Genomic DNA, 288358 nt, shown 5'->3' on the forward strand with positions numbered 1-288358 from the left:
GTATCTGATACTTGTGAGTACTGGTAGGACCTTAATGGAGCCTCTGAGACTGCCTAGAGTGTAACTCCCTCTGATATTTAACACTTGGCAACAGTGGCAGGCTGTCTGAGGGCCGTGGGCGAGCAATATAAAAAGTGCACCAGCTCATAGAAAGTTGTGATGCAATTATAGTGAAACCATTCAAAAACCTGGTAAAGATGATACTTGTTTTGTTACGTGGCACAACGCTGTACTAAAAAGTCACATTTAACTACTATTTACTATTTAGAATGGGATGTAGAGGGTGCTTTGTCAAAATTTCTTGCACTCTTAGTCACCGTAGGCATTTTTTTCCTGGCTGACGATCAGATCTGATATTCAGCATTTTTCTGATGAATCATTGTATTTTTATCTGATTGCTGATAAAATAAATTAATTTAAAAAAGCACCACTATGGCTTCTAATGCAACATGTGATCCGTAAAGTAACTAGTAACTAAAGTTATCAAGTAAAGTACAAGTACTTCACTTAAGTATGATACTTGGTAGTTACATTCCAATGTGAATATACTGTAGGCCTTTGCTTTGTGAAAAAAAGCTAAAAGTATGTTTGTATAGTTTAAGTGTGATTTCTAAGTGCTGACTGTAGTGGCACCTCTGTGAGGAATAAGGATAACAATCATGTCTACCTGTCTCATCAAATCTGTGTGTACTCAACATGACTAGGTATGAGCTATCTACCTTGAAATTCAAAAAGTGACTTTGATTTCTGTACGTAACGTTCCTTACCTACATACGTATGACCACATTGAGCCAAGAACTGCCCCTTACTCAGTGTTTTCTTGATTATGTTTTTTTATTAGTCAAAGTTGTATTAGTTTTATTGGTTAAAAGTCAAAGGAAATACAAAGGAGATATACTGTAAGTGCACAAAAGTGTAAGTAGAAGACAAATAATCAAAAAACTTCATTAATTTCACATCTGTGCTTTTTTTTTTTACGGTGCCTTTTTTTGCAGTAAGAACTCATCTGAGCTTCTCACTGATTGAAGGAGTTACAGAGAGAGTCAGACAGCAGCTACGTTGCCGAACGTAGTTGGTGTGGCTGTAGTGGCTTTCTGTCTGTTCCTAGAAGTGACAATAAAACAAGAAGGACACACATTAGACACATTACAACAGTGTGGAGAGGGCATCATGTCACTCAATACTGTTAACTCTAATCAATATTTACTGAAAGATTAACATCAGGAGTGTTTTTTTGAAGATGGGTTTTGTAAATATACTCACATGATGCTAGCCACGAGCTGCTGCACTACTTTCCTCTTGGGGTCCAGGCAATAGCGATAGCCACTGTTTGTGGTGACACTGTTGAAATAGAAAGTAGAGGTGAGATGAGGAGAAAAAAACACCAACATAATCATCTCTTCACCAAATGGAGGAGATACACAGATACATCACTGATTAAAGCAGGCAGACTGATGGTTAGGGGTGATTTCAGAGATTTCTGATATGAATTAAATGTGCAGGTCATCGTAGCTTCATCATTTTTGCATATTCCCACACTATTAAAGATTTCAATGTTTCTTACACAATCTCCACTCTGTTACAGAAGACAGTTTCTGGGTAGATCTGGACGTCCTTTACTTCAGAGGTATTTAACCTACTGACACGTGAGCACAGACACCGCTGTGATTCTTGTGGAGATTCTTGTGTGAGGGAAAGACAAGGGAAAAAAATAATGTGATTAAAATCAGTGCTACCAAAACATATTGAACATATCAAAAATAAATCTTTCTTTCTTTTACTTGTGTTGCCTGTCAACAAAACGAGCCTCACGTTGTAAGTGATGAAAGTATAAAGTAAAGGTATATAAGTATAAAAAGTATAAGAACTTACGTTGGGCTTGAGAGATGCAGACAACGACAGCCAGGAGAAGAAACACTTTCATGATGCTGGTGGACATTGTTGAGTTCCTCCGTAGTCAAAGTGACACTGGTGCTAGAAAAAGAAATCTTGGTACGTGTGGTACAGATGATAGAGGCTGTAATAATTGCAGCTGAGAGATTAGCTACCAAGCAAAATCTGTTGACAGAAGAACTGTGATGGGTAGAGGCCGAGAGTCATCTGTTTTGACACATTAATCATCCTTCCTCTGTTTACAGGAATTTCTGAGATTGGGAAGTGAAACTCAGAAACCACAAGAAAAAACAGGATACAGTCTTTCCACTGTCCCTGGTTTTACTAATAATTTAACCTGATTTTAGATTTAATAAAGTATAACTTGGATATTAGGTATGGAAGTAAGAAAATATCAACAGCAGTGTAACTTGTGCAAACTGTAAACCTCCATGTGTAATTAAACTTTTACATCAAACTTGCACTAACACTGTACATGCCTTGACATTTTGTACACTTTATTTACTTGAGTACATGAAAAACACAGATCCAAAGGCAATTACACACTAATGAAAACATCATTATTAATATTACAGTATATTCAATTTTTGCTTCCATATCCTACTCACTGGAGGCTCCTTCTCAAGAGCAAATGAAACTTCATGATTTAAGGAAATACTGTCTGTTTCAGAGAATTCCCTCTGTTCTGCAGAAAGTTCCTTATTATTGTAAAATGCAGCAACTCTGACTCGTCCTCTTGTCTTCTGGTTAACCTTTCTATTTTTGCATCTTCCTCACTTAAATTAATGATGACTGGACAAAACTGGAATCTAAACTCTGTCAGAATTCGGATTTTGCAGCTTTATGTTGATGGTATTTCATGGTGTCTTTCCGGACAGCTGAATGTTATTGTATCTGCTGTTGCATGTGGGAATATTGTAATCATCTGTAAACTATTACTAAACCAAAGGACAACATCTTATCTAGGGATGGGTTGATACCACTTTTTCGTGTCCGATACCAGTAAGACAACATTGAGTATCTGCCGATACCGATATCAATCCGATACAGCCTTTCCCCCTCTCTTAACGTTAGGACTGACTGATATTTTCAGGAGTTTCTCCAAACTTGGACAGAGAGGAGCGTCTTGACAACTTAATACACAATGAGATGTCATTCTTGCATTGGCAGGCCTGAACCACAAGGTAGCACTGTTGGTATAAGACAGTCTCAGAAAAGGAACAGATAACAATGACTCAATGCTTTCTTGATTATGTCTTTTATTATAAAAAACTGGAATGAACAAAATGTAGGAAAAACTTGACTCACAACACATAAATGTATTTACAAAAGTCAAAGGAAATAAAACAGAGATATACTGTAAGTGCACAAAAGTATAAATAGAAGATAAATACACAAAAAGCTTAATTCATTTCACATCTGCTTTCTTTGAAGGTGTTTTTGTTGCAGTAAGAAGTCATCTGAGCTTCTCACTGATTGAAGGAGTTACAGAGAGAGTCAGAAACGAGCTGTGCTGCTGCTGCCGGAGGTGGAACTGAACGTAGTTGGTGTGGCTGTAGAGGCTTTCTGTCTCTTCCTAAAAGTGACAACAAAACAAGAAGGACACACATTAGACACATTACAACAGTGTAAAGAGGGCATCATGTCACTCATTACTGTTATCTCTGATCAATATTTACTGAAGGATTAACATCAGTAGTGTTTTCTGAAGATGGGTTTGTAAATTTACTCACATGATGTTAGCCACGAGCTGCTGCACTACTTTCCTCTTGGGGTCCAGGCAATAGCGATAGCCACTGTTTGTGGTGACACTGTTGAAATTGAAAGTAGAGGTGAGATGAGGAGAAAAAAACACCAACATAATCATCTCTTTACCAAATGGAGGAGATAAACAGATACATCAGATTTCTGATATGTCTTAAATGTGCAGGTCATTGTTGCTTTCGCATGATTGCATATTCCCACAATATTAAAGATTTTAATGTTTCTTACACAATCTCCACGTTGTTACAGAAGGATGTTGCTGGGTAGATCTGGACGTCCTTTACTTCAGAGGTATTTAACCTACTGACACTTGAGCACAGACACCGCTGTCCTGATCCATGTCCTGGAGAGAAATACAAGGAAAAAAATAATGTGATTAAAATCAGTGCTACCAAAACACATTGAACATATCAAAAATAAATCTTTCTTTCTTTTACTTTTGTTTCATGTCAACAAAACGAGCCTCATGTTGTAAGTGATGAAAGTATAAAGTAAAGGTATATAAGTATAAAAAGTATAAGAACTTACGTTGGGCTTGAGAGATGCAGACAACGACAGCCAGGAGAAGAAACACTTTCATGATGCTGGTGGACATTGTTGAGTTCCTCTGTAGTCAAAGTGACACTGGTGCTAGAAAAAGAAATCTTGGTACGTGTGGTACAGATGATAGAGGCTGTAATAATTGCAGCTGAGAGATTAGCTACCAAGCAAAATCTGTTGACAGAAGAACTGTGATGGGTAGAGGCAGAGGGCCGTCTTAAATAGTCTGTGCCACATACATCATCCTTCCTGTGCTCACGGGAATTTTCTGAGGCTGGGAAGTGAAACTCGGAAACCACAAGAAAAAACAGGATTCAGTCTTTCCACTTTCCCTGGTTTTACTAATAATTTAACCTCATTTTAGATTTAATAAAGATAAAAGTATCACAAATATTATGTATTGAAATAAGAAAATATCAACAGTATTTTGATATTTGTGCAAACTGTAAACCTCCATGCATAATTAAACATTTACATCAAACTTGTACTAACACTGTACATGCCTTGACATTTTGTACACTTTATTTACTTCAGTACATGAAGAACAAAGATCCAAAGGCAATTACACACTAATGAAAACATCATTATTAATATTACAGTATATTCAATTTCTGCCAATACTATATTCAATTTTTGCTTCCATATCCTACTCACTGGAGGCTCCTTCTCACGAGGAAATGAAACTTCATGAATTAAGGAAATACTGTCTGTTTCATAGAATTCACTCTGTTTTGCAGATAGTTCCTTATTATTGTAAAATGCAGCAACTCTGTCTCGTCCTCTTGTCTTCTGGTAAACCTTTCTATTTCTTATTAGTGCCACTTATCAGCCTTGTCTGAGCTCACTGTCTGCAGGAATCCACCTGCATCTTCTAACTTAAATGAATGATGACTGGACAAAACTGGAATCTAAACTCTGTCAGAATTCTGATTTTGCAGCTTTATGTTGATGGTATTTCGTGGTGTCTTTCCAGACAGCTGACTGTTATTGTATCTGCTGTTGCATGTGGGAATATTGTAATCATCTGTAAACTATTACTGTAATGAAGGACAACATCTTGTCTATGGATGGGCCGATACCACTTTTTCATGTCTGATACAGATAAGACAACATTGAGTATCTGCCGATACCGATATCAATCTGATAGAGCCTTTCCCCCTCTTAAACAACAAAGCTACATCTGTATGGAAGCACTTTGCTTAACCCATTAAAACATGCTTAAAGTGATAATCCTGCAGATTTTCATGTGAATAAATATCTGTTAAGTCACTATCTATCTCCGAATGAGGTAGCACTATGATGATTGAGCCCATGGCCCACTGATGAAAGCCCTTGCATTTGCTGTAATACATCGGATGTACAGAGATGTACACTAGGTGTCGGAGGCGACTTTCCGGGAAAATATCACGGTTTGACTCGGCGCAGACAAACGTGCTGGTGGAGAAACGGATGACAGTATCACTCAAGCTGATAGATGTTGCTCTCTTTACAGCATGTTGTGCATAGTTTAAGCATTTATGGGAGAGTTGAGGCTAATAAATCGGACCAGATTATACATTTTCCCCTCTTATATGTGTGATCTAGTGATTTTGGCCAATATCGGACCAATACTGATACTGTCATATTGGTGCATCCCTAATGTTGTCATCTTGTAATCTTTTCTTGTAATATTTTACAGGTTTGCTGTGAAGTTTTGTTAAGGTTTTGATCTTCATTAAATAGCCCATCATCCTTTACTGTATGTTTGAGGCATACTTAAACTTTCAAAGTGTGTTTGTGTGTCCTTGTATTGCTTCAGTTACTTTGTAGGCACCAAAATCTGTTCATACGGTCACATGGTTACATTAAACAGATGCTCAATTCCCATTTGGGATCAAAAAGCTCTGGTTCCTATAAGGATCACTGAAAGACTGCAGGTTTACACTTAATTTAGGTTAAAATTAGGGTTAGGGTCAAGGTTAGGGGAGCTAAATCTCCAAGGAATGGAGGGGAATAAATACTACTGTGTGTGTGTGTGTGTGTGTGTGTGTGTGTGATATGGGTGTAGAGGATGACAGCCTATAAGACTCAACCGATCTGACCCGCCCCTGTCAGAGTTGAGCGGGAACACATGGTCATGGTGTTGGCGTGCTGCTACAGACCTGTAGTCTCAGAGTGTGCCTGCAGCTTCAGTGTCCTCTGGTATCTGATACTTGTGAGTACTGGTAGGACCTTAATGGAGTCTCTGAGACTCCTTAGAGTGTAACTCCCTCTGATATTTAACACTTGACAACAGTGGCAGCTAATAGAAAGTTGTTATGCATTTATAGAGAAACCATTCAAAAACCCGGTAAAGATGATAATTGTGTTATTATGTGGCAGAGCTCTGTACTAAAAACTCACATCAAACTGTTAACTAGTTACTATTAAGACAGGATGTAGAGGGCACATTTTCATGTGTTCTTGCACACTTGGCCACTGTAGGGGGCATTTTTGCAGGCTTTTTTTCATGGGGACTCAATGGTCCACCAGTGGCCAGTGTACCCAAAAGTCATTCTTGAGCAAAAGTAAAGATGTCTTAAAATATTACTTTGGTAAAAGTGAAAGTCACCCATACAAATAGTACTGGAGAAAATCTTAAATGTCCTGAAGTATGTCTAAGTGCTGCACCGTAGGCAACTGGACTTTTCTGGAAGTTTCCTGAAGACGTTTCACCTCTCATCCTCGAACTACCCCGAACAACCCGGTAAGTCAGGAACTGACACAGACCTACTAACAAAGTAGATTCTGTCTGAGTGCGTAACCTGCAGATGCTGACTGTTTGTGAGTTGGCCACTGACCTATATCTTTGTGAAATCCTCTTACATCAAAAACTTTGGGATCTTAACATTAGGACTGACTGATATTTTCAGGAGTTTCTCCAAACGTGGACAGAGAGGAGCGTCTTGACAACTTAATACACAATGAGATGTCATTCTTGCATTGGCAGGCCTGAACCACAAGGTAGCACTGTTGGTATAAGACAGTCTCAGAAAAGGAACAGCTAACAATGACTCAATGCTTTCTTGATTATGTCTTTTATTATAAAAAACTGGAATGAACAAAATGCAGGAAAAACTTGGTTCACAACACATAAATGTATTTACAAAAGTCAAAGGAAGTAAAACGGAGATAAACTGTAAGTGCACAAAAGTATAAATAGAAGATAAATACACAAAAAGCTTAATTCATTTCACATCTGCTTTCTTTGAAGGTGCTTTTGTTGCAGTAAGAAGTCATCTGAGCTTCTCACTGATTGAAGGAGTTACAGAGAGAGTCAGAAACGAGCTGTGCTGCTGCTGCCGGAGGTGGAACTGAACGTAGTTGGTGTGGCTGTAGAGGCTTTCTGTCTGTTCCTAGAAGGGACAATAAAACAGGAAGGACACACATTAGACACATTACAACAGTGTGGAGAGGGCATCATGTCACTCATTACTGTTATCTCTGATCAATATTTACTGAAGGATTAACATCAGTAGTGTTTTCTGAAGATGGGTTTTGTAAATATACTCACATGATGTTAGCCACGAGCTGCTGCACTACTTTCCTCTTGGGGTCCAGGCAATAGCGATAGCCACTGTTTGTGGTGACACTGTTGAAATAGAAAGTAGAGGTGAGATGAGGGGGAAAAAACACCAACATAATCATCTCTTTACCAAATGGAGGAGATAAACAGATACATCAGATTTCTGATATGTCTTAAATGTGCAGGTCATTGTTGCGTTCGCATTATTGCATATTCCCACAATATTAAAGATTTGAATGCATCTTACACAATCTCCACGTTGTTACAGAAGGATGTTGCTGGGTAGATCTGGACGTCCTTTACTTCAGAGGTATTTAACCTACTGACACGTGAGCACAGACACCGCTGTCCTGATCCATGTCCTGGAGAGAAATACAAGGAAAAAATAATGTGATTAAAATCAGTGCTACCAAAACACATTGAACATATCAAAAATAAATCTTTCTTTCTTTTACTTTTGTCTCCTGTCAACAAAACGAGCCTCATGTTGTAAGTGATGAAAGTATAAAGTAAAGGTATATAAGTGTAAAAATAACTTACGTTGGGCTTGAGAGATGCAGACAACGACAGCCAGGAGAAGAAACACTTTCATGATGCTGGTGGACATTGTTGAGTTCCTCTGTAGTCAAAGTGACACTGGTGCTAGAAAAAGAAATCTTGGTACGTGTGGTACAGATGATAGAGGCTGTAATAATTGCAGCTGAGAGATTAGCTACCAAGCAAAATCTGTTGACAGAAGAACTGTGATGGGTAGAGGCAGAGGGCCGTCTTAAATAGTTTGTGCCACATACATCATCCTTCCTGTGCTCACGGGAATTTTCTGAGACTGGGAAGTGAAACTCAGAAACCACAAGAAAAAACAGGATTCAGTCTTTCCACTTTCCCTGGTTTTACTAATAATTTAACCTGATTTTAGATTTAATAAAGATAAAAGTATACATGAATATTATGTATTGAAATAAGAAAATATCAACAGTATATTGATATTTGTGCAAACTGTAAACCTCCATGCATAATTAAACATTTACATCAAACTTGTACTAACACTGTACATGCCTTGACATTTTGTACACTTCATTTACTTCAGTACATGAAGAACAAAGATCCAAAGGCAATTACACACTAATGAAAACATCATTATTAATATTACAGTATATTCAATTTCTGCCATACTATATTCAATTTTTGCTTCCATATCCTACTCACTGGAGGCTCCTTCTCACGAGGAAATGAAACTTCATGATTTAAGGAAATACTGTCTGTTTCATAGAATTCACTCTGTTTTGCAGATAGTTCCTTATTATTGTAAAATGCAGCAACTCTGTCTCGTCCTCTTGTCTTCTGGTTAACCTTTCTATTTCTTATTAGTGCCCCTTATCAGCCTTGTCTGAGCTCACTGTCTGCAGGAATCCACCTGCATCTTCTAACTTAAATGAATGATGACTGGACAAAACTGGAATCCAAACTCTGTCAGAATTCTGATTTTGCAGCTTTATGTTGATGGTATTTCGTGGTGTCTTTCCAGACAGCTGACTGTTATTGTATCTGCTGTTGCATGTGGGAATATTGTAATCATCTGTAAACTATTACTGTAATGAAGGACAACATCTTGTCTATGGATGGGTCGATACCCCCTTTTCATGTCTGATACAGATAAGACAACATTGAGTATCTGCCGATACTGATATCAATCCGATACAGCCTTTCCCCCTCTTAAACAACAAAGCTACATCTGTATGGAAGCACTTTGCTTAACCCATTAAAAACATGCTTAAAGTGATAATCCTGCAGATTTTCATGTTACATGGTTACATTTAACAGATGCTCAATTCCAATTTGGGATCAAAAAGCTCTGGTCCCTATAAGGAGCACTGAAAGACTGCAGGTTTAGGAAATGACACAGACCTACTAACAAAGTAGATTCTGTCTGAGTGCGTAACCTGCAGATGCTGACTGTTTGTGAGTAGGCCTCTGACCTACATCTTTGTGAAATCCTCTTACATCAAAAACTTTGGGATCTTAACGTTAGGACTGACTGATATTTTCAGGAGTTTCTCCAAACTTGGACAGAGAGGAGCGTCTTGACAACTTAATACACAATGAGATGTCATTCTTGCATTGGCAGGCCTGAACCACAAGGTAGCACTGTTGGTATAGGACAGTCTCAGAAAAGGAACAGATAACAATGACTCAATGCTTTCTTGATTATGTCTTTTATTATAAAAAACTGGAATGAACAAAATGCAGGAAAAACTTGGTTCACAACACATAAATGTATTTACAAAAGTCAAAGGAAGTAAAACGGAGATAAACTGTAAGTGCACAAAAGTATAAATAGAAGATAAATACACAAAAAGCTTAATTCATTTCACATCTGCTTTCTTTGGAGGTGCTTTTGTTGCAGTAAGAAGTCATCTGAGCTTCTCACTGATTGAAGGAGTTACAGAGAGAGTCAGAAACGAGCTGTGCTGCTGCTGCCGGAGGTGGAACTGAACGTAGTTGGTGTGGCTGTAGAGGCTTTCTGTCTCTTCCTAGAAGGGACAATAAAACAAGAAGGACACACATTAGACACATTACAACAGTGTTGAGAGGGCATCATGTCACTCATTACTTTTACTGTTCTAATCAATATTTACTGAAGGATTAACATCAGTAGTGTTTTCTGAAGATGGGTTTTGTAAATATACTCACATGATGTTAGCCACGAGCTTCTGCACTATTTTCCTCTTGGGGTCCAGGCAATAGCGATAGCCACTGTTTGTGGTGACACTGTTGAAATAGAAAGTAGAGGTGAGATGAGGAGGAAAAAACACCAACATAATCATCTCTTTACCAAATGGAGGAGATAAACAGATACATCACTGATTAAGGCAGGCAGACTGATGGTTAGGGGTGATTTTAGAGGTTTCTGATATGAATTAAATGTGCAGGTCATCGTAGCTTTATAATTTTTGCATATTCCCACAATATTAAAGATTTGATTGCATCTTACACAATCTCCACTCTGTTACAGAAGACGGTTGCTGGGTAGATCTGGACGTCCTTTACTTGAGAGACAACTAACCTACTGACACGTGAGCACAGACACCGCTGTCCCAAACCAGGTACTGTAGAGAAATACAAGAAAAAAAAAATAATGTGATTAAAATCAGTGCTACCAAAACACATTGAACATATCAAAAATAAATCTTTCTTTCTTTTACTTTTGTTGCCCGCAACAAAACGAGCCTCACGTTGTAAGTGATGAAAGTATAAAGTAAAGGTATATAAGTATAAAAAGTATAAGAACTTACGTTGGGCTTGAGAGATGTAGACAACGACAGCCAGGAGAAGAAACACTTTCATGATGCTGGTGGACATTGTTGAGTTCCTCTGTAGTCAAGATGACACTGGTGCCAGAAAAATAAATCTTGGTACGTGTGGTGAAGATGATGGAGGCTGTAATAATTGCAGCTGAGAGATTAGCTACCAAGCAAAATCTGTTGACAGAAGAACTGTGATGGGTAGAGGCAGAGGGTCATCTTAAATAGTCTCTTTTGACACATACATCATCCTTCCTGTGCTCACGGGAATTTTTCTGAGGCTGGAAAGTGAAACTCAGAAACCACAACACAAAAACCACCCAGTCCTTCCACTGTCCCTCTCCCACTCACCCTGGTTTTACTAATAATTTAACTTGATTTTAGATTTAATAAAGATAACAGTATACATGAATATTATGTATTGAATTAAGAAAATATCAACAGTAGTGTAACTTGTGCGACCTGTAAACCTCCATGTATAATTAAACTTTTACATCAAACTTGTACTAACACTGTACATGTCTGGACATTTTGTACACTGTATGTATTTCAATACAATGAAGAACACAGACCCAAAGGCAATTACACACCAATGAAAACATCATTAGTTAATAATACATTCAATTTTGCCTAGGACCGACAAAATATAGCTCAACAAGAGTGTTTTATTTTCATATACGACATGTCCCATGATCCTTTGTTTTGTTGTTGTGACTTGCACTATCCAATACTTGAACTAACCTGCTAGAAGTTCGTTTGAATGATCTAATCTAAGCCAATCAGATTTCTGGAACAAGTGCACTATTAGCCAATGAGAGGAGAGGTCAAAAAAAGGAGGGGAGGGAAAAAAACATCGTTGCGTGTACGTGAGAGAAGAGCAGTGTGAGCAGAGAGCTAAAAGCTAAGATTGTTGGTGAAGTAATTGATATTTGTAGACTAAATACTTTTTACGTATTGACACAAGTATTATCTTACAGTTAAACGCCGTGTGTATTTCACGGTTCAGTAACTCGTTTTCGGGAAGTTTAAGGTGAAAGTGAAGCCAGGTTAACTGCGTTTATTGTTTTATTAACTTTGTAAAAAGTGTATATTGGACTCTAAAACGTGGACGTTTAAGCTCGCATCGTCGTAGACAGTCAGCTATGAACGCCCGTTGCATTTTCCCCGAGGACTGGAGGAAACGAGGACTTCGCTGGATTGCCGTGCTAACTAGCATTTGTTGCTACTGCGCGTGAGGACTCGCTGAGCCGCGGGACCTGAGTTGAGACGACACCTGTTCACCTTGCCTGCTACTGCATCAGCTACCAGCTCGTGGACTCTTCTGGATTATATTTCGGTCGCGTGAGTAACTGACTGTGTCAGGTACGTGATAAGGATTTATGGATTTGTTCATTCACATGTGCACCAATTTATGGGCCCCAACGGTTAGAAACCCGAGCGCTTGGTAGTAACTGAACTGTTCTAAAGGTTGAACTGATTAACTACAAGTTATTGGACTGAAACTGTGTTTATATCATTGGAGTTCTTCACTCTAACCCACTCAAACACACACAGACACTAATACACATTCACATAGGATGTTTTGGTTTATTGCATATTTTCCTGAGGGGAAAACAAAGAAAGTGTTAAGTTTGAAGTGTTTGACTTAAATGCTTTTGGTTTATTGATTATATTTGCCGTAAGGTCAATTTAAGTCTAAAGGGCACCTACCTGAGATTTCATTTATATTGTTATCACGGATGGCAGGCATGACCCAAGTGGGCCTGCTGCCAGTGTTCACGCTTTAGACACTCACATAAACTTAATGAAACTAAACTATCATTTGAAATGTTTTAAAATCGTGTTTCACCTTTCCCAGAATTTCACCATGGCTTAATATGTGGACTTTGTCTAACACGAAATCATATGGCATTATTAAAATAATTTAGCATTCAAAAAGAAACTAAAACTTGATCGAAACATCTAAACACACTTGATTATACAGTAGAACTAATCACTTACACACATTTCTTTTAGTTTTAATCTAATACTTATTAAACAGGGCATATCAGAGACATTTACTGGTAAGAATCAAAAACATATTAAAGGAAAGATCCCCTGAGAGTCTGTCCCAATCATACCAGGACTCACCATCAGGAGGTGCTGTGTTTCCACTGAACACAGGACATTTACACACAGAAAACTTGATCTCAGCCAAATTTCATTGCAGAGAAACACAGGAAAAATCTGTTTTATGAACTTCTTTTCCTGTTTCATAATTTGTTAAAATTAACTGCAAGGCGCCTCTTCCTGAGAACACATTCAACTTGCAGATCAAAGGAGAAATTAAGGAACACAAGGCCTCAATAAAACGCAGAGGCGATGGACATGTGTTCCTACAGTACAATACTTTGGGAGAATACCAGTGAAAGTGAATGTTTTGAATACAGAAGATACAAAAGATGAACTAAACTGAGATAATAAATCTATTGTTTGTTATACATTTTTACATGGTTGTCTTGAACATTTAAGTTGCCTAAGGTTTACTTACGATAATACTTGCCTTTGTTTCTGGGGGATACAGATATTACTCACATTGTAGGAGTGATGTAATCTCACAGTGGAGGCACCGCGCTATTAGTTTGATAATTGTTTGTAGACATATTTTTATTTGTGACATCCTGGCCTATAATGGTAACAGCTACTGGTACAGGGAGGGGTATCCAGTTCAACATCAAAAGCTAAGTACTCAGGATCCTGTTCATACAAACATTGAAATTGTAGCCCAATATTTTACTTCCAGTGGCAAGGAGGGGTTACACCTATACTATGGGTTGAACCAATACTGGCCTGGCTGACGATCAGATCTGATATTCAGCATTTTTCTGATGAATCAGTGTATTTTTATCTGATTGCTGATAAAATAAATTAATTAATTTAAAAATGCACCACTATGGCTATGTAAACCATAGTGGAGTAAAAAATGCAATATTTACTTTCAAAATGTAGGGGGTAGCAGAAAAGGAAAATACTCAAGTAAAGTACAAGTACCTCACTTTTGCACCCAAAATCTACATTCAACATGACTCAGTGTGAACTACCTCCCTTTAAATTCAAAAGGTGACACTGATTTCTGTACGTAACATTCCTTATATTTAAACGTTGTCTTACCTGCACAGTTATTGTCAAACTCTTGAACAGGTGTTCATCAATTTGTGGTCTACATGAGGACCATTGTCAAATTCTCCAGTTCCCACAGTAACCCAGTGATCCATTAGCTTTGTTTTTCAACGAGGGCCATTCCCCACTAGATTATTTGCAGCACTTAGATTCTCTAAGACAGTTGTATTTCTACAGTTTCAGTTTGCAACAGGTCAACCAGTCGACTCGTTACCACGTCCGAGTGCAAAGTGAGAAATCAGTGTGTTCTGCCGAGTCATCATTCAATTTTCATGACATCTATTGACACACATGCATGTAAATGAGCAGGGCAGAGAAAGCAAAGAGACATTATATTTCATTTTTTTCCCCTAATATTTGTTAAATATATGTTTGTTTTCTTTATACTTACACTTGATTTTTAGTGTTTGCGACATTTGTTTCTTTTCATTATAGAGCTGCTTTATCTCGTATCATTGAACTCATAAGTTGTGTGTTTTTTCTTACATTTTGAGTTATAATACATTATAAATCTAATGCAGTACAACCATTTGTGAGTGAATACTTAATTGAGAGACAGAGATTTAATAGGCCAACAGGTTATGTCAATCGTCCAACTTTTGTGTTTACATGTTGATGTGAAGCTCTGATTGTTCATCCTGTGACTGTCATGACAAAGTCTCCATCAGCACCTAATGTGTCCATAATGATAAAACACACACCACCTGTATAGTCACATTGAGTCAGGTACTGCCCCGAATCACCCTGTCGGTCAGGAAATGACACAGACCTACTAACAAAGTAGATCGTCTGAACTGGCCTGAGCACATAACCTGCAGATGCTGACTGATTGTGGGTAGGCCTCTGACCTATTTGTGAAATCCTCTTACATCAAAAACTTGGGGTTCTTAGGACTGGCCGATATTTTCAGGAGTTTCTCCAAACGTGGACAGAGAGGAGCGTCTTGACAACTTAATACACAATGAGATGTCATTCTTGCATTGGCAGGCCTGAACCACAAGGTAGCACTGTTGGTATAGGACACAGTCTCAGAAAAGGAACAGATAACAATGACTCAGTGCTTTCTTTATTATGTCTTTTATTATAAAAAACTGGAATGAACAAAATGTAGGAAAAACTTGGTTCACAACACATAAATGTATTTACAAAAGTCAAAGGAAATAAAACGGAGATACACTATAAGTGCACAAAAGTATAAATAGAAGATAAATAAACAAAAAGCTTATTTCGTTTCACATCTGCTTTCTTTGAAGGTGCTTTTGTTGCAGTAAGAAGTCATCTGAGCTTCTCACTGATTGAAGGAGTTACAGAGAGAGTCAGAAACGAGCTGTGCTGCTGCTGCCGGAGGTGGAACTGAACGTAGTTGGTGTGGCTGTAGAGGCTTTCTGTCTGTTCCTAGACGGGACAATAAAACAGGAAGGACACACATTAGACACATTACAACAGTGTGGAGAGGGCATCATGTCACTCATTACTGTTATCTCTGATCAATATTTACTGAAAGATTAACATCAGTAGTGTTTTCTGAAGATGGGTTTTGTAAATATACTCACATGATGTTAGCCACGAGCTGCTGCACTACTTTCCTCTTGGGGTCCAGGCAATAGCGATAGCCACTGTTTGTGGTGACACTGTTGAAATAGAAAGTAGAGGTGAGATGAGGGGAAAAAAACACCAACATAATCATCTCTTTACCAAATGGAGTAGATAAACAGATACATCACTGATTAAGGCAGGCAGATTGATGGTAAGGGGTGATTTTAGAGGTTTCTGATATGTCTTAAATGTACCGGTCATCGTAGCTTTATCAGTGTTGCATATTCCCACAATATTAAAGATTTTAATGTTTCTTACACAATCTCCACTCTGTTACAGAAGACAGTTGCTGGGTAGATCTGGACGTCCTTTACTTCAGAGGTATTTAACCTACTGACACGTGAGCACAGACACTGCTTTCCCGATCCATGTACTGTAGAGAAATACAAGGAAAAAAAAATAATGTGATTAAAATCAGTGCTACCAAAACACATTGAACATATCAAAAATACATTTTCTTTATCTTACTTTTGTTGCCTGTCAACAAAACGAGCCTCACGTTGTAAGTGATGAAAGTATAAAGTAAAGGTATATAAGTATAAAAAGTATAAGAACTTACGTTGGGCTTGAGAGATGCAGACAACGACAGCCAGGAGAAGAAACACTTTCATGATGCTGGTGGACATTGTTGAGTTCCTCTGTAGTCAAAGTGACACTGGTGCTAGAAAAAGAAATCTTGGTACGTGTGGTACAGATGATAGAGGCTGTAATTATTGCAGCTGAGAGATTAGCTACCAAGCAAAATCTGTTGACAGAAGAACTGTGATGGGTAGAGGCCGAGGGCCGTCTTAAATAGTCTCTTTTGACACATTAATCATCCTTCCTGTGCTCACGGGAATTTTCTGAGGCTGGGAAGTGAAACTCAGAAACCACAAGAAAAAACAGGATTCAGTCTTTCCACTGTCCCTGGTTTTACTAATAATTTAACCTGATTTTAGATTTAATAAAGATAAAAGTATCACGAATGTTATGTATTGAAATAAGAAAATATCAACAGTATTTTGATATTTGTGCAAACTGTAAACCTCCATGCATAATTAAACATTTACATCAAACTTGTACTAACACTGTACATGCCTTGACATTTTGCACACTTTATTTACTTGAGTACATGAAAAACAAAGATCCAAAGGCAATTACACACTAATGAAAACATCATTATTGATATTACAGTATATTTATTTTCTGCCAATACTATATTCAATTTTTGCTTCCATATCCTACTCACTGGAGGCTCCTTCTCAAGAGGAAATGAAACTTTATCAATTAAGGAAATACAGTTTCAGAGAATTCCCTCTGTTCTGCAGATAGTTCCTTATTATTGTAAAATGCAGCAACTCTGACTCGTCCTCTTGTCATCCTCAAACTGCTGAGCATGCGGCACTGCTTTTTGCAAATTAAAACTGGAATCTATCCACTGTGCTTTCAGACTTAGTAATGACATTGGACACACGTCTGAGCTCCAGATGTCAGTTGTGAAACTAACATTATCAATGTTTTCCAAGCATTTGGAAATGAACCCGCACACCTTTGTTGTTTTTCCATTATGTCTGCCGGCCTGGCTCTACATGGTTTGACTCGCCACGGCCGGAGGTTTACATTTCCATCACAACTGGACTACCTGCTTGAAGGTGTGTCTGAAGCTAATGATGGTCTTATCCCAATCCCTGTAGTACTATCGAAGAATCACTGCTAACAAAGTGGCTCTGCTAATTCAGTTACAAATATGTTTTATTTCCTATAACTTCTTCACAATAAAAAAAACCCTGTTATTAAGTCAAAAGCTTTTATTATGAAGCAGCATTACAGGAAATGTTGTGTTTTCACCAGCAGTAACTAAACATGACTCCTGAACCAGCTGAGAGCGAACACGATGAAACAGTAAAACACAGCATATGTTTGAAAGTACAAGCAGGATGAGAGAAACTGAAGAGAATCACTTGGCCACTGTAGAGGGCATTTTTGCAGCCTTTTTTTCAAACATGGGGACACAATGGTTCACCAGTGGCCAGTGTACCCAAAAGTCATTCTTGAGCAAAAGTAAAGATGTGTTAAAATATGACTTTGGTGAAAGTGAAAGTCACCCATACAAATAGTCCTGGAGAAAATCTTAAATGTCCTGAACTATCTCAAAGTGCTGTACTGTAGGCACTGGAGTTGTTTCAGTTTCCTGAAGACGTTTCACCTCTCATCCTCGAACTACCCTGAACAACCCCGTAAGTCAGGAAATGACACAGACCTACTAACAAAGTAGATTCTGTCTGAGTCCGTAACCTGCAGATGCTGACTGTTTGTGAGTAGGCCTCTGACCTATATCTTTATGAAATCCTCTTACATCAAAAACTTTGGGATCTTAATGTTAGGACTGACTGATATTTTCAGGAGTTTCTCCAAACTTGGACAGAGGAGCGTCTTGACAACTTAATACACAATGAGATGTCATTCTTGCAGAGTCATAGGGTCATCTTAAAAAGTCTGTGTTGACACTTACATCAGCCTTCCTGTACTAAAGGGAATTTTTCTGAGGCTGGAAAGTGAAATACAAAAACCTCAAGAAAAAAAAGCATCCAGTCTTCCCACTGTCCCGCTCCCACTCACACTGGTTTTACTAATAATTTAACCTGATTTTAGATTTAATAAAGATAAAAGTATACATGAATATTATGCATTGAAATAAGAAGATAAAAACAGTAGTGTAATCTGTGCGAACTGTAAACCTCCATGTATAATTAAACTTTTACATCAAAGTTGTGCTAACACTGTACAGGCCTTGACATTGTATACACTGTATGTATTTCAATACAGTGAACAAAGATCCAAAGGCAATTACACACTAATGAAAACATCATTATTAATATCACAGTATATTAAATTTTGTCTCAATGTATCTGATCTTAAATGTACTTAAGTATCAAAACATTTTTTTTTTTTAGCAATAAATGGATTAAGTATCAAAAGTACAAGTACAAGTTAAGTAAACTTTATGTATACATATATTTACATACAGTGTAGCATATACTATGGGTTGAAACAATTCTGGTCTCTAATAGTAAAAACTACTAACTAAAATTTTCAAGTAATTGTAGTGGAGTAAAAAGTGCAATATTTGCCTTCAAAATGTAGGGAGTAGAAGCATAAAGTAGCAGAACATGGAAATACTCAAGTAAAGTACAAGTACCTCACTTAAGTATGATACTTCTTAGAACTGGTTGTAAGAATGGGGCCAAACTTAAACTTCATAGGACTTAATGTCTTGTGAAAAGAAGCTAAAAGTAACTTTCCGTATAATTTAAGTGTCATTTCTAAGTGCTGACTGTAGTTACACCCAAAATCTGTGTATTCAACATGACTCGGTGTGAACTATCTCCCTTTAAATTCAAAAGGTGACACTGATTTCTGTATGTAACATTCCTTATATTTAAACATTGTCTTACCTGAACAGTTACGCCAGGTTCAGACAGGACGTCGAAGTGCCGTGAAGCGCAGCGCTCGGAAATTATCGTGCGAACCACGGCCCTTCTGTTGACACCAGACACGAATATCTCCGCGGCGGTCGGCAAACGGCTCTGCTCCTCAGCTGTTCTGTAGTCACACACAAGTAAATAAACGCGTAAAATTACAATGCCATATTTTACTGACAACTGTAAATGTATGTCCACTTGATAGTAATGAGTAGTTTTCTGTCAATCGGTGTGTTTAATTATCGAAAATAGTTTTGTTTTGGAATTTGTTTTATTTTGAAAATCGACCAGATTCTCTCGTTGTCGCTTTGTTTGACTTCCTGCCTGGCTTGACACATTTGGCCGCGGCACGCGGACAAAATAGACGGTGCGCGCCGGCAGCAGAGCAGAGCGCTGCAGCGCTACCTATGTGAATGACACCATTGGTTAACATGGGCGCCGAATCGCGGCGCTTCGGCGTCCTGTCTGAACCTGCCGTTATTGTCAAACTCTTGAACAGGTGTTCATTCATTTGTGGTGTACATGAGGACCATTTTCAAATTCTCCAGTTCCCACAGTAACCCAGTGATCCATTAGTTTTTTTTTAATGAGAGCCATTCCCCACTAGATTATTTGCAGCACTTAGATTCACTAAGACAGTTGTATTTCTACAGTTTCAGTTTGTTACAGGTTGACCAGTAAACTCGTCACCACGTCCGAGTGTGAAGTGAGAAATCAGTGTGTTCTGCTGAGCCATCATTCAATTTTCATGACATCTACTGACACACATGCATGTACGTGACCAAGACAGAGAAAGCAAAGAGACATTATATTAAATTTTTTTCTAATATTTGTTAAATATATGTTTGTTTTCTTTATACTTTTTTTATAAAATTTTTATAAATATTTTCTTTTCATTATAGAGCTGCTTTTATCTCGTATCATGAAACTCATAAGTTGTTTCCTTTTTTCTTACATTCTCAGTTATAATACATTATAAACCTAATGCAGTACAACCATTTGAGTAAATACACAATCGAGACACAGAGATTTAATAGGCCAACAGGTTATGTCAATCGTCCAACTTTTGTGTTTACATGTTGATGTGAAGCTCTGATTGTTCATCCTGTGACTTTGATGACAAAGCCTCCTTCAGCACCTGATGTGTCCATAATGATAAAACACACAGCACCTGTATAGTCACATTGAGTCAGGTACTGCCCCGAATCACCCTGTCGGTCAGGAAATGACACAGACCTACTAACAAAGTAGATCGTCTGAATGGGCCTGAGCACATAACCTGCAGATGCTGACTGATTGTGAGTAGGCCTCTGACCTATTTGTGAAATCCTCTTACATCAAAAACTTGGGGTTCTTTGGACTTAACGATACTTTCAGAAGTTTCTCCTGAGTCGAGTTTCTTGACAATTCAATATTGCATGAGATGTATTTCTTGCATTGGCAGGCATGAACCACAAGGTAGCACTGTTGGTATAGGACACAGTCTACGAAAAGGAACAGATAACAATGACTCAATGCTTTCTTGATTATGTCTTTTATTATAAAAAAACTGGAATGAACAAAATGCAGGAAAAACTTGGTTAACAACACATGAATGTATTTACAGAAGTCAAAGGAAGTAAAACGGAGATACACTGTAAGTGCACAAAAGTATAAATAGAAGATATATACACAAAAAGCTTATTCATTTCACATCTGCTTTCTTTGAAGGTGCTTTTGTTGCAGTAAGAGGTCATCTGAGCTTCTCACTGATTGAAGGAGTTACAGAGAGAGTCAGAAACGAGCTGTGCTGCTGCTGCTGCCGGAGGTGGAACTGAACGTAGCTGGTGTGGCTGTAGTGGCTTTCTGTCTGTTCCTAGAAGGGACAATAAAACAAGAAGGACACACATTAGACACATTACAACAGTGTGGAGAGGGCATTGTGTCACTCATTACTGTTATCTCTGATCAATATTTACTGAAGGATTAACATCAGTAGTGTTTTCTGAAGATGGGTTTTGTAAATATACTCACATGATGTTAGCCACGAGCTGCTGCACTACTTTCCTCTTGGGGTCCAGGCAATAGCGATAGCCACTGTTTGTGGTGACACTGTTGAAATAAAAAGTAGATGTGAGATGAGGAGAAAAAAACACCAACATAATCATCTCTTTACCAAATGGAGGAGATACACAGATACATCACTGATTAAGGCAGGCAGACTGATGGTTAGGGGTGATTTTAGAGATTTCTGATATGTCTTAAATGTGCAGGTCATCGTAGCTTTATCCGTTTTGCATATTCCCACAATATTAAAGATTTGAATGCATCTTACACAATCTCCACTCTGTTACAGAAGGATGTTGCTGGGTAGATCTGGACGTCCTTTACTTCAGAGGTATTTAACCTACTGACACGTGAGCACAGACACCGCTGTCCCGATCCATGTCCTGGAGAGAAATACAAGGAAAAAAATAATGTGATTAAAATCAGTGCTACCAAAACATATTGAACATATCAAAAATAAATCTTTCTTTCTTTTACTTTTGTTTCCTGTCAACAAAACGAGCCTCATGTTGTAAGTGATGAAAGTATAAAGTAAAGGTATATAAGTATAAAAAGAACTTACGTTGGGCTTGAGAGATGCAGACAACGACAGCCAGGAGAAGAAACACTTTCATGATGCTGGTGGACATTGTTGAGTTCCTCTGTAGTCAAAGTGACACTGGTGCCAGAAAAAGAAATCTTGGTACGTGTGGTACAGATGATAGATAGAGGCTGTAATAATTGCAGCTGAGAGATTAGCTACCAAGCAAAATCTGTTGACAGAAGAACTGTGATGGGTAGAGGCAGAGGGCCGTCTTAAATAGTCTGTGTTACATCCATCATCCTTCCTGTGCTTACGGGAATTTTTCTGAGACTGGGAAGTGAAACTCAAACCACAAAAAAAAGAACCACTCAGTCTTTCCACCCTCCCTGGTTATACTAATAATTTAAACTGATTTTAGATTTAATAAAGATAAAAGTCTCATAAATATTATGTAGTGAAATAAGAAAATATCAACAGTATATTGATATTTGTGCAAACTGTAAACCTCCATGTATGATTAATCTTTTACATCAAACTTGCACTAACACTGTACATGCCTGGACATTTTGCACACTTTATTTACTTGAGTACATGAAGAACACAGATCCAAAGGCAATTACACACTAATGAAAACATTATTATTAATATTACAGTATATTCAATTTATTGCCAATACTATATTAAATTTAGGCTTCCATATCCTACTCACTGGAGGCTCCTTCTCACGAGGAAATGAAACTTTATGAATTAAGGAAATACTGTCTGTTTCAGAGAATTCCCTCTGTTCTGCAGATAGTTCCTTATTATTGTAAAATGCAGCAACTCTGTCTCGTCCTCTTGTCTTCTGGTTAACCTTTCTATCTCTTATCAGTGCCACTTATCAGCCTTGTCTGAGCTCACTGTCCACAGGAATCCACCTGCATCTTCTAACTTAAATGAATGATGACTGGACAAAACTGAAAATGCAGCTTTTTGTTGATGGTATTTCGTGGTGTCTTTCCAAACAGCTGAATGTTGTCATATCTGCTGTTGCGTGGTGTAATACCGTAATCATCTGTAAACTATTACTAAACCGAATGACAACATCTTTTCTAGGGATGGGTAGATATCACTCTTTCATGTCCGATACCGATAAGACAACATTGAGTATCTGCCGATACCGATATCAGTCCGATACAGCCTTTCCCCCTCTCTTAAACAACAAAGCTACATCTGTATGGAAGTACTTTGCGTAACCTATTAAAAGCATGCTTAAACATGCCCACCCTGTCAGAGGCCTCGATTTCTCTTCTGCTAAAGAGTGATAAAGACCCTCTTCTTTGTGGAAGCTATAGGCCCATTTCCCTGTTAAATGTTGACCTAAAGATCCTGTCAAAAATCCTAGCCCAGCGTCTACAACGGGTCCTATCAAGTATAATGTCAACTGATCAAACGGGATTCATGCTTGGAAGGCACTAATTTCATAACACGAGGAGGCTCTTAAATATCATTAACTCTCCTAGTTCGAGCTCTCCTGAGGTGATAATCTCACTAGATGCGGAGAAGGCCTTCGACATTGTGGAGTGGAGCTATCTTTTTTTGTTTGTGCAGAAATTTGGTTTTCTACTCAGAATTTATATCTTGGATTAAGTTGCTTTATGTTAGCCCAGTCTCCTCAGTCCACACAAATGGACTCCAGTCTGCCCCATTTCCCCTTTATCGAGGAACTAGACACGGCTGCTCTCTTTCCGCCCTCCTATTTGCCTTAGCTGTTGAACCTCTAGCTATCTGGCTAATAAATTATCATCGTATGCTGACAACCTCCTTTCATACATGTCCAACCCGGCTGCCCCTCTCCCTGTGGTTCTCAGCATTTTCGACAAATGTGGATTCTATTCAGGCTATAAACTGAACCTCCAGAAGAGCGAACTTCTTCCCATCAACTCTTCGGCCAAAAATATACCCCAGACCTTTTTCCCTTTCAGATATGCTACAGACGGTTTTAAATATTTGGGGGTGTTTATTACTAATTCAGTTAATCGACTTTTCTCCAAAAATTTCTCTCTTCTTTTTGAGAGGTGTAAACTAGACTTTGTTAGGTGTGGTAGTCTCCTATTATCTCTAGTTGGTCGAGTTAATTTGGTTAAAATGGTCGTTTTACCCAAGTTTTTATATCTCTTTTCGCATATCCCCATCCTTATTAATAAGTCATTTTTTAGATCACTTGATCAATTAATAAGTGCACACACCAGGGAATCAGTGCTACAGCTCCCCAAAGCTCTTGGTGGCTTAGCATTGCCCAAATTATTACACTATTACTGGTAATTATATTGTGTATGTGTGACTGTGTGAGAGAGATATGGGTGTAGAGGACCTGTACAGACCTGTAGTTTCAAAGTGTGCCTGCAGCTTCAGTGTCCTCTGGTATCTGATACTTGTGAGTTCTGGTAGGAGCTTAATGGAGTCTCTGAGACTCCTTAGAGTGTAACTCCCTCTGATATTTAACACTTGGCAACAGTGGCAGCTCATAGAAAGTTGTGATGCATTTAGAGAGAAACCATTCAAAAACCTGGTAAAGATGATAATTGTTTTATTACGTTTCAGAGCTCTGTACTAAAAACTCACATCAAACTGTTCACTAGTTACTATTTAGAACGGGATGTAGAGGGCACATTTTCATGTGTTCTTGCACACTTGGCCACTGTAGAGGGCATTTTTGCAGGCTTTTTTTCATGGGGACTCAATGGTCCACCAGTGGCCAGTGTACCCAAAAGTCATTCTTGAGCAAAAGTAAAAATGTGTTAAAATATGACTTTGGTAAAAGTGAAAGTCACCCATACAAATAGTACTGGAGAAAATCTTAAATATCCTGAAGTATCTCGAATTGCTGTACCGTAGGCAACTGGGGTTGTTTCAGTTTCTTGAAGACGTTTCACCTCTCATCCTCGAACTACCCCGAACAACCCGGTAAGTCAGGAAATGACACAGACCTACTAACAAAGTAGATTCTGTCTGAGTGCGTAACCTGGACAGAGAGGAGCGTCTTGACAACTTAATACACAATGAGATGTCGTTCTTGCATTGGCAGGCCTGAACCACAAGGTAGCACTGTTGGTATAGGACACAGTCTCAGAAAAGGAACAGATAACAATGACTCAATGCTTTCTTGATTATGTCTTTTATTATTAAAAAAACTGGAATGAACAAAATGCAGGAAAAACTTGGTTCACAACACATAAATGTATTTAAAAAAGTCAAAGGAAGTAAAACAGATATACTGTAAGTGCACAAAAGTATAAATAGAAGATAAATAAACAAAAAGCTTAATTCATTTCACATCTGCTTTCTTTGGAGGTGCTTTTGTTGCAGTAAGCAAGCTCAGTCATCTGAGCTTCTCACTGATTGCAGGAGGTACAGAGAGAGTCAGAAATGAGCTGTGCTGCTGCTGCCGGAGGTGGAACTGAACGTAGTTGGTGTGGCTGTAGAGGCTTTCTGTCTGTTCCTAGAAGTGACAATAAAACAAGACGGACACACATTAGACACATTACAACAGTGTAGAGAGGGCATTATGTCACTCATTACTGTTATCTCTGATCAATATTTACTGAAGGATTAACATCAGTAGTGTTTTCTGAAGATGGGTTTTGTAAATATACTCACATGATGTTAGCCAAGAGCTTCTGCACTATTTTCCTCTTGGGGTCCAGGCAATAGCGATAGCCGCTGCTGTTGGTGACACTGTTGAAATAGAAAGTAGAGGTGAGATGAGGAGGAAAAAACACCAACATAATCATCTCTTTACCAAATGGAGTAGATACATGTAAACAGATACATCACTGATTAAGGCAGGCAAACTGATGGTTAGGGGTGATTTCAGAGAATTCTGATATGCCTTAAATGTGCAGGTCATCGTAGCTTCATCATTGTTGCATATTCCCACAATATTAAAGATTTTAATGTTTCTTACACAATCTCCATGTTGTTACAGAAGACGGTTGCTGGGTAGATCTGGACGTCCTTTACTTGAGAGACAACTAACCTACTGACACGTGAGCACAGACACTGCTTTCCTGATCCATGTACTGGAGAGAAATACAAGAAAAAAATAATAATGTGATTAAAATCAGTGCTACCAAAACACATTGAACATATCAAAAAATAAATCTTTCTTTTACTTTTGTTTCCTGTCAACAAAACAAGTCTCACGTTGTAAGTGATGAAAGTATAAAGTAAAGGTATGTAAGTATAAAAAGTATAAGAACTTACGTTGGGCTTGAGAGATGCAGACAACGACAGCCAGGAGAAGAAACACTTTCATGATGCCGGTGGACATTGTTGAGTTCCTCTGTAGTCAAAGTGACACTGGTGCCAGAAAAAGAAATCTTGGTACGTGTGGTACAGATGATAGAGGCTGTAATAACTGCAGCTGAGAGATTAGCTACCAAGCAAAATCTGTTGACAGAAGAACTGTGATGGGTAGAGGCCGAGGGTCGTCTTAAATAGTCTCTTTTGACACTTACATCATTCTTTCTGTGTAACGGGAATTTTTCTGACTGGAAAGTGAAACTCTGAAACCACAAGAAAAAAAGCACTCAGTCTTTCCACTGTCTCCTCTCCCACTCACCCTGGTTTTACTAATAATTTAACCTGATTTTAGATTTAATAAAGATAACAGTATATTGAGATATTTTGTATTGAAATAAGAAGATAAAAACAGCAGTGTAACTTGTGCGAACTGTAAACCCCCCATGCATAATTAAACTTTAACATCAAACTTGTACTAACACTGACCCAAAGGCAATTACACACTAATGAAAACATCATTATTAATATTACAGTATATTCAATTTTATGTTGACGCATCTGACCTTAAATGTACTTAAGTTTCAAAACTTTTTTTTTTTTTAGCAATAAATGGATTAAGTATCAAAAGTACAAGTTGAAGTAAACTTACATATATTATAAACTGTACATATATTTACATGTATGTATACACTGTAGCATATACTATGGGTTGAACCAATTTTGGCCTCTATTCGTAAAAACTAGTAACTTAAGTTTTCAAGTAATTGTAGTGGAGTAAAAAGAATAATATTTGCCTTCAAAATGTAGGGAGTAGAAGCATAAAGTAGCAGAACATGGAAATACTCAAGTAAAGTACAAGTACCTCACTTAAGTATGATACTTGGGTAAATGTACTTAGTTACATTCCATCACTGCTGGTGGCTATAGACTGGTTTGTGAATATAGTCCTGTGGTTGGTATTCACAAAACTTCTAAGAACTGGTTGTGAGAATGGTGCCAAAGTTAAACTTCATGACTTAAAAATCTTGTGAAAAGTAGCTTAAAGTAACTTTCTGTATAATTCAAGTGTGATTTCTAAGTGCTGACTGTAGTTGCACCCAAAATCTGTGTATTCAACATGACTAGGTGTGAACTATCTGCCTTCAAATTCAAAAGGTGACACTGATTTCTGTACGTAACATTCCTTATATTTAAACGTTGTTTTACCTGAACAGTAATTGTCAAACTCTTGAAGAGGTGTTCATTAATTTGTGGTGTACATGAGGACCATTTTCAAATTCTCCAGTTCCCACAGTAACCCAGTGATCCATTAGTTTTGTTTTTCAACGAGGGCCATTCCCCACTAGATTATTTGCAGCACTTAGATTCACTAAAACAGTTGTATTTCTACAGTTTCAGTTTGTAACAGGTCGACCAGTAAACTCGTTACCACGTCCGAGTGCAAAGTGAGAAATCAGTGTGTTCTGCTGAATCATCATTCAATTTCATGACATCTACTGACACACATGCATGTAAGTGAGCAAGACGGAGAAAGCAAAGAGAGAAATTATATTTAATTTTTTTCTAATATTTGTTAAATATGTTTTTTCTTTATACTTATATTTTTGATTTTTAGTGTTTTTTCATTATAGAGCTGCTTTTATCTCGTATCATTGAACTCATAAGTTGTGTTTCTTTTTTTCTTACATTCTGAGTTATAATACATTATAAACCTAATGCAGTACAACCATTTGTGAGTGAACACTCAATTGAGACAGAGATTTAATACGCCAACAGGTTATGTCGATCGTCCAACTTTTGTGTTTACATGTTGATGTGAAGCTCTGATTGTTCATCCTGTGACTTTGATGACAAAGCCTCCTTCAGCATCTGATGTGTCCATAATGATAAAACACACACCACCTGTATAGTCACATTGAGTCAGGTACTGCCCCGAATCACCCTGTCGGTCAGGAAATGACACAGACCTACTAACAAAGTAGATTGTCTGAATGGGCCTGAGCACATAACCTGCAGATGCTGACTGATTGTGAGTAGGCCTCTGACCTATTTGTGAAATCCTCTTACATCAAAATCTTGGGATCTTAGGACTGGCCGATATTTTCAGGAGTTTCTCCTGAGTTGAGCTTCTTGACAATTCAATATTGCATGAGATGTATTTCTTGCATTGACAGGTCTGAACCACAAGGTAACACTGTTGGTATAGGACAGTCTCAGAAAAGGAACAGATAACAATGACTCAATGCTTTCTTGATTATGTCTTTTATTATAAAAAACTGGAATGAACAAAATGCAGGAAAAACTTGGTTCACAACACATAAATGTATTTACAAAAGTCAAAGGAAAAAAAACGGAGATATACTGTAAGTGCACAAAAGTATAAATAGAAGATAAATACAGAAAAAGCTTATTCATTTCACATCTGCTTTCTTTTAAGGTGTTTTTGTTGCAGTAAGAAGTCATCTGAGCTTCTCACTGATTGAAGGAGTTACAGAGAGAGTCAGAAACGAGCTGTGCTGCTGCTGCCGGAGGTGGAGCTGAACGTAGCTGGTGTGGCTGTAGAGGCTTTCTGTCTGTTCCTAGAAGTGACAATAAAACAGGAAGGACACACATTAGACACATTACAACAGTGTAAAGAGGGCATCATGTCACTCATTACTGTTATCTCTGATCAATATTTACTGAAGGATTAACATCAGTAGTGTTTGCTGAAGATGGGTTTTGTAAATATACTCACATGATGTTAGCCACGAGCCTCTGCACTACTTTCATCTTGGGGTTCAGGCAATAACGATAGCCTTTGTTGGTGGTGACACTGTTGAAATAGAAAGTAGAGGTGAGATGAGGGGAAAAAAACACCAACATAATCATCTCTTGATTCAGATTCTTGATGTCGTATATGTGCAGGTCATTGTTGCTTTATCATTTTTGCATATTCCCACAATATTAAAGAATTTATCTTACACAATCTCCACTCTGTTACAGAAGACGGTTGCTGGGTAGATCTGGACGTCCTTAACGTCAGAGGTATTTAACTTACTAACACGTGAGCACAGACACTGCTGTCCCGATCCAGGTACTTTAGAGAAATACAAGGGGAAAAAAAAAACAATGTGATTAAAATCAGTGCTACCAAAACATATTGAACATATCAAAAATACATTTTTCCTTCTTTTACTTTTGTTGCCTGTCAACAGTAAGTAGTATAGTAAGTATAAAAAGTATAAGAACTTACGTTGGGCTTGAGAGATGCAGACAACGACAGCCAGGAGAAGAAACACTTTCATGATGCTGGTGGACATTGTTGAGTTCCTCTGTAGTCAAGATGACACTGGTGCTAGAATAAGAAATCTTGGTACGTGTGGTAAAGATGATAGATAGAGGCTGTAATAATTGCAGCTGAGAGATTAGCTACCAAGCAAAATCTGTTGACAGAAGAACTGTGATGGGTAGAGGCAGAGGGTCGTCTTAAATAGTCTGTGTTGACACTTACATCATCCTTCCTGTATTCAAGGGAATTTTTCTGAGGCTGGAAAGTGAAACTCAAAAACCACAAGAAAAAAAAAGCACCCACTCTTCCCACTGTCTCCTCTCCCACTCACCCTGGTTATACTAATGATTTAACCTGATTTTAGATTTAATAAAGATAACAGTATATTGAGATATTATGTATTGAAATAAGAAGATAAAAACAGTAGTGTAACTAGTGCGAGCTGTAAACCTCCATGTATAATTAAACATTTACATCGAACTTGTACTAACACTGTTCATGCCTGGACATTTCGCACACTTTATTTACTTCAGTACAATGAAGAACAAAGATCCAAAGGCAATTACACACTAATGAAAACATTATTATTAATATTACAGTGTATTCAGTTTCTGTCAATACTATATTCAATTTGTGCTCCCAAATCCTATGCATTGGACCTTTTTGCAATATTAACACAAAGATCACGTCATATCTTCCTGTTGAGCGAAGTTGAGTTGATTGCATATTACTGTGGGGTTCATAAGATTATCTCAGCAAAGCAAACAACAAACAATCTCATATACAACAAAACAATCGAGACAATTAAATCAACTGAACTGAGCATGTGCTTTGGTGATCAAATACTCTAATAACAATAAATGATCATACCATGATAAAAGAAGATACAATTGACAGTGTGGGCCGGTGATCTTTGGCACATTAGATTCGAAACGTATACTGTGTGCACTGGTGGTTAACACCTTCAGCATCTAAATGGTATGTGCAAGAGCTCGGAAAAAACATGATTTCATTTCTTTCCATCATGGTTGCGTGGTCGTCACACTGACATTTGTGGTATGAAAAAAAAAATCAATATTAACAGCTTCATCTGATTCACTTCCTCTTCATGTTCTGTATATGTTATATGTATTAACACCGCCAACACAAAGACATTTTCCTCCATTCACATTCCACATACTGCACATACTTTCTGAGTCTATACAAGTATGGGTATACTGTGTATGCATATAATTATATGTATGACTATCTACGTATTGTTTTGTTTAATTTTGTTCAATTTATTTCTATTCTTATGTACAACACATACATATGCTCTATATATGTGTAGCATAAGGTGGCTACAAATAACCTTTCACAGTGCAACCCTTTGTTGAAACTGTCAATAAAGTGAAATTTGATACCTTGATAGATCTGATATGATATGCTCATGTTTTTTCTATGTTTATAGAAAATGCACGGTTTCATCAGAAAGCCCGGTCTAAATGTCAGTTTCAGTTTTAAGTCCTCTTTCACTTTTGCTAAACAGAGCAAAGATCCCATTACACTGTTTTTTCCTTCTCTTTTTTCATGTCCTTCTCTTTTCTTCTGTATTTTAGCCACAAGAAGGGAAAGGTTCAAAAGGAGCTGAGGAGTGTGAGAATCCTTCCTGTAATATGATAGCCATTTATAATAACAAATTAGGGAACACTTGACCATTAAAAAAAATGGGGGATACATGAGCATTCAAAAAAAAATATGGGACCCCAAAGGCAAAGGAGTGTGCCTGCTATATGCCATATGCCTTAAAAGGCAGGTTTGTGTCCTGCATGAGAAAAAAGAGTAAATAACGTAGTCATTCTGAGAGTTTCGTTTTTACTTGCCCAGGTTTTGAGATATGTATCAGTTTGAGGTGAAACCGCAGAGACTGATATCTAAAACCGAGGCAAGTAAAACCAAAACGGGAGTTTTGAACATAGGGCATGTGTTAAACCACCAGAAGTAGATGTGAAAATCTTATCTGTTCTCATCTTTGAAAGGGTTTTGTGAGCATGTTGCAACATATAATCCCGAGATACTTTTCACTGTCTTCGTAACAGAGCTTTGTGTGATTCTTGAGAAATCTGTCAAAACCAAGTTGAGCTAATTTAAGACATGGAGGTCTTCCCTGACAGTCAAGAGCAGTGAAAGGGACTTTCACGTATTTCTGACCAAACAGCAGAAGTCAGGCGGTCAGCAAAAGTGACTTCTCTAAAACCATCTCAAAAGACAGCCGAGCTTTTAACACAAATCAAATCTTGTAGAAAACCATGAGTCATATCATGAGTACTGGTTGACTTAACAGGGGATTTAGTGATCACACATTGGTTTGCCGTTGGCACAGTGTACTGCTCCAACCTCTGCTGAACTTTCATCTTGAGAGACAGACTGCACTTAGCAAGCTTGAATATTTTATATTTCCCTGCTGTTAATATTTCATGGGTTTTACTTATTGGGGAGTATGAAGTGCACCAGCTCTCATCGGTAAAGTGCAGCTTGTTCCTTCACGCACTCTGACACACACAGAGACAAAAGGAAGTGACTCTGAAGTCGAGCTATTAGTGGCAGTCCACATTATGACCAGCGTGGTTCATGGAGAATTGTGGCTTTTCATAGTTGCCCTTTCGGCTGTGTAGAGGGTGAATGTTGGTTGTGGCATGCTAGGGGATTGCCAACCATAACTATCTTTAATAATTCATGTTCCCTTTTCATGAAGCAGTGCTCTTCATCAAGTCAATAACCACAAAGTGCGACCCTGTGTAGGAATGAACCGACAGGAACTAACAACGTCAGCAGTCTCTTCCTCTGCAGACTTTGGGTGTTTGGCTGATGTGGTTGCACTTCTCATTTTATTTTAAAAGTCATTTACAAGTAGCAGGAAAGTTATGATGAAATACAAAGTGATCAGAGATGTGAGAAAGAGAAAACACAAAATCAATGGTGGAAGTACTGAGGTCCTTTTGTTGAGTAACAGTACTAATTCAACAATGCTAAAGTACTCCATTATAAGTAAAAGTCCTGCACTCAATTAACACATAAAACAATTATTAACAGTAAAAGTACATGTACTGCAGGCCCCTGCCAGTTGTTGTGAGTAGCATTTTACTGCTTTAGCTGCTCGAGTTAGTTCAAAGGGGAGTTCCAGTATTTTTAAACCTTGGCCTGATATTTACATGTTTCGGTGTTTAAATGATTCATACTAAAAAAAAATTAGGATCCTTTTGGTAACCAGAAACACAAATCTGGCTCAAGTTGAGGTCTTGCTCTGGAATCATGCACGAGGTGAGTTGTTACAAGAAGAGAGAAGAGTTTAGAGTTTGTCTCGATGAGCTGCCAGCAAGAATTCATTTCCAAAGTCATGGCTCATTATTTAATTGATTTTGAGAATCTAATTGTACAACAATGGTACACAACTAATGGTAACAATCTACAATGTTGTGTGACTTCTCATTTTCTCTGACTTCAGCCCTGTTTCACACTGTCTCCTGTAAGTTGATTTTTGTGGGTAACCCCATGTGCTTTACACGCTACACTGAGCCCCAGGCTGAGGGAGCTGTTAGCCCCAGGCTAACAAAGCGTTCACACTGGCACAAATTTCAAAAATGGGCTAACCTTCGCCCTGTTGGGCTGAATCCTGACTTTAAGACCTTGTTATTTAAATGAAACCAAGTTACAAATAAAATTTAAGTATACTTCTCAACTTGTGGCGTTTGTTCACGCATAAACAGCTCTGCATTGCAGGGGGCCCACTGCCTCAGGCTGTTGTACAAAGAGCGGATGTTGCTGAGTTTGTGGTGAAGGTCATACGGGTGCACGTCAGTTTCATCTGAAGACTGTTCCTTTGTGTGGTTCCTACGTGTGGTTGATTCCATCCACAGCATAGTTGAAATGATCCATCCCATACTATTCAGCTTTAATTTCTTTTTCATGATAGCTAAAGTTAAGAATGATGTTTTACAAATACATGTGATTAAATAGGGTGTTTAAAGCCTCAAAGGCAGAGCAGTAACAACAACATTCAAGATTGAGACCGTTGATTTAGTTTGCATAAAGACAGATTGTTCTCAGATAATCTTATATAATTAAACTAAATATGTGAAAATGTCTCAATACTGTCTTGGCGTCACCTGTCTTGACATATTCGTAAAAATAGGTCTCAGCTTTGACTGAGGTGTGATGAGGTAAGTGTGAAAAGAAAGGCGATTCGACGGCATGAGAATCTTCGAAAGTCTCCAGCCCCCAAAATACTTTGAAGGCGGTTTTCGCTTACTGGAACCAGCAATGGTGGTGTACGTTTCCTCCCTTCGTTCCGACGTTTCCTCTCGTTTATCTCCACGTCGTATCCTCCATGTCAGGGTTCACTACAGCTTTGTTGTAGTTACCAACACAACTGTTTGTATTGACAATGTACCAGAAAAAAAAGCTGACCAAAGAAAACAATGGTTTGATTGAGGAAAATGGTGACATCGCCACAATAAAGTCACACAAATCAAAGAAAAACACATCAGAAAAAAAAAAAGAAAATCGGACAGTTGGGAAACAAGCAAACAACTCCGCCACATTATCTTTATTTAATGGTAAAATCAAAAGTAAGAACCCAAAATGTTGGTAATAATCCCCCAGAAAACTCTTTGTTTGACAAATTTGAACCTGGAAGTGCAAAACCAGGTGATTCAAAATGATCTCCTACCTGCAGTCCACAACTATCCACAGCAGAGTTCAGCATGGACTTCATCATTCATGTTGATGTAAATGTATTGTTTATGTTTACATTCATTACCTGTAAAATAATTTCACTTTTTTACTGTGCTGGTATACAATTATGCACTAGTTTGAGGTTTGTTTTTGGACTTACAGTTTGTTTTTTGTTATTTTTATATATCTGCCTCGAATATTTCTCCCTTTACCCCACTCTAATGGAGATGGATGACATTTGTCAATAGTGCTCATAGGACAGGAAATCTACAATTGAAACAGGAACAACCTCAGCATCATTTCCTTGTAACTCTGGCTAATCCTCAGAAAAACATTGTCAACAGTTTTCAATCAGCAGTCTATCTCCGTAGGAATTTCCACAGTGTTGTCAGATGCTTAAAATAACCTAAAAACCGAGCGTGTCAAAAACAAGCACTATTAGTGGACGTATTTCTGACGGTCGGAAGTGCCCCACAGGGTTAGACTGGAGCCATTGCAGCTGATCTACTGGACTGATTCCAATACATTTGATGAAGTATGAATTCACCAGAATTTCGCTTTAATAACCACAAACAAATCTTGATTCACTCTCACTGTACTGTATTCCACAGTATTGTTTCAGTTCCCTTCAACAGGAAGGACATCTCTACATTATTACTTTTCAATATCATATGTAATATTGCTTTCTCAATATGCAATTTTTGTTTTCAATATTGTGCAGTATTACTTTGCCACCTTTTTTTACTACACTTATCTTCTTTATTTTGGTGTTATTCACTCCTTAAACACTTTCTGTTGCTGGAGTTTCTATGTTAAAAAAAGTAATTTATTACACTATTGTTTTTATTCCATTGCTATTAATTCTAAGCGATCTCCATAACAGGTGAAATAAAATTGATAAAGTTCTATTTTATCTTATCTTTTTGGGGTGTTGGGAGGGACAAGACACTATATCAAATGTATGTATGAATGGATCGATACCTACAAGGTTTTTTTTAAAATGGTAATTTAGATACATCAACACTTTTCAATAAAATGTGTTGATGGTTGCTTATGTAAAGTGGTAAGTGACCAAATGCTTCCCTCTAGTGTTTACAATTCAATACTACATCTGAAGGTTGCTTTGTTTTGTTGATGTGTGTTTACTGGCTAAACCTGCTCGGATGAAAACAATTCTCATTACTGTAACCTGTATTTGTTCTGTCTAAGTCTAATTTCTGAATCTTCTGCTCTTTGTAATATTGAAACGTAATCATATGAATCAATCCTCAATAGTCAGATCATTATTATATCATTTTTTTGTTATTTAGACCACCAGCACAACAGATGACCTGCAGTCCTGCATGTTTAGGTTCAGCGGTGTCATCTCCGCTCAGCCTGTGTTTCTCCACTCTCGTGTTTACCAGAGCAGGATCCCACGACAGTTACCATAGAAACTCCAGCACCAGCAGAGGCGGAAGAGTGGAGTTCATTTTCCAAGGATTTACACATGCTAGAAAACAACGATGATGGCGCGAAGAAAAATCAGGCTGTTTGGTTGAAGTATCAAAAGAATGTTTAATTGACTCATAATCAGTTCACAAAACACTCGAAGGTAAAAAAAGATTTTGCAGATTTGTCTAGTTTTTATGATTTTGTATGATCACCAGCATACATCAAGCATAGGTAGTAAATAATTACATTTATATAACATTACAGACAGACAATCGTGGCAGTATTTAGTTGCCTCTGTGTGTTTTTAAATGTGTATTTAATCATATATTATATATATCTGCATAATACACATCTACATAGCTCCTAACGTCAGTGTCTCATGCACTGACGGAAAAAGATTACTTTATTGAGGGATGTCTTCTGTCACAATCTCAGTCCATCTATATCTCAGCGATGGTGGGCAGCATGCAGGCTCGCGTACGTGCCTCCCTCCAGGCTGACCTGCAGTCAGAGATCCACTGGGAGATGAGGGATTGCTTGACGACTGGCTTCTGTCTCTCCCCCTCTGCTCCTCTGTCTGCCGGCTTCCCTCTCCTGCTGTGTTTTGGGGAGATGTTTGGAATAGAGGTGCTAGTGCTGGAGTGCAACTCAGGGCAGCTGCTCTTGCGTTGGCGAGAGAGGTCAGGACTTGAAGCGTGGGGGATGCTGTGAGCTCTGGCACGAGCCTGGCCCTCCCATATGCTCCCATGCTGCCTTGTAAACCTTCCCTCGCCAAATGCCCTCCTCACACCTCCTGGGAGGTTGTCCTGGTGTCCATACAGATACTCCAGGGGGTCAGAGTTGCCAAATGTGAGCTCACCATCCAGTTCTTTCCCCTGTCCCAGCTGCATATCAATGGCATGCTCCTCCTCTGTGGGGTCGAACTCCAAGGTGCTTGACGGAGTCCCACTGAGCCGTGACAGCCGCAGCCTCTGGTGCACAGCATCCAGCTGCCGTGTGTGGCTGTTGTAGAAGGACACATCCCTGGTGGGGAAGGTGGGGTGGGCGAGGTGGCAGATGGAGAGGAGGTAGTCCTCGGAGGAGACAGCCTGGTCGTGGCCGGCAAAGTGGAGTGTGTTGGCCTCATTTAAATCCCTCACCGTCTCCTCTGTGCCCTCTCTGATTGTGGGCAGCAGGAGTCTTCTCTTGGACAGCAGTCTGGACCGCGGCCGCATGGCTGAGAGGAGGACAAGAAGAAAAGAGGTGGTGTTAAGAGCCAAAATGTCTGGGAACATACAGAGAGGGTAGACTAAAAGCCTGAGGAAAGCCTTTTTCTATTTGTTTTTGCTTCAGTTTTACAGTAAAGGTTTTTCTTGCAGTTGCTAGATGTGGAAGGAACAGTGGCTGATGGTATTAGTGCTAGAATTGAAAGGATGATGTCATTTGACCAGGCATAATAAAAAGAAAAAAAACATTTGGAAGCTGTTTGTTTGCAGCCCTTCATGCAAATACCTCATCTGACCAATGTGTTTTTCCCATGACATAATTTTGCTTAGACATTGATCACATGATAAACAACTGAAGCGTTTCAAAACACAACAGTCTATTTTTGCCCCCTGACTGTATGAATCCAATTTAATTCACACTCTCTCCTCCTCCCGACTCTCCTCTCCCCCATTTCAGACACCATCCCCTGCTTACTTTGGAGTGGCAGTGCAAACAGCCCAAAATACAAACAATCCCAGCAAGGAGTAGCAAGAGTCAACATAAATAGACGACTATTTCAAATGCCACCTCAGTCATGTAGAGCCACAGAATGTGTCAGCTTATGTTTGCTTATATAACCCCATATTGTTATAACCCTGAGTTTAGCCCACAATGTATTTTCGTCTCGACCTCCGTGCCAAAAATAGTGCAAGGCAAACCAAAATGCCAGCCTCTCCCAGTTTCTTCCAAGGTGTAACCATTGCTAAATTTAGACCACACCTTTGGTATACAGTGGCTAAAAATGGTTCCACGGCAGCAGCTCTGTGCTCTAACACAGAATAGGCACCCTGTGTATTTTCACCTCATGCATTTTCAATTCTTATGCAAGCTTTTATTCTTATACACTTACCTTCGTCTTTGTCGAGTCCAGTTGGTCTTTCCTTCTTTTCTCTGCTCTTGCAGTCTCAAAGATCACTCTGCAGCCTGTTCGCAGCAAAATGTGTTATTAAACTGTGATGCTGTGTCTCCAGCCAGTGATGCTGCTTCTCCTTGAGCGCGCTCCAACTGTCTCTGACCAGAGGCAGCGGTAGAATGCAGATTTATCTTCTCCTCACATCCCTCCTCCCTCCCCCCCCCCCCTCTCTCTCTCTCTCCCTAGCTTACTTTTGGTTTGCCCTCCTTCCCTGGTTCTAAAAATAGACTCACCATCCATTTCCTCAGCCCCAGCACTGTCACTGGCCAACTGTATTGATGGAGAGAGAAAAACAGAGGCAGAGAAAGAGGGAACAGAAGGAGAAAGAGAGACAGAAGAAACAAAACACAAAGGCTGGAAATTAGATGGTTTATTTTTGCTTCATTTTTTCAAGACGTGCTATTTCTAAAAATGGCTGACTGTAAGTGAACACAGTCAGTAATTTTGGGAAATCTACCAAAATAAATTATGCTTTGTGACGATAAAGCTACATATCACAGCTTGAGCTACTGTAAACATATCTGACCTCACTAGTGTGAAGCATGTAATGTGCATCAAATGTGAGAGCTTTGCACATGCTGCTGCTGCTGCTGTGTTTGTGTGTGTCCACAACACATAGCTGCATAGCTGAGATCACAAGACCACTGACCTCAGGAAACTTCTGCAATCTCCCTCTCTGCCATTAACTATACCTTTAAAATCTTATGCCTTTATACGACAACTGTTCTTTATTATCTAAATGTGTTTCATTACTAAGACATTGGGATGGGCCCTACAGACTGCAGTTCATTTAAATTGATACTTGAGGGTTACTTTATTGCTTAAAACGTTTATTTACTGACGTGAGCATGCTAACCAGTTAGCCGAGACCATGCCAGTCCAAAGCCCCTGTGCCAGCTGTAAACTCCGAGCTCCCAGTCCAGACTGCTAGCTGCTCGGCTAACTGAGCTACCTAGCTAATGGCAGCTACAATTTGCATCAGTTCCGGTTACTCTGTTGATATGCTGACCCTTGTTTGTTTTGAATGTGAATTCTTAAGGCGGCCGATTCATGCATATTGCTTCTTTAAAAATGTCCCCAGATTGAGTCCCAGAAATTTCTGGTATGTGTGACCTCGAGCAAAGACCATGTTGGCTGAATTTCTGTGTAAGGATGCATTTTGAAGCAGTAGATTTAAAAAAAAAAACCCCCACATATTTTGGACCCACATGAGCATTTCAGCTTGTATTAAACTGGACAATTTGAAGACGAACCTAGTTCTGAGAATTTAGGACAGACATAAAGAGACAGTCAACATGACATAAAGAGCTTTGCTTAAGCCCAAATATTTGACAGTAAAAATGGGCCAGCAGGTGCTTTGATGGAGCCAAAGCATTTTTTAAATGTTCTCCCACTCAGATTTTGATTTGAAACTAAACAGACTTCCTTTTCCTTTTCAAAAGGTTGTTTCTCTGACACTCAATGCGCACGTTGTTTTGAGGGCATGTGACATTTGAGTGAATTGAGGCTTCTGACCACTGTGGTAATTCAATCATGGGACTGTGAACAAAAGCATAATATTTGAAATGATTCATTTCACAGAGGTTAATTTAAAAATATGATCTCTGAAGAACACGTGCAGAAAAAAAAAACATTTTTGCTAAAAAAATTAAGTGTGAAACTTTTTCAGATAAATATTAGTCTAGTGAGAGAACATATACTGCTTAAATATCTCTTGAGGCAATTTTGTAGTACGTAAACAGTTGTTAAAACACATTGTGCTTCAAATACAGTATATAGATATCCTTGGTAACAATAATATTTTCCAAAAGTAAAAGGACATCTAAAAATGTATTTCAATAATTTTATGATTCGACACATTCATTATCAATGTTTTACAAGGTGAATATCTTTATGCAGGATCGTAGGACATGAACGTTCCACATCAGACCCTTCACTCAACAAGCTGCCCTGTGTCTGGGGAAAAACGGCTTTCAGTCTTCTGGAGTGTTTGCATGCGAGTGTGTGTGTGTGTGTGTGTGTGTGTGTGTGTGTGTGTTTGTGGTTGTCGGGGGCAGCATGAACTCGGATGAGTCAGATGAGTCACATCTTCTTTGCATCCAACCTATAAAAAGATGCCTGGCTTTTTACGGATCTCTAATGGAGTAGTCACAAGGAACTAAATTTGCCTCAAAGACACACACAGACACCCCCCCACACACATGCACACAATGTCACGTGCTGTCGTTCAGTTGTACTCTTAACAGACTCTTGGGCACCACACTGACTGCATTCATCAATCTGCATTCTGCTAATGACAAACACCAGGCACAACATGAGACCACCAGGCTGCAGTACTACAGAAAAAATGCAGGATGTAAATTTATGTAGGCTTTATGTAAGCTCTGTCTGTGTTTACACGGCAATAGCTCTCTTGTCAGCAGGCATATCAAGATTGGGCTGTGGCTTTCGGCTGAACACGAGCCCAGAGCTAACACTGATGCGTGTGTATGTGGTTTGTGCACTGTAAAAAGTAAAATTAGCCACTATGAAGTCATATTCTTGGACAACAGCATTCAAATTGATGAGGATATTTGCTTGTGGCAACTATCAATGATTTACTGCAACAACTAGATTTGAGAGATTGCGGATATATGGCAGGGAAACTTTCCAAAAATAAATAAATATTTAAATAAATAGACCTCGTACACACTTGATTTTGTTTGTCGTGTTGTTGTACCTGGCTGATACGCTTTCATCTTGACACAAGAATAAGCTTTTTAACGTAACCTGCATGACGTGTGACAATACACTTGACTTGGGGCATTAGCCTTCATAGTCACTTAGCTGTGGTACACACTTGTACAGTTGTACTGTTAGGCCAATGAGCTGGGTGGTTTGGAAAAAATTTCAAAAATGTAAAAAAAACTCCCCTTCATTCTATCTCTTCTGTTTTTGCAAACATTAAAGCATCATTATGTAAGTATTTTTACCTTAAAATGCAGTTTTGTTTGTAGTTAGCACCTATATTACGTCTGACAAATTGTTATAGACCTGAGATTTGTATTTATGATAGTTGTGTTCCACTCAGAAACTGTGGGGGGTCTCAAATCGCCCAAACTGCCAATTTCTACATAATGTTAAAGAAGAAAAAATAAAACGAAAAACTCAACAGATACGGTTTTCTGCACTGACTTTACACACAAACAGGCATTTTTCACAGCAGACATTTTGACTTGTGGGAGCAGGAAGAGCGCAAATGTTACTTAACAATGGCTCTGTTATGTTCAAGTTCTGTTCAATGTGCTTGCTCTGTCATGGCAATTAGCCATGACAGTGTGACAGGGGCCATGACCCTAAACTGAAGGAAGCACCACTCATGCAACCCTCATGAACTGTATTATTCATACCTGTGACATGTCAAAATGTCTTCTGTGAAAAAGACCTGCTGCTCTGTATCAGCTCTGTGATAAACATTTAATACAATCAGATGTTCTTCAAGCAAAGGGCCAGCAGTAGGGTAAAAATGAAAAAACAAACAAAAAAAAAACAACAACCCCTGACTGTCCAGTTTATATAACGGAGGGCCATGGTGTCGTTTGGCAGTCAGGATTCAGAGGAACTCTGATTATGATTTATGGAAATGGTTTAATGAATCATGGGTAAATCAGGTTATTCCATGATATAATAAAGGATTCCTTTCATGTTGTCAACTAATACCATTCTAGGTTAGCTGGACAGTCATGTTTTTTTCATTTTTAGAAAATGTGTTCTTTTATCCTAACTTAAAACTGAATGTAGTAAGATTTTGAGCAGCTTATCCCAGTGTTTGGCGTGGTATTTCCACAATACTATACATTTAGAGTGAAAATGCATAAAAATGGATCATTTCAGAGAAGGAATATAAGTACACAAAAGGGCCAAAGGAGGGTTCATGTTGTCATCCACCTATGGGCTCAAAAATAATTAGATTGATACAGGAGGATGCTTGTGTTTTATGGCTGATAAAAGCTTTAGTGTGTAGAGAGAGGTGGACACTTGGAGTTGAAGGATGGATAAATGGAAAGCTCCTGATTGTTGAGCCTGGCTATTGATTTTTATCACTCAGCTTCCATCTGCCAGAGGGATTCTGAGAAATGCTCATATGGCCTTCCTCAGAAAGGCAGAGAGGAGAGTTGTTCGGAAATATCTTTTGGGAAAAAAAATTAATCAAAGTGGATGGAGATGTTATAATATAATGCAGTTACAGTTAATTGAATTGTAATTTATCTGGATTCATGATGCGTTTAACATTATGCAATCCATTGCAACAAAACTGCAAATAATCGCCTAGAAAAGCAACAGAATTGGATCAGCACATCCATTGGATCCATTAGACCTTTCACGTGTTATTATCCTTTTTTTATCGGCCACTTGTGTGAGTATGAATGTGAAGTTAAAAGGGTAATTCATCCAAAATGAGTCAGGAGAAACTCATAAACTTTTTCTCACTAAGAGGACAGCAGTTACATCACTCACGGAGAAGTAAACAAGACCAACATGATTTCATAAGCGCATTTATCTCACAAGACCAGAAAAGAAAAAAAAAAGGAAACACAACGATGAGGCTGACGTGATACTGTATCAGTGGGAAATTAAGTGTTTTAATTATGATTGTTTAGAATGATACCACACTTCCGAACAACTCTCCTATCTGCCTCCACGTTTTGTTTGTCTCTCAGGGGGGGAAGCTGGTAACTGACAGTTAGCATCACACTGTATCTCATGCAGTTCTAATATGCTGCACAGCATTCCCAACAAGAAGTTATAAGTAATCTAATATTCTGATGGCAGTCACGCTGTTTAGAGGTATTGACAGACACAGTGGAAAGTTAAATGGCTGTAAGAGTGGTGTGGACAGTTCACAAGTCGGCCAGTTGTGGCCAGCTTTGGAAAACCACCAAAAGAGAAAAAAGAAACCAAAAAAACAACTAATGGCTAATGAAAGATGTAAACACTTAGGGGCAATCTCAAGTACTGCATATCTAGGGACTGAAAAAAATACCCTTTCTCATCAGTGTGTTACAGATAAAAATATGTTGTAGTTGTTTTTACTGCCAAATTTCTGCTCATAACAATCGGCTGTTCTGGGGCTTATTTTGTGCTAAAGGGTCAGTCCACAAAAAAATGTTTTCCCTGTTACACCAAGGATATCTAGCCATGCACTTCTTTCTTTAATTATACATGCTTTTTCAACAATCTCCCACCCCAGTGCAACACAGATTAATTGAATCATTCAATGCTCAAAGTTAAGAAAAACTACAGTGAAACAAGTCAAAATCAATATGTAAATGCTTTTCTCTGTAACAGTATCCAGACCTCAATGGGATTTTGAATCCCATGGGAGAGAATGACTCTGCTTCAGTCACATATTTTGTAAAGTCATGCTGACTCGAGCTGAAGCTGGTCCACAGGGAATGAAGAGACTGAGAATATCTTTATTATATTAGATTCAGTTTTAGCAATTTATGATGTTAATTTTGAAAATAACCAGTCCTAAGACATTCATGCGCTAAACCTGATCTACTAAACCTGTCAAGATAAAGAAAAGCGTTAAGAAGGGTGGTTTGATGCTGACATCAGCCCAAACATGAATACAGTGATATTGAATACAAGTGCTATGTCTCCCCCTATTTGTCGGATATTGCATAACTGTTCAAATGGGAGCTAAATATAGGCTGAAGAAAAGCTTGTGAACATGCTATTGATAATTAGATGATGGACTGACTCTGACTGAGTCTTATGTCACAGTGTTATCCTAAAACTGATGCAGCAGTGAGGCTTACACTAGCTGTGACCCACATTTCTGCTTATAAGGATTGACTGAGTGACATAACCACTGCTGGCAGCAGTAAAAAGATAAAGGACAGCATAATTCTGGAACACAAATCACACAACAAACAGTTTGCAAAATACCACAGGCACTTAAACTTTAATAAATATTAAACATTAAGTTCTTTTTCATATGTACAGATATCGTACAAAAAGATCCATAGGTACTTTTGCAGCTGCTGCAAGTTAGAGATGTACCAATAATAAAACTTCAAGAAAATAAAAAAAAACTGGCCCTCAAAGCTTCTCTTTGGATACAGTTAATACAATCAGGCTTGTTTATTTTATTTTTGTATTTTTTTGTACATAAATAAATGCATGAGGGACAAAAAAAAGCACCATACTTGACTGACCGTTAAAAAAGAAAAACAAAAAAGCAATAAAATACCTTTTTTCTCTTGGTTTTTTTGTTTTTCCACTTAGCTTAATGAGATATCAAAATATATCACCACAATTCAGGAAGCACCAAGTGTTTGGCAATGCCCTTCACCAGTCTTCAATACTGTACCTTAACTTCCTGAGAGAGCGACTCCATGCAGTCAGACACACGTTTGCTTTGGTAAAAAGGCAACAAAATCCAAGCAGTGTAAACTTTTACAATTCAATTAAACCAAAAGTAAACATTATGATTGTATATCATTACCATATTGCTTTCAGGCCCCACATGCTCCGATTTGCAATGTGTGTATGCTATTCAGAATGCTGGCCTCTTAACAAGAAGATATTTTCATCTTGTCATACAGTAGCTCCGATTAGCTGAGAAATATTATTATCTGTTTGTGGGGAAATGAAGTGCAGTCCTGGGCTGTAATACAATATGGAAATGTAGATTTGGATTCTGGGTGGTAGATTTTCTTACTCCATAAGTGCCAGTGGAGATAATACCATTTTACAAACTAAATTACACCTTATCTCCATCATCACCGAATCCCCAAACAAGACTGTGGGTGGTTTGTGGCCTAAAAGCTTGGCTTTGTAAAGTGCTGGTCAAACTGGATACACACTTTTCATCCCTTCTGTTTCTCATTATTGTTTACACAGGCAAGGCGATTTGCTTCAAATCTGCACCAGTCTGTACACTGAAGGGCTTTATTCAAAGCAACTGTTCAAACATTTGGCCATAATATTCTCTCTCTGCAACAGTCCTGATTGTCATGATAGTGATATGACAGAAAGATTTTAGGTGTTTTTTGTGGAAAGGCCTGATATCATGGCAGTTCAGAGGGTTTAAATAGGGCTTACAAATGTCTGTAAAGAAAACGTTCATCTCTATAAGAGAAATGAGAAGGCTTGGTCCATCATGCTGAGTGGCCTCTCTTCATCCTGAGGAGAAAGTTCCGCTTCTCCTCCAGAAGCTCCTGAATGCGTTTGTTCCTGGTTCTCTCTCGGAGGTTGACCCGGCGCTTTGGGATCAAATTGTTCTGGGAGATGTCGTTGTCCACGCCGATGATCCTGTTATATATGACGTCGATGGAGTTGTTATCACTGCTCTCCTCTGGCCTTCGCTGAGGTCTTACAGTTGAGGTGGTAATGGTTGCAATGGTTGCACTTGTCGGAGTGATGGTGGCGGGAGGTGAGGTGATGGCAGGGTCTGAGGCTGTAGTAGGAACAGGGATGTTGACGGGGATGTACTCAGACAGGTCCAGCCAGGGCGTGGACGCAAAGTCTGTCATATCCTCACTGTTGATGGTTGGGATCACAATGCTGAGGCCGTCGTCTAGCACCATGGTGTCACTGATCACTCCTACATTGCTGTAGGAGACTGTGATGTCATCACCGCTGAGAATGGTCCCACTGGTTACTGTGACATCGCCACTGTTGGTCATTGTGACATCACTGTTTGGTGTAGTTCCACTAGGAATGTTAACATCCTCAACATAAATGGTTCCTGTAGGTGTTACGACATCGTCAAAAATGTTGGGTGTTGTGGGCAAAGCATCATGATACCACAGTGGAGTTTCATCAGTTGTTGTTGTGTTGTTACTGATGTATGTGATGTTGACACTGGACTCAGGGAAAGGCGTGTCTGCAGCTGTCGCATATACACTAGTGCTGGATGAAATAGTGGAAAAAAAGTACTCACTCAGTTGTTTAGGACTTGTATGAGGAGTCGCAGCTGTGGTATAATATGAAGATGTTGTTTGAAGTGTTTTCTTTTTTGGATAAGTCTTTGTCACTTTGAACCTATTTTGATTAACCTTGGCCTGAGAGGTGGCATTTTTGGGCCCTGGTTTTGGGTTATTTGGGGGATTTGTCTTTGTAACTTTCGTCTTTGGCTGAATGTTCTTTTTGGGATTGGCCTTTGGTGGAGCCTCCTTTTTGGGTGTGAGTTTGGGTTTTTTCTCAGGAGAAGTCTTTACTAGAGGAGTCTTTTTAATAGTGGTCTTTACAGAGGGAGTCTTTTTAATAGTGGTCTTTACAGAGGGAGTCTTTTTGGGAGTAATGTTTGATGGGGTAGTTCTTTTGGGAGTTGTGTTTACCGGAGTAGTCTTTTTGGGAGTAGTCTTTGGCAGAGGAGTCTTTTTGGGAGTAGTCTTTGGCGGAGTAGTCTTTGGCAGAGTAGTCTTTTTGGGAGTTGTGTTTGCTGGAGTAGTCTTTTTGGGAGTAGTCTTTGGCAGAGTAGTCTTTTTTGGAGTTGTGTTTGCCGGAGTAGTCTTTTTGGGAGTAGTCTTTGCTGGAGTAGTCTTTTTGGGAGTAGTCTTTGCTGGAGTAGTCTTTTTGGGAGTAGGCTTTTTGGGAATAGTCTTTGCTGGAGTAGTCTTTTTCGGAGTAGCGTTTGTTTTCTTATTGGGATTGATCTTAGGTGGAAAATCTTTTCTTGTTGAATTTTTTGGTGCAGTATTCTTTTTTGGATCGATCTCACTCGGTTGTTTAGGACTTGTATGAGGAATGGCAGTTGTGGTATAATATGAAGATGTTGTCTGAAGTGTTTTCTTTTTTGGATAAGTCTTTATCACTTTGAACCTATTTTGATTAACCTTGGCCTTAGAGGTGGCATTTTTGGGCCCTGGTTTGGGGTTATTTGGGGGATTTGTCTTTGTAACTTTAGTCTTTGGCTGAAGCACCTTTTTGGGGTTCTTCTTTGGTGGAATAGTCTTTTTGGGCTTGGGTTTCAGTGGCATGTCTGCTTTTGTAATGCTTTCTGTTGTAGTTGGACTGGTCGTTGCATGAAGGTCCATGGTAGTTATCATACCAGATGTTGTTGGACTATCTGTAGTGCTCTGTAACTGTGGAATTGTGCTATCATCTATGTCTGGGGCAGGCAGTGGCAGGGGATGAGTAGTGACACTGGGAGAGGTTGTAATAACTGGGGTGGTTTGCATGGAAAAGGTAGTGGAGAGGACAGGGTCACTGGTAGATGCTTGAGTGGGGATAATTTGTGTAGTACTTGGCGGAGAAGGGGTGGAATGAGGAGGATCAGCAGTGGTGAAGGTAGGAGGATGAGTGGTGGTCAAGGGATCAATGGTAGAAGCTGGAATGGTGGTGACAACAGCTTCAGTGGGTTGATTGGTGGTGAAGTCAGAGCTGAGGGTGCTGGTGGGTGGAGATGCTGATACACTGGGCCGGATGGATGTGATGAGGGTGGATCTGGAGGTGGAGTTGGGTTGAAGCTCTGTGATGTTGACATTGCTGCAGGACTTGCAGCACATGCGCTGGTAGTCCGGTAGAGAGCAGTAGCGCTTCAATATCTCCATACGACAGAGCGTTGAGCGGTCTCCATGACATCGCTGGCCTGTGAAGGAGAGAACAGAGAGCTAAGACTGGGTGGAGCCAGGGGTAGAGACTATGAAGTGATCTGTGTCTGATTACTGGGATACATGTCTTTGTATGTGAAAGAATGCAAATGTTACATTAGCATTAGTCTTCGTGTTGAAACATACACACGTCTGTGTGTGTGAGTGTGTGTGTGTTAGTTCCACACCGTGCAGCGTACAGTAGAAAAAGCCAGACCACTAGCAGAGGATGCAGGAAGGAAGAGGAGAAAAACCCAAACATCAAGAGCAGTCATGAGATTAGTCCAGAGCAACTGAAATGGACAAAGAAGGGTCGCCAGTCTTGTGTTGTAAATATAAAACAGTGTTTCAGGTCTCAATTTTTCATCTAATTTTGACCTGCTCTTGCTCATGCAGCTTTGTTTTACCTTTGTTAAAGCAACATTATGTAACTATTTAACCTTAAAATAACAGCTTAAATGTAATTTTGATGTTACATTGACTTGTAATAGTTAGAATGGTGCCTCTGTCATTCAAACTATCCGCCCTGAATGCCTGTTAATGCACTACGTACCTAAGGAAAGAGGGTTCAATCTTCTGTAGGTAGTGCAGAATGCACCAACTATCTCGATGAAACTGGATTATATTATATTGAAAAAATTTGAATCTGAAGTTGTCTGATGGACAGATTTATTTGTTGCTAAAGTAATCGCTAACTACTGATATCTTAAGTTGCTATTAGCTAGTAAGCCCAATTAGCCATGCAGCTAGCTGACTCTGCCTGGACTGGATGTCTTGTGTTGCTGTACTTGCTTGATGGCAATTTAGCAAAGTGATGCCTTTGATTATATATGTGATTATTATTAGAATAAATGCACATGAACAACTGTCCATAATACATTAATTGCAATCCAAAGCTATAGTTGCGCCAATACACAAAGAATATAAATTCTTGCATAATGTTGCTTTAAAATTGAATCCTCTACCACTCGACTTGTACCCTTTTTGTACCATGCCAGTAAAAATAACCGTGTTCTCCTGGCAATGTTTGACATTTTGACACTTTCTCCGACAAAGAATCTAATCAGTCAACATTCCTGGTGAGAAAAAGATGACACTTTTTAAAACATTTTTATTGATACAACTTTGCTGTTGAGAATGACAGTAACTGAAACAATGAGATGTACGCCCCCCCTGCTCAATATATAGATATATTCTTTTCTTAAGAAAAATAATTCAACTGTATCGAAAGTTACAAGTTCACAGTCACTTTGGTAAAACACTTCATTACTTGGAAATCAACCAGTCAATCTGTTAATCGATTGAAAAAAAAAAACATGAAGTACATAAATTATATGGGCTGTTTAAATAAAATACATAATTTCCATGATGATGTAAAAACTGGAATGGCACATTAAGTGTCATATGAAACATTTACAAAACATTAATAAAATTTCCCTGATAAATCAAAGTGCATATAGACGCAGTGCACATAGTCCATCTGAATGTTTCTTCAACGTTAGCCAAACGTTAGCCAGCCCCACGCAGCAGGCCAGTGAAGCCACAAAACAGTTACCCATAGTATAGAATATTATAGAAGAAGATAACAGTCATGAACATTATTAAATACAGTCAACACCAATGTTATATACAGTCGCACTGCTAGGTCTGGCTTGGTCTCATACAGTCCAACTCCAGCAGAAGGAAACCTTGGATAGCTCGCTACATAGTCACAACAGAAATATGTGATCACAATACAATGACAAGTCTGAAGTGTTTTTTTTTTCTAGATGCCATATGTGTCGATACCCTAGGCCCTTTGTAAACCCTTCCCAGTAGTCGGACATTGGTCCAACATCACCTTGGTAGGTTTGATGGTCGGCGGGTGTGAGTTTGTTAAGTTGGTTTGAAGCTGCCTCTATTCCGAGTGAAACTTTGAATGAGTAAAGCCATCTCTTTCACAGATAAATGCCATTACATTCAATCCAAGATAAGGCATTGTTCATGTGGTTAATGTTCATCAAAAGAAAATGAGATCATCGGACGCTCTCAAATCAAAGTTTATGAGGTATTTCTGTATCTGATCGCGATGTGTAAAAGCCCGAATGATGAAGCTCTTTTACACACAAACACATGCAAACACACACACACACACACACACACACACACACACACACATAAACACACACACACACACACAATCACACAAACTCTCTTTCACAGACAAGACAAATATATCTCATTCAATCACGCATCCATTTACTCACTCATCTAAGCTTACACACTAGACACACATGTATCCATACAGACACACAGGCACACACTCACACATGCACTAACACACTCACACACATGTACACACATGCATACAGGTGATGGATGCAAATGTGCATGACAAAACGTGATCCTATCCGTAAAGAAAACAAGAAGCGACAGTAAACCACTGATCCATCTGAGAGAATGGAGAGGCAACTAACTGACCAAGTCCTGCATAATATAGGTCTAACCCCTTCCCCCTGAAACACTTTACCTTTATTAAATATTCATCTGTATTTATGTAAAATCAATAAAAAAATACACATAACAGTCAAGGATCTAAGCGATCAATAGCAGTCCAAAGGTTTTAGGCAAATAAGCTACAGCTTATTCATGGTAAAACATTATTAATATTATTGTTACTCATATAGATTTAGATTTATAGGTATATATAAATACAAATATATTTATAGATGTATTTGTTTAAAGTCTGCAAGCACAAATAAGCTGCATTTATTGAACTTTAGTATAACAGTCAAAGAGAGGATGGCTGATGATGAGGTGAAATGGGAAGCAACCTCAAGCGGTCAGACTACCCTGTTTTTTTTGTTTTTTTTAATTAGCCTTTACTTAAAGATTCATCACCTCACACTTCCCTCCCCCAAAAGTCAAAAGGTTTACTGAAGTCACTTCCTGTCCCTGTGCTGAGTTCCTGTCAATCTGAGAATGGAACGTAGAATGAGACGCCTTTCTCATCCCCGAATGGAACCAGGATGTCAGATGAGCACTTTAGCAAAGATGTCCTCATTGTGACAAGATCACATTCACAATAAAGCTTTCATATTTTTTTATAACTTTTTTTCTATATAGATATTTATATACCCTTTCTGTTTATTTTCACACCTGTTTCTCCTCACAATGACAGTGCGCTACAAAAAGAAAAAAGCGCAGCTGCATCTCAGGAGTGGTAACCCATGACAACACGCAGCTAGCTCGCGCAAAACATGGCCGCCAAATGCAGAGGGGGCCCCTCACACGTGAACGGCTCTTCGGCACGTCTCAGGAGACGCCAATGAAAACCTGTTCGCCTTGCCACTTCGAAATCCTTTTCACATCACATTTTTTGTTGATCTTTTGAGTTTTCGACTGGCCAGCGGTTACAACACAATGCTCCACAAAGGAGAGAGAGAGAGATAGAGAGAGAGACAGAGCAAGAGAGAACCAACTAGCACACACAGGAGCCAGAGACCTCCCCCCCCAGTCAGAGCCGTCTCAGACACAGAGAGAGAGAGGCAACATCCCCCCCCAAAAGAGAAGCGAAAGCTTTGCCGCTCGCTCACGGGCGTGGGCACAGGCACGGGGCGTGGGGGAGAGGCGGGTCAGGGGGCTAGCCGGGGCCGGCCCTGAAGAGACAGGAGGACAGAAATGGGCAGGGCCCAGCAGAGGACAGACATGCAGCTGTGGCTGCCGCCGTGGAGACCAGGCTGGGAGCTATAGAGGGAGGTTTTACGTGAGGAGATCTTCGGGAAGTTGGGGTTGGGGCGAGACAGCCACTGGATCAGGATGTTGCCGTTCTTGTTGAGGTCTGATGAGCCCTCTGCAGAGAAAATAGGAGAGTGATGGAGTAGTTAAGGTAGGAAGGGAACACTTGTGAACACCGTTTCCTCCTTTATTTTCTATCTGATATCAAGGCCTATTTGGCTCTACTTAAACCCTTTTCATGGCAGACATTTTGACTTGTCAAAGCAGGAGGAGAAACATAACAAACGAAGGTTGGGCGGCTACGGTAAATTCTAAATCATTGGTGTCCTCCCTTTTAAATTTGGCATTAATACATTAAGACGTTTCTTTCCTTGTAAGAAGTGTCTGCTTCTGTGTCTGCAGTCCGTCATACCTCCCAACAACTGTTTGAACTCGCTGTTTCAACTGATTTTACCATTTAGACCAAATGTATTGAAGAATATAACATACAGTATTGACGTTAAGCACGTCAACATTTAAAAATACAGCAAACAGTAACTAATAAACGATACTTCTTTGACACTGGAGGAGAAAGTCCCAATACTCCCTTAAAAAAACGCTAGATTTTGAGACTTGTTGCGTTTGGAAAAACTGTATAAACTTTGTGAAACGCTGTCTCTGACAAATTCTTAACTATTTTGGCTTGCTTTTTTAATCGGCAAATGTTATACATGAAGATACTGCCAGGTGTGAACTGACGGGCTTAAAGCTGTCCACTTGTGATTGGATCATCCAGAACAGATACTTAAACCAAATGTGAACAGCCTCAGAAGCACAGGTGGGTCCAATAATGTTAACAATGGCTCCATTCTATTAAGTGTCCCAGTAAGCCATGTCAGTGAGTGAGCAATGCCAGAGCCCTGAAACTAGCTCACCTTAAGAGAATCAGAACAATCATTTTGTGCTTTGACAAGTCAAAATGTCTGCCATGAAAAGAGTGTATTCTGCTTATTACAAGCAAATGTTAAAACAATATGGAAGTTCCTTAACACTCACTGGGACATGGATCCATGCGACAGACTCTGATGGTGTCGGGCTTACTGTCCAGACACAGGCCGATGGTGTTGTCTCTGGTGTGGCACAGAGCCTGTCTCTGCTGGGTCCCATTTCCACATGTCACTGAGCACTGGGGAAACAGCACATGAACACAAACACATATATCGTTATATAACAAATAACTTGGTTAATACACACACATTTAAAACAATACAAAGGCCAGTACATGAGCACCATGACTGCTTTTGTGATCACTTACTGTAGGTAGTAACAGTGAAGATCACATGACCTGTTTTACAGCTTATGAAGCCTGCCAAGAATACAGTTCTGAAAAAGTCTTGTGATGTTTAAAACATTGAATGTCTCACAAAAATACCAGCTGTTGGGCTTCAGTACAAAAATATCAGTTCAAGTATTTTCCTGCAAAAATCGGTCAAACATCATGTTCCTTTTGACTGTTTGCGTTTTTGAGTCCCGTTCAGCCTGCGTACCTGTGACCATGGCCCAACTTTCCACTGGGTGGGACAGGGGTGCCGGTTGCAGGGTCTGCGTGTCTCGGGCCGGTCGTCGTTGCAGTGTTTATTGTGGATGGCGCGTGTGGTGTTATCGTCTGACGGCTGGACACAGCTGACCGAGCGGATTTGCATCCCTGTCTTTCCACATGGCTTGCTGCAGTTCTGCCACTCCCCTGTCACCCAGCTGGAGAACACCGCGGGAGAGAGAGAAACAACAGTTCTGAGGGCATTCGAAATGTCAAACTGCTGAAGTAAACAATGAAGGAGGAGGAAAAGAAAGAGCCAACTGTGTGTAGAAAAAGCCATAGGTTTTGTTAGATTTGATAATTTTTGTTTTTTACAGTTGGTGCCATAAATATAATGCATACATTGGTGGAGGGCAGGGTTTCTGGTTGCAGTCTCTCGTGTCTCCTCTTGGTTTCATGTTGGATTTGTTACAGAAGCTCTTGTGGACCATCTTACTGTCAACTTTTCTTCTGCAGCCGTATCGCAGGTACTGCTTCCCTACAAAGAGAGGGGATGGAGAATTTAACAAATGTAGAAACAAACAGAGAGACAGGCGTGCAATATGGGAGACGTATTATCCTCGTTCTGCTGTACCTCCACCACAGGGCTTGGAGCAGTAGGACCATCTCTTTGGAGCCCACTCATAGGCACTGTCTTCTACCAGCATGTTGTTCTGAATGGCCAAGTCACTGTCCATGTTCATCATGTACTTATAAGACAACTCCACATCCTCGTCTCCATGTAGTTTCATCTACAAACAGAAAGATACTCATAAAATAAGCGAGACGACTTGGGAAAGCTGACATCATTTCAGACAAAAAGGAATTGTTTAAGTGTGTTTTGCTTTGTTGCAATTCAGGAACTAATTGGATACATTGGTTGCATTGGCCACTCTGTTCGTTTATGTTAATAACTGCAATGTTCAAGAGTGCTCCAACAGGTGTAAAAAAAAACGTCATGCATGAGCAAGCTGTTCTCTCAAAGTTTAGAAATATTAACAAGAAGATTTGCCTCAAAATTCTACCTTCTCTTGATTTTTTTCTCCTTCATTATGGAGCCCAGGAGCATCTGGCCTGTGACTAGAGAACAATATCCTGATGCATCTTATTGGAACATGTGCCTCAAAAGTTCACTGTTGGATATAGGCTCTGAACAGTGCATCTGACCAAATATTTGATTGACAGTTGTTTTTTCAGACAGTGCATCAGGGAAAATTGATTAGATCATCTGTATTCATCAGTAGAGGTGTGGAGGATTCTGCATCGATGCAGAGAGAGAGAGCATAATCGAGAGTTTACAGGCTATGCTGATCGTTGATGTTGTGGCCTCGCCTGGACAATAAAGTTGGAAAGTTATGTTGCAACGTCGCTCTCTTGCATTGAATTCTGGACGAACATTAGGCTAAGGCAGGGGTGCCCAAAACTGAAACTTAATGGTGGACTATCAAAAACAGCACCTATTGTGTTGTACTGCCAGGATGCAAAATGGTACTATAAGGTAGCCCTGAGAAGCAAGTAAAAAAAAAAATGCTGGTGATCTATTTTATACTTCTGATCTTCTTCTGTGTTTATGACTTAAGAAGAGGTGAAGTCAAAGTAGTCAAATATCAGCGGCCAAGGATAATCTGGTGTGCAATAAAATGCTTGCTCTTCATTTATTACATTCATGTACCATGATCAGGATTCCATGTCTGAGAGGACCAGTGGTCTGAAGTGTCTCCTTGTCGTTGTCATTCTCATATTCCCACTCCACGCCTTTCTCTATGACCGAGCGGGATTCTGGGTATTCATTTTCCCCGTTCAAGAATAACAGCCCCGATGCCACGTTCTTTACAGCTGTAGATGGGTGAGAAAAATGCTTTTATTACACTCGCTCTAAACACACGTACACAAGACAGTATATAGACACTGGAATTAAAAAAACAAAAAAAAACAAAACATGCCAAATATACCTATAATGTGCGAGGTTGCTTCCTGCTCTTGGATCAGTAGGTGTCTCGCTCCTCTGGGGATTTCAAGAACTTTGAGTAAACCTGAAAATGAAGCACACATCTGGTTCAGGACTCCAACATCATTAAAAGCTCACTCGGAGCCTCAGCTAATCCAGCAAAGAGCTCTTACTCATTTCAACCACGTATCCCCCGCTCACTAGTTAAAACCCTTGCAGCTGTGACGATTTCCATCCAGAGTGAACATCTGATTCTGGGAATTTTTTTGGTGCCATCATGTCGTCAAGAGTTAGATAACAAATATAAGCTCGAGTGAGGTTTGACGCAGCTTCTTGGCAATGCTCAACTCACATGGAAACATGTCAAATGAGATGTCACTGTGGTTTGGATATTGTTACACATTTTCCTCTAGAGGGCGATGTTTAGCTGAACATAAAATAGCAGGGGAGGAATGTGTGCAGACTATTAGGAAGGGACACTGGCCAACTATCATACCAACATGATAAACAGCTCCTGCACTGATGTAACCAAGTCAAGTCTATCTTTGATGTAGATGAGGCTCATTGTGACTGCGTGTCATTATACCTTGCTTCTTGGCCGTACGCGTGATGGTGCCTTTGAAGGTTTTGCAGCTGGAGTTGTCTCCTCCACACACCCCACACTTGTCCTCCTGCTTTGAGGAGCCGACCACGCCGTCACAGCCCACTTTCTGTTCATGAGGACATGGAAAGTTTAACACACGTAGATCTTAAACGGTTGCAGCTGTCTTGCTCTCACACACGGATAACGTCACTCACCTCGCATTCACCCCGCACACACACGCTGTGAGGGTCCTTGTATGAGCACCGTGTGCCATCCAGCACCATTCTCTGCATGTTGACCACATCTCGTGTGTCTTTAGACTGGCAGTGCAGCTTGCAGCGTTCCTTAGCTAGGAGACGAACACACACACACACACACATAATAAATGACCCAATTCTTCAAACAGTTGTGTCAGAATGGCACACATATGCGCTCCATTTTGATGATTTCATCTTTACAACCAACATGTGATTATCGTTTATTTTCTGAATGAGCCCTCCATGAGTCAGCGTGACGCTCTCTCTCATTGTGTCTCCGTGTGTGAGTCATACTACAAGTACATGAGCCTCCAGAGACAAAACCTGGCAGTTCATCCCAGTGAGAATGAACACTCCTACTTCATCACGTTTATTTCAGATGGACTTGGAGCTTTGACACTAATAAGCAGGTGGCAGACGTGCTGCTGCAGAATTATAATATTTGGAGAAAACACACTTTTCTCAGGTTGAACTGAGAACACACAGAAACAACATATGAAATTCGATTCTCTGTGATATGAACGTGTGTGTGAAATATGCTATGATATTCGAGGGGGCCTGTGCAATTATACTTGTGAGTCACAGTGTAGGTAGATTTATAACACATTTATAGATTTATATTTACTTCAATAACAGAGCATGTTTATATTAGCCATTCAGTGCAAGTAGTACACATTATCACACTATTACAAATCCTCTATGTCTGTGTTTCTCAACCTTTTTACACCATGGACCACCTCAGAAAATATTAGGCTCTCCAGGTACCACCACTATGGCTGACATTAAAAATACAGTAGCATAGGCCTATTCAGCGGTGCTGCCCAAGTAGCCACACGCTTCCCTGTCATCAGCTTCACTTTCAACAGTGCTGCTTGAAATATTCTCCTCCTGCCTCACACTTCTCTTCCCGATAGTTTCCGTTTGGAGCCACATTTGTAGTGTTATTGAACCTTTCATTTCAGCTCGACTGTCTTGCCAGTTCAGCTCGTAACTAATGAAGGAAGACACATGCACACGCAAAGTGCTTGAACATGTAGCAGGCTGAAAGAAAAATATTATAAACTATATAAACTTGTCATAAATGATATTTCACTTTAAGAAGTCTAAATGGAAATTCTGCAGTATTTTGATTTTTATACTGTGTGACTTAACATTGAATGGTTTACTGTATGTTTACTTGACTTAAAGGCAAGGAAGACCTACAAATAAGTGGTTGAGTAGCAGTTAAAGTGAAGAAGCAGCAGTAGCAGCAGATATTGTCTAACCTGTATTTATGTTTTCTACACAGCAAGATACACTGATGTTCATTGGCTGTGGCTTCATGTTGAAAAAAATGATTTTGAGGTTTTACAAGTCATTTTCAATGGAAGCAGGCTGGATGAAGCTACAAACTGACACTCAACACTTGTTATTGCATAATTGGGTGTGACGCACGACACTACCGAGTTTGACTTTGGCTCAACTTTCTAAGGGGAATAATATAAGGAGACATCTGATCACAATCTGTGTAAAACGACTGAAAACAAGAGACAATCTGGAGCTTCTGATAAAATACAATAGACCAAAGGGTTGGATGTATCCCTCCAAACAGCTGCATAAACAGCCACGCACAGGGCAGCCATACGTTTCAAGTTTCCTGGCTCAAGAGTAATTTACAGTATATCTGTTGACGTGGGAAAAGACCCAAACAGAGACAAAAAGCAACAGTGTGTCAAATGGCTCTAAACAAATACTACAATTTCACACTCGGAGCAGAAACACTCATTTTCTCTCCTCACACTATCTGGAACTCAAGGAGATGACAGACCATGAATGGAATTCAATTTCACCTCCCTGTTCACTTTTATCTCTCTCGCACACACGCATGGACATACATCTGCGCTCGCGCACGAACGCACGCTCACAGTGAAGTAATTTGAGCCTGAGAAAGCCTTGCTGAAAAATATGGCATTTAGAAAGGATAAGAACGGAGAAAAACAATTTGGCAAGGCCCCTCTAAGCGGAGCGTGCGTAGCGTGACCTCCGATTAGATATGAAGACAGCTCAGCACTTTTTTTTCGAGGGCTGCCCTTTAGTTGGAAGATAATTTAATACCTATCAGGATGGCTGTGACACCTCCACTTAGAGACAGGGTGGGGCTGACACGTATTTTAAAAACTTCTCAATAATGTAAAGAGGTTTTGGATATTAAGTGAAGAACTTTAGTATGGCTTGTTCGTATGTGCCAACTGTAACATGGATGAAGAAAAGATGGAGCTGGAGGGGTTTAGTGAGGTATAAATGACCTCAGTGATTGGGTGGAGAGGGAGAAGACAGCAAGATCGAAGAAGATTGTTTTTTAAGGAGACTTCAAAGAGATGGCGTGTTTTTATGAGAGGGCGTAGTCGTAGCTCAAAGCTGCACTCAGCAGGACAGCCAGATGATAATGACCATAACAGAACACAACCTATATATAAAACCCAACCGCATTCAAGAATTATGTGTTTGCGTCCTCTTTCTGGCTTTCATTTGTATTTACAACTTCCACAGTGTATCATCACTTCATTTTTTCATTCTCAGGCTCTCTTGTGTTGACAGCCTCTTTCTGTGCCCATCTCTCCAGCAAACTACGTCATCCCTTCTCCATCTACGGGTGTACACTCACGGTCCGCGTGTTCATAAGGCAGCCAGTGGTGCTTGTTGCTGTAGATTTCAAAGCGAGGGTCCAAAGCGTGGCATTGCTCCTCCCGCGGGTCACTGTAGATGTCCTCGCACTCGTTGGTGTTGCACATCCGGAACTGATATGACGCCCCCAAGCAGTCGCGGCCTCCGTTGGCTGGCCTGAGAGGGTTGCAGGGCAGAGGACATATGCGTCATTCAAAATGTTAATTTGGTTTCACTTTGAAAATTTGTTGGCTTTTATTTTGAAAAGCTAGATATGATACATTTAACACTTGTACAAAGGCTTTAAGGTATACTATGCAGGATTTTCATAATATACAATGTATTGGAAATCCCTCCCAACTCAAAGCATCTGTATTTTACAATCAACTATAAATTATGGTTTGCCTTTTGGTTTGTTGATTTCCTGCTCTATCTTGTAGTACCCTCTTGTGTCTTGTCTTCACTTTCTACTCCCTGCTCACCTGTGCTCCCAGTGTTCTGTTTCCCTCCTGTGTTCCTGTGCTCCTCCCCAGTCTGATTTCCCCACCACATTTTGGCAACAAAAGGCGTGAAAACGAAAATACAAAAGACATACAAAAACTGAGGACAAACTAGGAAACCACGGGGAACAAAAAAGCAACACAGGGAACACACGAGGACCAGGGAACAGATACAGGACCACAGGAGACAGTACTGACGCGAGGACGAGAACAGATGAACCAACAAAGTGAGGGAACAACATAGGATTAATAACAAACTAAACTAATGAGGGGATGAGGTGCAGGTGGAGAGACACTGGGAACAGGGCAGTGCTAACAAGGCTGATGTAAGACAGGTGTGGGGGGGGAATCAGCGTGCGGAGGAGCACGGAACACTAGGAACACAGGTGAGCAGGAAGTAGAAAGTGACAACAAGACAAAAGAGGATGTAACTAAAAAGGAAATCAACAAACCATAAAACCCAAACCATGACACTTTATTTCTCTGGAATTGCTTAGTGCATCTATCATTGGTGTGTTTACAAACAGGACGTGACAAATCCTACATACTCTGCCTTTAAATATAAATAACTCATATCAAGGCATTCTTGCTGAAAACAACTTGAGTCTCAGCTCTATTTGGCATAATTAGCATACTGAAACCTCGCAATTTCACTTGTTTTATTGCACATCTACACAACATTTCATACCTCGGATTGTCACAGTCGCGTGTGCGAAACTGTACTCCTCCTCCACAGGTGCGAGAGCACTGTCCAAACTCACACCACGAGCCCCAGTTTCCATCTTGCTTTATGATGTCAGGGGTCAACCAGATGCAGTGACCTTTAAAGCAATGCTGCAACAGACCGAGAATAAAAATAAAAGTCAGAGGTTGCTAATTTGGATAAATACATTTTTTTTCACCTGAATGTAAGTTAGAGAGCAAGAGTGTTTCAATACCTTCCCATTCCCACACATGGTGCCATCAATGGGCGGTCCTTTCTTGGTCTTGCAGAAGAAGGGATTGTCTGGGTGGCTACACCACAGCTGCTTACATGGGTCGAAAGTGCGATACTGCAGGGCACAGAGAAAGACTCCTTACAATTAAAAGCCCTACCACACAGTGCACACACTGGGTAACAGACTGACCTTCAGTAATACAAGTCAACCATCAAAAGACAGCTGGAGTGAGACTAAACACTGAAGATAGGAAATGAAAAATAGAGATGAGAATACAACAATAACCACAAAAGTATTATACCCCACGATAACAACACCAACCCTGGACTGTGTCACTGCACTGTACACTACGCTCCACTGAGAAACACACAGCCATTCATGCAAACTAAACCAAAGGATGAGAGAGAGAGACAAGACTCTCAGAATGAGACAGCCCGTGGTTTAATTGGAGCACAAGGGAGGTCAGAGGTCAGAGGGCGAAAGGTTAAAAAGGCCAAAAGGTGAGGTCTCATCGACCTCTAAAATGCCCCTATACACAGGTCAAGGACCAAATTCTCTAATATGAACCATTGATGAGGATACCACCAGACCGACCTGCAGTCCAGTGTCTGAGGGGCCGTGCCCTCCTCCCTCCTTTCCACAGACTTCCCTACCCACCATTACCCCAGGGGACCTTTGCAGGTCAGAGGGCGAGTCACAATCAGTGGCTAGACTGTGGTAGGTAATCACCAATGACATCAGACTGGAGGATCCTAAAAGCTGAAGTGAAACATGGAAAAACAGCCTCTGTTCTGGCTCAGCCATTTCTCCTTGGATGGGAAAGACATCTTTCCAACGTTTTCCACTCGTTTATAGTCGCGAGTGTGCCAAAATAATGAGGCTCTTCCTGCCAGCGCTGCCGTGATTTAACACAGATTTGCAGGAAAGGAGTCAGGATATGGTACGGTTCAGCTGTTGAACTGCATCATAACCACCGGACCAGTAGAATTATAGAGATTTTAGGGATTTTTACAGCCACTTTCTCTTGAAAATGAGCATTTTAGAATCCTGCAGACTAACGTCCAAAATATGACGATGGGTAGAACAGAGAAACAGTAAAAAAGAAAAGTAAGGAGCAACATTACAAACGATTACAACTTCAGAGGACAAATAGAAAAAGAAAATCTGAGAAAAACAAATGACGGGCCACATGTCTTCCGGGAGGTGGGGTTACCTTACCTGTGTTCCTGACTGGCCCGCCTTTTGTAGCTGAGGGGAATGGGTTTGACAAGAGAATAGAGGGTAATCTAGCAATGTGTGCAAAGCCCCTCAACAAGCCCTTTGTCAATCAAGCAACAGCTTCCCAACTTCACAGTTATAAAGTGGGTGAGAGTGACAGGGAGCAGGTGACTGGCAAGATGCTGAAGCTGGGTGAAGCTTGTCTACTGTGCGATGCTTTGTGTTTTTACAAAAATACTGTTTGTGACACGTTCATGTACAGGCACTGTGGTATCAAGCTAAGTGTTGTGTTATTATAAATACCATAATTAACATTAATAACAGAAAAAAGGAAAAAGCTATAAAAACAATTACCTGCTTTTAAGCAAGATGCCAATCCCACCAGTGGCCGGGAGAGGAAAACAGAGGACATCAGAAGAATGTGAATAGGTGTGTATGTGCGACTCTTTCATTACAATGTAGATCAGATACAGATGTCAGTGCTGCGTTCAGGTCACTAGGAAAACCTTCAGAGGTCAGGAGGCCCCATACAAATGTTTCCACAGTCAAAGTCAGCAAATTCTGAATTTAATCTACAGACTGAATTCAAACTGCATCGTCTCAGAAGATGAAGTGATGCTTAGCATGACTGGCGGCAACTGCTGTAGAAGTTGCCTTCACTGTGTTAGTGCAGTTAGTTAGTTAGTGTTAGTAAACTCTAGCTACGTTAGTAAAGTGACCGTCAGACTATGTGGATCTCTTACCGCGGTGCACATTGTGTAGCCCACGCCGAAGTCAAAGCGACACTGTTCATTCATGGAGTAGTGCAAACCGGGAAGCTGAGGCAGCGACGGCCAGTTGTGTTCGAAGGGGTCGTCACGGAGACAGTCGTAGGAGCTGCGAGAGAAGTCAGAAAAACGTTTACTTCCTTCATTTATTTACTTCCGTTTAACCATTTATTCAATTAGGGCTGCAACGAACGTTTATTTTCAGTGTTCTGAAACTGTCCAAATCAAAAATAAATAAATAAATAGCTAAAAAAATATTTCTGTATTCCTCTCCCTTTGCATTTTTGCTGCTTATTCCTTTCTTTTTACAAAATATCTCTGTACACACAAGAAAGCAAAAATGATTCTGAACGCTCGAACAAGCACACAACCAGTAGGTGGCAATAAAGCTGACGTCAGCGACACTTCGAACACCAGAGAAGAACATTCTGAGCTTGTGCAGAACTTATTCTATCTGAATAAAATGACCCCAAACCTAAAAAGTCATTACAAGACATTTAATGGAAAGTCCCCTTAATAACTAGCAACTAACAACTAGTCATATCCGAGTCGGAGTCTGTGTGTGTGTGTCTCACTTAAGGTAGCGTCCCAGCTCTGCCATGCTACATCTGGACCAGTGAAAGCGGTGGAAGGCAGCTTGCACCAGTGGCGCCATGATGCTGCCCATGTGCACCTCATCGCCGCAGCGGTTCCCCTGACCATCGTGCTCCATCCCCAGCCTGCAGAGAGAGAGAGAGTGAGGGGAAGTAAAGAGAAAGGAGATGAACCAGTGGCGACAGATTGGGAACATGTGGGAGGAGACGCAGAACAAAGGGGGGGAGGAATAGCAGCAATTCTTTCATGAGATACTGGCTGAGGTGACCAACGGATCAAAACCGTAATAAATCAATAAAGTCTAATAAGCTGCTTTGTTGTCTTTTGCTGTAGCATGAGAGCAGGCTCGAAGACATCATTATGGCAAATGCACTTACACGTGTCCGGTCTCATGTGCCACCACAAAGGCAGAGGAGAAACCGTCCTCATGGTTCAAGGTGCAGCTCCTTACGGGATGGCACATGCCTGTTACTGGGGCATAACCTGAGCAAACAGGAAGAGAAGCACAGCTGTCAGGATTTGTAGACTTATTGAGTTGTCGTTTTGAGAAGCTTAGCACATGCAGAAACCTCTGTTTCTTTAGGTTATTACTTCCAACATAAAACACACACATATCCACAAACTGTATGATTGGAAAGGAGAAAAATCATATATTAACCTGTCCCTTCTCAAAATAAAATACATTAAATAGTCAGCCATTTTTTAAATTTTTTTTTGCTACAAAATCCATATCCATACCAACCCAAACATATACATCCTTGACCACCAAATAAAATGTATCACAGTCCATATTGTCATTTAATATGGCCAAATTTTTTGATTTGTATACATTTTCTAAAAGGTGAAATATGGAAGAATTTTTAGTTTTAAACATTCAAAAATGATCAACAGAATGTCAAGAAATAACAGTTTCGACGAGTTGCAGATACATGTATATCTATTGAAGTTAGCATGCTAACCAGTTAGCCCCGATCCACTTCGTACCTCAAGATTTTAAAGTCTGAAGTAAACAACACCAACACTCCCTCGATGCTCCAAGCTCCCTGACTGGGCAGCTAGGGGTGCTAGTTGCACAGTTAGCTGAGCTAACTAGCTAATGGCAGCTACAGTTCACAGCAGTTAGCGGTTACTTTGAAGTATGAATTCAACAGGTGGCCAATTCTTACATGATGTAAGTTGAATAAATTGAAAAGTATTTGAGCAAATTTTGAAGTCAGACACAAAATACTTAAATACAAGTCTGCTTTAAGTATGTGCATTAATTCAATCTACAAATTATCTGTCCAAAGATATGCACAATATATCCTTAAACATTGATGCACACAGTACTTTTTTACACATGTGTCTAATCCTAACCCTAAACTGTCGCCCTCCACCCCAACATATGCCAATCTCCAACTCCCTGTGTGCTTGTCTGTCCCGTACTGCCTTTAATTGTGGGACTGTGGCTGGCCCTGCTCTGCCTATTGATTTTCTGCTGCTGAAGGCTGAGCCCAAGGGCAGCTGAAGGGCTTCTGGATAGCTAGGCCACTGCCTTTAGAGGCCTCTCCCCTGGGCCCGCCTGTTAGACTGCACTCTGCTGCACAGAAAACCACCAACCACCAAACCCACAGTGCACTATGCAGCTGTACGAGGCAGAGGAAGGAAGAGAGGGAGAGTTTTCTGTCTCCACTCATGAGTTTGGATGCATTTACAATATGTTAAACAGAAAGGTACATTCGATATATGTTGACGTCTTTGGTTACCCTGCATTCCCGTGGGGCCAAACTCCTGCCGCGTGAGGAAGATGGCGTGGTCATGATACTCGGCGTCCCCCGTGTCCTGCTTCTGCTGCAGGAAGGCCCAGCGACACACATTCTCCAGGCTCTGAGATGGGTTCCCCAGTTCAATCAGACTCATGGACTGGAGAGAGAGACGTAAACACACACAGAAAGAGAGAAGAGGGTGTAAAGATGATCTGAAAGGACAGGAAACTAAAGATGTCCTGGTACAACAACACTCTATAAAACCCTGTAGGGGGCAGTGTCACAATGTTATATGTTGTCAGCACATCCTGCAAATTGCTGAGGTGTACAACACACACACACACACACACACACACACACACACACACACACACACACACACACACACGCACACAGTCCAAGGGATCCACTAATGCTTAGGATAATCTTGATGGTTTCAATAATGAACATGAAACTGAGCTATGTACTAATAGTCAAAAACAAGTCCAATTACAGAATATTTACTCATGATTGAATTCATTACACCGACAGTCACACAGACACCCTGATGCCAGCGATTCCTATCACTCACCTTCACCTCTCATTCTCTTCCTCATTAAGATCTCCCCTCCCCTTCCTCTTCCCTCCTGCACCAGTCATCCCATCTCTCTCTTCCTCCCTTCTCTTCCTTTTTCGCCTCGCTCTCTACATTTCCTCTCCGTGTTCACACGTGCACAATGCACAGCTGAATCGGAGTGTGTGTTGTGCGAGTGTGCTGCAGAGAAGACATATGGCCTGCCTCTGCACAAACACCCCTCAGACAGAGCGCGCTGTGCACACCGGTGTGTGTGAGCTTTAGCGTGTTCATCAGGTTCTTCTGTGTGTGTGTGTGTGTGTGTGTGTGTGTTACAGTGTGTTTTATGATCTTTAAAGATGTATTTGTAATGGTGTGTACATGTTGTGTTGGAGTGTGTGTGTGTGTGAAGTGTGGGTGTGTGGGTGCGCCTGCATCCAGGGTCACATAGCCAATCTGCAGGCTGTCTGGGTGCAGCTCTGTTGCCACGGTAATTGGGGATGATGGACAGCCGGAGCTTTGGCCGAAGCTGCATAGGGGCTGGTCCAGAATGACCAATGTAGGAGTGTGCGTGTGTGTGTGTGCGTGTGGGAGTGTGTGTTTCAAGGCCCTCCATTGGGAGAGTAGACATGTAGGGAGGAGAGGAAGAGATAAGGCTACAGCAGCATGAGTGTATCACAGAGCACCTATCCAGCAATAAAATCATTTGCTGGGTAATCCCTGCCCTCTCTTCTCTCTCTTTATCTCTCCTTTCCCTCTCTTCCATCCTTTCTCTCCTCTTCCCTTCAGCACAGACAGGCAGATAGAGTTACAGGCTATAGAAAAGGATGCTACCCCCCCCCCCATCACCATCGTCCGGTCCCTCTGTTTGTGAATGAGGGAGGGCTATCATTGATTGTTTATCTTTGCCTGGACTTCCCATGATTCTGTGCTGCAGCCTACTGGGAGGAAGGCTGATTGCATAACGGGCAGAGTTTCTGTGTGCTTTGGTGCTGAACTGTGAAGGCGTGCGACTTGGAAACACTCCCCTGGGATGCCGCATGCTTTTAGTTCCTCTTTTGCTCAGTCCACTGGAATAACAGGCTCCGGGCATCAGTGTGTGCTGATGTGTGTGTGTGTGTGTGTATGTCTCTGTGTGTTTGTTTATGAGTGTGTGTGTGTGTGCGTGCGACTTGGCTGTTCATACTGTAGGTACTTAAAGCGATCGTCTCAGTCGACTTTTCAGGAGAACTCGTGTCTTGTCGGGTCTTACCTTGCTGTAGCCAAGCATGATAATCCGTACCAGCACCACATTAATCTTTGCTCCCAAAGACTGGTCATGGTAGATCTCATTCACCTGGAATCACACAGAGAGACACAAGAGGGAATGTGAAGTCTCAGTAGAAGAAATGCAACACAAATATTCAAAGAGTTTGCAAGTTAAAAGCCTCATTAATGGTTGATAAAGCTTGTAATAATGATTTATGGATCAGTTATGAGGAAGTAATATATTAGATGAAGATCAAGACTAAAAACGTGAGGAAAGAGCTCGCCTGGCTCTGTCCAAAGTTACCAAACCCACCTCTATGGCTCACTAACTAACTAACACGTTATACCTTGTTTGTCTAAGGCCCCGATCACACCGAGACTTGCCGCTACAGGCGCTGCCACTTCATAAACGCCATGGAAAGGTGTGTTGTGCAATACAGCCTGTGGAGTGGGGCGACCAGGTGATCAAATAAAACCAGTAGGAGATGTGTTAATTTTTGAACAGGGGGATGGACCCTGTTTGATTCATTCGCCTACAAATAGAACTGACTCCGTCTTGGTGTTGACTGACATAGATTTTAACTGTCCACAAACCTCAGTCAGATAAAGGATCACAAGGTTATGTAGACTCGACACGTTCAACTAAACAAGCCCTCTGCCCTGCACTCTTTCTGCTACTGAGGGTGGAGAGGGGGGTTGGCAGGTTAACAAGGGGGGTGCATATTGGTCATTTTGCGAAAAAGAGGGATAGCATCCACCCTCATGCCACCTCAAATCACCTACTGAGTGTGATTAATGGAAAAAGCAGTGCAAATATGCGCCTTGTAGTGACAAAGTGACACAACATCCAAAACAGGAGCACAAGGCAGCCTTGCAGCAGAAAAACAATGGTTTTGCTGTTGGTTTTCTTGGTGTGACCAGTCTATAGTTGTAAGACTGGGTGTGTGCAGTAATTACCGGGAGTCACTTTGCTAAACTAAGCTAACCAGCTGATGGCTCTAGCTTCATATTTAACAGACAGACATATCCACTGAAGTTAGCATGCTAACCAGCTAGCCCTCGTCCTGTAAACCTCTTTCTCCCGGCGGTCCAAAGCTCTTCTGCTATCAGTGTAAACACCAACACTCCCCTGACCGACTGAGCTGACAAGCTTGTCAAGCCTTCTCATACCCATTCTTTAGATAATATACATAATATATAATAATATAAAACAATATATATGATTAGAAAGTGGTGAACAGAACACACCACCAGCATCACAGTGATGTGAGAGACTAGAAGAGAAGACTCCAAGAGAGCAAGAGAGAGAGAAGGGAGTTGAGGAGAGTGCAAGGAACTCAATTTCCCATGAGCACAGATGGAGAGAGGATGAAGGAAGAAAGGAAGAAAGCCAGAAAGAGAAAGGAAGGAAAAAGCCTAATGCAAGGAAACAAGGTAATGTGTGACAAGGGAGATGCAGAGAGCATTATGCTGGTTTATACACACACACACGCATGCACGCACACACACACACACACACACACACACAGGGATAGAGAAAGCGAGAGCGAGAGAGAGAGAAGGGTAAATTGGCGCAGGAGTTGAGGCCTGCTGTCCTCAGTGGCTGTGTGCGGTGCCTAATGAGGCAAAGGGATGTAAAAACAGACAGCCGTAATGAGATGGCTGATGGACACGCTGTGGAGAAAGACACACATATAATGTACACACACACACACACACAGGTGCAGAGATGAAGAAAGGATTGCAGACACACCCAGCAAGGGAAAGGTAGCGTTGAGGAATGCTACGAAAAGAGACAGAGAGGCAGAGGGGAAGGAGCAGAGAGGGAGAAGAGGAAGAGCTCGACCGGGAATGGAAACGATGCATTCTCAGAAAACGAATGCAGCAGCGGCTGCGGCTAAGAGAGCAGACACTCAGAGTAACTTAATGCTCTGTTCCATACGTGGTGTAAAGTCGGAAATTCCAGCATCCTATTAGGAAAAATCCACTGCGGCGATCGTTCAAGTCAGGATCCTAATTTGTTAACCACAAACCATTTGGAATAAACGTTTTGGATTACATCAACGAAAAGGCACAACAGCAGAGTCGTGTTGGACTTTCAGCATTGGCCCCTGTGTTATCTGTCCAGTAAATGAGCAAATATACGTTCTTAGCTAACTTGCTTATGTAGCCAAATATCACTAAAATGACATAACCAGTTTCAGTGGAAGAAGTTTTAAGACAAACTTTTTTTTTTGTTTTTCCAGGCTGGAACACTTGAAATAATGGAGACTGTAATTAGCCTGCAAAGGATACTGGAACTTTTTGGTCTTCAGCTGTGAATGGAACAGAGCGTCAAGAAGAAGAAGTACTACTTGAATCATAATGCATTATGAGGCAATGCAACCACCAGTATTGTAGTCAAGACCAACTAGACTGAGAGCAAGATCAAAAAACAGAGTGTACCGAGGCCGAGGCAAAACCAAGGCAGGGCGAGACTCACACTGCAAGACACACAAAAAATGTGGAACCTGCAAAACAAAGGCACTCCTGGAATTGATCGGAAAGATCAACATTCGCAGGAAAACACCCACAGATGAAAAATGAAAATTCATCTCTTTTATTGCCATAGATATTAGAGCCTGACCGATATATTGGTCGGTCAGTATTGTCACCTGAGATTTAAACTTTTTGGTTTTACGGAACATGTTGAGAGAAATGTACCGTTGTGTACTGAAACATTTTAGACAAAAAGACAAAAATATTACTAAAGTAAAGGGCAAAGTGTATATAAAATATCAAAAGTAAACTACTCATTATGCAGAAAAATATTTTGTTATTATTTTAGTAACATTTTACTGTTTACTGTTACATATTTTGGAAAATGGTTGCATGTTTTGAATGAGAAATCCGAATAAAGTAAGAAGTAAACTATGAGATAAATATAGTGGCATTGAAACTGTATATTTCCCTCAGAAGAGTCAATGAAAAAGTAGGACAAGTGATTTAAATCGTGCGTATAAATGTAATAATTTACCTTCCACAACTGAATATAATCGTACGAGGTTCAGGGGCGACTAACATCTCAAAATGTTGTTCTCTAGTAACATACTTTGTTCCTGAAGTGAAGGATGGAGGAGTGGCAGGGACGAGCTTCAGAGTGAGGGACACGCTCAGCAACCTTCAGTTTTGGATGCTCCTTTTAAAAAGATTCAGAGCTGCTAAGCAACCACCAAAGAAACACGGAGTTGTGTTGTCTTCTCAGTTTAACCCTGTCTGAGCCTCTGTGTGTGTGTATGTGTGTGTGTGTGTGTGTGTGTGTGTGTGTGTCAGACTGTTTGTGTGTGTGTGTTTGTTTGTCTCTGCAGTTTTCAACTTGCTCGTCTGTCTGGCTACCTACTGGTATTTCTGTCTCTGTCTCTTATTCGGCTACATTTGTCTCACTCCTTCATTATCTTGGCAGGCTGAAGTAGACATGAGGAGGTGACACACAGAGACTCTACTTGTGTGTGTGTGTGTGTGTGTGTGCGTGTGTGTGTGTGTGTGTGTCTACATGTATTACTCATGTTGTGGGGACATACAGACATACAGTTTCCAAAGTCACATCATGGGAACTCACCTTACTTTTGGGGACAAAACACATGTATAGCGTACATCATTAAGGGTAAAGTCTTAAAGGTAATATCGTTAACATTTTTCTGTTATGAGTTTTTGTTGTTTATAAAAATAATACTTATACAACATTCGTAGAAAGTTGCAGAATAAAAGTATCTCTTTTCCTTAAAAACATAATTATGACTGTGAATTATTTAATAAATTTTGTTTGGTCCAAAATGAAATGTTTTTTTTTTTTCTTGTTATCTGTGATAGAATTTGTTCCAGCTTCTAACAAGGTTTAGCAGTTTAACAGCATTGGTATCAGATGGTATTTATGTTTCATCAGCGATCAAGACTCTTGGTAGTTGCCAGTTTGGTGGAAAAAAAATGTAAAAATGGCTAAGTTCTGTGCCCAATATACTGTACTGCCCTAACCCTAGCTAGGTGGTGTTAGAAATGTTAACATTAGCTAGCTAGCCCTAGCAACTTTAATCTTAGCAAGTGTTAGCAATGTTCATATTTGCTAGCACCTTAGGTAGCACCCAAGGTAACCCACATGTAGGCCCAAAAGAATAGCCTGTCATTGGGTGCCTATTTCAGGCATTCAGATTTTCACAATGGAAAACAAACAAACAAACAAAAAACAATAACCTCTGAGCCAGCAACCTACACATTGAAAATGACAAGTTACCCTAACACTAACCTGGTCACTAAGAGTACGATTATGATTGGTTTAAAGTCACAATGAGACGTTTCCTAATGAGAGCTGGTGCAGCTAGACCTTTATCCGCTGCTGACACAGCGCTCTGGAGACTCCCAAAGTTTGGCCCGGGGCCAAGGTACTGCAGGTTCAAGATTGTAATTGCCATAAAATATTTATGATTTAAATATTCACATTAAAAAAGTAACCAGAACTGTTAAACATGGTAGTTATGTGCTATTCTTCATCTATCTGACCTGTTTTTATCTGGTGTTGTGGTGTTTCTCATTGATATGTGGCCTACCAACCTCGACCTGAACCGGGTGCAGGAAACATTATTTGACTGAGGAACAGACTTCATCACAACATGTATTTTATATCGCATATGAGTTGTGATTAAAAGTTTGCATGGGCCTCAGAAGATTTTATGATATATGAAAGGCTGGACTGGGTTCATGCAAGTGATGGTTATGGCAAGTGCAAGTCTACAGGAAATGAATGTAAGTAAAAGTAATGTCCTCTGATGTGACGTAAACACGACTGTGTGCGTGTAGCTATGTTTGTTTGTCTGAGATGACATGGACACTCGGGTGGGTCAGTTCACACTTGGCCTGGCCCAGTCCGTTTCCTTGACAACTGTTAGGCCAATTAGGGGCGGTTGACTTCCAGGTGACCCCGACACCACAAGTGCCACTCTAATGAGACACACACACATGCACAGAGACAGCATGATGTCCTTTCTGGTCCCAACTTAAGCTTCATGTGTCTTCATGCGCATTAACACTCGCAGACAGCTGGACAATTCACACACAGATGATGTACACTGGAGGACAGATATGGCACAACAATTCATATTCCAAACACACCCACATACTCACTGAAATGCACACAAAAACACACACACACACACACACACACACACACACACACACTCACAACAGACACACACAGAGTTCCTTGTTAACAACTATACTGGCATGTCTCTCATTAATGATGCTGGCTGGGCTCTGACGTTCTGAAGTGCGATGCCAGGTGTCATTACTTACTACCCAGGCTACAGGTCACCTAGATTTGTCTGTCTGCAGTAACTAATGCAGGCCTAGAGGTCAGCGAGGCACAAAATCATTACGATCAGATAAATAATGCAGCCGGGGCCTGTCACTTAACTCTGCAAGGGGGAGGACGAAATGAAGAGAGAAGGTGGGAGAACATCGACAAAGGACTAGCAAGAAGCAATATCACAGGCACCGTAATCAGTAAATGCATGAATTATATGTACAATCAAGATGTTTGACTTCAAATCAATTTGTTTGTGCGCATCGTAATTGGAAATGTAGACTTGTTTTAATCGTGCGTACAAACAAAACTCATGTTAATGAACCTTTAGGGGATCAGAGAACATTAATAACTTAGTGCATTTACATCCTGTCACTCAGATGTTGTGTAAGAGATTAATCTGGAATCTGAAGCATGAAGAAGGAGGCACAGGAGTGTTAACTGCTGCAAAAGCAAAGGAAATGGAGAATAAGGCAGGTACAGTTCAGTGTATTACAGTGATATCTATATCTATCTATCTATCTATCTATCTATCTATCTATCAACATATATACATATATATGTATATATATATTTATATATATATATATATATATATATATATATATATATGCCATATATTTTATTTATTATATATATGTTTGTGTATATATATATATATATATATATATATATATATATATATATATATATATATATATGTAATTTGTATATGTATATGTATATGTATATAGGCATTTCAGGGTAGGAATGTGCCTGTTCTGTCTGAATTTGTCCATTTCTTTGCCCCTGCTAAGACTGAGGAGTGCATAGTAGTAAAACACTCATAAAGGCTTAAAATACATTCGAGCTAACTGTGTCATAATATGAATATTTTCATACACTGAGCTCACGTGTTTTAATCAACTCATCGTGGAGAGTGGGCTCCACTTAATAGGCAATTAAAATTTGTCGGGAAACAATTTGAAAATATGCAATAAAAACACTCACAGCTGCTGATGAGACAGAACTGAGTCATCAAATAAAATCTGGCTCGAGTGCGACATAAATTAGATAAGACTTTGGACAGCTTCTCTACATCTTCTTGTCAACACACATGGGAATATTTGAAAACTGAGACCCAGAATTTGAGCTCTCAGTCTGACAGTGCTCCTTACATATCTGTGACACTTCCAGCTAACAAGGTGTCTATTATTACCTGGACTACCTCTGCTTTCCCAGCTCTTCCTACCACTTATTAATATGACTTTTCTCTGCCTGCAGGAGCTTTGGTAAAGACAAGGCTGAGCGATCTGCGCCACTTCCAGACAGCTCTCGCCAAAATGATGCTTATCACGTAATGAAGGGATAAAGGTGCAGACAAAATACACTTCAGTGTACCAATATGCATCATTAAAATTAAACATGCACACACACACACACCTCCCTCATCAGCACCGACTATCCACATCCATGGAGAGTGTGATTAACACTTTGCGGCATCTCTCTAAAGGTCTCCATTAATAGGTGAGACAGACAGGTAGACAGACAGATCACTGTTGGCCACTAAATCTATCACCATGATGTTCGCCACAGGAAGATTACTGCACAATGGCCTCCACTTAGCATTTGGCACACGGCGTAATTTTACAGGATTTAACACAACACTGTTTTAAAAAGCTCGTATCAGACCACTTTGTCACCTGGGGTCCAGGCCGGACACAATGCAGAGAGCTAACTCCTATTTTCTCTCTGTTCCCAACTTAAACTGTATTTTGCTTATTCATTTCCTGCTGTTGTTTCAATTTCTTTTCGTCCCTCAAACCAAGACACACACCCGTCTCAGAGGACACGACATTAGTGAAATACTTTAAAAGTTCATTTGCAGCAACAGATATCTCTGTTTTGATTTATTATTTTTTCAATCAAACTGGTGTTGATTTATTCATTTATGGATTTTGTCTGTTTTTTATCAAACAAAGGCTCAATCCCATTTCGAATTTTAGCCCAATCCCTTCTTGTCAAGTGTCCTCTTTCCCCTAAAACAGAGTAAGTGGTTGAAATCTCCCCCTGCAAACCTTCAAGACTCTCATATGACATCAGTTGTTTTCGATGGCGTTTATGTAAACAGAAGCGACCGGACATTTCCAATCCAGTCCATGCCGTCTTCAGCTGTGGTAAATTGAATACTATGGCAACCCTGGTATCGTAACAATGACATTTGCCAATTACCTGATGGTGATAGAAAAGCATGGACGCTCACAATTCCTCCACAACTTCACACTATCAATCAATCCATCAAATAAAAATGAGCATTGCTTCCTTACGTGGCCACTAGTGTGCCTGACCATATTTGTGGGTGTTTTGTGATCTGCCACCACCACAGATCAGGTTCTCTTAAGTTCAGACTAAACTAAAAGGCTTTATGGAAAAATAGTGGCGACGGTTCAAAGAAGCAAACATTGACTGTTGTTCGGAAACAGGAGACAAACAATGGTACCCTTCGTCAAAGTTACATTCTTTGTTAAAATAAACAGTCTTGCTCTAAACAGACTCTTACTGCATAGTGTTTGAGTGAGATCACAGGTTACGTGGGCACCGAGCACAACTTTTTCTTCTACCAAAAAGGTGAAGGTGAAGCCTCCAGTTGTCCTTAATCCGTCCGTGTCCTCAGATTTCTTTAATATGTCTTCAGTCATTAAAGAAATCCTCATTTTATGATTTTCTTGTTGATTTAGAGAGCGAGCGAGAGAAAGGAGGATGAATTAGAAAAAAGTTTGGTCCATTTATTCTCCATCTTTTCCCACTTTTGTACCAGTTTGCAGAAAAGTTGAACGGGCTTTTACATTTACCTGTCATGTTCTCTCCATTGTCGACAAAGGTCTCCGGTTTATTTGTTTGTCTGTGCATACATTTGCATGCACATTCACCCCCATTGTTATATTTTGAAATGTTTATTGAATAAATAAGCTTTGAAGCAATTGAACAGAAATGCAACGTGGGCCGGGGAGGTAAACACATGGGAAAGGAGTGGGAAGCAGAGTTTCCGATACACACATTTAACAGAACATACACGTTAACGCATACACACACATGCACACACTTTGACACTCCGGCTGAACTGTGCAGACAGGATTTAGTGGTTTTCTGTGAGAGCGCTTTGATGTCCTGCAGACAGCAGTGCCGCCCCCTATCCTCCAACACACACACACACACACACACACGCAAGACCAAATCATCCACCTTGACCCTGAGCTCACTTCACCTCACCTTCAGACAGAAGGACAGCGATACAGACGAGATATGGAGGAGGAGGGTTCAGTCATTAGAATAGCACAGCAGATGAGTTGAACTGAAAAACACTGCATACATTGTAGTTTCACAGCATAACCTTTTGTACTGAAATGCAAGCGCTTTATTTATCCTTTGAAGGTGGTTGTAGAACAGTGTAACAGCTGCTGCAACAAAAGACAGAGGCTCACTTCACACAAGCACACCGAAGCCTTTCTGTCACTCAAGCCAGCCTGGAAGTGCGGAGGGAAACTCGGGTGGGAGAGGAGAGGAGACGTCATGACAGCACAGTGGCAAAACAGCGCACTTATTTCCTCCTTAACGAAAAATGGAAATCCAGTTATTATCTACTCGGTGTCGATGGAAAGTCAGTTGAGGTTTCGTAGCCCAAAAGACATTTCCGGAGCTTCACAGCGAAACACCGCCGCAACAACTGAAGTAGATGGGGACTTGTTTTTTAAATGTTAAAAACAGCAGAAAAATAAACATTAAATGGCTTCATACAGCTCATTTGGTGTCACAAGTCTCCTGAAGTCCTGAGATTGCAAACTGACTTGAAAAGACTTATTTATGCTCTTTTTAACAATGAAATCTCCACTGTAGCTGCTACGCTAAAAGCATTAGCGAGCACCATGTCTGAAGTGGGTGCTTGAGCTTCCGGATACTTGGATTACACCAGACAAGCTTTAAAGAGCCATTTTATGTTTTCTTTTTGGTCTTTTTTTTTGTTTTAAAATAAGTCCCCATCTACTTCAGTTGTTTAGGAGAATGCTGCATCGCTGTTTTGCTGTGACGCTCCAGAAAAGTTTTGTGGACTACGAAACTTCAACTGACTGAATAGATAATGACTGAATTTTCATTTTTGTGTGATACTTTAATGTTCTAGTGTCCTCTTCAAGGGAAGGGTAATATAAAGAAAGTTCTCAATAACTCAAAAACTTGCCCATGCGTACGTATAAATGTCTTTAAAGGGCACTTGTGACAGATATATGTTCTCAGATCTCTCTCCTTATCTCCTTACCTTGTATGTCTTCTCATATCACTCACATTACACTTGGAAAGTTTATTTTTTTTTATTTTTATTTTTTTAAACATCGCTGAGGATTTGTTGCCATAAACTCCTCAAGTCAGGGACGAGTAGCAATGCAAAAGAGCTCAGTGTGGAGCAACTCAGTGCAGCTGAGAAGGCTGGGAGAGAGAGAGAAAGAAATAAAACAGAGAGAGAGAGAGCACACCCATCCTGAAGTGAGCAAAGCAAACTTTCAAGAAGAAAGTCGCCCAGATGCCACGCGTGGGAGGCAGCCCTTATTTATTTATTTCTGTTTATCTGGCTGTCAGTAATTTATTCCGAATGCGCTGTTTAAAATACTCCGTCTCCCTCTGTCTCTCCATCGCTTCCCCACAGATTAGAGGGAGGCTGCGACAGGGCTCTGGATCCCCTTCTCCTATATTGTCTAACAAATATCTAAAAGGGGAGGCAGAGAGCACAGCGGCTCTTGTTCTTTCTCAAGCGCTGAGCTGAGACAAAGAGGTGTGGTAGGATTTGTTGCTGTGTGCTTGCACCTGCTTAACAGTCGGAGATTGGTTCCCTGCGCAGTGGGGCTCAACACAAGCGAAAGCAAACAGGAGCGCACACACACAAACAGACACGCGCGCGCACACACACACACGAGTGAGCCGCGCGCGCCCGTAAGAAATGCGCGCAAGAAGCACTCTCGCCACAGGTTTAATTTGCAAAGATTAAAGTCTGCAGTGTGTTTAGTGTCGCACCGACACATCAAGCGCATGTGCACACACATACGCATAAAACAACTGGGAGTTTGAGTGCTTGGCTAAGTGTTGTTGTGGCCCGGAGCATACTGCCTGCTGCTTCTGCATCTCTCTCTCTCTCTCTCTCTCTCTCTCTCTCTCTCTCACACACACACACACACACACACACACACACACACACACACACACACTCACATTGAATGATGACATGACACAAAGCTTGATGAAATGATATGTAGGAGCCCCTTCAGAGCGCAGGGATCACCTAACACACACACAAACACACACACACACACACACACACACACACACACTCAAATAAATGAAATCTCATCATATTCAGATAGAGAAGAAAGGATTACCGGCGGCTGATTGCTGGATGAGAACATGTAGGTAGGGAATTGAATCCTCATTCAGCTGGAGTGTGTGTGTGTGTGTGTGTGTGTGTGTGTGTGTGTGTGTGTGTGTATGTGTGTTTTACCCTCTGCCTTTGACCTCACAGTGACTTACTCCCCTTTTCTATGCATATGGGGTGATGTGTGAACATCCACTGTAAACTGGATGTGTGATGCCTGACATCTAAAATAACTGTAAAAGTCAGCACTATACGTCACAGGTGCCTCAGTGCGTGCATCTCACTGCACGAGCCGCGGACACTTACAATGTTCATCAGCGTGAGCAGGTACTTCTGGACATGCTCCTTCCCGTGAAACTGGACCACCGAGTCGTCGACGCCCAGCAGCACCTCGATGTTGTAGGCCCTGTCCGTGCTTTGCCTGCGCATTCGGCCCGCTCGCGTGTGGTTGATGCTCTGCTCCACACCGCGGTACAGAGACTCCAGGTCCATCAGACCACCGAGATCAGCACCTGAGGACAGAAAAACACACAGATTAGTTTTGCCATGAACATATGCAATGAGGGAAGAGGTGTGTAGGGTACAAAAATTGGGCCATACAGGTTCAGGGATTGAGCGAAAGGAAAAAGACCTGTTATTGTTATCTGTTATTACTTTCAACGTATAATCAATTAAAATGCTACAAATCTCATTAAACAACATCCAACTAATTATATGTAACTACCTACAAGAAAAGGGTGTTTACTTTGATTACTTTGAAATGTAATCAGTACATTGAACAAGTAGAATTTTTGTAATTAGTAACATATCCAACTGGATTACAAAAATAAAAATGTAATCCAATGGAGGCTGCCACAAAAATTTGAGTTTGACAATTATTTGTTTTTTTGTCTTCAAAAGTCTCACACACATTTTCAATTAAAATACAATACATTTTGCATATTCAGCATTTACAATTGGTCAAAACAAGTTACCCTGACGAGATCAGTATAATTTCTGGCCATTATTATTATTATTAAAAATTGTCATATTTTAAAGAAATCATCTACAATGCAATCAAGTAATCCCTGACAATGTGGCTATAATCTAGTTACACGTTTTTCAAATGTAATCTGGGTTGATAATAGTTTCGTATTTTTGGTAATCTGATTACATATTCCTGATTACATATGGTAATGGCATTTAACATAATTAATTCAAGTACTGTACTTAAGTACAATTTTGATGTACTTGTACTTTACTATTTCCATTTCCTGCTACTTTGTACTCCCACTCCACAACATTTTGGAGGCAAATATTGTACGTTTTAGATTGCTAAAAGATTGCTGCTCCACAACCAAAGGGGACTTTCACTTCTACCACAGTAATATTTTAGCACGATACTCTTTGGGTACTTTTTACAACACTGATTACATGTAATCTGTTACTACCCAACCCCGCAGGCATGTATTTGTAATTAACTGCAACCAGCCACAAGCACCAGGTCAGCCGGCATTATTCAGCGGTATAAACCATAATTATCTGTTGCTACAACTCATATTTCACCAGCTGGGCTTAACTCAAACTAAGACTCTAAATTATACAATCACTGCAGATGATTTTCCGGACGTAGGTCAGATTGTTGTATATTGTCCTGTTTGGTTGCCATTACTTCACTGAGCAGACATTTGTTGTAAATCTGTCTGCAAATGTTTGCATTCTAGTGTGCATCTACACGTCTGAGTCTCTCTCTGTTGTGTTGTGAACACTCTTGTTGTGTGTTCAGCGCGTGCCACACATTCACATCTGTGTGCACGTGTGTTCATATTTGAGCACTTGCATGTCTGTCTGCGTGTCTGTGTCCTGCTCGCTTTCCAATGCTCCAGTTGATGGGAATCGAACATGTGTGTCCCTTCTAGCCGGCGGTAGCGGTGCGGCTATCCTACACAGATCCTCTCCTAATCAACCAAATATTTTTACTCCCATCTGAATAAAAGCAGCAGATGGTGCTTGCTAAACACATGGATTAAGACAGCTCCCTCACACAGGGGCTGCCCACCCTGCTCTTTTCTTGGCTCGCTACATGCTGAAAAAAAAATGCAAATTACACAAGAAACTCAGTTTAGGGATCCATTGTTGAGTGTGCAACAAACAATTATTCAGATCACTAATCACCTCTCTGGTTCTGACCACACAGGTGTCGGACAACGTTTTTGGACACGTTTAAATAAACTGCAGTCCTGAGTGTTAGTTGAAATGTCTAGTCTGATCCTGTTTCATTTTCTCTTGGCAAACGGTCGGAGTCAGTGAGGATACAGAAGACAAATTGTCTCGTCTCCAGAGCCAAGGCCATCTTTCCCTCACTCGCCGTCCTCCCTCATCACTCCCCCCCCCCCCCCCATCTCTCTCTCATCCTCCTGGTATGTAGACGCAGCGTTGCCTCGCTCGTACGGAAGCCGCGGAGGGCCAAGTCATGCAGTCTTGAACATGTGGTCTCAGTGGATTCAACAAGGTGCCATCCTCCCCGACTCTAGCCAAGGCCTCCCACAGCCAAGGATGACACAGAACACAGCTCGGAGAGCAGGCACGTGTGTGAGTGTATGTGCCGGAGCCTTTGCGTGTGGACAAACACTTCCACTCGGGCTACAAATCACTGTTCCAGCAGCGGCTTTAATTTAGTTGAGGCTGACTGACTGTAAAGCAGTTTTTTTTTTTCGACTGTGGAGCTTTATATAAAGGTGCCGGGCGGCGAGTTAATTCAACACGTGGCGCGAGGGGGGCAGCCTCAGCGCCGGCGTTTTGACACATACGGTTAGAAGACGTGTCGAGAACAAGATGCAAGAGGAAGATACAGGAAAGACGAGGGGAGAGAAGGAGAGATCTGCCACCTTGTCTCCCAATCAGCGAGGGGCATCCCGCTTTCCCACTCCCTCTTATGCAACGTTTCCAAGGCAACGGGCTCATGGGTAAAACAACAACCGCGTGGCTAATATTGGCTCCTGAGTCGCTATAGCAGAATGAATCTGGAAGTCTGAATATGATCCCATATCTGCCCACATTCCCGTGAGTGACAGAGTACTCGCGCAGACAGAGAGAGAAGCGGGGGAGAGGGGGGATGTAGAGGAAAACGAGACTATGAGAGGAGAATTTAAAGGTTTTTGCAGCACACTTTTGTTCTCGTCTCACACGCACAAACTGAGCAATTCTTCTCCTTGTTAGTAAGAGGAAGCTGGATTTAAAGCGGCGTACTCCACAACAACCCTTGGCTCTTCCTAGTTATAGCCGCCTTTAACGAGCCTGATGTCATAACCGCACCATCTGCTTTTAAAGACAGGTCCAGATATTTTTACCTTGAGCTTACGTAATGTTGAGACAAAACACAGAAGACAGAAAAAAAAAACAAATCCTATTGTGTTCTCACTTTTAACTCGGCGCCTTGGCAAAATTGCAGTGCCTTGAAAACTGCAAAACGAGACAATGCGGGGACGTTGCGTAACACGGGGCCACAGCTGTATGGTAAGTGGAAGGATGAAGGTAGACATGAGTCAAAGTGACACCGGCAGAGCGGGGAGACAAGAAAAGACTCAACCGAAAGACGTCGGTGGGAGCTCGACGAGGTGGCGAGCCCTCAAACCTCTCACCGCACCCCTGTCCTTGCATACACTCTCCTGGAACACTATCCCTCCTCTCGCTTCAGCTGTTTTTGTGCGAGCTTTTTTCTTTTTCGGGGAAGGAATCAGGTGCAAGAGAGATTGAGGGAGGCGGTGAGGGAGGTGAGAGGTAGAGCTGAGGGGTGTGATGGATGAGAGAGAGAGATGAGAAGGGACCAGAAGGACCTTGGGTGTTGTGAGTTCCGCTTCAAGCCGTTGCAGTGATGGAGAATATCTGCTCTCTTGTAGATGCATCTAGTCGGAGTCTGGCTGTGTGACTGCGGGCGAAGCGTCGGGGGCAAGCCGCCGTGTTTCTCACAGCTTACATTAGCCTCCCAAAACCTAACCGTTATCACTCTCGACCTACAGGTAGGGGATTGATCGTACAAGCGTTTTTCACTTCTTTCTTCTTACTCACACACACCAAACACTCCCCTCCTACCTGAAACTTTTCTTCCCTTTCCCCACCCAGTCTCCATCCTCATTTACATTTCCACACAACCGTCTGTATCCCTATATACTCCACACACACCGTCCTCTCTCTCAGTTTTCTCATTCAGGTGGGGTATAGAGCGCGGCCTTATTAGGAGACAAAGGTTCTTTGTCTTTCAACCTTTGCAAAATGTCAAGAATGTCTGGTTGCCCGCTGAATACAAGGCGGGGGGAGAGGGGTGGGGTTCGAGAGAGTAAGGAGACACTATGAGCCAAAACAAGAGAGAGAAAAACGAGGGAGGGAGAGAGAGAACGGGGATGATAATTCAGGTCAAGCCACATCTTACTACCGAGCAGCGGACTTTGGTTTAAGGTGACTGTTTGGCAGTCAGGTGTGGCACATCGCTCTGCTCAGCATTCAGGAGCTCGACTGCATAATGACCGGTTTTGACCTTAGGGTGGTCACTCTGGCCATCAAGGTGGGCGTGCACATAGGTGTGGAGTTTGCATCGTACGGTATGAATGTGCCACGGAGCTCCGACACAGCAAAAAAAACGCCACTTATTTGTAACACAGCGCGGTGTCGAGTCAGTAAATACAGGATTAACAATGACGCACATGCACGTGAACGCATTTAACTAACAGGGTTGGTTGGCTGGTGAGACATGCTCTTTCATAGTAGTAGGTGACACGAATAAAAGACTAGCAGACAATAAACAAGGCACAGGCTCAACTAACGGCAAGTTCACACTGCAGATTTTAGCTCTGATCCTGCCTCAGCTGACGTTTGATGCGCTCCAGCGAATGACGATCAGCATGTGCGAATCGTTCAAAGACGCGATCCAGGAGCTCGGGGACAGCTCGCTGGCGAGTCACAGACCTCCGCTGGATATCTAGCAGGCTAAATATCTGAGTCACAGACGGGGCCGACGGGAACGAGCTACAGCCAATGCGAGCACAATAATAGCTCATAGTCTCTATCGGAATACACACACTCAGGCTGCTCTGTATTTGTAACCGTGTCATCCTTGCTGAACCACAATACGAGCAGGCAGTTTCACGTTTCAGTGCAAAAATAATCCTCACTTTCCACGGATCCGGATCCATTCTCTCGCACGTATTCCTCCAGAAAGTTGTGAATTGCGAACAGCACGGTGATCTGACAACTTTGAAAGTCTTGTAGTTCGGCCAAGACGTCACAGGCAGGAACTCTCTTCTGCTATTATTTACACACCGTCTCTGTCACTTTTGGTGCGTACACCCGCGTACGATGCTCCGAATGATGGGAGAGACTGTCCAAGGGCACTTTTAAGGGCAGCTACAAACTCTTTTGCCTTCTGAGGTCAGAAGACATGTTGTGATGTCAAGTCTCACATGACTTTAAAGCAACATTATGTAAACTTTGTATCCTAAAATCATCATTCATCAATCGTGAATGGTGTCTCTATCATCTATCATCTCTATCTCTATCTCTGTCAGTTGTTTCTGCACTATGTAACTTCAGTGAGAGGGCAGGATCACAGCTTTACATACATGTTTACTTCAACATACAAGTTTTCAAAACAAAACATTGTTAGGACGTGAGAGTTTTGTGTTGAGTTTTGTTTGTAGTTAGCACCTACATTACATCTGACAAACTGCTACAGACCTGGGATTTGTATTTAGAAACTGTGGGTGGCACCAAATCAGATCAATTCTACATAATGTTGCTTTAAAGTAAACATTATTAAGTCTCAGACTTTTTCTTAGAGGAATAAAGTCCTGGCTTTAGGAATACGATGATGGTTGTTTGCTATTTCGTTGCTACCTGTTGAAACAAAAGTGCAATCTATACATGAAACTAGGATTACGTGCCTTGCAGCTGTGTGCCTCAGCGCACCAGTCAAGTTGCTGTTACCGAGCTGTGGCGTTGAATAATGCCCAGAACATTTTATCTGAAATGATGATGTCACAGTGCATTTAATCTCTGACCTTTTGGATATCAGATGTCGCAATTCCTTTTGTCATAATTATTGCACGAACCGTTGAGTTATGGCCGAAAATGTGCTTTGTGAGGTCAAAGTGACCTTGACCTTTGACCACGAAAATCTAATCAGTTCATCCGTCAGTCTGAGTGGATGTTTGTGCCGAATTTGAAGAAATTCCCTCGAAGCGTTCTCGAGACAAGAATGGGAGTGACAGACAGACAGACAACCTGTACACATAATGCCTCCGACCGCAGCTATCGCCGGCACAAACAAGTCAGTCACATAGAAGAACATCACATGTGAAAAGGTAAATGTCTTTTTATGGAAACTGAAATCTCCAGGTTTGTTTCCTACTAGCATAAAAAAAAAACATCACCTATTATGAAATAGTAATATAAGTATAATATTAATGCATGAGAATTGAATACTCGAGTGACTTTGAGGGTGTCTGCCTACACACAGTCTTCCCTGAGGAGTGATTAAAATCTTTAGTTGAGTATTTGGGTTATTTTTCTCCCACAGTCCTCACTCAGGAGTGGCAGCAGGAGGGGGAGACGGTGTGTGGACGGTGAACTCATTAGCGCTCACCTGAGTTCAAGGCCGTCCGTCCACAGGGAGGCACAGCTAACCACACACACACGTGAACTAATTTACTTACAGACACGTCCTGGTCGCATAGCTCAGGGCACGGACATTTTGTCTCCCCGGTGACAGCTTTATGGGCTGTCATGGTGATGAGTGGCTCGGACAGCGGACTGTTAACGCCGGGCAGGTAGCAACACGCCACGCTGTCCCACACAATGTCCCCGCGCTGACTGCTCATTATTTCTAAGCTGCCATATGACAGCTGTAAAGGCTACAGAGTGTGGCGCACATAGTGAACTACGCTTCCCATAATCATACTGCCGTTAATTATTTAGATTGGCAATCAGCAATCTAATTTTACATGGACAGCTCCCTGAAGACCGTAATAATTATTCATACATCAAGCACTGAACTTTGCCCATTTATTAATAACAGCTTTAGGTTAGGGCTGTTTATTTTTAACTGTGATTTCTATAATGCTGATGAGGTGTTTTGAGTGGTCCAGCCTCAGCTGTGAGTTTCATGTCCAAAGATCCATAATACTTAGACTGCTGCGTTATATCCATCTGGGCTCCCAGAAGAGGAGTACGGGACCGTTTTTAATATTGCATGAAGCAGCCTTTATAATCAGCAGGCGAGAGGGCCACCTATCCTCCGCCGGTGCTCGGTGTGGATTTTCTGATGGTTCGGTAGACAAGACAACCTTTCGCTGTCCCCTCTTACATAACTGTCTGTCTGTCTGAAACACACAGGGCTGTCGACTGCTGGGGAGGCGTCGTGGCGCACACCGATTCCCCTGCTGAGCCACGGTTTCATTAGTCGAGTCGAGCCGTCGCTTCACAAAGTCTCCAATGTATGCAGAAATACCTACACATTCATAACGCGAGGCCACCAAATGAAATAAGCTCTGCTGTGGTTTGACAGAATTCACACTCATGATTGCACATGTTGTCACAAATGAGCCTAAATTGAGTGGCGGTATTTCTCAGCGAGCGCCTCTCGTCGCATCGATAATTACAGCGCAGGAGAACAGCCCGTGTAAACATCACAAACACGTCTCAAAACACAGTAATTCAATCATTGCCATCCACCGAGGCAATATTGTTGGCAAAGATCAATCATGTACCCAAACTCTCTCTCTCTCTCTCTCTGTCTCTCTCTCTCTCTCTCTCCGCTCTGTGGTTGGATCTCCAGAGCTCGATGTAAACTGGAGCGCCTTAGTGTCCAATAAGACAGCAAAGCCAGGCTGATATAGGGCTTACTGCAGGTCTCATCCAGTCTGAAACTGACCTGTCTGAGTGCCTGCCTGTCTGTCCTCTCCTTTCTTTGTGTGTGTGTCTACATCTGCCTCAGAAAGCCAGACATTTATAAAGGTCTCTTATGAAATCAAAAAATATGAAAACATCTCCAGTCCATGACAGGACAGCGAAAACAAACAGCAGCGGTATGCAGACTACAGCGTACGAAGGCGAGGCGCATTCTTCATCTACATCTCTTATCAAGCTCCACTGCCTGTCTACTTTAAGAAAACTTGTACGGCTACAGATCAATCTTGCTGCGTAGCGGTGGCTGCATCAAGAGGGAGATAAAGAGAGAGAGGCTGACAGCAAAGTGCAAGGTCCGACTCCCAGAGTACCTATAAATCTCAGCAGAGACAGCCTCCCGCTGGCTTGAAGGGTTTGTGGCCCCCTTGGCACCTCCGTCCCCAACCCTGCAGCCCCTCTCTGCCTGTCACCTCGCTCCTTCTGTAACCACCTCCTCTAATCTCACAGTATATATCAAGCCTGTCTCCTAAAAGTTATGTTCATACAACTCATTCTCGTCAGCAAATATGTTCTGCAGTAAACGTCATGCTGCCTGGATTATGTTTCCATCAACAGAAAGAGGAAATGTTTATGTTGAAAGCGCATGCAAAACGCTCCCATAGACGACATTTGATTCTGCAACTAGAACAAAACTTTTAAGGTTATGTTGGGGCAACTTTTTTTTACTTAATGTCTTGGTAAACTCTTTTCACTCTGTGCTTTTTTGCACAATTTTCACCGTGAGTGCTACGACATGTTTTCAAGGACAGCTATTATGAATAAAAGGTTTTAGGCAATTTCAAATAGTTTGAGCAGGGAGATAAATGATTTATTTGGCCACTTGGGGGCAGCGCAGCAAAGGGTAAATACAACGCTGACATAAAAGCTCCTTTCACACTGCCTTTTTGAGCCGGCAATATTGCACTGCTAGTCCGTCTGTATAAAAGTTACAGATGCAGACTGGGAGGACAGTCTGTGTTGAAGTCCACCCTTCTAATCCTTCGGTTGAGAACACTGACCATGTGTCTGTTTGTTGTCGTGTTTATAACACAGCTACTCGCTCAAATGTGTTACTGATTGGCTGTGAGATGAACTGCATGCCTACAATTCCTTTGCTGTTATTGAGATCTTATGTAAGAAGACAAAAAAAACTCCCAAACAAAAAACAGATAATAAACTCTTGTTTCCGCTCCTCGTTTCTCCTGTCCTCCTTGCTCGTATCCTCATTTCTCCTTCCTTCACCCACAGCCTCAGGAAATGTCCTGTCCTGTCCTGTCCTGCCCTGTCCTGTCCTGCCCTGGCTGTGAAGTACTCAAAGAACAGCCAGCACCAGCCACCTGGGACAGCCAGCACCACAGTTATTATGACAGGCCAGCCAGCCAAACATCTGTCAACCTGAGCACTGTAGGGATGGAGGGTGTGGAGTAGGCGATGTGGGAGGATAGGGGGAGAGAAACAAGACAAACAGAGGCGCAAAAGGTAAATTAATAACGAGAAGGTCGAATTCTGCATTTGCAGGCAGCATCTTCATTTTTTTAATTAGCACCATTTGGCAGCGCCTGAAGTCAGCTGGTTTGTAAAAATGTGGTGACAATCAAACAGACTATTAACACACAATAAACAGGAGTCATGTCATGCTGAAATGTTCCTGGGCAAAGTGCAAATGGCAACGTCTTGGTGCCAACCTGATGTTTCAACCGTCTATAGCCACTCCTTCACTTTGAGTTTATTAATCTACAACTCTGAGTCTTTGTGTCGCGTTAACACCTGGATGTTTTGACAAGACAACCGCAGGTGGAGCAGTAAATACTTGCCCCACAGGCAAAGCAGGTGGGAACAGCCAAATAACAAAAGCTACTACAACAGCTCAACTGTGTGGATGGCCGGCATAAATACCGAGTGTCCGAAGAGGCTACAGGTGTCTCAGCCTATAAGCAACGACCACCTGTGAGTATCCTTCCCTCTTTACGCTCCTCTCCTCTCCCACTTCCTTCCTCTCCTCTTTTATTCATTAAATGTTCCTTTCAGAGTGCTTTTGAAAGGGCAGATATGGAGTAAGAGTGGGTGAGGGAAGGAGAAAGTCTATCTAAAGGTGTGAGACAATATGTATGCAAATGTTCCCTTTATCCGTAGGGCTGAGCCCCAGCAAGCCTGCCATAAGGTGGCAGGAAGAGGATTTATCATCCAATATCACCTCATCATAAATGATAATGATAAACACATAAGCCGGGCTGCAACATACACCATCTCTAACCCAGCCACATAAACAGGGTAGTAAATCAGCAGAGATATTGTAGCGCTTTACACAATTAAGGAGTATTTGAATGCACCAAAGAGTTGGACATGGGGCGGTGAATAAAAATAAAAGTGTTTCGGTATTTAAAAACTGGCATGCTCTTACACCACGAGTTATTACTGTCGAGTCGGCCCACAAACGCACAGACGGAGTTCTTTTCAATCGCGCAGCGCTCGAGCCAGACGGGAGAGAATTATTAAGGCACTACAGTGTATCGGTGTTACTAAATTGGCGGTGTTTCATAACAAAGTCTTTCAGAGCAGTTATCAATTAGAAACAATTAAAAGAGCCATTCATCATTCCCACAAAGCCGGGCTCCGTACAGGGAGCAGCGTTGACAGAGGGGCTGATAAAATGTAATCAAAACCATAATCAGCGAGCGCTCCTTAAACAGAGGCTAATGTTGACAGAGCTGAGGTTTGTTTATGCGGAGATCACACCTCCAACTAAGCTTCGCTGGACGGAGCAGCGCGCACGTCTGTCAGCAAACACACGGCCTCCGAAGCAAAAGCTGTGCAAAAAAAAGTGACAACAGCGGAGAAAAAAACCTGACAACAACAGGTTTAAAGTCAAGCTGCGAAGACGCTCCAAGACACGCTAGAGGAATCACACAAACGAATACACACGTTGGCCCATATTTGCCAACCCTCCCTTTTTTCCTGGGAGACTCACACTTTTATCACAAATCCCCCTTCACCACGACCTTTTCCTACCACTGTAAAACATCTAGTCTACTGTACCACTGCGCCTCATCCTACTGAGTGACCTGGAGGACCCAGTTTGTGCCAGTGATTTATGCAAGTTCGATCTGTCTGCGTTCTTGTTTGATTGACGTATACAACAGTTTCCTGCATCGCTTCTTTCCTGGAAAACCCTTGACACAGCTTTCCATATTAATGTCCACATTATCACTGCTTTGGTAACAGAGGGAGATAGGATCTTAATGCAAAGATGCACTGGGGGAAACCGAGCCCTGTTCCATACACAACGTATCTCTGCACAGCCAACTTCCGTTCAGTACCCCAGAGGCGATCGTGAAGGCACAGGGTGAGGCTACAACCCCCCCCCACCTTCCAAGCATATGGCTAATCAATGCAGCCTCTTCCGTGCAAAGGTAACTTTATACTTGAGTGGGGAGGACAGGGGAGCTACCAGCGCGGCCTCCCTGTCTCTCCATCCTAATGAAGCTCCCAGGTAATCAAATCACTGTACACACAGGCAGATGGCCAATAAGGGAACAACCACCGGGGCTCTTTGATGGGATCACGACAAAGTTTTTTAACTTGCCAATGAGTCATTTCTCCTCTCCCTGCATCTATTTACCATTAACCAAAACTGACTGAACATGTGGCGACAGGAGTTTAAATGCTCATCTATTTGTGCATGCCTCTTGGAGCACTTTGACTGATAAATGTTGCACAGAAATGCATGTTTATCTCTTTTGAATACTGCTATAGATGCATTTTTGTTTCTGGGTCTGGGCTCTGAGGTTTTTTCATTTAGGGTTTCTGGATGTCCTGTTCTCTCCCTGCAGAGACCAGGCAGGGCCCCATACAGCAATGCCAAGACACCGCACCACCTGTGCTTTCTCCTTCTATGACAAGCCACAATGTCTGAAGTCAACACTTCTATGAATCTAATTCGTTTAGGTACAGTAAAGAAACAAGTGCTCTGACGCTAGCAGATATTGGTTAATACTCTTTATTCAGAAAGCTAAAAGGACATGCAAAGTACGAGACGGACAGACGTATGACAAGGTAGCGAAGAAAACAACTTTGATGTCAGTCAAATCACAAATACGTCAAGTCACTGTCTGAAATTCCTGTTTCCAAAGGAACCACGGGCAAAGACAACATGAGGTGAGTGGCAGCTGAAGCGCTTTCAAGGCTTGGATGGGCATGACAGCGTCTGTGTCGAATCACTGCTACAAAAGATTAGCATCTACGCTGAAGAGAAATGTGGATCTAGATAAATAGTCAAAGAAAAACTGTGTCGTAAAAACTTCAGGAGTGTTAAGTTACATAAAAAGTAACACAAAGGGAAGTGAGGTCACTATAATACATTTGTATTTGCGCCTCTAACTGATGCCACCAAAGCAGCGGCTGCTGAGCGACATCAAAGTGCTTTTGAGCAATTTGCCAGGAAACTGAAATATTTCAGACACAAAGTTGACACACTTACAACCAATTTACAACAGCGTTCAGAGCTTTTGTAGCTTCTGTAATGGGACCTTTTTTTTTCAGAGCCGCACAGAATATGTGGCCAGGATTTAGTTATGAGAGCGGTTTAAATCAAAACCTTCACATTTGATTGTATCACTGAAACATGGGCATGGCTTAGCGAAAACCCTCCATGCAAAGCTTTAGAGACCGCGGCCTCCGCACCTCCCTCGCAGAGGATGAGCAAGACAGTAACATCTCCATCTGTGATCGTGGCGACCAAAACAGGTATCTTAAGCTAAATAATAATACTTTCACGAACCGAGTGGCTTTGTGCCGAAGCATAAGAGGAGTATAAGCACAGTGTGAACAAATGTAGAGTTGCAACATAAAGAAACGTTACTTTTGAACTTGTCTTTGGTTTTGCAGAAACGTACTTTGCTAACTTTAAATCTGGCACTTATAATTCCCAGTGGGGTATGCCTACTGGAACCTGTGGCTCCTTCCAACACACTCGTCACTAAGTATACACAATTTTAATGCCGATCCATGGAGGATTGTTAGAGATAAGAGTTTTAAGTTGATTCTGTAACTATGTTGTGTGGACAGAGGTAAACTATGACCTGCTTTGTAATGGGATGAGGCTCTACACTAATCCCATTCGCAGCAATAATCCCCTCCATATTATAGGATTCACCATTAACTAATTACCTTTCAATCAACGTGTTAACAATGACTCAATGAGAGAAACTTGGCATTATCATAGGACAATTGTTGGCAGCAATGCAGGCGACAGGCTCAGGGGGGAGAAACAGGCTGCTGTATGTCCTCCGGCTAGATTTAATAAAGAGAGGTTATTATAAAGGAATATTTTTTCCTGCTCTCCCAATCTAGGAACTGGCAGTAAGACCTGTCTCATTCTCCTCGCTCTGCAGAGCAAGTAATACCCACTAATCCCAGACACAGAGAGAGGCTGTGGGGATGAGAGACAGACACAGGGAGAGAGAGAGAGAGGGAGGGAGAGACAGACAGACAGAGAGAGAGAGAGAGAGGGAGGACAAGAGCTAATGTCATTATTTACAGTTTTTATGGTAAGTCCTTTTCTTCAACCATTCACACCCTCGCCCTTAGACCCCATCATGTTGGTCTGTGAGTGTGCGAACAAGTGTTTGTGTGTGTGTCCATATGTGTGTGCATGTGTGTGTGTGTGTATGTGCATGTGTGTGTACTGTCACCAGAGCATGCCCAGCGCATGGAGGACTAGACACAGACCAAAGAGTCTCAATCCCCAGCAGTGTTCATTTAGAAGGGTTCACGCTGGCAGGGTGGACAGACACGCACGCATGCACACACACGCACACATGCACACAAACACACACAGGAAGCTCCCAGGCCCATCCTATCCAGTGTGATGTAATGAGATATCTGCTGTTTCCCATTTGAGCCTCTTCATCCTCCACAGAACAAAAACTACTGACGGAGAAGAGAGGAGAGAAAACTGAAAGGAAAGGAAAGGAAACAGAAGGAAAGGAAAGGAAAGGAAAGGGAGTGAAAGGAAAGCAAACAAACCAGGAACTGGAAGACAAGGAGCAAAATCAGATTCCTCCTTTTCTGTCTTCCTCCCCCTCTCTCCTTCTGTTTAAGGGAGTAATATGTCTCCATCTCTGTCTATCCTATTGTAATGGAGTAGGTCTCACTACGCTGCCCGAGGAAATTGCCTTATAGTCCCTCTGCCCCTCTTCTATATGTGGACACACACACAAACAGACCACACACACACACACACACACTCTCATGGCAGTGGCCCCAGTGACACTGCTTAAATATTAATGACCTGGTTCTCTCTCATTAATAATAGCTGCAGCACTGATTACTCTGTGAATACCACTGTGTGTGTGTGTGTGTGTGTGTGTGTGTGTGTGCACGTGTGCACGTGTGTGTGTGTGTTGATGTGTCCGTACACATATGGAAGTGTGCCTACTCACAATGTGTGAGCCAAGTATTTGTTCTGCCTGTCACTGGCATATTAGACAGTGAATCACTCCAAAAGGATTACTGACACTGCATTACTGAGGTAAATTAAATAATATTGAATTACATAACAGCGAGCATGTTAAAGGTTAATATACGGTGATAAATCCATTGTCAGTTGTTGTCAGTGTGTGTGTGTTTCTGTGTGTGTGAGAGGAAGAAGAAGAGAGGTGGGAATGGAGGGTGTGTGGATAATATGAGCAGACACACACATGAAAAAGAATTAAACATGGAAAAGCAACACACACACACACACACACACACACAGAGACACACAAACACACACACACACACACATGCAAATGCATGGACTTACAAATATACAGAAACACCCACACAGACGGGCATTCGCTCAGTTAAGCCATGCATGAGGCGTGTGAGATGCAGCTGGCTTAAGCTAGCTTAGCACTAGACGCAACACACACACTCACACACACACGCACACACAGCGGGGCCAACAGAAAGCACGAGTAGACATCAGTATCCATTGGGTTGTAATGGAGAACTTTGCGTCCCCCTGCTAAGAATAGCAATACTGTAGCCATGAAAGAGGAGAGAACGGGAGGCTGCGGGTAGAAAGACGAGTGCGATACGATGAGCTGTGTGTCCTCTAGTAATGATGAGTCAGCAAATTACAGTAGCGCACGTGGTAAATGGAAAGCAATAATAAAAAAAAGGTCATTCATTTAAAAATTCAGCTGGAATTGTACTTGTAGTTATTTGCCTAAGATGCTGTGATTATTCTGCCTTTATATATAACCGGACAGCGTCCCATCTGCACTTTCTGCTGTGTATGAGTTTATATATCTGAGTTTATATGTTGGTGTGTGTGGCCTGTGTGCTTGTGCGGCCGGCAAACAACGGCTTACAAAATTCCCCATTTCCCTGATGAATTACACTGAACTGAATAGAGACAAGGATGGAGAGAGGGCAGAGAAAGAGCTAAAGAGAACGAGAAAAGGTTTCCTTTCCATCGCACTGCAGCTACAGGGTTGGAATTAAAAAGAAGTGGTCGTCAACAATCTTTGATCACTCACTCACACATAAAAACACACATCTCCGTGCAACATTTGCTTCATCAGCCTTAAGCTGAGGCACGAGTCAGACTTCCCCAACCCGCCGATCACCTGCCCCGAGTCTGTCTGGCCCTGTCTGTCGTTACCTGCATTGTCTGGCCACGGCTAATGGAAATCATCTTATTAGTGCTGTGCTAACGTCTGCTCTGGATTCCTGGGACAGTCCGGCTGCCCCAATTTTAATTGGCTGACTATTAATATTTCATTCGTTTAAATACAGCCCATCACCTTTCCCTGCGCTGACTCTGACCCCGTGGCTGACTGCTCGGTATGTCAGACGGGGAATATAGATGGAGGAAATTATTTCCACAGTGAACAGTCAGAATATTGCTTTGGATTTGTGTGTGTGTGTGTGTGTGTGTGTGTGTCAGAGGACGGTTAAGGTATGGTAAGTGAATACACTTATAAATATGCCACTAGAATGGCACTCAGTAGAGTGCATACCTCCACCAAGGCCCAACAGTCACCTTTAATTCAACCAAGCTTAATCCTATATCAAACTCAATAGTCCGATTGATGATGATGACTATTTGTTGATGAAAAATGCTCATCATAATTTTAATTATATAAAAAGCTTAAATTGACACCTTCAAATAGTTTATTTTGTCCAACCAACGGTCCAAAACCCAAAGACTCTTCATCTACTATCATACAAGTCAAAGAAAAGCAGCAGATCTTCTCATTTAAGAAGCTGTAACCTGCATATGTTTGACATTTTTGCTTGAAAAATGACTGAAACCATTGATTAAAAATCGAAATAATTGGCGATTAACTTTTCTTTCAATTGAATCGGGTTTTCTACTTAGATCATTGCAGCGCTACGTTAGTCATCTCCTCTGTTCTCGATCTGTGGAACGCTATTTCTTGTTTTGTTTTCTAGGCTGTAACTCAGCTTCAAGGTCACAAAATTACCAACGTCAACAATCACATTGTTGACATTTTATCTCGATGCATTTAGGGGCTGACAATGAACTGTTTGTAAACTATTACAGTTATTAATTTTCAATACATCAGTATTAGAAATCTCACAGGACAAACACAAACTTGATTCATGGACTGAGAAAGAACCATCCAACGTGTGGATTAGACAACGAAGCCAACAAACTTTCAAGGTAGATGTGGAGTCACTGCACTGTTGATGTAAAAATTGCAGATGAGCACGTCGCTCACTCAGAAACACACACACACACGCATGCAGACACACACACACCTGGCAGCCCTGGGGCTACCTCCAGGACAGAGGGGGTGATGGAGCCAGAGGAAGGAGAGGAAAAAGGAGTGAAATTAGTTTCAGAGTAGGGTGATATAAAAAGACGGGAGAAAGAGGAGAAATTGATGTAATTCAGCTCATTTGGTAGCTAATTTAGAGGTTTTGCTATCATGAAATGCATCATAAGTTTTTTGTGATCAGCTTTTATTGCATTGGTTGTGTTGGTTTGATGGTGTTGTCTTTCATCTAGTGTTATAAAAGCAACAATGGACTCATTTATCATGTAGCAGTAAAGTCATGAATCTTTCAGTCTAGTTCTGAATCAACAATGATCAGGCACTTTGTCTGTCAGAGACTCCGACGTGCACTCGCAGTCTAATTTTGTGGTTTCTAGTGAAGCAGGTTAAATACGATCGGCAACTTTTTATTGCAAACATTCGCAAGCTGCTTCATTAACTTCCGAGGGTGGCTGCAGTACGAGGTGACGTTTGCTCTTTAAAGTGAAAAAGACATACAAAAAACAATATTATGATATTTAAAGGGGAACTGCACTGATTTGACACACCGATCTGTTTATAGCTCTTGGGACACATTGCTGCACATGTGAAAAAACACTTATATGCTGTAAAATCTTTTGTGGCTTTAGAGGGAGCTGTTTGGAGCATAGTCAGCACACAGGTCAAGGCTGAAGACTACAAGTTCACAAGAACAAGTGAGCTGATCAGACCTCTGAAGCCCGCTCCTCGTCTCTGCTCGAGGCTATCCACTTGAGGTCATGCATAACCAGCATAACACACCTGAATTTGTTGTCTGCTGACAGCGTTGTGAAGCGCGAAGCTAAATCAGCGGAGAACTCTTTTACATTATTGTACAAAACTGCCTTTTTTTTTTTTTTTACTTTCATTGCGCAGTCAGAAATAATCACAGTTGCCTGCGGTCATGGCAGCGGTTTTGGCTGAGAGTTAGAGTCTGAGGAACCAGCTTCCTCACTTAAGCTCTTGGTCAGAAAGACTTTGGGAAAATACGTTTTGATCCATTCTGATGTAATGATGTCACTGTGGGAATGTCCACCCTTGGGTGCTATTTTAAGGAATCACAGTCAGTGCTGACTTACTGGAAGAGGATGGGATATTTCTTCCCACAGTACAAAAGTCCCACAGATACCTCATCTTTCATAAGCATCTTTCTGTGGAACCGTAACCTCGTGTGAGCTAATATGAGATTAGAGTTAAGAGACACAAATCAGCTTACTGAAATGTAAATCCCATGATCCAGTGTTTATTCGTCATCTCGTTCCGAATTTCCAATCGATACAGTGCCCCATATGTTAGCGCAGCGCTTTAGCCGAGTTCTGATTTTGCTGTTTTTTCTTGCTTTTTGATTAAAAGCAGAGCCGACATTTGCTTTGCAGCACCAGAGGGTATACATTTACAGCCTGGGTGTGAGCCCCTTAACCCGGCAGTTTGACACAGTCAGGCACACAGGACCAAGAAAGCAAACACAGTTGTTATGAGTTTCAACCCTCGGAGAGCACAGAGTACTTAAACAGTTTGAAAAAGTGGAGTAGAAAGCCTGAGAATGTTTTTACAGTTATTTCATTCCTGATAAGGTCTGTATTTGAACAAAACTCTGAATTCACTACGTCATTAAAGGTCTGTATTTACCCCTTTTAAGCAATAAATGGATCTTTTTCAACTTAAAATAACAGCTTCAAAATCATGTTGATGGTACGGTGTCTTGTAACAGGGCGAATGGTGCCTCTGTCTCAGCCACTCGGCCCCCGATCACTTTCTGCACTGTGTAACTTCAGTGAGAGGGCAGGATCACAGCGTTACACACATGTTTACCTCGAGCACCTACATTGCATCTAACAAACTCTTACAGACCTGGGATTTGTACTTACGACACTCTACGGGGGGCGCCAAATCGCACAAAATGCCAAAGTAAAAGATAAATAAAAAGTAGAAGTAACATTGTCTCTGGCTATTCCCTGTTTCTGGCGCATTTCACCAACACACCACAGAAGGAAAAAAGCAGAAGGGCAAAGTGTTGATTTGGTGTAAAAATGGTATATTATACTCAAACTCACACTAGATATCACACTAGACTTTATTTGACAGCCCTAAAGGTGAAAATTGGTGCGAGGAGGAATGTAAGCACAGGTAGGACTATAATGTGACAGCTTCTGCAGTTAGGAGTTTGTGCACACACACACACACACACACACACGTGTGCGTGAGTCATGGCTGCTCCTGCGGCCTTTAACACCCAGTCATCTGTCATCCATCAGCTCAGCTCTGCACTGCCACCGTCTCGATCGCCTGACATAATATTGCGCACAGACAACACTCACTTTCTCTGTCTCTCACACAGCATTTTGACAACGCGCCACCAGCACAGAGTGTGAGTGGCATAGAAACACACACACAGTGTCCCCACAGCGTTCCCTGATTAACGAGATGGTTTTGTTCTCTTCCTCAGGCATGGACCAATCAGGCACGAGGACACAAATCTCTCCCCGCTGGTGATGCTGAAGGCCACCGGCCACTATTTATTGGCAATCTCAGCCCTGACTACCCAGACAGACAGCGCAACACGCTTGCCACAGGAAGACACCACCGCCGTGTCTGCCTCCGTGTGTGTTTTTCATGTGTGCTCCGGGTAAATTTGAGTACGGAAAATAAATATGCCTGCTCGTATCATGAAATAAGAGTTTCAAAGTACATCACAAATACACAAAAACGCACGAAGTGATGTACCGAGGGCTCTCCTCATTTTTAGATTGTGTGGGCGTGTCAACAGAGGAGAGGCATTAAAGGCACAAACCCATCAAAGCTGTGATTAAAGCAGATTAGAAGTTCTCGACTGAAAAAAAAAAAATAACGTCTTCTCATTTCTCAACAGAAATATTCCTTCTTTTCTTACCTCTCTGGACTTAATTAGCAGGATTTAGCAGGCTTGGTGTTTTAGCAGCTCAGCTAAACATTAGTAATTGCCGTGTTTATCTGCTTTCAGAGTAAAAATAACCCACATAGAGAGGTTGTGACAGTGTGGCTGCTTTAGCAGAGCAGTATTCCTGTTTTGTTCGCTGAAATCTGAAAACAGCTCCTCGTGGCAGATTCTATTTTTTTTTCCTTCTGAAAGGCCTCGATGACAGCTTTGTTGGTGAAACATTTAACAGTGTTCCCAGCAGTTATTTTAAGAAGACTTTAATTGTTTACAGTGTTGCTTTTTTTCTCCCTGTTTTCTCTGTTTTAAGAGCTTTAACATCATATCAACAGCTAAATTACAGTCCTGCCATGAACTTCTGCCTCCGAGGAGTGACGGGGAGTTTTGGCACTTTGCCTCTCGCCTCCTCATCTTTCTTTTTACTTCTGTAATCTGCCCTCCACGCCTCACTATCCTGTTTTTATCTTGTTTATCTCCCTAATAGGAGGAAGCTTTGAAATCTGTGCCGAGGTGTTACTGGTTCATCTTCAGGGACAACAAAACGCATGTGTAAGACACAGAAACGCTATAGGACGGACTCAAAATGCAAACATCCCAGGTATGTATATTCATCGTGCTTAACATTCCTAAACTAAGTGATGAAATATGACCTACAAGAGGAGTTATGAGAAAAGTCAACAGCATCTACTACGCTGTAGTGAAATTGATGCCATAAAAGAATTTAAATGCAGAGAGACGTGGTGGGAGGAAACGTGGAATAACTTGAGCCAGGACTGAACTTGGCCCGTACTTGCTGTATGTGAGTCATTCTTTGCATAGTCAGACACGCTGTGATCTCAAACCTGGCTCAAAGTCATTACAGCAGGGAGGCCAGAGAGGGTTCAGGGTCAGGAAATATGGGGAGGGAGGGAGAAGATTAAAGTGTAATTTAGAGTTATTATCATTAAGAGTCTCATTAAGTTAAACCCCATTTTGACGCAACTTATGGTTGGCACTTTTTCAGCATTAGCCATTTAATGTATTTATGGTCTGTAATGACCTCTTTATATTGACTGAAGGTGTTTCAGCAGCAAGAGGCTTTTGACAGTGCTTTGTCAATGAACTTCCTGTCTGCACAGGAAGTGGAGATGTGTAGATTAAGATCTGCTAAGGACTGCCACAGTCGTAAATCATGTATTTGCCTCCAGTGGTTTAACTTCTTTCCTTGCTGCAGTGATGTCGAAGTATAAAACCAGGGTGTGTCGCAAAACGTGCCATCACTGTTTGTAGTAACAGTACAACAAAGCACACACCCAGCCACACCCAGCAGGGACGCTGGTCAGGTATCTAAACAACTTGAAACTTTTATACTGCAGAGGCCACTGAAGCACTGTTTTTCAGCCCGGTGTGGAGTTGCTCTTTATGAAGTGAGGAAGCCGAGGAAAGGAGAAAGAGGTTCAATGAAGTGGGGGAGGACAGCAAGAAAAATATGAGGAATAGAAAATAAGACAGCAAAAGGGAGCAAAAGGAGGAGTTATTAGCTGAGTAAGGGTAGAAGAGACACACACAGACACATAGATGATCACAAGCCAGAACACTGGGGTTTGTCAGCGTGATTGGGAATCTTTTCAGAAATCTCCCAGAGTTCTGAGCGATGGCAGGAAATCTGGAGAAAGAGAAGGATCACAGAGGGAACGTGGGTGATATGCCAGGGAAGTGAACTAACTTTTTCTCTGGCGTCAGCGCATCTGCTCTGGAGGACGACCTATCTCCCTCTCATGGCCACAGGACGACACATATGGCGGGAGAGGGAGAGTTCGCGCTTAAGCTGCTCTGTGACAACGCACACAAGCAAAGAGCACGGCAGCAAAGACATGCCAGCGTGCTCGGTAATTGTCTCAGCGTGATTGTGACCACAGCTGCAGAGGACACATTACATAAAAGCAAAGGGCCTCCACACTCAGTTTCAACTGGCTGTGTAAACTAGTGGCTCAATTATAGCTATTACGCGCTCCTCGGATAGAGATCGCACCACAGTGGAACGAACTGAATACTCTAAAACTCATGACCCCTCCTGTCTCACTGCCCCAGCAGAGTAACGCTTACGCTTCAGACCTACCGTGAAATGATTTGTGTAGCTTTTCATGTGGTTATTATGGAGATTATCTCGCATCATCATAAACGCTTTCTGTAATGTAAAGCCAGACAGATCACACATTTTTATCAACATAAGAAGGAAACATTTCTACAGAACATATCTGAAGTTCACTGCCAACAGAAAAATGTTCTTTCTGAATGTATTTGCGCAGCCATTACCTGCATCTAAAGCATAACTAATGTGCGCAGTTACAAAAAGGTTTTAATACGTCTTTCCTCCTCGCTCCTTTCTCCTGCATGCGATGCTGATTGAGCACTTGGCCTCTGTGTCCTTTTTCTGGTTCATGTTTTTTTAATGGTTTCGTTTAAGAAATTCAAAGCTCTTGTTTGATCTCAGGGCCAGATTACGGTATAGGTAAAAATTGTTGATAGTTTTTCAATGAATAACACTTTCCCTCATGAAAAGTGATAAGTGTTTCAGACATAGGACCTAAACCACAGTCTTCGCTATCAAATTGCTGCACTCTGTATGCTCATGGCAGCCTGTTCTCACTCTCAAAGCATCAAACACAGCAGCCTGGTCAGTGGCCTTAAGCTTCTAAGTTTGAAGCTGCATGTCTCTTGAAGTCTAACTGGACAATGCAAATAACGTATTATTGCTAACATGACTGCAGAGCCCTTCATGTTCAAAACTGATGCTAGAGGGCTAGGTAGAGCATCAAGGTGTGCGTTTCACACTTCCCGGCTTTGCACACTTGCCCAAAACATGCTACAACCACAGGCAACCATGCAAAAACGTACTGGCTGCACCTGATTGGATGAACACCAGGCACTCAAGGACCAACATGGCAGCTTGTTTGGCAAGCTTACATCACAGCAAATGTGTTTCTGAAGACATTTTTGGCGATCTGTCTTCATTTTAACTTGACAATGTTTAGTTTTTATAGTTTTTCAGGAGTTTGCAGAGGCATTGTGTCATGCTGGATGCCCCTGATTTGCATCAAATACCCAGAATTCAACTTAATGCAAATGTACAGTGCACTATGTCAAGGGTTGTGAAGGACTTGGGTAGGACTTTCCACTACAGTCCAAAGATTGTGACTTTACGCACGTTCTCGAGTGCCTCTATCCGGTCTGCTGACAGAGAGCAACAGGAACTACTGATGCTAGAAATGGAGTCCGCTGACCTAAACTAACGACCGGCGTCCAGCACAACACAGAAGTCTCGCAGAGCCAATTTGAGGCCACTGACCAAGTTGCCGTATTTGTTGAGTTGGGAGCGAGAATGTGTTGCTCAAGAATGTCACTGTTTTTGGATCAGGAGGAGAAATTTAGCGCAATCCAAATCAAACAAATTTGTTTCCATCCAAAGCATATTTAGCAAATCACTGGTATAAAAACATATGAACTGAGATAGTGACTGGAATCAATATATAAACATAAACCAATCTATTAGCTTTCATTCTCTGCAGTTTTCTTTGATTATTTGAAAGGTTGCACACGTTCAGCACCCATCCTGACAACTCTGCCTCTGGTGTGTATACACACACATAAACGTGCACACAAAATAATCCCCAACAAGCAAATCTACAAGTTTGTAACTCTCATTGAGTTATTCAATGTAACTGTCGGGTTACGATCATAAAAACACATACACACTGCTCCTCACAAACACTTGGCCTTGTAATCTTACTGTACATATCTTCTCTTCATTTAAATTACAGCCACAGTAATATTAACAGTCATTTGGAATAATAAATGATCTCGACTGTAAATGAAATTGCAATCCATTCTATTAAATTGCAATTAATTATTGCGTCCGATTATGGTTGAACGGCCACGTATCGGCCTTTCAAACACCCGAGAGTGACTAAATCATGTCGCCGCAGCCACAATATGCAGGGCGTGAACGCAGCCTGCGAGATGAGGAAAACACAATTAAAAAATATCATTTGATTATTGCAGCTCCGAAAAATGAAGACTAATAACCCAGCCTGTGCCTCCTACCACCACTGTGTTACTGTAATTGCTCCGCACAAGCGCACGCCATTAAAGGTTAGGGATCAACAGCGTACGGACAACCACAACATGACCCATCTCAATTTGACAGTCACTCCGGTTCAGCGGGTGCAGTAAACAGAATGACAATATGTGTATTTTCAGTTCTGAGCGGGCCTTGTTTTCCTCTCCGTCTCTCCGTCCTCTCCTCTCTTCAGCCATTCTCCACTTTTATTTGAGCTAAATCTGAACACATCAAACTAATGCCACAAGACAGATGAGCCTGCTTAGTGGGGGCAGAGAACTGACGATATAGGAGATGATTTGAATTTTCTCTTTCCCTGCCCCCTCTCTCTTTAAACATCACATTTAAAATAATACAAACATAAATCTGTCACCTGTCCCACCCGATTTTTAACCTACTGACTGTCTGAGCCACGAATTAGTTTGTCCGTCCTCAATGCTCATGGCTAGTATTATAGCTATTGTTGAATGAAGCAGCACAGAGCCGAGTTTTTATTCAATTAAACTTCCCTTGGGTGCGCAGCGGCAAATGAACTGCAGCCTAACAAACTCCCACCACCACACATCACTCCGCTAATCAGACAGCCGCCATGAGGCGCATACTCCGCTTGGAGAATTTCATTCTCAGCACACGGACTCTGTGCATTACAGCCATTGTGTGCACAAACAGCAACATATTCTGTCTTTGTTTGTGAATATCAAAGAAATAAAGATGCATTCCAGCGAGGGACAAGAGAGCGTAAACTGTCTACGAGGTCAACAAGAACCACGCAGTTTGATGCCGTTTGCTCAAAAGTGAAAGGGAGAATGATGAAGTATCCGTCTGAGTTTACTGAAACGCTGAAAGCAGATGTTTTACAAACATATTCTTCTTACGACATGAATCCTTTTTGCAAATACTGATATAACAGATCGATGTTGATTCACATAGTAATTGTGAGTGGACATATATCAGATTTTACACAAATAAAACTTAAAAACACATTTGCTTTTGCTGACTATGTAACAGTACGGCAGATGTAGAGTAAATCTTTGACTCTGATTGGCTTTGGTTTTTATTGTGTGATCTGGTGAGAGCTGTCATTTGAAGGTTTTGAAGCTTTTTGAAAGTTTTCTAGAGATGTCAATTTCAGAAAAGTTTACATAAATACATAAAGATCGTCTTGATTCTATTTTATTTGAAAATAGTAGTTTTCCAAGTTTGGAAATTCATTTACTAACTTTTTTTTCTGGTGCGGTCAACCATTTCACATGGTCTTCATCGGCAGAGGGAGTTTCCCAAGTTGTCATGGGCAAGAATTTGTTGACATGAGGTATCAGAAACACTTAAAATTGTATCTCTAGCACTTTTAGGGCTTCTTGTTCGTGGTTACAACATAGTTGAAAGGCTAGTAAGACCCTTTCAAGTTGAGTCAGGATTGTTTTGTTAACATAGAATAAACTGTCATGGTTAACTTAACTAATAAACTAAAAAAAGTGCTGCGGAGGAAATCATATCAGTTATGAACCTGCATCTCAATGGCTCCATCTCCATGACAACTGAGCAGCTGATGAAAGCCACACTATAAGGTTGAAAGCTCTGGACAAATCTAGAAAGTGAAGCTTTAGTTAAGATTGTTCAGTAAATTTTCCGAACGTGCCGCATTTTATTGTTTCATGTTTCTGACTAAGAATTTTCCAGAAAACAGACTTCTATCAGCAAACAGCGCTTTAATCACTGACACATACCCCTAAGAGGGTAAAACCACACTTCACCATGACTCTAATGATTTTGCTCTTGAGGAACATGTTTACTCCTCACTGAAGTAGATGAGTGCTGTGCACACACACAACAAACAGACACACAGGATGAGGAAACTGCTGTAATAGCAGAGAATGTATTGGGATGAAAGCCTCGTTCACACGAGAGGCTCCATTAACCTCTGAATCAGCTGCCGGAGTATTACACACACATTATTATATTAACCTACATGGTGTTTTAGTGAGTGGTTGCTCATACAGGGGACCATTAGATGGCAGTTTAATGGCACTGCGTGCCCACACAGGTGTTATTCTGCCTGATTGGACTTCATTTCAGGGTGATGTGGGGTGGGGCTGCGCTGGGAGTCACTAAACCCTGTGTACTTAAAAAGATGATAAAGGTGCAAGCTGCCCTGCCTCAACAGATGCCACTCAACTAACAGGAGATCACCCACATAGTCCTGAGAGGAGCCAAACAAACAGTAAACATCTGTGTCACCATGGCTGTGTAGACGCTTGAACATTAGAAAACAATGTCAAATATTTCTGCTCAAGCGTGCACATCGAGGAAGCTTATTCAGCGACGGCAGTGGCTCCCACACTTCTCTGAGGAGTGCCAGATTTAACACAGCATGCGTGTGTGTGTGTGTGTGTGCGTGTGTACAGAGTGTGTTTGCGGCATTGTGACAGTAGTGGGAGGAAGGAAGTCACACGCCATCTCCTCTTCCATGAGCTTCTGTCCCTTAGGTTGGCTGGTTACATAACTGATGCTAACACAGAACACTGGCCACCTCCAGGGAGGTCTGCTGCACGTAATTGTAGTCACACAGTTGTACCTGCTGCTGTGTGCGAGCCCTGTAATTAAGGCGGCATACTTAAAAATAACTATGCATTAAATGATATATATATATTATCATCGCACGCTCATAGCCGCAGTAATATCATCACGCAGATCCTGTGTATATACTAACCCTCTACTTAAACTTAAACATTTTTACATCCAACAACATTTTTTCTTTTTTTCTGACTTTTTTTGTCAAAAAATGGAAGTTTTAACATTTTTCATCTCAAATTGTTAAAGGTCTAGCAAACAACACCCACACTCCCCTGGTGCTCCATGCTCCCGCTCGGCCAGAGTCAGCTAATAGGAGTGCTAGCTGCACAGCCAGGTGAGCTAACTAGCTAATGGCATCTATGGTTAAGAGCAGTTAGCGGTTATTCTGGTGATATTTTAGCCCCTTTACAGTTCAGGAAAGAATTTTGGGATTGTTTGTCAACAATGTTAATACAAAAACACTGTGAATTTAGATTTAACGTTTTCCAAGCTTGGAAATTCATTTACTAACTTTTTTTTCTGGTGCGGTCAACCATTTCACATGGTCTTCATCAGCAGAGGGAGTTTCCCAAGTTGTCATGGGCAAGAATTTGTTGACATGAGGTATCAGAAGCACTTAAAATTGTATCTCTACCACTTTCAGGGCTTCTTGTTTGTGGTTACAACATAGTTGAAAGGCTAGTAAGACCCTTTCAAGTTGAGTCAGGATTGTTTTGTTAACATAGAATAAGCAATGTTAATACAAAAACACTGTGAATTTAGATTTAACTTGCTGTATTTTCTCCTCATGTTTCCCTCTCCCTTTGCTTATCACAATAACAGCCTTTGCCCTGAACTCAAGTTAATCATTGTTTCTCATAAATATATAAAAAAAAACAAAATACAAGGAAACACACTTAGCTATGTAGCAGGATTTTAACATCATCATCAAGAGTCTGGAACTGAAAATATGAACACAACATCTGAAGCACCATCAAGGCTCAGAAAGGTGCTAATCTTGTCAAAACACTATGATCACCATGATTATACTGACGCTCTCTCAATCACTGAGGCTGTAATAACACTATAGCCCTTTATCCCTCCAAGGCTTCCCTTCTCCTCCACCTCATCCTCTCCTCACTCACTCTCTCTTTGTCTCGCGTACCGACAGAAACCCACACACACATACGCAGACACATACACAGACTGTGTGTGTGGGTCAGTGCAGCAGCGGTGGCTGCAGACTGGAGCAGAGGTCGGCCGCGCCCTGCTATTATCCCTGGAGACCTCCTCTGTTTAAAGGCAGCGCTGTGGCACACTGAGTGATGGCTCAACGGAGGGCCTGCTGGGAGCTTACTAGCAGGTGAGGAGTCAGACGAGCCAGAGGGAGAACACACACAGAGGGACGCAGCGCAGGCACACGGACAAATATACACTCGCACACCGGTCGACGCGCAAAAGCTGCCAGTCAGTCACGAGTAAAATAGGCGAGAAAAAAACCTGCAAATGCGCAGGGAAGCACACACACACACACACACACACACAGACACACACATATGCTGAGTGTGGTGAAAAGCCAGTCGTGCTCTCCAGGGATAGAGCCAGTGGCCGCAGAGAGGGAGAGAGGAAGCAGCTGGCTGCTGGAATACTTCCCCTCCTAACACTGTAATTTCCTCCCAGAGGCACACCTGGGCCAGCACTCATTCACACATATATACTGTATCTGTGTGTGTGTGTGTTTGTGTGTGTGTGCACGCGCACAGCATATGTGTGAGTATTTCTGCACCTGTGTGTGTTTGTTCTTTTGTGTGTGCATGCTTGGCTGCTTGTGCGCACGGTTATGCAGGTATGCGCTAACACACACCGCTGAAGCAAAGTAGATCCCTGCTGCCTAATATAACGCCCATATTATTATATAGCATTACACATTATTACATACGTAAAGCACATGTTCTGTACATAATTCGGGCTGTAAAACAGTGTGGTGCCGCTGCTCTGCGGACCTGAAATAAGCAGCAGCTGCTGCGATAACCTGGCCAGAACTGAACAACCAGCTGATCTGAGACCAGGATCATGTTAAAGCCAGTTTTATTAGATGGACACAAAACAAGTGGGTGTTATGCCAAAACAGTTTTGCATTAATTTGTTTGATAAAAGAAGCTGAAATTGGATTCCTCACTGGATCCTACTTAAGATTTAATTGAAAAATCTCCACCTGACACCTTCTTTTCCTGCATAGGCTACACTTACATCCTGAACAGCTATCTTGAGCTTCACAGCCTGTATTTATCGTCCATATAATGGTTCACTGGAGTTTATGTTTCCGAATCCTGGAATTTGCCGCTAAACATTGGGTTTTTCATGCTAAAAATGCTCAGCCTCAGACAAGCCGTGGCAAAGGACATTGTTTACATAGGCTATATATGGTGAAGGAATTCCCCTCTTAAACTACTGGGTTTTGAAGCTTACACAAGGACAGGCTGCTCCTGATTTAATTTAGACTAGGGCTCAGACACACAATTCTGCTTTGGGGCAAATGGGAAGACAGTGTTGGAATGGGAACATGGTGCTTCAGGGGGCTTGGCCAGGAAATGGCAAGAGGTGTTAATGTGGCAGTTAGAAAAGAGATGAGCGGTGTATTGAGGAACCTGATTGTAAAAATGCAATGTTACTGCTATTATTAAGGAAATGTCCTATTGATTACAATGGAGTGGTTGATAGCAACATATGGTGGTTCAGACTGGGAGAACAGAGCAATAGAGGAGTGTTGGCACAGGAGCATTGGACAGGGACGGGCCGGGGCTAGCTGGTTAGCATGCTAACTCCAGTAGATATCATAATGTAAAAACTGTTATTTCTGTCTGTTGATAATTTTTGTTCTTTTTTTTTATGTTTTCAACATAAATTCCTGCATATTGCTCCTTTAGTGACTTGTCAGGTTAAATACAGGTCAAATAAATAAAATTAAAAATAAAACACAACATTGCATCAAAGGTTATTTTGTGGCTCGATCTCCTCATCCGCCACGCTTCTAACTATGACTCATGTTGCATTGTTTATAATATGCCACAAGAAGAACTGTGTGAAGTTATTCATCCCGTCAGTATAGATATATAGTTGGCCACATTACTCTACTGGTTTGTTCGTGTAGTGCTCATCTGCTAATCAGTGAAGTTATGTGAAGTTTGGAAACAGTAAGAGGACATTAAATACTGTGATCTCTATGATTTTAGACGCCTTCGAGATGGATCGAGATTTAAGATCTATTACACATCTATCTATTATTTTGGAGAAAAAGAAAAAGCGAGCACACCTGAAAGTCAGTAATCTTGCCTCGGTGCAGAGGAAAACTGTCGCACACCTACGGCAACAACAGCAGGTCAAAGTTGAACCATGATGTTGGTCTTTCGACTATGATGGATGTTTACAAGAAACATAATCTTAGTGTTCAACTTTGTTTTCTCTTCCCAAAAAGTCTGGTTTACCTCGAGCGTGTGTTTAAAAACCCATCAGACCATCTGACTGTGAGCTCTTTTTCCAATTAGACTTCATTTTGCTGTTGGAACGACAACTAAAACTACAAAAATAAGACCAGGGTTGTATGAAACAGTGCAGATCCAAAGCAAATGGATTAAAGGATGTTCTTACAGCGGCCTCTCAAATAAGCCTCTTAATGAACCCAGAAGAATGTCACCTTTCTGAGGTTTCCAGGTGGCTCTTTGGGAGTCCAACAAGAGGCACGCTGTACTGCAAAGTGTCTGCTGGGACCCTCTGTTATATACTGAGCATGAGTTCAGGCCATTTATGTTTTGTGTGTGTGTGTGTGTGTGTGTCTGTGCTAAGATCAGAGCAGAAGTGCTTAGTCACGAGTCTCCACTTAAAAACCCTTGTACCATATGACTATCCTTGTGTCACACCAGCAGAGACGGAGACAGAGCAGGGAGGCGGGAGTAAAGTGAGAGAGAGGGAGAGAGAGAGAGAGAGAGAGAAAGAAAGGGTGAGTTCTCGAGGGAGCCCCCTTCATTTTCAGGATAGGAGAGGCAGACATTAAGCTACAGTGACTAGCACCACTGGCCTCTGTCTGACCCCCTCCAGCTTCCTCTCAAAGCCAAAGCTGAGGCGTCATCGTATCGGTGCGGTGCCACGTGGCACAGACCAACGTCAGTGACCTAACCCCCGCTCACATCAACAGAACCAGCAAAGCACAATACAGTTAAGCACAAAACATACAAGAACGGCACAGAAGAGCAGCGCCTGAGGGGCAAAAACGAGCGCTGGCTTTGTGCAGATGCACAGGGTCCTGTGTAGCTGCCTCAGTCCTCCGCCCATTGTCAGACCACCAGCTAATTGCTATGGCTCCCCCCCCCCAGAGGCTGCAGGGAGCCTTTCTGCCTTGAGAACAATACAGATCTCTGAAATGTCAAGGAAAACAAGTCAGCTGCAAAGGGCTCCATTTTTGTAACACGGTCCTTTAACCTGCTGTGAACACGAGCCCAGAACACAGCTGAATGACTGTTAGCATGCCACCAAAATAAATATTCAAATCCTTTTGATAAGTAAAAGTTCTAATACAACACTGTGGTGACTCCACCAACTTTACACATTCAAGTGTGTTTACAGGTCTTGGGAAATACTACTGCTTGTGTGAAAAAGTAGTATAGTATAAAGCCTTTTGTGGCTCCAGAGGAAGCTGCAGGTCATCTGATAAATGCCCTCGACAGATTTCACTCAGTGGCTAAGTTGCATTATGGGTAATGCAGGTACCAGGTTTTCCAAAGCGGTCCACTGGTCTCGCATTCTCCTTCAACACTGTTGGACTCATTATGGACAGTTTTAAAACAAATGATCAAAGTTGATGCAGCAGAACGAAACCTGGCGCCCACATTACCCACAATGCTCCCTGTGAATGTTATTATCATATAAGATATCATTAGATTATAATTACTCATACATTCATGTGTATGGTGTGTTTTACTGCTATAGATGTTTAAGGTTGAGCTAACTACTTTATAAAATGTTGGCATCATGATCTGTAAGATCGTATGTTTGTAGCGTACCTTTCCTGTGAGAGCCACAAATCTGTAAAAAGGCAACTCCTTTGTTTTCAGCTTTGTGACGATGCATTTTCCAGCTGATCTAAACGCGTTAAATATATTTTATCGTTTTAAATATATTATCATATTATTGTTTATTTATCTCAATCCCCAATTAATCCTCCAGTTTATCGAAAAAAAAATCACTTTAAAAATAATTACATTTGGACGTAGGTGTTGACTGGTAAAGGAAGGGTATGACAATCTGAAAAGTAACGAGTCACAGCAATGAATATATTAATCGATTAGGTGTCAACTGTTAAATTAATCACCGGCTATTCTGAAAATGTATTGATTGGCTTGACTCATTTGTTGAAGGGGACAAGAGTCAAAAATCTATGAATTCAGCATCTTAGATGTTAATATTTTCCTGTGGACATTTTCCACCATTTTATAGACCAAACAAAGAATCGATTTATTGAGAAGATGGTGGAGTAACAAGGACAATATTTGTCAAGTTTCTCAAATGTATTACTTTGAATGTAGTAAAAAAGTAAGAAAAGAAATAAATCAAAAAAATGGTGACATTTATGCATGACATTTGCGTGGGAGTTTAGTCCAGGTAGCTTGAGTAGGTGAGGGGGATTATGGGAAAAAGCCCTGTCGTAGTGCTTTTGTTTGGGCATGCCTCAGTACCCTGGACAAAACACTGCACTGGCACGCATACACATCCTTGTATAACACGCAGTTATAGCAACACAACGACACAGACAGCCCAATCCCACTGGACAAATACTAAACGCCACCCTGAGTGTCCAGAAGTGAAAAAAAGAAAGAAAAACATGGACTCCAGAAAGCAAGATGCGAGTTTGTTTGGGGCAAACCCAGAAGAAAAATAGGGCGGAGAGGAAATAAAATAAGAAGAATAGAAAAACATTGATCACAACCACAGATGAGAGGAGGAGATAAAATGAACTTGTGAGGGGCTGGAGGAAAAGACAGATTGAAGGATGGACCTCTGTCCGCCCAGCACAAAAATGAATGGCAATCCTTCGTTTTCTTACGCTGCGGCGATTAATTGACAAATGTGCCACATTAATAATAAAACCTGCTCTCCCCACTTAGGACATTGATTCACACCTCCTCAGCCTATGGTGTAAGAAACCGATCAATCTCGCTCCTTCTTCATCTCTCTTTCTCTTCTTCTTGAGCTCCTCTATTACCTTGCTAAATATAACTTCCGTTCCCTCCGTCTTTAGCCAGGAAATGAGTCCAACATTCAATAACTGGCTGTGAATTAAGCAGGCTTGGCGAAGGCGATCTCCAGAAATGATTGATTGATTATTAATTAATTCGCTAATGTCCCTGATTGATCTACAAGGCGGCGTGATCGTGTGAGGAAGAGAATATGATGGAAATCAAAGACGGGAGAGGGAAAGGATTTGGTTTGGAGAAGCAGATCTATAATGCGCTCCCTGCGTGGCTGTGATATTACAGTGATGTGATGTAACAACTGGAAGGTAAACCTATGTTTACATAATGTTGTGGTCTAGAATAGCTAAGACGGAGATAAAAAGGAAAAAGACAAGAGGAACACAGAAAGACAGAGAGAGAGAGATCCACATCAAATGCTACTGGGAGCAGCACATGCCTGCTCATCTGTCTGTCTGTCTGTCTGTCTGTCTGTCTGTCTGCTTAGCCTTGAAAATCCCAGCACTCAAAGCCAGACGACCACAGAACTCATGCCCACGCCATACATGCACGCACACAGACACACACACACACACACACACACACTGTGGCCTGTTCTATCCTACGCTATTGATCTGCACCCCACTCTTCATTAGAAAGAAAGATTCAAAGGCAACAAGGAGCAGTGAGACGTGTTCTCTGTGTGTGTGTGTCTGTGTCCACGTATGTGTGTTCAGAAGTGTAAATGTATGATCAAGGGAGTTGTGTAAGCTGCTTGTGGTTACATCCTGCATGTATATATATGTGTGTGTGTGTGTGTGCGTTTGTGTGTGTGACTTCTGTATAGGTTTTCTCAGGGTGTGCATTCCCGTGCTCACATGTGTGTGTGTGTGTGTGAACGTATGTGGATGTACTGCCAGGTATCAGTAACAGAGGGAGCAGATCTGTGTTACTCTAACGCAGTCTGTCCTCACTGGGTGTTCCTATGGAAACTCTCTCTCTCTCTGTATATTATTAGACATTCTCGAGTCAACTGCTCAGAATAGGAAGACGCACAGATCACATCTATTGCGATACACTCGTTATAAAGCGCTTCGGCTCGCTCCTGTGCAACATGGCCGACTTGATTCTGTGAGAGTATTTTTCGCTTTGGTGATTAGCTGAGGTGCAGACTCTTGCACTGGTTCAGGTCACCAATGATTGATTTGCAGGCATCAGATCAATCATGGTGATCGGGCAGCCACTTCCACTGACATAAGCCCGAGGCGTGCATTGTAGTAATGTTTTTGTCCAGCAAGCCGAGTTCTCAACCCTCTGACAGTTCGGCTGACGATACCGAAACTTCTGTTTTCTATGATTTTTTTCCCCTTTTGTTTTGTATCCTGATTTGGTGCACGTTTTCAAAATCTTAACATACCTGAAGGGGAAAAAATCAATACCAGTGATGAGGTGTCTATGTAATTAGGAAAAATAACCTTCCCCAAACTGCCTCTGCCACTGTATGAAATTTATGTGTATTAAATAATAAGCAGATTCTTTCTAAAACAAATCTTTTCAATAATTTTAATTAAGCTCTAATAGGAGACTTATTATGCTTTTACGTTTTCTCCTGTCCTTCAGTGTGCACCAACGGGAGCTCCTCTCTCCCACAGAAAACACTGCTCCTGAAGTGCCTGAAAACACCTCGTCAGCAGTCCCGCCTTTAATTCTGTGACTTCTTGACATCACTGCGTCACCATATCACATTCATTTGCATAATTGATGCCTATATTCACCGTAGACAAGCTAACTGGAAGCTGAAAACACGACAGAGCCGACTGAAGACACTGACCAGTGCTGCTGGCTCAGACGTGTGTGAGCTGACCAATCAGAGCAGACAGGAGCTAAAACAGAGCGTTTCAGACAGAGGGGGAAAACACTGCTGACAATAGATGTGTTTTTTGAGCATTAAGGCATGTAAACCTCTTCTAGCACTAATCCAAAATGAAACTATGAACCTGAAAATGTGCATAATATGTCTTTAATATTAATTACAGTAAGTGTCACTTAATTTAAATGTTATCCTACACATGTTAATGCAGATTTACTGCTCCACGCAGACGGCCTCTCTAGAGCTGGTGTTTGATTTGTCTGTTCTGGGCCATTTCTGCCAATTGACCCTCCTCAATCCTACATACATGTACTGGACCTTTGAGAGCTTTGAAGGCGACACATTAGACTAAGAATTGTACAATTAAAGACATTTTTTATGCTTTTTGTTCCTTTGGGTTATTTAAAAGGATAAATAGATGCATTTTCCAAATTCCAATTTGATTAAAACTTCCACTTATTCTGTGTTCAGCTAAGAGATAAAGAAAAAAAACACAGTACGATGAATTCAGCTGATTAAATAGATTCAAGGACCACTCCTTGAAGCAAGTTCAACAGCCTCATTTCACTGCATGAAAAAAGGCCAGATTTTGTTTTTCTCATTTAATTGTAAAAAAAAAAAAAAGATTTGGGAGTTACACAATATAAAATAGATGACTAGATGAATTCTTATGATGAAAATACAGTTTTGCCCGCGTGATAATGCTCAGACCTTCAGTATTAAAGCCGGTTTGAATACTTATTTGTCTTCCCTCCCTCTAATCCTTGAGCTGATATGCTATGCCAAACTGTAAGTATTATGCTCCCTCCAAAATAACAGGCCTTTTGTTGTTTCACTTCATTTATTTCATCTGCAGAGTGGAAAATGGAGGCAGACACGACGAGAAAGCGAAGCCTTGAGTGCCAGCTGTTAATTGTTAAGGCAGCCAAGGCAGCGTATAATTCTATAAAAGACACGGAGGGTGCTACCTTACCAGTCAAACACGAGATTCACCATATGTCACTCCTTAGCGCGGTGACAGGCGGATGCGTTTGAGTGTGTGTAGGTGTAATCTCTTTGACAGCAGGGTGTGACTCACTGTCTTTGCATACAATAGATTATAGATTATATAACCAGGTGTGTGTGAGGGAAGAATGGTTTGAGACACTAGTTTGTTTCAGAGGCCGCAGAGAAGAAAAAAGTTGAGAAAAATTTAAAATTAAGCGAGAATGATTACTCAGCCGGCAGTCAGGGGGCGTTAAATAATTTCCACATGTGGCTACTGGAGGAGCTGGAGTTAAATAGAGCACAGTGCTGAAGTGTGCATGTGAAGCATCCAGTGAAGGGTGCATAAAAGTGGAGGACGGCACAGTGGGAGCCGCAGACTGACCTCTGGAGTGGTAGTCTGCCGCCGCGCTGCTGATGGGCGCTTTCTTTACGGTTGAGGAGCGATAGACGATGTGTGTCCTCCCTCTTCCTCCTCCTCCCTCCTCCTCCTCTTCTATCACTCCATCGCCCCTCTCCACCGGCTCGATAAAAAACTCCTCCTGCTCCATCCTGATCATGCCGGCCTGAAAGAGAAAAGTTAATTAGACATGAATGCGCGTAGGTGACATCGACAGTCGCACATAACACCCAGCTTTCTGCTCCTGCCTTCTTTCGCCACCCTTCTCCATCCACCCTTCACGTCCTCTCTTGCCCTGACAGTTTAAAGAGTTTCTTTTCTTTACTCCGGCGCTGTGTTAGGGGCATGCGGGGAGAGAATAGAAGAGGAGGGGACAGTAGTGATTCCTCCTGGGGGCCCCCGCAGAGGTCCGGAGTGACACCTGGCATCTAAAATGGCTAACACAACAGCAGGAGATGAGACTGTCCCACTCCCATCCTGGACTAACACATTCTGTCAGGTAATTCCCCACGTCTGCTACACACACACACACACACAGTCACGCAAACACACATCAGCCGTGCACAAACGCAAACTCACAGAGAGTGAGGCGGGGGGGGGTGAGGAAGGAGACAGAGAAGTAAAGACACGTGCATACAGAACACACACGCAATAAAAAGGGACTTGCGTGCACGTACGCGGGGAAAACAGGCACTGGGAAAATTGCCCGTCACTCTCTCTTATTCCATCTGTCTGTTTAAGACAACTGGTAATTACCAAGGCAACGCACTGCTGTAGAGGGAAGCCATGGGGGAGAACACACAGAGAGAGGATGGAGAGGCTTTGAAAAGAAAGAGAGCGATAAATGAAGAAGAGAGACAACATCGATATGATCAGCGCTTGTCTGCTTCTCCCTTCGCTCTGACAGGGGAAAGATGATGAGCGAGCTGAAGGGAGGAAAGTGAGCTGATGATATAAAAGTACAGCGTGCATAACAGAGAAATGTGCGGAGCTGTGTGCGGACTGGACCGCGCAGAGTTTCGCTGGAACACACTTGAGTCAGAAATCCCACCCTGGGGCACAATGACCGGCTACAAATGGCTGACTCTATTAGCCTATTACATCTGGGGCAGTGTACTGTATATCACATTTAAACTACAACCTGAACTGATGTGAATTTTACGGTGACAGACGAAGGCCTGCAAGTAGTGAGCATAATGAGAAGTACAGTCATGCTGTTGCTAGTTTATTCATTCATCTAGATTATGTTTTGGTGTGAGTTTTGGAGATACAGGCCATAGAGATGTCTGCCTTCTCTCAAATATAATATAGCTGGATAGCACTCTTTCTACTGAGCTACACCCGTCAACCATATCAGAGACAGAAGGAAGTGCACGTCACCGCTAAGCTAGCTGACGTTACAGCTGTGCTATTACCAGCACGAGACTCCCGAGTAGATGCACTCTTCGGTAAGGTTGGTGGGTGTAGCCCAATTGAAAGAAATCAGTTCCTCCATTAAAGGATAACTTGCAACACAAAGCAAATAGCCAGTGAGTGACATCACTGGTGGTTATTTATCTCTCTGGAGACACAAAAGGCTTCATACTACTTTTTCACAGTGGTTCCCAAGACCTGTAGACCTGTAAACACACTCTAATGCGTTCAATTGGTGGAGTTACCCTTTAGGAAGATCTTTATTGCCCGCATGCATTCATCATAAGTACAACATTACGAAACTTGTTCTCTGCATTTAACTTATCCCTGAGGAGCAGTAGGCAACCACCGTACAGCACCCAGGGACCCAATCCAGTTCTATGTGAGTTCAGTGAGTTAATGAGAGAAGTACGTTTCAGTGGCCTCCTCTGTATTCATGATGTCTCCATTAATCTAATGTACAGTTCTTACATGAAGCCTGAATACAACAAATACAAGAGTTTTCATTTATGAACCTAGACTCTAAAAATATACTCTTTTGTGGATACAAGTACACACAGTCCTCATGGAGTCCTTTGAGCGCGAAGGGAAACGGGGCTATACGAACCCGAATGCTCTTTAAATTCCTCAGAGAGGCTGATTTGAAAAGAAATGGATATTAACCATAGTGGCCCCGCAAAAATGAAAAGGACTTCTTTTTCTTGCCTTTACTCTTGTCCTCTCCCGTTCCTCTCTCTCTCTCTCCCTCTGTCTCTCGTTTTCTCGCTGTCAGTTTGAGGCTTTGGTCCCGGAAGGATGTCGACAAGCCACTGACCTGCCCTCTCTCTCCCTTCCTCCCCCTTTCTCTCTCTCCTCTCTCTCTCTCTCTCTCTCTCCTCTCATCCCTCCATTTCCCCGAGCCGTGGTGCGGCATTCCGATCGGAGCTGATGGATCTGCGATGGTGCATGCATTCCCACTCCAGAATACCAAGCAGTAGGGAGAGGGGAGCTGTGTCAAAGAAAAAAGATGACATGTGGGACTGGGAGACATCGTCGGATCGATCAGAGCCGGCATGGTGGGGGCGGAGGGGTTAGAGAGAGGGGAAGGTGTGAGGGAGCCGGAGAGCTGGACATGTCCTTTGAAAAAGCTGAAGTGAATAAAGCATCAAAGAGTCCGAGCACATTTCCATAGTGAGAAGCATTGTCTTCATCTCCTCTAAAGCAGGAGCAGCCAAGTTCTAGTCGAGGGGATTACAGGGAGGCTTGTCTAAACACTGTGTCCAGAACAACAGACAGAAATTCAGATTCATCGGCAGTACACCGCCAGTCCTCATGTTCCAACATTGGTTGGGTTTCTTAAAGACAGGGTTAAGGGCCACTGAGAGATAAGCTGTCGATAATGCAAAGTTTCTATCTGTATCTGTTAATTTACTGGGTTGGAAATTACAAAATAGCACTGTACCTCAATTAATCAAGTGATAAAAACTGAATGTATCTCAACAGCAGAACAGTCTGAAGTGAGCCTAACTACTGTAGAAGCCACGTAAAAGTTCTGTTGGACATTTTGCATGCTCTTTTAAGATGGTCCCTAACTTCAGCTCATCATTTTTCGATCTGCTGTCAAGCCACGCAAAGATTTTTATGGCTCCAGGCATCAACATCTGGACAACAACAATCAGGCTTTATCCTCCTCGCCAAACCAATATGACTGATGTTATTGAGAATAAACCTTGCAGGAAGACTGAATATCAAACTTCTACACCCCTGTCATCTTTCTTCTTTTCTTTTCATTGTGTGAGCGAATATCTATTTGTTTATATGCTGGAAAATCTACAACATGCAAAACCTGCTGCTTTGGCATTTAGCAGTTCTTCTTCACGCTGTTCAGACAAAAGTTAACTGGATTACTTTCAATAGGGCAAAAAATTCAGGTTACTTCTGAGACACCTTAATGGAGACATATTATGCTCAGTTTCAGGTTCATAATTTTGTTCTGTTCTTTTTGTTTTGTTCTCAAGAAACACATTGGTTGTCTCACTCTGTCCAGTCCTGCAGCTTTGTGTTCCCCCTCCGTCTGAAACGCTCTGTTTTAGCTCCTGTCTCTTTAAGGCCCCCCCTCCTGAATACCCAGTCTGCTCCGATTGGTCAGCTCACACATGCCTGACCAAGAACCGTTACAACAGAGCAGCTGTGCTTAATCAATTCTTACGTGCCGAACTAGCAGCTAGGCATAAATTATGTAAATGTGTGACATGGTGACTTAGCATGATGTCATAAAGTCACGGAATTAAAGATATTAACTGTGCAGCTCTAACTCACACTACAATTGTATCTATGATCGGTTCTTCACAAGCGATCAATGCAGTTAGTTCTCACATTCTCCTATAAGTTAAAACATTATTTGACACCATCTTTAAAAAAAAAAAAAAGAAAGAGAGTTATTAAATTTAAACAATATTTAGTTCACATCTATTAGCAGTGTGCAGCTACTGAGAAGTGATCCCGTTAGTTCAACAGGTCGGGTGTGACTAAGCTCGAGGGAAACAGGAGATGATACAATCTCGTGTTTTCTGCCAAGTTTTTGCTCATCTGATGGTATAATTTTCTTCCTCTGTACAGTAATTATATATCTCTGTGTAATGAATTATGTATCTTTAGCATCATCACTCTACAACTTGCTTATTCAGGGATTGCTGAGGCATGAGCTGCCTTGCTAGTTTCTCTTCTCTTATTACAGTAAATTAATCGTGCTCCTCCGGGTGATGAGCCCTGAAGATGTTTTATCAGGTTTGACATGTTAAAATTTAGCGTATTAGCGCCGCTCTCCTCACGAGATACTTAAATCTGACACAGTTGTTCTCTACATCTTATCATCATCTCCATTGATTGTGAGGGATTTTCACATCACACAGGAAGTATCACTGCATATCTTGCTGAGGAGGTCACAGCTTAGCATGTAGTTCATATGGATTTCTATTATATTTTTTCATGTTTCTGGTTTTGTGTCTTTTTACCGTCACAACATCCGATCAACTGGACAAAGTCAACAATACTGTGTATACTGTAAAAAAACACCTTGTTGATTGCTTTTTAGAAGTGAGTACCCAGTCTGCTCTGATTGGTCAACTCAAACACGCCTGAGCCAGCACTGCTAACAACAACAGAGCAGCTCGATAAATAAATTCTTACGTGCCAAACTGGCTGCTAGGCATAAATTATGCAAATGTGTGACATGATGTCACAGAGCTAAAGGCGGGACTACTGGCGAGGCATTTCAGGAGCAGTGTTTTCTGTGGGAGAGAGGAGCTTCTGTTGATGCAGACTTTGATCTTTTTTATGTTTCAAGATCTTTTACATAAACAAGAACCTTTATAAAACAATGAAGGGAAAAAAGGAAACGAAAAAGCATAGGAGGTCTCCTTTAACAAACAAACACAAAGCTGGAGAGATGTCTTATCTATTTCAGTTCATATTTTAATCAATATAAACACTTCTTTGAGTAAATCTCCTTCGTGTGGAATAATGATGCAAATTACATCTCAGTAATATAACACCAAGATTAAAGAAGGCAACCCAGCACCACATATTCACCTCTGGCTCATCATCAAACAAAACACCCCTTCGTGCTCACAACTCAGCATATATAACTGAGTTATTATTACTCTCATGGCCATCGAGATGGTGACACTAACCACAACCCTCCCTCGGAGACCGTGCAGCCCATCTGCAGGCTCCAAATCTGGATGCTACACACTGAGTGTCCAGTTACAACAGGAGGATCCTCTGTGTTTGAAGGCACACCGAGCTCTATTTGAGGATCTGAGAGGAGTAACTTGAGTCCGGGGTAAGTGTCCTGAGGGGCACGTGAGACAGACGAGTAGCAGAAAAGCAGTGTTGGAGTGGAAGAGCGGATGTTGTGGTGAGGATCAAAGTCGCACCCGGCCAGGGCCCTTCAGCTCGGTCCACCACCAGTAGTGTGTGTGTGTGTGTGGTTGTGTGTGTGTGTGTTTGATCTGGTGTCACTATGTGTGTGTTTGATCTGATTCATAACTCTGCTACTGCTGGCTAACTTCACACACAGTTGCACACATGCATCCACAGGCAGGCAGGCAGGGCAGACACAGTCACACACAAGCACAAATACAAACACACTCACGCACAAATATAGCTTTGATAGTGACTCACTCGTACTGTGTAACCCACCAATTCATTCACCCTTTGAGTCATGAGAGAATCGTACAATAGTAAGCCTGATTTGAAAATTAGACACACTTCAGAGGGAGAGATTAAGAGGACACGTCACCGCAAATATTAACAGCGTTTTATTTAATCGCATCAGCGGCAAATTGTACCTTTATGTTCCCTCGCCAAGATCTAAGAAGAAAGCCAAGTTTTGTGTTTGGATTATGGATACGGCTCCGGCAAAAAATGAAAACACGTCGATTTATCTGAAATTTATGAAGGCGGCATAAAAACGGAGCTATTGAAAACATTCAGAGAAGCTAAATATATGAGTCATTTATGACCCTTAGCCAGCCGTTCCTCTCCTGCAGCCTTACTCTCGCAGGAGAGGGAAAGAGGCGGGACGAGGGAGAGAACTGCAATTAAGGTCAAGTATTAAGACAGATTCATTAAGTGAAATTATTTGCTTCATGTCCTGAAGTGCGAGGCCATTGCCCAATTATGTTAATCATAGATATACGAAGAGGATGAGGGGGAAAACGCAGCAGACAAAATGCATCATATGTAAACACATGAGAGGAGGGAGGCTTAGTCACACTTAAACCTTCTAGAGCTGCAAGTTATAATTGTTTTCATAAAGTAATTAAAGCTGCTGTGATATGTTTTTATTAAGATAAGTATTAAATAGCTCTATATTCCAACAGTAATCACTGTTATAGAGTGTTTGGCCGGTAACCCATGTGTCTCCTCCTCCTGCTCATGCAGTAAACCGCTCATGCGGTGACGTAGAGAAAAGGGAGGGGATTGCTAACTGCAAAACGGAAGTTTGATAAACGATGGGGCCACTTATAGCAGCTTTAATCCGTCAATTATTTTCTTGATTAATTGATCGTTTGGTCTCTAAAATCGTGAACAATGTTGATTATTGTTTCCAAAAGCCCACCATGATGTCTTCAGATGTCTTATTTTGTCCACAATCCAAAGAAAGGAAACTTTTGACTATTTCTTTTTTTTTTCTTAAAGGGTAACTCCACCAATTTTACACATCAAAGTGTGTTTACAGGTCTTGGGAAGCGAAATAGTGAAAAGAAATAGTGTGAAGCCGTTTGTGGCTCCAGAGGAAGCTGCATGCAATCTGATAAGTGAGTGATGTCACTCAGTGTCAGTTGCTTTGTGGGTATGAGGTTTTAAAACCTACAAATTGTTGGACTCATTATTGACAGTAACCAGAGATGTCGCCTATCTCGTTCCACACATTCTTCCTCCTTTTCAACACTTTGTGCCTACATCACCCACAATGCAACTTAGCCACTGAGTGACATCACTGGAGATTCATTAACTGGATATCAGATTACATGCAGCTTCCTCTGGAGCCACAAAAAGGCTTCGTACTACTTTTAACACATATGCAGTAGTACTCTGACCTGTACAAACACTTTTAAGCATTAAATAGGTGGAGGTACCCTTTAAAAAATTACTCCAAACTATAATTGATTATCAGAGTAGTTGGCGATTACTTTAATAACTGACAACAAATCCTAAGACCTACTCATAGGTGTGTGTCATCTGTCAGTTGCTCAAACACGCACACACACACTGTCAGGTTGTGTATGTGTAAGCCAGATGCCAGTGTGATTTAAGCCGTGCAGGACTTAGTGATGCAGCTCCGTCCTTGCCATACCGCTCGGCTCATTACGTAGAGTGGTCTCTAAAAATGGTCACTCAGGGAAAAAAAAGAAAATCTGTAAGGACACACCTACACGACCTCACATAAATGCACGGTGGCCGAGTCCCACTCACCCCCTATTTCTCTTTGCCTGCTTTCTCCAACTCATTTGCAAATTGTTCATCTTTGACCTACATTTTTGATCACAGTATGTCAGCAAAACTACAAACTCTCTACACTCTCTCTCACGCGCACACACACACACACACACACACACACAGAGGCTGAGTCGTTTAGGGTTTTAACTCTCCAGTCCGGCTTGTACACATTAACTGTGTGCGACCCCTAGAAGAAAAGCGAGGGATGAAAAAATGCAGCAGCGAGAGGAAGAGGAGGGGATGTGAATAAACAGGAAAGGCCTTCTGCGAGTTCCCCACAACGCCACTCTGAAGCTTTGGTCTGTTATCTCCAGGAACATCTCCCTGCTTTTTAAGTCAGACCCCCCACTTTTTGCACTTTGGTCGCCCAGCTCTCCATTTCCGCCCCCATCTCCTTCATCTCTTTTCCCTCCTCGCTGCCACATAATCTGCATCTCCGCTGCTCTCTCTTGCTTTTCTTTTCCATTGCTCTTTTTGTTTCTCCCTCAATTTTTCCTCACACTTCCATTAGTGCCCCATCCTTCCTTGCTCCACCTCTTTCCGTTTCTCATAATGCTAAGTGGTAGAGGCACTCTAAATGTGTGAGAGTGAAGATGGGGCCAGGTGTTGGAAAAAGGAGACAGACAAAGACAACAGAACACAGGCCCTGCTATTTAAACAGACTCTGGATGGCACTGAGGCCTAAGAATAGCAGTAGTAAGCCAAACCTGGTTCAGCCTGACCGCATGATGTGTGGAAATTTTGGTTCAGGGCGAGAGCGTTGACACAGACAGAAACACACAGTCGCTGACAGTCTGGCAGATAGACCGAGAGACCAAGTGCCAGCCAGACAGACAGTTTGCAAAGGAGGCTGCCTCAGTATCCCACTCTCGCTTTCTCTCTCTGTGTCTCTCCCAATTCCTGTTGTTATTCATCAGGACAGAAGCTCCATCCCTCTGTTTTCTGTCCAAACAGAGATTATGAATCAGCAGTATGAAGAAGGGAAAAGGGAGAGGAAACAGAGACAGAATGAGCAGAGGAGTTAAAGCAGACGAAATGTGTGATAACCTGCCAGGAAGAGGTGATGTGGAAAGGAAGTGGAAGGCAAAAATGAGACGAAAGTGACAAATGAGAATTAACAAGAGTAGAAAAAAGAGTGACGTATTCGAGGAAAAGGCTGAAAGGAATTTGGGACAAAGAGCCGACACATAAAGGGAATATATAGGAGCGAATTTACGAATTAGAGAGCGTCATTTACACCATAATCAGCTCAGCACTGAAATAAAGCAAAGGTCCTCCTCCTCCTCCTCCCCCGTTGTTCATCTCTCTCCTCTCTCTGTCTCACCCTTTCGTTCTTTTTCTCTCAGCAGTCTGACAGCTTTCCCAGACAGCCAAATGTTCTTGGCCTGAGCAACATGGAGGAGTCAAGACAAGTGTAGGGAATGTTTACAAGATCCAGTCATCAGAAGCATCCACGCTCGGTCTCGACTGTTGTCTTTTCACAGGGAGGCTCAGGTATTGGCAGAGGGCCTGTGCTTTCTACAGAGGGTGGCAGTTTGCTGCAGACGGCCAGAGGCTGTATAGCATAAAGCTGATATATTGTTGTATCAAACTTACTCCAACCCCAGAGGAAGGTTCAGAGTGGCTGGTGTTGTGTTACATTTACAGCATCCCCAACAATGCCAAAGTGCCATTAAGGAAAGCTCAGAACTCCAAACAGACCCTGGGGCAGTGCAACAAAGACGATCTCTGAGGAAATGTTTGTTTAAGCCTTGAAAATCCTAATTTTACCTTGTGTAAATTGGGGAATACGCAGATCTCCATAATAGAAGTGCTGGATCAAATTCAGGAACATGACAAAATTAGACCTGCAGTCACTCTATGGGTTTAGAGGTATAAGTGGTTTTCTGCAGGACACATATAATCCCGACAGGCAGAGGACATGAACAGACAGCGTTTAAAGAATACCAAGGTTTGACTTCTTGACGAGCAACCTGATTGGTTGCTTGACAAATTGGTGGTCAGGCGGTGGGTTCAAAACAGAGAGGAAAGAGAAGCTTAGTGTGATTTAACTTATGTGCAAGTATAAAAGAAAATGCAGGCCAGAGAGGAATGTTTCAGCTTTCATTCTCCTGCAAGAGCCGTCCAGAGTTGCTTATTTTTCAGACACAACATCATTTGAGCTGTACTCGACAGTGGGATCAGTGCCTCTCTGGTTAGATGTTTGGGAAAGTTTTGGACGACAGAGAAAAATAGTCAAGTTTTCAATATTTCTTGCAGGACTAAGTCCTTTTGTGGTTGCCAGCAATGTTAGTGCAACGCTTTAATAAAAGCTTTTGAGGGGGACCCACTTGTAACAAACCTAAACTAAGTTTTTCATATAGGCTTCACATATTGCCGACCTACTGTACAAGCTTCCTGTTAAAACACACCAGCGCAGTGGAAAGCAGTTGTGGCGAGGAGCAAACCGTTGCAAGTAATGCGTTTCAGAGCAGAGTGGTGCCGTTGTCTCATTGTGTTTGAAAGGGCCTCCAGGTGGAACTCTGGTCACTAACAAGCTTTTACTGTTTAGCTGCAGGTATGTTTTGTACTGCACACTACAGCTGAGTCAGCTAGGAATGACAATGGTTGCTTAAATTATAAATGTCCATATTCGAACATTAAGCATGAAAATTCAATCTTGACCTTGAAACAGAGGAGGCTGCCAGGGAGATTTGATTGAAGGGTGAATTGATAAAGTACATAGTGACAGATTTTTAGTGGTCTGCATGAGATGAGATTGAAGAATTTTTCATCTAACTGTGATGAATCTGAACAGATTTGCAGGGTGGAAATTGTGGAAACGTAAAACTAAAGGTATATTATTTGTTGTGCAGCCAAACTAGTTTGTAAGTGATAAGACTGACAGATTTTAATCAACTGGTGGTTAATCTTTACAAATGTTTAGGTTTTGTGTGCTCCCTGGCCTCACTGTGCTCAAGCCAAAACACTGACTCACACACACACACACACACACACACATATATAAAGAGTACCAGCCAAGCGCCCATCAATCCCTCTTACCGGCCTAGCCCAGCCATCGATCAGTGTGTGTGTGTGTGTGTGTGTGTGCGTGCGTGCATTTCCTTGCGTTCACATTTGTGTGTGTGGTCTTCCGGATTGATAAATGACCCCGATTAGTGGCGACTGACCGCTCTATGATTGCAATCTAAGTGCAGCGGAACAGCTGTTCTCAAAGCAGTGTTGTCTGGAGCAGTCCGTGATTAATACAACGGCACTTTAATGAATTACAAAGCGACCACGGGTCTGCCGGCCGCTCATAATTCCATTTCTTCACCTGTGAATTTTGTGGAAGTCGGCGGGGAAAACGTGACACTTTGAGGTCTGGTTCTCTGGTTCTCGTTCGAAACTGAAGAATCTATGCAATCATTGGTTTTTAGAAACAGTAAAATGAAACAGAACAGAAACAGGAAACATTTTCAGATCTCTCCATATTCAGACTATTTCAGTTGTTTGGATCGGCTGTCAGTTTGGATTGTTGGTGATGATGTCTGTCTGTATGAACAAGACTCTGTACTAAAACGCCATAAACCTGCATCTTTTCTTCTCACTTTCAAGAAATCCCTCGGTATCTCTCACTTGTTGTCGCTCTCTTTCTGTCTCCCTCTTCCTTCCACCCCCCTGACCCTCAGTCCTGTCGACCCCACCCTGTCGCTGGCGATAACACACACACACGTACGCCGACACATCTACACACTTTCACACACAGATCCATGCTCAGATCCACACCCATCCCCATCCTTATCTCTACTCTATCTCTATATCTCCACATCTATTGGGTATACCTGTAACCTAGCAACAGAGCAGAGCGAAGACCCTCCCCTACCTGCTCGCTGCTCTGACTGCTGGACCTGACAGCCAATCAAATTGTGCTGGGCCAGCAACAAGAGCCAATCAGACACTTGCTATTACTGGGAGTTACCCCCCTGCTCTCCACCCTCTTGACCCCACATGCGGGCAAAGAAACAAGCACACACACACACACACGCACAGAGTCTCTTGAGGCCAGCCAGGAGAGATCACAGGATTGGGCTGACTTGCCTGTTGATTTCATAACAACCAATCCTTCGTTAGCATGTGATGATAAATGAAATGTGTGATGGTAAGAGTGTGTGACTGATGGCTTCCTGCCGCACTATTGTGGTACAGTATCAGCATGTGTCTGTCTATAGGCTCTGGAGTTGCTATGTGCCCATATAGCTACAAGACCTGTTGTGTTAAAGCCCCCACTTTCTCCCCTCGCCTCTTCTTTATTTCTTTTCCATCCTCTAGAGCTCCACACTTGATGTCATTCTCAGCCCTCTTGGGAGAAGAGATATTCAATAATATCTCACAAATTACAGCCAGTTCCAGTGCACCTGTTGGAAAAAACACGAGGCCTAATCCATCTTCTTCAAAAGAACGACATTCAGAGGAGACGGTCTCAAAATTCGTACCCTCCTCCACATCGATAAATCATCTAACTGACTTGGCGAAGAACCAGGATCCAAAGTGATCAGGGATCCCGACAGTCAGAGCCTCCGTGTGACGTACCAGCTATCAAGATATTTCTTTTCAAAGGAAGAAATCCTGCTAAAAACATAAATAATCCCCTACACAGTTACTTTAAGTTATGACAAATGAGAAGCCACACTATAATGATATCATCAAAGACATTTTTTCTGAATAATGTTTAGGTCCTGCATCCAGAGAGCCCGTGAAATAACAGAGTCATGTTTCTAAAGATCCTCCTGGCTTCAGGCCGAAAAACATTACAAACCAGAATTCTCTGCTGAGATAGTGAATGTTAAGTGCTATAAAGTCTCTCAACTAGATCCTATTTAGGCTTAAGTTGAGCTCAGGTAAGCTCTCACCAGATCTACCAGTAACTTCTCCCTCACCACTGACGGCTCTGCTGTGCTCACCTCCCCTCACTTCCACAGCCTCGGCCTTATCTTCAACCAAAGCCTCTCCTTTGATCAACATGTCAAGCACATCACCCAAACAGGCTTTTTCCACCTCAGAAACATCGGCCGTCTCCGTCCATCCCTCTGCCCACCTGGCAGCAGAGACTCTCATCCATGCATTTATCAATTCGAGACCAGACTACTGCAATAGTGTCCTCCGTGGTACATCCTTCAAATTCCTCAAGAATCTCAAATATATCCAAAACACTGCTGCATGCTTGCCCAGCCACTCCTGTACCTGAAACCACAACAGCCCAGTCCTTCATAAGCTCCACTGGCTCCCCATCTCCCAACGTATCCACTTCAAACTCATCACCTATAAAGCCCTCCACAACCTGGCTCCCCACCTGACTGAGCTCCTTTACCAACATGCTCCCAACTGGTCTGCTGACGCCAACCTCCTGTCCCCACCTATCGGGACTAACCACTGCACCTTGTAGGGGACGGGGCCTTCTCCATTACCGCTCCCACCCTCTGGTACTCGCTCCCCAAAAGCATCAGAGACTCTTTCTCACTCTCCACTTTCAATTGTGATACTTTTGTGAGTAATTTCAATTTGTATTGTAGATATTTATTCATTTAATTCAATGTATATCATGTACAGATAGCCACATCGCACTCATCCGTGCGGCATGGCAGTTTTTCACCTTTACCTCTTTCATCTCCTTCCATCTTTTACTCTAACCTTCCTCTTGCCTCCTGCCTTCTCTCATTTTCACATTCCTCCCCTTTTTTCCACTGGAATCTGTCAAAACGCCGTGGAAGTGAGCACGGGAAGGCAGCGTGTAAGGGAGAGGGGCCCGTATCTACCTTTGAATAATGAGAGCTCCCTCTCTCGCTTCGTCGACAGCTCTGGTTGTGCCGCTTCTGAGGGGGGCGATCAAAGCGGGAAAAATGTGAGAATTAATCGGACTTGTTGGGTAGATAGAGAGACAGAGGAGGGGGGAAGAGACGGGGAAAAGGGAGAGTCATCTTGGTCCACGCCAATTTGCACATCTGTTACTACAAACATTCCCTGTCATGTGCGCCTTGATGTCATCTGCACGTACGGAAATACGATCACTCACTGAAATGTTCTCGGAGCTGCAAACTTTGAAATCTCAAATCCCACAATCACAGATGTGTGATGGAGGCTCGCTCTTCTATCTTTTCACAAAAACGACTCCATGTCTCCAACTAAAAAAGACAACCAAGGCCTCTGACTAGAATCCCAAAAATTCAAAGTATGACATCCAGCGTGACCCACGGTGTGTGTGCATGTGGAGATCCATGCGTGCAAGTGTGTGTTAGAGTGCTGATGAGGTGAGGATGCGACGTTAAGGCCGACCGTCGCTTTGGTTAGTGTGCAACCCAGACATGAAAATTAAAACATTGGTAATTGGGGGGTCCTTAAAAATGCAACAGCACACGGAGAGAGCAACACAAGTAGGACAAGTGCAGCTAAAGTTTTAATAATGCCGGAAAAATCGCAATAATGGAGGAATCAATGTAACATCCCTTAGTATTTAATCAGAGTTTCTTTTTCCATTACCCAGCTAACAGTATTCCTGTAGCAGGAATGTAAATGTTTATACAACATTTAATTTATATGTCCATCTTAAGGAGAAATAACTGCAACATTCCTATGGTACTTTGTACTTTTTATCTCCTCAAGCTGTTTCCACAGATGTACACTGTATCACTCGAGCTTAGTGGAAAACGATATTCATCTTACGTGACACATGGACGTCAACAGGCTGGAAAGAATTACATTAAAGCAGACAGAAACTTCCAATAATGATCATTAGTTTTAGTCTAAACGATTGCAGAGACAGTACTACAGCCAGCACACCCAACATTTTAACAAATTATGTAAACATTCAAATGGACCTTTCTAACATTGACAGTGAGACCTGAAATCTCCTCGAATGACTGCACTGAACAACTGTTTCAACTGTGAACCTCATACACCAGACTTACTTTACTTCCAGTTACATAAGGGCAAAAAGGAGGTTCAGCATGTCAGCGCTTCTTTTGCAAAACTGTGGCAGCTCTCTCCATGAAAGACGAGAGCGCGCCAAGTATGTATACTTGAGTGGTTGCGGACGGCTGGTGCATGAAGCGTATTGGAGCCTTAAGAGGCGAACAATTGGAGCGTCAGTGAACTGAGGCCACGAGGACCACAGAGCCTCTTTGTTCTCCACCCAACTTATTCTCTGTTCCTCTATTAATCTCGCTTTCATTCTTATTGTTGAAATACCGACATGTGCGAGAGCTCATAGACACAGTCAAGAATCTGTGCATACCAGGGGAAACAGAGTTCAGGGTGAACCCCTGTGCATCTGTACGTTCAGTATAACTCACCTGTATGATCCTGGGTGACTGGACGTGTACGGCAACCAGCCTACAATATGCGTGTCTGAAGGGAAGACCGGATCAGTTGTGGAAAAAACATAAAACAAGCAGAGGGGACGATTATATAGTGAACACCACACTGAGGCCCAAACTGCCTCGAAATACATCACACTGCAAAGATTTATGTGCCCACATCTGGCCCAAACTGGAGGGATTGACCACTTCCCCCACAACCCTAAACCACCGCTGTCAAGCTTCTCACATGGCACATTTGCATTTGACAACTGTGGCAGATTTACAACTCGGAATTCTCAGTATTTTTCTGGAAAAAACAAACATCTCTGATTTTAGACAGACGCAGGTAAAAACAGGCCTCTCGTTTCTAGCCTGCACAAACTGTCGACGTTGCACTAAACTCTAAAAGCATTCAGTACTGAGCTTCTACACATTAGAAAATACAAACAATGTGTTGGTTGTGAACAAAGCTTTTTAAAACATAACCTGTAACAAACTGAAGGTGGTTAATGATGCTCCTTGACCTTTGAAGCGAGGATTGATTACCACTGGAGGTGTTAAGCTAGCTAGCCGGACATACCAATTGAATCCACCCCTTACACTATTGCTCTTGTGTATTTGTTGTTGGAAGGCTAGGAAAAAAAGGAAAAAAAGGAAAAGAAACCCACAAAACCACTGTTGGTCCTCGATCTTCTCGAGTTGCGACCTCCCAGAAAATCCAGGTTGGTGTTTACGTCCCCTCCCTCGGCCCTGCGACTTTTAACTTACAACCTCCTGAATGTGCCTGAATGTCCAATCAGAACTCGTGACCACACACACTTTGACTCAGGTTTGAAGTGTACCACTTCAACATGTGGAGAAATCCAAATTGATGGGCCTGACGTTTTGCAGGAAATGCAAAGGCATATTGATAGAGGAAAAAAGTTAAGACCTCAGGGAAAAACTACATTTTCCGCTGTTTTAAAATTACGATACAACTGAAATTACAATATACTAACTCACCTACCCACTCGACTCTTTTGTTTAACACAGTAAACACAACTCGAACACAAACACGAGTAAAGGCAGATGAATTAGAGCGACCCCTTGAGGCCGTTCAGGTGTGTGTATTTATTACACAACGATAGGCTTTCCACGGCGAAGAACTACGAAGAATTCAGAATCGATACAAATTGACAAAATTCAAATACAAGTCACATCCTTATGTTGACGCTTCAGTGTAGCCCGCGATATAACTTTTTTCATGACGCATGGAGATTTCAAGGCATCTCCCTCCCTCCGCCACCACCAGAGGGCGACACTGTGATGTTCGAGGCCCAAAGGAGCTCAGTGGGCAGCGAGGTCTGCGAGGTCTGTCTGGTGGGCAGAACAGAGAGAGGAAGACAGAGACGGGGGGTAGAGGCAGAATGTGTGTGGGAGAGAAAAAACACTAAACAGAAGGTGAGGCGAGACAACTGAGTGGGGGGCCATGAGACTGAGATGTACTCAGAAGGAGTGCGTGTGAGCATGTGTGTGTGTTTGTGTGTGCGCATGAGGCTTATGTATGAGATCTTGCATAAGCGCAGGTGTCAGCAGGTGCATGCAAGCACTAATACAAAGTGGTGCATTGGCATCTGTGTGTGTATGAGTGTGTGTTTGTGTGCCTTAGGACAATACTGCTCCCTCATTACCCAACTGTTTCCTCCAGTCCAGCACTAATGAGGAGCCTCACCGTCACCGTGCTAATCAAGGTCAAGCCTAGGCCAACAAACAGAAACACACACACACACACACACCTTCACATACTTCCCCGAACCACAGTGTGCGTGTGTGTGTGTGTGTGGTTGTGTGCACAGCTGGATTTTGCATTTATGGATTTACACCCAAAAAAAGAGAGACAAAAGCGAGCAGACAATGGGTGGAGCTCTGAAGGATCCCACATGATCAGTTTGATAGAAAAGATGTGGGTGTGATGTTATGTCCCTCCAGTCTCCTCCTCCTCCTCCTCCTTTTGACAGGGAAACAGAAAGAAACTCGAGGGAGGGGATGCACGCATGAAGACAGGTAGAGACAGGTGGAAAAAAAGAGGAACAGACAAAGAAGCCGAAGGATGAGGGAGAAAAGAAGGGGAGGGAGGCTGAGGCAGGGTGTGATATACAGGGGGAACAAGGCGAGGAGAAAGAGAGGGAGGAGTAATTAAATGAAAAAGAGCTAGACTTAGCTCTTTAGTCTCACCCCTCAAGACCGGCCTGACACTGCTACAGCTAGCTAATGTCATAGCAACAGGGAGAAGGAAAGTCTAATGGGTGCGGCACAGAGGAGAGGAGTAGAGAGCAGGTAGCGGCGAGAAAGAGGAGGCAAGGACGGAATGACAGGAAAGAAGGAAGGAAGGGAGGAAGGGACAGATGAAGAGCTGAAACTGAGAGAGAAATGAACACTGCAGAGTCAAGGACAGAGACATCAGGCCAGGAGTGATGTGAATGATATAAACATGGAGGAAAGGGAATGAAACAGGAGGGGGGAGGCACAGAGAGGGAGAGGGCTGGCAAAGAGCCAGAGGAATAAAGGCCATATACCGTCCCCCCTTCTCCCTCTCTCGCTCTTCTCCTGTTATGCAGCTGTACCTGTGTTTACCATTGTTTCTATATCTAATTATCCCCTCTGAATAATTCACTAGGGTATCAATAATTTAGTTTTAATTAGCTAAGAGACACCAGACAGACTTGGACCTCAATGTAGAAGAGACATCATCAAACAGAACCAATCACACACAGTGGGAGAAATGTATAGTTCAGGGTGGATTAAAAAGGGTAAAGATGTGTTGAAAATAACACTAGTGGCGAAATCGTAACGATGATGTGGAGAAAAAGTTAAAGAAGTATTTCCCTTTATGACCCTTGAATAGAACTGTGCTGTATTTGTCGGAGAAAGATGCAAATATAGACCATAATTCACACAGCAGCCATTTCCCTCTGACATCACTCTCAGGGTGGGAAGCTCAAATGTCGTACTGCTGTGCTCTGAGCTTATAGTCTCATAGATACATGACAAATCATGTGATTAGCAAATGTAAGGACAACAGATAGTTTAATCCAGAGGGACATCGAACCATATTTCAAGGTAAAACCACAGGTTTGATAACCGATTAGCTTCCATTAGACAACAACTAACGTTATTGTTTGATATTAGGAGAGGTTTAAATTAATTCAGAAGCGGGAAAATGGCCACCATGTGAATAAGATCTATTTTTGTAACTAGTGCTACATGACCAGAGAAAGCAGAGATAAAGGATGGTGGTATTCCCTTTAGCTCAAAAGGGAGGAAACCTACAATAACCAGAGGTAGATGTTCATCTGCATTGGTGGATGTTTGAAAATCCCATGCTTCAAAAGAAGTTTCATGCTGTGTATTTAATTCCATAAAAGCTTTATTCTTTTCTATATTTCTATTAAAATCCAAAAAAATAACACTTTTAAAATGTTGTGATAAAATATTCAAAACTAGTAGATAGTATATTTGGAGCTTGGTGTCACCAGGAGGTCATAAAACACAAACAAACCTCCAAGTAAAGCAAGTAAGTGAACCTTGACTTTCGAATATTTGATCACAGATATAAAAAAAAATGCCTCCACGTGCTTAACCGTGTGCTGTATTTAAGCCTGTTCTTCAGCGCTGTTATTTCTTGATGGATAGAAGTACATTAAACATCACACCGGTTTCCTCATTAGCACAGTTTGACTGCAATCATGTGAATTTCAACTGCTCTTCGAAGTTCATCTCTGCTGCTGTGGCTCTTAATGACAGCTGTTTGCAGCAGCACGTTAAAACACACTGCCGGACATGAACGAAGCCGCCAAGGAAATGTGTCACAAACCAAAATCGTTCAAGTCATTCGGACTTCGTCTTGACGGTCATTCACATCCAGCGAAGATTAAAAAATAAAAGAAGGGAGGGAGGGCAGCACTGACAGCTTCACATCTCTCTCTCTCTCTCCGTCCTCCACCACCTCTCCATCTTCTCCATGTTCGCCAAATCTTTTTACTTCAGTGTCAATCGCTGGCAGGTTAAGCTCAGAACTGAGACTCTTAAAGGAGCCTGTTTTATCCATCAACTCCCTCCATATTTTCCGCAGACACTTGCTCCTACACTTACACACATGGGCATGCACACACACACATGACTCATACGCAGACATCCCCACAACAGCATCAGATTAGCAACTAGGACTAAAGCCACAATAAAAGATTCCTATCTAGAGCTTATGACTCACGGCTGTGTATGTCTGTGGAGTGTTTGTGTCTGTACAGTGCGTCTGTCTGTCTGTGTGCACGCGCATGTGTGTGTGTGTGTGTGTGTGTGTGTGTGTGTGTGTGTGTGTTCAAGCCCAAATAGAGTGTACACCAATAAGATCTGCCTCTGGATCGATTGGACTCAGACTGTGCCTCAGTTGACAGGCCGGACCTGTTGTTCTCTCCATTGATCCAACTTCTGTGTTATGTGTGTGTGCGTGTGTCATATAAAAGACAGAAAATTGTATAAAGTGATTAAAATATGTGTGCCTATGTTGCCTGCTTTACAGCCACTGTCAAAATTAACTTCATTTCTTTGGGTTTAAGAAATCTAGAAGAGATTTTTCATCTAAAAAATAGAAATACTGACTTGCACTTGCCTCTGACAACCAGTCGAGTTTCAGTTTACATCGTTGTCGGTCCAGATTCATATATGTTGTGAAGACTTCTGAAATATCATTATATTGACATGTATCGATCCAGCGAGCAATTTCCAGGGAGAAACACGCTGTCTTTGAGTCTATTTTTACAGAGGAGTACGGAGGACTGACAGATAGCTTTGTCACATGGTGCCACGGCAATCACGAGGCAAACTATTTTTATGTGCGAACATGCTTGGCTAATAAAGCTTCTGATTCTGATAGGACATGAAAAAGCTATGAATGCTAACCCTGCAGCACAGAAGATCTTTACAATCACCACGGATTCACCCAAGATTAAAGTCACCAATTCAGTATCAGACCTAGTGTGACGTACGGTCACAATCCCCCCTTCTGTTCCTGAATCATGGTGTTGAATGACGGCAAGAAAAGTGTTTTTGCAGAACGTATGATGTCACACTGCAGGTGACCTTTGACCTTTTGGATATTGAATGTCATCACTTCATTATTTGATATTTTGTGTCATAATAAGAAAATTAATTACTGGGTTATGGACAAAACATGTGCTTGTGGTGGAGGAGGGTCGTCCGCTAGATTCAGCTCACCTGTTCTGGTTGCCAGAGGGTGTTAGCTGGTGGCTGTCAGCCCTTCACTCTCTCCCTTCCCGCAGCTGGCATCCACCCTACAACTTTATCTTTTAGTAGTCTTATAACTTGTATTAATTTAGCTAGTGTGTGGTCACAATAGCACCAGAATTCGACAGACAGTATTCATACCAACCCAAACGAATCAAACCAAACAGATGGTTTGAACCCAACCAAACAGGTTAGGTGTGAAAGAACCCCGAGTGTTGCCTCTGAAGATCTCGCCATCTATTATTCTTTTATAATAAACATCACACAACGGCAGATTTCCTCCATGCTTAACACCTTATTAACAGGACGCCTTTTAACATGCGCATCACACAAACTGAGGAAAGTAAAGTTGTGAGAAACAAAAGAGGGAGAGGATAAGGCTGTGAAGCAGGAGCAGCAGGTTAGCACTAATGGTCAATGACATGTTAGCGCTGTGGCTTGGCTTAGCGCAGGCGCCTGAACTGCTGAAATATTTAGACGGCGTACAGAACGAGAGACTCGTTCACTTCAAATCAGCTGAAGCAGAGAGGGAGAGAGAGCCGGGCCACTCTTCTACCTCTTCGCTGCACTGAGGTAACAGCACAGTCAAATGGACAGCACCGCATGAATAATGTGCATGTGTGACTTTTTGTTTTACTTATTCATTTTTGCCCCGGCATGTTGGACCTCTGCTTCGGTTTGTTTACAGGCGAAGGTTTAGAGATGAGGAAGTGCAGAGACAAACTTTACTTGTCCCTGTTTGCTTTTGTAGTGTCTCATCTAGCCATGTTTGATTTTCTCTAGCCCGTCTCTGTGCACCCGAGGGCTTTATTTAAAGTTTTGTGCTAATTCTTTTCATGTGCTTTTGGACCAGAGGCCTGACTGCCACATCACAACTTGTTCTTTGCTATTTTCTTCATGTCATATCTCGCTTTAAGATGAAGTCGATCCTTCTCATGACTGACAGGCCCCAATCAACTTCAGTTTCAAGACTTTCGTGCGAGGCCGCCCCTGCCATACTTAGTATTTGGGATCTGGTTTGCCACTTGTGTGTGTGTGTGTGTGTGTGTGTGTGTGTGTGTGTGCGTGTGGTTTCTCTGCGTGGGTGTGTGAAAGTGAACCATCCAAACTCCTCAGTGTGTTTTCCGAACGCTCGTCAGCTTCAAAGACGGGGGTCAAACCAACAGGCACCTGACACAAGCTAACTTCACTTACCGCTGCCATGACAACAGAAAACAAACAGAAAATGAAAACATACTGTAGTTTCATAATGACAGCTCAGTGTCTCTCTCCCCTCCTCTCTCTCTCTCTCTCTCTCTCTCAGACTGGACAGATGACGGGAGCGAAGGATGTGGGAAGAGAGACAGAAATCTGTCACTTGTGTTCCTCCTTCCTGTGAAACTCTCCCTCTCTCTCTCTGTAGCGGTGTTTTTTTTTTTTTTGTCTTCACCTCCAGCCGCAGATGATTGAACTTCTTCACCTTTACCTCTCATTTTTCCTCTCTTGCTTGCTGGGAGCCTGAGGTGAACGTGCCTGGAAGCAAAGTTCCTCCTGAGCAAGCCTGACAGGTCCAGCTTAATATTTAACCACTGGACATGCGCGCACACGCACACGCCCACGCACAGCAACTGTACTGTACACATGGAGATGCATGGGAATCTAATAGTTCAGACGCAAAACGTAAAGTTTGGCAGCGATGACAAAAAGAGGCAGCTGTCCCTCCAGGAGAACTTTCTGTGTCTTACCTACTTGACGGGCTTTGTGGCAGAGCCCACGGGCTTTAACATGGCGGCTGCTGATGGCACCGCTAATGACAAGTTATGTTTTCAGGCGAAGCTGCATGAGGTTGTCCATTATCTTTCTCCCTACTGGCCTCTTCCTCTCCTTCCCTCCCACTCTCCCCCTCTCTTGTTCTTTCTCTCACTTTTCTTTTTAATTACCTGATGTCTCCTCTTCTGGCCCAGACGCCAATAGAGATGTGAGCGGCACCGTCTGCACTGAACCGTCTGTGTACATCTGATCTCTGATCTTTCCTCTGTCTGACTGTGTGTATGTGCTGTGTGTGTGTTTCCCTAAGTGTGCCTATTATGTGTGTATCTAGACGCAACCTGTCTGTACTTTCTGTCTGTGAATATGGTTTTCTATGAGCGCGTCTACGTACGTCTTGGAGCAAATTCTTGGTCGTATTTACAAGAAGAAAGGCTCGTTCATATTTAAATGACTCTCAGGATTAAAGGAGATCTATTATGCTCTTTCATTTTTTTCCTCTCCTTCACTGTTTTCTGGTTCTTGTGCATGTCTTGAAAGTAAAAAGTCCTGACCAACAGAAGCTCGTCTCTCCCACAGAAAACACGGCTCCTGAAACACCTCGCCAGTAGTCCCGCCTCTAATTCAGTGCATTTGTGACATCACACTACGTCACCATGTCACACAGCTGCTTAATTTATGCCTTGCTGCTAGTTTGACACGTGAGAATTGATTTAGCACAGCTGCTCTGTTGTTGTTAGCGTTGCTGGTTCAGGCATGTGTGAGCTGACCAATCAGAGCAGACTGTATACAGGAGAGGGCCTTAAAGAGACAGGAGCTAAAACAGAGCGTGTCTTTTGAGCACTAAAGCATATAAACCTATTCTAGTAGTAACCCAAAATAAAATTATGGACCTGAAAATGAGCAGAATATGTCTCCTTTAAATGAGGAACAGATACAATCAACGATACAAATCCTGTCGATTCTTGTATATATAAAAATACCCAGCCAACTAGGTCTGCTGACAACAATTACTTCCCATGACCAGTTAGTCAGATGATTATTTTGTCAATTTATCAATACGTTTGTGGTCTGAAGCTCAATTTCCCAGAACGCAAGCTGACATATTAAAATAATTTGTTTTGTTTGGATAACAATCCGAAGCCAGAACCAGCAGATATTCACATTTCAGAGGCTGGAGCTAGTCCATTTTTTTTTTCTTTTGTTACATTTTTTGCTTAAGAGCCATTATCAAAATTGTGTCCGTTTGTGTTTGTGCCATGTACTTTCCCTTTTTTTTTTACATGTCCATATATCCTGTGACCGATCTCTCTGGGATGCCCCTTCTCTCTCCCGATGCCAAGCTCAGGTTCCCCATCTGCGACATGTACGAGGACAGAAGCGGCTTGTTGCACTTCAAATGCAACCGTTTGACACCGTTGGCGCTGCAGCAGAGGCAACGGGACACTGAGACTGAGAGCTACCTGCCAATGGAGTCTTCTGTGTGCGTCTTTACGCGTATGCTTGGCAGGCATTTAAGAGCCTTCGTTCCTCTTGTCTTTGTTGGCACGAAAAAGGCAACATGAAGAGGTTTTTGCATCGCGCTTTGTGAAAGGAAAGTACGCCTTTTAAGTATCAAATGTTCACCTCATGTAGGCTTGAAAGGTGGTTGTTAAAACTTCTGTAATGGATGAAACCATGTTAGTCATTTATCAGGTATTTATCCACACAAGATGCGAGCTGATGGTTATGGTTAAAGTCTCTCTCTGCTTGTTTTGTCCGGTTAGTCCAACGTTAATAAAAAAAAAAACTTTAATTAAAAACAGAGCAGAAGAACATTATATGAGGGAAGTTGAAACCAGATTTTCAGCATCTTTTCTTGATAAATGACTCAACCAGTTTTGATTAATCAATTCTCAAACAATCAACAATTATAAATGACTGCAGGCACATCGAGAGAGCTGACCTCTGCCTGTCCAGAGTCACAATATATCCCTGAGAACATACCACATAGAGAGAAATATCAACATTGGGCCAAGTTTCAACATCAGAAAAATACAATCCAGAGCTGAGCAAGTGATAAAATCAGATCTCCAGTTCCTCAGGGAGAATTTGAAAATGGGACTATTAAGCCCTCTGACACAGTCAACAGACTCTGTGTTTACAGTGAGGAGGTTAAATACTATCCTCTGAGGTCTACAAGCTTTAAACCAAATCTATCACTCGTCTTTTTTAAACATTCGAGCTGTGAAATGACATTTAGAGACAGGCAAACTGTACTTCTCAGTGTGCGTGTGTGCGGATTGTCGACTTGTCTGTCGGGATGAAACCACTTTAAAGGACTTTATACACTGGATTAATGACCATGAGTGCTATCAACATTTAGGGACCAGCTGAGTTTAGGTGGAAGCCATCCTGTGTCTTGCCATTACAAGTCAATAGACTACAGCAAAGACAAAATATGTCAGAATCAGAATTCCTTCATTAGTCCTGCAAATGGGGAAATTTGTGAAGGAATCAAGCAGATTGATTCGGAAAATAGCAGTTTGGGTCACTTACACGCTAACTGCTGCTAACTAGCTGGGATAAGCTAGTTAGCACAGTAAGCCGTACAGCTAATGTTCCTATGAGCTGCTGCTGCCCGGGCTGGGAGCTTAGAGCCACAGGCTGTGACTGCTGGTCTATGAGAGAAGCTTCGGTCAGGGGCACTCTTGTCGATCACCAGACATCAGTGTTGATACTGTACAACTCTTCCTGCCTTGGCACCTAAATCATGAGATGTGGACTCAATCAACCATGTAATTCCTATGGATACTGGGACTGATAACAACCTACCACACTTGATCTGTGATGACTAGCTCATCTTAAGCGGGACATTTACATGCAAGCTTCTCCAAGGTCAGCAAATCCACTCAACAGCACAACCTTGACTGTACTCTGCCTCTGCTCTCACCGGCTGTGACGGTATGTGGTCAAGCAGCCAATCAGAGTGCGGGAAAGCAGACACATTGTGAGCCATACAACCTGCATGTAAATGACTCCTGATGTAAAAGCCATTTTATGAATCATATGAAATCAGCTTTCAATTTCACAAAAACATGTTTTTCTCATGGTCAGGGCATCGGGTTTGTGCTCAACGAACAGGAAGAACATGGTATAACTTGGTGGCATTGAAACGTGAGGATACAGTTGGTAGGGGCAAACACAAACATTGCTTTACTGCATTTATGCTTAACCCTTCGCCACGTCTTTCAGCGAACAAGCGCACACACATACGTACACTCACACAGGTGCACAAGCACACTGGAGGTCAAATTGTCTTTATGCCAGGAACCTTGTAGAAGGCCACCCAGTGAATAGCAGCCATAACAGCTCCGCACAGCAGGCAAGACACTAGAGAGAAGGGCACAGCGTGCACAGCAAAGATATCTGTCAGAGCAGCCGGCCTTTTGAAAAGCATCACATCTATCAGCTAGAATCGTGTGCGATGTGTGTGGAGGAGATGCTTCAAGATGTGTCAAGGAAAGCACAGTGGTAACGCTATTGATATTCCTGCGAGCTGTAAGGTTACAGAGGACCGCTTTCAAATGGAGCCGGCCTCTTTGAAAAGACACAACTATTTAGACACCGAGAACAGAAACACAGAAACAAAGCTGTTTTCAATTTCACACTTACACAGTTGATTTTGAATGGGTTACGCAGGGCTGCGGATGAAAGCGCGGATAAAGGACGGCAACCTTTCAAAGCTAGTATCACACACTATAAGTTCCAGGAAATGAACGCGACACATCAGTTCAGTCTGTGTTTAACTACTCCTGGTTGCTATGGTAACACATGGGTCAGTAGGTCAGGCACACGTGTGGTTTTGCAGTTTAGACGCGCGCACACACACACTAACAGTGGCTCCACGTCAGCATCTATCCAACATCCAACATGACTCATTAGCTCAATTTAAGCTAATAGTTCCTGGACAGGCCTGGGAAAAAGGGAATGGGACAAGGAAAACTGCCACATTCCCTCAAATTCCCTCACACTCTTTTGACCCTCACTGGGCTGGGAGGCAGAGACGGGAATGACAGAACAGGATCAGGCCTCGGGGGCTTGATCTGGATATTGGAGACGGGGGCCGGGATGGGGGCAACAGTGGAAAAAGGGTTGCGTGTTACGAACAAATGGAGCATAACTGGATCTACAGGCCTTCCTTTCGCTTTGCGTCCGCGTATTATCTTCCTTATCTGCAGCATTCCCAGAGGCTGAGGACCGAACCCACTCCCATCGTCACGATCCTCTCCGTGTCATATTGAAACTAGAAATTTTAGCATGCGGTATTCATTATACTCTGTAAGTTTCCCGACCCCAGCTGCACCTGTAAGAGATCTGATCAGAAGCAAGACTCAACTCAAACATTTTCTTATTAAATCCTGGAAAAGCTGTGCTGGAAGTGTCTCATCCAAAAGAAGCACTATCCTGAGAGGCGCTGTCCCCGAGGCTGAATTCGCACTATTCACACATACAGAACGTACAGTACACTGATGACGATTTCTTTTAAAAAGTTACAAAGATAGTGTTGATTGAAGATAAATACAGTGTGTACACAGACACAGAGGAGTAGGGAAGGCAATGAGGGAGGATTGCTACAGCAAATCTAATCAAACACGAGGATGCACAGCGTTGATATGCTGCATTTTAGAGCATTACAGCTGGAATCATGGTTCCCTCAAGACACAAGAAATTGTATAGCATTTAATTAGTGTCAAAAACCATGCACATATGATATATGTATATGATATGAGCAAACAGAAAAGTATCCACAAGCAAAAAAAACTAGAGATTTTGAGCGGTTTTCAAGTCAGATATATCCAAGGCTGTGCCAAACAATTTAAAAACTGAAAGAAAACGTATCATCTTATTTAATTTATGTGCACTTTTAGCTCACTTTGATAATCCTTGCTGCTTTTTTCATTTTCATTTCCTTTTCCTTGGCGTTTTCTAACTTCTACTGTCCTCGCAGACGGAGCAGAGAAGAGACAGAGATGTACCAAAGTTCACAACACGGTCAATTGCACCTGTTTTCTTTCTGAAAAGTGAGACTTTGTAGCCAAGGTTTTTTAACCTTTCACAATAAGAGTCCTTAATACACCAGTATATACACTATGTAGACGGCAGTAACGGAGCACTTTATTCTGAGACTGAGTGAGAGTGAGAGAAGGTCCTGTACACTGGTGCAGTTTTGGAGAAAATCTAATGGTTATTTATGTGTTTTATTGTTTTTATTGTTATTATGATTATACAAATACATTTTTCCAATTAAGAAAGGTTACAAAAATGCTGTGTATGTTGTCAATTATACTTCTCGAAAAAACAAGTTAAAATAAAAAAAAGAAAACCTGAATTGGTCAGATTGTAACACCACCTCGTAACAACATACAATCACCTCAGCACGTCTATGCATATAACACACCTTGCAAACTTAAACACAGGTTGTGGAGATTCAATCCCGTCCACTTAGACAGACTTATAATCCGTTTAAGTATAAAAGCATCCGTCCCTGAACACATCCCCTTCATGCTCACCAAACAAGAAACCCAGACAACTATGTTACAGCCTTAACTCTTCTGGCAAAAACATTTGTTGTTTTTGTACGTCTGACAGTATCTCAGACTTCATGACTCAATTATGTTTGTCTGTAGTGTAACTGAGTAAATATCAAGAATTAGTCATTTTCAATAGTAAACAACCGTTAAAGATGGTCGGTAGCAGCTGTCCTGGATGACAAACGCCTCATGTTAAGTAATACCCGCCAAGTCCTTTTAATTACTTTCGCCCTTGTCAAAATCACAAAGTTGTTGGTACATTTAAATCAAGTAGTCACTGAGAGGACATCGGTGTGATTTGTGTGATTCTTTCCCAACTTTACTTCATCTCTCCAGATATATATATGTCGGGGGTTCACAGTAAAGATGTCCTGCCTGTGTAATATTTTCTGGCATCCACCAACGTGCTGTGAGAACGTCTTTAGGAGTAATTTCCACCCCTCAGTCGTCTCTCTGTTGTTGTTCTCCTTTGTCTCGCCCCCTCAGCTGCCTGCCCTTCTTCCAGCGCTGTGATCCTGTCTGGTTATTAATTCATAGTTAAATCTAAACGGTCTGGACACTCACATAACCCATCAACTGCTGTTCATTTTACGCTTGGGAGGGCCACCACTGTGTGCCCCACACCCACTAATGTCCAACAAACACAACACGAATGTCTCGTTCACAGACACACACTTTTTTTTTCCCATCTCTCATTTGTATGCACAGCAACTTCCCTGTGTATTAACATGGAGAAGTCAGGTTTTTTTTTGGTCTTCTCAACTGAATAGCAAACAGTGCACAGCTATGATCATCATATTTTTTTTGGACACTTCACAGAAAAAGTATTTGTGTACTTGTGCTGAAAAACTATGAGCATTAGCATATTTAGATGCCATTCTGCTATCACAGTCCCGAGTGGCCAACTAACTACAAATCTGTACACAGGTCCACACTCACTCCTTCTACATGCTGCTTCAAAGAATATTTTCACACACACACATACGCAGAGTTGCAGACGCGTACACACCCTTGCTGTCAGGATAGTGATAAATTGCAGGGAAAATGAAAAGGGGGAATAGTAATCTGACACCTCCAGTTCTGGGCAACCAGTAATTAAATCCCTTCATTAGGTCAAATATTTGATTACGAAAAACCTCTTTCTTTTTGGGGGGCAGGAAAACGAGAGGAGAAGAAAGGGATATCAGCGAAGGTAGCGAAGAAAGAAAAACGAGTGAACGCAAGGTTGAGCACGCGGAAACGAGGGAGAACACAGACAGAATGGCAATAAAGTCATCTACATATTGTCTGTAGTCAGTGACTATGTTCTTCACACCTCCTCCCCACTTTTCCCTCCGTCTCTGGACAGCGTCTGTGTGTTGTTGTAGTAAGTCGAAAACGCTGGCCACAGCATATTGCTAATGTGTTGATGAAGGCAGCTCAGGCCAAGGGAGTCTCTCTCCTGTGGAAGACAGACAGTGTGCGTGTTCGACAGACGAGTGAACATCGCTGGCCTCCGCCTCAACCCTCTCTGGGAAAGCTTCTAGCTTCAGCCCGTGAGTGCATCTCCTCCACTCTGCTGTGCAGTTCCTTGTACATTAGCCTGGGATAACACGGGGAGGGATTATGCACATTAAAAGGTGCGGGAGTGTGTGGGATTAGCGGGAAGTAGGGAAATGAAAAGAAAATGTCAGTTCACTTCGTTCTCGGCGGTGTTCATATATTTCATTGTTTTTACTTTGTTGTCTTGTCATCATTGAACTCACACAGTGGAAGACGAATGAGCTGGGAACTCAAATTAAGTATGATGGGAAACCAAACGCTGTTGTGAAATTTTACCAAATTAGCTCAAAAAACTTAAAGGGGCACTTTTGGGGAAGACATTTTAATCAGAAGAGAAAGATCTTTATTGACTGATTTGTTTATGCTTAAACAAACAAAATAAACAAACTCTCTCTGTTTATATGACCGAATAAACTACATAAACAAACTGACCTTAAAGGTCATTCTGTTTTACTTTGTTTATATTTGGCGGACCCTGCCACCTTTCTAGCTTCAAACAGTGTTCTGGGAACCTCATTTTCTCTGACAACAGCTTGTTGATTCAGTTATGAAAATATATGTTTTGTTTGTATTTTTACCCCATTAATAAAACATAATAGCAAATATTAAAATTCTGAGTTTTAATTTATTCTCCAAACTACATAGTGTCCCTTTAAGAACCGATTTAATTCTTTCAAAGTTGCATCTGCAGTTACATTACATTGGCACTGCGTAGGTCCGAATGCTAATTTCGCTATTGATTAGCTTATTATCAAATTCTGGTTGCCAAACAAATATAGAGGTAGTGGACTTGCTGAGGAAATGTACCAGTGCTGCTGTGGAGAAACACTATGCAGTACTGATGATGAAGCACAATTAATGGGCCATAAATCACAGACAGAGAGCGAAGTCCCGGCTCTCCGGCCTCACAGGCCCACAGGGACACATATGGATACACTACAGTTTAAGCAGCAGAAGTATTTAAACACTTCTCTTATTAGCCGCCAGCTTCCACAATTAATTGATAGATGTTTATGCAAGAGTGTACCTGAACTTAGATGCTCCTGTTTCATATTTCACAGCTTTCCCTCGATCTCTTCCCCCCTTCCCCTCTCCTGTGTATGTGTGTGTGTGTGTGTGTGTGTGTGTGTGGCTGCTCGAATGCCAATGCCGTCATCAAAGGATACGTCAAAATGAAGGCTCTGGCAGAGGCTGGATCTCAGACACACACACACACACACTCACACATACTTAAACACACATACACACACACGTGCACACACACACACTGCTCCAGCTTTCATATCACGCCCTGGCAACGCCCACCGACTGCAGCATATCTCCACCGGTATCACCAAGGTTACCAGCGGTAGCCACGGATACCGCCTGTGAAAATGTAGATAATGGGTGTGGCCAAAGTGTGGTGGGTCGACGGCAACGTCTTCAGGTCAAAATGCCACAATTAAGGACACAATCTGATGTGTTAAAAACACTGCAACGTCTTATACAGAAAGCAAAAAACTTGAAATTTACAAAACATTTCTCGTGTGTCAACGCTTGTTTAAATCCTTCCACAGCCTATCACAGTTGTCTTCTTTTCATATGCTGTGAAGGAAACATTATTCCACTCCAAGTCTCAGTTCGCACTTTCCTTTAGCATTTATCAGCAATTCAAATCCAGCCTCACGTTACAAACAATCCAGGTGTTGTTTGATCCTTTGCACCTCGGCTCGTCTCGTTCTGCGTCTTCGCACACCTCTAGTTCCAATCCGTGCGCCTGATCTAACACACATTTCAGATGCATCAATTACACTGGGGCGCATGCACTAGTCAGCGAGTTGGTTAGCCGCCGAGAGAGGCTTGAATTCATTGGTTTAAGGACCCGAGATTAAAAATTGGTGTTTCCATGACAAAGGAGGGCCTCCGCCAGCGCCCGTGTATCCACAGCGCTGACACACAAATTGAGAAAGAATATTCCCAGGCATGCTCCAAGCTTCAGTCTCTCTGCCTGGAGAGGTGTGTGTATATGTGCGTGTGTGTGTGAGAGACAGAGAGAGAGACCGAGAGAGAGACTGAGAGAGAGAGAGGGAGATTGCTTTCCTCTTCGGGTATCAAAAACACTTGGAATATTTGGATCCATCAAGCTGAGGGACAGAAAGAAAAGGCAAGATAGATTGATAGAGAAAAAAAAACATGGTTGAGTTTTTTATCTTTGCACCTGTGTGAACCACAAATCATACACACACACACAAACACACACACACACACACACACACACACACACACAGTGTTTATCGTGTGTTGACACCATGCAAGCACATATGTACCACATACACACGCACACATACAGCCCATAATGACGATGACACTTTTTTTCGCACATCACAACATGATATGCATTTTTGCAAGTGAGAATTGCATTCGTATGGAGCTGTCTAAGTGTCTTCAAGCTGTGTGAGTGTGTGTGTTGGTGGGTGTGGTGTGAGGAAACAAGACTAGCGAAGACTTCAGTGTATTCCTGTTTCCAAGTATTCTACGGTTTCATGGAGGCGTCGTGAACACAACTTTGAGGTGATGTGTCAACCCTTCCCCCACTTCACCACATCCTATATACACCACGAGGAATTAGAGGTGAAATCTGCCCTGAAGCTACTTCAACCTGCTTATAAACTGCAACTAATGATGTTTAGAGATATATATATAAATATATATATATATCAGGGTCCAATTTATTGTTATATATATTACATTTTCTTTAACACATTGCTAAAATATGATACTCAGACATCAAACCAATACGACGAAATAGCACAAAGGTGCAAAACACACCCTGTTCTCCAAACACGCACAGTGAATGTCAAGAAAGCAGTGTGACTTACTGAAGAAGGTCAAATATTCTAGGAGTAACTCTAACCACAAAGGTCCTATTGTTACAGAAGTGTGCAGCGATCCCTGGAGGTCCGTGTTCAAAGGACAGGGTTTGTGGAGAAAGATGGTGAAATCAGCTAATTTCTGAGTCTGTACTTGGAGTATGTACAGTCGATGGTCAAGGACAGAGGGAACAAACATTTTTGCTTCTGTTCTCCATGTGGATTGTTTCTGCGACCTCTCGAGCTCCGGAAACTTTTGCACACACTCATTAAGAAAAGTGTTCCCTCTTAGGACACTAGAGGGTTTACAAAGCTGCTCTGTGTTGTTTGCCATCAGACCAGATTGTTTTTTTGGAAAAGCCGACAGAGCTGAACATTAATCGTGCAGTGTTTCAATTTTTCACTTCAAATACGCCAACATCATAAACTGATTACATTAAATTTGTATTGATGAATTAATGAAGTATAGCATCAAATTATGTCAGGCAGAGCATTGCAGTCGCGCTTGTATCGACTGACTGGCAATCTGCTGTCGGCGGCTGGGACGACACAATACAGAATACAGCTGAATACACCCTGGTTGTGTGAACCAGAATTGGGGTGTCGCAATATTTTGATACTGTATTCACATTTAAACATGTGTTTATATCATTTTAATAGTAGTTAATAGTAATTGTTATTTTATACACTCTTTGAGGGTAATTTAATTGCCAAAAAATGCAGAGTAAACAAACTCAAAGATAGATTTGATTCCTTTTTTCCCTCAAATTTCTATACAGTAGATATCAAGACAATATTGTTATCATGAATTTGTTTGGGCACAATAATTGTGTCTTGAAAATCTAATAATGTGACAGCCCTAATCACAATATGCTTAATAATCTTGAAATGACACTAAGACTATATGCTATCGACTATATATTTCACTATATGCAATGACATCTTATATTGTCCTATCCCTTGGCGCGTCCATTTAAATCAGAATCCAAGTAAAATCCTTGTTGTATTCTGTCAACATGCTATATGTGCCAAGTAACACTGACTTAAATGTCTCCTCATTAAACAGAGCGTAAGATTACATCCTGCCATTGAAACAGACCGCGCATATGCAAGCACGCACGAGGGACACGGAGGAAGGGTTAAGGATGTAGCCTGAGGCTACGTGAGTGTGTGAATGCATACATGAGTCTATGTTGTACTGCATACATTTGTGGGTGCCAATTAAAACACTGACACATCTACACAGTGTCCCCGCTCCAACATCTGATCCACAGGCTTTTGATAATACAACATATCAGGTCGAAAACAGAAATCTCTAATCCCAGATCTGCAAAGTCTGTCCTCCCATTGACGGTGTCATTCACTCGTGCAGTCACACATGCAGAAAAAGACATTTTTACAGCATCTCCTGATATGAAAGTCACCTCCAGAACAATAAAATTCACCGGGGAATCCCACCACTTTCAAACAAATAAATATCTGCTTGTGCACCCGTAAACACCCTCTACCGCAGACACACATACATACACACATGTGCATCATACAGTAGACGCCGTAATTCACACCCCGCCTGAGCTAAACCAGAGATTTCATCTAGAGGGGAAACACCAGGCTCTTCTATTGCCCCCAATTACCGGGGCCCGCAAACGGAGTCAACAGCCACAGTTTTATACAATCACATTTTCTGGGAGGAAATCAGCCCCCTGTTCGCTTCTGCTTGGAGCTGCGCGCTGCCGGCCAGGGCTCGAGCAAAAGCCACTTAAACTATCATATTCTGGAAGAGAGCAAAAATGACTTGAGCTCTTAGTGGGAGAGGATTCTATACAATTTGGTAGACGCGTCCTCCGCATCATCCTTTTTCTTGCATTACGTTCGCTGAGATCAAACAGATACCTTAATCCTGAGAACACACGCGGGCTCGCGCTGGGTAGCTCATATGGTCGAAGGAAAGCCCATAGGTTCAATTTGTGTGCAATTTGCTGCGTATGCGTGTGTGTGCGGGCTCCGCGCAGGCCATTCTGCTCTCTGCGAGCTCGCTCGTATTGCCATTATACATCACAGCACAGCCCCAGCGAGTGGCTGTGTCAAAAAGCCTGCCTTCCTCTCCGCCATATCTCATAGTTACCTCCCCTAACCAAATTACCCCCCTGCCCCCAACCCCCGCCTCACCCGCCCCCTCCTCCTGTAGACACTGAGAGATGAGTTTCAGAAACAGCTGCCTCAAAGAGACAGCAGCGATGTCCAGCAGCATTTGAGAAGGAATGAGAGTAAACAAACACACTCAGCAAACAAAGATCCTGGCTGTCATATTCCTGCGGAAAGTCCAAAGGCGTTGGAGAAAAGGATGAGGAGGAGCGAGTTTATGCATTCAGAATGAAAATCCCTGACATTTTCATATAAATACTTGTCCATTTTCACTGCTGCGTATCGCCAGTTGTATAACATGTACTGCAAGTTCGTCATGACTTTTACATTCAGTGGCACACGCTCAAAAAAAAAGGTAGGGTTGTTCTGAAGTCACCAGCGAGGCATCTCTATTAGTGCTTTGTGATTCTTCACCGACGCTTCCTTCAAATCAGGTCGACTTGGCACAAACTAATACTGGCTCAAAAGCTAAAATTAGTGAAAATGTGAGTATCTGAGGCCCAGTATGTGCTTCACATACTTTTTCATACAAAATCTACTTCAGCACTCATTACCATTTCATCCGAGGAGGTGGAATGCCCAAATCACAAGACTGATCAATCAACGCTGAATATTTCATCAACGTAAAACAACTGAGCGTGTCACAAAAAACGATCAATGCCGGTCCGGGCTCGGTCGTGATCATCGTTAGCGTTCTTAATGAGGAGCTTCATCCCACGCTATCTTTTTGGCATCTCTACTAAAGAACTTAAGTCTGTCTGGGAGATCTTCTTCACCGTGCAGAGCTGGACAGTAACATGATAAACCGGACTCGCTGGTCACATTAGCAGATAGAGTAGTCAGTGTAAGGCAACAACAGCTTGTGGCTCAGCTGGGGCTATGACCTCTATGCACTGTAGTGGAAGGGAGGGAGAGAGACGTGGAGAGGGCAAAAGAGAGATAAAGATGGATGGGCGGTGGACGAAGGAGACGCAGAGCGCTCCAGTCCAGAACATCAGCTTAATCCGAGCACCTTTCTCGGCCTCTGTCAGGCTCTACACCTCCCGTATAATCGACACACACACGTACTAAGGGGTTGATTTAATACTTGTAAAAGTCGTTAACGCCACAGCTGCAGGGATACATGCGGAGCAACCGACGACTGTATCACATCAAGAAAGAAAAAAGAATCACGACGAGACACTGGACGGGCTCCAAACTTCCAAGAACATGAAAACAAATCTTTTTTTGTGAGTTTGTCCTCCAACAAAACAAATCCCTTGACTCATATAACCAGCTGTAATTATTTGTTCACCTTCATCTGCAGGAATGATTGGACTACTTTGCCTTCCAACTAGACCAATTTGGCGGGAAACCCGTGGAAGTGACAAACCTACCGTAACACTACTACAACGAAGACGGTGTGAGTAATACAGAATCTCGCGAAACATTTGGAGGCAATGACAATTTTAGAGCTGATTGTGTTGAGTCATACTCTGACACTATGAAACACTTACTTTTGATTTCCAAACCCAGAAATAGAGGATTGTAACTGTAGGAGGAGGACGGTGACTGTAACAAATAATCTGGGACACAATCTTTATAAATGTCCTCATTGGCAAATCCTCACTCAATAATATTGATCACTGATGACTTAGGTCAACCCATCACCTCTATTTTAGGATTTACACCAGCCCTTTGATCCTCTATATATCAGGGGGCAGACTGGGTGAGCTCATTAGGTTTTACAAGGACATTGAATTTTACATTTGCTCCACAAGTAATTTAGGCAATACATACTGACTGGCAATGTATCTTAATGCAAACCGCAGATGTTTTGAATCTCTAGTTTTCCAGTAAACACTCGGTGAGGGTGAGGAAAAGATCATAGTTTTGGTCAGAGTACTTTGCCAGAGAAATGTCTGCGAAATATACCAACGTCTTGCTAAAATATACCCACTTTCTGATTTAAGGTCTTACTAAAAATTAGGGACAGGTTTGGCTGATTATCGGGGCTGAAAAAATGACATAAAGTTGATTTTAAGAAATGCAAACAAGCCAAAGCGCTTTTATTCTTTACACCAGAATGACGATTGGTGCACCGGGCCTGTCTCGCCTCGTCACTTTACCTGTTATGTCAAAATGTTGAACTGACACACATGAAACACACACATTCAACGTATCCGTGGTTTGAAGAAACGTCCCATGCTCATATTTCATCGGGCTGCCTTTAGCGTTAAACAGCAACGTCTGACAATGAATGTTGTGCTGTCTTCGGCCTAAAATCTATTATTCAACCTCCAGAAAAGGGCCGTAAAAAACAGTAATCCCTGACACCTACCCCACATCTAGGACCTTCAGTATAATTTTATGGACATTGTGAATGGTCCCATTACATCTGACAACTGGCCCTGGGGCTCACTTCACCGCCTCAGGAAAGCCCAAACACAACACAACAACATAAAAAACACCAGTGGTATTGAGTAGAAATACCAATGTACTTGGCGGTAAAAAGGCTATATGCTTGTTTAAGACTGCGGGGCCATTGTGACCGACCCTAAACTGAGAAATTCCTTGAGATAGAGCCTCAGTCTGCACATAGCGGCTGTGGAAACAGGCCAACACAGCTACAGAAATGCTCTCAAACACAGCCAAAACATGAGGAAAACACAGGAAATCACTACATTAGCAGATTAATTGAAATCTTCAATACCTCGGCCCTAAAAAGTGTTAATTGCAAGGAGTAGGTTTCCCTGCATGGTCAATCATTATAATGTTTATTTGGATTGTTTATTGAATTCAAATTTCTTGAAGAGATTCATAATTCAACAGCTGTTATCCCTTATTCATTGCGCTGTCATGTCTTGTGTCAGCCGCAAATACTTTTGTGTTTCATGCTCAGTTGGATTGAAAAAAACAGCTAAAGACGACACAGGGAAAGGTACACACACACACCTCCATATGGGCCTGCACACACCATGCAAACAGACAGAGAGACAGTCTGAGAGAGGAAGGGCACAGAAATTGTTTTTTCTTTTTTTTGTTTCCCCCCAACCGGTGAGAGAAATGAAGAGATGGGATGGGAAAAAGAGATGTAGGTAGATGGCGGCTTCATGCTGTCACACACCAGCAAAAAGGACAGAGAGGAGGGTCTTGTCAAATCGCATCAGAGTCAGCTGCAGCCACACCCGCCCTGCGAGCATACACCCTGCTGCTGCTGGGAGAGGAGAGGAGAGGAGAGGAGAGGAGAGGAGAGGAGAAGTAGAGCATAAAGCGAAGGAAAAAAGAACATCCCCTTCTGTTCCACTCCTCCATTATTCTCTCCTCTCCAGTGTGTCTCATTTCAACTGTATCTCATTCCTCATCTAGCCTGCCTCACAACTAGCAGTCTCCCTCCACTCTCACCATGTCGCCAGTCTCCCACAATGAGGACCCGGGTGGTGGATACCCAGCCTTGGGACACAGAGCGACAGTAGGAGTGGGTGGAAGTGGGGAGATGGTACAGAAAAGGGAGAAAGAGGATTAGAAATGAACTGTGGAGATAGAGCACAACCTGACAATAAGTCCCTTCTCCCCAGTGTGTCTGCGTCTGAGTGTCAGTGTGTGTGAAAGAGAGAGGCGAAGGATTAGCTTGTGCGAAAAAAAAATCATTCCCCTTTGTGTTCAGAGTGATGCTGTCAATCATCGCACTGTAAGAGGAGCTGTGTGTGTGTGTGTGTGTGTGTGTGTGTGTGTGGAGAGCAGTTTTCAGGATGAACAATTCCCTCTTCAGGCCATAAACATGACCAATAATAGACTTAGTCTGACAGCAGAGCTATTATATTATTTGTCTTTCGCTCATTCATACCTTTATATATATAATAGCTCATAGCTTATAATAGCTTAGCGCTCAACGCGCCACACAAATGACACTCCTAACACAGGTGGCCTACGCAGCCCTCACACACAGCCACAAACATGGACGGCATACAGCTTACTACTAACATGCTTCCTTATTGATCCCTGCGAGGATTTTCTTTCCTCTTTTCTAGGGAGGCCAGAGGTCACGGCTGGCTACAAGCAGCAGCCTGGAGCTAGTAAGGACTTTTGCTCAAGGACACTTCGACAGAGCAGAGGCAATGTGAGGGTTTGAATTAGACACTTGCAGAGATAAGCATGAGGGTGAGTAGACAAAGACTGAATATTCATTTTCGGGTTAACTTTTCCTTCCATGTCTAATATCTCTCACCTTCACACTTCAAACAGCATAGTGACTTCATTTAAACTGCGATATTGACTGATATTAAGAAATGTTTGTGATAATCACCAGCCCTACTCGCTAACTGTATCACCCTGCTGCCGTTGCTGCTGCGAGTGTTGATTAGGCACCTTGGAAGACCAGCTATACAGTAACTCAATCTCACACAGAGCTATACATGGACAAGGTCATCTCAAAGTCTCCATTACATCTTTGGCAAACAGATTATATAATTGTAAGGCAGTATCCAAAGCTTTTCTTGTACACACTGGCAGACGATCAGTCACAGTGATCAAAGTGCTAGATGTGTTTCTTTGTTTCTGCTGCTTCACTCCAGCCCCCACAGAGTCAGTTATTAGAATACAATATATTATTATATAATATATTACATATGCCGGTACACTAACAATTCCCGAGGTCCTCATGCACTGGCAAAAAAAACCCCAAACATAATACACAGGGAGAGAAAGAGTGATTATTTCTCTATTGCAGAAAACAAAAACAGGCAGCCTTAGTAAGATGAGGAGGGTGTGAGTTTCTGTTATGAGGTGCGATTCTTGCCGCTTAGCTGCCTGCTGCAACAAGCGCCAAGACAAATGATTTTCAACCGTAGACACTGAATGCAGACAGACAGACAGGCTCTGTTCCATTAAGGAACACGCAAACAGAAAATACAAACGAGACAGCTGAACGATTCAACCCAGAGCAAACAAATGCAACTAATTAGATCAGGCTAGGACAAAACGCACGCATCTTTTTTAGGGGGTTCGAGTCTGCACTCATGCAGCGAAAGCAACTGGCAAACATAAAATATCCATGCTAGCTTCTGGAAGCAGGCGGATGACCTTAGCTGAGAGGAAGAGACAATAAAAAAGAAAAAAAAAGGAAGCGAAATTCTTCATGCTAATCAAGAAGAACCCGAACAGCACCGAGCAGGTGGTGCCGGTTATGATGCTGCTGCTGTTCTTCAGGTTTGGGCGCATTAAGATTCCACCGCGCTCTTCCTCCCTCCTCCTTTGTGTTACTGCCGTTTCCCTCCACCTACCCTCCCAACGCTCCCTCCTTTCTCTCTCTTCCTCTCTCTCTCTCTCTCTCTCTCATGTTGTGTTTTGTTTGTGAGGATTACTTGGGGAAAACTTTGAGAGTACAAAGCCACCTGTGCGACTGCTGGGAGGTAAAACAGCGTGGCCACAGGAGACACGGGCCGGGTCGGCCGGGCAGGCAGGCAGAAGGGGTTGTTAAGACGCTGGAACATGGGGAGGATGTCTCGTCCTGTTTCCAAGATCCCCCACAGAGGCTGCTGGGGCCTGTTAGCTGGAGAACTGCTGATGTGGCGAGCATCGATCAGTTTCCTGCGTGGTCCTGCAGCCTGTGGGACTGGCTGGCTGACTGATTGACTGACTGACAGGCGCACTGGTGCTGGCTGGCAGGCAGGCAGGCAAAAACATAAATTTCCAACAAGGCCTGGTTCCTTTTTTTATTTATATTTTATTTTGTTTCCATTCATTTTATTTTATAAAAAGTAATTTTGTTACCCATTTCGTGCACCACTACCCTCTGGACCCATCTGGACTTCAGAGAATTAATTTAGATGATTGAAACATCCTCGTTGCTCGCCTCATTGTGAGTCGTGATTCTTTGAAATGTGCAAGACATGACGGACTTGAATTTTCGTTCCCGACCATGAAACATCTTTTGTCTGTTCATTTGACGGTGGGGCAATCGTGGGAGAAGAGTCGCAACATGTGGGAATTTGATGAGATTAATTTTATTATTGAAATATATACATATATATATATATATAGATATAGATATAGATATATCTATATATATATATATATATATATATAGATATAGATATAGATATAGATATATATAGGCACATATCGGACAACACATAGGCTGATATATCTGTGATAGGCCAGTATTCGTCGATGATATCGGTGGACTGTACAGTCCATATTTCCGCCAAGGCCCAACAGTCCCCTTAAATTCAATCAAATCTAATCCAATATGAAATGAATCATATTAAATACGCTAGATCCAGATTTTTATTTCGATCCACATGAAATTGTACTCATAAATACGAGCCACCTAAATACACCTCATTTTTTTCATCAAGATTTCCTGAGAACGCCCCATCTCGCACTGTTAAAGAAGATTCCTGGATCCGTCCCTTTATCCGGACCGAAAGTTAATGTGGTCTATTCGTGGAAATGTGTTCGGTGGTTTTTGTGTAATTCTGCTGACAAACCAACCAATCAACAAAGGTAAAAACAGGCACATTTGTTTTTAAAAAAATGCGACCACGACACAAACTGCACTGTATTTCCTATGCTCACGCCTCCCCACCCAGCACCTCTCAGACAATGCAATGTTCATGCTTGTACTCACCTGCACACTGGGAAGAAGGCAGAGTCATTTTCATCTCGTGAGGTTGTGACCGGCTCAGCTGTTTAAAGGCATCAGTAATGTGACCAGCTGAGAAGGTAACTAATTAATCGCCTCTATACGCCCTCTGGAGCATCACAGAATCCAGAAAACCCACATTCAAGCATCACATCACGTGTACAGTGCAGTAGTCCACCCAAACGGCTCGATCGTTCCAGACTGCTGGAGCTGATTCGAGTATCAAAATGAGCTGCTGTAATCGTGACATCACATAGGTGTTTCCCTGTAATCATCGGGGTTCCTCTGCTCTATTTTCTCAGATGAATCCTGTTATTTCAACCACTCAAACAAACCATGTGCTCCGAGCAAGCACTCTGTGAATGACAGAGAAGCGAGAGGAAAGAGAGTCAAGGGGGCTGGTTAAGTGCATTGAGTGAGCGGCAGTAATCACAGCTCTGGTAAAAGCACTCCTTTTGCTCTGTATAGTGTTCCTCAAAATGGGTCTGCTCTCTGTCTGCCTCTCTCCCTCTTTTTCTCTCTCTGTCTGATAATAGCTCTAGATTGAGTAATTGTGTGTTTGAGTGGAGCTACACTGCAGGGTGGAACCTGCAATCAGATACCGAGAACACGTTTCTTTCTCTCCCTCGCTGTCTGTCTCTCCATTCATACCATGCCTCAGCAGTCTGGCCTCTCCGCACCCGGCCCTCCCTCCAGCCAGGCGCTTCCTGCAGGCACTTCCTCAAACCGTCACCCCTACACGCGGCCTACTCCACGCAGCCAGGGAGGGCTAGGGTCAATAACAGCTGTGCGCTGTGCTGTAATTGATGTCATCATTTCAATTTGAGCTGATTACAGTTGAGAGCTGCTTATCGTGTGACCCTGGGTGGAATAACACACTGTAGGGCCCAGCGAGCTGCCACGCCTGACCAAGCTTAACTGCCGGGCTGGCTGGATGGATGGATGAGTTGGCTCAGCCCAGGGCTGCCTTCTCTATTGACTCCTAATGCGGAGGTAATGACTGAGCGTATTCCAGGGGCATGGCTGGCGCAAGTGTCCGTGTCGCTGGCATTTAGTGTAGTTCTGGGGCTATTATTGTGATTGGCCTGCCCCTCCTTCAACACACTCACATGATTAAGCCCAGTGCTGGCACAGATTATGGGGTATAATGTGCACACGCATGCTGTGTTTTTGTTTAGTGTTTTTTTGTCATGTCAAGTAACTGTATAACCGTTTAAATAGGTATGCATGGTATTGGGTTTCTGTAGGGAAAATATTCATGTTAAAAAAGCTGAAATCAGATAATTTTGAATGTTTTTCTTAATAAATTTCTAAAACCAATTCATCAATTATCAAAATAGCTGGCCATTAATCGTTGCAGCTCTAGAATATTACAGATTACAAATATTTGTACATATTTCTCTCTCTTATCATGACGGCCCTGTGGCAGATGCAAACATACAGAGCCTTCAAAAGTCACAATTCAAAGTCTAAATCGAAATCAAAATGAGCATTTAATTTCAGTTCTCGAAATCAAAAGCTGGATCGGCAATTCTCCCAATATTTTTTTTTCTCTCCACCCTTGCCTCCCTGCATGCGTCCGGCATTACATCAATCATCTGTTGATCTTTACAAATCAAGATTTGATCGTCTAACGATGGCATATCCGCAGCCATCAGGGCTGAAAAAAGGAAAATGTTTAAATCGAAAATTTAATTGAATCTTGATCTTCAGGTCAAATCAAATCGTATATCTGGAGAGTCGCGACACTTTGCACATTCACCGGGCAACATGAGAACACCACTTAGAAAACATTCTGTGTCGTTTGCACATAATTAATGCATCCTCGTATCGGCCTGTCATATCCGCAGAAATGTTCATATCAGGCTGATGCGTATGTTTTGTTTAAATAGGGCTGCAACTCATAATTATTTTCATTATCGATCAATCTGTACATTATGATTTAGATTAATCGTTTAGTTTTTTGCTGAAAAAAACAAAAAAAAATCAAAGATATTCAGTTTACTGTCAAGAAACATTATAATATTCTCATTAAAGAAGCTGGAAAAGGACAATTTTGACTTTTCTTTCTTAATAAAATGCTCAAAACGATTAATAGATGGAATCTTTTCTCATTTTCTTTAACATTGCGAGATAGGGTGTTTTTTTTTACATTTTTGTTCATTTCTCAGGGATAACACATGGAGTCTTATCCATAAATCAGGGTTATTTAGATGGCTAGTATGACTGAGTACAAAAGGGAACTGTTGGGCCTTGGCGGAGGTATGCGCTCTACTGATTCTATTTGATTAATTGATAACCAGTGCAGTTTCAGAGCCTTTATTGGCCGACACTGGCGACGCAATGGTTATTGTGCATTCCTACTTTCTAATTTGCCGAACATCATTACGTTAAATCAGTGCTGTAACCCTGAGGGTGATTTTCATAGTATTTGTGAAAAAGAAAAAAAAAAGTGCCGCCTCCCAGCGCCCGCCCCCGGAAAAGAAATAAATAAAGAACCTGTCAATGCTTTGGCATTTTCTTTGCTGTTGATGTTTGAGTCTTTTCAATGAAAGCACCAAAATAACACCGCTGCCTTCCAGCATTCCTGCTGTGCACTAATAACACACATGAACAGACCGAAGCACACAGCCATACATAAATACAGCACATGAGAATATACAAAGGGCAACACCTGCAATGGATCAGGGCTAATTATCTGCCAACAACTGATGATGCCCGTATTGTACAAATAGCAGAGAAATGATCTGGATGTAGCTTCCTGGCTTTAAACTTTTTTCCTGCATAGACAGCGGGCAATACCCTTAACCCTCAACACCACTTGTCTGATCAACGCTTGGGAGCAGAGCTGCTGCTAAAAACAGACAAAGACTGCTCACTAAGGGAACACTGTCTCTTGCTGTCTCTTTCTTTTTTTTTTTTTTTGCCAGAGCTCTGAATCTGTGGGTGTTGGGGAGCAAAAAGCTGTCTGCCACATTCTTTTCTTTCCCTTTCTCTGTCATTTTCCTGACTCTTTTAATACCATCATTAGGAGAGCTCTCCTGCTTGCTGCTACCGCTGCTGGCCAAGAAACACGAGACAGAGAGAGAGAGAGCAAGAGAAAAGAGCGATAGAGGCGAGGGGTGGAGACAATAAGAGAAATGTGTGCACAGGTTTTTTTTTTTTCAGTCATGCAGCGAGGTAAAGATGGTTCAGGGGAACTTTGCTTTCTTCGCTGCCGTCTGTCTGGGCGTCTGACCGTACTGTAGGTGTGTTCACGTGTGTCGGGGCGCATGATTCCCACTTTAGCAAAGTGTGTTTGTCGCCTGTACGTGCGAAGGTGTACGATAAACATCAGAGCTGAGGGAACACGTGTCTTGTCATATCATGACCAGGTGTGCACCCACGTGAGTTTTAGGAGCAAGATGACAGGCAACACAACCTCTGGTACAAATTCTCACACTTCAGACCTGCCTGCACACATGTCGGTAACAATACACCTGGGTGACCCTCTGTTCCCACGGTGACCTGAAGCTGCACTACCATTTGTCAGAAGTCATTGATTATCGCAGGCGCTGCAGCCCGTCTGATGACGCACTGGAGATGGATATCTGGACGTGCAGCGCTTCAATAAGGGAAACAAAGATTATTTCACGATACGTTGCCCACGGTGATAGTGGTGTCACGATATAGTGATTCAGCGGTACTTGAAACAGTGCAAGGCACTCCTCTACGATACCTTGTGATGTCTGTGTCTTATGTAGTTATTCACTGCACTGTGGTGTCAATGCAAAGTGCAAACGTCAATCCACACCACCAGCTTTAGGACAATGCAAAACAATGCTAGCGCAATGCACGTAACGCTCCCGGGAATAAATGAGCAGCATGGGAATATTTTGGATATCAGGGAAAAGACAAAGAGAAGGAGCATCTCACTCAGCAGTCCGCTTACTTGTTGCTCTCAGTACGGCAAAATGAGCTGCTCTGTTTTAACAATGTCAGGCTGAAGAAAATGTGCATGCAGACCAAAATTCAACCGCTGTGTTCTGTCGGGAGACTTGTGGCAGACTAAATATCGTCTTGTTGTCCAAAGACTCGAAATAGTATCGCATTGTGATTTACACCCCTACCCTGTAACTCCACACTGTCCGCCATTTTCCACCTGTGAGTTTCTCCTTCTTCATTGCAAGTTAGCAAGTTAATCCTTAAGTACATCCTGGCAGAAGATTAGAAAATTTAAGTCCCAATCTACTTTTTGCATTTTTCTGAAGATGGCCTGCTCAAAATTCTTCCCTTTGTTTCCCCGCTTCTCTTTTTTTAACTTTGGCTGGGTCACATTGGCGCATGCTGAGCATTTAAAGTTTAAAATTGGTCACATATAATACTTAACACTCTTCAACAGAATCTCTGCCTCTTTCTGGGCTTTCGGCTACTTAAAGGATAAGACCGCTTTACCTTGTTAAATCATGACTGGGTGTGGAGGAGCTTATTCAGTTAAGTGTGTGTGCAGAACATCTCCATGCTCTGGTAAACAGAGCTCATAAGCAGCAGAAGTGGTGACTTTCATCAAAGCCAAATAAAGCTTAAATAGACAAGTGGCACTGATCTACATGACGAAAATGAATAAAGTGAAAATGAATGCGTCTCTGCTGAGAGTTCGACAGCGCTCAGACAGTATAAGCACACTGTGTACAGCGTGACAGTCTCCCACTTACTAACTAATTCAGTCCGTCACAATGACAGAATTATTTATCATGGAAAAAAAAGAAGTAACAATAATTTTGCAACCCTTGATCTCCCATCACTACGTCTCGCTGTTTCCTTCTCGAAACAGGAAAAGTCGAAGCTCCGCTGACGCTCAACATTCCACATAAGATCCCAAAAAGACACACACACATGAATGCACCTGACCTCACACCCACATGTGCACAAAATCAGGCCAACACAGCTCACAGCCTCCACATCTCTGAACAAACACTGGAGGTGAGGCTGAAGGAAAGACCACTAGTGGGGCCCAGAGGTTTGGACACACACACACACACACACACACACACACACAATAAGTGTTTCCTCCTATTACCTTTACGCCTCGTCTCCACAGAGTATGCGAGTTAACCCGAAGTCTGTTTAATTCCTAAGGGAGCCTCCATGATCTTTAATATGTTTGCAAGAGTATATCTCGAGTACATTGAAAAATGTGAAACTTAATGCGGGTTTTGGGAAGAATGAACTAGGTAACACTGGGAGCATGCTGGCTGTGTAACACAAAGCGTGCATACATAACAATTGTGGGTTACACGTCATTTTGCAAAACTCACAAAACTGGCTAAACACCTGGCTAATTTGTCGCCCAGAACATTATTGCTTTCTGTCTCGATAATGCTCCATGCCATATAAAAAAACGCAAAAAGGAGCTTTTGTTTTTTGTTTTTAAATAACATTTCTATCCATCCATAAAAAAATGTACGTCTTTGCATTGTAGGAGCGTACATACGTGATACGGACACCGAACAAACCCGTGTGTGGAAACGAGGCATGAATGCTAAAATGGCAGGAAAAAAAACGTGTAAAAATCTGAAATATAAGTAATTACAGACGAAGTAAACATGCCTCCATCCCTTTGCACCAACAGACCAAGAACAGTTCTTCCTCACCTCAACCACTGAGTCAAAACCTTTCTGAAATGGCTGTTTGCAACAGATTTTCTCTCATGATGCCACGTGTGTTATTTACTTAAAATCGGCCCTAAAAAATAGTGAGTCTTAAAACAAAAAAAAACAAAAAAAATGACAGAACATTTGATTTTCGCATTGATCATTTGTCTTTTCAGGTGCTACTTTTAATATTAACGATGGCTCTCTTCTACTCAAGAGTCCCAGTAAACATGCACAAAACCAGTAAACCAGAAATCAAAATGGTATTCGGTCAGTGTTAATTTTATTCTTTTACCCTTTTCATTCTCCTCTTCATCTTGTCACTCTATTAAGGGACAATTTCAAAGCAATCAGGATGCATTCAACTCTAATTCATACACACATACACGTACAAACAGTGTACACACCAACACTCATACATGAAGTGGAAACCTCCTAAGCTTTTGTTTGATTCACGCAGTCCCCCATTCTGCTCTCTGCACACACAAACACACACACACACAGAAACACAGCCTCTGCTGCAGTTTAATTTCATTTTGCGCTGCGCGATCGAGGACTGAAACCACATGCGCGCACACACACAAACACACCCAGCACACTGCCCGCTTCTCATACTGTACAGTGTGCTGCCTCCTGTCAACCATCCATAGAACTAACCAGCTGATCACAGCTTCTGTTCACAGAAATCCAATTCCCTCCAAAGGTCATTCGTCCATTCAGAGATTTCCTTTTTTCCTGTTCTCTCACATCCTCTCTTATTTTTTCTGGTCTTTTGCTACTTCTCAAAATCTATACCCTTTGCCCTCTTCCCACCCCTGCCTCTTTATTATTATTTTCTTTTTGAGGATTTCGGTTTGAACCCTATCTGCCCCTGTCTTGGCTCCCTTCCTCCCTTCCCATCACGCACCCTGGACCACAGCCAACAGGAGGTTCTTGGCTGTGAATGGCAACAAAGGGCAGAAAAAGCTCTAACCAGGTGTCTGGGTCGCTGAGGAAGTGGGCACAGCAGGGCAGAGCCGGGCTACGTGGCTACGCTGGGTTTAAAAAGGCAGATACACGCAGGGCCTGACAGAGCTTGGCTGTGTTTCTTGGCATGCTTGAGGAGGTTGTAAGAACTGATTAGTAATGACATGAGTTGTTCAGGGGCGGGGAGAAACAAATTAAATATAAGTGGACAGCTTTCATAATTTGGCGTGACTATAACAGCTCTGATATCATTAATATTTTTCTTTGTAACAAATAGTTTCACTCCAACATGAGCATATTCTGAGCAGTAGACTGGTGAAGTAAGTCGTGACAGTATTTGGTTGCTCTGATCATTCCTTCTGCCCGTACTGACCCTGAAGACATCCCTTTCAAATGCAACGTACAAAATCAAAAGTCCTTATTCTGTGCAACAAAAATGTGAGCCAGTATGAGACTTCAGCAGCTTGAGTTAAACAGATAAGTGAAGCTTTTAGGAGGAAAATCCCTGCAGTGGAGAGACAATATACTGAAGGGATACATGTGTACCGAAAAGACCGTAACATTGGAAGATGCCCGCTTCATCTGCCTCACTGCAAATGCCTTGTGCAGTTTTATTGTAAACAAACGTTCACATTCAGTGTTTTTCACGAGGCCTGAATGCGTTTCATACATCATAAAACATTTGCAAAGCTGATTATTGTCCTGCAGATTTGCTAGCTAGCATCATATTGTTCCTCGCCTTTGCTGGCGCATTGCTACGTGACCACCACCCACTGTCGATCAGTGGAATAACATAAAACTGGCAGCAGGGATGCGTATCACGTGCGCATAATACAAACTAAATTTGCACCCGCTTGTAAAAAAAGATTGCTCTGTAGCGCTACTAGTGGCCAAAAAATGGATATCTTTAAGACTGCAGATGAGGAATACTGGACTTCGTCTTCTATTATGCTTTTTTGTTTTTTTTCATTACTTCAGTGTGTTATATAGGCTCTCACCATGTCACACTTGCTGCACATTCCTTAATTTTCCTCGGCGGCGAGTTTGCCACTAAGAATTGATGCTAGGGTCAGGCGTGTGTGAGCTGACCAATGAGAGCAGACTGGATATATAAACTGGGGGGGACAGGAGTGTTTCAGACAGAGGGGGAATACAGAGCTGCAGCACTGGACAGAATCAGACACTGATGTGTTTTTTGAGCACTAAAGCATGTAAACCTATTCTTGTAGTAACCCAACATATGAACCTGAAAATGAGCTTAATGTCTCCTTTAGACAGGATTCGCATTAGGACAGGAGGAATGATTATAGTGGGCAGAAGTTGAAAAAGTGAAGTAAGCGACCGGTGACCAGAGGCGGGTGCGAACTGGTGATCTGGTGATCTGTTGACTGTAACCAACTCCACAGTAACCTTTCAGAGAATTTGCCAATAGGCCCTGGAGTGACAGGCCGGAGCAGGCAGAAGTGAGTTGTTGCTGGCTGGTGTCAGGCTAAGTGGGCATGTCAGGCCTGTGCTGCCCTGGCTCCCTGCCTGCTCTCTCAGCTGCTCGCTCAGTCCCCTGTGTCCTCAACCCTAAACGGATCCAGTCGCTGCTACTCAGCTCCAGTGGTAGGCTGATCTGCCTGACTAATGAACACTTTTCCTAATGAGGGGAACTCCTCCCACCGATTTCATCACTCCCTGTACACATCCTTCGCCCATTTTTACTCCTGTTTACTTTCCCCCTCTCTCCCATCTCTTGCACTTATCCCTTCCACCTCTTCCCCGGGCTCTGGCCTCCATCTTTCTGCATCCTCTCATCTCAGCAGTTCCTGTGCACATTCTTCACACTGTCTATATCTCACTTCTCTCGCTCGCCGACAGCCATTCACCAACTGTTTGCCATCTCCTTTGCTTTTTTTCCCTCGATTCATCGTCAGCTCTATTAAAAGCATCTACAATTCAGCCTCTTTGAGCAACTGTTGTGCAACCAAAATATTTCATGGTGGCAGTTTCAATCCAAATGCTGTCATAGTGTCAGCTCTCTGTCCAGTGCTCCTGTATCAACGTGTGGTGCGAATGTTTTCTGAGATGCAGTGATACATGCTGAGGTTATCTGTGAAACATCAGTGTATTCCTTTAATTATCCCTCCCCCCCTTTTACATGAGTAAACTAAAAGGAGCAGAGGACAGAGGGATGAAAACATGACTCAGGTATTTCTCATGGCAGGCCAGTTTAGAGGACATCAGGGAGAGCAGGGGTGTAAATCATAAGTTTGACCCCATGACAACCTCAGGGTCAACAGGAAAACCCTCAGCAGGGACAGCGACAGGGTCAAGAGGGGAGAAGTCTCTCACTTTTACTATTTGCTTCCTTTTCTGTCTGTCTTTTAAAACAGTTCCCCTAGAAAACCCTGACATGCATCATCTCCTGTCCCTTCATATAATTGCGTACACAGCGAGCCCAGTGAACCAAGAGCACAGGTAACACAGGTCGTCCACTCACCAGGCCGTCACAGTTGCTGATGGCCACAGTGGCTCCTGGCGTGTCTGTTATGTCACCTACATACAAGCACTCGCTGTGCAGTGGCTCAGAGTGCCGGGTGCTGTCGCTGTCATCACGCCACTCCATCTTGGCTCCGGGGGCCACCAGCCTGGCGTTGTGGCGCAGGCGCAGGTGGAACTCCCGGCCGAAGATGGTGACGTTGTAGTAGAGCCTCTCCCGATGGGCCACGGGCTCACCCCTCAGTTCTTCCCACTCATCATTGCCTACTCCTACCTCCCTCCTCCGGCGCCTACGGGGCTGCCCTCCTGCCATGCGGCCAGCCGAGACGGCGTGTGACAGGAAGCGGCCCTCTGCGTCCACACTGATCGGCCTCACCAGTCCATACTCCCCCAGGACATGCTGCAGGGAGTCTGAGGAACAGGACAGGTCAGGAGAGGATGAGGCAGAAGCAGATGAAAGAGGTGAGTAAGGACGTTATTTGGTGAGTAAGATGTGAGAATGTGGAAAAAAACATGTGGGGGGGAGGCATTAGAGGTTGAAGAGGAGGAGACGTCATGGGAGAAGCATGGGGGGGATAAACAGTGGAGGAAATGGGGAGTGATGGGAAGAGGATGGAAAAAAAAGGTGATAGGAAAAATAAGGAATTAGAAAAATGTCAAGCACGCTATCGAAGTGTTTATTCCTTATTCAGCTTTACAAGAAACACAATCATAAATTAAAGATATAAAAGCAGTAACCTTTCACACACACACACACACGCACACACAGCCCCACCCATGAACCCAGAGGCGACCCCTGTGCTCGGCAGTGCGCGTTTTGGAAACGGCAGCCTCAGCAGTGCGCGCTGCGCTCCTGACACCTTCTGTGCCCTTCCACCGTCAACAGGAATGCCAGTACAAGATCAAGGTGCTAATTGCGGCTTTCTCACGCTGTTTTCTCACCGTCAGGCTGCTCGATCCGAGAAAAATTATCTCTGTAACCTCGACTGAGAAAAAAAAAAAAAAAAAAAACACAAAAAAAACGATCCGACTACTGAAATTGGCACCCTTTAAAGTGCTTTTGACGAACATGATGCACATTTTTAAAGCATCATTCATCCAATCATCGCAATTAATCACGCAATTTAATCTAAACTGCGCGCTAATTGGCGCACTTTGCGTAAAAATATGCACGTTTTTAATTGACGCCTTCGCGTGTGTGCGTGTGTGCGCGCGTGCGTGTGACATTGTGGGAACATTTCTCCTGTTCACGTGTGAAGGTGGCAACACAGGTGCGTTTTGGAGGCGACCTGAGAGATGCTCCCTGCGCCCACACACACACACACACACACACTCAGCCGAGGCCACTGTAAGGTGTCAGTGCCATCACAGAGCCAGAGGCAGGTATGCTGCCACCTTATACCTCAGGTGCACTTATAGCTTGGTTAATCATCTGTCTAATTTTTTAAAAACATTTTTTATTAAAGTTTGCACGCTGATAAAAAACCTAACGCACACATACGCGCGCGCGCTCTTAATATTCCTTGAGCGCCCGTGTTAGGGGAATGATTTGATAATAGTGTGATCAATAGGCTGACATCCGACTCCAGCGTCCTGTGACAGATCGATAGATGCGACAGCGGCCGAATCAGATAATGTTAGGCTACTTCCCTGCGAAATCCGACAGTGAACCGGTGCGTCTGATGCCCCTTGATAACACTCCCCCCCCCCCTGAGGTGCGAGGGAGCAAATCACAACACTGCTCGCGCCGCTCGGGGACCTCGGGAGAGACCCCTGCAAACACCACGGCAGGACGCACAGAAGTTGCAAACACGTCCCACAGTGTTGTTTGCAAAAAAAGCGTGGCACAAAATAAAAAAATATATTTAAAAAAAAAAAAACACAAGCAAAGAGGAAGAAGCGGGGAGGTTGAGGGGCGCCTTCCTTCCAGTGAAGCGCCCCCCCCCCCTCCCTCCCTCCAGCAAGACACGTAGAAACAACATAAACACTGACCACGTTTAACTGTGCTGCTGTACGTACCAACGCTACTGGCGATGTAAAGGCCGCTGGTGTGCAGCAGAAAGGCCGGCAGAATAATTAGGACAGTAAATCCAGGCGAGAGACCCATGGCAGCTCCGAACTGCGCAGGTGAGAGAGTGGGACTCCGGGCTCCAGTGTGGTGAAGTTCCCCGCCTGGCGCGACCAGCCACGCCACGACAGCAACAGCACAGCAGCCCGCAACTAGACTGCCAAGTGCACCGGGAGAGACGGAGCTCTCCTCCCCTCTCTCTCTCTCTCTCTCTCTCTCTCTCTCTCCTCCTCCTCCTCTCCGCCGATCTCTCTCTCTCTCTCTCTCTCTCTCTCACTCTCTCTCACCCACTCACACACTCTCACTCAACTCTCCTCCTCTCTTTCCTTCTCTACGTCTCTCTCTCTTTCTCCCAACTCTTCTCACTCCCCCCCTCTCTTTCTCTCTCTCTCCAATTGTGCGCGCTCCCCCACTCTTTGACTTAGTGCTCTGACAACTCCCCGACTCCACACACACACACACACACACACACAGTCAAACACACACGCACACAGCACACACTAACAAACACGGACGCACACACCGGGCACCGGGCGCCCACACACTCCCTGTGTGTCTCCGCTGTGTGAGATGAGAGGATATTTGAGAGAGCGCTGGCCGAGCTGCAGACTGACTGACTGACTGACAGCTCGAGCATCCACCAAGAGATGCAGAGGAATTAACGAGCGAGCCTGCTTCATCATCATCACACCTCCAGAAGTGATTTTTGTGTTTATTTTTTTATTGCTGGTATCGAAACTCCCGTTCAACTCTCCCCTCCGCCGGTCCCTCATGTGCTGCAAGCCTTGCATAAACTTTGAATATCCCGTCAAGTGTCCTGGCTTGGATGAGCAGCAGCGCCCCGTGCGGCCGGCTGGAGGAGGCGCACTCCGGTTTGCAAGGCCCAAGGGTCCAATTTACACACAGGAGAGAAAAAAGAAAGAAGTCTTACAGCCCTCACCTGTGTTTCTCTCATTTAGCACATGATTTACCCCTCTTGACCACTCATCTCATATTGTTGTAAACACCGATGAGCAGCATACAACCGGTATTAAGAAAAGCAATTCTCGTTTTTGGAGATGGTTTCATTTTTTTCTTTACTTTTTCTTTTTCTTGTTCTTTTCTAAGAGCAAGATGATAACAGACTTAATGAGGAAAACAAATTATTGAAGTGATATCAACATCAGGATAAACCAAAAGCTCAGATTGTATTTATAGTCTTTAGTTTCTGTTGATTTTCACTTTTATGTGCAGATTTTTTTTAAGCTCCAAAGAGGCAAAATAGTGTCCGCTTGCTCGCTGCAAAACATACAGCAGAGTCTTATAAACTAAACACAATATACAGAATAATGACAAACTGCATAATAATGAGGGGAATTTAGATTTAGGGGGCAGCAGGGGTTAAAAAATGATATTTTTTTGATCAAGGTCTTTTTTATTTTCCATATGCATCACAAAAAAAACAAAAACAAATACAGCTTGAACGTAGGAAAGTTGAAACAAGTTCCTGTCCAACCCACTGGATCATTAATACGTTTGCAGTCAGATGCTCAAAAAACAAACAAAACAAAACAATTCACAAGTTTGAGTTTAAATGAAAATAACAACTACAGGTAAAAAAAAAAAGACAAGATGGACATAAAAAATAGATTTTAAAAAAGGAAACATACAAGTGTGGGTCACACAGTTATGCTGCTCTAATGGTACAATAAATAAAGCGAAGTCTGAACCACATTTACCTTCATAAATTACATATCCTTCATAAATTACTTCACTAACTATTAAAATTGTTGAGGATTATTTTTTTGTTCACTGACTAATAACTGAAAGCTCATCCTTGTCAGAAAAAAAATCATTTTTGAGTCTCATTACCAACTTCTGATCAAATCCTTCAGCAGAAATCAATTACAACATTACTCAAAGCTGATGAAGCATTGCAGGTCGAGTCAAGAGAGAAGAGAAAAGAGGAAAATAACGTTCAAATGTGATTTTTCTGCATGCTTTAGTTAGCACAGTGTATCTTGCAACCCAAAGGCAGTTTGCAGTAATATTAATATGAACTCCAAACTGTGAATATGTAACTAAACAAATGTTAATTGTCTTGGTGGCCTTGCCATTAGCCGTCATTAATTTTCTTGGTTTTCTGTTGTATCTCTAATTTGATCATTCTTGCCTGGTTAAAGGGCTCAGTTCTGAAGTTTTGTTGGAATAAATATGAAATATTTTTCTTTTCTGCTCATCACCTTTGTGTGTGATTGATGTGTCACTAATTGAGCTCGTTATTTTTGTGTAATTTACATGGTTTTCTTGATTGAATTGGCATATAGTACACCCACCATCTTGGCATCTGAATGTCAGTGAGAAATGCTCGAATAAACGTATTTAATGTTTTGTGTGCTATACAGTATATATCGTATAAACCTCCCTGTGGTGTGTATGAGTTTAGATAATGGAGACTGTTGATGTTGACCTGAAATAAACTTATTCTGCAGCCTAATCCACTCCTGACATTTACCAAAAGGCTAATCACAAAGTTGATCTCTTTGGGCTCTAATGTTATTTATCAAATTACAATCTTCTATTAAAATGTTTTATGTGAAGTGACAATACTTTTTTTTCTGGTTTCATTTAGTGCTAATTTTTTTTCAGTAAATTCAGACTAATGCCACGTTCAGACCAAACGCGCTGAAAATACTTGCGTTGTGTTACTCGCGTGAGTTTGATCGCAGGGTTATTACTTTTTAATTGTGTCTACTCACAGGACGCAATAAAAATAGCCTAAAAAAAGAGATTTCTCTGTGATCTGACTGCAGCAAATGGATCAAAAGGATGCTGAAATAACAACATCATAATGCCGCCTTTTAAAAAGCCTGAATTAATTCTTCGTCTGGTCTGTCGGCCAGACGACAGGCAAACAACTTTTAAAATGCTTGTTCCCCGAATGGAGTTCAGATCGACCGGAGCTGTGCTGTGCTGTGTAGGTAGGTCCATCCTTGTACGCTCTCTTGGTTCACCTTGTGGTGTCAACACTGACTCTGATTTCTTTTCTTCTGTAATGGCTGTGGCCCCTAATTAGGTGTGGTTTCATGAACAACAGGATAAAGTGAAACTCCAGGGATTCCTCAATTGCCACATCATCATTGAACTTTTACAGGAAGCTCTGGAGAGCAGACTGAATAAATTTCCACCTCCGTCTCCTGAATCATCCAGTATCTTACTATGCACTATTCAGGACTTGCATGCCAGCAACGTAGTAGGAGTGAAGCCATTCTGAAGCCAATCGCCTAGTTTCTTTCAGTTATTTCAACTTGGATCAGTTTAATCTTTTTGCTGTAACTTTTACAACTAATTAGCATCACCAAAATACATTTAGTTTGTGATGTTATGTATCTGCAAAATGTCCGTGGCCGAGCCTGTTCTCATCTACGGCTGTAAAGGAGGAAGTGAGGAGAAGGAGTATATAGAGAGAAAAGTCCGTAGGGAGGGACGGTCGGGTTAAACAAGGACACTACTGTGTCAATGTATTGAAGTGAACAAAAGATGCAAAAGGAAAGTTACTTAACGTAGGTTAACGTAGGAAACTTAAGCAACGTTCGTACGTTTGTAACAGAAGTTTCAGAAGTAGTGTTATGATTTAAAGCCCATCCACAATGTTTTCCTAACCCTAACCAAGTAGTTTTCTACCGTAAACCAAACGAAACAGCAATCATACAACGAAGGTCCGGTAGGTGTTTCACTGTTACGCTGCATTGCTTGACACGAGCAACGATGTTTGGGAGACACAGACGATCAACCTATTCAGCCACTTGTGACTGTCATAACCAGTGTTTTTACGAGATTATTCTTGCAAAAACCTGTGCATGAAAACTAAGGAAAGGTTGTGGTTAGACGAATATAACAACTTCATTATGGTTTTTACTAAAAGATCAAGGTCATAACAAAATTGAAGTGCTCATGACTAGTGTGTGGCATGAAACCAAAGGCAAACTCATCCTCTGCCCTGACCTCCACTCCTTTGCTTTTCACTGCAATACATGAATGTCACACTACTTCCTGCGCTGACACTGAACATAAATCATTGACTGGGCTTACTGTCCTTCACATACGCCTATGTGGCTGAGACATGTCAACTTTTTCCAAACTGCAAGAAGAACTAAAATTTGTAAATAGACAAATATCCTGTAGACATTGTCCTTAAACATAGAAGTTAGAGGAGACATATTACGTTTTTTTGTTTTGTTTCCCTTTCCTTCAGTATTTTATGTTTTAGGTCTTGAAGGAGATTTACTCAAGGATGTGCTTAAATTGATTAAAATATGAACTGAAATTGATCTGAAATTGATAGTTCCGCCTTCAATTCTGTGACTTTGTGACATCACACTACGTCACCATGTCACACGTTTGTTTAATTTATGCTTAGCGACTAGTTTGGGTTGTAAGAATTGATTTAACACAGCTGCTCTGTTGTTGTTAGCAGTGCTGGGTCAGGCATGTGTGAGCTGACCAATCAGAGCAGACTGGGTATTTGAGAGGGCGGGCCTTAAAGAGACAGGAGCTAAAACAGAGTGTTTCAGACGGGGGGTAATACAGGGCTGCAGCACTGGACAGTATGAGAAAACTGATGTGGTTTTTGAGCACTAAAGCATGTAAACCTATTCTAGTGGTAACCCAAAATAAAACTATAAACCTGAAATGAGCATAATACGTCTGCTTTAAACTTGTATGGATGTTTATTTTGTTTCTGGGGAACCTGGCTGTTAACCCTAACCCTAACCCACATGCTACACACACCTGCAGAGGCCTGAGATAGGATGCAGATATGGAAAACAGCAGGGAGGAGGAGCAGGATGGAGAAAGGATCCAAATAGAACATCAAGTTTAAAAGAAAGGAGAACTTAATGTCAGACAAAGATGGAGAGACGGTCAAAAGTAACCAGTGGAGAGTAAAGGTCAAAAGAGAGAGAGGGGGAGAGAGAGAGCAGAGAAAAATGTACAGGGGTGGACATATCTGGGCCAGCATGGACACAAGCACATGTAAACAGGGTCCAATAATACCTGGAGGTCTCTGCTATACAAACACAGACACTGACCCTCCACTGAGAGAGAAAGCGTGTGTGTGTGTGTGTGTTGTACAGCGAGAGGTCATCTTTCACCAAGCATCGAGATCACACCTGGGCTCCCAGAGCATAGATCTCCACAGGGCTATTTGGGAACACACACACACACACACACGAGAACACCTCCAGCAGAAAGCCACACCCTGGTTGCCTTCATCGTCACGACTCATGAAAATGTCAGTGTTCCCAAGTCAATGTACCCAGCATGCCTTTCTGTGACCAGAGGACCCCCCCCCGCTTCCACACATCACCATCATCCCCATTACCACTCCCGTCGCCCCTCTCCTCCATCCCCTCCGTCTCCGTCCCCCCACCGCCCACCACCTCCTCCCTCCCAGCGCTCGTGGTCGCTTTGCTGTTGCCATGGAGATACCAAGCCCTGCACCTTGAAAAGTGCACTTGGAAGGAGCAGGGGAGGGACAGACAATAATATCCCTCTTCCCAGACACACAAACTCTTGTGTTTGTGGAGGTTATTTTAGCTAGGTTTGGCAGGGCGGGGGTGGGTGGGGGGGGGTTGTTCGTTTTTGTGTGCAGGCACGTGTTTGTGTGTTTGTGCGGGAGGTGGGTGTTCAGATGTCCGTTGCCTGTGCACGTGCAAACAGATTGCGAGTGGAGAAATGCGGCAATATGGTCAGACGAGACAAGTTGATGAAATCTGGCGAGTCCTCTGTGCGTGTGCTTAATGCAGCTTCTGATTACAAGTTATCCTGTTAGCTCGAGTGATTATCCTCCACTTGTGTGAATTACAGTCGACGCTGTGCGGTGGCATTCAAGCAAATTCTTAGAAAACTGTGTACTATGCAATAACAACAACACAGAACAAAAATAAAACCCACACATGCACTTACTGTATTATTCATTTATTATAATTACCTCCAGTTGCCAACAGCAAAGGAATGTCATCTTGTTTCTAAGGGATGTTCTTAATAAAAGGTGTTGTGAAATCATAAGATAAGATGATTCTTGTTTGCTCAAATTTGTGGGTTTTTTTCGGTCTGACTAAGTGCTTCGAGTGCTGTCGGTGTTGTCTGCCTGAGCGTTGTGCACCTTTCCTCACTCGCAGCTTGATTATGCTGCATGTGTTAAGGGCTATACAGAGTGAGCATATGCCATATTGTGTCCTGCAGGGCCGCCATGGCCCGTCTCTCCAATGACTCCTGCTGTCCTAGCAAGGTCAGGCAGCAGGCCACCATGTGTACGCATGTATTAGCATGCCTTGGAAGCGCAAGGACAGGTGTTCCCAGTGTCTCAGAAAGGGTACATGACGAGGCATCAAAGCCCCATGACAGCACATCAGGCCAGAGCCATGAACCCTGACACAGGTGGCTGCTGAAAGTCAATTCAAATAAGTCCACATGGAGGGCAATGTGCAGGGACTTTTGTGTGTTCCTCATACACACACAGTAACCTATGTTTTTTCCCTCCATATGGACCCATGTGAATAAATTTATTTATACAGCTGCAACCTAATTGCCAGAATAATGTACTTTTCTACAAACGACGGACATGTTGAACTCTATATTCGGTTTTCTGTTGCAACTTTACTTTTCGACAGGTTAAGTTTTCTTTTTGTTTAGTCAACCATGTGCTTATGTTCTGGTTAGATATTGATAGATATTTGTAAGATATGGCCAAAATTTAAGTTCAAAACATTAAAAAAATTAACCAACATTATCAACAGAGTAATGTTGGTTAGCATATTAACCAGCTAGCTCCAGCTCTGCATAGTCCTCCATAGTTACAGTTGGCAAACATATGCCAGCTGTTAGTGTAATAAATTAACCAAAAAAATAAATAAATAAATAAATAAAATACTCTTACCTCTATTGTCCTAACTAAACAGAAAATTACACCCGTACACCTTCAAGTTTCTCTCTCTTATCGAACTAAGACAAACTCAATTGCCTCATTAACTCATCATTCAAACTCGACATTTACAAAATCAAACTTGCCAACACAGTTTTGGTTTGTATCTCGACAATCACCTCTAATGTGGTCGAAACAAACCCTCAATTCACTGAGTAATATGTAAAAATGTATCCCCTATTTTCAAACTGAACTCGGTCGATCTTTGAGGCTGTGTTCTGTCCCAGGTCGGTGTCCAGTCGTGTTCACTCTCCTGTCCAGCTATCAAATCCGGTTGAGCTAGGTTCCGTCACCCTGTGAACCAAAGTCCCGGTCCAGATAAACTAGATGGCCACTGGTTCCTGGGCTAACTAAGCCATGAGTTGATTAGCTAGCAGTAGCTAGCTACAGCCAAGGACACGTAGGAGCCAATGTTTTTGGAACCAAATGAAATTGTAGCATTTTTCTAAAAATTACACCTTTAAGATGAGGAAGAGCTCATGCATTGGCTTAAAATACATGGAAATGTCACATTGTCTCATGCTTGTATCATGCTCTTAGGCCGTGTGTGTGTGCGTCTTCAACAAACATATCGATAATCAAGAACCACAGTTAAAAGCAACAGGAGGAGAAACAAAGACTGTGGTATTGATTTTTGAGACTGTGACACAAACAATGGATTCCATAGAGTGTAACCAAGTGGGAAGATATGCTGGCATTTAGTCCATCTGAAGCTGACTCCATGCAAAAATATCAGCAATTCATCTGGAGAACAACTTGTATAATTCTGCTGCAGTAAAGACGGAGAGACAGAGCCGGGAAATATAGAGAAATCTGTTTCATACACTGATTTCTGTTGTTTTTTCCCCCACAATTTTATGCTTTCACAGTAAGGTTCACTGACTGATTTCATCAATACTTTTCACTTTTCATTGGGTGGAGCACTTTCAATGCCCGTGGAGCTCGACCCTCGGGTCAATAGTACCTTTACTTATTCCCTGGCAATGCCAATACACCGTCGTCCGCTGCAGGACCACCTTCAGATGTGTATTTATTTTGTCGGTCAAACACACACATCCCTACACTCGCGCCGCCTTTGCTATCGACTGTTCATGCACCATATGTTATCTAAGCTCTCAGTGGGTGCCTGTGGCCTATTTCCCTTCCTGCCCTTAACTGATCTGACTGGCCCGGGTGCCCTTTCTGATAAGTGATCACCGTGGATCTGGAGCATGGAGACGTGCTTGTTTCTGCATTACCAATATCAAACACAGCTCTACTGAAAAAAGAGTAATCAAGTGTGGTTTTTCTCGGTATCATTGCAGAATTATTTAGAAAAAAAAAATCAAAAGCAAATTTCCAAACAGCTGCTGGGGAAATAAATAAGCTATCTTGTTTTCTCTGCTCTTGTCTGGCATTAAATTAATATTTCTTAATCTTCCACTCTACTAAGAAGATTAGGATTCAATTTGGTATTTTTCTGGATGATTTTAATCCTTGTTTGGACCCGGCCTGCGCCACTGACCAGGGCAATGAACAAGTGGATTTTCCCAGGCTTTCTCAAGTCCAACGGGCCTGGATGATCAAGGGCAGTCTGGCCTGTAATTCCACCAGAGCCCCATCCCACAGACAGGAGGCCATGCCAGCAGAGACATACTCTGTTCCCTGACCTCCGTGGCACAGAGGCCACTGAATTTAACCTGACCACAGGAAGCTCAAGGTCCTGCCCAGGAATGAGTACTATTGTCGTACTGTAATTATCGGTGGGAAAGTATGTGCGTGAGGGTAAGAAAGAAAGAAAGAAAGAAAGAAGTGATGCTGGGTACTTCTTAAAGCTCCTGTGGCAGGATGAGATCAGAGAGTGCACAAAGGTGGCTCAGAGATAATGTCTTCCCCTCAGCTACGACTCCAAGGCAGCTCTCACACTGAAGTCTGGGAGTATTTCCCCAAATAATTCAGGAATATAAACGGCTTCTTTGGAACTGGATGCAGACCAGGAAGCTTGCGGGATTTGTGAGATCTGTTCCAGACAACTGTGTGTAGTCAAAACACAAACTGCACTGAGTTGACCCTGCTAAATTTGACAGTCATAAAGACGGTTGCACAATGAAGGAAAGCTATCATTTTAGCTTATGCTGTCTCATTTACTTATTCTGTGGTAAACGACGGCCATGTGGAAGCCTCACGGTGGGGTTTTTGTTGGTTATAATGAGTTATATTCCACTGCTTTTATACAATACAAGAAGCCAGTTCCATGTCAACGTGCAATTAGTGGTGATCTTGCATAGGTAGCAAGTAGTTTCGTAGCAATATTGGAAAAACCACATGTACGTAGTGTAGTACCATAAAGTGTCATTATTTTGGTATGTCAAAATGTTTTGAGCAGTTTAACTTTCTTGATGACAGATCTGCTACATCATTGCAACACACAAGGTGTGATTTGAATCATGAGATCATACGTCATGTTTTACTTTCCACACGTCTTGTCTTGTGTTGCTTTCAAATAGGTTAACCGATCTGGGGCTCTTTGCGAGCTCTGCTGACATGCAGATTGCAGATGGCGGCAGCATCAGATTACACAAATGAGATTGCAGATAAATTTGTAGAATGATTTGGATTTTTGGTTTAGTCATGTCTTTTGATTATATCCTCTTTTCTCCTCAAGTTAATGTTGACACTTTTTCAATAATCAAACCAAACAGTGCATCTGCAACACACGTGTGCCCTTTAAGATAAATTGTTATGGTTATGAAAAAAGGCAGACAGGTTGAAAAACAAAAGGCGAGCTTGAATCAATTAAAGCTGAAGTCTACAAATAACAAAAGGGGCAGGCAACAAAACAGGAATCCAAAGATTGCAAAAAACTAAACAAGCAGGTAAAAACCAAAAAGAGACGAGGAACACTGGGAACGACACAAGATGAGAAACACAGGAGACGCGGCCAAACCAACCAAGAGTGAGAAGAAAAAGGAAAAAGCAAAAAGACAGGAAGTGGAAAGTAAACATGACAAGTGAATTTAACAGCAATTTGCAAGGGTAATTTGTTTAATGTGACGGTGCTGCAAACAGCCCCAGATCAGTAACAGGTCACATATCGAGCAAAAAATCTCTCTTTCTGACTCAGAAAAAAGCTTGAAAATAGTCGAAATGCTCCGAAAATTGTATAATTGCCCTCTTTATCCAGTAGTTTGTGTCCTTCAAAGGACTGATAGAGAACAAATAAAAGTAATAGCGCAAGAAGCAAGGATTCAAATCAACTAAGGTATTAAATAAAAATCAAAAAAAGTGTGAGACACTAAAGTCTTTGTACATTTCTCTGTTACCATGTTGACGCTGGCACCGTTTTATTTCCTGCTCTGCTGTATAAGAGCAGGTAGGTATGAACATGTGTTTAACATTTCCATAAAGTGGACAAAGGGACTTTTTGGTCAGATTGCTGCTCACGGGGTCGGATAATCCCTCACAGGCATGTCCAGCTTTCAGACGAATGAGAAGCATGATAGCACAGCCACGTACGTGGACACACCTACATGCACAAACACACATTGGCGCGTCCTGTAGGTACATTATCAGTTCTGCAGAGTGTGAGAGGGAAAGAGGGCCAAGTAATTGAATGGAAACCCTTTCTTCTCCTCTCCTGCCTGGTGTGGGTTCAGGGTCGAGGCTGGCGCAGTCACACGTGAACCATTCAATTCTGAAGGGATTGCTGTGACATTGGTGTTACAGCCACACAGAGATAGAGAGGGCTTTCACTGATGCCGCACTAATGTATTTGCATGAGTCGGGTGTGAACGTTATCCCTGGTGTAGTGGACTCTATTAATTCTTTGCCTATTAATCGAACGCAGTGTTGATATCAACATACTGGATGTCAGCCAGTGTTAATCATTATATAGAAGTCGGACTGTGTGAAGAAATCACCTAATGAGGCGCAGTGGAAGTTATATGATTGTGATGCCACGTGCATTGTCTGTTTGAATCTACTTAAATGTGTGATTTAAATTATTCTCTGTGGTGCTTCAGGAGAAAATGAAAGAAAAGATTCATCAACATGCTAATCCATCGACTAATTCATGTCTTAAATTGTATTTTCACTCTGCCATTGGACATTTTGTGTGCAAAACTGTATTATAAAGGGCTTACAAGCAATATATTTGAATATGCACTCATGCATGACAGCCTGGGTTGTGTGTAAAACCAGCGGGACTGGTGGGTTTTTCCTGTGGTCTGTGGCCTGAGTAGCAGTTTTAGCAGGGTCAGCGGTGTCAGGCCAAAGGGTAAAGGCGTGAGTGTCAGAAGGCGGACGGATGACAAATAAGGGCATCTGTGAGGACAGAGAATGATGAATGGAGGACCGGACAGAGGAGAGGCGAGGGCACGGCCAAGACGGAGAAGACAGAGATAGCAAGAGAGGAGGGATGAGAGAAAGATACAAGAACAGGAGAAAAGGGAAGGAAACAGCCTGTTGAGGCTTCCTCTTTAAAGCCGGCAATCATTACTGAATTATCAGTGCAAACAAAGAGTACGTCCACACTGAGCTGACTAAATTTCAAAATCTAGCTTCTCTCTGTTTTGGCCTTCTGTTCAAACTAAGCCTGCATCGTTCTTATCCCACAAGCATAACTTCTTCAAAAGTGGTCCCAGAATGGATACGCCCCAGGTATTTGTCTCCTCTAACGTCCTCCGTGATCACTCATGCAGCACAAGTGTTGTGATTAGGCTGTATTCATGCTGATTGCTTCCAAGAACCATCATCAAATGTTGATGTTTGTAAAGGAGAAGTCATGGACGCAGGAACAAGGGGTGCTCAATCAAGTGTATGAGCTAAACTGCAGACTGGAGTCTCTGTTAATAGTGATAAACAGATCTGTATTACAGTATATACGCTTGTCTCCTCTAGGAAACGTCTGTATCTTCACTGTGCTGCATTTTTATAAACTATGAGGCTGCTTCTCCCTGGTGATCCGATCACAAGGGGACAGCTTGTCAGTTCACACCTGGCATTAGTGTGACCACTTGTGATCGGATCTCACTTCACCTTTCTACATGCAAATAAACATGTTCATTGGGACAGTCACAATATTTTTTTACACAATTTAACATGCAACATATTCCGAATTTACAAGGAGGCCTGATTAATTCAGAATTTGTCATAGACAGCGTTTCACAAAGTTCATAAAGTTTCTCCAGACGCAACAAATCACAAAATTGAGTGATTTAATAAGGGAGTCTGGGGAATTTCTCTCCCTCTTTATCTCCCGCCTGTTGTCGACTGTAGTTGATGTAGCTGCTTTGACCTGTAGTATGTTGGTGTTCAAGTTTACCATCTGCTGTGGTAAAAAACATTGTCAAATTGTTGTAAATTTTTGTTTATAACTATTAGATAAAAGTTAAAATCCCGACTTCTATTGTGTCACGTGGCCCAGCCATTACGCACGGCTACAGCCTTTATAGTGCCGGTTACACCTGAAGGTGTTCTTACTCCCCAATAATACAAGAAGTAATCTTTATTCACGTATATAAAGATCAGTTTTTAATTGTTTTTTTTACATAAGGATCATTTTCATTATAATTATCACAATGCATACTGACAAACATATTTACAGAAGAGAGTAAAAACAAGGGTAACAACTCGTGCATCACTGTGTGATCATACTGAAGCGTTTTTCGTGGACCAAACTCTCGCAGTTGTGACCTCCAACATGGCCACACAACCCTACACTAATCGCAAGAAAGAAGGCCTGCAGCAACATGTAACTCAAACCAAAAGAGTCAAACAACATCTGTGTTTTGGGTCTTTGGGAGCCACGTCATGCAGTTGACTCATAAAAGGAGAATGACCACAGTCTTCTGCCAGCGGATATTTATAGTTTGTCAGTAGGCTAATATCTTCCACTATGACCAGTCACTCCCCACATGGAATAAATCAAGACCGATTCTGATCTCTGTCATTATACTCTAACACACACATGCACTCATTCTGACAAACATGACGTGAAAAGGTTTACTTTGATGCTATTTTAAGTGTGCAAAAACACGGAAAGACCTTCAAAGAGGGAGAAATAAGGAGTCATGACGAGGACAGGAAGCAGAAAGCGGTGAAAAACACTCAATGTTCCAAACCATATTTGTCTCTGTATTATAAATACTTATCCTGGGATTAACATAGCTAAATGTAAAATGTGTCATACTATTATTGCCATGATAATAAAACATAATCACCGCCCTAATCCTAATTAAGCTCATGGCGTGTTCTGATACCATTTCAAAATAGTGGGACACTCGCATTGCACACTGAGCCATATTTTGAATTCCAGATCTAATGAAAGTAAACCAAAAAAGGGACCAAACCCAGCAAACAAAGGAGCGTTTCACAAGGGCGACCAAACATTATGATCCCGGCGTTTACCAAACATCCATCATGTTCAGATTTGGAGTTGATGAGACTGGATGGAGGGAGGAGAACGGGGCTAAATGTCAAATACACACACAAACAGAGGCAGGTAGGTGGAATAACAAGAAGTGAGATGTATTAAATACAGCTGAAAAGCAAAGTCCAAAGTCCAAAATACATAATCCAACGTCCAAAATCCAAAAGTCAAAGTCGGAGCAATAAGAGGCCTTTTGTGAAGTCCAAAAAAAACTAAAGAGAAATACAAGAACTGGAGGCAAACCAGAAAGCGATGGGGAAACAAATCCAGAACACGGGGAACACACGAGGACAGGGAAAAGACAGTACTGAGGTGAGGCCGAACCAACAAAGAGAGAGGGAAAGACACAGACTTAAAAACAGACTAATCTAACGGGGGGATGAGGCGGAGAGACACTGGGAGCAGGGCAGTGCGAACGAGGCTGACGTGAGACAGGTGTAGAGGGAAGATCAGGCTGGGGGAGGAGCACAGGAACACAGGAGGGAACCAGAACACCGGGAACACAGGTGAGCAGGAAGTAGAAAGTGACAACAGGACACAAATTAGAAAATAAAACAGGAAATAACTAACCAAAAGCCAAAACCATGACACTAAAAAGTTATTAAGTGACTGTTTTGCCTGTCTTCCCTCCCTGTTGTGTTTTCCCCTCCTGTTCCCACACCTAATCCTCCCTAGTGTGTGTGTGTGTGTGTGTGTGTGCTTGTGGGCGTGGTGTCACCGCTGCAGCACAGAGTTTCATCAACTCGTCAACTGCCTCGACATAACCCGGGTCTTCACCTCTCTTCAGTGCCAGATTGTTCCGTCTCATCCGGTGACTCTCAAGCTTTAATCAAGTATAGTATCATTTTTTTTTTTGTTTGGATTCCTTGTAGATCATTCATGTTTTGTGTCATTGTCTTTTTGCTTGGCTCACGTGCAGAAACCTTCAGCCGTCTCTCTGCTCAGCAATCAGGCCAACTGCCTTCACCTGTGATTCCTGCAGCCAAGTGACCGACCCAACTCTGACTCCTGGCTCAAGCTGATCACCTGCCTGCCCTCATCAAAATCCCTTTTTGTGAGAATAAACCTGTCAAACTCAACTCCAGCCTTTGTGTTTCTGCTTCTGGGTCCGCCAGGTAACAAACATCGTTGATTCTGGACAAAAGATTTTACGTTCAGTCTCCTATTGATGAAGAAAGAAGTTGTGTGACATTCATTGAAAGCAGCAAAGTTCTGGTTCAGGCTTTTCTGTTGGATTACTCTCATCAATCAGCTGTAACAGGAAGCTGTTTTCAGCCACGACACAGACTTATAAAATGGCTTCCAGACTTGCTACCAGAACCACTTTCACTTCATGTAAAGTGGTTCATGGTTGCTGCTGGTTTTGTAGTAGGGCACGCTTCCTCGGAGTGTGTGTGCGCTTATGTGCGAGCGTGTGTATATCCTCCGCAGCGCAGAAACATTTTATGCACCCCAACACAATTTAATTTAGTTTAATCTCAGCTTTTCCACTGGGAATGCAACATATAATTAAACTTTATGGAACTACCCTGCAGCTCATGCGGAGAAGCAGATTGTCTCACACACACACACACACACACACACACACACAAAGACTGAGGATGCAAAATCATTTGTGTCGATGTATAATCAAATTATTATATAACTTGTGATTTAAAATTCAACGGCTAAAAATAAATATTGATAAATCCTGTGAACACGGCAGCGCATAATTGAAAGAACAGCATGAATAACCATGTAAACTTATAATGCGTCTTCTCTGTTACATGGAAGTGGGCGGATTTCATTGATTTGATTCTGCGCTTCATTATGTCTCCATGTATGCCGGCGAACGGATGCAATAACACCAGTTATTAGGAATGATACACAGGAATTGGTTCTGAATAGATTTTATCCAACGCTGCTGAGCGTTGCGTGGTGCTGTTATTGGGTTACTGAGGACATAACATGGTCATCCGTCTATCTGGAAGGGGCTCAGCGCAGTGGATTCGTATTGTTTCCATGGAAAAGGAGTGGTCAGGACGGTAATGCCTCGGTAATACTGGGCTCAGCGTCTGAAGGCATCGCCTCAGAGCAGAGATCAGATGTTGTGTAACCTGTGGACGCACATGTGTTGCACTACGGGCACCGCCAAACACATGGGAGAAAATGATGTGTCTACATGTGTTCATGCATCATACGCAGACGCGTACCGGGTACCTGATGTGTTTCTCTGCACCTTAGGGAAAGGCCAGAGGCATTTTGTTGATGCATCTCTCTGTATCCACCTCCTATGTGGAACAAAGGCCTGCTCCTCTGAGACCTCCCGCATCTCCCTCTCCTCTCCTCCCCTGACCTAGTTTACCTGATTGATTTCTACCCAGCTGGCCACTTGTATAACACCGAACAACCCTTGCGTGTGTGTGTGTGTGTGTGTGTGTGTGTGTGTGTGTGTGTGCATGTGTGTGGTCGAAGCATCCATGCAATGTGTGCAAATGGATCTGGGTTGAGGTTTTACTTCTTAACTTTTCCTCTACGCAAGAAATGTAAAACAAACATAAGTTTTCACGTTTCTCCTCTGTCTCTTTTTCTTTGTTTCTTTAACTTTTTCTCCTGCTTTTCTTCAATCCAAACCAAACTTCAGCGCAAATTAAGTTTGACAGCTAACAATGCGTCAACATGTTGTGCAGAAGGGTTTTTTTTTTTCTCAAAAAATGTAGCGAATTCAACAGGTTTTTTTTTTCATTTCCCAAATCCATTTCCCAAGTAACACGACTCTTTTATTCTTTCCAAGTAACCTCAGTGCAGTCCATCTGGGTCCCACACACACACACACACACACACACACTAATAATGGAGTGTACTGCCAGTACTGCTACTCACACCCTCCTCGTATCCCTTTGGCCTTCCAGAGTCTGTTTCTCACACACTATTTATAAATGAAAATTTTCTTGCTTCCCTTTACACTCCCTCCCTCTCATTAGCTCCACCCATAACTGTTGCGCAATTCCCAAATAATGATACATTCCTAATATATTTTATTTATTCAGCGGGCGGACATTATGAGTCACATGAGCACTACAACTCACAGTTTTGGCTGCACAGCCTCAACAGCAAGCGCGCCGTTCTGACTGCTCCTCAGACCGGCTTTGTTTCACCGCTGTTACTGTTAGCTTTAGGAAATTACCGGAAAGAACTGCGACTTCGGCACTAAGCTCGGCTGCTATGTGGGAGCTCGAAACACGTCGATTTTAGATAAAAGTGCAAGAGAGGCAGGTTGCACTTGACAAAAAGTGGTATAATGTCTGTGGTTGACATCGCTGTGCTCAGAACTGCGTCCCTGGTCGGTTGGTCAGGAGGCTGGACCACAGGCAAAAGGTACTTTCAGCTCTCACAGCGAGATGATGCAGCTCACTGAGCAGTTTGACACAAAACTGGTATTTTACTATCTGTATGACAAACTGCGACTTACTTGACTTGCAAAATTATCTTTTAAATTGACAAACATCATGTGTAATTCATGGCATAATTCATACGGTGTCAAAAATGTATCTGTCTCTCCACGTTGACTGAAGAAAGGTCCCATGAGGCCACACTGGCAGGGGTGTGACTTTGCCTCTCTGTGGAGGAAAATCAAACTCTGGTGACTATTTTCTCTCCGTAACGATAAAACTGGCGGCATTTCAATGAGTCCAGTCGGGCAAGAAACACGACCAATCAGATGATCACATGAGACGCCAAACAGGCCAGGTTCCCCTTACCTATCATCCCTATCGTTAGTCAAACGATGATACAATCGTCTCCATCAGCATGCAGTTACATATTAACTGCGTGGTGATTGAACAGTTTTCTTATTCTGTGGCAGATGATGACGTGCAGCTGTACTTGATGAAAGAATGTTCTGCTTTTGCTCTAGAAGCATCAATGCAGTTGATTTGACGTATATCTTTCCATAATATTACAGCCATCATCACAAAAGCAGACATAACTCAGACTCCTCAGCCCAAACAAAGACAGGAGGAGGTTTGAGTCCTGGAGGGAAATTGCTAAAAAAAAAGTGCGTTATAAAGATCAGCGAAATGATGTGTTTGGACGTGATGTATGATATGATTGGCTTCTGCACGACTCAGCTATTTTGCATGCACAAACAAACTCAATGCTCAAAGCAGTTTCCACCCTCCTCAGACGAAGTTTACACTCTTACCCACTCCTGTTCGTGTTCCCGGTAACTCAGCGTCCGTTCAAAGTGATGAAGTAATAGTGATGCTGTGGTCTCGGGTCTGTGTGCTCCAGATTAGTGTTTTCTGGGCACACAAACTCTGCCTAAGCCACAGGCTGTGAGTCACTGGATCAGGAGGAAGAATTCGCAGCTAAACAAACGTAGGCCAACAGCCAGGCCAACCCACTCCCCTGGCACGGGCGTGGACTCACACACACACACGCATGCATATATATACTGTACGAGCTTTACACATAGAGCAGCGCGTGCACGCACCTAACAGTTACAGTGCTCACACACACCACACACATATCAATGCTTCTCTTTACTGCAGTGTTTTCCTTTCACTCTCAATCTTTCTGATGCAGCCCTTTGATAAATTTGCCCTTCTTGCTGTTGTTATCTTTATCTCTTCCACTGGCTCTTTTTCTCCAGCTGCTGCACTTATCATGTTAGCAAGAAAGTCTACAGTATCTCCCGAGCCTACGGAGATAAAGTCCTTTTTTTTTATGGTGTAAATGTGTTGCTTTAAGTCATAAGTGGCTCACAAGAAGAACAAACACACTGGTGGAGGGTCGGAGAGTTCCCCTGCTATCATTTCACCACCTCCACCCCCATCCACAGAGAAGGGCAGAGAGCACATTTATCTTACAGGCTATTATATATCTTCTTAGCCTGTCCTTTTTATTCTAGCCTACTGACAACATAAATGCAGCCCATTTATTTAACAGGATTAGGAGATAAGGCTGCCTTCCACTTGACCACGGCCACACAGAAATCCTCCCTTGTCCCACACCCCGAGGCTAATACTCGCGCTAACCGCTAACACCTTCATCCACAGGATGGGAGAGGAGGGAAGGGCTGCACAGACAGAGATGATCCCAGCCAGTGGGCCTCTAGGCTGGGTGATTTATCTCATCCTCAGCCTGCTGCTTTGGGAATGTGGGAGAGGAACACGTGGCCGCCGGGGCCGAGTGTGGCAACAGCGCCTCATAGCATCGCTGTTGTTCTCTAACTGGATCCAATTAGAGGAGCGAAAAACAAGGGGATAAGTCTTTTTCCACACAGCCCACATTTTCAAAGCTTTATTCTGGCTCATGTTTGGAAATTAACATGCATCGTGGCAATTTTACAAGGACATCAAATCTGTGGTGTTTACAGCTGCACTTCATAGCAAACATGAAATATTTATTTATAATTTGGTCTTCCTGCTGTTGTATCCGCACAGCCACTAAAAAGTCTAACGAGAGGGTTCAGGACCTGTCGAGATCAGCCGCCCGTCTGATGCCAACTGGTTATTTCCACCAGTGAGGGGAAACTAAATATAGCAGGTAAAAAAAATAGCTTTGGTCCTTGTTAGTCTGCAGTTCTCTGTGTTTCCATGTGGAGGCGTGGTAAGGGGGCAGAAACCTGTGGCAGAAAAGAACAAGATGCTCCATCCCTGACATTATAAAAGATCAGGGAGCTCTAAAAGGTCGCCGTTGCCATATTCTCATTTTCGGCGGTATTGACACTTGGTATTTCTCTGATCTTTTGCTCTAATTAAAAAAAGAAAGAAAAACAGTTGCCAAGGCTGCGATTCAAGCGTGTGTCGTCGTCTATTTTGCACAGGATGTGTTTGCATGCACCCGTCTGTGTGTATGCGTCTGTTTATGCACCACGGCAACAGGACATGCTGATGAACCCTTCAAGTGCACGTCGACGAGTCGCTCCAAGAAAATCTAACTTCTACGCGCTCTTGCTTTTCGGCCAAAGTTCATTCCAGGATGTCGTAAATCAAAGTCTTGAAAATTAAAAAGACAGTAAAAATTCTCTGTAATAATTTCGCAGAAGCCGCCTTGTTGATGTGCAGTTTTGGATAATGAAATGCAGCCGCTGTTTTTGTTTTAGATTTTATTGACAGAGGTCCACATAATAGAGAAGGAGAGGTGCTGAAGGAGACATCAGCTGCAGAGTCACACATCCTCTGTGGTTTTCTCTTTGTCAGTGTTGATCTGCTCCTCTGTGGTCTCATGTCCACTGTGTTGATGTTTATATACAGTCGTCTACACCAGTCAGTTCATCACACGTCTGATGGTTTTGAACGACAGCCACTCCCGATCTTAACTCTGAAATCAGCAACTGTCACCTCAAAATAACCGTCGCTGACAAATCAATACTCGCGAGCGGTCAATACTGGCCATGTGCATGTGTACAACCAGGGCCGATTCACAACAAAGCAGCTTTCAAGCAGAAACATGAAGCCATTTGAGGTCGTCTGGGTCCTTTTGTCCACAACGCAACCTTGTAAAGGTAAGACCACCTGGCCACCTTCAGTTCATCATATGTCTAGAAGTACGATCTCTGTAAGGTGTGGGTCTTGGCTGTCATCAACTTGTCATTATAAAGAGATTATAACGTCCTGAGGTGTGGGTGAAGGTGGAGAAGAAGTGAGCCAAAATCCCTGTTACAGGTCCGTGACAGCTCAAGGTAAATCCCAGCGAAGCCTATGGGTAAAGTAAAGAACCTGCATGTCCTGGCACAATGACTTCAACTCAAGTGTTGGATTAAAATAGTCGTGAGTCATATGGGCCAATGTTTGCTTTATGGCAAGTTTGGGCAGAGTGAAGGGAAGACGAAGGTGGAAAGAGGGGCATGGCGGGTGTAAAGGATCTGTGAGTTCAGTAACTTAAAGATCTCATTTTATAGAAAGTAAGATTTTCATTCTCATGTTCCCTTTAAGAGCTATATAAACAATGTGAAAGTATGAAAATGCTCAATCCACTGAGAAATGCACACAGCCTGTATTCAGCATATTTTGCATGCTTGTGATGTCACAGCTATAAAGCACTCATGTCACAACGCCGCTGTTGTTCGAATCATCTGCCCCCTCCTGTGGTTGCCACTTTGTCGCACAAGCAAATATTCTAAAATGTTAACATTGCTAACGCTACCTAGGTAATGTTAAAGTTAGTAATGCAAGCTAGCTAACGTTAATGTTGCTCACGCTAGCTAACCTTCGTAATGTTAGCTGGGAACACACTTTAGAGCCATTTTCACGCTTTTTTCCACAAACTTATAGCACTTGAAAGCGACAGCATTATGCTATAGTTCTCCCAAACACCAACTGTCAGATTTCTCAAACAGAGATAAACAAAACAATCAATTTTGACCCAACAACATTTTTATAGTTATTAATTCACAGTAATAATCAAGTTTTTAAGAAAAAGTGATACTTTAATTCTGCATCCTCTTAAAATCTCTCTAGATGTATTGTTTAAAAAAATTTATTCGTCTACATAAAAATGTTATCAATATGACCTTTAAAGAGACGGCCACTATCACGAAGCGTTTAGACAGGGGGTGAATAGAGGTGCTGCAGTAACAGACAGCAAACATTAAAGTATGTAAACATTTTCTAGTGGACTCCCAAAATAAAAAGTACGCTCGCAGACATTCTTCAGAAGCCCGGCAATTGGCCCGAGAGGTGCGATCTGTATTCTTGAGCAACCGCAGACTTCTAGAGATCATGTGCGGCGGAGGTGAAATGAGGAGAATGAGAAGGAAACAGTGGGAGGAACCGTGGAAATATAAACAGATGAACTGGTAATTCCTGCAGTGTTTCTGCCATTTAGTTTCCATATGCATAAACGCTGAGGCAGATCCAGAGTTCATATAAGTTCGCAGACTAAACCCCACACAAACACACTGTCGATAAAGATCACTGCTGTCTTGTGGTACAGTATAACATAAGGACTTGGCAGCTGGAAGCGACCAAAAAACGTCAACTTACACAACACACATGGCTTACTGTATACTTAAACATCTGCTTTAACACACAGCACGAGCACATACTGCACACAGCTGCTGTCTCTCTTTGCCTCTAGCGTTTTTTGTCTAAATGCTTTTCCAAGAAAAGAAAAAATGTTTGACCAAGGTCACGCTTTCAGCTACTAGTCCTCTTCCCATTCATACACTATGTTTACACGATTACATCAGTGTACCCTTGAATCTGAACGACGTGTAGGGTGTCGCACACTTTGAGCCTTTTTTCATGATCATTTGAGTCTCAGCCCGAACCATTCTTACCTTGAATTTGATACATGTACAGGTCTTTATCGCAACAAAGAGAAAACCTATGTTCAATTTATTTGCACCTTTTTAAAACAACTAAGCCGGCTGTTCAACACTTCATTTCACTTGTTGCGACCTTTATTTCCTCTCCAGCATTTTAATTGTCGCTGTGACTGAAACTAGACTCTGTTGCATATTACACAAAGGTAATTCAATATAAGTGAATGGAAGAAGTTTCATGCTGATAGACTTACAGCAACACTTATTCAACAACTTCATTTCCAAGTATTGGACTGATGTGATTAGCAACAGGAGCACTGTATTAAAACACACACAAGTTACTATCCTGTTTTATGATGTGTATTGTCACAGTTATATGTAGCTGAATGGAGCGTAATCAATTTATTTTGACATACAGTAGGCTACTCGGAAGAACACATCCACCAAAATACAGCGGAGTCAGGCACTGCCAAGATGACGACGTATCACCCACATTAGCCTTCGTTTTCGTGAGACAGGATAGGAAATGGATTTAAATGAGACCAAAGTGGCGCAAAATTGTCAAATTGCCATACATTATTAGAACTATAAGTTTTTGGTGTATTTAAAAATCTGAGGAAACAGACAGACACCAGTAGATACTGATGTTACAGGCCTACAACTGTTTGTAAGATAAATCCCTGAAATGTGATAATGTTCAATTTTATAGTCTAAAACTGTGACATCATCAACTTACTTGATTAACACTAGCGTTGTTTGTCATTGTGTCGTTCAAAAGAACATTTGTTTGGGTGAATTGGTGTTTTGCAAAGGGGGCAGCTACAGCAAAACAGCAAACACTGACTAAACGGAGCACAGTAGCAGTTTACAGTGTGCGGTAAAATCTGCCATATGTTATATGAAAAGGCGGGTGGTTGAGCCAGATCGTTTCACTGCTGCATGTTCAGTATGTTCAGTGAACCTACTCCCTCCTCTCCTGTCTTGAAGTCTCATGTAGAAGGTAGTACAAAGTACGTTACTTGATAATTAGGTGTCGCAAATATATATACAAGTGCTGTATCTCCAAATATCTGCCCCATCTATTTCCTGTCTTTATCCAACTAAATTCTCAGCTCACTGGCTGATCCTTCAACTGCTCTTATTTGACTAGTTGAACTGAAAGTTCAGCTGCGTTTCAGCTCAGTGAATGGGACGACACAGTCTGAGCTCCAAGCACTGAAGGATTTCCTAAACAAATCTTTTATACTTATCTTTGTAATGTTCTGAATGTACTTCCCATTGCAACACACCTAATTGTTCTTAAAGTGGAACTGAAATCATGAAAAATGCTCAAATTTAAACAACCATAGTCTAGTATATTATGAAATATTAAGTCGTACTGAAAACTGTGCAAATAGTGTTCTTTATAATAATACAACACTGATAAGAACTCAAGGGAGGCATGACTTTTTTGCGAATTAGTCTTAACATGACACAATTTGATTTAAATCCAGTATGTCTCTCAAACAAGGTCAGTCTTTGCCAAGTCAGGGAGTTAGCTCTGCTTGTAGAGTACATACAGTTGAAAACAGACGTAAACAAAACGTTTATGTGAGCTCATTTTGTTCAGGAATTTGCTGAGCAAAGAAAACGCATCGTTACACACTTACATTAAAACAGATTTTTCCAGGTGCACAGCACGGTGACGGAAATCACAATCACACCTCAGCGCCTCCCTCCGCCAACCTACCACAGCGCTCTCACTCCCAAATATCATGAAAAATCAAAAATCGGTAATAAAAGCTACTTAGATCAGAACAGATAATGTTGTGTCAGTTGCTGTAATATCCACTGTGTGAGGCGGTAAGTATTACATTATTGTTATTGGCTCATATCCATATGCCAATAACAGACTGGGCCTGAATTAGAGACAGGGTTTGTCCCAGTGAGGAGCAGGCAGTCTGCCAGACACACCTGACACTACTGCCAAATGACCTCTGGCCCTTTCTCCTGCTCACTGCAGAGCACACACACACACACACACACACACACACACACACACACAAAGAAAAAGAAGTGAATTGGAAAACACATGAATCTTTTAACAAAATCTGCTGCACCCAGAGGTGGTCGTAATAGTTTGGTTACCAGTGTGGGCGTGTATCACTGTGTGTGCACACATACATGCATGTTCCCGTGTAGATGGACACCAACTTACTGTCCGAGGAATCAGCAGTATCTCTTTGTATAATGACCACAAACTAGGGTTGGGTCTTTGGGTAAACACTCCTCATTCCTCAATGCAGTCGTCTCCAGCTGTAAAAACAACTGGATCAATCCTGATGCTCGTTCATCACGGACCAACCGGCGCCAACATACACAGAATGGAGTCCAGAACACATGCTGCTCAGCAACACATATGTTCAATAATGGTCGCATACACTCCGACATAAAGGGATTAAGATGTCTGCGTGGCTGAAGTTGTTTTTTCTCACCTACGACTGGCGTCAAGGTTGTTTTCATGGTCTGTTTGGGTCCAAACACAACATTAAAAATTCAGATAAAAGTCATCTTTAAAACAAAACCACATCCCACCATCAGAAAATCTCACAGCAATGCAGTGCCTGTCAGGAGAAAAGACTTTTTCATTTCATCCAAATGAATTTGTCCCCAATAAATTGCATAATTTCAAAAATGTCTTCCACAAACTGTATGGCTGGTGTTTTTTCCAGGTTTGGGAAGTTTAAAATACATATAAAAACACATTTATAACTGCAAAGGTAACCTGAAAACAAGAAAAAGAACATAAATAATCACATACAATCATACATTGTACAATGGGACTGGCTCTCTGCATTTAACCCATCCTGAGGGAGCAATGGGCAGCCAACATACAGCGCCCGGGGTCCAACTAAATCCTAAGCCAGGACCAATGTACGTGTCTGGAAACCAGACCTGGGCCTGGCAGGGCCTTTCTGTCCAGTGTCTTTTTGTGTAGAGGGGGATTTGAACCTGGTCCTTCTTGCTGTGCGCCACCATGATCAATTAGTCTCATGTCTATTTGGTAATTATTATAATCCAGGGACAATGTGTGGCACAAATAAACAACTGAAACTAAATGTCTGTTTTTATTTTTTATTCTATATCAGAGTGTTGTATCATGAGTTTTATGTGTTTTGGATTACTGGGTGGACTGTCCCTTTAATACTCAACATGTTGTGTGTTATTCTACCAATACTTAATTACCTTGTAACAGAAATGATAGACCTGCGCCTCGTTCTCCATGCTCAGGTGAGCTAATCCAGGCTAATCTGATGTTAGCCACTCTGTGGTCTCTTACAGCTAACGCAGTCTTTCAGTCTGGAGGATGATTTGATAACGCAGGATTAATCAAATCAAGCACATATGAAAGACAAAGCCCAGTTTTAGCGCTGTGTCTTCAAACATTACTGAAGTAAAGAAGCCTTCAAAAGCATCCGGTACCATTAATAACATGTATTTAGTTTCCTACCATCAAACTGGGAGTCGTGGAGGTTTCTAGTCTTGTGTTTTGAAATCCAGTACCTTTAAATAGAATACAGGGAACATTAAAGGGGTTGTGACTCTCTCTGGAGAAAAACACTTTGCATCTACAGGCGCCGTTCAATTAAAATCCTTAAAGCCCTTTCTGCAGGCAGGGGATAGGTGACAATTACACATACACTCATGCACACACACACACTCACGTATGCACATTGGGAGGGGATTTAGAGAGACGGCTCCTGAGTCTGACATCAATAAACCCAATTCAAACCTCCAGCTTACATTTCACCACAGAGCTGATTTCCACTAACACTCAGGACTACACAAAGAACATGTTCTGTATTGATCATTATACAAACACACACATACAACCATGAATTATCTACACAAATGCACCGTGTACACAAACACATACAGTACATACATGTTATGCACATAGTCTTTCTTCCTCTCCCGATTGTGGACTTTCTCACTTTTACACACACACACACACACACACACACACACACACACACACACACACACACACACACAGAGCAAATGAAATCCCTGCCTGTCTGTGTTGGCTGTCCGCTAATGTATTCGGCTGCACACCTCCCGTATTTACCGAGCTCACTGTGTCTGGCATCTCCTTAAAGGTGAAAACGCCTCAAAATGTCTCTGGAGATGACCAGCTGGGCCCAGTGAAATGCATTATGAGTAGACATAGACTCCCTCTGTACGATAGAGTACAGTGCACAACATCGCAACGTATCGTCAATAAGAATATCGCTGAGTGACTTTATAAGTCCAACAGGAAGAGATACCGAAGAAAGCCTGTGGTATATTGTAGGTTTTTCACTGTTGTGTTTTGCTTTGTTGCTAGGCGTGGCTCTGCACGGCAATCAATTCTCATTTATAAATTGTATCAGAGTTATTAGTACACCGATGTTTTATTTACATAACTCATATATTTAAGGATAAGAAATGTATGATGTATGTGGTGTATGAAGAGTAAAACACAACAAAAATCAACACCTTCTTACTCCCTATTCGTCACGTGCATGTGAATCTGTGGTCGAGTTAACAATACTACATACTGTATGCATCGTCCGGCTAGACTTTCAAAATAAAACTTGCTGAAACTTCACTTTTTATGACATATTGTGACTTTTTGACAGTTATTAATGATGTGAAACAGTCACGGTTTGGTTACGTGACTCTTGGTCTCTAGGGACAAAGTACTGTGTATAACCAATCCAACCACCCCAACGATCTCCAGACTTGGACCCTTCCCATTCATTGTCTGTGTAGAAAGCCGTGCTATGCGTTGCGTTGCCCGCTCCTCTATTGTATAAATCTAAATTGTGGCTGCATAAGAGAAAGTTTCCAAATGAGCCGCGACGTTGGTTTGGTTTGAAATCCCGGAGCAGCGCGCCAACAAGTGGCGTTCGTCCAATCATGTGCAGCCTGAGTGTTTGCGTGGTTGTTGGACGGTGAGGCTGTTTTGGTCAAGCATGCAAAGCTGTGAAGCGTTGCGTGCCTTCACGTCAAACGATGCCCCTGTAGACACGTCATTAGAAGCGTAGGGCCGCTGACCAAGCTGCCGTGTTTGACGTGTTGGGATTGACAACGGGCTGTGATAATGAACATAACTGCAAACGATGGTCTGTGTTAATAATCGCAAATTATGTCCGGTCACGGTGATTTTCACCTTTTAAATGAATGTCAGTGTTGCAGGACCCTGTATGGATGAAGATTATATCGCCCTTTGCAGACTGAATCCTGTTAAAATCCACTGAATAAATAAATGTGTATCAAAGGTTTACATAAAGAAAGATCTCTTACTTATATAAAGTATATACTCAAGTACTTTACAGCTAAATGCCACATTCACCCATTCAGTATTCAGAACCACAGACCCTCCGATCAGTGGACAGCCCGCTCGACCTCCTGAGCCATGGCCAACCTAAACATTTCAACTTTACTGCCGAGCCCCTCTTTCCTCTGCTCCGAATCAATTATTCAATTGCAGCAGTTAATTAGATACCAGTGTGAACCACATGTTGTCTCAGCTGCCAATTAGGAGGGAGCTCATGCGTGAATGAGGGAACAGTGCGGCGTGGTCAGAGCTCTCTGGGCCGTGTGATTGGTTGGCTTTCCTTCGCAGATGAAGAGGCAGCACCTCAGAGGGGAGAGGGGAAAACGGGACAAGCGGTTAGGTAAGTGCCCGACCAAAAGTTATGCAACACTCATCGATTGAGGAGTGTAAACATACAGCAGAAGCCACTTACCCTGCCTGAAGTTTGTGTTCCGTCGGCTTGCTGTCCCCGTCTGGGGAACCCTGTCTCCTCTCCAGACACCCCTAATGATTTAGAGAGTAAATGATCCGCGATGAAGTGGATTTACACAGTTGGGCTTGGCTCCTGTCTGATGCATCAGCTGCACAATGGATACAGAAAAGCCACCATCGCTTTCATGAAAAAACCTCACTAAATTCACTTCAAATGTCAAGTCCTCCTCTAGCATGTGTTCCAGGAGGGCCCCGTGACATAACATGTGGACTTTGTACACTAACTGAAGCTGAAAGGACACTGGTTGTTGTCAGACGGAGGGAAACACTCCAGACAGTAAAAAATATTGAGTCTGCTTTCGGCCAACTGTGGTGGGTCATCCACTCCAGAGGAACATTGTCTTCCATTCAGCCAATATTGCGGGGTACTTTCCTCTGAGATGTTACTAATTATTTATATCAGATCTGAAAGGCATTTAGAAACGTTGCGCTGACACTTAAAAGAGCCATAAAATGTTTTTCATCCAAGAGGCTCACAAAACATTAGGGGGGGAAGTGTTACTGGCTTTACCGCACTGGAAAATTGGAGCGATCCGCAGGCGAGACAGAAAACCAGAAACCTGACCTAGTCTGGGAAAAATGATGCTTACATCTCCAACAGAGGAATGCCATGATTACGCAATTTTAGGTCAGCAGGGAGGAAATCATGAGGAAGAATATGTTTTACATATTATGCTTATTCTGCCTGCTTGTGTTTGTTCTTGCTGTCGGTGGTGTCTAAACACAATGTTTGTGGGAGTAAATATATAAACAGCTATTTTTTTTGTTGTCTTCTTCTTCTGTAACACACTGGATGCTGCTTCTGAGATGACGGGGAATCCACCCCCGGGCTAAAAGCACACACAGACACACACGCACGCATATTAATCAAATCCACCTTCGAGCATAAAATGGACGCCTACTCAACCTATAACTTCCAGGAATCTCCAGAGTCCTCAGCCAGCTGGACGGGCTGAACACACACACACTGACACACATGTGTATGGTGGAAAAACAGACAGTGAGCTGGGGTCATAGATGTGTGCTGCATACATAAAAACATCACAGATGTCATTTCATATGCTCGCTGTCTCTCTCTCTCACACACACACAGGCACACTTTTCTTTGGCGCAGTTGTCGAGCATTCGAGGGCCACTCTAACAAGCATTATAAAGACATTGATGACATTGTTTTTGCAAGCTTTTGAGGCAAAGTACATTCCTGAAAATGTCCAGCCAGCACAATATAAACAGCACATACTGCATGTCGTGGTGATGTCAAACATCACGAGCAGCTGCGTTAAGAGTTGTCGGAGCAACAGCGGTACAGAAAAGTTATGCTGCGCTGCTCATTATTGCCTTTGTCCACAAAAACACTGTCTGACAACTTGCCGTTTCTACCTCTTCCTCCATATGATTGTGTCTTTTATGTTGAAGCCACAAACAAAGAAAACGCCCTGCTCGTCTGTTCCTGTTTTCACAGTGGAGCCCACAAAGTATTCTGACTCTGTGCATTTGAACGTGTTTCATAAAGCAAACACTTGTTGCTCAGCTTCCCTGTGCTGAATAGTGATCAGTGGCCCGCACCTGCTTCATATTCACAAGACATACTCAAGCATACACATGCATGTTCATGCACACTCTTGGTATTAATAAAATGCAAACACACACACACACACACACACCACACACACCTTGGCCCCAGGCCATTATCTGAGGCAGGTCCGAGCGAGGGTCTCAGGGTTATTGGAATGTCATTTCACTGTTTTTGGAGGGGTATCAGATTTCCAATACCTGTTGACCTCGCTCCTCTCTGCTCCCTTCAGGCTCTGCAGCAAATGAACAGGGTCGTCATGGTAAAACAGGCCCCCGCCGAACGGCTGATCTGCCGCAGGCACGCCGGCGGCAGAGTCCGCCTGATCTATGTGGAGCCAAAAATGCAATAAACAACACATCATAGTGTGATTAGTTTTATGTCTGTCAGGATCAAGTAACAGTGAGGATTTAGAACATTTTGTCACTCGCTGGAACATTTTCAGCAACAGCTGGAGAGCTTGTTGCTTCGTCTGAGGTTTGGGTGCGAGAAAGTGAGAGATGAGTTTGTGGTAAATGGAGAGTCTCTCGCCTTCATGTTTTGTGTGAAATTGTCTCAGTTTTTTAGCACCCTCTCATAGCACCTCCATTCACACATTGACCCCTTTTTCAAACCACTGTTGACAACCACATAACCCTGTAATAGAGGGTGTCAGGAGCAATCTGAAGACACTGCTCTCTGGGAGGCCTCCCTCGGATACAAGTCCGACATGTCCCGCTCAGGAAATACTCTCGGGGAGGAACTTGGTGTCTCTGTGTGTTGTTCTTGTTCCAACATTCATCTTTATTCTGTCTCTCGTCCTCATTCAGCCTCTTTCAATCTAATAATCATACCTCTACCTCACCTGAACCTTTGTTCAGTCAGTGGGTTTCGGTACACTGTCAATGTCCCTGAGTGGATGTGTCCCTGAGCTTAGAGCAAAGAAGAGGTGGAGGAAAATGAGAGCGAGGGAGAGGGATGAGGGATGGATGGACACACAGAGGGAGCGGATGACATAAAACAGATAATTCAGGGTCAGCAGGTTCAAAGCCCCACAAGGCTCGGACACTGTCATCTATATTTCATCTTAAAACATGTGCTTAATTTATCTGTGCTACTTCCCACACTCTTTTGCAACTGATAGTAAACACACATTCAATCTTCACGGTGGAATGTAAATAACAGGTTGATTGATTCAGGAACAAGAGTGGTCTCTGAGAAGTTTCAGTTGGGTATCAGGGCTCATCACAGCACTGCAACTGTGCTACTTAGTGTGATGAATGGCTTGCTTGCAGCTGCTGATGTTGGTCATTCATCAGTTGCAGTTCACCTTGACCTCTGTGCTGCATTTAATACCACTGATCTCTCTGTTTTGAACCGCATGAGCACTGGTTGAACTTAAACTGGTTACTGTTGAGATGAGAGTCTACAGGTCCTTCACACCAGGATGCTTTGGACCATCTTTTGCAGACACATTTTTTGCATTCTGTTCCAAAAGTAAGAGAACAGCACTAAATTTTTTATTGATTTTAAAAATATCAATTCACAATCATAATAATGTTTGTTTGTTTTTTTCCAGGAAAAGAGATCTACAAGATCTACAAAGCTTTCTACAAGCTCTTTAAATGATCTGTCTGCATAAAAATGTTATCATTGTGACCTTTAACCAACTTCCCATAACCCGTATAAGTTTGCAGGCTAAACATCAAAGCTCAGCAAAGTAGGTGAGTCCATGGGCGAGCTGAGGGACTGCGGTGAGCTCACACATGTCTGTAAAACAGCACAGATTTGGCGAAAAAAAGAGTCCCTGGCACATTTCCAACTTGTTCCTAAAGCAGCAGCTGGACTCTAATCTTGTATGAAGAAAGTGAATAAAAAAACTCCCTTTACTGAAGATTTTATTTTTATTTTTAAAAATTTACATTGATCAAATTCTCAGATAAAGCCATGTTGGTTGTTGCTTTATCAGGACTGAGAACTGAGGATGACTTTGCCATTAGTGCTTTAGTGTCCTTTAGTTTAGTGCAGAAATCAGGTTGGCAAAGACTTCTTAAATGCCACCTCCATTATTTATGCTTATTTTATGCAATTTCAACAACTTTAATGTGCTGTTTATGTATACTTTTATTAGAATAATTATTTTAACCCACAATATCTCTAAATATTTTATTTTTACATGCACACCTTGTTGTGTCCAATAAATAAGGCTTATTATTATTATTGTACAAAGCCATTTATTTATTATTTATTATTTTATTTATTTACGTCTTTGAGGCAAATTGAACCCAAATCCTATTCAATTCAAGTCCACACAAAGTTTCACTGAAATTCTCAAACTGAAAAATGATGTTTTTAAGGATGGTGTATAGAATTTGTCACCCCCTATTGGTAAGAACGATCAGCACCTACTGATTATGTAGCCAATAGCCAAAACTGACACAAACACACACAATCATGAATTGTAGATCAACACCCCAGCCCCTCACACTACGCCTTACCATAACACACACACTCTCTCTCTTTGGAACATTTCATTGTGGATAATCGACCTATGGCCCGCTAAGAGGATGATGTGAGGCATTAGAGGGGAGCAGAGAAATACCTGGGTGGACCAGGTCACTGGAACAACAACACTCATAATGGAAAAGGTAATACCTCATTCACATGAACCAGGATGGACTTGTATAAGCCAAGCTGCCTGCGTGTGAGCAGGCAGAGGGTCACACACAGTGATGCATTTGTGTACAATAAACTCACATACTCACGCATGCATACAAAGACACAGAGCCACAATGGAGCGCACGTTTTTTTTTCTCTGGGTTTATAATGAAAGCAGCCTTCAAGGAATACAGTGAGGGTGAACCTTTCATACCATCCTTTTTTTCCACTTTCTCTATATGTGTCCCAGCCATGGCAGCTGGGGTGCAGATGTGCGTGCCCTCAATCTGACTTCAGCTCTCTCTCTCTCTGTGTCTTGTTTGAAGTTTAGTATAAATACACTGAATGAATTCAGTATTCAGAATATTTATTGGTATGGCTTTTTGATTGAAAGAAGTGAGCTATATGTACGTGGGTGTCCTCTTGTGTACTTTTGTTTTTCATGGTTTCTAGGCACCTTAGTTCAAAAGAAAAGGTTAAGAACTTATTGCTACAGCACACATGCTACACGCTTAGATTACATAGAAAAATCAATGCAAATTTGCACGAGTTTCAAAATATTGAACTTTCCGTGAAAGTTTTCCGTGTGTCGTGGACTTTCTGGAGAATTTCACGCTGGACTCTGCTCTGATCTGGAGCCGTTACCGATGGGAGGAGAGCTCAGAGATTACTTTTGTGAATTTATCTTCACTCCTGCCTACCAACCTGACTGCAGCAGCGATCCATGGATGTGACCACGTTGTCGGGTGTTTATGTACAGCGTTGACTGCAGCTAACTGGAGCTGGAAGGGATATCCAGGCCATCTTTATTTTATGGAAAGGAGAAGGGAAAAACATTTAAAACACAGACACACATCCGTGCTGTTCTCCACCAGCTCACAACTAATATGCAGTACAGGGTTCTGGCTGTTTGGGCCGAATAAACACTCGCGTGAGTAGAGCAAATAAAAATAAATCATCCAAAGCTGAAAATTCGCTTCTCGTTTGGTCTGAACGCACCATTACAGTGGAAGATCTTGACTAGAACACCAAGTGCAAGTCAGACCTTATCATCTAACATCTGCGCCAACTAACGCTCTTGTGGCTGAATCTTGTGGGACGTCTTCCCAGGAGTGTGAAAGGTGTGGTAACAGCATATAAATGTCCATGGTTTTGAAAATGATGTTCAACAGTCACATATAGATTAACGTGTGTCTGTCCACATACATTTGGCCATTTAAGAAAATTAAAAAAACACAGAAAAAAGCAGTGGTACACAATACTGAGATGTTCTGCTATATATTCAAGCAACTTTTAAAATGAGCAGGCCAGGTCTTCCATGTGTCGTGCCACGAAAAGTTTGAATAAGCTCAACTTTTTGAAGAGAAGGGGCACGTTTGGTGAAATTCCTTATTTACACATCTTTTGTATTTTGGGGGCATTTAAATTGTTCTGGTGCAGAATCTCTTCTCTCTAAGCCTGGTTTTCCTCGGGGGCTCATTTGGATTGAATATGAGAACGGCTGTCTTTGAAGCAACTGATATTGTTCTAGTTTCGAAATTTACTGTTGTTTTTCTGTCGCTGAAATAAATTGTACTTGTTGTCCTATTCGTTTAACTGTTTAACTGTAGAGCAGACTGTGTTCATAATGTATTAGAGCTCTCTCTCTCTCTCTCTCTCTTCAAAGCTCATAGCCGACATCACATCTCGCCACACCCCCTGTCTTTCAGATGAGTGACATATTGCCCCACATTCCTTAAATCATCCCCAAACATGAAAGATCCTCGCCTCCCGTGGCAATTTTACTGCCAGGATTCCTCATACTGCTCCCTATACCTGGAGCATATGTCTTCTGGCTAATAAACGCATTAACGTACCCATAAAGGCCTACTGTAGCTTCTATGGAAACTGTTATAAAAGTCAAAGTCTGAGTATTTTTCCGAAGAGAAAAAGGGAGTATGAAGGGCATTCCCAGTGGCACAGAGGGACTCAGTGTGACCAAGTGTTAACTGATGCCTGTCTCTCCTTCTGTGGCCCTTTCTGTGTCTGTCTCCTGAAAAAGCTTTTAAGGGAACCCCAACTATTCTGACAGGCATCCAATGTGCTGTGTGTGTGTGTGTGTGTGTGTGTGTGTGTGTGTGTGTGTGTGTGTGTGTGCTGGAGTCAGGGCCAGGTAAGGATATAGCCTACTCACATCTGGGTTGCATTGTTAGACAGAGAATCTCTATTTGCCACATAGATACAATGTACAATGTCTCTGCGTTAACCAACTCTGTGTCATCTCTATGTGTCCTGGTCAAGATCAGCGACAGGAGAATTAAGTTATCATACATGTTTTGGTGGTGGAGGAAACAGGAGCACCCCCAGCAGGCAATCAAACCTAGGACCTTCTTGCTGTGAGGCAACATGCTTGCTGCTGCACCACCCTATAACGTGTTTGAGGCGTTTACTGCGCAGAGATTTACCCAACACTAAATCAACACAAGCTGCATCACACAAAATAGTTCTTATATGGAGATTAGTTGTTACTAGCTATATATTTACTGGACTGACAGGTATAAGTGTGACATAGGCAAACCAACCCAGAGGAGAGCCCAGGACGAGCGTTGGACTTTGAACCCAATTTTACATAGTGGCCGAACCCTGTAATTACAACCTGATGGACAGGAGAACTGAAAATACTTTTTCCCATGAGGTTAAAGAAGCGGATGTAAAATAGCAGATAGCAGAAATGGTTCATTTCACTGTCATAATTTAATCCATTCGGTCTGATAACATTTGGAAATAAGCCGTGGGCTAAACGTGTCTCTGCGTAAGAATTATTTTGTGTTGTGCTCTCTGGGCCCCACAATGCTGAAGATCTGGCCAGTTCTGAACCCAAAAGTCCTACTTTTTTGGCTTCATGTGGCACTGATGCTTTCATGGGAAATAGCCTGGGCTCCGTCTTCAGCACTTCTTCTGACATGACACTTCATGATACGTTACCTGGAATGATTTTAAATTATATTTAATAAAAATAACACAACATCAACTTCAAACTACAAATCATTAATGTTAGAATAAAGGCCATTTCATTTCAGCCAGCTCAGCTCATACAGTGGTCCGGGTGAATACTCATTATCTGACTGACTGAAAGGTGTCAATTCATTCCTGATAATCTATTGAACCACTAAGTAATTGCAGGGAAGTTTGTCTGTTCGCCAGCCTAAATCAATGCCTTAATAAATGAATAGGAAACAAAATCTGAATATCTTATGTAGCCTATAACACTGAGTGTAGTCTTTCAGTGCATCGTCCTCTGGACTCCACTGGATGATGCAAAACACAAACGACAAGAAGTAGCCCACACCGTTCCTCTGAACTTACTGGTATCCATTCAACTCATGAAAATACTGATATTGATTTGGTGACATAACATGGCTGGCTAGCTAGTCTTGTTGTTAGACATACCATCAAATATTCACTGTTTGTCAAAGGTATGCAATGTTATTGTCTTTGAATCATGCTAGCATGGTTAGCTTTCTGGCTCATAGATGACCCAAAACGTTATGAGCTCCACAGAGGAGTAGGTCTTGGTCTTCGCGTCGTCAATTAATTCCTAATAAAGGGCACCTTGTCAGACATTATCCCTAACTTAAGACTAACTCTAAAACCTACGTATTTCTACTTGTACTCATACATACATAAAACTCTGTAACACCAATATCTGAAAAGGATTGGCAGGTTAGTTGAATGTATTTGTGCTACAGCTCATAATGCTAAAGCTACTTTCTGTTTTCATAGTTGGTCTTATCTAGCATAGAAATAAAGATTTAAAGGTGCAATCCAATTTAGTAAATCATAAATCATTTGAAACTGGTTGGTAGTAAAAAAACGTGCAAAGGACCCTCGGCACGAACCTACTAAGGTACAACCGGTGCCACCCAGTCCTAATCACAAACACACACGCACACAAGGGCTCAGATATACACCCATGCTAAATGCAAAGAGTGGAAGGATTTGGTCTCCGCCTGACACGAACATGCACATATGCACCTACATTTCCCCCGTCCACATCTCAACCTCATGTGGCGTGGTGGTGAATTAAAGGGGGGGAGCAGTGAGTCCGTTTGCCCCTTTAATTAATAACCGTCTCTGTTATTATAAAAGCCACACTCATCTTTAGCAGGGAGGAGAGAGGAAGTCCTCCCACTGTACCTCATAAAAGAAACAGAGAGGGTGGCGAAAGAGAAGTTTCACGTCCACAGCAGAGGAGAAAAATACAGGACGTATGAACTGTAATAGCAGTCAGACGACAAGTTCTGATCCTCTGTTGCCTTTTCTGCCACTAATACATATGATGAGGGGTGTGCATGCATCTGTTTGCAGTTGCTTTATGGCAACAGTAGCGAAGATTATACATCTTTTAAACATATTTCTAACACGTTTCCACATGTGTTGTGTTAGCCTCCATGTGTGTACACTTGTGCTACACTTTGTGTGCATGTGGGGGTTATCGGGGACTCGCGTCTAATAACAACCTTGATACTGTTCTCACAGAGGCCTCTGAAGTTGCCTCCACTCCATCAAGTCAGTGTGTGGTTGCCCAGCAACCGAGGGTCCGGTGTTCCCGAGCGGCGCTGTTTGTTCCCTACGAATGATCCGCCAGAGAGAGGAAAGATGGGCGGAGGTGAGGATGAGAGAAGGAAAGACACAAATTGGTAAATGGAAGACGCAGCCTCGAGGGGCCCTGAATCAATGCCTGAGCAAACAAGCTCTGTCTGTCTCTCCCCGCCGCCATCTTCCTCTCTGCTGGATACTACTTCTGCTTCACTGTCTCGCCTTGCTCTTTCTGACCCTCATTCTTTCATATAGTCTCAATTCAGTGTTTTACTATTTTACACGCACTCTGTCAACTAATTAACTCCCATTTTTACTTCAAAATGTTCCTAATATCCTCTAAATTATTCATCTCTCTGTCTTACCCCACAGGCTATTGTCTACCCAGTTCGTTTTCTCTCTTCTTCCCCACTTCTATCCACACTTTTCTGTTCCTGTACTATTAATAAAGATGGTGTCGCACAACATAAAAATCATATTTCTCTTTTAACATCTCCCTGTAACAAGTGACTGATGAAAATAAGCTATAATCTTGTTTCTAGTGCCTATTGATCCAAGTTCAGGCTCCTAAAGGAAACCTTATGCTTTTAGCTGCTATTTCTCATGAAGCAACTACTCGATGTGCACTGACACGAGGGCTGGGAAACTCTAAGAGCCTCAGGATCTGATTCTGATTCAGAGGGAGATTATACAGTCATTATTGACGCATGAAATATTTTAGATTTTTATACAGAATTTCTTTTTTCTCACTGTGTGACTACTGGCTACTTTTAAAACATATTGAATTAGAATAAATAGATTAATTTACTTCCATTATCTTTTATTAAAGGGGCACTATGTAAGAATTTTAGTTTAAAACATTCAAAAATTAAACAAAAAATTAGGAATATGAAGAAATAAGTGTTTTGATTTTATATAAATAATAATAATACCACTCCGAGCTCACGGTTTGGATCACTAGCTGCATTGCGAACTGAGCAGTTAGCACTCTGGTGATATGCTGCCCCCTATTTGTTTGGGATATGAATTTCAGTGGTGGCAATAGGAGAGGTGTCCACTGAAAGGTGAAATTTGCCAAACTTATTTCTGATCATATCAAAGAACCAACAAGAAAGGAGACCATCAATGGGATCACACCAGCCGCAGCCTAAATTATTACATTACTACTCAGTACTTATAGGTTTGACGACATCCATATTTGAACTCAGCCTTTATTTTTGATCTCAACTACACACCTGTGAAGTCTCGTGACTGCATCTTACAGGGTTATTATTAACATGAACTTTAACCACATCAGAAGGAGACAAGGGTCTGAATTAGTACTTGGGGCTCAGTTAGCTGAACAAGGGGGGACATGAGAGTGAAATTATGGAAAAGGTGCTGACAAAGATGAAGTCACGAACACTCGAGTCAGTTTGAGCCTGAGAATTTGTGAGGAGAAGAAGTTTGGTGTTTCTATTTTGCTGCTGTCAGTTGGTTCAGGTCACCTACCTCTTGATATCAAAGCAGATCAGTGCGACCAGAAATATTGTGAAAACAAAATCTTATTTGGTGTGTTCACAAAAAACTCTGCAAGTTGGTGCTGCTCAGTCTCACTGAAAATCTGCAGCAGAGCAAATACTCCATAGATAGATCTGCTGTACACTACCTGATCACTGCAAGTCAGAAATGAAAAGCTTTCAGTTTACTGTCAAGGTCATTTTTCTGCGTAAATGCAGCTGTCACAGATATCTCTCAGCGAGACTACGTCATGTTTTTGTTACTTTTTCGCACGCCTTTTCCTCCTGACAGGTCACTTGTCTTGCCTCCAGGGGTATTGAAAAATGTATAAGCTCCAACCCTAACCCTAGATTAAAAAAAAATGTCACTACAAAAAGGTGGGTTAGGGTTAGCCAACTCCAAATGGCCTGAAACGTGCTCCTAAACGCTTGCTGGAGGAACAATTGAAAAAGTTTGTCCATGACACTTTTTCAACTCTGATCCATGCCATTCACTTTGCAGGCCTGCCTCTAACCCAACCTCTAACTTAAATGCATGAAAAAATTGATCAGAGAACAACTAAGACACTTGGGATGGTAAAGAAGCTTTATAATGGCATGCACAGCAAGACCCGTTTACCAGTATATACTAATACTGCTTGATCATTCTGGATGGTAACACTGTGATGTGAGATGGCTAGCTAGACAGTAAAGCTGCACTAGGGCGAAGGGGAGTTCCCTTTATTAAGGGATAAAGTAAAAATATAGCTTGACATTTCAGATAAGCACGTTTCAGTATATTACAGACAGATTTTGAATCCGGTTTGACAATAGATGAAAGGACAGCAAGTCACGGCAGCCAGACATACCAGCTGATCTGCAGAACAGCTTTATGCTCTATGTGCTGCTGCTGTCTCAGCCAGGACGCTCCTGTAACGTAGATTGTTGATCTCAGTGAGGCACTTCTCTGGGTTAAATCAAGAGATATATATAGAGCAAGATGAGAAAAAAAAAAAGTGAAGTGCATTCGGGTTCAAACAAATTATACAGCTTCAGTTGAGAAACGATGTTGCCAGAAGAAAAGTCATGTGTATCAAATCGAACACATGATCTAAACATAGCTCTGTCGGCTTGGAGGTTGATCACATAAACCTAAATTATGTGATCTGGGTCAGATCTACATTGCAGCTGCATAAAGAATATTTACCCACCATTATGCATACTGTAAGATCAGCTGACGTTCCTCCCAGTCAGACCTCCCTGTGTGGCTCTACAGTCCACACCAACGCACAGATATGCAATGAAATGGCTTTAAAGGAGCGATATTTCTCATACAATGTGCAATGTAAGAAATAAAGTTAGGCCTTGCTGACTTTCACAAGCTGCACCAAAATAACTGTGGCTTGACCAAATCATTCCACAGGCCCGGGCCATGACAGCAACAATCAAAACAGATTCATACACTGTGGAGCATTATGTGGAAAATGTGGAGATCCAGTTTTGTTTTTTTCATTTTGAGGTCTGGGGGAGCTGCATGACATCAGTGCATGTCTTCACGACCTTGTGAAACACTGGATTCGCCGCAAGCTGTCGCTTAGGCGGAGGTATTGAACTAAATACTCTTTCTCTTTGGATTGGTAAGTTGATGCATCCTGACAGATCTTGTTATGCAAAGTTTCAGACAAAATCAGTTTGTCAAAGTTGGTCCCAGCGGAGTCAGCTTCAAAGCAAATACTGAATGCACACTGAAGCGTGAGAGTGTACCTGGCCTTTCTGCCAAATTCAGCTTACATCAGCTCTCAGACCTAACCAGCTAGGGGCCAGAACACACACACACACACTGAGCTTCACGAAGGACACAGTGTACTCCGCACCATCTCTTGTTCTTATCCTCCTTTTTCACCCTTTCCCCCTTCCTTAACCTAATTATATCTGTCCTTATCCTTCTTTCTCCTCCCTTGCACTGCAGTGCTGGCGTTCTCGCTGCCACTAATGACACGGTGTGATCTCCACAGAATCCCCAGCCAGCGAGCTGGGGTCACATATGTTCTATATCATCTCCTGAGCACTTCCATATGGAAGCATGCCACCCATGCCAAGACCTGACACAAACACAGTGCCTCTGCAGGAGGAGGGAGAGCGAAGCGTAGACGGACAGACTGACAGAAAGAGTTGGGTGAAAGGCAAGAGCGTAAACAATAAGAAAAACAGAGAGAGGAAAGGAAAGGGTGAAGACATGAGCAGAGGAGTGCAGAGAGAGAGAGAAGGGAGAGGAACGGCCAATTAAAAACCAAACGGGGAGAGTGTGAGTATGATGGAAACAGAACACATACCAGGTCTACTTTTTCCCTGTCTGGCTGTTGACTTAGGCAGACAGAAGCAGTCATAAACAGGAAAGCCTAAAATGATGAAGCACCATGCTGCTACTGCATGTCTCTGTCACCTCTCACATCTTTTCAGAATACGTTTTTTTTGTTTTTTTTCCAGTTCTAGTGGATTAACGTTTAAATAATGTGTTCTACCCGAACTGATGTCGTAACATAATACTCTGTTGCAGCTTTTTGTTGGGCTTAAATGCAGCATAACCAGAGAACAGTTTAGAGTTCTTAAAATCATCCTATATGTAGTTTTTTAAGACGGAAAGCCCAAAGCAGAGTCAGATATGTTAAAATGTTCTACTGATTAAAAAGAGGTTCATAAACCATGCTTTCTGTGAGGTTTAATTAATTCAGCCTCATCTGCAAGGGTGCCAAAAACAGCGACTACTGCAACTAAATAAGTAAATAAATCACCCTAAACTAATAAAAAATGGTTTGTAACCTATTTTTTTATTGGTATATTAGGTCTTTCTGAATTTACTGCAAGCTTTCCTCTTGTAAAAAAAGGATTTACATGATTTTTAAAGGCTGTAATCTTTGATTCCATTTGATTCTGTTTGAATCAATTTTTGTTCTGCTTTAGGTTTTTTGCCTCTTAGGGGCAGCACAGCAACTGTGTAAGTTGCAAAAGTGAAAGAAGACATATAATGCTCATTTCCAGGCTTATAATTTTATTTTGGGTTACTACTGGAATAGGTCTATATGCTTTAGTGCTCAAAAAAACACATCAGTTTTCTCATACTGTCCAGTGCTGCAGCACTGTATTCCCCCTCTGTTTCAAACGCTCTTTAAGACCCCCCTCCTGAATACCCAGTCTGCTCTGATTGGTCAGCTCACACACGCCTGACCCAGCACGGCTTACAACAACAGAGCAGCTGAGCTAAATTAATTCTCACATGCCAAACTTGCATGAATGCACAGTAACCACCAACCCTTTAGAAAAAATGTCTCTTTCTAGCTGCTGTTGACGAGCTACATTACCGGTGTTTCTTTTGGTGCAGGATATATAGTGAACTAATTTATTATTATCTATTAGAGCTTATTATTTTGCTGTAAATATATTGATGATGGTGCAGTTTCATGCTGTTAAACCAAAACAATGTGCTGAAAGACACTAAAACGCTCTGTACCCATCTGGGGATCCAATTAATCCCATGCAGCTGAAATACACTGGCAATTTTCACCGTACTCAAGCAAAGTGTTGCTGTACAACATGACAGATGATGGTAAACAACCTTCTAATAAATTGTGGGTTGAAAAAAAGATTAACTTGCCCTTCAAGGAAATAACATCATGCATTCTTCCCTGACATGTGATTTCAATGTAAGTCTGAATATAATGCTTCTGTGCCACATACAGCACCATTATATAGAATAATTGTACACACAATTGTACACACTCTCCCTCGAACAAAGCCTTAATCGCTTGCTATGGCCCTGAATTAAAGACAAATGGAGGAAGGACAAGAGACGGCAGGAGACAAACAAGTTGGTTGCCATGCAGATGTGTGTGGAGGTTGTGAGAACGCCGCTCTGCCACTAATCAGCCAATCACCCAGACAGCATCGAGCCTTTTAACATTACAACTTACACCGACGATGGAGGGGCGGTTAGACTTCGTGCTGGAAGAGAAGCAAACAAGAAAACAATGTTTTATGCGTTCAGCGTTAAAACACAGAAGTGATAGCAAGTTTTGAGTGATGACAGAGGTGCTAATGCAGATCCACTTGTGAATAGTGTAGACACGCAATGCGAACACACACACATAGCGAAAGATAAAAAGAATGTGTGTGTGTGTTTATATGCATGCTACAGGGTAGAGGTTTGCAACCCGGGTCGGGCCGGGCTCTGGCTGTAGTCTGTGGGAGTACTTAGACTTGATTGTCGGGAGTGAGTGTGTCTGTGTCTCAGCATTACTTTTGATATTCGGTTTTAAAATCGGGCACGGACTTCAAATGTTGCATTACAGTCGGGCTCATTGCTGTCTCGGGCCTCTACGTCATGAGCAGTTCATGGGCACAGGCTTAATTTTCAAGCCCGTGCAGACCACTGATACTGCGCATACCCACTTTACTATATACAGCAACAGACTGAGCTCCAGGGGCGACATATGGTATGGAGCGCTATACGGGGCAGAGCAGCCTGTTCATATGTGTGTGTTAGTGCAGTCATGTCCTTCAATGCAGCCTGTACTATACAGGACATAAACAAGAGGTACACATATGCAGCATATAGACTTGTACATGTAAACACAGAAAATCAGGCTGGTGATACATGACAAATATACACACTCAACAGGGTTAGATAGAAATAGGTTTTATGTGTAAAACTAAAATACAAGATGAAAATAGAAGTGTATGCTGTCAGGTTTATGAAAATATCCCAGTAATTTTAAACATTATTTATATTTGGGTATTTTAAAGCTACATTAAATCATTTTTCTGGTCGCTGTTAGTTTGTTTGTTAGTTTGTTGGTTGGTTTGTCACCAGGATTAAACAAAAACTGAATTTTCTGTATTCAAACAAGTCACCATCTACTTCGGGTGCTTTGTCGACATTCTCATTCATATCTCAGGAAATAATACATTGAACTTGAATGAAAAAGATCTGTCGTATGTAGGTGGCTATGAGTCAGTACGACTTGAGGTAGATCCTAATAAAATATATTATTCCTCCACAACACAATCGAGATCATGATTCCATCTGTAATGTTTTGACAGTGGCTTTATGAGAGCTTTCTTGCTAAACGCTGCGTGTTGACGAAATGGGCAAGAGTGAACCAAAATAGTTAAGTTGTGAGTGGTAAAACCAAAACAATCAGCTGAAAGGCGCTTTAAAGCTTTGTATAGCTGAGAGGAACCTGGAGTCAGGCAGTAATTCTCTCATAGTCATTTGAGCTGTTGTTAATATAAAAATATTAATTAGTGCAGCTTTACAGAAACTCAAAAGGAATGTGGAAGACATCGGTGATGTGTAATGTACACCAGATGTAAATCTCCCTGTAATCGTCTGAACTGTTCCACCTCAAATTCAGCTGAAAATAATCCCCCGAGCGAGTGTGGGTAGTCCCTTTGCTTACAGTGCTGATTTCTGTCTCGATGCAGTAACTGACAACCTTTAATGTGATTTTGAATGTAACCTACCAAAGTCTGACACCCACACGTCTGTGAGGGACATTAGACAAGTGATCACAGGGAGATGTGATCCTCCCCGCGCTCCACGAGATGAAAACAGCACAGTCACAGAGCGCTTAAAGTGAGATATTGTGTTCCCATTACCCACTGATAAAGTGATGAAGACGCACAGTGTGGGAAATTGAAAATGTAGAAACATTTGTGTCCTTGATTTGCCCTTTTCCGATTCTTTCGCTGTCGATGTGTGTTTTTCCTCTGAAATGTCATGTGTTGAAACCGTTCCTCCTGATGCTCCTGTTATTTATAGACAGTTGTTCACGTTCTGTGCTGAGAGTGAAGTCAGGACAGTCTGCTCTCCTAATCAGGGACCATATTGGAGTATGTCTGTGTTTGTATCTGTTCCTGTGTGTGTGCTGACAGCCAAACACGTGGTGAGCACACACTCAAACACACGCGGGCAAACATACAAACACAGCATGGTCTGCAGATGTACCCAACTCACAGCAGGCAAACACACAAATAGCTCCATGTTCAATCTCATATTCTTCAGATTTCTCCGTAATGAGATGCACGTGCTTACGCGGTACCCTGGCAGTGTCAGAAGACAGGAGCATGTGTCGGAGGGTGAGATGGGCTGATGACAGTGGCTCAGTGGACACGCGATCCGAGGAACTCTCATTTGCAAACATACCTGTCCTTGAATTCTCTGTTCCTTCGCCACAGGTTTCCATGGAAACCGGGGAAAGCAGGGAGGTTGTGTGTGTGTGTGTGTGTGTGTGTGTGTGTGTGTGTGTGTGTGTGTGTGTGTGTGTGTGTGTGTGTGTGTGTGTGTGTGTGTGCAAGAGAGAGAGAGAGAGAGAGAGGATGAGAGAGTTTGCAGGTAAGAAAGTCTTCGCATCTCACAGAGCTCACTTCATTTTTAACACCTGGCTGTTCCCATTAGACGTTTGAGCAGGGAGTGATGTTCAATGTTAAAAGGATGTTTGAGGTGAATGACTGGCATCAAAACTGAGACGAATTCAATGTTTGTAAATGGGGCAGAACATTGGAGCATTAGAAACACTCTCCAGTCTAATGAAGTCCAGCTCAGCACCAGCGCAAGCTACGTTTCCTCGTGTGGAAAAATCTAATTCGCATGTGGAAACTTCTTACGTGGAAATTTTTTATTCATTTGTGGGAAAAAAAGCCAATCGCTTGTGGAAAATGCCCACTTCACTTGTGTCATTATTTTATTACACGTTTAAATTTTAGTCACTGTTGTCAGCCAAACAACTAGTATTTGAGTAAAAGTGAATTATACATGTATTGTCATGTATGTATATATTAGCAGTTTAAAGGGTTAGGGTTAAGTGGATGTAGGGACCCTCAATAAATGTGCTATGAATCTGACGATTTTAAAGTTATTAATCGGCTGACTGAAGCTTGGCTGCTAACTGGTGACTATTCTGCGTCATCAAATCTCAGAGCGAGACTCAAATTCCTTTTATGAAAGTTGCTATTGGATCCATGCTTGCGAGGGATTAACAAAAACAACATGTCTAACAACACCGACTCAAGTCTAAGATTTAGAAAGACATTTGGATTTTAACCGTATGCAGGCAGTGAGGAGCATGTGGATGCACGACAAAGAAAACGAGAGACAGAGGCTCAGATATCAGGCACTTCCTCCTGCTACAACTCGGCGAGGTCTAAAGTAATCATAATGTAATATTTAATATTTCTCCCCCTAACTGCCAATGAAGCACCTGGGCCTGGCTGTGTGAGACAGTTTATATTCATCATGTCGAATGGTCGTCTTCTTTTGTCTGCGTCTTCTGCAAAAGTCATAATCACGATCATGACCGGCAACGACCAGCGAGTTGAAGACAATACTAATGTGGACATTAGTGAATCATTATTCTCATTGCTGACTATCCTCAGTGTGCCTTCAAAATGACATTTGTCTTCTAGTTTTTCCCCTTGCCCTGAAGTAACAAAAGTACTTGGGATTCCCTGGTCTTTCATTAAGTATATGAGATATAAAAGATTTTTAATTTTTTTATTTATAATGGAAAATGAATGACTACATGAAACAGATGTTAAGAACTGTATTATATTGCATCGAATCGCACCATATTGAGTCATCTCTGAATCGCATCGAACCCCTTGAATCGCCTTATAAGGGAGAGATGTAGGCTATGGGTCGACAACATCAATAACAAATATATAGTTAAATGAATGCATCTCTGTCAATCAAAACAAACATTATTATCTTTGTAAAGGCGGACTTCAGACGTTGCATGCCTAATGAAATGACCACTGAGTGCAGGCACGCAGTGGTTAAATGTGTTTTGAAAAGTTGCTGTTTTGCTGACAGGAAACACCCCTGGGGGAAGACCTAATGTGAACCAAGTCCATGACTTTGTCCTTGACACCAAAGTCAAAGATCAAGCACATAAGCACTGGGCTCATTCTGAGGCAGCCCTCATCAGCCACAGCAATACCAATGATGTATTTACAAGCGAAGGACAGAGAGGTCCCAGTGAATTTTTAATGAAAGCTCTGTTTGAAATTTTGAACAAGCTCAAATTGATTCATGATTTTTTAATGGGGCCCGTGGAAGCTTCCAGAATTGCTGTTTGTTTCTCCCACATTGAGCAAACATCCACAGCGGGGTGGGGGGGCATGACTCAGAGAAATCTTTTCCATTTTACCCTCACACACTCTTAACCATAAATTTCAAGAAGCCAATATCCTGCCCGGTCAGCCTGAATGTTATTGCATGTAACTTGATGACATGTCATTCTGGAGAGCTTCTCCCTGCTCATTTAAAACAGCGTAGTTCGCTTCAACATGCCTGAACTTGACTTCGGACTTGGGGAAGGAGGGCCAGGAAAAAAAAAACTTCCAAGGTTGAAAACATCCAGGAGGAGGTCAAACTAAAATGTAACAAAAACAGACCTTGAGATCCTCCCACTGCTGCTGATCCCCTGGCTCCAGGGTTGTCATCTTAGTGAGCTCATCTACAGGAATACTTCATTTAAGGAAATAAGATTGTAAAAATGGAGCTAGAGGCCTGAAGCAGTTAGCCTAGCTTAGCATAAAACCTTGAAGCAGGGGGAATAAACTTGCCTGGCTCTCTCTGAAGTCCAAAAAATACATCAACTGGCACCTGAACACATCATATTTCAGTTCTGTACACAAACACTTCGCTGTTGCTCCAAGCTCACAGACCGCTAGCTGCATGGCTAAATGAGCTAACTAGCAGCAACATTTAGCAGCAATTAGCAGTTACTGTGGTGATATGCTGGCCCAGAGTTTGTTTCAACTTACACCGACGATGGAGGCAACACGATTTGCATTTGAAGTTCAAAAATGCTTTGAAAAGAGCTAGCTTGTCTGTTTACCCTTACTTCTAGTTTTTATGCTAAACTAAGCTAAGCTAATAGACTCCTGGCTCCAGCTCCAACACACAAACATCAGCGTAGCATCAACCTTCTTAGTCAATAAGAAGACTGTGTATGTTATAGATGTTCGATATTACTGATATGAATTTTACATAGAAGTGTTACAGTGGCAGATGCTACATATTCTTTGTGTGTGTGTGTGAGTGTGTGTGTGTGTTAACTTCTTGCCAGTGAGCCTGTACAACAGTCTGCGTGTCCAGGATGAGCATGCTTGTGAGCAGAAGGAAACTTTCACAACAATCCCTTCTGGTTTGTGTCCCATAATGGAGAAATCCTGCTGTTCTCCAAGTGCTCTGCTTATGTTGTTATTCAGATTTAATCGATCTGGACTGAAAATCGACAACAGCTCAGCATCAAAGGGCCACAATCGTTATTACCAGCAAAACGTACAGTCTGCTCTCGGTTTGTGTCAACACAGGCTGATAGAGACGTATTCAGCAGAAATGAAAATTTTAAATGTAATCCATGAAGATCCTTCACCGGCAACCTCATCACCTTATTTAAATATTTGAGCGTCTCAGTAAATCGTCCATCTCAAACAGCGATGCAAGATAATCTCCAGTAGTCAAAAAGCCCAAACAGAAAGGAGTTCAGATATGCAGCAGGGGTAGTCAGGGTAGATTTCACAGTCCTACTTTGCCTTGTAAAGTGACGATTTGCTCATTTAAAAATGGTCCCTAAGGTCACTGGAGGAGGACTTCGGGATTCAAAGTGCCGCCTTGCTCCACGCAGCACTAATAAATCATGAGACGGGAAAGTCAGGCTGCAGCTATTTCTTCATGGAAGAGGTTCAGGTGTCCATCCCTTCCACTCCTCTGCCCGCACTTAATTTATATTACAGGTGTAAAGCAGTCTCAGCTCAGCTAAAGGTCTCCTCCAAAACCCTCAGGGCCACGGCTCGCCCCGGCATGCAATAATTTATGAACAAAGTTGCCAGGCTTTACGAGACAGGCGTGCCAAGTTTGTGATACCTTTATCTATTCTGGACACGGACTCTGACTGTCTAAAATATAGATCAAAGATTGTGGCCTGGGTATAGATTAGGAGAATGTAGCGTAGAGAAGATGGACTCGTTTACAAAAACTATAATTCAGCCGTGGTCCAGTTTGTGCAGGAGTATTTGCATGAAGCACAGCGGTGTCAGCGAGTGACTGAACTGAGGTGTCATGATAATATGACATTTCGGAGACGTTACCTGCTGTCACATGTCAACGTAAAGAAGACGTCAAGCCTGCGGGGTGATCATTAGACCGGGGAGGAGCGGTGGACCATCTATCTGCGCTGTGTGAAGACACTCAGCCTGACAGAGCTGAGATCTCTGTTCCCTGCCTCTCAATGTCACACTAACCCTCCTCCGTCCCTGGTGCATTTTCTCTTGCTTTTTGTCTCATTCTCCCTCTCCCTCTTAGTCTCCCCATCCCTCTCAGTCGTGCTATTTGTCTACACGGCTCTCTCTTTCCCTGCATCTACAGTACATCCAAAGAAAAGCCACATGAGAGAACCTGGCGCGCCGTATGATGGGAGCAGAGGCCACACACATCATTCAGCCCTGGCAGATATTTGTTCTCTTTCCGTAGAGGAGGGCAACACTATTAGACTGCTTAGAGCCATCCATCATCCTCCGCTCTGACTCGGCGCTCGGTAGCATCTCTCTTTCAACTTTTTGGAGGTCAGAGGAACAGAGTGAGCCATCTCAGTGTTTGCTGGCATTTCTGCTTCGCGCTGGCGGCGGGGAGCTGCAGGGCCGAGCGGCGACAGGAAGGGAAAAGGCTGCCATTTCTGCGAGAACAAGGACGGGGTCAAACTAATAGACTGGTTTCTGACAACACACACTCAGGTGTCACCAGGCGCGGGTTAAAGAGATGGCGGGGCAGCGAGTACAGGTGCCCCCACTGGTTTTGTAACAGGAGGAGGTAGTTCAAAGGCTCCCGCTGCTTACACAACAGACATTTACCACCTCTCTGCTGTCTGTCACTGTGTTACACAAGCCTCTGTGCAGCTCTGCGAGGAAATGTGGACCTTCTGAAGACTCTGTTGCTTTCCACCAGCCTCTGCCGGGCTAATTTGCAGGTGTGCTATCCTCCTTGCCATCTGCAATGGTGGAACGTTCACCTGAAAGGTATGTTTTAGCTTAAAAAGCATTCAAAAGAGAGCAAAACTCTTCCACTCCAAGCTGCTCATTACCAGCCGAAGCAACATCTGACACAAGGGATTGTAGTGGGAAATTAAGAGGACTGGCATCAGTTCCCAAGGAAGTTAATACAGACACAAAGTGTCCATCTGTGCGTCTGCTAGGTTTCAAAGAATCCCAAACATTCGCATGCAAACCAGCAGCTGCGTTACACACACGTTAACACATGAATGACAAACAGGTTGATGGATAGGCTGAAAGCACAATGGAGACAATGGACGGCGAAGTCACTCATCAATGTGGGGCACAGTTCTGCAGCCGAAGCCCTTCACCTGGTCTCGTGAACACAGTCGTCACGTGATCTCTGCCACGGGACGCAAAGGCGCTTTTCCCAGAATTCTCTGGGGCTCACACGCCAGCTGCATCATTATCTCTTCTCACCTCAGCTCTTCCCCTCCTTCCGTCTCTCACGATAGCTTCCTCTCTCAGCAAATTATTCGTCAATCCCTTCTCGACGAAGTTGGTTTAATGCCCTTCCCTTCACCCCGAGTGATGAGGAACACAATCTGTCGCTAACCTTTTCTAAGACAGCAGTCCTATTGTGGAGAGAGGCCAAACGCAGACTGCAGAGATCAGACCAAGTCTGGATCTTCATCTCTTTAATACTGGATCTCCAGGGTCGGGCTCAGCTGTGCTTAAATTTACCAACACGCCATCAGAGTGATTGGCAGTGCTCAGTGCGGGACGTGAGAAACTTACTTGGCAGCATCTTTTGTAAGCATACCATACATGTCTCATCAGTCACAACAGCAGCAGTGTGATCCAGGTTTGATGTTCAGGGCTTGTCGACTCACACTGAAGCAGAAGCTAATGCCTTGCCAAAGACTCAACGCTGTGTTATTTGAACAAGCATGACGGACAGAATAATAAGTCAAACGGTGATCTGATTTGTTGATGAACGCATCGAGTTTGAACTTCTTCTTCTTCTTCCAGGCTGTATGACTGTGAGTACACAATAAGTAGCATAAGCGTTCTCACGCACATACAGACAGGCTGACGTGCACTCATTCACACACTCGCCTTGAGGATTGCTGCGGGACATAATGAGCCGAGCGAGATAAGAAGAAGTACATGATAAAGCAACAAAGGCTGCATAATGAAATGAAGAAGCGAAAGCAGCGAGCGGCCGCAGAGGCAGCTGTCAGTACCTCCGCGCTCAGATGTTGCTCTGGTCAATAGCGATCGATATTCAGAGACAAATGCCTTCCAGCCACACACACACACACACACACACACACGCACGCACACACACACACTGGCTGAAAGTCTCTTTTATACACGCCCAACTCATTTGTCTCTTTACTCCTACTTCCTTGTCATAGCTGTCAAATCACAGTCCCTTAGTTGCCGTTCTTAGTTTATGCACATTCAGTTGCTCACTAGAGCTCAACTGATATATTAGCAAGGCAGATATTATCTGCCAGCTCAACTTATCACAGTTACATCGGTGTCAGTGTACATGGTGGTCCATAAGTAACAAAACGTTGCAGTACAGAAATGCAGCAGAAAGATTCAGGCTAACTTATGGATGAATTTATTCATTATTTATTTAACGTATTAATGTTGCACCACATTATATTAATGTTTATTATAGTCCAGCAGAAATTATCATACAGTAGTTCTGCTTTTTAATAGGCAGTATTTTATGTATTCGACTAGTTTTTCTCGTCTTTCAAATGTCATTGTTGTCTTTAAATTGACAGTTCAGTTCGTGATTAAAGGTGTAACTGTATGTGGTCGTCCATCCTTCCTTTGCATTCACGTTGCAACGCCGCTGTCGTTCGAATCATCTGCCCCATCAAGCGGTTGCCATTTTGTTGCACTACCTAACATTGCTAACTCCAGCTAGCTAGCGTTAACACTGCTAACGCTAGCTCACATTAACGGCACTAGCCTATTAATTCAAAATCATAATAATGTTTTTAATGAAAAGTGATACTTTTATTCCACACCTTTCTACAAAATGTATTATTATCATTATGGATGTTTCATAACAGATATATGGTCCCAAGGTCAGGAATGAATCTCCCCAGTCATATTTTGTTGTATTTGTGGTCATAGCTCTTGACACTTATTTAATTCCCAGTGATTTTTACTATTTCAAAGTTACTTAAACATTTGCTGCGAATATTTTTTTTTTAAAGATTTTTGGTTTTTACTGTAAAAAGTTAGGTAGTAGAAGTAAAGTAGGTCACAACTTAGAAAAAAGTTGTACAAAAAAGCAAAAAAATTATAGAAAAGCCTGCAAATAACACAGTTTAATGTAATTTTATAAATATATATTGTAACCTTTTATCTCTATATCCTAACCAAGTCATCTCGCGAGGGTCCTGACTCCCTAGTTGGGATCCACCGTTTCAGAGGTTCGTGTCCAAAAATGTTTTGCGTGTTTATGTTAGAAGAAGAACATCAATCAACATATTGTTACAAGAAATGTCGATATGATATGTTGACTTCAACAATCCAGCGATGGTCAAGCTCTTCTGCACTCACACTCAGACCGATAATATTTATCCAAATCCTTAAAGCTGGAGTAAATATATGAATCTAAAACAGCATCTTCTTTGTGATTTCCCCCGAATTCTGCTGTCCTTCGCTTGCCTCCGATAAATTGTTTCAAACCCAAGTGTTCATGTATAAACATGAAGCCTCTTGAGGTCGTGAACGTGTGGACAGTCAGACACAATGAGATGACTATCTGCAGCTCACACCAGACTGTTTTTCTCCTGTCAAACCTCACTGACCCATCCAGGACACTCTCAACCCAGCATGCAGTGTTTTGAAAACGTGTCAGCTGCACTTCCAAAGTATTCCTATAACATCCGCACTCCACATGTGTCTGTGTTCGACTGGATCTGGGCTGAATTATCTCTCAGGCTTTAACTGAATGAGCTCTCAATATTCCCCCGTGTCTGCGACTGGATTGCAAAACTTTGTTGTTTACATGCGAGCGTGAGGCAGACGGGCGACGACACAGATAGACGGCAGTCGTGCTTAGAGATCTGTAAATTTCACCGCGCTCACCTGTCAGTGTCTGCGTTCTCCTGATGCAGCTGCAAACTGGCTTCACCACAAAAACATAAAGCCGAATGCCAAGAATTTTATTAGTTTGAGACGCTCAGACATACAAAAAAAACACGGAGAGGGCATCTCAGTTCAAGTTCAACATTGTCTGTGAGTAATGTCAGCGCGGTATTTATATGTGTGTGCGCAGACCGGGACCTCGTAATGAATGTAAGTCGTATCAGTGTTTAGGTCGGTTAGTATTTGGCAGGAGGCGTTCAGGGGCCCTCGCTGTCTGAACAAACGACACTCTGAACTTTTGAACCAGAAGCATGGATTAACAACTGACCTGGGAGCAGCAGAATCTGGGAAACTATAATTAAGGTTGATTAAAGAACATTCCTGGGGTCTGTTTCTGCATGTTAAGTGGGCTGCGGAGGTTGCAGCAGACATGGGGCCCCTATCGCGCGGGCAATTTCATAGCCGAGAATGAAATACAGTGCGTTCCTTCGTCGTGCGAGATGCCACGAGGCGGCACACCAAAGTGATCACAAGCACGTATATTTGGGGAAATATGCAGACACGACACACAGAAAATTCCCTGATCGTGTCCCATAGCGAAATGAACGGAGAGAAAAACTGCTCTGAATGCTTTGGAAAGCCAACCAGTCATTACTGCAATCATCCTTATGGCGTCCACAGTATAATTAGCTGAAACAGGCAGCACTGTACCTATAAATACCAGAGACTAAACAACAGTAAACAAAGGGACAACCGCAGCCAGCAACCTCTCACATTAGACTTCAGCTCTTTCCCACAAGCTCTGACAGCAGCAGCATCAACAGTGACTGTAGCAGCAGCAGCAGCAGCAGCAGCAGCTACAGACAAACGGTCGCTCTGCTGAGGTCACCGTTGTTTACTACACAAATACCACAAGCTTTTTCCTCCTTTTCCCTCTTCCTCTGTTTGCCTATCCCCGCTTTCCTCTCACCCATCTCCTCCCCAACTTCAGACAAAAGCATGTCGCTTTGCATGTCACTCAGCATGTCATTTTGGTTTGGCCAGGGACAAACCCGGAGTTAAACCGTCTCTAAACTGGGTCAGAGGAAGCAGAAGCATCACAACATGGACCTACCAGGCCACATATGTAAAGCAGACATCAATTTGTAAATACTTCAGACACTATTTACTTCTAGTTTCAATGTCACACTGAGTCAATGTGATTGTGATTGTGGGCTATATGAATAAAACTGAATTGATTTGATTTGATTTGAAGATCAGTATGGAGCAGGGGTGCCCAAAATGTATCCTGTTGAGGGCCAAAACTGAAACTCAGTGGTGGCCATGGAGCAAAATCAAGCACCGATTGTATGGTATGAAGATGAACTGGTACAAAGATCTCCAAGGTCTCTTAATTGTCTGACCTCCTGTGCCAGGTGTAACCCCACCACCAGATTAGAAAAATAATCAATAATCAGAGCTCTTACATATTTAGAGAACATTTTTAAAATGTATTTTTCATTTTTTTGTTTTGGGCTAGCAACATCTGCTTGAACCTTTTGGTGGGAGACGTGAAGTTTAAGTTGAATCTGATATTTTTGTCCACCAAATACACACCTTATTCATTTTACTTTCACCTTTAATTGCAGCAGTGGCCTTCAGCCATTGGCTGCTCTTACAAAGGTCAGCACAGGTGACACCACTTTTCTGCAAGTATGGTCAGCTGGTTGCCTGGCAACCCCACACTGATGACAGGAAGTTCCTGCAGCAGGCTAAGAAGTGCTCACACTTAATTACACTAATGAGTCCTAAAACCCAAAAATAAGTTAGCATTTCTGATCCCCTCATCTCAAAGTCAATGAGCTTTTTGAATGTGTTTTCAGTCCGTGGTTAAAAAAAGCTTAAGAGGCTTTCACGTTTTGTTCTACGACCCAAAATACATCAATACATTTAATGAATTTTAAAGCTTCTGCGTCTTTAAAAAGGCGTTTGCTAACAAGTGGTTAAATAAGAGTGCAGAGGCTGTCAGGGACATGAAACCTTATTACGCTGAACACGGAGATTCATCTGCTCACTAGTCCGTCTTTACAGGTGGACTCTGGTTTCAAGTTATCCCGACTCTAACTTTACAACTTGTACATTGATCCATTCATAATAAAGTGTATATAGTAAAGTGTAGTAAGACGGTTATTGGTGATGAGGTTAAAGTCATGCACCTGTGATGTATTTGTTTATAGCATAATGCTAGCTTTTAAATTCTGGTGATTGGTTTTTTGTCGAGGGAACCAGGGCAATGCTAATTTCCGTATTAGCCTACAAAAATACATCATCCCTATCACAGATTAATAAGTGAGCTTTAGAGGTTTTTTAAGCAGGATGTTGAAAGATCAGGCTAGCTGTTTCCACCTGTTTCCAGTCTTTATGTTAAACTAAGCCAATTAGCTGCGGGCTCCAGCTTCATGTACTCTACGAACCTGAGATTGATAACAATCTTCTCATATAACTCTCAACAAGCATCAAATAATCATTATCTTCCAAAATTCAGAGCTACTCCTTTACTAAACTGCAGCGCAACACCTCACGACGGCTGGTGGGGGTCACTGTTCTGCCATCCAGGTGAAAGTACACCTTCACAGACATGATGATGCTGACATCTGCCTATCACTTATACCCTGATTTGAATTTTCTGTTCTTGTTCCTTCCTGCAACACGTCATGAACCGAGGCTCCTGCCACCGGCGTCTCCTCTCACACCCATCAGGCTTTGGAAACACACACACACACACACACACACAAACAAAAACAACAACAACAAAAAAAAAACAGGAGCTGTCATACTCTGCTCCAGTCTTTGTTGGAGCCCGTGACCCACAGATGCGTGTGCACAGGCCTCGAGTGACAGACGAGTGCTCCCCAGCCACGAGAACAATTAGCACTGCCAGCGCTGGAGACAGGGAGAGGGAGAGAGAGGAAGGGAGAGAGGGAGTCTGTCAAATGGAGGCAGCTCACTGGAGAGAGACGAGGGGTTGCGACCCTGCTCCAGTGCACTGTGTTCAGTCGCCAGATGCTCCACACAACCAGACTTATTGACAAAGACGGAGAGAGAAACGGGGATGGCGACAAAAAAAAATCGAGCCGAGTCCAATTCTCGCTTCTAATTTCAGGACATCCATAGAGAAGACACACACCTCTCCTCCTCCTCCCCCCTCCATAACAGGTTGTCCAATCCTGAAGAGGAAGAAGAGGAGGCCATGACACACTGTCTCTGACAACCTTGGATCTTTGCACACACACACACTTACACTCTCACCAGCCTCACGTTGTTTATTTGCAAAAAACACCCTCATAACAGTGCAAAGTCTTGAGCACTCGCCAAGAAAAATAAATACAAAAAAAATTAAAGAATTTTCCATGAATAATTGCAATTTCACCGCAAGCAACACTGACGAACGAGCAAATCCTTGCAAGTTTGACCTCTCACGCTCCGACCACAAATAAACTCAGGAAACACGGCGCATTGCATTGTTTTGAAAAAAATCAGGGCGTGTTTTTGTTTCCCCCCACAAAATACGTGCTGTGAATTCCTGGCATGGCTTCACAGGCGCACAGCCTTGTTTTTCTGTGCTCTTTGTGGATAATATATGTTGGTGGTGGCAAGGGGCGCTGCTGCCGGTGAAGGGATTGTTCATGTGTGCACTCGCAGGCAGGTGTGCTCGTCGGAAGGTGCATCCTCCATCTCAATTAGGTCTGCACGCCTGCTGTACCGCTGCTGTCGTCGGTTCGGAGAGAAAACAAGGCGACCTCGTGTGATATAATCTTCTAAAGTTCTCATATTCAGGAAAAAAAAATCTCCTAGTTTGTATAACCAGTGTTATGTAATCCAAGGTTGCATTATTTTCCACTGCTCATATAAACCTACTCATATTACAAATGTCATCAAACAGGCCTCACAAATCCTCATTAATTCTGAACCCTTCTGCATTAATTCATCGCTGTGATCGCATTGGTTTTGTTTTTTGCAGCATTTACCTTCTTCACGACAGCACCTGAGTTAGTGCGTTCAGCAGAACAGGATTATTTATGTCCGCTGATTTATGAAAACATAAATTTCACAAATACTGTGCAGCAAAGCAGGTCTTCTGGAAACATATTTAGGCTGGGAGTCTGTCTGCCTTGCGCAGACACTTTATGACGTTTTTTATGACCTATGACATAAACAGCACATGACATCTTCAAATTCGTTAAAGGGGGCTCATCCCGAATCATAACAGTAAAACTCGGCGAGGAAACAGTTGGATGAGTCATAATAAAGTAACTGGCAGGGCGAACTGGACAGAACGTTAGATAATGGTTCAACAAGAAGGCAGATGAGATAATAACAGCTCGAGCTACATGTTTAAGCTCTCTGGTCTGGTGAGTTGAACCTCACTGCACCCCAGACAACAGGTGACTTCAGTTAATGCATCACATCTGGACGGTATGCCACCTGGCCACCCTGCTCTTACAGGAAAAAGCCCTGAGACACACACACAGAGACACACACACACACACACACATACACTGTAAAAAATCAGACAGGACTTTTGTTAAAGTTTTTGTGTCATTTTATTTTTTATTATTAACCCTTTTACAATACTTTGGTCCAAGTATTGTTTTTGGAATCACATCGTTTTGCTGTTGTTCTTAAATATAAAGTCATGGTTGTTCTTCTGAGATTTAAATAAAGGTCGAATTAACTATTTTAGTCCCTCCCTCCCTACAATTACAACTTAGTAATGTTCCAAAAACTGCCCCGTAGCTCTTGCTGGCCAGCTGGGGGATTTGTTAGCGGCTAGTTTGCTGTGTTTAAAGAGCTCTCTTAGCCCTTTAGACCAATACATACATAGAGAAACAGCTCAGTTAAATGCCACAATCATAGAAACACAAGACAAAATAGCAGTCACAAATGTACTGCTGCAGGTGTGTGCTTTGTGCTAGCTGGATTAGCTTGGATCAGGGGCTGTGTGCTTTGTGCTAACAGTAGCCAATGAAAGAGGCTGTTGCTGCCGCCCTGCCTCAATTATTGAAACGCACAGTATGTCATTTCTGTAGCTAGGGGTCAATCAAAACAATGACAGTAAAAAACATAGTTGGATGATGTCATGAAGTTGTATAGGATCATGGGAGTTGTTGTCTTCACTGTCAAACAAGCACCATTGCCGATGAAAATCTATCTGACGTGATGCAGAAATGTTCACTGAAAAGGTTTTACTGATTGACATTTTTAAGTTAAACTAACTTGTTTTACAGTGCACATCCTCCATCCAGCATAACTCAAGTTTCACCTTCCTCCCTAATAAGACAAAACCACACCCCTCAGTTTTAACAAGAGCAATAAAACACACACATGCACTGACACAAGCATGTGTTGTTTTACAGAGCAGCATATGCTCAGGTGCCATTCTCCTCACAGTAAAACCTTTTGCCAGTTTCTCCAAATGGTTTCACTGTTTTTTGTCATTGCTGAGGTTCACGGTTAAGGTCAGGACTGTCCTGAGTTGATCTTTGTAGAAAATTCTCAGGAAATTTTAGGTTTCAGCACTGGCCCAGCCTGCTGTGTGCTGGCTGTCTGGCCTGGCAGGTCCAGCCTCACTTAAGACACACACACAGCTATATTTCATGTGCTCATTTCTGGAGCTTAACAACTTGAATCCACAACCATGAAACCAAAAGTAGTATGCTGAGAGCGTGTTAGGAGGAGTTGGCTCGACATCACACAGGCGACTGGCCTAGTAGTCATGCGCAAACACACACACACACGCACACAGACGTAAAGACTCACACACTCTTAGACACACTAGTGGGAATTCCAGAGGAAAAGGATAAAAAAAAAGGATGATTGGTGGGGGAGGAGGAGTAAAGGAGGATATATAGAAGGAAGAAAACAAGCAGAAACAAGAGAGGAGAGATAGAGACCGTCTACATCTGCAAAGGACTTTACAGGCTTAGCATTCATGCTGCCACGTCAACACAAGCCAGATAGTTCACAAACATTGGGGTGAAGTCAAGATGAGTCTTTCTCTCTACGCGAACAACAAACTCCCTCGTTCTCTCTAATGTCCGCTCACACACACACACACATTTGCACATTTGGACAGCTGTTCCTGCAAGAAAATTCCACTGAAAACAAAAAAATAGTTCATGTCCTTAAGAGGGAAGATTGCCTCTTGGATAGCCTTTGATATTCCCTTCCAACTTCCTAACTCTCATTTCAAACAGATTAACTGAATTATGGCAAAATGTTTTAAAATGCCGTAGGTTTCCATCTGAGCACAATCAGGTGAGAATCATATTTACTGTCACAGTCCATTTCAGGGTAATAATAGGACGCCTTGGGGCCCTTCACAGTTCACACGCTACCTCTGCTGCATCAGCAGGCCTTATTGTTCCTGGACTGAATGTGGATCTATTGATAATTGTTTTGTTCTGCATAACTTCATTTAATTGTATCATCATTTGTCCCTGTCTCTCCTTTGGGCATCTGTTGAACCTTTACTTCCACTTGTGCCTGAGTCTCTCAGGTTTCTTCATCCTGTGCTGCCCCTTTATGAATGCGAGAGGATGGCCTGCATCCCTGCAGGTCTGTTAATTGGTACTCACTTCATGGACACAGCTGCAGCACTTTTAGTGTGGAAGTCCGCTATGTTCTGTAAAATGGACCAGCTCAGCAGTTCGAGGAAAAACGGTAATTAGTTTGAACAGTCAACAAACAGAAACAATAGAGTTCAGTGAATACCACGTTGATTAAAGGCCAGTTGTGCATTCCGACCAGCACTGTGTTGTTTCATGGCAGGCCGAGCATGATGACAAGGGGCGAGTTAACAGAGTGTTGAACTGTCTGTCAGGGCAAACTTTTTTATTTCGACTCAGATCTGGGGCTGCACGTGCTGATAGTTTTCACGTTGTCTTAAAGGTGTCGTTGTTGTCGAAAGACTTTTCCTCAGAGTGGGAATACTGCCCTGTCTTTTTAAAAAATATTTTTCCAAAAGCTTTAAAACAGCAGAGTACAAATCAAAAGATAAAATTTGTCCAAAAAAGAAGATTTTTTATCTCACCCTCATGCTCATGGAAAGTTGGATGAAGTTTCGTAGTCTGCAAAACATTTCTGGAGCTTCACAGCAAAACAGCTTTGCAGCATTTTCCTGAACAGCTGAAGTAGATGGGGACTTGTTTTAAAAATGTAAAAGAGAACAAAAACAAAACAAACTGAAAAAAATGGCTCAATACATCTCCTCAGTAAAGGAGTCAGTAAAGTATTTTTTTACTGTAGCTGCTGAGCTGTAGCACACCCCATCTGAAGTGTGTGCAGTAGCTCAACTTCATGTTGAGGGTGTAGACTTGGATTATGCCAGACAAGCTGCATGAAGTCATTACATTTTTTCTTCTGTTGTTTTTTTCACATTTTAAAACAAGTCCCCATCTACGTCAGTTGTTTAGGAGAATGCTAGAAATGCCAGAAATGTTTCTTCAATCAACGCTGATCCAATATCAATAAAACATATTTAAAACTGCTACATCCTGATTTTTATCTGGATCCACATCAAATTGTACTCAGAATACACCTGAAATTACGCCTGATGTTTTTCACCAAGATCCATGCGCTATTCCATCACAAAGTAATAAAAATATCCACAAACAAACACCCTTTCTCGCAATGTTAAATAAAGTGATAAAAAAAAGTACTGGATCTTCCCCTTTATCAGTACTCGCACCAACAGTTAATGGGGTCTATTCTGGGCTGAGACCCATCCTCCATCCAAACTTTGTGGAAATCCGTTCAGTAGTTTTTGTGTAACTCTGGTGACAAACCAACAAACAAACAAACGGACACAGGCGAAAACACAACCTCCACAGCTGTTCCCTGACTTGTTGAATGACAGATGTTTTGTCTTCATGCAAAATTCATTTCTGGTTGAAAATTCAATTAAGAGGCTTTATCAGTGGGGTGTGCCAAGGGCGGGTAATTATTTACCCTTAGGGCGAGGTGAGCGTACACAATATAGATACATCAGGAGTGCTAATCTGTCAATTATGTTTTTGATTCATCTGCAAATAATGTCGTCTATAAAAGGGAAGAATCGCATTCATCACAACTTCCCGGAGCTCAATGTGCTTGGTTTGTCTGATCACCAATCCAAACCTCAAAGGTAACATAACATGTGAGAAGCTGGAACCTGTGAACGTTTGGCATTAGTGTTTGATTAATCACATCTATTATTTTATTAAACGACTTAATCGAGTATGAACTACGTCAGTTAGTCTTATGTTGGTCTTCTAAGTGATGAATCATGACAGCACCGGTCAGGCGAAGTTTCAAACACCCCTCAGTTGAGAATTATAAACAATAGAAAGAAATTTATTGTCTCCACTCAGAACAAACAAAATGTCCTATTCGCTCTGGCATTTGATAACCCTTTGAGTATAATTAATGCGCTCCAAGTAAAGTTTCCTGTCTCACACTGTTCCTGCTCTCTCTAAATTCCCTCCAGCTGATGTTATGAGCCATCGGTGCCTCGTTCAGACCTGGGAACTCCTTCAGCAGATGACATGGACGAGGATCAGCTTTCAGCGGCTGTTTCGGAGGTGATCCTTTGGCTCCACCGTGTGTCCATGAACGTCAATGCACAAGCTGTCATCCCCGGGCTATTTTAGGTATTAAATGTTAATGTTAAACTTTATTGATCCCCAATGGGAGATTCTGTTTTCATTTGCCATCCTGGAGGAAAATCAAAGGTCAGCCTCGGCTACAAAAACGGCACCCGTGGTGCTGCTAACGCTTCAGTGTGTTGCTGAAGGACACTTCAGGGCGTGAGTGCACTGGCTTGACACGGAGGCCTCAACCAAGATGGCCTCTCTAGTACACAAGTTTGTGTGACACAGACACAGAGATGTGAGTGTGCAGGTTTTCTTCTCACTCACATTTAATTGGGCTGCTGCAGAAATTAGTTGGAATTGAAAAAACACCCTGCAGACTCTCGGGCCTCATAACACAGCCTCCGCCAGCTGTTTGACACACTTGGTTCTTCATAATCAACCACCACACAATGCTCGTACTTGCACTCTGGAAAGCTGCACTACCGAGTAAACAATGTGAGGCGATGTGAGCTAGTAGTCTGCTTGAGGCTGGAGAAAATGAACGCTTAACAAAATAATCTACTGCCACGTTGTATCGTGTCTTGTGTTTAAAAAACAGGGAAAGTCTGGAAAGAATTTCTTTTTACAAAAGAGAAAAAAAAACAAGGAAGCAAAAGGAGGCAATACAAGGAGAACAGATATAGAATTTATTTTCAATATCCATTTCAAAGAATAAGAGGTGACACAGCTTGAAACAGATAATATAGAATTTATTTTCAACCAGAAGTAGGAAAATACATAGGTAGGTGTAAAGGAAACAAGCAGAACCTGTAGTCAAACAGAAAAAAATCAAAGAACAAAACTAGTCCAAAGAGAATCGAGAGGACGGCTAAGGGGTACAACAGAAAGCATTGTTTACCATTCAGTTTCTTTTTAAAACAGTATGTGTGGATTTGAAAACAGCTGCCTTGATTTCTCATCTGGGTTAATGGACATTCTACAACATTGTGCAAGTGGTTTTGTCGTTATTCTTTTTTTTTTTTTTGCTGGTATTTCATGAATGGTAAACAATAGTTGGTCCAGTGCATAAACACAGTGACACAGATCAATATATGTACTCAGCTCGACTACAGATAGACAATCCTGATCATTGAACAACTACCACTAGATCGGCAGGGAGGAGGAGATGAGCAAATATACAAGATGGATGATGAGAGAGAGAGAAACAGAAGCATTAAAGAAAACGGTCTAGAGGGTTGAAGACGGAGAGTTGAAAAGGAAAAAAAACAAAACAAACAACCACAGATGAAATAGCTACATTTTCCAGATAAAACATTTAAAAACTTATTCTGAGTGTGTCTGAATGTTTCTGGGTATTATTGCCAAGGTTTTTATTTTATTTTTTTTTTGGAAAAGGGTGCATTTAAAATGAGAAACCAAACTCTAAAGCGCGAATATGGATGCAACGTGTTCATGTGATTCAAGGAAAAGGACAAAAGTACCTTGCTTTCCTTACAGCCCTAACATTTCATGAAGACTATGACTCGGATTCTTTAAAAAAAACAAAAACAAAACAAGAGTGAAAGAACTACAACGGAGAACTGAACTACAAGCAGCTTTGGTGTGCACCATTACAAAGAGATGCAGCCTGGGAAATCACTCTACGCCTAACAAGCCAACTATGAAACACAACGCAACAGTGGAAAGGTACAAAGCCAACAATGTGATCACTCGCCGAAGCTTACAGGGTGACATAACTCAGCTCTGTGATTTTTGCCAGACTTTCAGTCAGAAGCCATAGTTAACAAGAGAGTAATGAAGAGTTGAGGGTCAACAACAGAAAAGGTCAAAGAGTCAAATCAGTGACTATCAATAGTAGCTAGCTAGTGTAACAGATTTAAAACCACTGTGATGCACAAGAACAGAGTGAGATGACTAGAAGTACTTAAAATCATCACAGGACCAGTCTAGCGACCAGCGGCAGGTCATTAGCTTAGTCTGACAAACACGTTTTACACCAGTCAGAACAGTGTTCTCTATACTGAGCTGCAGCCACTACGAAGACAGCTCTGCTGCCCTAAACCTACAGGCACTAGCACTCTCCAGCTAGTGCCATGCAACATCCAAAATAAAGCTGATAAGTAACACAAAACAAAAAGGAAAACGCAAAATGAGTATCCCTGTGCTGAAAGTTGTTTTTTTTTTTTTACCAATACCAATGATGCAGGTACTTTTCCTCTGGATAATCCTTCATTCTAACGAGGCTACATCAAGAACATTCAACTCCTCTAATCAACCCATCAAGACAACGTCTCATCATGATTCCTACAGAGGATTTGGTTTGTGATGGGAAATAGAGTATATGGAGGAAAAAAGTAAAAACAATGTCGCAAACATAACACCATCATAGAATTCATGACTTACACATCAACAACACAATTCAATATCTTTTTAGAAAGGAAACATGAGATACATCTTTTATTCACACTTTACAAAAAAAGCTAGCCTTTAAATCTACTACAATACTAATGCCATTCAGGAAAAAAAAAAAAATCAAACTGGACACATTGGTTTTCATTGGAAAACAAAAAAAAAATGTTAAAAAACAAACATTTGGGGAGAAAATAAAAGGGACAAGAGACCATGATCTGAGGACTTAACTTATACATCCTATTTTCTTGCTTCCCTCTTGCTTTAAAATGTCATTTCAACATATACATTAAAGTAATGTGATGTTTATTCGCTAATATGACGGAACAGGGAGTGAGGGGAGCTGCATCTGAATCTAGTAAGTGCTCATCATTATGTTGGCTGTTTAAATAATCATCTCGCCTCTGACAGATTTCACTGTTCGGGGTGTAATAAACTCGATTCGAAGCGACGCATGCCCGGCTTTCAGAGAGAAATAGCTGAGCTCAGTGCCCCTCCTCCCTTGTTCCTCCGAAAGCAAGAGCAAATTGGGCCTTCCACCTTTTCCAATACAGAGGTAGGGGGTCCACAGATGGCACTATAGCTGCAGTGACAAGGGTAAGAGAACTATACAAAGTGGTTGAGCAAAGGGGTTTTCAGAGACACAGCTTGAGTGGAATAGTGGACAGGGAAAGTCTGAGGTTTTAGGGGGGGTAAAGGGTGATGGACAGACTTAAGGAGATTTAAAATTCATGGCCAGGGAAGGAGCTAAGGGCTGTTTTGAGGGTCTGGGCGTGGAGCTGTGCTAAGGTACAATGAGAGAGCAAAACAACCAGGGAGTGTGGATTCAATAAAGATAAGACATCCTACTCATGTTCCTTAGAGAAGAGGGAGAAAGGGCTTGTGGAGAAAGCATACCTGATTACTAGAGAGCTCAATGAATAGGAAGGATATACACATCATCATAACATTGTCACAGCTCATAAAAAAGGAAATCAACATTAACAAAACCCAATAAAAGGACATAAAATCTTCACAAATGTCTCAACAGTATTTAAAAATAAAAGGAGAAAAGGTTGTTCAGGCGTTCGTCATGTGTAAATATAGTGCAAGACGACAACTGCTACAGTGAGGCACGATGTTTTGTTGTACATGTGGGATTTTATGGAGGTTGTATCAGTCACACGCCACTAGTGGGAGTGTGTGTGAGATCTATAGATGAACAGATGCGGAGTAGTCGCTGGTGGGCTGCGGCTCATCCTTGCATGTCCTTTTTTTTTTTTTTTGTCTGAACTGATGGCAGCAGTGTGGATCAATGGCTTTGTTAATGGGCGAGAAGCAACAGGCAGAGTTTACTCAGTGTCTATTTACAATCGCAGCAATATGCCGGCAAATCAAATACAACAGCAGAGAGAGAGAGGGGGAGAAAAAAATAATAATAAAACAATACTGATACATTAATTACAGTTAATCTCTAAGGAGTGCAAAGTAGTGACAGCGAACGCCTCGAACAACCTCTTCTTACGTCTTTTGTACAAGCTGGTAATATCAATTCATCTTAACATTAACTGGATAAAAATTTAGCCATATTTTACAATACAATCTTTTTTTCTCAAATCTGATCATAATTTACTCTTAGTACAAAAAACGCCAGAAAACAGGTCTTTTGTGGTTCATATACAATCATGTAAAGACTGAGTCTAGATTTCTATTCTGTACAAACACTTGTGAAAAAACCACTGCTTTTGTGTATGGAACTTATGGCTGGGGAAAGTCACTACTGGCCTCGGAGACAGTGCTACAGATCTGCCTGCAAATTACCTGTGTTGTATATGTGTGTGTGTGTGTGTGTGTGTGTGTGTGCATGCGCAAGTGTGTGTGTGTCTATGTGTTTAAGCTTGCATGTGTGGAGTTGGATGGCAACTCCAGACAGTGAGAGGAATGCTGGTTTTACTCCTGTGTATCAGCCATTACTCGCTCTCTCTGCCTAAAAGCGATCAAGACAAAGAAAAGATTTGTGATAGCCCCTCATCGCTTTGCCCCATCAGCCTAAATCCCTTGCCCCTTGACCCCAAAAAAAAAAAAAAGTTGTTGGTATGTGGGCCGCGTGAGCTCCTAAGCACAAGACTAGCCTAACAACTATACAAGCTGGGGTGAAAAACAGTCTGGAAACAGGATGGTAGCTGCTCTCAGTTTCTCACCATATCCTTCCTTCACAAAATACCACTAACATACCGCCTATGTGGAATAGGGCAAATGCAGTTCTCGGACGTCTGTTTCTTGAGGCATCTGTGGGTTTTGGTAGCTAATGTACCAGGGCCGGGGTCAGAGGTGTAGACTATCTTTTAGCACCACGAGAGGCCATGACCACACAAAAAGGCCTCAGCACCACAGAATGACAGCAGGAAATCTCACCTTATACGAGCTGCGCTACATCCACCTCCAGGGACGCTTAACCCTACCAGCTAAAAGCTTAACCTGACGACTCAACAAACATCCTTGGGAGACTGAGAAGGTACGCTGGCTGCCCAGAGCACAGGGGGAAAACAAGCACAAGCCAATCATGGAGGTCTGAGACTGACAAGTCTGCTGTCTTTGCTGGTTTCAGATTTATACAGGACAGACAGACAGGCAGACCATCAGCTATGGAGCTCTCTCAGGTGACAGGTGTCATCCCCTCAGCCACTTCTAAGTTTCCCCTTGCTCTTAAACCAAACAGTGCCCCATGTGACAAAATCTGAATGAGCTACCATCCCCTCTAGTTTGAAAGACAGAAGCGAAGTGGGTGGGTGGGTGGGTGGATTTGAGGAGGAAAGGAAGTCCAAAAACACAAAATGATACACGAACAGGACCGAATTGAGCAGTTAAAAAAAGAACAAAAAAGAAAAACGGAGAAAGAAAAAAAGAAAAATATAGAATATCTATAACATTATACGAAATCCCTGTCGGCCAGACCTCACTGTACGAATATTTTACAGGTTGTGTTTTTTTGTCTTCCTCCTCCATTGTGGTGGAGGAGAAGAGCTGGTAGTGGGAGGGAGGAGGGTTGGAAAGGGTGAGGGGCTGTGGTTGCAGCTCCCCCCCGGTGGTGTGGCAGGGACTCACTACCTACGTGAAGGCATATGGAGCCCATTGATCTGGGGGGGCACGTTGAAGAGGAGCAGCTCCAGCTGGGCGAAGAGGGAGAAGTGGTCGGAGGGGATGTGGGGATGTGGGCAGCCGCTGACATTGTTCTCAACGAGCCAGTGGGGGTCCAGGGGACCCAAGATGCCCAGCACGTTCAGATGAGGCTTGGAGTAGAAAATATAGTCGATGACACCCTGAGGAGAGAAGAAGACGGGAGTCACCCTCACAGAAATGTGTTTATTGTAAATTTGTGCAAGCTGGCTTCTTTTTTAACTGACTTAAAGCTCTAAATTTCTGCCTCTGTTCATATACAAGCAACATCATTAACCATAAACATACAAACATGTGCCGTCAGTATAATCACCTTGAAGTCGAAGGTGTAGTTGGTGTAAGGCATCAGGCCATTCTCGTAAGCGCTCTTCAGCTTGAAGCCGTGGGTGATCATGCCGTTGGACGTGCTGTTCTTGCCGTTGCAGTTGAATTTGGTCAGACAGTCACTATAACGAAGCTCCTTGAAGTCCTTGTGGGTGCAGTCCACTCCACCAGAACTGAGGTACTCCACTACGCCTGAACAGAGTGGAGAGATGAGAAGTCATCAGAAACAAGAAAATGTCGAGAGGCACTTCAAGGTCCCGACAGACAACGGCAAGCCCGTTCCTACTGTTGTTGTACGGGATAAATGGTGTTTAAAGCCACAACCTTTGGATACTGTAGGATATTAGCAGTATGAGCTGCAACATGAATGTGGTTATTCAATCACATTGCAAGTCTTGTATGTGTATAGAAGCAATGTTGTGCTCTTCTGGCATATTTGCAAGAACGAAAACACCAAAACAAATTAAGTGCAATATTCATGAAGTCCCCTTCTCATGTGGGCTAAACTTAACGATGCAGCAAAAATTGAAGCAGGAAAGCCTGAAAGCATCTTCAGGACATCTTCACCTTCCATACCATAGACTTGACTTGGGTGGGCCACCCAGGTATATTTGGCAACTCATTTTAGCCTGTTTTACTTTTATTTTTTCATCCGCCATAGTCTTACTAGTGGACGATCTGCCCTCACTCAAGCCCCCAGGAAGTGGGTCCGGGTTTGAAGCCAATTTTTGTAGGGGCCAAACTGTTTAACTACTGCTTCACGTGATGCCCTGCGGCCTAAAACTCCGCCTCGAGGGCTGTGTCTACTAGTTATAGGTCCATGCCCTCACTCCAACCCCTCGTGTCTACTGACATTCACGCCTGCTCTGTGGGGAAACAGAGATATGATACTTCTGCAGTTTTTTCATACAAGTTTGTAATTGTACCTGGTTGTTGCTTATCGAAACCAATGGATTACCGAATTACACTGCAACAAAGTTAACGACAAGCTTTACCAACACACGGCCTACCTGTGGTTATGAACACAAGCCGTGTTTTTTGGGTGACTTTAGAAAACTGCTGATGAAGAGAGTCAACCGAGCCAACAAATGGGAGAAATTCCAGTCCGATATTATTGTGTTTATTGAGTCTAAACAATTTTTCTCCAAAAATAGCTTACTCCATCTTTTATTAGGGCTGACCTAAATGCTTTGACCGGTGCTCTTTTTAATGATTTGGTTTTTTTTCAGCTGGATGTGATGTTGTATTGTATGTATATACATATATAAATATGTATGGAATGAAAAGGCAAAAGATTGATATACGTAGAGTGAGAATTGTAAGTCTTGGCCTTTAATTAGTCTCAATATTGTGCACTCATAAACATGCCTGTGCAAGTGGTGCGAGTGCAAAACAACAGTATCCCATATAGAAAAGCATCGACTAGGGAGCGTTTCTGCTCCGTGTGTATAAAGGCAGTCCTGCGAGCACAAGGTTGTGACGAGCACAAGCTCAACCCTCCCCGCGCATGCAGCAGTGACATCCTCAAATTGCTTGTTTTGGCAAATCATAGCCCCCAAAAACAAACATATATTTCATATCAGGAGAGACTTCTCTCATATTCAACTTGGCAAAACTGGAAGGTCTGTTTTTGGCTTTTTAGCAACAATAACTCAATTATTAAAACTGTTTCAGAGTAATTTTCTGCTTAACGCTCAGTTGATTTTTTCAGCTGAACAAACTTAAGATCAGGGAGTCATTCATTCCTATTAGGTTTAGATAAAAAAAAACTTGTAAAGAGGGCGATACATACCATAATATATTATTGATACCGATAGAAAGATATTTTAAAAACTAATGGTCAGCAGGTTGGGTTATGCTCATTTCTATTTTTTTTATTAAACTCTAAAAGCAGCCATGAAAGACAAAGAAGTAAGGACTATATCTCATCTCCGTGGTCAGATACAGCAAAGCTTCATATTACTTACCAGAGTCGGGCAAGGAGTTGAGGTCAGCGCACAGCACCAGTGGAATGGCATTAGTCTCACCAGAGACGGAGGACAACTTGAGGCTGCGTGTGGCCTTGTCCACTATGTTCTTCACCTCTGACAGGAACATCATGGTCTGGACCAGCTTGACGTCAGAGTACTCTGGGTCCCAGTGCATGTGGGCGTTGGCGATCAGGATCAGCTGCTTCTCCATGCCATGGAGTGACTTTCCAGCTGAGAGGAGGGGGGGAAAGAAAGTAAGCAGCAGGTTAAATGCGCTGCCATGAGAACAGTTATTATATATGCACCATGGACCACGTCTGTTCAGGATGAGTAGGACTGGTCGATCTTAAAAGACTAGAATTATTGCCCTGTGGCTGTGTACCTCAACTTGTAGTTCCTGAGCTACGGCGATGAATAATGGCCAGAACATTTTTGCAGATTGATGACCTTTGACCTTTTGGGTATTAAATATCATTACTTCATAATTTTATCCCATTAGATATTTGAGGATAAATGTGTCTTAATTATCATATGAATTGTTGAGTAATAGTCAAAAATATGTTTCGTGAGGTCAGAGTGACCTTGAACCACCAAAATCTAAATCAGTTGATCTGCAGTCCAGGTGGACATCTGTGCCAAATTTGAAATAAATCCCTCGAACCATTCTTGAGACATCGTGTTCAGAAGAATGGAGCGAAATCATAATTCCTCCGGCCGCGGTTATCGCCAACGTGGAGGCATAAAAAACACATGAATCACAAAATAGGGCCGGCGTCTACTCACAGGAGAGCTCCATCATCTCTTTGCGGACCTCGAGCAGAACAGCTACTCCGATGTTGTCCTTGGTCATCACCCTGTTCAGCATAGCCTCTGAGCCCTCGGAGTTAGCCATGGCCAGCTGGTTGAACTCCACTGTGTGCTTCTGCACCGCACTGAACCTGGAGATAAACAGAGTGAGACGAGAGAGAAGCAGTGTCAGCAGTTGTGGGAATAAATGAGGGATAGCAAGCTGAAATTTGTCTGATGACTTCTAATAATCTTCGAGCACTCTTCCCACAATGGCTCATGGATGATAACATTTATTTTCCACATTAGTGAAGTAATGCACCAAGATAGCTAATTAGATGGGGTGACATTTTGTTAATTTGGTAAAACTAAATGCCTCTTAATATTCAGGCAACACAATGATTTAAATGCCGATACATGAAACAAGAATTTGTCCCACTTGCCCCTAAAATTTGGCATCTCATTCATCATCACTGTAACATTAATGACTCTGCTGTAGAATAAAATAGAAGAAAATGTGAATAAACACAAAAAAAATTATGTTTTGGAGGCATTGTTATTGTACAGTTGGACACAAATATGACATGCGACCTTTCAACAAGCTTTTTCATACGTTGGTGAGCTAATTAGGCTTCATGGGTCTGAAGACCAGTGAAAACACAGACAACAACCAGTTGAAGGAAGTCTTTTAGTTCCTTGAGAAGTAATTTCTGGGACTAAAAGTTTCAGGTTCTTTGGGTGGAAACATGGTTTAAGTATGCAACTCACTTTAATGAAGCACATGGATTGGATGGATTGTTTTCATCAATCAATTCAATTTTGTTATTATTTGAAACAATCTATCAATATATAAAATAAACAGTTCAAAACAGAAGTGAACTGCTCTGTATTTTTCATCTTCATTTTATACGGCATGCTCAGACTCATTGTGTGGTTAGAATCAAAACATTATCAGAACTAGAGTCTTTTTTCCCCCACACCTCCTTCCCTGTCAAAACCAGTGGCCTACGTTACCTACAATGCAATTTGGGTGCCGACAGTTCAGTAAAGGATTCAGGTGTGTGTCTAGTAGAGGCTAATGTAGCCTTGGGCTGCTCGCCTCACATACAGATGAGGAGTAGGCTGGTGACTCACTTATTTCTGACACCTCCAGAGTTTTATCGTTTTATAAAACCTTTAGTCCTTCAGCCTCACTGACTCTTTTCAGTGACATCTTTAGAGGAAGTTCATGCAGACTTCACACATCTCCCCCTGGAGCCACAAAAGGATTCAGACAAACTTTTTTTTCCGTATCTAGTAGTACTCCCCAAGAACTGTAAACACACTGTTTAAACTCAGTCTAAACTCAGAAGTGTTACCCTTTAAAGTGAAACAAAATTGAACAGTTCAGGAGTAAGTAACCACAACGGACACATTCTGTCATTTTAACTAATTTCAACTTCTATTTAAAACATCCTACAACGGTCACGGTCTGATGTGTGCAGCATTTGAAAGCATCCCTTAATATCTGATCCAAAAGCACACCCTTGGTTTGTTTTCAGCTCTGAATGAACTATGAACCATTTCTTAAGCTGTATTGAAGCGTTAAAGCAGGGCAAACAAATAGATATTGGGGGCTTGACACAAATGCTTTACCGAGATGAGTTCAATGTCATCACTGTCTGAAGGCTGCAATAAAAACCTCACCGACCTTCTTGTTTGCTGGGTAATCAGACTGGTTGGACAGGTCAGCAGTACAGGCCTCAACAAACTAGACAATCCACATACCACAATCCAAAAATAACACTGGTTAAGTTTCTTAGTATTATAAACTGGACCTTGAGTGGAAGGCTCACAATGTAATTGATAATAATAGTTGATTAGTCAAATTATTGCATCAGTTTGATGGTGCAAGCTTTGTTATCAAGTATATTTGCACACCAATCAATCTGTATTAATCTGCTCTTGCAACATTATGACGGTGCTATCCAAATAGGGAAAATGTTACCTTTTATGGTAACTAAGCTGTTAACTGGATACCCAGTAGAAGGAAAACTTCTCCCTCCATCCATCCATCCATCCATCCATCCATATACATCAATTAATAATAAAAGCATGTTTAGCTGCAACGTGGTAAATAAGTAATTTTAAGTCCTACTAAGGCTACTCAACAAGCCACAGTTACAAAATTGTATTGTAGCTACATACTTTTCTGTCTTGTAGAAAACTGCACAGCCGTCCACGTGTTTACGATCCACCTCCGACATCGTCCTGGCTCGTGACTTCGGACTGAAGAACCCGTCGTATCCCTGCTCCTTCAGCTCAGGCAAGAAGAAATTGTAGTACTGCTCCGTCTCGACCTCCTGTCAAAAACAACACAAAAAAAGCGTGTCAGGAGAAGTTGACAGTCATGTACGTATAACAAACATCCCCTTTCCAAAACAACAAAAATGTCATTCAAGACTGGGAAGAGAAGGCGTCAGAAATCTTTTCATTGAAATGACACACACTATTCGCACAAGGTGAAGCAATAAAAATATTCACGCCTGAAAAATATTGTACAAACAGAAGAGCAGATATAACACCAGCGTCAAGGCAAATGTGTGGGAGTAATTCTGCATTGATGAATACAAAAGACATCTGTATGCAAGAGATCGTTCATAGTGTTTTAAAGAGGGAGACATTAACACTGCCGCTCTTTGTGACATGGATCCGTTTAAAATCAATTTTCTTTTTTCAATATTTTAAGCTATTCATGTTTTTATGAACTTTCACTGTGGAGAAAAACAACTATCCAGGTACAAAAGCACATTGAAAGTGATGGAAGAGCCAAACAACACAGATTAACCAAGATGACAGCACAGCACACCTCAACGCACATCATGAAGCAATCATTATGCAAATAGTATCATAATTACTTCCTATTAAAAGTTGCAAAACATTCTGACATATTCCAGGAAAATGAGAAAATGGCCACAATGACTTCAATGTGGTCCCCACTGCCACCACCCAACTCACATTATTATTTTATTCAATATTATTTCTATTTAATCTAAATATGACAAAGTGCAGTAGCCAAATCATAAGAACTGCAGTTATTTAATAAAGAAGGTAAAATGCGTCACAAAACAGTGTTTTAATGACATTTTGCAGTGCTGCAGAGATGCTCTGGCCTACAAAGCTTGTTCTCCAGATGTAATAAAACATGTTTGAGACCAGGAGAAATGCCACATCATCATGATTTTACTAGTTTTTCAATGACGATAAAAATTGTGATGTAAAATTTAATCATCCATAATAATCATGAATTATACCGCAATCGCAATATCTGTCAAAAATAATCGCAATATCACTTTTTGACCATACATGCAGCCCTACGCTGACACCAAAAAATTATAATGATAATTTCAGTGAAAACATAAACACATCCTTAACATCCATCTCTCACCTGCAAACTGATGATGTCTGCATTGCAGCCCATAATCTCCTGCATGATGTTTTTTTTCCTGTACTCCCAGTTTAGAGCCCAAGAGGGGCAGTAGCCATATAGCTGTCGTGTGGCGTACTTATCACACAGTACATTGTAGCACATCACAGAGAACAGTGCTGAGGGGAGAAACACAAAAAAGGGCAAATCTTAGAAATGTTGAATAAGCTTAAAATTAGACGACCTAAGTAAATTCTAGTTCTGTGCTGTATTCTTCTTCCTGTCTGTAAAATAGCAAACATTCATTTTACGAAATGTTTTGTAAACAGAGTCTCCATGGAGCCATTTCTACAAATTGATATATATAAGTAAGACATACAATTTGACATACAGCAGAATGGTGACATTCACAGTAGTGATGAACCAGTACCACCTGTGTTTTCGCTCACTTCTCTGATTTTTTTTTGATAAACTTCTAAAAATGGATGCCCTCAGCGTTGTGTCAGTGTCTATAAGTAACTTGAAAAGGGCTATATAAAATAAATGCATTATTATTATTATTATTATTAACGTTTCCCCTGGTATTGAATATCAATATTTTTCGAGGAATTTTATCAAAGTTAGAAATTCCAGTATTGTGACAAACTGCAATCATCTTAAGTAGTAAACGGTATTGAGTCAGTCAAGACAACATGGTTACCACCAACAGGAAACACAGGACTACTGTGTTTGAATTGTTAGGTGAGCTCAGGTTTAACCACAGGAAGTGTGCACGTGCTACATAGCAAAAGCCAGAAGTATTGATACTGGGCTAAACCCAGCAGTACTTTTTCTACTCAAACAAAACAGGATTTGGTTTCCAACTACTCTTGAATTGTACATTAAAGTAACTTTTTTTCCGCCTTTGTAAGTTCTTTCATTTTTCCCCGAACAAATACAAATGTAGCTGACAGTGAAGTTAAATGTATACAAGCTGTAACCATATCTCAAGGTTGTGTTTCATTGTATGTTTTCCTTACCTGAGGGCCATGTTCGGTCTGGGTCCTGGAGTGAGATCCATGACCGAGCTGGGGGCTGCTCTGTTGGTACTGAGCAGAGGGGGGGAGGGGATCATTTAATATGGGTTTACATGAAGGCAGATGTCACACAATAACTTCAACAAAGTTAAAGGCAAAACTGCCAGAGAGAAGGGGGGACTCACTGCGTTTGATAGCCCCTGCCAGATTGTCTAACAAGTAGTTGAGCAGTCTCCGCGTGCCATCAGGTTCCTGGTAGAGGCTCATAATTTCTTGTGCAAGTGGGTTTCCTGTTGAAAGAAAAGCAATGTGGACTGAATCACTGCTAAGAGAACAATGGGATTTCAAGGCTGGAATGGCTACAAAACACATTGATAAGCCACTCACCTTTCAACCCCAGTGTTTGTAACTGAAACAGTTTCCCCAATTCAAATGGCAGAACCCGCAACTGGTTGTTATTTAAAAGCAGTTCCCTGTGGAGGACACAGTGAAATGTGAGCATTAGAAACCAGCCCTCCTGAGAAACAACCATCTTTATTACCTTTACTAAACCATTGTTTACTACAGTGCTGCCATCAACAATGTCAATGACATACTTGTCAACATTAGGCTGATTGTTAATTACAATAGATAAACCTGAAGGAAAAAAAAGAAAGCCAAGACAAAATCTGAATCTCTAATGTCCAAAAGATGTCTGCCTGAATGTAAAAAAAAAATGCCATTCTGAGTGGCAGCAGTGTGTAGCATGTGTGAGTGCCAAAATCAAATTCAAGACCAGCGCTGTGACAGCTACTCCCTACCATGGTGCCCCCATTAGGAGGTAAGTAAACAGCCTGAAATCACCCACCTGAGAGACACCATGTTGCCGAGCTCTGCCGGCAGGCTCCTGATCTTATTGGATGAGAGATCCAGGTACACCAGGTTGTGTAGTTTGGCAATGTCTGGCGGGATGCGTGACAATGAGTTGTCACTGAGGTGCAGGGCAGTGAGGTGGGTGAGAGACCACAGGGCTGTGCTGAGACTCCTTACTCGGCCTGCAGGGACAGTGGGGAAAGGACACAACAGAGGATTAAGTCCCAGTATTCAACCATTCCTCCCCCATTCCTCCCCGTGCACCAGAGGAAACATTTGCAAATAATTTGTTTCACATTGTGCAAACATGTAAACATGGGTTGACCGATTTCACAATGATAAACTGATGCTTGAGCATAACTGTTGGGCTAGATTAATTTAAGAAATATATGACAGACCAGAGACAAACAAAGTCACATTAAGGCTGTCGGCTTACACCCACCATGTTGCATCTCCAGTGTAAGTCAATTTTACAGTGACCCAATTTAAATCCTGTTAAACCCAGTTTCTGAATAGAGCTGAAATGATTAGTCAATTAAACAATTAGTCAATCATTAGAAAATTAACCAGCAACAAGTATGATAATTCAATTTATGAGCTGCAGTGGCTGAGATCCATCGGTCCCAGCTTGTTCTGGTTAAAATGTGTTTTTTGTTTTACTTTTCCAGGATAATAAATATCTTTGGGTTACGGACTGCTGGTGGAACAATATAAGAAATGTCGCCTGAAATGAAAATTTTACAGGCCAAGCGGTTAATCAGTAAAGTAATTGGCAGATTAATGGATAATGAAAATAATCATTAGCTGCAGCCCTCTGGTGAGCTAAGGTAGTGGACCCAGATGTCCCATCTGCAGACTGAAGATCCGTGCAATAAAAAAGATAACATGGTAATACAGAGAAAGCATTTTAACAGGATTAAGCTCTCTGACAACATCAAAAGATGTTTGTGAACATCACCTACTTAACCAGGGACCCCCTGACAAGACTCACCGCTGATTTCCAGCTCAGCCCAGTATGACTTCTTCCCGTTGGCTGCCTCCTCGCTGGACATAATTGTGTACATCCGCCTGGGATCCGGCGGATCATATTTTTCCTTGGGCATTCCTATAACACTACACAGATAACTGTGGATTAAAATGTCATTCAATAAAAGCAGTTAAAGATGTGAATCACTTTGATTTTGTACTTTCGAAATGAAACCACTGAAATGTTTTACAAGCTACCACATGTAACGTTACACACGCTGTCACCTACATTGAATGTAACATCAACCACTCACAAAACACTCATAAAGTTAAAGTAACAGACTGCAGTCGAGAGTATATGAAGCAACACAATTAGCAGTTCAGGTTCCTAAGAAGGCTTTGATTTGATTGGAGTTAACGTTACATAACAATCAACATTAAAGTCCCAACGTGGTGCAGTATTTTCCACGCTAAACCGCCGTGAAAACCTTGAATTAGTAAAAAAGTTTACAATGAAATTGCACTTCGACAGGGAGTCAAAACAGCTAATGCTAAGATTAAACGATTTTTCTTCTCGTTGTCGCTAGCTGATTAGCCTAGCTTAACCTAAATAGGTAGCTATCAAACTACACATAACAAACGCTAAATAGCTAACGCTAGCTCGCTTGCTAACTACCAAGATGTAAAACCGAACACGCAAAGTTGGTGACATGAGGCATTGGCCGACTTCAACGCCCTGCCCGAGCGGGCTGCCACAAAAGCTGTAAAATGACATTTAAAGACAGTGTACAATTGTTGTTTACATAATAGCAAAGCACTGACTTGCGCATCAACACTAGGCCACGAAACAGCGCATTAGTTAGCTGCCGCTAGCTAGCCTCCAGCAGCGAGAAGCACCATCGCCGAGATAAACATTGAGCGAACGGGCTCACAGCAGCTACACTGTGCTGGGTCTGCAAAGCAACTGCGAGCTGTTTAGCTTAGCTTAGCTTAGAGTTAGCTTGCTAGCTACAAGCTAACAGATCCCAATTATTCGAAGCTGACCGACTTCCTACTGAAATAAGTCCTACGTCGGAAAACGGCCACATTGCGTTAAACATCTACAAAGGATTGAGGTGAAACGACTGATACTAGTTCAAGTCTACGAGAAAGGATCCGGTTTTTACCTGCAAGAGCATACCAAATCGCGAGGACGACTGCGTGTTCTCTTTTGTTTTCTAGCTACTTCTCGCCCGTTTCCGCTGCTGTATCATGGCGACTGTAAGGATTTTTTTTTTCTCTGCCGATAACAGCGCTCGCTCCTATTGGTCAGCGTGGAGACGGTCCTACCAGCTGTTGAGCCAGAGTAAATACAATCCTGAGCTGATGAGTGATGGGTCATGACATGGATAGATAGCATACCACAGTTGCGTTTATTTAGAAATGATTGCAGATATATTTATATACCTGTTCATCAATAGATGTGTGGTCTATCAAAGTAGTGATATACTGGTCGCATTGTGTGGAGATCAAAGAAAGATTGTGCTCAAAGGAAAAAAAACTCATAAAATATAATTTATTAAAAACAGCAAATACAGTTCGACTTTTTAAGAACCATCAAGGAACAAATTATAAAATGTGTACAAGTCAACTCTTCCTCAAACAAAAATATTAAATATTAATTTATCGTAACGATTTATAAATCACTCAGGAACATAAAGGCAAAGATCTCTTTTCTTTATGCAAAGAAAGATTAATGTCAAATAAAAACTGATAAAATATTATTAAGAACAGCCTGGTGCAAATACAGTCTGACTTTTTAAAAACCATCAAGGAGCGGCCTTTGTTCAAATTATAAAATGTGTACAAAGTCTACTCTTCCTCAAACAAAAATATTAAATATTAACTTATTAAAAATCATTCAAGAACATAAAAGGCAAAGAAGTCTTTTCTTTATTCAACACTGACAGACCTCTAGCAGGTGATCCTGCAGGTAATAGAGGGACCCTTCCACGTGGAGAGGTAAGGATTGGCCGATGTCAGCCCGAGATCTTGACAGGAAGGCCTCGACAGCTTCAAGCACAGCAGACTTGGATACCATATCATCCTGCTTGTAGACCAAGGTGCCAGCCCTGCCTTGTTCAGTGACTGAACTGCAAAGATAGCCTGGGTATGAACAGATGTAAGAAGTTAGGAGTAAACCAAAGTGGGCTTAGCAGAGTCAAGTAATCTTAATCATTGTTGAAATGTTGCCCCATTGAGGGATGTTAAAGAGTTAATTTAACTTGTTTGAGGCATTCTCCAGGAGAGATCATATATATTTAAAGACCAGCACAAATATCTAACATTTAATGACAACAGAAAAATCTCGATACAGGTGAGTCAAAGAAAGCAACACGTAAAAGAAGCGACCAGGGACAGGAATGTTTTACAATACAAGCAACTTCACCACTGTAATATTTTGTAAGATAAAGTATAATGTATAGAACATTACTCAGTAAAATACACCCAAATATAAGTAGAGAGTAAAGGGAAAGACATTTGACAAGGTGACCGGGACAGTCCAGCTCCTGTTTGTTCTTTTTAAACAAAGAGCTTCAGCTTCTTTTCTTTTAACGCTGTACTGAAATGAGTCCAATAAAGCAGTTCAGTACAATCCCATATGGTAATCACACCACATATTGCACATTCACTGGAGTCTGAGGTTTCCCACAGGCTCCAAACATTGTCTGCTTCCTGGCAGCGGGTACTGGAACGATGGCCTAATCAGTAAAGATGTTGGTTTGGACTCTAATAAGATCACTCGACTCAGCATATATTTCTATATTTGTTGAATAACAAGACATCTGATAATGTTCTGTAAAATAAGTAAAAGTGTTTCTTTATTCTGACAAGCTCCCAAAACAAACATCCCACACTGCTTGGCCTGATAACCGAGGCAATATGGCTCAAAAAATCTGTGGTTGTGTTAGACTTTATCGTTGTCTGTCATTTTGACGGACAGGATCGTACAAATTCCTTCAAAATCTATTATTATTCGTCATGTTCAGCCAGTTTAGTAGAATTTAAATTTCAAAAACATCTCAGTCACAGTCAAATGTATGCAGAACAAACTTACAGACTGTGCATTTATAATCGCACAGAGAGAAAAGATGTGCGGCTACTTTTCATGTCAACATCGCACAAAGCAGATCATTGTTTTTTTCCAGGAGTGACAGTGGAGGGCAGTAAAAGACCGCAGATTTCCTGTCTGATGAGGCAAATAAGAGCACTGCAATTTTACAGAATTCGACGATTACAATTCAAATATGTACAAACCATTTACTCACTAGCAGTAACCGGGCCTAAACTCAAACCTTCATCCTGGTCCACATGGACTTAAACTGGGTGTCTCACTTGAGCATAATCACAAATGCATCAAGGTCGACTGCTGCAGAAGCGATAGTCATTACTGTGTCTTTGTCTCAGACAGAAAGACTCCTTATGATCGTTTTCATTGTGTTTTAACCTCTGCTGCCTTCACCTGGAGGAGATCCTGCAGCATGTGCCTCTTCAGCACCAGGAGCACGGCTGCACCTACCTGTGACCTGTGGTGATCACAAGCTCCAAAGGCCTCGGTTACGTAGCACTCAGATAGTGAGGGGAGGTCTACTACAGGTGGTTTACATGAGGTCATTGACAGTGTTAACGCAACAGTAGATCGCCCTCAGACTGTCAGTCTATCAAAATGACAAGATGTTTCTGTCAATGTAACCTAAGCACCGTTCGTTCAGTTACTTGTAGTTTTAAAGGTTTATTCCACCCAAATACAACATTTTGTCTTGCATTTCAAATTGGTTGCTAAAAGATGCAAGGTGGGCAGTTTGTGTACTTAGTGTATTAGTACTGACTGAATCAAGTTTAATTTGTTTAATGTTAAAAACAATCCTGGTGTCTTGAACTGGACAGCAAAGTTAGCTAGTGTGAGTAGCTGACTATGATAACTTTAAAGGCAATACTCATCTGTTTACTTACGACAGCTCGCTGCAAATTTAACTGTTAGACTATTTGATTATTAGTCTGATGAAACCGTAGTATGATTTTGGCAATAAAGATATCTTATTGTATATTAACTGCTGACTATGATACTAATAATGATATTGACTACGATAACACTTTGGCTAGTTAATGTTAACCTTGCTGTCAAATTCAGAAAGACACCAGAAAGAGAAAAAGAAAAACTTGATTCATATTCAGTACACACACTCTGATTGTCGTCCATCTTGTCCACGTGTCCTAGATCCTTTGTTATCCTGTTTGGTAGGTGGCAGTGTCACGAACACTGCAGCCTCCCTGACTGCAGAAACATGCTACTCTGTTCTCTTCAATGTCAGATCATTTAAAGGGGGCTATTTTACGAGTGTCCTGATATTTAATGATGCCTCACCGTTCATTGCTTTGTTGTAGCTGAGCAGCAACATCCAGAGGAGATGGACCAGCTCTTCCCACCTCTGCCACATTTCAGTACCATCCTGAAGAACACAGTCATCGATCACTTACATTCATAGTTGTTGTGGCTCACTTCTAACTTTTACATTTCTAAAAAAAAAAAAAAACACAGGTCTACGATCTAAGATATCTCTTTGGAAGACTACCCTAAATTCTTAATGGGATATTTGGGGTAGTTACAGTCTTTAAACTTTAATTACACAATCTTTTTCTGATAAATGTATGAATCCATTATAAATCTGATAAGTTAATACGGTTATATCTGTGTCGGGCAAATGTTGGCTGATAAGACAAAGATAAAAACAAAACACAAGAGCGATATTCACCGTGTGGTCTGGTGCAAGAGTGCAGTTCTTCATAAAGTGAAGCAGAAGACTGAGCGACATGGGCAGAGAGGTTTTCACTGGGCAGGCGTAGTCCAGCAGATGTTCCACCAGCTTACATCTCAGCAGCTTGCTCTGCAGGCTCTCGAGCAACAACATCCTGGGTGTCAGAAACACATTGGTCGATAATAGCTTGGAAAACTGGGGAAAAGAGGCAGCTTGTGCCACTGGAAGAAATATATATTTATTGCCTATGCCTGTTGATTATGAATAGCTTGATTGATGCATTTAAAAATAATAGTATCTATTATTTCAATATTATTTTGTTTAAAAGTTGAACACAATCCTGGCTGACAGGATGATCGACGTGACGGTTCCTTCTCTTTCTGCAACCTCAACAGAGGTGCCAGATATAACTGACACCTTCCTGGGAAGAGGATTATTAAGGGTAAGCCAGTGTTAGGTAAGACTAGCAGTTTTCTAACTACAATGATAAATTAATTCAAAAATTTGCCCATTTTACTCTCACCACTCCCAGCTTTTTGAATGATGCCGGCACAGTTAAATATTTAAGGTTCCCTCCGCGTCTGTTGCCCTTCTCATATCTGCTGCTCACCTCTGTGCTCGCAGAGGTAAACCGCTGATGAGCATATGGAAGAGCTCCTGGGACAGCTTGGCAGAGGTTAGAGCTGGAGAGCAGTCCACCTCCAGAGCCAAGGACAGCATCCTCTGGAAGATGGACACCATTCTGCAGGGGACAAAAAAAAAAACGGGAATGTGTGATGATATGAAACAGCAAACATATAAACATGAGTAGGGTTACATTCTTGTTGTTCCCCGTTGACAACCAAAGAAGTTTAATTTCTTTTTTCTGTGTAATTCACCTGATTTGTTCATCTCTCTCTCTGGCTGCTTCTCTACTCTCTCCATGCTCTGTTGATTTTATAATGGCAGAGAAGAGCCACTTGATGACGTCCCTGGCAAACAAACACACGAGAAGCGTCAACAGTATTACTTTAACAAATGAATATCAGAAATAGCATCTACGAATTGTTATCAATGTACTAGAATGTACTCATCCTTGCATAGAGAGATTTGAAATCTGTTATTGTAGATGACATAATGTGGCCTTTATCACAAAACAACTTGTGTGGTCTGTGATCTAGACATAAGGTTTCATCAAACTCACCTGACACGAGGAAATTGCTGATCACACGACAATATTTTCTTAGCGACGGAGTGTCGGAGAGAAGAGGTAGAGCGTTTGGCCTGGAAGTCATCCTCCAAGGTTTGCACGACGTACTCCATGAGCATGCGCACGACCTGACAACGTTGTCCCTTTGTATGGTCCTGTGGAAGTGAGAGGGGCACAGATAGACTGACTGACTGTCACTTCACTGAGAGCACAAAATAAGATGTTCAGCTGTAAATATGTCTGGATATTAGGGCAGGATGATAGCGACAGACAGATTTCTAAATATTTTTCACCAATTTTTTCTTTTTTTACAATATTACAACACAAATTCCATTCAATATGGTCTTGTTCAGTAGCACTAATGGTACCGTATCTGGATTTATCACCCATCCTTCTTTATCACAGATTTTCTGCCTGGGCTAGTACCTGATTGGCCATGACTGAGGTCAGCAACTCCCAGTCCCATGGAACTGTGCTTTTATCAGCCATGTGGTGTCTGCAATCAGAAAGCAGCTTTAATCTCTGAATTCAAAGATGGATACAGGTGAGACAAGATGGAATAGAGGACATGAAGGACGGAGCGGCCACAAAATAATACATTAGGATTAGCTCTTATTACAATGGTTCCCTCACCTTTGTGTCCTGATCAGGAGATTAAACGCCTGCACACAGAGGTGATGAGGACACTGCGGGTCGAGCAGAATGCCATGCAGTAAGTGCAAGGTGATATCTTTGGGGGGATAGTAACCAGGTTGTAGTAGGTCGGACAGGAGCTGCAAAGTGCCCTCTGGGTAATTCTCGTCGATGGTACTGTAAACCAGGCTCAGGCTCTGACGGCATAGTACCTCTGGAGTTCCAAAGCCTTCGTTTTCCTCTTCAATCTAAAAAAAACATACCATAAAAATGAAAAGAAATGCCGAACATTCAACCTGGTATTTAATCAAAATCAAATGAGAAATGTCTCTCACCAGGGCTTGAGCCTGTCCACACATTATTCTCCTGAGTGCTACAGGGCACACAAAATCCCTGTCCTCTCTACTGGCTCCCCTGAAGTCTGTTTCAAATCTGCTTTCTTCGTTCACTTCTTCACTCCCCTCTTCCCAAAAAAAAGACGACAGTGGAATGTCAAATTCCAGATCCCCTCCATATGTCCCGGTCCCAGATCCGGCATCCATGTCCTTAGCTTCCAACACTGACAACGGAGATTCTCTAGGAATGCTACGGTGCAGGATATCTGAGCTGTTTGAGGTCTCATCAGCCTTAACCTCCGCCGATTGCCACTCAGACATATTCTCAGCTAGTTTAGAGTCTAGTGCAGAGGTGGGTGTTGGCTCGACTTGGCTAATGAGGCTAGAAGACGTAGGACTTCTGTGGGACCAAGAGTCGAGGTCAGAAGGCTCGGAGGGATTCAGTCTAGTGGTAGGAGAGTGGGGGGGTGGGTGGTCTGAGAGATAGCATTGTCTAGAAGCTGCTTGGTCTAATTCCAGTTGTTCCAGGTTGGAGCAGAGGAGATCTCTTTGGAAGGAACGTTGTACTTTATCTTGAGATGAAGGAAGTAATGTTGGAGAGGGGACGGGCATGGATGAGCAGAAGTCACCCCTCCCCACTTCATGAGGGATGTGCTCCGTTGCAGTTGCACCTGAGCTTCCTTTATCTGGGCAGGGAGAGTCGGCTGGTCTCTGCAGATGTGGAGATATTTGAGCTTTTAACTGTTCATTTGTGAATTCCTTACTGTTCTCTTGTCGATCTTGTCTGACAAGAGATTCAGTCACTTTAGGAGGAGACTCACTCAGCGAAGGCTCCACGTGAGGACCATTTAATACGGTTTCACTAATAAATTCATTGTAACTATCTAGTTGGCTGGGTTGCAGTGACATTTGCATGCAATCTTTGGTTAGGTAAACAGAGAAGCCTGTTTTCAGTTCTGTGGCGTGAGATTCAAGAAAAGGCAATCGTCTTAATTTCACGCTAGGTTCTTGTAGTTGATCTTCGTCAGTCTGGTTTGGGTGTTGTGTTTGGGAATCCATATCACTCTCCTTTGGCTTTAAGTTACCACAGTCCGGCTGTAGTGCAAAAACAGGTGGGTCTCTTAAAGGACCTTTCTGTAAGTTAAAATCTTTTTTGTCGGAAGTATGATTTTCATCAATACTTTCGTTCTTTACGTGGCTGTCACCTAGTGGCAAACTCTCTGTCTCCTGTTTTGCCCCATTTGCTGCGTCGCTCTCAGTCAAGTCTACCAATGGCAAGGAGGGGGAAGGTAGTCTTTTACGAAACTTCAGCTCTGGAAGACTCCATCTTGGATCTGTAAGGTCGATATAAGGCTAGAAAAGGGAAAAAATAACAGACAAATAGATCATTAAATGCTCTTAAGGTCTATAGGTCCTCCTTACTCTCACACAAACTAGCATGTGTTTGCTGTGATCCTTCCACTGTAGATTATGACACATGGTCAGCTATTTAATAAAAGGCCAGTTTCAGCGTCATTACGTTTGCTATGGAAGTTAAGTGAGTTATCTTTTTGTATCGGCCAATGAGCTAAAAGTAGAGGACGTTTTCAAGCTTGTGCCCACTATCTGTTAGTAGCCCTGATATACTTTAAAATGAAATCCCACTATTTAAGAGTAGGAAAATACAACAATATATCTGTACCTTAAGAGGGTATCCAGGTATATCAGAGATGTTGCCATACCCTTTATATGGGGCTCTGATTTGTATTGCTGGATGATGGATAACAGGGTGTTTAAAATGTCACAGTACTTGCATGGCACTGTTTCTCAACGGTATCATTACAATGCTTTGAGAATAGTTACATCTGTAAATGAGAAACTCTTGCAGTAATGTGGCTTTTTCTTCCACTTTGTTGTTTCCCGTTTCAACACCACAGTGACACCTAGGTCAACGGTAGCTTCATTAATATTTGTTGTAGCTGCTAACTGCCAGTCTCCTCTAAGATTAAGCTAGCTTGATTGATGAGTTACTAAGTTAACCTCAAAGTGATGGGTCGCTCCTCTGGGTCGATGCTGTATTTACTATTTCAGGCTCACAACAAAAAATTTAAAAATCCCTTTTGTGTTCTTCTTAATAACCACTTCTTGCTCTGACCTGTTAAGTTTGGTCAACGGGTTTGTTTCGATACGTTTTCATCAGTGTGTTCAGTTCTTTTTAAACGAACGTGACGTAACTGTAGTAATAAAAAAATAAATAAAAATACAGTTAAAATGGAAGGCACTAGAACAGTGAACTCTGACCTTTGACCAAGACATTTCCCTTACCGTTGTCATACCATCATCTTCCCGGTGCCTGTCTCTATCACCGGTACCAGAAATACGACTTTTAAACGCCCTCCGAGACAAAACAGTTCACACCTGGTAGCTGTGAGTGTATGGTGTGTTTACTTACCGTGGGGACTTTGACGTTCATCACGGCGTTCACGTCAACTCGCACCGCGGCGAGGGGCAGCGGGTCAGCGCTGCTAATGTTACTGTACGAGCCGGTGATCTCCACATCGGAGTCGTCTTTGTCATTGTCGGACTCGGAGCTGAGGGTGATAACATCCTCCATTTGGCCGCCTCACTCATTCAACCTCATACGACAGCGAAACCTGAGCAGCTCATGTTCGCTGATATAAGCCAGCTAGCTCAACACATCGCCCGAAGCAGACCTACGATTGTCGCCACAGTCCTGCAGAAAACAAAAGCGATCCCCCACCGTGTTTATGTAGAAAATACAGGATGACCGATCCAGTGACTGGTTGGGTCTTGTGGCACTTCCCTGTTGTGATCGGCAGCTACATGCACCTAGCGGTGGCTTTTGAATTTGACTGCTCTCTTCATACTTCACGGGAATGTCGAACTAGCTGACTGTCCGGGAAGTAAACAGACATTCGTAACCGAAAACATAAACATCCAATGAAATGACAGGAAGTCCGCACGGGTTCAACTGTAGAAACTCTCGCGCGCGACTTCCGATCTCGCGCACGTCTTTTGAACGTAATAAGTCGCGCGCATCCAGGTCACCTCCAGGACTCCGTAGATATGTGTGCATGTGCATGGATATACAATAAAAGTCTAATTAAATCTGTCCAGTCTGTGGGGGGCCAGAAATATTCACAAAACACAAAATAAAAATTCCGATATCTCACAGAATAAACAACCAACTGCAACACTAAAATATCCCTGACTAATTTTGAATAGTGTATATTGTTTTTAATTATATTTAATTGATCTTCATTTTCTTGCTATTCTATCTGCCTTGTGTGGTTTGTCCTTGTGAAGAACTTTATAACATTCATAACAAGTATATATTGTTATTATTATTATTATTATTATTATTATTATTATTATTATAGGAATATATAATTAATAAAAGAAGACGTTTGTATTATTGAGGAAAATCAAACGAAAAGCAATGCCGACTAAACACCAAGAACTTCAAGGGATCTCCTGAAAAACAAAACATTCTTAAAAACAAGTTATATGTCTTATTTTTTTAATTTAGTTGCAGTGACAAACTTGTTACTGACTTGAAGATAACTAAACAGCTTTGTATTTACTTGAGCAAATTTAAAAAATCACACAAGTGAAGCCACTGAGTGATGCATTTAATAAATGCCATAGGCCTAATTTGCTGTAATAAATAAACATCAAGTCTCCCTATCTACAGGCTTGAGACATCATGTAGTCTCACACATCACCACTAGAGTGCACTCGTGTTGTGCGAGAAGATTTTGAAATGTGTCAGTGTGTCTGTATTTGCAAGTTTTCAGCAATTAAAAATGTATTTTCTTAACAGAAATTTCTCCGATGGTGAACAAAGCACAGCTACTTACAGCTTTGACTAAAGATAAGTTTTCTTTGGTCCTTATTGTATTTTCCTTCCTTTTTTTGTTTGCAAAGGGGCCTGGCTGCTGTCGGCTGTGATGACATGAAGTGTGACATGTCATCCAAAAATACACTTAAGCTCTTGTGCTTACTCTGTTTTCCCCTCCTCTGATCCCTCGGGATGAATTTCTGATACTCATTGGACATGAAAAACTATCAGTTCCACACAGACCCTTGTGTTATAATGACATAAACACAGTGTCCGGGTCGAGGAGGCTGCAGGAAACAGATGTAATGCATTTCTGTGTTTGTAAGCCATCCACAGATGACACATTAAGCCCAGTGCTACATGTTATGTTACAGATTACTTTCCTGTTATAGATGAGGGCTTTCAGTGTTTTTATAGTGCATGCCTGCTTCCTTTTGATGGGGGGCTATGACACATACACACTTACTTGTGTGTTGAGTTGATAAGAAATGTAATTGTGATAAACACAGTGTTGAAAATGTGCGCTTACAGCCTTGTTTATGATCATTGTCATTTTGTTAAGCACAATATCTCTGCTTGTTTTGTAAAATGCCCGTTGTTTGGACAGGAGTTATTCCAGGAAAAGAGAAAATGTTCTGTAACTTGTGCCTGTTTTTTCAGAGAAGTATAAATTTTGACATTCTCATGTAATTTGATGAAAGGTGCCATTAACCTCAGATGGCTTCAGACCCTGTAAGGCAGGCTAATCAGGCAGGATGAGTCACCGCAACCAGACAGACACAACCTCCTGACACCTATTCAGCAATGTAAGACCTTTATTAGGATGGTTATGGAGGTAGAGAAATGTGTGTGTAAGTGTTTAAGTCTGTGCCCACCAGTGTCTTTTGTGCCGTGGCAATCATCCTCACCTCCTGCACTCAGACTGTACGACTGTCATAATGCCTTCAGTACTGGAGCGCGCTCATTGCTTCACTCTGAAAACAGACTTCCCTACAAATGTCTACTAAAAGTACCAAGTTATTATCTGAGTAATAACGTCAAACACACAACAGTGGTTAACGCCAAATCATAATTGTCAGCCAGTCTATGTTATCGGGTTCAGTTCATCAGTTATGAGAAAGGCAAATATTGCCACAACGTCAGACTTAGTTCAGCTGGAAAAGGTGGTCCAAGTTCAATTAGACAGAGAGGGAGAGCTGTGGAGATGCTTGAAATCCCAGATGAACCTCCAAACAGGCCGCTGCCCATACATGGACACAGATTAAGGATGAAATACTTTATCAGCAACAGAGCATGAGGTTTCCCGTTTCAAAAGGTGAACAAAGGCACGTCTGTACTCATTTGTATACTTGCATTGGGAACCAGTGGCGTTTGACGTGGGGCCAGCTTGGCTTTAGATGGAGATCTGTGAAAAGCACTGGCCTGAAAAGAGACAATTGTGCTAATTTCAAAGCCGGCTGTGAAGTCAAAATTTATAATCCACAATTCAATTGACCGAATAGATGTTGTAATTGCCGACTTTTGACGAGTGCTACAGTCCACATGTATAGTTAATGTACAGCTACTTTTTCTGAAATAACTTGATAGGAGATAAAAGTGCAGTGCCAAGCTTACACGCTTTTTTCAACTGCAGCCACAATTAGCAGCAGTTAGCGCTCATGCTGGTGATATGCTGCCCCTTATTTGTTTGGAGTTTGGGAAGTGGCCAATACTTCACCTTTAACTATACCATTTTTAAACCAGGCAATTGACTCCCCATCACAGTCGAGTTTACCGTTCTGTTGTTTGGTGGATCGTCTTCAACGTCAGGAACAGTAGAGCGCAGTATGGAGGCAAGTATACGTTTACTTTTTTATATCTTTCACTTTAGTCTTTTGTTTCAAACTCAACAACAACTGAACGATGTTCGAGCGCTGCTTGAACAGAAACAGATGGAAAACTATTTATGTGTAGCGGGGAATTCACGTGTTTACACTGCTAGTACAGGAGCTTCGGATCGCGAAGAGTCGGGGCTAGCTGGTTAGCATGCCAACTTCAGTAGATATCTCTAAGACAATACATAGACATCATAATGTGAAAACTGTTGTTTCTCCACATTCTGTTGATAATTTAAGTACATTTTTAAAAATGTTTTTGACAGAAATTCTTACATATTGCACCTTTAAATGTATAATAGTGATCTCAGTCTTTTCATCTAGTTTTTGGTAAGAAAGCAAATAAGCCCATTTCCCAGAACTATTCCTGTAAGTGTGAACTCTTAGTGAAATTTTCAAGTTGTTACATGAGTTTTCTGTGCATCGACTTTTAATTGGCTTGATTTTCTCTTGCTGAGTCACCGGTGAAGGACAGACCCATGAGACTCAGTCTGAGTATGGTTAAGTCCACTTATAGACGCCAACCTGCTGTCTGTTTGTTGAGTGCACTGCACATACAGTATATCACCAATCAACATAATGCTGTTGATGATGATGGTTGTGTAACAGTGTTCAACGATGGTCACAATGCCCCCGACCTTGGCTGTGTTGTGTTTTATGTGTTGATGATGATGACATTGTCAGCTATGTTGTTTACATAATGTTGTTGAAGTGGACCCACATACACATGTTGTACTTATTGTAGGGACTTATTTGTTTACATTAGAGATGCTATTATTGAAGTTGCAACATTTATCCCTTTATTCTTGTGTGTAACTCTATAATTGGAAGGTCAACCCGCTCTTCTCCCCCGAGGCTGCAACATTCAGCCCCTCACCCCATGTAGGCTTTTTGTATTTTGTTTGTACATGTCTTGCTGCTAAAACTGATAGCCCTTCGGGGACAAATAAAGTTGAAAGTTGAAGATGAAAATCCTCAAGCAGTGTTCCTCAATTTAAACCCACTCTGTCTGAAAATAATAGCATTCCTTACGACGCAGTTATAACACAAAAGAAAACAAATGATACTTCCTATTTTCCTCTGCTTTGGGTTGTATCAGCAGAGATGCTAAAAGGGTATGGAGTGGACGTGGACACTCACCTGAGAAAGGCAGCAAAGCACGATGGGAGCAGTTATTATCCATCACGAGCGTTGCAGCGAACACAATCATACCCCCACAAAGTTTATTTTTTGAGTCTTATCTTATAAGTTCCAGACATTTTTAAAGAACCTAATCAGTGTATGAACTGAGTTCATGCCTCAAGGCATAAAACTTCATTTGCACAAAGAGAAACATGCATACCTTATTTCACAGAAGAAGAAGAATGTAATGTGATAAACAGTTTATGTTAAGTATTTTCCTGGGACGTAAGGTACAAAAATACCATTGTTCAACAACAAGAAAATTGGGCAGATAGGTCCATCAATTAAAGTAGTTTTGGCCTCAGACAGGAGATAAAGCAAGTAAAGAGGAGGGCTAAGTAAGACTGCGATCTGTGTGGACTGAGGAGCCGACAGTGAGTTGGAGACAACTGTGTTTATCCCTTCCTGTCTCAGAAAGACAGTCTAGGCAGCCTCTGACACTGAGAGAGGAGTTTAAGCCAACACTCTCCACTGCAGTAGGTGACAGGTCACATCTGCTGTCTTATCATATTTAGGAGAGAATGAATAATAAATAAAGAAATAATTGGAAAGCAAATATCTTCTGAGGGGGGAATCTACAGTCTCTAAAAAAAAACCTGTCCTAATTGTTTTTAGTGAGTCATTAATCTCTGTTTGCATAACTCCTAAAACATGGTGACAAGGTAGTGCAGGCTGCGTGACTCCATATTGACTCTAAAGGCGTGAATGTGAGCGTGATGAACTAGAAACTACTCCAGGGAGTACCCTGCCTCATGCCCAGTGTCAGCTGTGATCGGCTCCAGCCCCCATCGTGACCCTCCGAAGGATAAGTGTTATGGATAACTCCTCAAAGAGCCCTACATAAATACCAAATGTTGCAGGAACTGCACACTCTAGGCACAGAGTGGCGGAGGTTTACAGGGGAGGAATAATGTGTCAAACTGTCTGACGGCTGTTTCATAGTACTTGTACAGACAATTAAAAAATGACAGACGAGGTGAAAGAAAAAAGGAAACGGTGACGGAGGACGTACCCAGTGTTATTGTGATACTGTCAGTTAAATATACTGAAAGTGCCAAAGTAAAATGACTTGTTCCACAGAGAAATGTCCTCCTCTTTCACATTAGATTATTAAACTGCAAGCAAAGAAACTGACATTTGACATTATGATGTCTATGTATTGTGCTGCAGAGATATCTACTGAAGTTAGCATGCTAACCAGCTAGCCTTAGCCTGTCGCGGTCCAAAGCTCCTGCGCTTGCCGTGTGAACCGTAAAACTCCTCCGGTCCTTGAGCTTCCAGTCTAACTAGGATGTAACTAGGAAACATATCTGTCAATATTTGCCTCTGAATTGTGGTGGAGTAAAGTAAATGGACATAGTCGTGTAAATGGATGTGCTCTTGAGCAATAACCTTTCCAACTTGTGGTTCCAATTAAGATGCAAAAATCCTTTTTATTCGCATGGGATGATAACAGTCAGGCAACCTGTTAGCGGGCTTGTTTTGCCAGGGTCACAGTCGCTTTTGCTGGTGGGCAGAACATTCCTGTGGTCTTGTGTGATTATGGAGAAGGGGACATGTTTGGGTTCGTTGCCACAGAGCACCGTCATGGCAAGCGAAATGGCTGAGCATCCCCAAATAAAACCCTCACCAGATGGTCAGGGCAGAGAGTTCTCCCTCATGGCAATGCACCATGACAACAGCAGAGAGAGACACATAGAGAGCGACAGGTAGAGGAAGATTGAGAGCAAACAACGGTTCACAGGACCAACAGGTGTCAGCTGTCACCACGATGACACGAAAGAGACAGCAGGTGAAACAGGCCTGACAAAGTTAGACAGCGATGGGTAACACAAGGGCGCTGTCTGAAAAGTATCCAACAACCACCTCCCCATATTTATATTTGGCTGTCCACATCCATGTCATGCTCCCAGGCTGTTAGGACCATGCCTGCCACATGTCATGCTTCACATTGACATTAAATTTAGGGCCGTGTCAGTCACCTGTTTTGTTTTTTTCTTTCCTCTGGCTGTGGACCCTGAAGAGGTTCAGTTGACTGGCAGAGCGTGCCAGGTCCAGAGACAGAGGAGGATGATAGTGGACCAGAGCCCGATGACTCACTCTGAAATCTGTAACCCCAGAAGCTGATGGATGTCACAACAGGATCCTTCACTGAACAGCTTTATACTGTAGCTATGATCTGAACCACTTAACACGATGTCAGAAGACTGAAAAGATATTTTGTAATCCACCATTTTGTGAACACCTTAGGAAATGTCTTTTAAATTGCCTCTCTCGGGGACGGCGCTTCATCTTGTTCCTTCACAGCTGGTCTAATAAAGTGCTTTATGATGTGAAGTACTAAAAAGTCAGTCATGCCCATTATGTACAACTGTGTCGTCAGGAGGTTTTTAGATAGTAACACACTTTCAACTAATGGCAAAACAATACTAGAGAATCAATCATGACAGAAAGTATAAATAAAATGATCTGAAATGTCTTATTTCCCTTTCTCCAGTTTTTTTTCTTCCTGGAAATGATGTGCAGCATCTCAGAGAGCAGTGTTGTGTGCCAACAAAAACACTCACGGTAAATAAACAGAGATGTTTTGTGCGATAATAAAAGGGCACAATTGCACTCTGCAGGCTGACGCAAAAATAACAGGGAACGAGGCCAAAGGCAAATTCAAATTGAATGCTCTAATGAGCACTTGGCCCGGTGGCAGGATACAGAGGGATACCTTGAATACTAACAGTTCACTTCCAATAGTTGGGGTGCATACACAGCAGAGCAAAACAAACAAAAGATGTGGTGTTTGGCAACTTTCTTTGTATCTCCGTCACAGTCATGCCAGCAGCTATGAGACAAGTAGTCACATGGCAGCTTTGGAATAGGATTAGAAATGTCATTGCATGTATTTAGTCATAGCTGCTGAGATGTGTCAGTCTGGATAAAATGGACCCACAAGGCAGACTGACATGATCATAAAAATGTGTCGCTTCATCCCGTTTGCCAGAATAAATGTGTGTACATTTCTACAACACCACAGATAAGTTAAAACTCTACATTTCTTTATGTTGCAACTTTATATTTCTTTAGGCTTAGTTCAATTGTTCTCTTCTTACAATGCTGCGATCATGATCTGGTAAGTTTTAAGAAAAAACGCGTGGTTATGGATGTTTTGGCACTGAAATGTCCCGAGGTCTCATAAAAAACACCAGGTTTTGTGTCTACAAACATGGCTGCAGATGTCTTGACTTCCCATCAAAAATATCATTTTTTTTGTTGCCTCAAACTTACAAATCTTGAAAAACTTAGCAGCCATGTTGCGTGTAACTTCACCACCATCCCCTCCACCTCCAGACATGAAAGTCAGGTAATAAACATGTAACGTGAACGTGATATGACATGTTATGTAGAAATGTCAATATGTAGCCTATGACATGTACAACTTTAAACGTATGAGTGGTATCCTGGCTACTGGGCTAGTCTTTCAGTGGTCCCTCTTCTCTCTGCTGAGTCAGATCACATGTGTGATCTCAAACTAGTCACTAAAATGCATCAACTTAGTGTTTGACCTGCCATTCGTGTATGTCAAATTGAATTAGTAGGTTTCCAGTGATGGTAGTTGTTGTAGGGCTTGCAGTCATGTTGGTTACTCGGCACCATCCTCAGGTGCAACTCTATGTGTTATTCTCACAATATGTGAATGTTAGAACAGCAACATTTTTCATTTGTATTTCCTTCATCGAACAATTGTACTTTCTTGTGTGTAATTAGCATCACGTTGCCTCTAATCGACATCATGTGGTAGTGTAATTGTTAATCACAATGACCTTCTGATGTCGCGTGAATCATCAGTGAGTTCTGAGTCACTGCTCCACTTTTTCAGCGTATAGGCAGACAAAAAAATGAATTTTGCAGTTTTGTGGCCAGATGATAACATATCATACAGCGTGGTGAAATGATCCCACTACTTCAAACAAAACAAGGCTTGACTTGCTTCAGGCCCACATACTCACCTGCCGCCTTGTATTCCTCATCCGTCTTTCTTTATCCCAAGCTGCGGCCACCAGTCGACAAGGCAGTTAACTAAATCACAGCAAGCATCCTGAACATCAGCTGCTTTGAACCAGCAACACATGTGTCCCTTTCCTTGAAATGAGGTGGAGGATCTAATTCACTCAAGTGTTTTTGCAGGAAGCCTATTCTCTAGGGTCGAGGAAGTGAATTTTAAAGGTGCCTTCCTCTGCTGAATGTCTACGCAGCCACTAGAGGTCTTTATCAGCGACGAAGCCCTTCATGCCTCATTCAAATTCAGAGCAGCTGGTGCGACTCGTGGATCAGTTTTAAACATATTCAAGGCCATGATGGTTTACAGAAGTGATGAATTAAACTTGCAATAAGCTTTTTTTTTGTTGCTTTCACTTATCACTCTCATGTAAATACTGATTCCACAGGGTAAAGGCTGCAGAAGAAATTATACCACGTATACGTAGAGTTGTTTCTTATGACCAGCGCTCTCGGGCCTTTCTATGCTTGTCGGCCTGCTACTGGCCTCGATGTTTCCCAGGAAAACTGAGTTTGAATTACAGCACAAAAGAGTGTGTCTGCCATTACTAAACCAAAACAGGAAGTGGCATTGTTTTAGCCGGTCACCATCCCTTGGTAACTGAAACAACTGGAGTAACTGGAAACTACGCCCCTGCCCCTCAAACAGCCTGAGTCCACTGTCCCCTACTCATATGTTTACCCTCACCAGCGGGACTTGAGATGGTTCAAAACCGGCATTCTTTCTATTATATCAGTAAGTAACAAAACCTGCCTACTTACTAATACAACAGGTGTTAACTCTGCCTTTTCAAACCCCTGGGATCAGGGTTTCCAGGTCAAATTTGGATTCATACAGTTGTTTTTTTTCTTTGGACTGTAGCCAGGCTGCTAGCGGCGGCACAGTAATACCATAAGGAGGTAAAGTTGAAAAGTTGTCTATTTCCGCTTTATGCTTTTAAAATGATTAAACGCAGCAGACGTCCACTGTAAAAAGTTGCTGAAATGTTTATGTCCCTTTGCGCTTCCCTGATATGAAGCCAAGCTGCAGCTGACATCGCTCATAATTTCAGGTGAAACTATCAAGGAATGTGCTGACATGTGTGACCTTCAACGCGTCATTAATCCGGTCACGCTTTTAAACTCCAGCACGGTTTCTGAGGGAAATCTTGCTTGTTTGGGACACAACAAAGGTCAACCGTGAGGTATTCATCCAGACCTGCCAAACCTCCTGACAGCAATAGCAACGCAAGAAGGTGGGAGATGTGGAAAGATGTGTGATCTCTGCAAAAAGAACATGTGAATCACAGTGTGGCTGTGACACACACACACAAACACACACAAAGAGTCCTCTCCCACTCCCTTGCACGCTATCTCCTACAGGTTCACACATTTGCAAGAGCCGTGGATCCTGCAACACATGCATTCAAATAATCATGCATATACGGTATTTAATCTTGGCTTAATTTCTGCAGGCTGAATTCCCTGAAGAAAATGTTTACTATGAGAAATCACCTGCAACCTGAGATGAGGTTTGCGCACACAACCTCAGGCCATTTATTCCTGGAACGTTACATAACAGCAGCAGTGGGTTCTGCTCACAACCAGCCTAAACAGCCTCCTTAGGAGAAAACAGGAAGGTAAGAGGATTGAGGCAGCGAACGGAGCGCAGCCATCATCCGCTTCTGTGTTCGGCTGCCCTCTCTGGGATCTTTTCTTCTCATCTACACGGTCTTGTTTGGCCAATAAACAGTGCTATCAGCATCATCATATGATGACAGCATACCATATTTTTACAAGGCCTCTCATAAAGGCTAAGCAGAAGTGGCAGCCTCTCCTGCAAGCCTGGATGTAACACTTTTGGTCGAAAAGCATCCGAAAGTAAGTGAGAAAAAGTGAAGCTTATGATAAGAGCACTGATTTGGCAGCGAAATGATGTTCAGCGAGCGTATTAATAATCACCGCTAAGCTAATGAATAATTTCTGGGGGCAGCAATTACCACTAAAACCACATTACTCAAAACATCACCTGCTGGCAGGGGGACAAGTTGTCAAATCACAGTGCATGTCTAATGATCGATGAAATGACGAGATTAAACCAATTTGGTAAATGTTCGTGCCACTCCCGTCGCTTCCGCGGCGTCAGAGAGCTTCTGATATTTCAGAAGCGACAGTAAATTCATCTGGCATCTGCGTCACAGAGGGGTCACAAACATGTTGGACGTGTCAGACGCTGAACAGCCGATGAGTTTTGCTCGTTCGGTGACCGTTTTTGCTCTCAACTGAAAACTAATTGTTTGAGTAAGACTGATTTATGAGGGATTTGGTTTGTGTGATTCTTAATTTGTGAGAAAACCTTTGGCCACACAGAGGCAGGGGATGTATGTGCAACCACCCCTCGTTAGGTGCGACGCCCGCATCAAAACAGGAAGCTGGATCCAAAGTGACAGGATGCTGGGTATTGTTGTTTTACTCAGAATAGAAGGTACAGAAGGCTGGAGGGAAAATGGGCCTAATTATTTTTCATATTTTGTTTATTTTTCTGCGATAGCATCGCAATAGTTTCAACAGCTTCCCATATCAAAATAGTATATAAAGAAACGCATGTGCAGTATAAATACATTAGGGATGGGTAACTGCTTCTGTGTATGCTTTTGCTTCCATGCTTTTTTCCTTTTCTTTTTGTTTCTTTCTATGTGCAGCACATATGCAATATAAATCCGCCCCTTTTGTCATGTAAATGAAATGTCAGACACTGTGCGTGTTTGTGTGTCTTTTTAAGCGCATTACTGTGAAGGACTTAAACCGCCAAAATCAGAAATGAATGAAGAATTGCAAGAATGGCTCAGCAAATTATATTATGCAATTAAATGCACCAAAAATACAAACGAATATAAATGTAGCCAGTAATTAATGTATACAATGTGACACAAATGGATGTTTCTGCTTTAATTTGCCAGTGTATTTAGTTACTATTATGTCATTTCTGTCTTTCTTTATTTTTGATAGTCCTCAAAATGAGAGGAAAGAGATATGTTACCTCACGCTAAAAGAGAAAATATTGAAATCTTTGTAAAGTGACTTTCAGTTTCAAACATAATTAAAAATCAAGAAATGGCTCAACAAATGAGTTAATGTGCAATTCAATGCACAAATTAAAAATAAATATAGGCATCAATTAATTCATACAATGTGACATTAATTGACATTTCTGCTTTAATTTCCCTCAGTACTTAGTTACTATTGAACTATTCTTTATTCCCTTTTGATTTTGACCCCATAAATATTGAAAAGTTTGTAAAGTTACTTTCAGCTAAAAGAGAAAGATATTTTGATATTATGTAACTGCAAATTCTGCATTTATCCAATTGTGGATAAAAGCACACGCAGTGTTGTGGAGACAGTTTTGTTCTTTCTCTGTTGAACATTTGTCTGCAAAGTTTCTTTGTTGAGAGTAAAGCCCGAGCAACAACCAGACAAAACAGTTTGTTCTAGCTTTGACTAGATTCTGTCAACAGCTGCAGGTGGAACAATTCTGTTGCATGATTTCGGTTAAAAGTTAAAAGTTAAAAGACTTTCCGTCATACAGTCCCAAGCATCTTTAACTATGTGTATGTATATCATTTTTAGGCTTTGTCTGGTCAGTCCTCTGCTTTGGAGCAAATCCATACATTTGTGAATGTGCCTTTAATGTTAAAATGAAAAGAAATAAAACACAGGAACTGTGTGTAATTGCATCTTCCATCAGAGGATTACCTAACAGGAAAGGCTCATTTGTAATAATTATAATTGTATGTAATTTCTTGGCTCCCCCTCAGGTTCCACAGTCAGACACAACAAAACTGATTTTCTGCTTGTATAGAGAGCATGTTTGTGTTGGGGGGCGCTGGGTACTAAGGTCACTGTTTTTTTCTGTTTTTATGCAGCAGGTAGATCCTCAAGGGAATAGCTACACACCACTGATATATGGTGACAGTCACCTTTTAGATGATCTTCACTGTTTTTATGCTCATCCCAGGGAGTGAGCTCATAGCGACAGAGAGAGAGCGAGGGAACAGGAAGAGAGATAGGCTGTCCGAAACCCTCCTCCACATCCTCCTCCAAATCTACTTGTGTATCGTCTCATTGCAGCCACTAAAGGAGGTTCCTGCTGAGCACCCAGACAACTCACTTTCGAGGATGAACACAGATCCACGCGCATGCAGCGACATTAACGTTGGCATCCGTCGACCAGCTTTAGCCGGACTGCAAATCCCATACTGACAGCCTCCCAGCAGACGCTATTTACTTTAGAAATAGATTTTTTTTAATCTAAAATTAGTGAAGTGCATCTGGTGAGCGGAGCTGCAGTCTGCTCAGCAGCTCAGCAGCAATTTTGTTTCATAGTTTTATTTCACAATGACCCCAGACTGACCATGTGTGTGTATGTGAGTCTGTTTGTATCACTCACGACTGGTAAATATCCTCTGGCTGTACGACTGGCTGCCTCACACGGCTGCATACATGTTATATAACGAGACCTCCAGAGGAAAGAGATGCAAGCCTCTCAGCAACAGGTATTATGGTCACCTCTGTGTGCCCGCGCAGAGCGGCTCCAGATTACAGTGTAGGAATAATGGAAAAGAGTGAGGGTGCATAAGTCTCCATCAGAGAGGTCAGCCATGAAAAATGCACCAATAATTTCACAAATTCCATCGTCAATCACTGTTGTGTGTACGCCTTTTAACTCTGAGCATTAAGGCTTTCTAATTGGCAGCCCTGCAGAGCTGATAAAGTTCAGAGAAGCCTCCTGCTGGCCTGTTTTCTATCCACATCCATCAGTGCCTCTTGATGGCCATTACACCCCAAAACATCCCTGTCATGGCGCTGTCCCTGCCACGAAAAAGTTTTAAGATAATCGTTTAAAAGGATTACACTGCAAAGCCACGGTAGCACGATTTGTTCTGCAACACAAGACTGTTGTTGTGATTTTCCACTCCCTGCATGCAGAGATATACTGCTGAGAAAAGTTAAATATTCAGAGAAAGAAAACAACAAAGTGTGAGAGTCTGAAATCAAGCACAACAAGCCCAAGGGCTGGCCTGCAGACAAACACTTTCATTTTCAAAGAAATCTCAAATCCAACTGTCTAAACAAAGCTCTCTCTCTCTCTCTCTCTCTCTCTCTCTCTCTCTCACTCTCTCTAACTCTCTCTCCTTTAAGTTCAGAGATGGGCTGGTCCTCGGAATGATGTCACCTCACTCCTCTATGGGCATTCATTCCACCAGCACCGTGCATCTCTCGCGCGTCTCCAGAGCGATGCTGTTCTCCAGGACGCAAAGGCAGCTTTACGCACGAGGATGTGACAGCCGCGGAATGACTTTACTCGTGGAGCCTTGGACTGTGGACTCTTTTCTTCTCACAGATATTTCCGGACCTCTCTGTGCCCGTGAGGACCTTTTGCAGGGGTTTCAGTTGGACGAGCTACATTTGTGCCGGCGCTGTGTCTCATGTGGGCTGACCAGGAGCGTAACGCGCAACGCAGCTCCATGCGTTAGTTAGGAAGGCTGCTCAGCGCACCCAGTCTGAGCTGTTTTGGAAGAAAAACGGGTGCGAAACAACAAACATGATACGAGAGGACAACGTGGAGCCAGAATGGATTTAATCCAGTTAAATCTGTCGGTGGAAAACGTCTCCAACGATGAGAACGCCACGGACGCGCCGCTTGCCCTGCCACACACGGGGGCAGCCACTGCGCTCATCATCCTGGTGGTTACTGTGATCATTTCGGTGACTATTGTCGGTAACGTGTTGGTGATTGTAGCGGTGCTGACCAGCCGGGCTCTCCGTGCGCCCCAGAACCTTTTTCTGGTCTCTCTGGCATCAGCGGACATCCTGGTGGCCACGCTGGTCATCCCTTTCTCCCTCGCCAATGAGGTCATGGGCTACTGGTACTTTGGAAGCACTTGGTGCGCATTCTACCTGGCTCTGGACGTGCTGTTCTGCACCTCATCCATCGTGCACCTGTGCGCCATCAGCCTGGACCGCTACTGGTCGGTGACGAAGGCGGTCAGCTACAACCTGAAGCGGACTCCAAAGCGCATCAAGTCCATGATCGCTGTAGTGTGGGTCATATCTGCTATCATCTCCTTCCCTCCTCTCCTCATGACCAAACACGATGAACGGGAGTGCCTGCTGAACGACGAGACCTGGTACATCCTCTCCTCCTGCCTGGTGTCCTTCTTCGCTCCGGGTCTCATCATGATTCTGGTTTACTGTAAGATCTATAAGGTGGCCAAGCAGCGCTCCTCCACCGTGTTCGTGGCCAAGAACGGCCTGGAGAGGCAGCCCTCTCAGTCCGAGACTTGTTTCGTCAGGAAGGACCGCTTCGAGATGGAGAGCCCCAGCAGCCAGAGCTCCGGGAGCCACCAGCAGAGGCAAGGGGAGCTGGATGACATCGACCTGGAGGAGAGCTGCTGTCCGTCGGATACTAAACCGCGCAACCACCGCTTCACCAAGCGGAGGAAGGTGGAGGGCTCGGACTGCTGCCCTCCTCAGAACTGCCGTCTCTCCTGGGCTTCGGCCCGCGCGTTGCACCTCTACCCGGAGCAGAAGAACCCAGCTGGGCGTCAGCAGCTGGCAGCGGCCAACAAAACCAAAGTGGCCCAGATGAGGGAGAAGCGTTTCACCTTCGTGCTGGCGGTGGTGATGGGGGTGTTCGTGCTCTGCTGGTTCCCGTTCTTCTTCACTTACACCCTGCATGCTATCTGCAGAGAGAGCTGCTACATCCCCGAGGCACTTTTCAACCTTTTCTTTTGGATTGGCTACTGCAACAGCTCTGTGAACCCCATAATATACACGATTTTCAACAGGGATTTCAGGAAATCCTTCAAGAAAATCATATGCAGAACTTCTAAACGCACACAATAACACAGAGAACGGGTTCGTGGGACAAACGTGTTTTTGTGCTTGAAAGAAAGTGTGTCAGAACTCATTCTTCTCCCTTAAAATCCTTTAAATGTAACTTCTATTATGTTGAAAAGAAAAAAAAAAAAGGTCCAGTGTTGTGTTCAAAGTCTATGAATAAAATGTGGAGTTTAGCAAAAGAAACTAGAAACATGTGCAGTGTTTCAGTGTTGCAGACATGCTCAGCTATTTAATCAGTGAATATATTTATGCCACCGTGGACATGCAGAGTTGTAATATATAGGTCGCTGTATGATAAGTCCTGCAAACCTGCACCTTTGAAAGAGAAATCCCTGTATTGGATCAATCTTTTATGCTGCAGCGAGCAGGAGGAAGGAGCTACTTCAGAGTCAAATTCAGGCCATGAATGCAGCTGGATTGCAGTGCTGGAGGCTGGCTCACAGCGGGTGTTTTGTGTGGAGATAAATAGAAGATTAATCTGCACCATCTCTAAGATGTGGGCACTGGGATAAGCGGGGAAGCAAGAATTGCCTCTGAGTGTCTCACAGGGGGAAAAAGATGAAATCAAATACTATAGAAAATGTTGCCTGGTTGGGTTTCTTGGCATTATCACAGGTCATTTGGATACATACATTTATCTCTGCTGTAGTTAAAGGGGCACTATGTAGTTTTTGAGAAGTCAGGATTTTAATATTCACAATATTAATGAGGCAATAAAACAAACTCAGAAATATTTAGTTTTCCCATAACTGAATAAGCAAGCTGTTCTCAGAGGAAGATAAGGTCCCCAGAGCACTGTTTGAAGCTAGAATGGTGGCAGGGTCCGCCACATATAAACAAAGTAAAACTCTCTCTCAGCCGTTTCTTATCAGCGAACCCCCAAAATTGCATAAGAGTTTAATCTCACAGCTCCGCCACAACATCACACCACCTCACACCAGAACAATGGCCAAGCTGAGGCCTGTTTGTGCTAAATATGTGTATTTCATTTCCATACCTCACAATACCTCCGTGTTTTTTCAGTAAATATTTGAACATCGTGAGATCACAATTCTTCTACACAGCCTGATTTCAGAGATCAGGTCTGGGTCCAGCAAATATGACTTTTCCTGTGTTGCAACTCTCCTTAAAAATAAACTGTTTCTGGGAAGGTGACTGAATGTGCCAGAGGAAGGATGCAGTGACACGCAGTCCTGCTCCCTCTGTTTGAAAAATAACACCCTGGGACGCAGTTATTGCAGGTGGAGCTGGACTTTCATCCGGCATCAAATCTCCCCGGTTCAATAAGAAGAGCTTAATAACCACGAGCCGAGCCTAAGGCTGCAATCCCCCGCTTTATAAAGCCGTATCATCATCACAAAAGTCTGAGGAATTATGACTTCTAACTTCCCCCCCCTCTTCTAAATACAGAAATAATTCACAGCAGGGAGGAGTCTTCTAACTTTATGGGAAAAATATATATATAAAGAAGTGTTTTCCATACTGTGGTTGGCTCATGATCCATGTGGGATAAAGAGTGCATGATGAAGCTAGCTTGTGCTCCTCTGGGAAAACTCTGGATAGCAAGAAGATGGCTGACCAGCTCCGTATCAGCTTATTGTCTGCATGGGGTGTGCTGGGAGTAAATACACTATTTATATCCCCTCAGGAATGTCTTCAAAGCTCTCCTGCAGCTGGCTGGCGCCTTTCCAAAGATAATCACCCAGTTCGAGGGGCGTCGTGCTTAAAAAGAATATTTTAAAAAAAGTTTAATGAAGTGTGTTTTTTCTTTTTGCGGTGAAGCGTGTCCATATTCATGAGGGTGTTGTTAAAATATCATCAAGGGGAACAAGAGCGAAGGTGGATGGTTCCTCTTCTCTCGACGTGCCGCGCGCTTTTATTCATGAGCAGAGTCAGACAGTCGGAGAGAAATGAGGAAGGAAGCTGCATCTCAGAGGGATTCGCAAACTCTTGAAACAAATGAAACGTCTGGGCCGAGTCACACTCGCAACGAGAGTTTAGAATGAGCTTTCATCGCCATCTTGAAGAATTACCAGGGTGAAAGGGATGTTGATTGGGTGCACGTGTAATTAAATGCCGGTGTGGTACATGTTGTATGTAACTTAATTTCTCTGGAGAGCACAGACATCACTCTCGATGCCTGTTGCCTTATCCGAGGAGGAAATATTTACACGAGCGCTCTGTTTTGCTGATGACTATCGGACAAGACATGCAACTCCCTTGTCAAATCTCGCTTTCCCAATTTAATTATCTTTCTAATCAACTGCTCCATTGCAACGCAATTTCTCAAGACGTGTCTCCTCGAACACTTCGGCTCTGTTACTCCTCTTGTTTCCCGGCGTGACATGTTATACTATCCTCACTTTCACATGACAAAAAAAAAAGTGTTCTCGCAAAACGAAATCCCTCTCATTCCTCCGCTATTCATGAGATCAATGCTCCGCTAATTGCATTTTTTATGCAAGACAAAAATCAGCGTTGATTTGCTGTCCTCTCCAGCCGAGCCTTTCATTCATGCTCGACTGTAAACAAAGTTGGAGGCTTGTTCAGGATGACAAGCAGAGCGCCGGCGACCCTCAACCACCTAAATCCTCTTCTAAAGGCCTAATGAGAGCAGCAGACCAAGTGGACGGAGTCAAAACATTTCCTGGTGTGGGATGCTAGAGGGGAAAGCTTTATCCAGGCCCCTTTTAGAGGGGAGGAAGAGTGGCGGGTCGGAGCCAGCTGCCCTGCTTGTTTACGGTCAGCAAGCAGTGTGGGCCAGGCTATTTGCAGTCACAGGGAGAGCTTATAAATGTTTCAAGATGAGGTGCATCGTGAAATAAAAGGGCCTCTTAGGGCGATGAAGAGAGCCAGTCGCCTGTTCTCCTCTCCTACATTACCTTGTTTGTCAGCCACTATGCGGCAGATGCAGGTAATTGCTTTTTTCAATTGTCTCTAACAAGATAAGGGGTTAGAGGCGAGCAAGGCCAAAACTCGCGTCAATCCCAGGAAGCCGCCTGTGTGGAAAAGAGAAGACAGTTCGTCATTAGTGTAAATCAGATGGTGTCACGTCAAAGCGAGGCTGGGAGCGAGCGCAATGTCTCCGGGCTGTTGGTATATATATCACCGTGTTTAACGCAAACAACGTTGTGACTAGTATGACATGAGGTGTCAAAGGTAATCAGGACACTGCAGCGCTAACATGAACCTGACAGTCAGATTACCGGCCTCTGTGTTTGTGTATCTGCACGCAACACGTGTTTCCTCTACATAGAGCAAGCAAGACACAGTCACCACGGCATTAAAAATCTCAAGATTGGTCTTTAGCCCATATTTGGATCATGTTGTGTGGAGCGATGTCAGCCCATGAAAAGATCAAAAGCAACAATTAATTGATCCCACGAACAAGTGTTAGTAGCTTTTATCCCAAGTCTGATGTAAATGATTCCTCCTTGCAGTAGAGCTCCAGAGACTTAAAACACATTGGTAAGGCGCTCTGTGACATGTCTACTGCAGTGAACATGGAGCGTCGTATTTATTTTGTGTCAGCCCCACTGCTGGCAAAAATAATCATTGGTGAGTAACAACTGTGTATTAATCCGCAGCCGAAAATAGTCCCTAACAAATGCTGTATGCACTCCTGTTTGAGTTACTTAAAATGATATTGCCCAGCTTTTTTAAATTAAATTCATTAGCCCTTTCAAAAAATAAACTATATATTTATGACCTATTCTTAAAGGTTAGTAAGATTTAGTGGGAACTCACCGGAGAGAGACACAGACAGGAAGCGGGATTTTGAAATCCCTGAGAAACACATACGAGCAGGGGAACAGATTTTGACACAACACCGGCGCTCTCCATCGAGTGTACGCTCGCCCGTCACCTCGGTTTCTATCACTCGCCTTCTTCACCTCCTCCATCGGAGTTTCCACAGTTATTCCAGTTGTTCCAGCATTACCTGTGGATAGTGACCAGGGAAAACAAGGCCTCTTACTGTTTTGGTGACCGTCATTTATGTGGGAAAAATCGAGCCTGGTGGCAAATAGCACAGTGATACAAGTTTACAGGGCACCAATCTATACGTGCATGGTGCCATTACACTGTGCAATCAGTATTCACTTTAGAGCGATAAGTTAAAGCAAAAAAGCTGTCTATTGCCAGTTTAAGATATTGAATACTGCCATCATTATCCTTTAAAACCCTGTAACAAATATTTTTCAGTTCAACATGTGGTTGACCCAATGTCTCTTGTTTGGGTTGAGGTTTTATTGGCTGTAACACTTTCAAACAAAAGTACAACTTCCCCTTTTCCGTAATTAAGATACAACTCTGGGGTGTGTTTAATAATTTGTAGTGTACATTATAAAACTTTCAGTCCCTGAAGGTGCGACCAGGAGACTACAGTGTGTGGAATAATCTCCCCTCATTCTCTGTTGCCTGCTTTGTTGTATGTTTTCCTGCTTTAGGTGCAAAAAAAGTTATGAAAGTAAACTGTAGTTATAAAGAGAGACGTGAATAAACAATGTGTTTCAGCCTCTTTTTATCATTTATTTTCATTCCTCACGGAGTACTGTATTTATTTTTTTATTATTTGCATGAAAAGATGTTTCCCGGCACTTTATATTCAAGCCTTTGAGGCTCCAAATAATTCAGCATTCGTCCGCTACATACAGAACCGAACATTCAAGGAATTTCTGCAGCTCTCCCATTTCAAGTTTACTTTGACGAATGCCTCAAAGACCACGGGAACAGATGGTAAAGTGCAGATATCATAGGCTGGACGATGATGCCTCTGTTATTCTTGAACATTGTGTTGCTGTTTGTCTTTACACGTCGTCGGGAGATATTGTATTCATCCCCACACACTTCATCCATCAAGCGAACATGCTTCCTCAGCAGTTTGCGCGAGATTAAATCTTTTGTTTTGCGAGCGGGCAATATTTAAATCCAAACAAAACATCACTGCAGCTGAGTCCTTTTCCAGGGAAACATTGTGGACATGTATCTCTGACGGAAGGAGCTATTCCTGGTACACTCAGGCACTTCCCTGTGACCATAGTGCATTTCTCTTCCTCGGATCATCCGTAAAAACACATACATACACGCACCTCCTGCACTCCGCCACGCCATTAAAGGGAAACCTTTGACCTGTGATGTTATGGAACAAAACAGGAAATGGATGGGCCTTACCATTGTGCAAAGGTAGGTCATAGCTGAACGAAAGAGGTGATATTATGAGATAATTTAGACTTACATGTAATGACCTTTGAAAGAGCCCCCGGCCTGTTGGTATAATTGAAATAATGCAGTGTTGAGTCACAGTCGCCCTCAGTCAGGCTTTCTTCTTGGTGATCAAAAATTCACAAAGCTTCCTACTTGGCAAAGAGAAAGAGAAATGTAAGCTTTGTTGAAAACTTTTAATGTCAAAGAATCAACTGCTTGTTGAGCCAGCTTTACTGCTGGCACCTGCAGCAGCGATAATTGTAATCATCTCGCCTGCCAACAAATGTTTGGAGCCAGGGGAGAAAGAATATTAGAATTAATCATAATGAGGGTGACTACACAACATAAAAACACAGCGGGTGTGTTTTTTCTCCATCTGGAGACATCGTCTACCAACAGCAACCCTTCAAACCCGGCTCTGCCCCAGTTTCAACGGGAGGGAAGGGTGGGCGTAAATGCTGAGGGTGTAATTAAAGGGTCCCCATGCTTGTCTTTGCCTTGGGCCTCCAAAGAACTGAGTGCACCCATTGGTGGGACACAGGCAGAGGCTGCAACGCTTCACACCAGGAGGTGCGTTAATCATGCAGACTTGGAAGCCGTACATGGATCTTGGATTCAGATCAGGAATGAAACTGAATAGGACCTGCATTTGGGCTGGGTATGAGAGGTAACGAAGCTTTTCAGCCTGCTCCCCGTGAAGACTTTGAAGGTGTCTCATGGTGGTTTATCAACACTGCAGAATCAATCTCATGGTCATCACTGAGTCTTTGGTTTGCAGTAATGTCGAACAAGGATTAAAATATAGAAATTGAGACAATTTCAAGCAACAATAGACTACTTAACCTTTCATTTATTTTTATATGAGGTCTGCCTCAAGTGTTGGATCTCAGCGCGAGTGCTTTCTTTTGTTGCCAAGCGTTTCAAATATATAAATCTGCACCAAAAAGTGTGTGTGTGTCGCCATCAGCTAGGAACTGTTGATACACTGGCACAGCTCCCTGATTCTCCTAATCCTAGAAGAGAGTTTTTTTTAAGCTTCAGTAAGAAGAGGATAACGTGCTTTTTACTGCTGTACCCAAAAGTAGGATCACAATTTGCATCACTCTGGGAATTTTCGGGTAGTTGGGAACAATTTTGTACTCGGCAAATATTAAGGAGCTTACATGTGAGAACCCAGAAGGTGTGTGGATTTTGCAATTCTTTGTAAAAGTGCTCTGATAAACCCAGTTTATACGATCTTCCCTCTACAAACACAGTTGTTGACTAGCTCGTGAACACACTGGAGCATTTAGCAGCGAAAGCGCTAACAGGAGGGTGAATAATGGATTTACTTGTTGCTATAAATCTGCCAGATGTGTAAACAGGCAACTGCTGATGCATTCACCATATCAGCTTAAGAAGGGGGCGATAAGTGAGTGTTTTTTGTTTACAGCGTGTTGTGCTGCCGCAAACGAGCCCCAAAAACAGCTAATGAAGGATTAAAGGTGCAATTCATAGATTATCGCCAGAATTCAAAGGTAGCTCCAAAAACATGGGGGGCAGCTTTTCATGAGAGTACCTGACAACTGCTGCGTCTTGTTAGCTATCCTTGGCTGTAGCTAGCTATCATTAGCTAATTAGCTCATGGCTCAGTAAGCCATGGAGCCGGTGGCCCTAGACTTTGTCTGGACCGGGTCTGTGGAAAGACAAACCAAGACTGTTTTGGTGACTTTCATTCTGTTTTATGTCCAGTTTGATTAAAATGTGTTTTACAATGATTTAATGAGGCAGTTAAACTCGTCTTAGTTCGGTAAAAGAGCGAATCTTGAATTCAGAAAGGGGCACGGCTGTATTTTTCTGTTTTCTGTTATTTAATTTCTTGACATTTTGTGAGTTTATTTAGTTCATGGCTGTCAGACCATCGCCTCTTGCAATTAAAAAGTGTACTTATGGGACAGGACATGCCGGGGCTAGCTGGTTAGCATGCTAACTTCAGTAGCCATCTCTGCCATACAGTGCATAAGACGTCTTCGATGTGAGCACTGTTGTTTCTTCACACTCTGTTGAGAATGTTAGTTCATTCCTTGACAATCAATAGCAGAATATATTTGTAAATATATAATGATATACACACGGATAATTTTATGTTTAATGAGCATGTATAATCAAATGACAGATGGAACCATCCAATCTCAAATATTTACTGAATCTGACAGTGAAATGATGAATTATTGCTTTTCTTGAGGATTGGAAAGAGTCATTTGTTGAGACAGGAAGTGGAGGAAGATGTGGGAAGGGTGGAGGAGGGTTTCCCCGGCCCTGACCTCAGTCTCAGTGATCCTGAACACGGCCTAATGAGGCCTGACACTAACTCCAAAAAACAACAGAGATTTGGCTGTTCTGTATCTGCTTCACACACTCGTTCATCAGACAGCAGACAAGTCTGATAAGGAGGTTAAGTGCTATTTTAAACATGCTAATCCAGATACAAGACTGTGGAACAATAACTCAAGTGTTACCCCCACCCACCACTCCCTGAGGGGCCAGAAGTCAAACCGACCATCATCCTGAGCTGGTAGGTTCTCACAGTCCTCCAACCTGCCCGCAACCAGCCAAGCTCAGGAAGGAGAGTCATTTTGTTTTCCGTACTGACGTCCCTTTTATCTCCTCCCCTGACTCCAACTATTTTAGATCCCCCCGGCTAAGCCTTGTGGTCAGCGCTCCCAAGCTGCCAGAGAGTTTCAAACTGCAGCTACACGGACGCTGTCGTGAAACGCAGCGATCCCAAGGACAACAGGAAGTGATAAATCAAAGAGAGAGGCTGATTGAAGGCGACTGCCGAGGAGAGAACAGCTGTGCGAGACACGTAATGTCACAATTCCACTGTGGCATCGAACTAAAGCAGGAGGGGAACATACAGGAGTAATTTAACATTCATTGACGACACCCTAAGGAGATGGACTGACGTCCCGCGGAGAGAACACCACAAACTGGTCCGAACAACAAGAGTGTTTATTTACATTACCTCTGACCCCTTCTGACTGCATATCTCTATATCTCTTCACAAAATAGAGCTTGGGTTTGGTTTGTTGCCAGATTTTACATTCCAGGACCAGTTTGCCGTGTTTTCAATGTCACGAGTATCGTTTTAAGCTTCACCTCATCAGTAACATTTCAGATGGACAACACCAATATTCAGAGAATGAGCTCCAGTTTCATCATCAAAGAGAAACTCAATTATTAATCACAATATTTCTGTCAAAAGGCAGAGTCCACACCAAGTTATTACAATATAGAAGTAATGCGAGAGCAGAAGATTTATCACCTTTCGCTTGGCGAGCTCTCTGAGAGGAAATTTATCTTAAGCTGAGATAACAGCTGCTAAACTTTTTCCCTGATAGCAATCTGGTATTCGAGGGCTGGGCGGGGTCGTCCCAGATGAACAACAGCTCATTAATTGACTTCAGGGAGGTATGTGGAGACGGTGTATTCAGGTGCTGCCTGAGAGAGACTCTGGGTGACCTCGTATCATATAGTTTTATGGTGTGGAGGTTGGTCTGACAGCACATCAGTCTTTACGATTCACAGGAGACACAGGAACTGTCGAAGGCTGGGTGTTTTATACGCATCATCTAGTGCACCTTCTTTCCAAGCGCTGCATGAACGCCGAAGGAAAAAAAACAACAAATAAAACTCAAGCTTTTTATCTTTCTTCAAAGCAACGCCTCACATGTTCTCATTATATGATGACCTTGATGTTGCGATGTTCGTCCTGACTTTTACTTTTTAATCAAAAATTGACTCATCCACATAATCTTTTTTGTAATGCCGCCCCGGTTGACTCATTTTGAAGGACATTTGAAGATTAAATGTGAAAAAAATCAGCAACTTCTGCCTTCAGTAAGTCAACACACTCGACCTTATCCAACACAATCAGTATATCATATTACAATCGTAATGAAGCTCGAGGAAAGGTTCAGTTAGAAAGACGGTTCTTGCATGCTGCTCGCACAGTTTGGGTTTTTGGTTTAATTGTTTTATATTTTACTTTGACAAATTGATCTTCATGGGTCATGGTTTACTTTCCACTTCCTGTCTTTGTGTGCTTTCCCAGCCTCTTTTGAGTTCTCTATTAGTTTCACCTGTCTCTCGTAAGTCTTTCCTCTCCTCTGTGTTTAAGTCTGTCTTTCCCTCTCTTCGTCAGTTTGTTTTTTCCTCAGGTCAGTCCTGCGTTTATTGTCTGTTCCCTTGTCCTGTTTTCATTCTGCATGTCTCACCTGTTCCCCGGTCCTGTGTCCTCCTCGTGTCTCACCTGTGTTGCTGCCCGTGTCTCCTTGGTTTGTCCGGTTACTGTTTTGCTGCCTGCTTTTTGTTGCTTTCCTTTTTGGATGATGGACTTAAGCTGTCTTTAAATAAAGGTGGCTTTTGGTGTGTTTCGCATGCCATCCATCCACTCCTCTCACACATGCTCACCTATGATTTCCTGCCATCATTATCTGAGGCTGACGATTGATCGGTCAGCTGTTCACATCACGTCTATCCAATAGCAAAGTGACACACCTCCACTTCCCCTGGACTGGACTCTCCAAAATCTCCCTGTAGGGTCTGAGCACCAAAAACTTCATAATCACATGTCATCTGCTGTAATAAACATTTTCTTTGCTTCAATCTCTTGTCACTCCTGATTGAACTGCTGGTGGTCATTTGCCAGGAAGTAAAAAATGACACTGTAAATTACATTTATTGAATTTAATTAACTTATTATTTCAGTGTCATACCTTTATTGAGGTTTTTTGATGCTTTATTAGGATTAATATATACTTTGTTATGCACTTATGAACAGCTAACTATGCTTTTTTGCAGCTAAAGGACCTAAAGCGAGGACAGTGCCTTGTCAGGTTAATTGATCCATTATTATGCACTAATTAACAGTTTTTTGAGTATTAATAAACAGCTTATAAGGACTTATAAAGGGTTTATTATCTATTAAGTAACATTTATTAAAATGACATTTACATTAGGCTCTCACACACTATAGATCAGTGGTCAGCAGTTAGATTGAGCAAATACTCTTACTTACTTAATTACTATTATATAACCTTCACTTAAACAGGGAGAACGACTGAGAACAAACTCTCTTTTACATGGACGCTCTGATTATTATACATATAAAACAATAAAAGCGCTTGAGTTACATAATTACATGCATGATTACATAACATTAGAGTATAAATCAGCAAATCATACAGCAAACATGCCAAGGACATCCACATAAAGGACGACAATCAATGCAAAGAAAACACTTCACACTGCGCTATGTCAGTCAAAAACGATTTGAATTCATTAGATATGATTAGCTTGTTTTATTTGACAAGCTTCTGCAGATTTTTCCACTTTTGCATTTGCGAGCCAGCTTTTCAGTCTCAGTACTAACAAGATGGTTTTCAAGGACCAAATAGTTTCAGGTCCCTGTGCAGTGTGAAAATGATCTATAGTTATAAGGACGTGTGAGATACCCAGGAAGATTGCCAAGAAGTGCTCTGAAAATAAATAGACTGCAGCGCTGTTCCCTTCTCACTGCCAGTGACTGCCGCCGACTTTCTTATATACAACGACAGGGTGTCACCTGTAGAGCGTGTACCATGAAATAAGGCTCAATCCTTACCGCAGCAGCCAGGCTTCAGTTCAAACCCCTGAACCCTTTGCTGCTTGGTGTCATCCTCTCTATCTTCCTCGCCTTTCATGTCTCTCTCCAGCTGTCACTATCTAAAATAAAGCAGAAAACCCAAACAATAGGCTTTAAAAAATATGAATATAAATCGTATATAATGATGCATTTGAATGTCATCCTCTGTTATAGGAGCAGAATAATAGATTGCAACAAGAGGTTTAAGAGTAAAGGCAGGAGAGCCATTTAAATCACCATATATCAGTAATCCATAACCAATAAGAAGGTTGACTGGGCAATTTGCTTTCTGCAGTTAAGGGGAATGCGGGTCTTATTTCTATAAAAGAATGACAGTTTGGCTTTAAAGGATTGAGTCAGCTCATTAATATCTGTTTTAAGCACAGCTTGTCATCAAGCCAGAAACTTTATTTTAATTGGTATCCCATTAAGAGCAGTAATACTCACTTCAAATGGAACTGTCAGTCATTTTTTTTTTTTACGAAAACGGCGTGCATTTTGTTTTATCTGAGGTTAATATTAATTGAAGGTTAATCAAAGTTGGATGCACTTTAGTTTTCCTGCGTGTGTTTTCCCATTTAGAGCAAAAAAGAAGGCTTAATTTCTCAGTCAGTGAAATGGGACAGGCCTTGTGGGCCTCTCACCAGTCTGGAAATGTGCACTTCAGACGACCTAAATTGAGACACAGCATGTGATTTGTGTTTATTCTCCATCTGTTGACGTTTTCTGACTCTGCCGTGCTTCACCTGCCCACTAGATGTCGCCATCAAGTTTTGCTGCTGCTGCGAATCATCGCCTCGTTAATCTTTGAGTGCATATGGTGAGCGGCTCGTTCCTGTTGTTCGTCACACAGAAACATTTTGACATGCGGCAGAAGGAAGAGCACAGGTGTAAATAACCTAATTAACGATCCTGAATTCATTTCGCTGCTTTCACGTTCAGGGTCCTGTTGTGCATGCCGGCTCAGTGTCACCCTGTCCACAACAACAGAACCATTGTTAATGTTATTAGCAACACCTGTGATTTTCCTACGATGACAAGTCAAAATGTCTGCTGTGAAAAGGCTGCTTGTATAACTTGTGTCACACTGGGATCCTGTGCTATGCTACATTTAAAGCTGGAAAAGTCACACAGATAGCCGAGTATACTCAAAGATGTCTCTAAGCCTTCTGTGGTTTTGTAAAGGTCAAAAAGCTTCAAGGTTCGTTTGTTTGTCATTTTACAACACTGGGGTTGTAGAGTTTAAGCTCCTTTATGTTACATAAGAGAAATTGGTGTATCTTGCAGTTTCTTTGCAACTCCTAGCTCGTGTGTTGGTCCAGCTCCGCCTTCCGGTTGCTCAGGTCATGCTTGAGGTCCACCTTAAAGGCGCTAATTTCAGACTTCTGGTATAATGTCTGGTATTATCTTACGTTTTCTTGCCTGAACGTGTCTTTCAGACACCTTTTTATGCCTTATCCTCCTTTTTACCTCCTTGTAACCTGCATGTTACAGACTGTAAGCCGGTCTAACCTTTGAGTAAAGTGCCTTTTAATCATCCATGTCATGTCTGAGGAGTCCTGACACGACCTGTTACAAATCCACAGTTTTTGTTGAACTCTCTTCACCTCGCTATATTTCATCTGCTCGGACATCAGCACTTAAATGCTCAATGAAACACCACACGTCTGCATTTGAACTCAGAGGTCACCTTTATCCTTGTTTCCTCCATTTCTTTTTCTATCTGAAATCAATGCTATTCTGCAGGCAAGGTTCAGTGAAGTGTGGTGAGACAAGTGTGGCTTACATTGCTTACATGCAATAAAGGTTGAGCCTCATGTCAGAGGACACGAGTGATGAACACCCTACGGGCCAATTAGGCCTGTGGGTTGTCAAAGATTATTGTTTAAAGAGGGACTGTGAGTCCCTTAATCCATAATGTCCAACAATCTCTACACACACACACACACTATACACACAATAATGTATCTTTACCATATGAACGTTCAGGAAGAACATCTGTCAGCATGCTTCCTTGAACACATGATAATGTATTTTATATGTGTGTTTATTAGTGTCACATGTGCTTACATAATACAGCACAACAATTCAACCCAACTCTAAAGTCTCTGATTGGTCCCGTCCACCCCCGACTCTCCCTCTTTGTCCGTGTGTGAGGAGACAGGAAGTAAAGGTGGAGAGTGACACATTATTCATTTGTGTAAAAGTTAGAAACGATAAACTTTGAGCACAGTCCCGTGACTCACACATGTGTAGGAGTCATGAACCGTGTTTGTGCTTGCATCTGAGTGTGGACTGGCTTTTTGTGAAGCGTGTGGATCCAATTTTGGTTATTAACAAAGGGAATGGTGGTCCAGTTGCCTCCCAGGGGAACCCGAGGAGTGCCTCCCTAGACATTAAGACAAATTACCTGTAAACACAAAGCCTCAGGAAAAAGCTGTGTATGATATAGATAACACAGGCACAAAGGGAATGCGATTAGGACTGATCAAAGTATGAAGACGAGCTGCCACAAGGGAATATCTGTGATCTTCTTCTGTGCACAATTTTTAATGCCCAAGGACATCTGCACTGATGATGAGTAAGATGCTAGAAAGATGTACGCCACAGCTTTGATTGTGTCGTCAACTCTTTAAAGCTGCATATTGGGTAAAAACTTTCAGCGGTGATAACAAAAGAGCAAAAAATATCTCATTGTGACATATGTCCACTCATTTGAGGCACAGATCATCTTTAAGAATTGTTCCCGAGCAGGGTACAGACGTGGGTGACCGTAACCTTGTTATGTTGCTGCGAAGTGAATGTAGGTGCTGTGCTGACTGCTAGCTAAATGAGTAGGCAGCATCTCTCTCTCTCTCTCTCTCTCTCTCTTTCTTTCTCCCTGCTTCGACTGGGAACCAGGCGCCGTGAAGGGGGAACAGGTGCGGGGAGGGGACAGCCTGCGCGCTCCGATTAGCAGGCAGATGGTGGAATGGAGTTCATCCCGGAGCGGAGAGCGGATGGCGAAAGGAGAGGAGAGACAGAAATATCGAGAGAGAGATGCGGCTCTGCCAAGACACTCAGATGCTCGGACAGGTAAACATGTAAGAGAACAACAGAGGAGGAGAGAGGATGAGTAGGAGGATTAAGTAGTAAATTACCAAAGAGTCAGGTGAGGGACGGATGAAAGAGGCAGAAAATGATCACACAGGATTTTCTTGAGTTATTTAGTTTGATGCAGTCGGATGGTGTTCAGGATTCATCCCTAATGTTTTCATTTGTGTTTTGACCTGCATTACGTGACACAAGTGTATTATCAGATTGATTTAAACTCGTGGGAACCACCTCACTGCAGGATTTATGCATTTGAGTCAAACTCGCTGCATGGCTCTATGGATTGAAAATGTCCGTCCAACACATGCTTGATCCCCAAATGATGAAACCTACTGACTTTGGTGATCACCTGACTTTTACTCTAGCACCACCTTTAGGTGAGAATTTTAATTTGTCCAATACTTTGATTTATAATCTAATGCCAGCTAATGACGTTCCCCTAAGGTGTGCTTCTTATTTAGTGCTAGCATGCTACAGATGAACTTAGTAAACATGTTAGCATGTTGACATTAGCAATTCAACTGAAAACCAGTCCAGTCGCCAGAAATGAAAAATGTTGGCATTATATATTATTGATAACATTTTTATGCAGACAAGTCATAAACATTAACCACAGCTAACGTGAGCAACATTAACATTAGCTAGCTAGCATTAGCAACGTTAGCTAGTGCAACAAACTGGCAACCACTCGAGGGGGCAGATGATTCAACTAATAGGGTTTCAATATTTGTAAGAGTGAAACCACTGCGCCTTTTCAAAGAGACGGAGGGACATTTAGCAGCCATCTTTGAGTCTACAACACTTTTGTAATGAGATGGGACAATTTGCAGTCGTGTTTGTCCCAGTTAGACAAAACATGATCTTTTCCTAACCCTAACCAAGTGACTTCTGTTTCAAAACCTCACCAGACCCAAAGCACAGCTTTCTTACAACGTAAAATTGAAACATAAACAAAGAAAGTATGTATGATACCTATTGTAGAAATGTTGATGTGATCGGAATGAAACATGCAGAACTAAACTAAACTCTGTGATTTGCAAAAACATACAATGCCAACATTTATTCTATCGATCGGGTTGCTGAAAACACTTCTGTGCCAAAGTAGAGCCCCACAGACCGACTGTAGTCCGACTAAAAATGCCAGAGACTGATAACAAGGTAAGAAAGGTTTATTAATGTATAATACTTGCATAATGAAATGCAGCTGTAGCTCCTGCCATACACAGAAGATGTAACAATAGTATTAGAGATATTATGGAACTCATCTCATCAGTGTTTTTATGAATTTGTTCGTATCAAGAGGCTCATAACATCACATTGACAGTGCCAAAGTCTGTCATACCCCTCTGTTTTGTCAAAATCTCATGTTGAGTTTAAAAATGTGACCTTTAGTTAATGTGCCCTCATTAGGCTGATCTATTTAAATTAGTAAAGGAAGCTGAATGTGTGCATCGAGGTTTGTGTCGGTGGTGGTGTGTTGTTTGTCAAACATCAAACAGGAATTCTGACCTTTAATTATAACGCCCCCACTGGGCCTGCAACTTTTCTTTCTTTCTTCTTCTCTTTTTTATTAAAATGTGTCCTGCTAAGTTTTCTTAACCCCTGTCGGTGATATCAGTTGTGTCCTATAATTGTCAAGACAATCAAAAGAAACCAGTCAATCTCATGGTGGCACTAGAGGAAAAAGACAGGATCACCAATGTCAGAAGGATTCATCCTCTGAAGGTCATGAATGTCCGTACAAACACTCAGTGGCTATAAGATAATTAAGACAGTTCATGAAAAAACAATTATGCTTTTTGTTTTTTCCTTTTTCATATTAAAAGTCTGCGCAGACAGAAGCTCGTCTCTCCCACAGAAAACACTGCTCCTGAAACTCCTCGTCAGTAGTCCCGCCTTTAATTCCGTGACTTTGTGACATCACACTACATCATCATGTCACACATTTGCATTATTTTTTGCCTAGTGACTCATTTGGGACATGTGACCTAATTTAGCTCAGCTGCTCTGTTGTTGTTAGCGGTGCCGGGTCAGGCGTGTGTGAGTGGACCAATCAGAGCAGAGCGCTGCAGCACTGGACAGTCTGAGAAAACTGAAAAGTTTTTGGAGCATTAAAGCATGTAAACCTACTCTAGTAGTAACCCAAAATAAAGTTATGAACCTAAAAACGAGCATCATGTCTCCTTTAAGATACTTCAGTTTGGACCAAATCGGTGCAGCACCAGAACAACAGACCAACGATGCCATTCAGAGAGCGACACAACTGACGGGGCTAAAAGATGTCTCAGCTGACATTGTCCATAGTGTCTCTGAGTGAAATCAGGAACGTATCCTGAGTTTATGTGGATATGCTTCAGTGTTTACATCCACCATGACCATCTACAGCCCACTGTGCCCTTCAGTGTGTTGATTTTTTACATATCACCCTGTTCCTTGCCGGTGGAGGTGAGGATTCGTGTCACCGGGCTTATTACAGTGATGGGTCCCTGTGCTCTACGTATGAATTATGCAATACTCGTGGCTTTGGATACAATGCCTGACAATGACAGCGGGGTAGAAATTCGAAGCGCTTCATCCCCGGTGCCGGGATTCATTCGAAAATCCTCCAATGCTGTTGCTGTTGTTAGACCGTGAGGAGCTCAGCCAGACTGAATATGTTCTTTCTGCAGATGTAGATGATGAAAATGATCGAAAAACAAGGTGGGGGGAGCTGATAATTGGGTTCATCGCTCTGTTGTGCTTCTCACATACGGTACTGTGAGACAGAGAGATGGTAAATCAGACATACAAAGAGTGAGAGGAGCACAGGTTGAAGTCATCCCAGAGAAGTTTTCTTTAAACATGTAAGAAATGTCTCTCACAGGTAAAAAGTAAACACATTTGGTGAGAAAACTAAAGAAAATAAATATACACTGTAGCTTTCATTCCAACAAAACATTAAAGCGCCTGATTTCTCTTATTGCCCAACGCTAACCACTGAGGAGATGGTGTCTCATCGACGGACTCAGCTGCTGAAGCATTTCGTTGGAAGGAAAACATGAAAATTCTGTTTGGCCAAAAAAAGACAACACTGTGACGGAGTAAAGCTCTCAGCCCACAATTATGATTCAAAGATGCTCAAAAACCAACAGTACTGTTGAGGCTGTGTATGTAAATGTGAGCGGTGCGACGGTGTGACCGTGATGCAGGAGAGTGCAGGAAAAAAGTAAGTGTGTCCCAAGGAAAAGTCTTACTTTAAAGCTGCTTGAGTTAATATTTTTACATCAACGGTGGATGAAATTGCTGTGTATGATGTGGATGGAGTATCATGGTGACAAACCCACATATAATTATCAGCTTTAAGGATCATTTCAGGGCTTTTTATGACCCACAACTTCACTGTTTTGGCTCACTGTCACAGCTTTCATCAACCTCGTTTCCAGCTGCAGTGAAACAGCGCTAAAAACTCAACTTTATAAGGTGACATTATCTCAATGTTACTGTGTGTTTAGGTCCCAGTAATTTTGTGGTGATGTACTTCAAGATATCTGCTGTGTTTTACTGTTTCCTCGTGTTCGCTTCTAGCTTTTTCAGAAACCGTGTTAAGTTGAGTGAAAACTCAACATTTCCTTCATTAAATTACATTACTTCATAAAAACGCTTCTAAATAACTCAATAACAGAGGACTTTTATTGTGAGGCATTAATAGGAAATACATGTGTTTGTTACTGGAGCTTTGTTAGCGGCTATTAAAATATCAAATATAGGTTTTTTATTTTTGGGTGAACTGCCCCTTTAAATGAATGCACTACAGTATGTGGTCTTGCAGCAATGTCTGAAATGTCATACTTGGAATATTTCTTCACATTATAGCCACTTTTGTTTCTCATCATTGTATGTTTTGGGAAATATACTCAGTAAATAGTGTATGCAGGTGACACAGCCTGTGAGAAAATATAGCGTACCCATATATAACAAATATTTTGATGGATTACCGTGAGACATTTGCATTTAGACTTGTATCAAAATACCCAAAGCCGGATTATTTATGTATTTGTTACTTTGCAGAAACATAATACAAGTCATGTTTGCAGTCTAAAATTACAGCCTTGTGTAAACACACAAAAGGTTGCACAAACCCACGGTCACACACGTGAATTTACGAGCGTCCACAATTTTTTCCTCTCTCCTGTTTCTCATACACCTCGTACACACACACACACACACACACACGACACTGCGCCGAGACATCTGCGTTCAGTTAGCAGGAAGCTTCCGGTGGCAACTGAATGTATCAAAGCCTCCAAAGTTCAACAACACGTCCGCAGCACATCCCTCTTCAAGCATTTCTCTGCCACGAGACGGAGCTTTAATCTAAAAGACACAACCTGCTCCGTCTCTGTCACGGATAATGAAGTCTACGTGCAGTCGTGTCACAGTTACAGAGAGTGTTAAATTGAATGAAACATAATACGGACTGCGTGTTGGACTTGTGCAACGAGAACATCATTTAGCTCCTCCACTCATCGACGAGGTGCTTAACCGGCCCTCAAACAGGAATTCTCATTAGACCTAAAGCATCTCCAGATGTTCCTGGATATTAATCATCCTGTCCGATGCTATATATGGGCTCAAGCGTCACAATTATCAAGCCTTTTGGCACTTAGTTGCTGGTGATGTTGGCCAGCCTGCCTGTTTTTCCTCAGCAGTCCAACTACGCCTGCACCTGCTCCCTGCCACTACAAGTTCACATTTTTCTTACTTTCGGGACTGTCTGAGTTATTGTCGCACCATTGTGTGATGAAGGTTTCTTTTTGTATTCACATGACGGCCTGGAACAAGGAAGACAAAACACATTGTTGGCTTTGTCTTAAAAATGACAAATGTGCATTTTTCGAACTGACACACCAATCAGCAGAACTGCTGTTTTTAGTGCGTTCCTCATCGCTGTCACAAAATGAATAGGACAGTTTTCTGAACTGTTTCCACTGTGGTTAAAGTTGGGGTAAGTTTAGGCACAAAAACTACTCAGTTGTTGTAAGGAAACAGGAATTTTGTTGACCCATCTATCCATCCTGACCTCTACTTTATTAGATTTATTATATGAAGTCTTAATTCTTATTCATAGAACTACTGTCCTCCAACCGCGTTTTCCATATTCACAACAGTTTTCTGCAATTGTCAACCCAGTAGACCATAATTCACACAGCGGCCATTTTCCTCTGACATCACGCTCGTAAATGTTGTAGCCTACTGCTGTGCTCTGGTGTCCCTTAAACGTAGGGATTTGTTATCATTTGACTGTCTCCTGATAAATGAGCAACTTTAAAGACACTGGATAGTTTAATCTGGAGAGAATTGGACCATATTTCCAGGTTAAAAAAAAAGTATGTTTGATAGCTTCCATTAGACAGCAGCTAACGTTAGCATTCCACCACATTCTAGCTAACGTTACTTTTTTGATGCCATAAGATTAGAAAAGATGTCAATTAACTTATAACTGTCAGCACACATCTTGGAGACATTTGTCTAAACCTGGAAGTGAAACACACCATCAAATAGTAATGTGAGCTAGGAAGTTGTTGAACGCTAACATCACCTAAGAAGTTCCACTACCCGTCATTTTTTTCAGTTGCTGATCAATTGGGAAGCTGTAAAGTTCAATATATCGTATGTTGGAGGAAAATGGCCGCCGTGCGAATAATAACAATGAAAACAAGCTGAAGTGGCCGCTAAAATGGCTGAAAATGTCCCCAGGTGTCCTTAAAAATATCCAGTGGTGTGACTTTGGTCACCCGTTTGACAGCCTTGTTAGCCTGTTATAACACCAGCACCTTCCCATCCATGTCTTTCTGCAACAGGTGGCTAATAAGCATATAATGTGAACATGATATGCCACGTTTGGCACACATATCAACCCTGGAAGCTTCTGTGGTTTACAGAGACATTAACTGCCAACATATTAACCTGGCAACTGGGCTGGTAATAGTATAAGCAAGTCAGACAGGAGGTAATGGATGTTAATGAACAGTTGAAAACTTGATGCACTTTAGCCAGTCTCTTTCACTCAAGACACCAAAATACAGTATGTACTTCTAGTATGTCAAACTGACATAATCGATACAGATACTTCCTGATCTCAAGGGATAGGATATTCAGGATGCCTCTAAGAATCAAAGGTATTATGTGACGTACAGAGTTTAAAGCCTTTTGAGAAAAACTTGGATAAAGTAGTTTTAGACTTTGGTAATAACCAATGCTTCCTCAGAGGAAAGATTAAATCTACCGTGACGGCGGCTGTACAAAAACTAATCATCTCAGTCTTTCTGCATCTCACTGTGAGCAAGACATCGCCTCTCAATCTGTTTGTTGGTGACAGAAGTGGAAGTGAGCGGAGACACAAAGCAGCTGGTGGAGCAGAGCGGAGGGAGCAGTGAGGGGCTTAGATCAGGGTGCAGGCCTCCTCCTCGTCCTGACAGCACTCCCACGTGGACATGCTAATGCTGCGGCAGCCTCTGGGCTACCGTCCAGTGTCTGGTGTGCGCAGTTCATACAGTTCAGAGGGGACAAACGGGTACGTCTGCTGTGTACGTGTGTCATGGGAGAAAATATCAATTATTTCCTCTTGGTATTTCTTAGGGCTGAAAGGTGGGCTGGTTCACCGACAGGGCAAAGAGGACAGCTGTCCAGCCACCAGAGCTCCAGGTGGCAGCTCCAGACTTACTTCTTGTCAACTGGTTTGTAATAATTTAATTGAAATTATATTTTGGGGGATGCACTTTTAAAAACTGACATGAACACAGTCCTGCTTTACCTATTATTGAGGCCCTGTCCTGAAGAGGGTCCCTGCATCAAAATCAAGTTCAAAGAATTTGAATGTCTGTTTGATAAATTTAGCTGCGGCCAGGTTGTAGCATAGAAAGCAAAATGTGAGTTCATGAGGGACTCTGCAGCTCGTCTGACGCCACTAACAGCCATCTGTCCATCAACAGTATACGTCTATAGTTACCTTTGTAAACCATACAGTGCTGCAAATGTCTCTGCATGTTTGAAGATGTAAATGTGATTTATGAGATCAAGTAGCGCGTTCAAAAGTAGAGAAGTAACTTGTACAGTGTTGGTTTAATACGTGTGTGTGTGTGTGTGTGTGTGTGTGTCTGTGTCATATTCAGTGACAGATGGGAAGTCAGGTGTTAGTCCTCTGCTGTTATTTTCTCTAACGGGATATCATTTCTTTAAGTCCCACATGACACTGACAGCAGAATAATTTAATGTTGTCGGTCGGCAGCATGAAGCGGTGTACTGTGTTTTGACTGTTGGTGTCATTTTAACTCGCAAGCGTAATTTCTTATGCAACTGGTGTGACATGAATGTGAAGCCAATGTTGCAGCGCTGCATAAGCAGCCCGTCATGAAGTCATTTCTTATACGAATGTGAAATTGTCAAACAATAACGTCGACAATGCTTAGTCACTGTGAAAATGAATGTGTTTCTTGATATATTTAAAGGAGATATACCACGCTAATGTTTAGGTTCATCATTTTTTCCGGTTACTACTAGAGTAGGTTTACATGCTTTAATGCAGCGCTGTATTCCCCCTCTCTCTGAAACACTCTGTTTTAGCTCCTGTCTCTTTAAGGCCCCCCCCCCCCGCCCCTTCTGAATACCCAGTCTGCTCTGATTGGTCACACACGCCCGAGCCAGCACCGCCAACAACAACAGAGCAGCTGTGCTAAATTAATTATTACCTACCAAACTGGCTGCTAGGCATAAATTATGCAAATGTGTGACATGGTGACGTTCTGTCACAAAGTCACAGAGTTAAAGGTTGGACGACTGACGAGGTGTTTCAGGAGCAGTGTTTTCCGTGGGAGAGAGGAGCTTCTGTTGGTGCGGACTTTGACCTTTTCAACTTTCAAGATCTTTTACATGCACAAGAACCTTTATAAAAGACTGAAGGAAAGGAAAAAATGATGCCACCTGTCCCTCCCACCCATAACTCCCCCAATCCCAGTTAATACTCTTATTTACTAGTTTACGTCAAAATGGTTCAACATGATTATTTTCATTCTTCTGAAGGAAAAACGTCAGCAACTAAAAGGCTTTTTGCCAAATGTTTCACTTATCTTCTTTCATGCTACTACAGAACAGCCAAGACACAAATATAAATTCTCTAACCGCATGTTTGGCCTTCAGGTGTCTCTCTTTACACAATGTTTGTGTCACTGCCTCAAACATATGAAACAAACAAACACTTAATAATAATCTGAGAGTGAACGCTGTGTACACAATCTGAAGACCTCAAAAGAGATATGTGCACAAAACAGATATATATATATATATATATATATATATATATATATCTTTCAGAGGATTTCTGTTTGTTTTTGAGTCTCAAGTGACAAATAAAGGAAGCAAGTACGCTCGACAATCCTCTGACTGACTGAATAAAGACAGGCACCCACCAAAAAAAAAAAATCCCCATCGCAATCAGTGTTCTCTGAAAGAAAACTCATTTTGGGTAAAAAAACAAGTGTATTGTGTGTATCATTAAAATCTCCCAAGCGTCTACTTCGCTATCTCTCTCCTTTAAAGCTTTCCTGTTTCCCAGTAGTGCACTTCTGGCCTCTCCTCGGTGCGATCTCACATATCTCCTGTCTCGATCAGCAGCCCGCTGCGAGCTCAAAGCACACAGCCCCATAAACATCAGCTTCTTTCAGCTGTTCGTGATGTGTGAGTCTCTGGTGTTGTAATATCAGCCCGCAGAGCGATCGGGGGGCTTCGGCAACACGCTGACACAATCACTCCGAGGTGCTGAGCGTCATCATTGGATATACAGGAAGGTAAAGAGCCGTGAAGCTGAGCCCTATCATCACCTGTTTCAACAGTGAATCATAAAACCTGAAGCCTGTTTATCTCCGAAACCTGCAAATAAATAGGAAATCGATCACAGTAAAATACAAAATGACTTCTACGAGTCTGATTCCTTTCTGCCTTTCTGTCTTTATCGCATGAATCTTTTATGCTTTTGCTTTATGCAAATCCTCCTCTTTATCTCTGCCTTTTCTCTGAGGCACAGCCCAGCAGAGCGATGTGTTGTAGAGATCTAATCCTTCGAGAGAGAATTCATTTTTACACAAATCTGGACCATAAAGACAGTTTTTTCTCACATGGTAATAAGAAGAAATGCTCTCACGACTAACAATTTCTGTCACCTACATCAATTTCAGTCCTTTAAATGGTGCCATTGTGCTCATTCTCCTCCGCCGTCTTGTCTTATTATCCTTTTACTCTGTTCCCCTTTTCATTTGAACAGGCAACGAGGACTTTATTCTAGGATTCACTTCTTGTCATCAGATTGATGCCTTAGTTAGCTGTTTCCACTGATTAAGATTATTATTTGGAAACCATGGAGACAAAGCGGCCGTGTTTCGGACCACAGCGACATTCATGACTCCTGCCCACTGAAGCGCACAATAAAAGTCAAATGAGTCCATAAACAGACTCTGACATGCAAGCTGTCATCTGATGAAGATTTGGCTCTGCCAGTGCTCATTTGAAGCCGGGTTAGATGAGCATATGCATGCGCGCGCACACACACACACACACACACACACACCCGCCATTAGCGCCTGGCAGTGTCATTCCTCATTGGAAACCAAACCAGGTAGGTCCTTCATGCATTACCCATCGCACATAGCCATAGGCCACAGTGCAACAGGAACCTGTCAATTAAAATGGATTCATTCTGCTCATTGTGCAACTACTTCAATCTGGAAAGGATGGGAGATGAGGGGGGAGTGTGGGTGAGGAGAGCATAAGAGGAGAGGGGAAGAGTGGAGAGTCTTCTCAGAGAAAGTCATCACGAGTGTGTGTGAAAACGATCACAGTAATTACATGTGTGGAGCACATTTTATACAGTGTAAGCTCAACGTGCTTCACACAACAGATGTGAGCAAAATAAAATAGCCTGAATATATATACGTAGCTGTCTTGCACTCGTGGACTTGAGGTGATGGCTGTACGAGGGCTCAGTCCGCAAGTCCAGAGGGTTGAATAATAGATTCAGCCGTCCTCATACCAGTGAAGAGTACTGTGATTTTGTGAATCCTGGTAGGTTAAGTGACCAGTAAAGATCTGAGAGTTCTGCACCAAGAAACAGACCCACAGAGTGTATCAGAGAAGCTGCTCCAAGTCAGCGTCTGCTGTTGAATTTCACACGTACTCACAATGATGCCTGCAAAACTGGAAATGGCTGGAATCGTCATGGCAACCTCTGACCCCCATCCCACATCCACCACCACCACACCCACCAGCACTATCCTTTTTTCTCCACGGGTGTATTTTGAGCACCAGGAGGGCAGGCCGTTAATTTCACTGAAAGCTTCTCACCCACTGCACACACGCACCGACAGTTTAAAGCTTCTCCATTGTTGGTCATCACGACGCCTCACCAGTTTCTTAAGTCATTCTCCGGCTCACTGCACATGAATGAGGCAGAAATAATGTCTTAATGAGACTCCTGGTGGATTTTAATTGTAATTGGGCAAAATGGTTTAA

At 42.2% G+C, this 288358-nt stretch overlaps 13 protein-coding genes and 1 long non-coding RNA gene across 16 annotated transcripts; 2 read left to right on the forward strand and 12 right to left on the reverse strand.

Moving 5' to 3' along the window:
- Positions 1 to 841: 841 nt before the first annotated feature.
- On the reverse strand, positions 842 to 2079 carry LOC311257828 (C-X-C motif chemokine 2-like). Its single transcript, XM_084353738.1, has 4 exons — positions 1873 to 2079; positions 1565 to 1682; positions 1264 to 1341; positions 842 to 1104 (listed from the first exon to the last, which is right to left on the reverse strand). Exons 1-4 carry the CDS (start codon positions 1937 to 1939, stop codon positions 1044 to 1046), a joined length of 324 nt encoding a protein of 107 aa, XP_084209864.1. The 5' UTR covers positions 1940 to 2079; the 3' UTR covers positions 842 to 1043.
- Positions 2080 to 2998: 919 nt separating this feature from the next.
- Positions 2999 to 4400, reverse strand: LOC311257825 (alveolar macrophage chemotactic factor-like). Its single transcript, XM_084353735.1, has 4 exons — positions 4186 to 4400; positions 3886 to 4000; positions 3627 to 3704; positions 2999 to 3469 (listed from the first exon to the last, which is right to left on the reverse strand). The coding sequence occupies exons 1-4, from the start codon at positions 4250 to 4252 to the stop codon at positions 3391 to 3393; spliced, it is 339 nt and encodes a 112-aa protein (XP_084209861.1). The 5' UTR covers positions 4253 to 4400; the 3' UTR covers positions 2999 to 3390.
- Positions 4401 to 7129: 2729 nt separating this feature from the next.
- Positions 7130 to 8496, reverse strand: LOC311257148 (alveolar macrophage chemotactic factor-like). Its single transcript, XM_084352622.1, has 4 exons — positions 8282 to 8496; positions 7989 to 8103; positions 7730 to 7807; positions 7130 to 7571 (listed from the first exon to the last, which is right to left on the reverse strand). The coding sequence occupies exons 1-4, from the start codon at positions 8346 to 8348 to the stop codon at positions 7493 to 7495; spliced, it is 339 nt and encodes a 112-aa protein (XP_084208748.1). The 5' UTR covers positions 8349 to 8496; the 3' UTR covers positions 7130 to 7492.
- A 1403-nt stretch (positions 8497 to 9899) lies between these two features.
- Positions 9900 to 11445, reverse strand: LOC311257827 (alveolar macrophage chemotactic factor-like). The gene is made up of 4 exons (XM_084353737.1): positions 11035 to 11445; positions 10734 to 10848; positions 10433 to 10510; positions 9900 to 10272 (listed from the first exon to the last, which is right to left on the reverse strand). The coding sequence occupies exons 1-4, from the start codon at positions 11099 to 11101 to the stop codon at positions 10194 to 10196; spliced, it is 339 nt and encodes a 112-aa protein (XP_084209863.1). The 5' UTR covers positions 11102 to 11445; the 3' UTR covers positions 9900 to 10193.
- A 3832-nt stretch (positions 11446 to 15277) lies between these two features.
- On the reverse strand, positions 15278 to 16550 carry LOC311257824 (C-X-C motif chemokine 2-like). The gene is made up of 4 exons (XM_084353734.1): positions 16358 to 16550; positions 16057 to 16171; positions 15756 to 15833; positions 15278 to 15597 (listed from the first exon to the last, which is right to left on the reverse strand). Exons 1-4 carry the CDS (start codon positions 16422 to 16424, stop codon positions 15519 to 15521), a joined length of 339 nt encoding a protein of 112 aa, XP_084209860.1. The 5' UTR covers positions 16425 to 16550; the 3' UTR covers positions 15278 to 15518.
- Positions 16551 to 20626: 4076 nt separating this feature from the next.
- Positions 20627 to 22099, reverse strand: LOC311257165 (alveolar macrophage chemotactic factor-like). Its single transcript, XM_084352635.1, has 4 exons — positions 21868 to 22099; positions 21574 to 21688; positions 21273 to 21350; positions 20627 to 21114 (listed from the first exon to the last, which is right to left on the reverse strand). Exons 1-4 carry the CDS (start codon positions 21932 to 21934, stop codon positions 21033 to 21035), a joined length of 342 nt encoding a protein of 113 aa, XP_084208761.1. The 5' UTR covers positions 21935 to 22099; the 3' UTR covers positions 20627 to 21032.
- A 2153-nt stretch (positions 22100 to 24252) lies between these two features.
- LOC311257826 (C-X-C motif chemokine 2-like) lies at positions 24253 to 26881 on the reverse strand. The gene is made up of 4 exons (XM_084353736.1): positions 26074 to 26881; positions 25775 to 25889; positions 25468 to 25545; positions 24253 to 25309 (listed from the first exon to the last, which is right to left on the reverse strand). The coding sequence occupies exons 1-4, from the start codon at positions 26138 to 26140 to the stop codon at positions 25231 to 25233; spliced, it is 339 nt and encodes a 112-aa protein (XP_084209862.1). The 5' UTR covers positions 26141 to 26881; the 3' UTR covers positions 24253 to 25230.
- A 1477-nt stretch (positions 26882 to 28358) lies between these two features.
- On the reverse strand, positions 28359 to 29924 carry LOC311257182 (C-X-C motif chemokine 2-like). The gene is made up of 4 exons (XM_084352656.1): positions 29348 to 29924; positions 29077 to 29191; positions 28850 to 28927; positions 28359 to 28691 (listed from the first exon to the last, which is right to left on the reverse strand). The coding sequence occupies exons 1-4, from the start codon at positions 29412 to 29414 to the stop codon at positions 28613 to 28615; spliced, it is 339 nt and encodes a 112-aa protein (XP_084208782.1). The 5' UTR covers positions 29415 to 29924; the 3' UTR covers positions 28359 to 28612.
- A 5715-nt stretch (positions 29925 to 35639) lies between these two features.
- On the reverse strand, positions 35640 to 37807 carry LOC311256999 (uncharacterized protein). Its single transcript, XM_084352430.1, has 2 exons — positions 37626 to 37807; positions 35640 to 36746 (listed from the first exon to the last, which is right to left on the reverse strand). Exon 2 carries the CDS (start codon positions 36742 to 36744, stop codon positions 35971 to 35973), a length of 774 nt encoding a protein of 257 aa, XP_084208556.1. The 5' UTR covers positions 36745 to 36746; positions 37626 to 37807; the 3' UTR covers positions 35640 to 35970.
- Positions 37808 to 43573: 5766 nt separating this feature from the next.
- Positions 43574 to 163820, reverse strand: LOC311257823 (A disintegrin and metalloproteinase with thrombospondin motifs 2-like). 2 transcript variants are annotated; one of them, XM_084353732.1, is made up of 23 exons: positions 163631 to 163820; positions 161613 to 162022; positions 112019 to 112199; positions 76572 to 76777; positions 65543 to 65626; positions 63738 to 63894; positions 62370 to 62475; positions 61974 to 62117; positions 61375 to 61507; positions 60632 to 60661; positions 59414 to 59527; positions 59164 to 59309; positions 57977 to 58152; positions 55291 to 55424; positions 55079 to 55202; positions 54497 to 54577; positions 54217 to 54380; positions 53140 to 53296; positions 52908 to 53043; positions 52516 to 52723; positions 52025 to 52154; positions 51018 to 51104; positions 43574 to 47271 (listed from the first exon to the last, which is right to left on the reverse strand). In XM_084353732.1, exons 1-23 carry the CDS (start codon positions 163716 to 163718, stop codon positions 44837 to 44839), a joined length of 5631 nt encoding a protein of 1876 aa, XP_084209858.1. In that variant the 5' UTR covers positions 163719 to 163820; the 3' UTR covers positions 43574 to 44836. The 2 variants fall into 2 exon arrangements, with proteins under 2 accessions (XP_084209858.1, XP_084209859.1); XM_084353733.1 differs by lacking the exon at positions 60632 to 60661.
- Positions 163821 to 177421: 13601 nt separating this feature from the next.
- LOC311257056 lies at positions 177422 to 178108 on the forward strand. Its single transcript, XR_014622569.1, has 3 exons — positions 177422 to 177558; positions 177779 to 177863; positions 177972 to 178108. It is a non-coding gene; the product is annotated as an uncharacterized lncRNA (long non-coding RNA).
- A 46806-nt stretch (positions 178109 to 224914) lies between these two features.
- cnot6a (CCR4-NOT transcription complex, subunit 6a) lies at positions 224915 to 240317 on the reverse strand. The gene is made up of 12 exons (XM_084353051.1): positions 240238 to 240317; positions 239097 to 239218; positions 238101 to 238287; positions 237641 to 237726; positions 237439 to 237543; positions 237257 to 237325; positions 236259 to 236416; positions 235019 to 235173; positions 232829 to 232983; positions 232043 to 232276; positions 230065 to 230267; positions 224915 to 229894 (listed from the first exon to the last, which is right to left on the reverse strand). Exons 2-12 carry the CDS (start codon positions 239206 to 239208, stop codon positions 229679 to 229681), a joined length of 1680 nt encoding a protein of 559 aa, XP_084209177.1. The 5' UTR covers positions 239209 to 239218; positions 240238 to 240317; the 3' UTR covers positions 224915 to 229678.
- A 295-nt stretch (positions 240318 to 240612) lies between these two features.
- simc1 (SUMO interacting motifs containing 1) lies at positions 240613 to 248967 on the reverse strand. 2 transcript variants are annotated; one of them, XM_084353796.1, is made up of 10 exons: positions 248456 to 248967; positions 246025 to 247377; positions 245690 to 245937; positions 245483 to 245552; positions 245051 to 245211; positions 244746 to 244838; positions 244478 to 244609; positions 243865 to 244021; positions 243477 to 243561; positions 240613 to 241216 (listed from the first exon to the last, which is right to left on the reverse strand). In XM_084353796.1, the coding sequence occupies exons 1-10, from the start codon at positions 248615 to 248617 to the stop codon at positions 241008 to 241010; spliced, it is 2670 nt and encodes an 889-aa protein (XP_084209922.1). In that variant the 5' UTR covers positions 248618 to 248967; the 3' UTR covers positions 240613 to 241007. The 2 variants fall into 2 exon arrangements, with proteins under 2 accessions (XP_084209922.1, XP_084209923.1); XM_084353797.1 differs by lacking the exon at positions 248456 to 248967 and adding an exon at positions 248329 to 248429.
- Positions 248968 to 262196: 13229 nt separating this feature from the next.
- adra2db (adrenergic, alpha-2D-, receptor b) lies at positions 262197 to 263921 on the forward strand. Its single transcript, XM_084352602.1, has one exon. It carries the CDS (start codon positions 262585 to 262587, stop codon positions 263857 to 263859), a length of 1275 nt encoding a protein of 424 aa, XP_084208728.1. The 5' UTR covers positions 262197 to 262584; the 3' UTR covers positions 263860 to 263921.
- Positions 263922 to 288358: the final 24437 nt, after the last annotated feature.

The sequence above is a fragment of the Pagrus pagrus genome (assembly GCF_965226575.1).
Source record: "Pagrus pagrus genome assembly, chromosome: 5".
In the NCBI taxonomy this organism is placed as follows: domain Eukaryota; kingdom Metazoa; phylum Chordata; class Actinopteri; order Spariformes; family Sparidae; genus Pagrus; species Pagrus pagrus.

What these genes read in the sequence shown, in the direction of transcription:
- LOC311257828 (XM_084353738.1), bottom strand. Translation starts at nt 1,939, where the DNA reads ATGTCCACCAGCATCATGAAAGTGTTTCTTCTCCTGGCTGTCGTTGTC. An exon ending in TGTAACAGAGTGGAGATTGT is followed by an intron (nt 1,342 to 1,564) that starts GTAAGAAACATT and finishes CTATTTCAACAG; the next exon opens with TGTCACCACAAACAGTGGCT. An exon ending in CAGCTCGTGGCTAGCATCAT is followed by an intron (nt 1,105 to 1,263) that starts GTGAGTATATTT and finishes TGTCACTTCTAG; the next exon opens with GAACAGACAGAAAGCCACTA.
- LOC311257825 (XM_084353735.1), bottom strand. Translation starts at nt 4,252, where the DNA reads ATGTCCACCAGCATCATGAAAGTGTTTCTTCTCCTGGCTGTCGTTGTC. An exon ending in TGTAACAACGTGGAGATTGT is followed by an intron (nt 3,705 to 3,885) that starts GTAAGAAACATT and finishes CAATTTCAACAG; the next exon opens with TGTCACCACAAACAGTGGCT. An exon ending in CAGCTCGTGGCTAACATCAT is followed by an intron (nt 3,470 to 3,626) that starts GTGAGTAAATTT and finishes TGTCACTTTTAG; the next exon opens with GAAGAGACAGAAAGCCTCTA.
- LOC311257148 (XM_084352622.1), bottom strand. Translation starts at nt 8,348, where the DNA reads ATGTCCACCAGCATCATGAAAGTGTTTCTTCTCCTGGCTGTCGTTGTC. An exon ending in CTGCATCTCTCAAGCCCAAC is followed by an intron (nt 8,104 to 8,281) that starts GTAAGTTATTTT and finishes ATTTCTCTCCAG; the next exon opens with GACATGGATCAGGACAGCGG. An exon ending in CAGCTCGTGGCTAACATCAT is followed by an intron (nt 7,572 to 7,729) that starts GTGAGTATATTT and finishes TGTCCCTTCTAG; the next exon opens with GAACAGACAGAAAGCCTCTA.
- LOC311257827 (XM_084353737.1), bottom strand. Translation starts at nt 11,101, where the DNA reads ATGTCCACCAGCATCATGAAAGTGTTTCTTCTCCTGGCTGTCGTTGTC. An exon ending in TGTAACAGAGTGGAGATTGT is followed by an intron (nt 10,511 to 10,733) that starts GTAAGATGCAAT and finishes CTATTTCAACAG; the next exon opens with TGTCACCACAAACAGTGGCT. An exon ending in AAGCTCGTGGCTAACATCAT is followed by an intron (nt 10,273 to 10,432) that starts GTGAGTATATTT and finishes TGTCCCTTCTAG; the next exon opens with GAAGAGACAGAAAGCCTCTA.
- LOC311257824 (XM_084353734.1), bottom strand. Translation starts at nt 16,424, where the DNA reads ATGTCCACCAGCATCATGAAAGTGTTTCTTCTCCTGGCTGTCGTTGTC. An exon ending in CTGCATCTCTCAAGCCCAAC is followed by an intron (nt 16,172 to 16,357) that starts GTAAGTTCTTAT and finishes ATTTCTCTACAG; the next exon opens with TACATGGATCGGGAAAGCAG. An exon ending in CAGCTCGTGGCTAACATCAT is followed by an intron (nt 15,598 to 15,755) that starts GTGAGTATATTT and finishes TGTCCCGTCTAG; the next exon opens with GAACAGACAGAAAGCCTCTA.
- LOC311257165 (XM_084352635.1), bottom strand. Translation starts at nt 21,934, where the DNA reads ATGTCCACCAGCATCATGAAAGTGTTTCTTCTCCTGGCTGTCGTTGTC. An exon ending in TGTAACAGAGTGGAGATTGT is followed by an intron (nt 21,351 to 21,573) that starts GTAAGATGCATT and finishes TTATTTCAACAG; the next exon opens with TGTCACCACAAACAGTGGCT. An exon ending in CAGCTCGTGGCTAACATCAT is followed by an intron (nt 21,115 to 21,272) that starts GTGAGTATATTT and finishes TGTCCCTTCTAG; the next exon opens with GAACAGACAGAAAGCCACTA.
- LOC311257826 (XM_084353736.1), bottom strand. Translation starts at nt 26,140, where the DNA reads ATGTCCACCGGCATCATGAAAGTGTTTCTTCTCCTGGCTGTCGTTGTC. An exon ending in TGTAACAACATGGAGATTGT is followed by an intron (nt 25,546 to 25,774) that starts GTAAGAAACATT and finishes CTATTTCAACAG; the next exon opens with TGTCACCAACAGCAGCGGCT. An exon ending in AAGCTCTTGGCTAACATCAT is followed by an intron (nt 25,310 to 25,467) that starts GTGAGTATATTT and finishes TGTCACTTCTAG; the next exon opens with GAACAGACAGAAAGCCTCTA.
- LOC311257182 (XM_084352656.1), bottom strand. Translation starts at nt 29,414, where the DNA reads ATGTCCACCAGCATCATGAAAGTGTTTCTTCTCCTGGCTGTCGTTGTC. An exon ending in CTGCATCTCTCAAGCCCAAC is followed by an intron (nt 29,192 to 29,347) that starts GTAAGTTCTTAT and finishes ATTTCTCTAAAG; the next exon opens with TACCTGGATCGGGACAGCAG. An exon ending in AGGCTCGTGGCTAACATCAT is followed by an intron (nt 28,692 to 28,849) that starts GTGAGTATATTT and finishes TGTCACTTCTAG; the next exon opens with GAACAGACAGAAAGCCTCTA.
- LOC311256999 (XM_084352430.1), bottom strand. Translation starts at nt 36,744, where the DNA reads ATGCGGCCGCGGTCCAGACTGCTGTCCAAGAGAAGACTCCTGCTGCCC.
- LOC311257823 (XM_084353732.1), bottom strand. Translation starts at nt 163,718, where the DNA reads ATGGGTCTCTCGCCTGGATTTACTGTCCTAATTATTCTGCCGGCCTTT. An exon ending in GCGTACGGCCAAGAAGCAAG is followed by an intron (nt 54,578 to 55,078) that starts GTATAATGACAC and finishes CTTCATTTTCAG; the next exon opens with GTTTACTCAAAGTTCTTGAA. An exon ending in AAACCCTGCCCTCCACCAAT is followed by an intron (nt 52,724 to 52,907) that starts GTATGCATTATA and finishes GGTGTTCTCCAG; the next exon opens with CTGGGTGACAGGGGAGTGGC.
- cnot6a (XM_084353051.1), bottom strand. Translation starts at nt 239,208, where the DNA reads ATGCCCAAGGAAAAATATGATCCGCCGGATCCCAGGCGGATGTACACA. An exon ending in GTTTTCTACAAGACAGAAAA is followed by an intron (nt 232,984 to 235,018) that starts GTATGTAGCTAC and finishes GTTTATCTCCAG; the next exon opens with GTTCAGTGCGGTGCAGAAGC. An exon ending in ACTACACCTTCGACTTCAAG is followed by an intron (nt 229,895 to 230,064) that starts GTGATTATACTG and finishes TTCTCTCCTCAG; the next exon opens with GGTGTCATCGACTATATTTT.
- simc1 (XM_084353796.1), bottom strand. Translation starts at nt 248,617, where the DNA reads ATGGAGGATGTTATCACCCTCAGCTCCGAGTCCGACAATGACAAAGAC. An exon ending in CTCTTGCACCAGACCACACG is followed by an intron (nt 243,562 to 243,864) that starts GTGAATATCGCT and finishes TGTGTTCTTCAG; the next exon opens with GATGGTACTGAAATGTGGCA. An exon ending in CTACAACAAAGCAATGAACG is followed by an intron (nt 241,217 to 243,476) that starts GTGAGGCATCAT and finishes GTTCATACCCAG; the next exon opens with GCTATCTTTGCAGTTCAGTC.
- adra2db (XM_084352602.1), top strand. Translation starts at nt 262,585, where the DNA reads ATGGATTTAATCCAGTTAAATCTGTCGGTGGAAAACGTCTCCAACGAT.